The sequence below is a fragment of the Antechinus flavipes genome, chromosome X (assembly GCF_016432865.1).
Source record: "Antechinus flavipes isolate AdamAnt ecotype Samford, QLD, Australia chromosome X, AdamAnt_v2, whole genome shotgun sequence".
NCBI classification, from domain to species: Eukaryota; Metazoa; Chordata; class Mammalia; order Dasyuromorphia; family Dasyuridae; genus Antechinus; species Antechinus flavipes.
This window is the reverse complement of record NC_067404.1, coordinates 74,729,005-75,017,362: the sequence shown is the minus strand read 5'-3', so window position 1 is coordinate 75,017,362 and position 288,358 is coordinate 74,729,005. Positions and strand designations below refer to the sequence as shown.

At 46.8% G+C, this 288,358-nt stretch overlaps 2 protein-coding genes across 7 annotated transcripts; one reads left to right on the top strand and one right to left on the bottom strand.

The window, feature by feature from the left end:
- The first annotated feature begins 54,788 nt into the window (after positions 1–54,788).
- On the top strand, positions 54,789–175,105 carry PCDH19 (protocadherin 19). 6 transcript variants are annotated; one of them, XM_051968148.1, is made up of 7 exons: positions 54,789–55,986; positions 56,282–58,798; positions 61,401–61,538; positions 62,106–62,433; positions 126,878–126,936; positions 135,122–135,294; positions 169,812–175,105. In XM_051968148.1, exons 2-7 carry the CDS (start codon positions 56,658–56,660, stop codon positions 170,399–170,401), a joined length of 3,429 nt encoding a protein of 1,142 aa, XP_051824108.1. In that variant the 5' UTR covers positions 54,789–55,986; positions 56,282–56,657; the 3' UTR covers positions 170,402–175,105. The 6 variants fall into 6 exon arrangements, with proteins under 6 accessions (XP_051824108.1, XP_051824109.1, XP_051824106.1 ...); XM_051968149.1 differs by having other exon boundaries at positions 61,398–61,538; positions 135,125–135,294; XM_051968146.1 differs by having other exon boundaries at positions 61,398–61,538.
- A 50,428-nt stretch (positions 175,106–225,533) lies between these two features.
- LOC127542817 (chromatin target of PRMT1 protein-like) lies at positions 225,534–226,607 on the bottom strand. The gene is made up of 2 exons (XM_051968646.1): positions 226,498–226,607; positions 225,534–226,405 (listed from the first exon to the last, which is right to left on the bottom strand). Exon 2 carries the CDS (start codon positions 226,379–226,381, stop codon positions 225,569–225,571), a length of 813 nt encoding a protein of 270 aa, XP_051824606.1. The 5' UTR covers positions 226,382–226,405; positions 226,498–226,607; the 3' UTR covers positions 225,534–225,568.
- Between the last annotated feature and the right edge of the window lie 61,751 nt (positions 226,608–288,358).

Below are 288,358 nucleotides of genomic sequence, written 5' to 3'. Positions count from 1 at the left end.
TCCTTTCAAGGATAATATTGCTTTCCCAACAAATATTTTCCTGACTTGAAAAGCCTGCAAGTATGTCCTTAAAGGGCTATTTGGTAAGATCATAAAGCTAATGCATTGTAGCCTGAATGTGCAAAATACTAAAATTGGGTATTATATGTGAATGGACTCAGGGTTGGAACCAGTAATATTTGTTGTTTGCTTTTTTTGAGCTTAAAATGATTATTTTTTTAATTAAAGCTTTTTATTTTCAAAACATATGCATAGATTCAACATTCACCCTTGTAAAAACTTGTGTTCCAGAATTTTTTCTCCCTCCCTTCCCCACCCTTAGACAGCATGCTGCACAAGAAAAATCACATCAAAAAGGAAAAAAAAAAAGAAACAAAACAAAATGAAAGCAAACAACAACAACAAAAGGTGGAAATACTTTGCTATGATCAAGATTCAGTCCCTACAGTCCTCTCTCTGGGCTTTTGCCATCACAAGACCATTAGAACTGGTCTGAATCTCCTCATTGTTGAAGAGAGCCACGTCCATCAGAATTGATTATCGTATAATCTTGTTGCCGTGTACAGTGATCTCCTGGCTCTGCTCATTTCACTCAGCATCAGTTCACGTAAGCCTCTCCAGGCCTTCCTGAAATCGTCCTGTTGGTCATTTCTTACCGAACAATAATATTCCATAACATTCATACACCACAATTTATTCAGCCTTTCTCCAATGGATGGGCAGCCACTCAGTTTCCAGTTCCTTGCCACCACAAAGAGGGCTGCCACAAACATTTTTGCACATACGAGTCTCTTTCCCTTGTTTATGATCTCTTTGGGGTATAAGCCCAATAGAAACTGCATCAAAGGGGATGCAGAGTTTGAGAGCCCTTTAGGCATAGTTCCAAATTGCTCTCCAGAATGTTTAGATCAGTTCACAGTTCCACCAGCAATATCTTCATGCCCCAGAGTTCCCACATCCCCGCCAACATTCGTCATTATCTTTTCCTGTCTGTCGTCTTAGCCAACCTGAGAGGTGTGTAGTGGTACCTTAGTGTCTTAATTTGTATTTCTCCAATCAAGTGGTAAAGCATTTTTTCTTATGACTAGAAATGACTGATTTCATCATCTGAAAATTGTTCCTATCCTTTGACCATTTTTCAATTCTAGAATGGCGTATATTCTTATAAATTTGAGTCCGTTCTCTATATATATGTTAGAAATGAGGCCTTTAAGCAGAACCCTTGGATGTAAAATTTTTTCCCCAGGAACCAGGAATATTTGTGCCTGGACCAAGTTCAACTGGGGGGACGAGGGTCAAAATGGAAGTGGTAATAGTGCAGGGGACAGTATGCTGCAGGTACCATCTGCTAGGAAAGTGCTTGTCTTCCCTGGGGTCTGGATTGGGTCCCTTGGGGGAATGGAAGTAGAAGATGTGCTAATAAATATTTAACAATCAGCTTTCCTTCTTAAAAAAAGTAAGCTCAAGACACTTTTAAGTTTAATTTGCATCACTAACATTTTCTCCATCACTCTTAAGTGAACAAAACAATAAGTCAAGACCTGATTTGCAGCTTTTGCTGATTTCTGGGGTCATTTTGACTCAGGCTGAGCCAGAGCTGACATCAGCACACATTTGTTGCCCAAGGTAATAGAAACCTGGAGGCAATCATTTTGTGCTCTGGGTGGGGTCAGAAGTCAATAGATGATGGTAAGATTTAGGAAATGTTCAGTAGTCTCAGGCCCTCAGGAAGTACGATGCCCCACCTCTCTCAGCACCCTGAGACAAAGCTCTGGTTGCCTCAGGTACTTACTACTGGGTATGTACAGTGCATTTGGGGTGTTCGGGGAGGACTAGGACCTCTGGTGTACTGTGCACAGCATCCAAATCCCAGCAAACCATTTCAGCATACAGGCTAAGCCAGGGAACATAAGCAATAGGCCTCAAACCCCTGTGTGAGTTGGGGAGAATGTCATTCTCAAACTCATGAAGACTTTCCCTACCCGATCGAGTGGATGAGAAAATTTATTCCAACGACCATGAAGGTGGCCGATCATGGAGGACTTAACGTCTGGTTAGACGTCATAGATGCCAAGGCGCCCACTGCACCCTGGGCCATCTCCAGTCATCCTGACTTTTGTCCTGCCACTGGATCCTACTGCCTCAGGAAAAGTGAGGCTCATGATTTTGGGTAAATTCCCAATTCCCGTGAAAGTCAAGACATAACCCCGTGACATCAGTGGTCCTCTTTGAAAATGAAGGGCGAACAATAATAACTATGGATGTCCCACAAAAATGATCCACCTTAAAGGTTGTTCAATCCAGGAATCCTGCGGTATTAATGAAAACGAGGCTTTTCTTCCATATAATTCCAATTCCTTTACAGTGATTGGCCCGGGGAGAGAGAGTGAACTGGGAACAGAATCATAACCCTTGAGCTCCAAGGGACAAGTAAATCTCCATTAATTGCACCCTAACCAGGCAGAATTCATAGTTAATCAGAAGTGTCTCTGTAGCTGGCTCTTAGGAGAAAAGAGCAAATGAGAAAAAAACACTTTGATATCAGTGATTTACTTTCCTAAAATAGAGGTCATGGCTTGGCATTGTTAAAATTTCAGGAAAGATATTGAGGGACCAAGGAAAGATGCAGGCTTTCATGAGAACGTGCTTAGTAGCCATTTCCTGAGCCAGAAAAAGGACTCGTTTTGCATTTATTTTTTAAAAGTTGTATTTATACCTATTGGTTTTTATGCTTACTCCTCCCTCCAAAAAAACCCCAAACTTCCCTTGTAATGAGGAAAAACAGCTGAGCACAAATAACTTCTACAGCTGCCTTTTCTGGTGGTCTGCGCAACATTCTGCACCCATAGTCCCCACCTCTCTGCTAAGAAGACTGTTTCTTATCTGTCCTTTGGACTCACGCAACGTAGATTTTCAGCACTGAAGGGTGGAACAGAAAGTTTTTCCTGCTTAATCCTTAGCTAATGGAAGGAACGGACTGGAATCCATGCCCTGAAAGTTCTGGTTAATCTGTTTTGTGGCAATAGAAAGTCATTGGGTTAAATGTAGTTGGGAAGAATTGACTGGGGTTCAGAAAGGCCTTCTGTTATTCAGAGAATTTTTTTGTCCAATTGGCATTTGACTTGGGGTGTCTTTTGGGAGAACTTGTGTCCCCCGACATTTTATAGGCATTTCCAGGCTGCCGTCAATCTCATTTCTTCTCGAGCGGTGAGTGGGAATTGTGTTTGAGACGCTTTGACAGTCTCCTTTGAAAACGCATCCCTTGGGGAAGGGGTGCTCCCTCACTCTCCATTTACTCCTTAGCAAAGATTTTGTAAATGGACACGTAAGGGCACGGTGAAGAGGGTTTTTCAGGGGGCAAGAGAGATACCTGGATTTTGGTCACTGTTTAGCCCAGGCCTCTCCTGGGCTTAATGCCACTCAAAATCAGTGTCTGTGCAACCTTTGGCTTTCCTTTTATAGGCTTCCAACTTAAAAGCAATGGAGGCTTAGAGTGAGTCAGCTCTCAACAACTATGACAGTCCTTCTCAATTTTTCCTTCCCAATATGGGGAATCAAGATCTGAGCACTGCATTCAATTCTGCGCTATATATTGAGAAAGACATGATAAGGAAATTTCCTGCTTTTGAGGGGCTGGCACTTGGAAGACAGAGGAGATATGTTTTGCTTGGCCCCAAATGACAGAGTCTAGTAGCCATGACATAAGTAACAGAGGGGGAAATTTAGGCTTTCTGTCAGAAAAAACCAATGAGAGGTCCAAATGTGGAATGGGATGTCTTAGGAGGTAGTGAGCTCCCCTTAGCCAGAGTGTTCAAGGTGGAACTGGATGATTGCTCATCTGGGATGTTGTTTGGGGGTGGGGAGGCGAAGAGTCAGATGGCCTCTCTGGATCCTTTTAAATCTGAAATTCTTTTTTGTACAAATATGACAGTAGACTAAAGCCGCCAGGAACTCTGTCTCCATTGCTCTTGGTCCAATGACATGGAAAATCCAGCAGTGTGGGAATAATAATAATTTCTATAATGCTCTAAGGTTTACAGACCACTTTACAATTTAAATCTCATTTGCTCCTCACAACTCTAGGAGGTGGGTGCTATATTATCCCCATTTTTACAGCTGAGGAAATTGTGATAGGGCAAGTGACTTGTCCAGGTCTGAAGGTAGTGAGTGTGAGGCTGGATTTGACCCCAACTCTCCTCCGGGTTCCTCATTTATGAAGCTTGATGAGCTAGAATTTCAGTTCTAATTCTACACTTGTCAGTTCCCCAGGTAGATGCATATGTAGTTGAGGAAGCCGGGGCGCTCTAGGATCGCTGTCTTTGTATTTATGCTGCACACACTTGGTGTCTCTTCCATTTGAACGGAGAACAGGGATTGTTTCATCTTTGTCTTTGGCACGCTGAGATTTTGGGAAGGGGAAAAGGGGGCCTATGTTTTCCCTAGCCCGCCATTAAAAAATAGCAAATGCCTTAAAAGAAAATCAGCAAACAAGGGGAGCTCTGAAACCTCCAAATCAATCTCTGTGCCCTCAGATTGGCAGATCGGGACCGTTGACATCAGGATGATTTATTATAACTCCGAGTCCATACGCTACATTGGGGCATTTCAACTCGATGCCTTCACAATGAGAGGAGGCGGGGCAAGGAGACAGGGGATGGACAGGCAGAAACAGACCAATCACAGATGAACCAAAGTGTGTGCCCGCCGTGCGGCCTGGCCCGACATTAGTGTTTGTCTCGGACAATTTATCAGGGAGGGAGAGAAGGGAGTGTGTTGCCGTGTCGGGAAGCCGGTGCAACGAGATCACTAGATTTGGAAGAGGGGGCATTTGGGTTTGAATCCCAACTTTGTGTTTTGGGTGACCTTGGGTACAGTGCCCCCGAAGACCAGTGGGCCTCAGTTTGCTTCTCTGTAAAATGAGGGAGATTAGACTAGGCAACCTCCAAGATGTGTCCAGCTGCTGAGCTCGGGACTGAGCCCAGCGGGGAGAGAGGGGAAGTGTTTGAAGAGATGAGACTTGGAGAGTTCAGAGAAATGTGATCTCAGGCCCACGACTTCTGTCTCCACTTACGGCTGCCGAGAAGGATTTTCAGGAAATCGACTTGGAGTCTGGAAAGCCCATTTGGTAACTGGGCTCCTACTGAAGTGGGGAGGATTACAGCATCAACAGCATCATCCCCTTTCTAAAATGGGAATGTCCATTTGTCCCCGGGCTCCGGTGAAGGGCCCTAGCAGCTTCGGGCTGAATGGGGTCTTCAGGGCAAGAGCTGGACTTTGGAGAAGGGCAAGGTGGGGATGCTTTCCCCGGGTCACTGACCAAAAGCTCGCCTGAAAAGTCTCTCACTGAAGGCGATGTTTGCATGTATTTGAATGAAGTATGGGCTGTTCCCATAAGGCAAATAAGCAAACAGGATACATTTCCACGCTCATCAAAGCAGGACTACTGGTAGAGAGGAAATTGTCTATCCAAATGAAGCTGGAGGGCCCGATCTGATTTCCTCATTCTAAGGACCATGTGACTGGAGCACATATAAAGAACATGCACAGCTGTGGCAATTAATGTTTTGAGAAGCTGGAGCTTGAAACTAAGGGCCTGCCTGACTCCCCAAGAATGATACCGTAGGGGATGATGGGTGAACGGAAGCTTCCCATCTCTGTAGGTAGGAAAGTGACAGGCTCCAACTATCCTGATGACTCCAGACTTTATACAGACTTCATCTTTTCTTATCTGGATACATATTGCTTAACCTCCCTGGAGGCAGGGGTTATTCTGTTTCTGTTTTGCTCTCTCCAACACCCAGAATAGCTAGTGGCATGTAGTACACCCAAAACAAATTTATGTTACATTAGAATGAAATAAATTACTCCCTGCCCCACCCCTCCAAAGGAGAAAATCACAAAGAGGCAGTGTGGTCCAGTAGCTAAAATCTTGGCTTTGGTAGCAAATCCGATGTGTTCACATTTCAGCTCTGCAACTTAATGTTAACTATGTGACCTTGGACAAGTCAACCTCTCTGTACCTCACTTTCCTAATTTGGTCCCTTCTACTTATAAGGATTAGGAAAATCAAATAACTGGTTTTTGGGGGATCGAATCCAAGAATTAGGACGTAAGCTCATCTTCTGTCGGCTCACCATAAACGCTTTAAAGACAACTTCAGTACTATACAGGACAATAGGGAAATGGAGATCGTACTCTATGCCGAGTCTTTACATAGTTTGAAAATTTTCCAAACTATACAGCTTGGAAATAAGGATTATTTGATATGGCAACATCTATTGAAGACTCTTCCCAATTTTCATGAATCCATGATATGTCTGCGTCATTCTGTTTGGTCCATTTCCGATACAGTTATGTGTCAGGTTCTCAGATATTTTGATGTCTTTTTAGAGTACTGGGATTGACCGTGTGCTATTTAATGAAAGGTAGTGGGTTTCGGATGTATAATTCTAATCATCAAGTCACTCGGGGTCTCAGTAGATATTTGCTAAATTTTTGGTAGTCTGCAGTGACACGTTGCATAGATTTCTATAATTTTTTTTTTAAACCGGCATTAATCGCTAAATCTGGACTTCTTAAAGATGAACTATGATTTATTGTGGCCGTGCTGTGTTCTTGAATTGCCAACATAAATGTTTCCATTTCTATGAAAAAATCACAAATCAGTCATTTGCCTGATATTTTTTGGTCAGCATGTTGTTGATTGAATCCATGTGGCTGTTCCCATCTTGTGTCCTAGCTGTTTCATAGGCTCCCTCTGGAGGTAAAACAACTTTAATTACATTTCACCAATCCACCAGTACAGGTCTGTCGTCAATCTTCATCATTACTTGGTGAAACGGTGTCTACTCGTTCCCTAAGTAATTCTGTCTTAACTGGTTTGTCAAGAACTTGGAGAACAACTATCAATCTACTTTCTACTGTGTGATTAGAAAGAGTTAATATTTTGTAACTGCCTTAGGGTGATGGACTGTGTATTTCATTAATATTGTATGGATTTTTGTCAATATTCTTTCCTAATAAGGTAATAGGCCATCTTATAATTCTAAGAGTATATTAAGCCTGGTGTTGCATAGGTGTTAATTGATTTCAACATGCTCTTCTCTTTGAGATTTAATTTCAGCATGCCAGTGGCTCTTTTATAGTCTTTGTCCTTGATTGCTTTATGCTCGTAAGTTTGACTTTCATCCATTGATTCAATTTGACCTTCTGATCCATGCTCCAAGTCTGCACTCTCTTGTTTTCTCGGTGTATATTAGTAATTTTGTGTTTTTCAAGCCTTGGTGTCATGGTGACATCACTGGGAAAAGATTCCGTGAGAAGGATAAGCTATTTAATGTGTACATGTTTGGGAGGACATTTAACTTGATGCCCCCCATGTACACCGAGTTACCGGGGAGATGTTTTAGTGTGACTTCTTTTTTAAGCAGCTACTATACTCGGGTGAGCTATTAATAAGGGTAAGGCTAGATGGAACAATGGAACCCTTCAAGTGGGTCCCTGCAAGATGTCACATTTTAGATCACCTGTTTATCGTATTAGTGGTGTGTCTTAAATAACAGCTCTAGCTTTTTCTGTGGGTCTGTTTGACAGATTGATGATATGTGAATAAATCATGAGTGTGGAACTGAGTCAAAGGCTTTGTGATTATAAAGACAGGATAGGGTTGGTTACAGTAATTTGGGATAGCTTGTTTGCTAATTACCAAATCAATAATAAATTACTCTTTATATCTATGGATCTTTTGGCACACACCCTTTTACTATCTCATGCAAACTCTGTGTGTGTGTGTGTGTGTGTGTGTGTGTGTGTGTGGTTATAGATTTCTTCAGTGATACAGTCTGTGAGTGCATAAAGAGATACAAGAGATACGATCTGTAAAGTGGGTAAAAATTGACCTATATTTTGGGGGGGGGAGGTCACTGGTATTCTCATCTTTTGGTAATGATAGGTGTGCAATGGCCTATGTTAGGGAAGGAGCAATCGGACTCTGACGGGAAGTTAGGAAAGTTCTTTTTGAGTAATTCTTGTACTTTGGGGAAGCACATCACCTAATAATGATGGCTCTTACCCAGCCTTGCCACTTTCCGATGGTTTCACAGAGAAACTGGGCTTTCAGTCACCTCTTTTGCCATAACTAACAGTTCTCTTGTTGATCAGATTGTTGGCTCCCAAGCTTTCTGTTTCTCCTTTGATACAACTTTATGGATGTTGGACTTTTCATCACCACCCAGAGGAGCGCCAGTCTTCTACATCCTCCTTCTTTGTAGCTTCTCTCACCTTTGATTTCTTTCTTTCTCAAGAGTCTGGATTTCAGTTTTTGATGGATGTTAAACTGTTGATTTGGTTCCTTACGCCATGTTGAACCCTTGTATCACCTTAACCTTCTGGCTTTTGCTTTCAATGGACAATTAAAGGGATCTGGCATTTCCAATATGGTTTTCTCCTCTAGATTCCATTCCACATGTTAATTTTTATTGACTTTAATTTAGTAATATGACATTGAAGGTTTCTACTGTGATGGAATCTTCCAGTGACTTTGCATAGATCTTCAACATCTCTCATGAGTTATTTCTGCCATAATGACCATTGACTTCTGTCTTTAGCAGGTGTTCTTTGATGCACTTTGGTTCCTCCTGAGGTTCTTACCAGGGCAATGGTTGCCATTGCCGTTGATTGCCGGTCCTAAAGTGTTTACATTTTCTGCCAAATATTGTGAGAGAAAGAGTTATTCATGACAGTTATATCAAATGGTGATTTTTTTTTGAGGGGGATCACTGGCATAGTTGATCTACTAGTTGTAAATCCTTCAAATTCATGGCTTTTCAAAATGATAGTCATACCCATTTCCTTTTCAAAATCATTTTGAGACATTGGTATTGTTATTTATTATAAGTATTATCATCTTCTCATCTTTTATTTTGTTATTATTTTTAGACTTTTTTTATTCTCAAATAACCAACATCAAATGAAATGACCATTTCCATATACACAGTAGAACAGAGAAAGAAGAATGTACATAAAATGGTGCATAGCTGTTATGTATGGTTTGTTTGTCTTCTAAAATATATAATAAATTCAGCACACAACTTTCAATGCTATCTGGCTTGTCTATAAATCTTTCTGGATCTCTTTTTGTTTTCTTCTGTGCATTTTAAAAAAGCCTCAGTGACCCTGTTTTCTTTCTTTTTTTTTAGGGAGCAGCTATCCCATCCCTTCCAGGGGTCCTCAAACTACCGCCGCAGGCCAGATGTGGCAACTGAGGACGATTATCCCCCTCACCCAGGGCTGTGAAGTTTCTTTATTTAAAGGCCCACAAAACAAAGTTTTTGTTTTGACTATAGTCCGGCCCTCCAACAGTCTGAGGGACAGTGAACTGGCCCCCTAGTTAAAAAGTTTGAGGACCCCTGCCTTAACCCATCCTTTCCCATCCCATCCTCCCCCAACTCTGAAAAACCAAAAAGAAAAACAAAACTTTAGCAAAAAGGTATATTCAACCAAAACAAATGCCTAATTTGGCCAAATCTGGAAATTTAAGTCATTCTCTGCCTTGAATAAATCTCTTGTCTGTCAGAAGATTCAGCATTGGTTCTCTGGAATCTTGGTCAGTTATTTCCTTGTTTAAAATTCTTAAGACTTTGAAGAGTGTTTGTATTTATAATGTTGTTATTATAAACATTGTTTTCTGGGTTCTTCTCATTCACTCTGTGTAAGTTCAGGTAAGTCTTCTGGTTTTTCTGAAACCATCCTTTTTGTCATTTATTAAAGCTCCATCACATTCATAAATTATCATTTGCTCAATCATTCCCCAGGTGATGGATACCCCTCTTCCTTGCTTCCTTCCTTCCTTGCTTCCTTGCTTCCTTCTTTGCTTCCTTCCTTCCTTCTTTCCTTCCTTCCTTTCTTTCCTATCTATCTATCTATCTATCTATCTAGAGCCTTTTCTTCTTTCTTTGGTCTCTGGAGAATAGGGTTGGTCGTGGGATAGTTGAGCCAAAGTGTATGCACAATTTAATGATGTTTGGGGCATAGTTCCCAATTGTTTTCTGGAATAGCTAGATCAATTGATAACTCTGCCAACAGTGCATTAATGGGCCCGTTTTTCCACAGGGAAACAATTGTGTCCAACATCTGTCATTTTCTTTTTTTTGGCCATCATTGTCAATGTGATAGATATAAGGTGGAACCTCCAAATTGCTTCAGCTTGGATTTCTTCCAATTTGAGTGATCATTTTTCTCCATATGGTTGTTGATAACTTGGATTTCTTCCTTTTGAGTTTGTCTATTTGTGTCTTTTGATCATTTATCCCTTAGGAAATAGCAGTCACTCATATATATATAAATTGGTTCTTTCTTCATCTTGGGTATAGGAACTTTATCAAAGAAATTTGCTGCAAAGATCCCTCCCCGCCCAGTTAATGATTTCCATTCTAATTTTAACTGCATTGGTTTAGCTTGGGCAAAAGTTTTTTTAATTTTGTGCAATCAAAATTATCTGTCTTATCTTTTATGATCCCTTGTTTGATCATGAACTCTTTCCTTTTCTATAGTTGCAAAAAGCATTTTCTTTCTTCCTTCTCAGATTTTTTTTTTGATGTTATGTTTTATGCCTAAATTGTGTTCCCATTAGGCGCTTATCTTACTATATGGTGGTGGGAGATGCTGGTGTACGCCTGATTTCTGCCTGACTGCCTTTCTGTTTTCTCAGCAGTTTTCACTGATGAATGATTCTTTGCCCTCATAGCTTGAGGCCTTTGGGTTTATCTTTGCCTATTATTACCAACAGTAGTATGGGAATAAGCATGGAAGCGTGGTCAGCATAATACAGACTAATTTTGGGTCTGTGATCTCCTAGGACCTCAGTTTTCTCATCTGAAAAATGAATGGGTTGGGGGCAGCTAGGTGCCACAGCAGATTGAGCACCAGCTCTGAAGTCAGGAGGACCTGAGTTCAAATCTAGTCTCAGACACTTAACACTTCCTAGCTGTGTGACCCTGGGCAAGTCACTTAATTCCAATTGCTTCAAAAAAAAAAAAAAGAATGGGTTGGACTAGATGACCTTTGTGGCCTTTTTCAGCTCTAGGCCTGTGATCTTATGATCCTGTCACAGAAAAGTTGTAGGCACTACTAGGATCTGTGTAGAAAAGAGGGTTGGGAAGCTTTTAAAGGAGTTTAGAGGCAACAGAAAACTGGGCCTTGGAGAAGTGAGGGGTTGAGAAAAAAGGTGCTTTGTGGCAAGCAGCCACAAAAAGGTCCACGGGGTATGAGAAATACAGGGGCCCATAGACCAGTCACCTTTCCCACCATGGAGCCAGGTCGGGGAAAAGAGGAGACCCTCTGTATTTTACGGAGAAGTAAAAGAGTGGGGATGGGAAGGCGGGCCAGGCAGCCTGCCGGCCTGCCTGTCTGCCTCATCATTGGGGTTGAAATAGAGACATCTGAAATTTTCCACTGGAAAAACTTGGCAGGATCAGATAGACCCTCACGGGATGGGCAGGAATATCAATTTAACTCTTCTTGGCCCACATAGTGCAAGGGTGTGGTACGTCTGGAAGGCCTTGAGGCCCCAGGAAAGAAGCATGACCATGAGCACTTTCTTTCCTGTGTGGGAGGTGGGGTGGGGGGAGGTGGAGTGGAATACTCCTGGGTCAAGCGGACCAGACAAATGGGGCCCTGCAGCCACAGCGGAGCCTTTCCTAAGGTCTGCTCTTCACCTTTACTCAATAATGACTTTACCTTGCTTTGTGTTTTCTAGTCGAGTTCCTTTTTTTTTTTTTTTTTTTAATCTCCAGTTAACAAACGGCTTTGCCAAGCAATCAGTTTTTATTGGTCTCTGCCTGGGAATTTTTTGTCCAGTTGGATTTTTTTTTTTTTTACAAGAAGGACAGTTGTTGGCAAAAGTTTAACGTAGGTCATGGCCAACGGTTTACCAGATATAACGGCTCAGGGCTGAGTATGGCGAGGAATGGCTGACTGCGATTTTCCAGAGAAGAGTCTTGGCCTAGTGGACAGAGAGCTAGATTGGGAGTCTGGAAGACCTCCGAATTGGGCACATGTCATGTCAATTCACTGCTAATTATGGATTTTTTTTTAAAGGAGCAAAGAGATCATAAGATCCTAGATCTAGATCTAGGGACCTCAGAGGTTATCCCACTCCAACTTCCTCATTTTAGAGATCAGACAGAACAGTTAAGTGACTTGTCCGAAGTCACACTGCCAGTAAGAAGCAGATATGAGATTTGAATACCAGACTTCCGATTCCATATCCAACGCTTTTTCTACCACGCCATGCTGCCTTAAATACTTTCTGTCTGTTGTACCCTTGGCCAGTGATTTTGGCTGGCTGAGGCTCAGTCTTCTCGTCTGTAAAAGGGAGGCTGATGCATATAAACCACTTTGCCAATATGAATGCCCATTCTTTCAGTCTAGGGCCATTAGACAGCCCTACACTAAGGGAAACAGAAACCGGTCTGGGCCCTGAAGCCGTAGGACTCAGTCTTCGTCTTAGCCTGGACCCCTGAGCTTCCAGATTAGAAGGATGAGTGTAATAAACCTTTGGGCCCGAGAGCAGGAAATCTCTTGCAGCTATGATTGTGGCGCCACCTTCCAGATGTTCCCTCACCCACAGACACCGGTTTTAAATCCCTTTCTGCATCACACATCAGGGAGTATTCAGGGGAGTGGCACATGACTTCTCTCGGATCTTTTTCTGAAGTCACATCTTGAAAGCAGGAAGGAGAGCTGCTGGAGGAGGGACCAGGGCCCTGAAAGGGAGGCTGGAGCACCGAGGCCCAATTCCCTTGGCTTCATAGTTTTCCGAAGCACCTGCCCTTCCATGGTCTCCTTCACACAATCTGATGTCCTTTCAAACTGGCCCGTTTTGTTCATCGGCAATCTTGGCTTTTCATGTCCTACCCCCATGCCTTTGCACAGGCTGTTGTGGGTTCCTGTTGTCCACTCCCTTCTCATCTCCTGCGGCTTAGAATCCCCAGCTTCCTTTGAGGCTCATCTGGGTGAAAGTCTCTCTTCTTGACTGATCCCTCACCAAGTTGTTAGTTGTTGTTACTTTCTCCTTCTTCTTATCTTCTATATTTATTTCTCTGTGTTAGTGTTGATGCGCTAGAATGCAAGCTTCTGGAGCCCCTGTGGAGTTTTCCCTTTTGCCTTTGGCTCCCTAGCTCCTATGGAGAGCCTGGGATGTAGTATCTCTTAGTGCTTATTGGATCAAAAGGCCCGTCCTGCAGAAGTGGTGGTGCTGAGAATGAGAAGGTCTTTCTATAAAGGTGGCAAGGTTCCTTTCAGACCTCTGGTGATCGCCTCCTTCCCTTGGGGGCTACCTTTGCTCTCGACACATAGGAGGTAGAGTTTGGGGAAGAAGGGGAGCGGTCCCGGGAATGGTGCCGGCCATCAGTGGCCTTCCCAAGTGGCGCACATGTGGCCCAGTGACCTGTCTGACCGAGCACTCGGGCATTATTTCTGGAGGTCTGGGAATGGCAAAGAAGTGCCTATCTAGAGAAAACTGTCTTTAGCACACCTTGAGACAGTGTTTGGGCTACAAACATACTTTCTAATTAAGCAGACCTCTCTGTGTTTCCTATTATGGGCAAATAAAAACACAACCTGCCGATCCAGCAAATGGCCGTGTCCAAGATCCATTTGTGCACTGGCTCTCCCGGGGCTCGGTCCATCTGTGCTCCTTCGTGGCCTTGGCGAGGAGCTTCGCCGCAGCCCGGGGTGAGGGCTTCCCTCTGCGGCCCTTCGGCCGGCCCCTCTGAGCGGGAGGCCCGCGGACGTGGGGCTGCTGAAGTTTCTCTTGATTTCCTGAGCTAGCCATCCTCATTAGCTTTCCAGCCAGATCTGTAGCAATTGGCAGTTTGTTCCATTTTCATTTGAGGCCCAGCAAGGCAAGGCAGAGGAAGGAGCAGATGGCTAGTCGCAGAGTTCAGATTGGTGTGGGGGACTTGGGGAGGGGCGTGCTTGTGCGTGTCCAGCTTTTGACAGCTCGGGGAGTGTGTCTGGGCACGGGAACATATGCTGAAATGGAGGCTGGTGGGAGATCTGGACACCGCGTCCCTCCCAGTCTCTGGCTGGGGCTGCCGCTCTGGGAGCTGGGGGGGGAGGCCGGGGAAGGCAGGAGGAAGGAGAGGGCCAGAGCCTTCCCGCCAACTCCCTGAGGGCCTCGACATCTCCTGCGTCAGCTCTTCTAGGAACGTGCTCCACAAGCCTCCCAGCCTTGGGTCCAAGGGCAGCAGCAATGTGGAAAACAGCTGGAGGCCAGTGGTCAGTGGAATTGTAGGAGGAGGGCGCCCTCCAGCGGCCAGCACTGCTGCTGCCACCAGGACCTGTGCCAAGCTGGTTTTTAATTGGGGTGAATAATTGGTTGGAAAGTGAGCTGCAGACAAAACATGTGTAGCCGATAGCCTGGGGGGAGCTGCTCCCCAGAGTGTTCTGAGCATCTGAGAGTCAGACAGCTCCCATCAGTCTAATAGGCAGTTGGAAGTTGTCACATGTGAAAATGAGGCACAGTGTGGCAGTGGCAAAGGCCTGCAGCTGAGCGGCCCGAGCTCCAGCTTCTTATCCCCACTCCTCCTCCACAGGTGTTGCATTTCTCTGTGCCTCAGTTTCCTTGCGGCTCCTCAGATAGCATCTAGTCTAATTTGTTCCTGAACCAGAATCCCCTTACGCTAAGTAGCCATGTAGCCTCTGCTATGCTGACGGGGAATCCGCTTCCTCCAAGGGCAGGCTCTTGCTCTTCGGCATAGCTCCAGTGGGTTAGGGAGCTCCCGGCTTTGCTCTCTGGGGACCAGGGAGAAGCTAAGCTCTTTCCATCCCTTCTGTGCCACAGATTCTTCAGAGGGTCATGTGATCTGAAGCTATCGAGAACCTTAGAGGGCTTCTAGTCCAGTCAAAGATGAGGAAACTGAGGCACAGAGAGGGGAGATGCCATGCGTAAGCTCCCACAGGTAGTGTCAGAGACATGGTTTGAACCCAGGTCCTCTGACTCCTAAGATGGTGTTTTCCCCACTTACAACATGCTGCCTCCGGAGAGGATTGTTGTGAGGATCAAACAAAGTAGTTTTGAAACATTATAAGGGCCAGATGCATAATAATAGGCATCTGTCGCACTTTTTTTCCTTTTTTATTATTAATAGCGTTTTCTTTTTTCCAAATACGTGCAAAGACAGTTTTCAGCGTTCAACTCTGCAAACCCTTGTGCTCCAAATTTTTCTCCCTCGCTCTCTTCCTTCCCCTAGACAGCAAATAATCTGATAGCGGTTAGACATGTGCAATTCTTCGAAACGTAATTCTACATTTGTCATCCTGCTCAAAAAAAATTAGATCAAAAGAGGAAAAAACCACAAGAAAGGGAAAAAAAAAACAAGCAAGAAAACAACAACAACAACAACAAGAAAGGTGAAAATACCATGTTGTGATCCACCTGCGGTTCCCACAGCCCCTCTCTGGGTACAGACGGCTCTCTCCATCACAAGACCATTGAAACTTGCCTTCGTTGAAGAGAGCCACGTCCATTAGAATTTATCGTCATATAATCTTGTTGCCGTGTACAACTGTGGTCTCCTGGTTCTATTCACTTCATTCAGCGCCCCAGTTCCTGTAAGTCTCTCCAGGCCTCTCTGTATTCATCCTGCTGGTCATTTCTTACGGAACAATAATATTCCACAACATTCATATCCCGTCATTTATTCAGCCATTCCCTAACTGATGGGCATCCACTCACTTTCCAGTTTTTTGGCCACTACAAAAAGGGCTGTTTATGTAGCACTTTCATGTTTGTAAAGCGCTTTACTTACATGATCTCATTTGATCCAGTGTGGCAGATAATATTATTAATCCCCATTTAACAGTTGAGGAAATTGAGGCAAATGGAGATTAAGTGCCTTGCCCAGAGTCGGGCTGCTAGAAGTGTCTGAGGCTTGATTAGAACTCAGGTCTCCCTGACTCTAGGTCCCCAAATGCATGAGAGGCAGTGATGTTTAATAAATCAGTAAAAATAGCCAGATCCTGATTGTGAGGGAATTTAAATAGCTAACAGGGGCAATAGGGAGCCACTGGAGCTTTTTGAGCAGGGCGGGGGTGACCTGTGTTTTAGGAATACCAATTCAGCAGCTCTGCACGGGAAATCCTAGAGAGAGAGAGACTGAGGCAGAAAGAGCAGTTGGGAGGCTGTTGTTGTACTCTGGGGGAGAAGTAGAGAGAAGGAAGGGGATGGATGCAGGAGAGGTTGTGAAGGTCAAATTATAGGATTCGTCAACTGATTAGGTGGGGTGAGAAAGAGTAAGGAGTTGACTCCAAGTGTCCAAGCCTGGATTTGTCCCTCTCCGTCTTTATGTTTGGTCCCCTTTCCATTGGCCTTTCTTGCTTCCAGGATTCCTTCTCATGCAGCTTTGGAAAGGGTCTCCTGATTCCCAGGGATGGCTTCCCCACCTTCTCCATTTTCAGCAGGGACAACTAAAAAGGAAATATGCCTGGAGTCCCAGCTGAAGTCACCACCTTGAGGAAAACTACATCCCTGGCAGAACCAAAGCAGGCTGGGACTGGTGTGGCTTTTTTTCTATTTCTGGTGCCTGATGTGCACGAGCGATGAATAAATGTTTGCTGATCGAATGATCGATCACTTCAGAGTTTCCAGTCGATCATAACAAACCCATCTTTGGTTGATGGAGTTAAAAAACAAAAAAACCCCAAAACTTCCCACAATTGATCTCTTCCAGTTTTCTTTCCAGAAGTGAGACACTGAGGCATCCTCTGCTTTGCACATAGTAAGCATGTGTGGTATCCCATTCTCCCCCCTCCCATCCCCAAGGAGAATGTGAACTCCTTGAGGAGAGGGGCTATTTTTCTTTGTCTTCCCAGTGGCCAACGCAGCGCCTGGTCCGTATGTGGAATTGGAAAAGCCGAGCCGTAGGCCCTCCTCTGACACTCACCGGTTATGTGATCCAGAGCAAGCCTTTTAACATCTCTCAGTCTCAGTTTCCTCATGTGCAAAATATGGGGTTGAACATGATGGCATCTGAAGCCCCTTCCAGCTCTAAATTGAGAGGCTTAATAAGTGTTCGTTGAATTGAGGTGGGCAGGGATTTTTATGGGCTGACCTGGGAAAGCAAGCCCTCACTACCACCTTCAGGTTTGTACTGGGGGGGGGGGCGGGCAGTGAAAACAGGCCCCCGGGTACCCAAGCACCAGCGAGGCCAGGCTTCTCACATGGGTGCTTCCGAGGGAGCAGAGGGTACCAGCGGCAGATTGGCACGGGGACGTACGGCCCAATCTCCGTCATGAGAGTGTCAGGAGAATGGCTGCCTCTTCGGCCTGGTAATTGTTTTCCTTTATTAACTTTTTAGTGCTCCATTCCCCCTCCCTGTAATTAGACCTGATGATTAGCCTCTGTGGAGTTTGTTCGTTAAGTACTAGGGAGTGTGCAAATGGCAGGGAGTAGGCAGCAGTCTGGAAGTACTTTGCAGCTGCTCTCTGCAGAGAGGGAGGGCCAGAGCTGGCACCGGCGGGTCGTTAGAGAGCTGCTGATTTAAAGCGGGCATTAGGTGCCCAGAAAGATTTGGGAGAAAAAGGTGCTTATAGGGTCCATTAATGAATCCGGAGGGGAGACTGAATTATTTCTCTAATAACACGGGCCATTTATTTTTAAGAACATTTGAGGGGCCTTTATATCTTCTAGTTACTAAGTGCAGTTTGTGGTTGAAAGAAAGGGGAAAGGGGCTTATTTCTGGCTCTCTCCCTCCCTCCCCCACCCCTTCTGGTTCTCCGAGAACTTTGCCTCGATAAAGATGCCAGCCTCGAGTTCCCAGCCATTTCACGGGGCTGGCCGGCTGACGGTGCCTTACCGCATTCACTCGGAGCCCAAGCCGGAGCCTCTCGGGATCAAGGGAAGCTGCCGGCCCATGTTCTTAAATGCCGGGCCGTGGGCTAGGAGGCCAGGGCACTGGCCCGGGCTGGGTGACCTTAGGCACATCATTTTCCCCATCTAGGAGTGGAGGGGGTGGGAGCTGGGCTGTGTGGTTTCTATTCTTTGGGATTCTCGAAGCTCTCCTAGGCTGGAGGGAGTTACCCGACCCATCTCTTGTGGTGGATTGCTGCCAGGACTGGCCCTTCTTAGACTAGTTTATTTATTTTAAAATTTTATCGATACCCTCCCACTCCTGGTGAGTCTTCCCATGTAACAAAGTGAGAAGACCCGACAAAACAGTGAATACATCGACTGTGACCGACAGTCTGCAGGTTCCGTAGCCGTGCCATCCCCCCCTTCCAAGGGGAGGATGGAGGGGCATTTCCTCGTCGTTCTCCGGGACCGAGATTGGCCTGTGCAGCCCCGGTCTCGATCATACTAATGGGGGGCGAGGCAGAAATCATCGCTGAGGAGTCCGAGGGGATCGATCCTTTCCTACAGAGTCAGAGAGAGGGAGAGAGTTATAGTGAACTATGCCCGATGCTGTGATTCAGTCAGGGGATGGCAGGAGACAGTTCTGTCCACCGAGGCAGGTGCCATTCATCTTATAGACTTAAAAACTGGTCTGAGGCTCAGTGATGTCCCTAAGGCCATCCACAGCAAGTGACTGTCAGAGATGGGACTGGAAATCAGTCAGAAGTAGTGTTTCGTCCACTGAGCCCACCGCCTCTCTCCTTCCCCATCCTGTCGCCCCTCCCGCCATCCCCCCTTTATCTGTTATCTTCCCCCATAAGGACGTAAACACTTTGAGAGCTGGAGCCATCTTGTTTTCTTGCTTTTGCGTCCCCGGCACTTGGCACAGTTCGTCAGCAGGGCTTACTTATGGTTTTCTTTTGCTCTCTTTTTAGTGTTGCGAGCTGCTGAGTTGTTTATGTTATAGTTACGTGGAGGGATAAGATGAGGGGGGCTGGTCCAGTCTCTTCCTCAAGGCTCTCTTATCCCATATGAGTGGCCCAGACTAGAGACCATTGGCCAGTAGTTCAAGCACGTGCAAGGAGGCTTCTGGTTCCTGGGTGGTGGCCCTCCATGGAGGGTATTAGGAGGTTCTGGGAAAGGGAGCTGTTCCCATCCAGGACAAGATCATTCCTCCCAAGGCCTCTTTAACTTCGTATATCTAGAGTTCAGGGTGAACCCCAAGCCAACTCAACAATGGGGTGTCTGGTACCCACTCTGTGGCAAACACTGTGCTAGGGACTGGGGATGGAGATAAATGTAGACCAGTCTCTTGCCCTCAGAAAGCTTGCATTCTCCTCAGGGGAACTCATTATGATCTCTTAGATTTTTTCTATTTTACCCTTTATGTTGAGCACAGAGGGGGCTGCATTTCAGAGCAGTGTTTCAGCTTGTAAGCATGTCTCTGCCCACTCTGGCACCCTGCCGGGGCCTGTCTTTGGGCCCTAGCTGTCCGTAGTGAGGTTTTGATCAGTTCCACTTTTTGAATTCTCTCTCACCCAGGCAATCCACGTCTTGGGGTATGAGAGAGCTCTGCCAGGCTTGCCCGGGGACCCGCTGTGCGAGAGCTGCCAATCTTTGAACGTGGCCGTTGTTGACAGAACTTGACAGAAATCGCAGCTGCCTCTCTTTTTCCGCTATGAAGCTATCGTATCCGAGGGCTTTGCATTATGGGCCGGCCCCCTGTCACGCGGGGGCCTCAGGACAGCTGCCCCTCTTGTCCACTGGAAGCAGCAGGCTCCATTCTCCCGCCAAGAGAGCCAGAAACAAGCCCCATTGATTGTCAGCTCCGTCTGGACGATCCGTATGGGCCGTGCCCCGAGAACGTCGGCCTGAAAGACGCTGGCACTGGGCTACCCTCGTTAGCGCCTTTCACTTGATTTTGCAGATTTGAAGTTTGGACCTTTTATATTCAGTAAATACTCATATACAGAATAACACGGATGAGTTCTTGTTGAGCTTGGGTTAGTAATTTTGAGAGTCCCTTGTCCTCCATGGACAAAGAGGATTCCCCGCTCAGTTCTCTCATCTGTAAGATGAAAGGCTCGTGCTAGATCATCTTCAAGGTCCTATCCAACTAGAAATAAAAAATCCACCTTCACTTCACACCAAATTCAATTCCCTTATATTTAGTTCAACACTTACTGAGCGCTTACTAGACACGTGATACCATGGGAGGTCCTGGAGATACCAAGACACAAATTAAATGGGCCCTACCATTCAGGAACCGACCTCCTGCTGGGGGAACACCATATACCAGATAAATGAATACAAAATCAATTCGAAGTAGCTTGTTGGGGGGAGGAATGGGTAGCGGGGCATGAATGCCCGGGGGAATCAGGAAAGGCCTTTTATAAGGTGTGACAGTTGAGAGGGGCCTAGCAGCTGCCTTTCCTCTCCCATTCCTTCATCTCTTAGCTCTTGTTGAAATGCGGCTCGCCCCAGGACACAGCCTCCCTGGTTACCATTTCCAGAACTAGCTGCGTCTTCTCCCATTCTCCTCAGCTCATCGGTGGAGATGGGAAGGTCGGAATACCATCTGTTCCCCATGGCTACCTCCACGGTCTGCCTCCGTCACTTAGTAATCTCTCTTCCTTTGAGGTTCTTGCATTTTGCCTCTACTGCCCAATTAAAGTCCCAGTGGCTGTTGTTTTTAGCGGCTGTTGTTTTTAGGCCTCAAGGTCACCCCCATTCTTCCTCAATGAGTTTAGTAGCTAATCATAATTTTTTTCTCCTCTCCAACAGTTGCTGTTCTACAAGGCGACTTCAATAAATTCTCCCTCAAACGCTCTAACCACTCAGCTCCTCAGCCTACTCACTTCCCATGAGCTATTCTTTCACCCCATCTCAGCCACACACAAAGATAGTCATACCCTTGCTATCACCCCCAGACGACCCACCTCCACGTCCAAGAATCTTCGGGTCCCCTTCTCTGACCACAATCTATTGGATTTCCTCTTTTTCCTCTGCCTCCCCTTAGTAAACTTTCTTTGTCTATATCATGACCTCTAATCCCTCAGTCCCTCAATTTTCTTCTAGGCCGGAAGTCTCTCCTGCACTCATCACTCTGGTCTCTTCTCCCCATCTTGACTTCAGTTCATCTCTACATTGTCTTCTTGTCTTGAACCTCAACCCCGCCCTCAGTCATTGTACCAGCTGTTCCCGCCGAGCCTCAGCCTTGAATTGCCGCTACCGTTTGCTGCCTCCATTTTTACGCATGCCCTGCCGAAAGAAGGTAGAGAAAATCACACAGCCATTCTGACTGAGCCACTACAAATTGATGTTACGCGATCTCAGCCGGGCCCTCACTGCAGCCAGGCAATCCTACAATACAGCCCCAGTAGCTCATTCTCCCACCTTCTCCAGTGGCTTTTCCAAACCTTCACATCCCTCCTCCCAACTTTCCATTGCTTCCCTTCCTCACACCCCCCTCAGCTGAGATCTTGTCTTATATTTTTAAAAAAATAGAGGCCCTTCCTAATGAGCTCCCTCTCGTCCCCTCTTTCTCATCCGCCATCGCTCAATTGCCTTCTGCTCCCCTTTCCTCCTTCACCCGTGTCTCCCATGAAGATGCGGCCTTGCTCTTACAAAGGCTAACCTCTCTACCTGCTCAAGTGCTCCCATTCCATTTGGAGTCTTCCAGAAGATTATCCCATGAGCCATTCCCACTCTGTTACATATTTCCTACCTTTCTTTCCCTACTGGCTGCTGTCCACAAACATGCCCACATCTCCCCCAACCTGAAGAAAATTCGAACTCGCTCCTTTCATCTGCTAATTATCTTCCCTTGCCTTTTCTGCCTTTTGTGTTCAAACTCCTTGAAAAGACCATCTGCAATAAGTACCTCTTTTTCTCCTCTCACTGTCTTCTTAATTCCTTAGAATCCCGCTTCTGACTTTACCATTCCATGGAAACTATCATCTCCAAACTTAGCAGCCATCTCTTAGTTGCTCAAGCAGATAGCCTTTCTCACTCCTCATTCTCCTCTGACTTCTCTGTAATCCTTGACAATGCTGATCAGCCCTCTTCTTGACATTCACCTCTCTCTAGATTCTCGGGACACAAATCTCTCTTGGTTCCCCCCCTACCGATCAGGCCCCTCTTTTCTTAGCCTCCTTTGTTGGGTCCTCCTCCAGATCATGCCCACTAACCATAGATGACACCCAGTACTCTTGTTTTGGGCTTTCCCCTTCCTTCCCTTCCCCTCCCCTCCCTTGTCCTTTCCCCTCCTTTATTCTTCTCTCCTCTTTTTTTCTTCTCTCTTTATTCCATTTCATTTCATAATCTCATTGGTTCCCATGGATATAATGACCGTCTCTAGGCCAGTGATTCTTTCCCTGCTGGCAGTCTACCTATCGGCATGATTGCATCCCGGTTCTCTGCTGACCTCTAGTCTCAGAGACTTCCCTGGCTATCTTCAAGTCCCATCTAAAACTTCATCTTTTATGGGAAGCCTTTCTCAATATCTCTTAATTCCAATATCTTCTCTCTTTTAATTATTTCCTATTTATCAGGCACATAGCCTGTTTGTAAATGTTTGTTTAGGGGCAAGTAGGTGACGCGGTGGACAGAGTGACAGTTCTGGAGTCAGGAAGACTCATCTTCATGAGTTCAGATCTCACCTTAGATACTTACTGTGCGATGCTGGTCAAATCACTTAACCTGTTTGCCTCTGTTTCCTCCAGTATCTTTGCCAAGAAAACCCCCAATGAGGGAGGCCGTGAAGAGTCAGATCAAACAAAAACAACATATTTTTTTTTTTGGCTTGTTGTGTCCCAATTCTTCCCCATTGGTTTGAGAGCTCCTTGAGGGCCGGCTTTGCCTTTTTGTCTAAGCAGTGCTTAGCACAGTGCCTGACCCATGGTAGGCTCTTAAATGTTTATTGACTGACTGAAAAAGAGAAAAGGGTTTCAAGAGATAAGGGTGAGGAGGGAAGTGATCCTGGCCTACGGAAGAACATATGCAAAGGCATGGAGATGGGAAATGGAATTTCATACAGAGGAGAGAGCAAATTGGTCAGATGTGGATGAAACATAACAGAGAGTCGGTCATGTGTAACCAATCTGGGAACATGTGTTTGAGCCAAACTGTGAAGGGATTTAAATGCCAAATCCTAGAGACAATGAGAAGCTATTGGAGTTGATGAGTATGGGGAGAGGGAGTGGTTACATGGCTGGAACTGGACTGTAGGAAAATAGCATTGCTGTTTCTGCAGATGGATAGGCAGGGGAGAAACTGGAGTCAGGGAGAGCAATCAGGGGGCTCGTGTGACAATCAGGCTGGCATTAAGGGAAAAAACATAGGAACAAGTCAAGAAAATCAGGAAAAGAACGAGCAACTGACTTGAAATGGAGAACCAAAAACTTAAGGAACAACATAATTCCTTGAAAACTAGAATTGGGGAAGTATGCCCAAAGGACTATCAAACTGTGCATACCCTTTGATCCAGCAGTGTCTCTCCTGGACCTGTATTCCAAAGACATCATAAAAATGGAAAAAGGACTCACATGTACAAAAATGTTTGTGGCAGCCCTTTTGGTAGTGGCAAAAAACTGGAAACTGAGTGGCTACCCATCAGTTGGAGAATGGTTGAATACCTTATGGCATATGAATGTGATTGCATACTATTGTTCTACGAGAAACAATCAGCAGGATGATTTCAGAGAGGCCTGGAGAGACTTATAAGAACTGATGCTGAGGGAAGTGAGCAGAACCAGGAGATCATTGTACCTGGCAACAAGATTATGTGATAATAAACTCTGATGGACGTGGCTCTTTCCAATAGTGAGGTGATTCAGGCCAATTCCAATAGATTTGTGATGGACAGAGCCATCTGTACCAAGAGAGAGGACTGTGGGGACTGAGTGTGAATCACAACATAGTATTTTCACCTTTTTATTGTTGTTTGCTTGCTTTTTGTTTTCTTTTTCATTTTTTTCCTTTCTGATCTGATTTTTCTTGAACAGTGTGATAATTGTGGAAATGTGTATAGAAGAATTGCACATGTTGAATATATATTGGATGACTTACCATCAAAAGAGCTATTATTTAAAAAAAAAAGAAAACTAGAATTGGGCAAAGAGTAGCCAATGACATTTTGAGACAAAGAAATAAGAAAAGAAAATCAAAAGAATGAAAAAATAGAAGAGAAACATCTCACCAGGAAAACAACTGATTTGTAGAACATATCAAGGAAAAAATATAAGAAAAGTCAGACTGCCTGAAAATTATGATTAAAAAAAGAATCTTGATACAATAATAGAAGAAATTATCAAGGAAAATTGTCCTGAAGTTCTAGGACAAGAAGGCAAAGTAGAAATAGTAAAAACCTACTCATCATCATCTGAATGAAATCCCAGGAAGAAAACTTACAGGAATATCATAGCCAAGTTTCAAAGCTCTCAGCTTAAGGAGAAAATATTGGAAGCAACAAGAAAAAACAATTTAAATATCAAGAAGCTACAATAAAAATTACACAGAACCTAGCCATTACTACATTGAAGACCTATAGGTCTTGGAATACTATATTTCATAGAGCAAAAATGCTAGGTAACATGCAGCAAAGTTAAATATAATCCTGAATGAAAAAAACTTGAAATTTAATGACCTGAAAGACTTTCGTATTTGTGACAAAAACAGCAGAACTTAAGGGAAATTTTGACATATACTATCCAGGAGAAATATAAACATTAAGAACCAATTATAAAGGACTCAATAAAATCAAATCGTTGCTTCTTATATATGAAAATATTATTAGTTCTTTTATGACTGTCATTTTTTTGGGTAATTTGAAAGAAAGGCTTGGGCTGAGCTGAATTTGATAGGGGTGATTTCAAAACAACTGCAACAACTGTGTAGGGAGAGATAAAAAGGAACAATTATCTCATACAAATGAGGCAAAGAAAAGGAAAAATTAATACAGAAAAAGTTATTAGGGTAATAATGGATAGTGCTGAAACTTTACTTATAGGGAATGAGTTAAAGAGAGAACAATGTGTGTGTGTGTGTGTGTGTGTGTGTGTGTGTGTGTGTGTGTGTGTGTGTAAAAGTCTTCTAAATTCAGAAAGTAATAAAAAGGGAAAGATAGAAAGATTGGTTTGGAGGAGAGAATAAGGGAAGGTTCTTGGAGTGGTGGATAGATTAAAGAATAGGAAGGTAAGGTAGAAAATTGAAGTAAAGTAGAGGAGTGAGGAGGGATAGGAATAGGATGAGAAGGATAATGAGGAAAAGTAAGAAGGACAAAAATAAGCAATAAGTAATTATAGCTTAAAATGTGAATGGGATGAATTTACCTATAAAATGAAAATTGATAACAGATTACAAATTTGAATTCAGCAATATGTTGCTTTCAGGAAATGCTATAAAAATGAGGGATACACATAAACATAAAATAAAGGTTAGGAGTAGAATTTAATATATAAAAAGCAAGGATAGTAATCATGATTTCAGACAAAGTTAAAGTTAAATAGATTTAATTAAAAGAAAAAATAGGGAAACTATACTATGTCAGCCATATTATTCAGTATTGTTTTAGACCATTTCAAATAACTCAGTATAAAATATCTGAGACTATAACTAAAAAACACACAGGAACTACACAAAAATAAATGTAAAACACTTTTTATACAAGTAAAGTTAGATCTAAAATGTTAAGTAACATTTTTATTCATGGATAGATAAAGCCAATATAATAAAAAATGACAATTTTATTTAATATATTTGTGTAATGACATTTCAACTAAGTTACTAAAAATCATCTTACTATGTTAGAAGTTCATTAGAAAAACAAAAGTTCAGGAACTTCAAAGAAACCAGGAAGAAAAAGATGTAAAGAAAATAAATTCAGTGGTATCAGACGTTAAACCATGTTATAAGGTTTAGCATTGTTGAAGTATGAAGTAGATAATTTTTATTATTTTAAATTAAAATTTTCTTTTATAAATAAAACCTATGCAACCGATACTAGAAGGAATGCAAAAAATTGGGGGGGAATTTTTCAAAAACAATTTCACAGACAGAACATACTTGGGTTGGAATATTGCTGTGGTATAGGAAATGATGAGTGTTTAATTTAGAAAAACGTGGAAAGACTTAGATTTATGAAAGAAGATGCTATCTACAGAGAAACAGATGAGAAGTAGAAATAAGCATAGCATAGTCTTATATATGTGTGTGTGTTTGAGTGTACATGTGTGTATATATATATGTATATGTGTATGTATGTAGTATGTGATATATACATCTGTGTATATAGTATGTGAGATATATACATATACAATTAAGTATAATTAAATAGGTGTGTACACACACACACACACACACACACACATATATATATTTCTGCACTTAATTGGAGTCTTCTTAGGGGGAAGGGGAAGGAAAAAATAAAGTAAAAAGTACACAGCAGAGAATAAAAGAAAACCTATAAGGAAGTAAAGAAAAGTTGGACATCTTTGAAAACAATGTATTTATTAGTTTTTATTACATAGGTTTTCTTGAAATGGAAATTCATTGTTTTCTATTGAATACTATCTTCTGTTCTGCTGTGTGTGTGATGATTTTTTTTTCTTTTCTCTTTTTGTGTTTAAGCTTAAAATACATTTACAAACTTAAGAAAATAATTGGGTTGGCAGAGGGTAGGGAGGTGATTTGAATCTAAGGACAAACTAGAGGCCAGAGTGAGTAGACCAGTGAGTCCACTTCATGGAAGAGGCTGCTGCAGCTAAAGAAGAGAGAGAGCTGAGGAGGCCTTGAGACCTTGCCATCAGGCAGATATGTCCCCTCCTGCATTAAGCTTACTCTTTTTGAGTTTAGGCCTTCCTCCATTAATGGAAGAGGCATATTGAACCAAGTTTTCCCTAAAATACATTGGAGGGTGGTGGGGAAAAAGGGTAGCCTTGCAATCAAGGAAGCCTGGCTCTGAAGCTGTCCCTTCCCAGTTGTGTGACTTCCCTTCCTTAGCCTCAGTCTTCTCATCAGTAATAAGGGGCTATTAATCCTCATATTCCCTGCCTCCCCGAGCTGTTGCGAACTGAGTGGTAACCTTTAAAAGCAATGTAGAAATAGAAACTGTTTATATTCTTTCCCCCTTGATGCTCATCATTGAACCAAGCTGTATTGTCTTAATGTTATCAAATCAGATAGTGAATGTAAAAGTGTTACCTTTTTGAGAACCCATTAGCAACAAAACAAAGAACATTAATCGCAATGCTGGCCTGTCCTTAGAGGTGTGACCTAGTACAGTCCTAGCTTTGAAGTTTCCAGACTTCATCTCATGCAGTCCCACGACATCCTTAGAAGGTGAGTGCTATTATTATTATTATAACTTTTTATTGACAGAACCCATGCCTGGGTAATTTTTTACATTATCCCTTGCACTCACTTCTGTTCCGACTTTTCCCCTCCCTCCCTCCCTCCACCCCCTCCCCCAGATGGCAAGCAGTCCTATACACGTTAAATACGTCACAGTATATCCTAGATACAATCTATGTGTGCAGAACCGAACAGTTCTCTTGTTGCACAGGGAGAATTGGATTCAGAAGGTAAAAATAACCCGGGAAGAAAAACCAAAATGCAAACAGTTCACATTCATTTCCCAGTGTTCTTTCTCTGGGTGTAGTGCTTCTGTCCATCCTTGATCAATTGGAACTGAATTAGATCTTCGTTGAGTGCTATTATTATACCCATTTTACAGATCAGGAAATTGAGACCCAAAAAGGGAAGGGACTTTTTAAGGGTCACACAGCCAATAAGTGTCAGAGAAGGGGATTTGAATCCAAATCTTCCTAACCAGATAGTGGACAGAGCATCAGTTTGGAGACTGAGGAGTCCAATTCTGCCATTTAGTGCCTATGGACAAATTCCTCCCTTCTCTGTGCCTCACTTTGTTTTTTAGTTATCGCCAAATTAAAGAGTTGGTCAAAAGGCCTCCAAGGTCTCTTTCAACTCTCAATGTAGGCTCCTGTGATCCACTGTTGCCACAATGAAACAGTTCTATCCATACTATACCACCACCCATCAAGTACTCAGGCCTCAAATCAGCTTTCCAGTGTAGAGATAAGCCTTTGCAAGTGGGTTGTTGTCCCTGTTCCCAGATCCCCCAGAAGCTGACTCGGGTCCCACACAAGATGATTATTTTATTCTGTAGACACTTGAACTTGAGGGCTCCATTCTTGGTGCTGCTTGTATTCCTCTTTACAGTGACTGGGACCTGTGGGGGTCAGGCCTTGCTGGCGGTGTCCGTAGGGGCTTGAGCTCTGGAGCTCCCAGGTCAGTTAGCCCTTTGAAGCCAGTGGCAAATGAGTAGGTCGGACCTCCAGGCAAGATTGAATGGGATCCTCTGGTGGGTGGAAAAAGGCTTTGGGACTTTGAAAAATGAACAGAGCTGTCATCCCCATTCCAAGACCCAGCCCGACATGTTTGTTTCTCTCTGACGGGAGTGACCTCACCCTCTCTATTGAATCTCTTGTTGGTTTGGCCATCAGTGATAATCACAGCTGTTCTTAAGTACATCATTCTACCCGTGTGATCTTAGCCACCGGCCCTTGGGGTCCCGGTCCCTCTGGGGGCCTCAGCTTTCTCTTCTAGAAAGTGAGGAGGTTGGGCTAGATGCCTTCCAAGGTTTGCTCCAGCCCCAAGGCTGGGAGCTTATGATCTCATTCCCAGGCAAACTCCTAGGAAAAAATCATCCACTCTCATCCTCACTTCCTCTTCTCTGCCTCAATTTTTTAAAAAGTTTTTTTTTGTCATGAACTTAACGTCAACAAAAAATACATTATGATATACAGAAGACAAAAAAGAGAAGCATGTCATGAAACTGTCAACTTATGTTGCCTGTGTTTTTTAAAAGATGTATATTAAATATAATATAATATATTATATGTACATGTAAATATAAATATAATACGGGAGTAAAAAATTACTGTTGGAAGCTCCTGTTTTCCTCTGTTTTTGTTTTATTAATTCTTTTTTTCTTTGTTTTTCCTTCTTTCCTTCCTTCCTCCCTCCCTGCCCCTCTCTCTGTGTCTGTCTGTCTGTCTGTCTGTCTCTCTTTCCTCAATCACTTCCAACTAATTCATGAATCTCACTCCCTTCTAATCACCTTGCAGTCTGTATCCCAGGGCCACCAGTTCAGAGAAACTGCTCTCTCTGGGTTTTCTAATGATTCCTTAACTGCTATGTCTGACAACATTTCCTCAATCCTCATCTTTCTTGTACAATTCACTTCTATCCAGGCCTCAGTTTTCCCTTCTCTAAAATGGAGGGACTGGCCTAGATGATCTCTGAGATCCCTTCCAGCCTGACAGAGCCCCCTTGCTTCTGATAAAGGTTGGAGGCAACCCAGTGCAGAAGGAAGAACCTTTGGAGCCAGCAGATCTGGTTTTGATCTTGGTCTTTCCATCTCCTAGCCTCATTTTCCTCACCTGTATAATTAAGGGTGTGGGACTAGCCCTCTTCCATTTCTACAACCCCTGTGGATTGGCGGTGACTGAATATTTTATTTGACTGGTGTCCTCAGTAAAGACAGCTGGCTCATGTTTCAATGAATAAGCTTTTATCCTTCTACTGAAGGAGACGGCATGCTCATCTCCAAACACAAAGGTAATTTAGGGGTAGGGAAGGCACTAGCGATTGAAAAAATTGGGAAGAGTCTCCTGTAGAAGGTGGTACTTGAGCCGAGCTTTAAAGAAATGTGGGTATTCTAAGCATTAGAGATACAGGCATCCTAGCATGGAGAACACCTGGGCAAAGGGATGGAGATGGGAGATGTGGTAGGCCAGACTCTTCAGCTAGCACAGGATATAGGGAAGGTGGCCAAATGAACTCATGACCTAATCCACGGATTCCTTAAATCTGGACTTCTACAAGAACGGTCAACTTCTCTTCAGGAATGCCAGATAGCGGCCTAGTTGGAGACAGACCGTCTTGGCCCTTCAAGGCCCTCCTCATTTAAATGCTCCTTTCCTCCCACATCAGATTCTCTTTAGAACCCCTGAAGACCTGCATCACCCTTGCATCATCCTAGTAACAGGCTTTCTCTGGACTCATCTGACTTTGCTGCTACTTTTTCCAAGGCATTTCCCATTCGTGTTTTTTCATGCTCTGACCCCTTCTTGGAGCTTATCTGGATCTCAGGCTGCACCCCTCAAGTATCTAGTTCCTTCCATTCGATGAAAAACTCCCTGACGATTCAACTAGGTCCTTCATCTTCCTCTGCCCAAAGCCCCTTAGATGGGTTTCTGGTGGCTCCCAGAGGGCCTACCATCGATAACCTGGCATTGATGGCCTGTTGTCAGGGAGAGCGTGAAGGCCTCGACTTGTAACTGTTGCATGTGAAATGATCTTGTGATACAGTTCACCAGTTCTGGAGATGTATTTATCAAGGCTGGCTGTGACTGCATGGACATTCAGGTTGCCGGAAGCCATGGCCACACTCAATCAAGCTGGAAGGGTTACTTCAGATGAGGACACTTGACTTAGAAAGAATGGGGAGAAAGGCACAGTAGCAAAAGTGTCCTGCCTGCTGGGCAGCTTCAAAGGTGCCTTTTCCTGGGTGGCCTCCAGCAAGCAATGACTTTGCCCTTGTTAATCTAGTGGAAGTCGAGTACCTTGGTGAAGGAAATGACTGAGCTTGTAAATAACACTCCTGCCAGGAAGGAAGGAAAGAAGGAAGGAGGGAAGGATAGAAGGGAGGATGGAAGGGAGGGAGGGAGGAAGGAAGGAAGGAAGGAAAGAAGGAAGGAAGGAAGGGAAGGAGGGAGAGAGGAAGTACAGAAAGAAGGAAGGACAGAAGGAAGGAAGGGAGGGAAGGAGAGAGGGAGGAAGGGAAGGAAGGAAGGAAGAAATGAAGGAAGGAAGGAAAGAAAAACAAAGAAAGAAAAAAACAAAGAGGGAGGGAGGGAAGGAAAGAAGGAAGAAAGAAAGACAAAAAAGAAAAAGAGAAAAGAGAAAGAAAGAAAGAGAAAATTACTTTCTCATATTGCAGGCACTGATCTGGGTTTGAAGTGGCTTCTTATTTTAAACATTATGTCATCTTCCAAATTTCATCTCCCTCCCCCATTAGAACATAAGGATGTTTGTTTTTGTTTTTCATATCTCCAGCTCCTGACATACAGTAGGCATTTAATACATGTTTGTTGAATTCAACTGACTCACATTACTCCTATGCTCAGAAACCTTCAGTGGCTTCCTGTTGCTTCCAGAATAGTAATTTTCTCTTTCTTTCTCTTTTCTCTTTTTCTTTTTTGTCTTTTTCTTTCTCTTTTCTTTCTTTTTCTCTTTTTCTTTTTCTTTCTCTCTTTAACCCGGCACTGGAGATTGTCCTACGATCTTCAGCATCGTGCGTTAACCCTATCCCATCCTATTCTGTCCATCTCTTGCTAGAGCTGTCTCCTTTCCATCCTCCACATGCTATTCTCTTGTCTCCCTTTGTGCCTTTGTTCATGGAATTAGCTTTGCTCTCTCTCTCTCCTTTCCTTCTTCTGTAGCTTCCAAAGCTCAGCTCATATGCCACCTTCTCTATGAAATTCTTTTTAAAAGGTGTCATACATGGCACTCTCTGAGATCCCGTGACAGCCTCTTAACTCCTGGTCTCAAACTCCAGTAGAAATGGATCCCTACTGGATGCGTATTGACTTCAAAACCCACAAATTCACATTATCTACAGCTGAATTCTAATGATTTTGTTCAACATTTCCCGATGACATTTGTGTCTGGTCCAAGTTGTCCTCTGGGGATGTCTGCCCCGAGCCACTCATTGGGCACCTAGTCAGATCATGCTTTTAGTCTTTCCTCTAACACTCAAATGGACTTTTGATCTCTTCAGGAAAGGCATCCCCTCCAATCTATCCTGTATGATTCTTGCTCACCCGACATCAATGGGACTCTTGCTGGATTTCTCCTGACCTTTGAGGATGTCCAGAGACTATCTTAAGTCTTGCCATCTCTTTTTTTTGACCAGATGTGTTTTTCCTAATGACATCTTTTACTCCAGAGCTTTCTGGAACTTCCATACATTTTCATGTCACAGCCCACTCACACCAACCTCTTATCTCGCCATTGCCAGCTCAGTGACACTGATTTTTAATTTCTTGGAAATCGGAAGAACATTAGAAGCATCCTGGGATTTAAAAGATGAGTCTTCGTTTCTAGTGGGGAGTTTAGGGTCATTATTTATAAGAGCTTTGTGATTAGGCTCCTCAGGCTCCTCTTCTTTAGTTCTGGGTCCAGTTACTTCTCTATTTTTACCATACAGATCCATGTCTATACACATACACACTCACATAGGTAGTCCATCTAATTTCATAATCTGTACAATAAGCATTCTTATCGACTTGGTGCAGATGGTCAAGTCAAACTCTTCCAGGAGGCTGTGCAATCGATCAAAGGGCTTGATACGAGCAGCAGCGTCTGAAAGATCTCTCTATCTTTAGGGAATCCCTCTTCCACTTGAACTCTGACAGATTTCATGACAGTAATGAATACTTTTGGTGAACATATGTCTTTCTGTTTTATGCTTGTCTTCCCTAATGTTAATGATCAGAGGTCCATCAGAGTGGAGCATGTCTCTTAGATCTTTTAGGAACTTTGAATAAATTGAAAGTATGGAAGGGGCACCTTATTGGAAGAGTCTCTAAGGCCACAGGCTGTTTTTTTATAATCTATAAACAATAAGTATAGTAGGACCTTGTATTCTCTTCAGATTTTAGTCAGTTATGCCATGATAAAGATGTGGTTTCTTATGTATATTTTTTTATGTTTGCTGAGGCAATTGGGGGTAAGTGACTTGCCCAGGGTCACACAGCTAGGAGGTGCTAAGTGTCTGAGGCCAGATCTGAACTCGGGTCCTCCTGACTTCAGGATCGGTGCAATGTGGTTTCTCGTAGAATGGTGCTTGCAAAGCTTGCCTGTGCCCTTCTAAAGCCCTCAATGTGTCTGTGTATAATTTTAGTATTTACTCTGTATAGATTTTGTATTTATTTACCTGTGAACATGGCATTTCGCCCCAGAAGAATATATGCTTGCTGAGGGAGGGGATTGTTTGTTTTTATCTTTGTGTTAGCCTAGTAAAGAATCACATGTGCAATAGGCAATCGATGCTCCTTATGTTTGTCTTTGTATTGCCAGTGTCTAGCATGGTACCTGGCACATTCTCTAGTACTCTAAATGGATTTATGATCTTGTTGACCTGAGCAACCTTTCTAGTGATGGAGATTTCTGCTCATCCTGTGTGACTCTTAGCCATTTGTTTGCCATGAGGATCCCTTACTCTGGACATCTGGAAAACGCCCTTGGGGGTCCCAGGTAACTATCGGCCTCACCACGTGACCGGCCCATCTACTTGTTTCTGTGGGATATTTCTTTGACATGCGGCATCTTTGAAACACTTCTCCTGGGTACTTCCTGGTTTGGAATGTGTTGTAGCCTGTGTGTCTCCTCCGAGAACCTTTCCGCCGCCCTTTGGGAGATCCTCGACATCAGTTCTTTGGAGACTCTAGTGCTCTATGACTTGCAGAAACACAGGAACACTCGGTAGGCATTTACTAAATATTTATTGACTTGAATTATGATTTCTTGTATATTGTTATCTTCTGTTATTTTACATTTTATTGGTGTTCATCTTGTCTCCTCGACTACTTTGTAAGTTTCTGGGGGAAGAGACCACGCTTTGGATTCTTCTTGTAGCCCTAAGTTATAGCCAGGCTAGGACTCTGAATGCAGTAGGCCTTGAACGAATGCGTATCGAATGACCGGATGAATGAATGAATGAACGACTGATTAGCTCCTTCATTGTTCACATTTTCTATGGACTTACGCCTATGTGATTTAGAACTCAGTGATTCCCATGGTTTCAGGTGGAGGAATTGAGGCCCTGAGAGAAGTAACAGGGCAGCTCATGGGGAGAATTTAGAAGTCCTGTTTTCAAATGCTCTTTCCCTGCTTCCAGATCCCACTCCTTCCTTCATTGTCTTTGGATGGCTCACTGCAGTGAATTCTTGGTTTTTTTCCACTCCTCGAGCCAAAGCCTGGCTAAGGAGGCTGGCTCGGGGTGGAGGGGGAGAGGAGGGATGGCATCCCTTGTTGAACTTCATTAAGCCAGTCACTCAGAGAGAATGCACTTGACACTTGAAGCTACTTGATGTCTCACTTTCAAGAGTCTCTTCTGCCCAAGGCAGATAGCAAAGGGGCTGCCAAGCCCTGGCTCTTGCCTCGGTTGCACGGCTTGCCAGAGATCAAGCATGGCGGGGCCACCCGCTCTGGCTCAAGAGCCCTTCCTGGGGGATGGCCCTGAAAGTGAGATATCTGTGGTAGCAGGTGATCTTTTGGCCCCACGCTTTAACCTGCTCAACCACATTAGCTGTGTGGCCTGTGAGCTATAAATGGAATTTGGGTCTCTCCAGCTAAAAATACGCTGTGTGTTGCCTGGAGAAGCATGTGTTCATGGGTCGGCTGTGGATGGGGCCTTTCTGGTTTCAGGATGTTGGACATGATTTGCAGTCAGTTCTGTTGCTCATAATAGGTTTTTATTTCTCACGATTGAATTTCTGTGTTTCCATGGCTGGTATGTGTTTCGGGGACTTTGTGACTTTGTTTTTCACTTTGTAGCTTTTTAATGCAAAGGAAATTTTGGGAGGGGAAATCCCCAAAGACAATGAAATTATTTTCTAAATATGTTTACAATCAAATATATCTTCCGGTAATTTGATTTGTAGGAAATGGCCAAGCTCGGTGTTCTAAACAGAAGCTTTTCAATAATTCATTGTCATCTCATTGATGTGCAAGCCCCTTGGCCAGGCTGGCCAGAATCACTGTACCTCCAGCCTGCTTTATTCCTCCCTCCCCCCACACACACACTTTATGGGACCTCCAGACTTCACTATGCCCTGTTTGGATCAATGGAGGATCATAGAGCTAGAAGTGGGAGGGACTTCGGAGGTTATCTCAGTCAATCTCCTCATTTGACAGTTAAGGAAACTGAGGGCCAGGGGTTTATGAGTAGGGATTTGTAAGTTGCAGAGTTGGGTTTCAAGCCCAAGGTCCGCTGATTCCAAATTCAGCCTTTTTTTCCAGACTCTGGATGGCGGAAGTAGCTTTTTCTTCTCCTAATGTTTTTAGGATATCGATTAGATTTGTGCTGCTTCCATTTAGCCACTTGGGTGCTGTGACAACTTCACCTGGAGACCTTCAGGTAACTAGCACTCACTCTTTCGGGGAGGGCCTGGAGTGAGGGGCTAAGATGTCAGTCTTCTGCTGAATATAGCACCTTTTCTCATTGCCTGTTCTAATCCTTTGATGTCTTTTTCTTCTCTTCTCGCTAAAGCTAACCTTTCTCATACAATATTGAATAATAGTGGTGATGATGGGCATCCTTGTTTCACCCCTGATCTAACTGGGAAGGCTTCTAGCTCTCCCCATTACATAGACTGGTTTCTGATCGATGTTGATAATCATTTTTAAAGTAAAACTCCTTTTATTCCTATGCCCTTTAGTGTTTCCCATAGTAATGGGCCTGTGTTTTGCCAAAAGCTTTTTCTGCATCTATTGAGCTAATCATAGAACTTCTGTCAGTTTCCAAATGTCACCTCTGCAAAGTTTTCCCATCGTGTGGACGCAGGCTGCGCTGTGGGTGTGGATGGGAGAAAGTGGGGAATGTGGAACAACGGGAAGAACACAGAGCTGGCCCCCCGGGAGCCCTTCCTGGGCTCCTCTGACCGAAGGGAGCTGTGTACTCTGTAATCTTGGACGGTCTCTGGTGGTATCAGGCATTTTGAGGCACTCTGAAGTAGTCATGCTCTCTCTGGAGAAATCTTTTCTCTTCAAAGGGTCATAGACATAGAGTTGGAAGGGACCTTAGAAGTGCTTGAGGTTATCCCTCCCCTATTTCAGAGGAGGAAACGCTGAGACCCGGTGACATAAAATGACTCTTTCAAGGTCCCCCGGGTACCTCTCCAATAGCCGAGGCAGTATTAGAACCCGAGGCCTCTGACTCCAGAACAAGAGCTCTTTCTATCATATTTCTACCGCTCTTCCGTGACTGGCGGCCATGGGGAAAACATCGATGTCCAAAACATGGGCTCTGTTTTAGGGAGATCGTGGAATCGTGACAAGTCCTTTGTGCAGTTTTCCGAAGGGCAAGCTTCCCCCTTGCCTCCCTCCTCCTCTTCCCTTCTGGACCCAGCTCACCATCCATTTGGGTTGCTGATCTAGGACAGCCATGCTGACGAGTCAGCTGTAGACTAGATCTGTCCACCTCACAGTAGATTCCCACAGTGTGAAAGCTAGAGGGCATCTGCCGGGCTCCTTTGGATCAGTTTCCTGCTTTGGAAAAGATCAGAAGAAGGCCCTGGGGCTTGGGAACTGCTCCCCTGGAGCCCCAGCCCTCGGGGTAAGAGCAACCAGGGTCCAGCATCTTGAAGATTCAGACGTGAGAGTATAACGTTAGCGGCTGCTCGGGAACTTGGGGAGTGCACTGATCGATCTCCCTTCAGTGACCTCCCCCCCCCCCAGCGTCATTGATTTGGTGTCAGCTCCCTTGTAGGTAGCCGAGTGACAGCCTGAGTGGATGTGATGTTAAATTTCAGCGGCCCCGTTATGTGCTTGCTAATTGTCAGAATCTCTCGATATCTTATGTTCTCTCTGCCAAGGGTCTAGTCAATCCTGTGTTGGAGCCCAGGTTCCTGTTGGGTGAACTGCATTTCTAAGTAAAATGTGTGATGTTTTCCAATGTCTATTTCTCAAAATGAAAAAAAAAAATGTATCCAATGACTCTGGGCCTCCCGCTCCAGTTCTTAAGGCCACCCTAGGCCCCCCAAGAAGGAAAGTCATCCCAAGATCTTGTGGAGGCCTTCCATGGTGTGCTTCGGGTGGGGTGGGGAATGTGTTCCAGACACACTTGAAAATTTAACCTTCCCGACTGACATTATACTTCCATTCCTTTCTTGTCTACACACTCAGCAAACCAATCAACCAAGTCCAGAATTCTAGCCTGCCCATTTCCAAGATGTAAATATTCACACTGAAAATTTAACAGTAGGCTTTCCCAAGCCAGTACGAGCAGGCTGCAGCACAACTTTGATGGGCTTCCTTCTCTTTTCCTTCCCGAAAGGCAGAAAGTCGGGCCCAAAAAAATTGACTCGGGTCCCCAGTTCAATTCAAAAGGCATTTACTGCTCAGCACTGAAGATCCAAACCCCCAACAAAGCACTATCTTCTACGGAGGCTCTTCTTTCCTATTGAGCCTTCTTTCTTCCCAGGGCTCTTTTTTCAAATTTCCCTCCCAGAAACTTCACCCAGGGACTTCTGGGAGTTGTAGTCCACATCCCCCAGATTCGGATCTGTCCCAAAGCCTTATGGGGAAATCCTTTACAGCTCAGTGTTTTGAGCCCTGACAGGGAAAGGAAAATTCCGACTTGGATTTTCACATCTGTGTAATTGAGGGTTTCTGGAGCAAGAACCCGGATATATCCAGGAAAGCATGTCGGTCGTCAGAGACCTTCATTTTCATTATGGAGTATTGCAATGAGATCCCTGATCACCCTGAGAGGTTGTGGGAACTCTCCACTAAAGGACTCAGAAGAGTGGGGGAATGCATCTCTGTAATGGGTCTATCCCTGGGTTGGCTTATTACCTCCTCAGTCAGCCCTTCCCTACCTTTTACCTCCCAATAGAGGACCACAGACTCAAATCCCAGAAAGCCCAGGTTAAGCTCTGCTGGGTGGTAGTGTTAGCTCAGTTGTTCTTACTTCAATGCTGGTCTTAGGGTCCGCCTGGCAGTCCCCAAGCCTTGAATCGTTTAAGAGCAGAAGCTCCAGCTGGGCCTCCACACTGAGGCTTTTCACAGCTGATCTCTGGGAATTGCTCAGCATGTCCTACCTTTGGTTACCACCACCCACAGGATGCCCATTAACAGTTGGCTGCCCACATTTTCTGATGAGGTGAGTCTTTTCTGCAGAGTGAATCTCTGAGCCTTCCGCAGAGAGAGCCCCAGATTCGAGAGATCACTTTCCCCAACTAAGCCCCTAGGTAAACGTCCCCTCCCCTGCTGTTCCAGCCCAGCCCCGGGAGAGCTATAACTAGGAGTGTTTGACCCAATTGTGGGGGAGGTGAGAGTATCCCAGAAAGTAATCCATCTTGGGTGCAGAGAAGTGGGAACCTGTCCTCCACAAAGTCAGGTTTCATTTCCCAATGATCGATCTTCAACTCCAGAGAGGAAGGAGCACAGAAGTGGGGACAGGGTGGCCCTCTAAAGAGAGGTTCCTTATCATCAGGACTGTAATGGTGGTGACTCAGGACCAGGCCAGGGATGGTAGAGGCCAAGTGACGGGCCCGGGGAAGACGTAGGCCCTCTCCGATTATGGTGCTCTGGGACAAAGCCTCAGTTTTCCTGCCCTGGAGCTCTAGATCGTGTTGCTGGTTTAGCATCACTTAAGTCACCTCCCCTTTCCTACCGCAGAAATTGAGTTTGTTTAGGTTAGATCCAGGCCCCAGAGGTTCCAAATTTCCTTTCTAGTGATAATTTAGAAAAAGAGCAATCTGGATAATGGGAGGGGAAAGCATAAGGGTACCCTGAGAAGCACTCCCTTAGCACCTTTCTTTTTCAAGTGGATGGGATCCAAGCCATTATCTGGCTAGTGAGGAGGGGAGACTCTCCTCAGATATTTTTACTTGGCTTTCTCATTTCCATATAGAACAATGTTCCGCGTATTTTGCACGGGGTTATTACAGAGGTGGTAGGTGATTGGGGCCGAGCGAGAGGATAGATTCTCTCAGTCCTATCATGTGGCAGAACAATCCATCATGAAATGCATGGAAGGCCTTAGGGAAACTACTGAAGGATTAGCCCAAAGGAGTATTCCTTGATGTGTTCACTGAGTTACTTTCTTGGCATTTCAGCAGAAGGGAACAAGGTTGCTAATGGGAGGGTTCACCTCCTCCCCATAAGTGCCAGGGAAACATCAATATTAAGAAGTTATGCCGAACCTTCAAGAGAAGGTCTTGCATAGAAAATAATCAGAACAGAGAAGACTTCAGCTTCTTTCAAAGTAGCTTTAGGTGTTCAGTGATGATCTCTGATACCAAATCTTTTCTGCTTCTGTCGGATAGATGCCTTTTGGATAGCAGGGTACACAGGATGTACTGTCCCTTGGCTGAATGGGGGCACAGTCTGTGAGAAAAGGGATAGGAACTGGTGCTGGAGCCATCCCCCAGAGCATGCTTGGACTCCCCAAAACATGCTGGGAACCCCCCCAAAGCATGCTGGGACCCCGGAATTTGGCTGGAAAGTTATCCTTTGGGGCAAGTGTGTAGTTTCCCTAAATGAATCTTTATTCAATTTCAAATCAATTCACCCACCACGTATTAGAGGACGACAAGTAGCATGATCACATGGATCGAGGGGAGGTCTTTGACTATCTGAGTGACCCTGCCCAAGTCACTGAGACTCTTGGTCCCTCGGGCAACTCACGGAGAGTCTAACTTACACACAAAGTGATGTCCAGGAGTGTGGCGGTAAAAGGGTAATAACCAGATTGTTGTTGTTTTAAATTTAATTTACATCATTAACATTTTCTCCATCATTTTCTTGTTTAGAGAATCGACAAAATAATGACTAAAGCCCTGATTTGTACCACTTACCAGTTTCTGAGATGTGAATATGAAAATTTAATCATTGGCTCTCCGGAGCCAGTTTGAGCTGGGACCCTTGCTTCCCTCTTTGGAGTGAGTCTCCATAGTGAGAGTTATATACCGATGCAATTACAGGGCCAGGTGCCCTGGAACATGCTGGAGCTGTTTCTTTTCAAGTGGGGAAACAAAGGCCCCGACAGCTGAAGGGAATTGTCCATGGTGGGTCCTTAGTCCATATTTATTTATTATCACTAGTGACAGAGCTGGGGCTTCTTGTTTTCCTGTGGTTGCAGGTGTTGAGGGGAGGGAGGGAACTTGCTTCTGAGCAGCGCAGAAGGTATCGAGATATTCCTATTTCTCAAGTCTTAATCATTCCTCAAGTCCGGGTCATTGAGATGATTGGAAAAGATCAGAGTATGAAAGCAACGAAAGTGTCCAGACATCCACATTCAGGAGATCCTGGCATGAAATTCCCAGCTAGATGCTTAACGCACTTGGAGGAGGCTCGGTTACCGTGCGGCTGGGCTGGGCTGAGAGGATCCTGGACCGGCGCGCACAAGCCTCATCCTTCCCACGACCACCTCCAGTGTCCTGTCTCTGTAGGGAGACTACTTTTCTGGCTGTTGTTTTTGTGAGAAATTCAAGGAACAGGCTGCTTGAAGAGAGGGAAGCGTATGTATGCTCGTCGGGAGTTGGGCTAAGAAAGGCCTTGCTTCTCGAAGCTTCCTTGATATTTGTGAGGTGGTGATGGAGTGGGGTTAGCGAGTACAACTTCCAAGACTGGCCATAATGAAACTTTAAACAGGCTCCTCATTCTCTTTACTATCCACAGCTATCCATTATGGTTAATAAAACAGTGCATTAGTAACCCAAGTCTGAGTGGTGCTAGGTGATGATTAATTGCGTGGCCTCACGGTGCTCCAACACTTTCTGTTAAGCTCCCGTCTGAGGTCCTGTCGGTGGAGAGAGATTGAGGCCTTCCTAGTTAATTACAAGTAGGCCGGACCGTCGGTAGTAAACCCACAACACTGGATGAGATGTCGAAGGCATCCAAAGACAGGTTAGCAGCTCCATCGTCCTGCTGGCTCCTGCTCATGTGTATCTTCCCAGGGGGCCCATCTGACCTTCCAGGCTCTGGTCTTCCAGGAGCCACCGGTTCCAAGTTTTGATGAACCAAGTCATAGCTCTTTTGGTAGAACTGGTTGCAAGTGTTCGCAGAACAGCTTGATTCAAGTCCTGATCGATGATATTCCTTGTGGCGGGAGCTCCTCAAGTATTAGAAGGCCTGGCACAGATTGAAAGAGATTAGTTTTACTGGTCTTGACACCCCCACCCCCACCCCCCCGGAGACAGAACCAGGGATACTGGGGCAAATTGGGGTTTGGGGATCATGGGGAAAGTTCCCAGACATAAGAGTAGTCTCCAAGTGGAGTGGGCTGTATCTGAAGTTGGTGGGTCCTCCTCTTAGCCCACCCTCCCCACCCTGGGCGTCAGTGTGTCAAGGTTAGGCAACCACTTGTCAGGTACGTGGCAGTGGGCCATTTTTGGATGCAGGGAATAGACCGCCTGGAAGCTGACATGCTTTTCATCCCTAGGATTCTGCGGTTCTGGGATTCTCAAGCAGAACAGTTTGCCGTTTTATCAATGAGCAGGGAGACAGTTACAACTGAACCCCTTTCAAAGGAATCCCTGATCCTCTGAGCCTCAGAGCTGGCCCACACAACCAGCCTAATGCTCGCTCATCTAGAGTAGCTGCGAATGAGCTTTCGTTCGCCTGTTGTAGCCATCAAAGGCAGGTTCTTTGCATCCATGTAGAAAAGTTGAGTTTTTAGCTTTGGCCATCTGGCACCCCTTTGAAACGACATTTCATTTTCATTATGCCAAAGAAAAGCCTCAAGGGTAATTAATCAGAGACTTAGAATGGACTATAACTCCCGTGGGTTGTGACATTGTTGGCAGCGGGGGAGACTCCGAGAGATTTCGGCTTTAAGAGCTCTAGGCCCCTCCAGGATGTCAGTTCTTACTAATCACACTTACCATGGGTGCTCTCCAAGGTTCTGCCTTGGTCTCTCTTCTCTTCTCCCTCAATACTATTTCTCTTGGCAATCAGCTGCCATGCGTTCAACGATCATCTCTACTCAGATGATTCCAAGTCTGGTCCCAGTCCCTCCTCTGAGCTCCGGTTCACATCAGCAATTGCCTGTCAAACATTTGGACTAGGATGTCCCACGATCATCTCGAACTCAAAAAATTGATTCAGAATTCGTTATCTTCCTCCTCCTCCCCCCAAACCCCTCAACAAACCCCACCCTTCTTCTGAACTTTCCATTTTAATCAAGAGTGCCGCCATCTTTCCATTTCCCAGCTTCATCGAGTTATTCTGGGCTGCTCGCTATTCATATTTCTACATCCACATATCTTCCCTACATCCCCCTTTCTCCATTTGTACAGTTATCACTTTGATGAAGACCCTCAGTATCCCTCACTTGGACTACAGCAAAAGCTTGCTGGAGAGATGGTCTGCCTGCCTCCAGTCCATCCTCCATCCAGCAAGGCACGTTCCTAAAGCTCAGGCTCGATCAGGCCTGATCCCCCTCTTCTTCCTCAGTAAAGTCCCAGAGCTCTAAGTTATTCCTAGGACCAAATTTAAGTTTTTCTGTCATTTAAAGATCTTCAGAAGCTGATTCTACCTCCCTTTCCAGATTTATTATATATGAATCCCTTTCACATACTTTCCAAATCCAGCCAAATCTACCCTTTTATTTCTTCTCACACACCACGAATTGAGCCCTCTTCCCTCGCTATCCTTCCTCCTGACCTCTGTTTCTTGGGATCTCTGGATTCCTTCTCTTCTAGTCCCCCTTCTCTTATTGCCTCTATCCCTCAGGATATGCTGCGTGTACATCATGTATGTCCATGTGTGTATTGTATATATCTATGTGTGTGTCATATATCCATGTGTGTATCGTATGTATCTATGTGTGTAGTTTGTTGCCTTCCTGAGAAGGTAAACTTCTTGAGGTCAGGACCCGATTTCCCTTTTGTCTTTGGATCTCCTTTGTCCCCAGCATATCACCTGGCATGTATTTGGTCCCTCAGAAATGCTTGTTGATTAGCTTATTCAAATCTCACCTCTGGAATTTATCAGTGATATGCCCCGGGGCAAGTTATGTTACCTCTCTCAGCCTCAGTCTCTGCATCTGTAAAATGGAAAATAACAGCATCTGTGTCATAGTGTTATTGGGAGAATCATAACTTTAAGGCACTTTTTACCGGGAAGCTCTTATTTAATTAGTATTATTGTTTTTGTTGGTCATCTTGTTGTGGGGGGGTCAGGGACAGGTCAAACTGATTTTATGTCAGGGTTACTCCTCAGACCCTGGAGAGGTCCGGTCATGTCACTGTGAAGCATGAATTGTCGCCACTGCACAGCATTTCCCAGTTGATTGCTCTCTGCCAGAACAGTCGGTGGGTGCCCCACAGCCTGTAGCACTGGTCGGGAAAACTGGGAGTCCCTGAAGAGTTCCTGACTGGCGGACCTTCCGGCCTAGGGCAGCTTCACTTCAGCCGTATTCGGCTCACTCTCTCCTAGGAGGAGCGGATCGCATCGATCTCCACGGCCCAGAGCTGTTTGTGAGCCCTCTGCTGATCTGGATGTGTGACAGCTATTTATTTCTTAGGGAAAGGGGGACTAAATTAGGCATCTTTATTTTATTCTCCTTGGGTAGAAAAATCCAATGCTATATTGGAACAGGTTAATGGTCCACTAAGTAGTATTCAGGGCCCTGAATTATGGAGGAGGAGAGAAATAGCTGTGAATCTCCTAATATGTTCAAGGAGATCTGGGGAATCTTTTCTAATGCTTGGAGGGGAGTTTACGGTGTCTCTAACAGGATATTCTCAAGTGGGGTCAAAGGATCTTCAGTATAGCACACCCTCATTCCTCTTCATTCTTTCTTTGACTTCCCTCCCTCCCTCCCTCTTTTCCTCCCTCTTTCCCTCCCTCCTTTCCTTCCTTCCTTCTTTCCTTCCTTCCTTCCTTCCTTCCTTCCTTCCTTCCTTCCTTCTTTCCTTCCTTCTTTCCTTCCTTACTCCTTCCCTCCTTCCTCCCTTTTTTCTTTTTCTCCCTCCCTCCCTTTTTTCTCCCTCCCTCCCTCCCACCTTTCCTTCCTTCCTTCCTTCCTTCTTTCCTTCCTTCTTTCCTTCCTTCTTCCTTCCTTACTCCTTCCCTCCTTCCCTCCCTTTTTTCTCCCTCCCTCCCTCCCACCTTTCCTTCCTTCCTTCCTTCCTTCTTTCCTTCCTTCCTTCTTTCCCTTCTCCTTTTTCTTCCTTTCCTTTTCACAATATACATATGTGTGTATAAATATCCATCCATCCATCCATCCATACATACATACATACATTATATATATATGTAGGTTTGGGGGAGTGGATCTGGAGAACAGGGTCTGGAACTCGGTTTGCCATATCAATAAATATCTCCTGATCTCTGCAATCAAGCATGCAATTTGATTACCTTGCTAGCATTTGCTTCGATCGCATGACTAACAAAATTATTAATAGCTATAAAATTATTCAGACCCTTCAACTTGCAGCCAGCCTCCTTATCTCAATAGCCTCTCTTAGTCCCAAACCCTGGGTCGATTAAGAAGGAACACGCTGATTGGGATTCTGCCTTGATTTTCCTCTCCTTTCATTATTTCTGGTTCTCCTCTCCCTCCCTTCCCTGCATAGTACCAGAAGGCTCCCGCCACATCCTCCATAGACTGAATAATTTAGATCCAGCCCTTGGTCCCTCAGCCTCAGGCTAAGAGATAGAGTTCTTGTCCTACATCATTTCTTCCTCCATTCTTTTGCCATTGACCCTGGGTGTGTAATGGGAGCCCTAGCTAGAGAGTGATATACCGCACCAAGCTGCTGTGTGAGCCTCGGCAGACGGATGCCCAGAGCACGGCGGCTCTCCGGCCGTCCCGTGCCAGTTGCCCAGATGCCCTCCCGTTTTCCCAGAGCGCCTCACCCCGACTCCTCTTTTCTCGGCCGAGCCTCCGTGGTCCTGCTCCGCTTTCCTGGGCTGCTGGAGCCGGCCATTTCGAAGAAAAGCGGCCGGCGATTGGGGTGGGAGGATGAAAAGGGCTGGGGGCTCCCACGTGACCCCTGCTGGTCCAGCTCAGGTCTGGAGAGCCATTGATTTCCGAAGCTGTCTGTTGGGTTTTGATCGTTTGCCTGGGGCTGCGCTCAAGTCTTTGACGGATGTAATTTTGAGCGATCGGCCTGTCCGTTCTCATCGGTGCAGCCTCCCAGAACCGCTAGCCGGCTCCCCAAATTAAAGTGCACAGTGGCCAGTGGCGGCTCCCTCCCGTTATGCCGCAGCCCAGCGGGGACCACCGTGGGCATCGGCACGGTCCCCACGCCCGGTCGTGCACGTTTCCCCCTCACATGGGTATCTTTTCTACCATCCTGTTGTTACCATCTGGGCTTTTAATTTGATCCCTCCAGGGCCTAGTCTGCCATCCCCAGCAGCGATTGCATGGATACTGATGTCTCTTTTTTCTGTGCTCTTGGCTGGAAGGTATAGCAGCAACCCAGCCACTTCTTGGAAGAAAGCATGCTGGTCCCAGCTGGAGGAAAGAAACACTGATTAACAAGCCCCTAGCCAAGCTTGGCCTGCACCCCGGCTGGGCTCTCCTGGGCCTCAGACCCGAACGCGCTCCCTGGGGTTGGCAAGCTATCATTCCCTTCTCATTCAAATGAGGCACATCCCAGCCCGGCTGCCCAAACGGCTTTTTTGGGAAGCTTCTGTTCTCCTGGCCTCCTTCTGGGAGTTCTTTCAGACCGGCTCTCCCTCACCCCAAGGCTCGTCAACCCGAACAGGTAGCGTGACGTGTGTTGTCAGTGGCTCATGTGACTTGGCTTTGGTACTTATATTGCTCAGCCAGGTGATATCATGGCAGCTGTCAGATGGGCCCCTCTTGGTGGGGACAGCCTGTCTTTCGGTGTCTTCTTAAGCTGACCTTCACAGGTGCTTGAGTTCCCAGGGTCTTGGCAATACGGCTCTGTGGGATGGCCCAGAGATTTTGTGGCGGCCATCCCCGGGATCCGGTTCGGGTTCTCTGCTTGTACGAACCCTGGGAGAAGCCTTGAAGCAACAGGGAGTCTGGGCTTGCCAAGCTTGCAAGAGCTTTCTTTTGGCCAAGTTGCCTGGGGATGTCTTGGCCCACCGGTTCAACTCTAGCGCTGACAGCCCTCGCTTCTGGTGCAGTAGGCTTAGAAGTTTCCCTTTCCTATCATGGCACCCTGGAGTACTGAGTCCGGGCTTTTCCTTGCTTCTACTTACCTCATACCTTCATTGTCAACATCTCATTTCCTCCCCCCCCCCCGTATTTCTGCATATTCTTCATTTCTCAATATTCTATAGATAGGAAACTGAGGCACAAAAAAGTCTGCTCTTTACTAGTTGTTCTGACGTGAATGATTGTTTAGAACTTATTGAATTAGACTTCAGGAAGGCCCAGTAGGTTCCCACAAAGCAATTTCTGCTCCCCCCTTTATTCTCTATTCTTTTCAAGAGCAGGCTATTGCTTCCAACCACGCCTTTATCAACATTGTTAAAATTGTCCTTAGGGCTTTTAATGGCTCCTTCCACCCCCCACCTCCCAATTTCCTTTACATTTTATTTATTTATTTGTTCGTTTACTTATTATTTACTTTATTATACATTAATACTCTTCTTACCCAGTTACCCAGTACTTTGCGGTTCGCCTTAGAGCCTCGAAGACTCATCCACAGCAGGCCACTACTGCTGTGGCCACTGGTCGCGGGCTGTCTCTCTATCTGGTATCATGTGTTATCCCATTCCTGGAAACTTTCACAGCCTGTGCTTGAAGATTGGGAATAATAATCGGAAGAGCTAACACTTACAAAGTGCTTTAAATATTATGGCCCATTGGATCCTCACAACAACCCTCCCAAGTAGTTACCATTATTATCTCCATTTTACAGATGAGGAGACTGAGGCTAAATAAGGTTAAGTGACTTGTCAAGCTTATGAAGACAAATGCTCTTTTCCTTCAAAGAGAGAGAGAGAAACTGGTGACTCTGGGTACAGATTCAGGTGTTTTTTTTTTTTCCTCCTACTTTATTTTTATTTTTTTTCCCAAAATGGCTAATATGGAAATAGGTTTTGCATAATTTTACATATTTAATATTGCTTGCCTTTTCAATGGCTTGGAGAGAGGTTGGAGGGAGGGAGAGGATTTGGAACTTAAGATCTGAAAGTGAATGTTTAAAATTTTAAAACAATCTAAAAAGTGATTTGTCCAGAGGCAGCTAGGTGGCGCAGTGGATAGAGCACCAGCCCTGAAGTCAGGAGGCCCTGAGTTCAAATTTGACCTCAGACACTTAACACTTCCTAGCTGTGTGACCCTCGGCAAGTCACCTAACCCCAATTGCCTCAGCAAAAAATAAAAAATAAGAAAAAGTAACTATAAGGCAGTCATTGAGGGGTAGTCACTTCTGGACATATCCTTCCCTTCCCCCAGCAAATGAAAAAAACCACAGGAGCCCGACACCTCACTTGGGAGATCACCCAGCATTCCATACCTGTAGCGCCCCGCTTCTCTGACGAAAAGAGGGAAGGCGTCCTTAGATCTTTTGTGTTGGAGGTCAAAATTGGACATCGGAATAACTAGGTTCTTGTCATCAGTTATTTACTTATTATTATTTTTTAAATGAAACAAAACAGAACATTGTCATGTGCCCGATAGAATGTCGGGGAAGATTCAGAATACATAACGATAAATTTCCATTTCCAGAAAGCATATGTAATAATAGAAGAAATGATATTCCCGCGTGTCCATCTTTTCTTTGCTTCCTTATGGGCTATTATTTTTATCTCTGCTGCATACTTTTGACTTAATTTTTTTCCCCCTTTCATCCCCTCCATATCCCCCGAGCCAGCTACGGTTAAGCACAGATATATTTATATATACATATATATACATACACACATATAAATATATACATTCACACCCACCCACGGTCCCACCCACATATAGATAAATCTACATCCACTCATACATAGAACTACCTGCATACATACCTATATATACTCAGCCCCAGATATATAAACACACACGCTCGTTTACCCACATGGAAAAAAATGGCATCATTTTTGTGTTCTTTTTTCTTACATTATCGTGTGTGACAATGTCTGGTTTCTTGCTTATTTTATTCTGTATCACTTCATATAGTTCACTGAAGTACAGAGGAGTGCTACTCTGATTTTCACATTACGCTCAAGTGACAGGCCCTGGGTTCAAATTCCCACTCTGTAACTTGCACAAATGCTGGTTCCTTAAACCAGAGCTGTGATGTTATGTGGGTCTCAGTTTCCTCATCTGTAAAATATGACCACTGAGCTCCGTTCCCAGCTGAATCTTTGAGTCCATGTGTTTCTGGTTTCTTCCTCTTCTCCCTCCCTGGGACAGTCAAAGCCATTTATCCGTACCTTTTTTTTGGTTGCTGTTCTTGGGCATCCCTATCTGTACCTACTAATGGGCACAAGTCAGGGATAGGTGAGGCGGTCACATGGGCCCACTGCTCAGTGCCAGCCATGGCCGTACAAAGTTTTCGAATCCTCTGGGCTGGCCTAAGGTCGCCCCTACTCACCATCATTGGTATCTGGATGGAGTCAGGGAAGCATCCAGGATGGCTGAAATCTTACTTTCCAGGACCATGGTAGCTCTGTCTTTTTGGGAGGAGCAGAGAGAAATGAGGGCTCGCTACTGGGCTCCCAGGACTCTGGGGAGGGTGAGCTAGAGAAATAAAAGGTCCAAGAGGAGGTCCGCAGCTCTTCTATCATACTGGATGGCAATTCGACTAAAATGGAGTAAGGCCCGCGACAGCCCTTTCACCCCAACTTCACCGTCACCATATAATTGCATTTAGGCAGCTCGTACCTAGCACATCCGGGCTAACCTGGAGATCTCCTTGACCCCAAAGCCAACCAAGGTCTGAGAGTCTAAGGAAGGAAACGAGGGTTCACACAGAAGCAAAGGCCAAGGAAAATAGGCGATCCCCCTCTCCCTGGATGGCTCCAGACTGTGTTACATTCATTCACCTCTCGCCATCCGCCCCGATGCTGCCCCTCTCCTGGAGACTGCAGACAATACTTTCCTTCCTCCTGTTCCGCTTGGGAGCTAACTGTCCTGGCCCTGAGCTCGACTAGCACATCAGTGCACTCTGTCCTGGCTCTGAGCTCAACTAGCGCATCAGTGCAAACTCAGCTAATAAGATGCTACCTAGTGGGGTCAGGTCATGCTCCAGATCCATCCCCTCGGGACATCTTCAGACTCGCTTTTCCCCATGTATTTGTCCCACCCCAAGCCTACCTTCCACCTTTTGCTCTGGGCAGAGTTATAATAGAGAGTAAGTTCCTTAAGGGACCAGCTCACTTTTGTATTGTATCCTAAGCACCGAGGACAGTGCCTGGAACATAGTAGGTGGTCAATTAACAAATGAGAATTCATTCATTCATTCGGATCTGATTGAATGGCCTTTAATTGAAAAGAAGCTGTGAGCTCCTGGTAATTCTAGAGTGCCCCAGCAGAGGGCAGAATAATCCGAAGTATGGCCTATTTGCATAGTCAAATAAGAAGCCAGGACTGAAGTTCAGCAGTAGCAGATTTTTGTTATTTATCTGTCAGGGTTCTGGTGGAAATAGTAAAGCGAGTTTGAAGCCATATAGAATTGAGTTTTCTTTTATTTGGGGGTGAAGCATTCTGTCTCTCCCTTCCCTCTTCGATCCCAACCCGACTCATTCTTCAGCCCCCAACCCATCCACTCAAGTCCCACCTCCTCCAGTAAGACTGCCCAGAGTCCTCCATTCCAATATGACCTCGCCTCTCCAAATGCCTGTGGTATTAGATCGAGTTCATTGTTTTGCGTCTCCGAAATCTCTTCCCAGCTAGATCGGAAGTACCTGAAGGGCAGGAGCCACAGTTGGCTTTTCGAATGTACCCCCCACACACATTCTCTAGTTATGGTGATGAATAAAAAATAAACCAAATCCCAAAGCTCCCCACCTTTAAGCCAGGTTTCTGTGATTGACTCAATTTTAACACAGCGGGGAAAGGGAAGGGAGCGAGTCTTCCCAGTGACTGGGCTGCTACATACCCCAGTTAGGGCCGCTCCCCAGAGGGACAGAGCTAGAACATGGAGGTTGCTGGCTTTCTGAGATTCTTGATTATGGAGGGTATAAGGAGGAGGGTGAGCATGTGTTTGCCAGGGCTGGACCCCGGCAATAAAAAGGGTCAGTCAGGCACTTAGTCGGCAGTGCCCCCTTGTGGCGATACGTCTGCCCCCAGCCGGTGGGCATCATGTTGAGTCAAACTTAGCTCTGAATGCTTTTGATTTCACAAGGGAAGCTGTGACTGGGGGATGATAAGGTCGCCCTCCAGAAGCTGCTTAGTCTCTCTCACCTTAATTTTCTCTTCGGTAAATGAGGATTAAAAAACTTTCCCTGATATCCAGAAATACTGGGTTCAAGTAAGGATGTGCCTTGAAGAAGAGACAAGGAAATCTTCAGATGCAAAATGGGTCTCCCAGCACCTATAGCACAAAACCCTACATACAGTGGAAGGCCAACCAGTTCTTATTCCCTTGTATCACTGATCCTGGAAAGAAGACAGGACATAGAAAAAAAAAATCTTCAATCGCTTGACCCTTAGTTCATTCATTCATTCATTCATTCGATCACAGATGTTTCTGAAGCAGCTACTGTGTGTCCGGATGGATGGTAGACACCGGGAGGCCCCGGGACTGGCCCCAGGGAGCGCACAGTCTAGTTGGAAATGGGCAAAGATAAGTAGCCTTGATGCAGGCCTTGTAAGGCCTAGCCTGATTGGGTGAAATGCAGTTCAGTAGAGATTTTGTTCAGTCGCCCCTCCGGTGCAGGCGCTGGGCACACAAACACAGACCCGAGGCTCGGTCCTTCGCCCGCCAAGCCCCCGGGTGAGCGGTAGACCTCGTCTCCTTGCCTGACGGGACAGGGCAGGGACGGGATTGGAGTTCGGGTCTCTCCTGGCTTCCCTCCCAGCTGCCCTTTCTGCCCCAAGAACCCTTCTTCTAGCTTAGGCATGTGGGGTATGGGTGAGGCCCCTAAAATGCAGCAAACAGCAACAGGGAAAGCAGAGCCAGGGCGGATGGCCACCCAGGTCAGGGTGAGGCTCCCCGAAAGTGCCCCCGCAGAGTTAGAGCTCCCCATGGCCCACGTGTTCACCTGGCCACCCACCCTCCCTGTGAACAGCCGAGGACCCTGGCCCGGCGCTGGCGCTCAGGGCCACGAAGACCCCTTTTAGCCCTCGGCACAATTTCCGGGGCCCCGCTGCCAGCCCCGAGCTCCGAGCCTCTTCGGGCGTCTTCCCTCCCGGCCTCCAGTGGCCGGGGAGCCCCGCCGGCGGCCGGCGGCCTCCTCGGCCTCTCAGCACTGCCGCTCGTGGACAGTGCCGGCTCCAGGCTCAGGTGGCTCCTGCCGGAGGCCGAAAAGCCCCCAGCGAGAGGAGTACCCAGCGAGGCCGCTAGATGGCCCCCTTGTGATTCGGAAGAAGCAGCCGCTTCTGCGAGACCCAAGCGAGCGGAACCCACGGAGGGGAACGAGGCAACTTTCTTGGGCCGGCGTGCCTTCCACGCCCAGTGCCGGCCTTGGGTCCGAGAAGAAACTCGAAAATAGCGGGAAGGGGCTTTGGGTTACTATGGCAGCGAACGGGCTCGCTCCGGCGGGGGGGGGGGGGGGCAGAAGGGCGAGATCCAGAGTTCCCCGGTGCTGCCGGAAGGACTCGGCAGGGGAGAGGGGCTGGGGGCTGGGGGGAGGGGAGCGCGGTCAGGAAAGCTAAAGGAAATGCCGGAGCCCCCCGCCCGCCCCTCCCCCGCGGCCTTCCCTCTGGGGCCCGGCTTTGCCACGCGGCTGTCCCCGGCGGCGATCGCAGCCTCGGGAAGGGCGCACTGGGCGCCGGCTCTTTCACCCGGCTGCAGGGGCGGGGAGGAAGCCCTCTCCTCCCCCTCTCTCCCCTTCCTTCCCTCCCCCCCTCCCCCCCGTCTTTAAGCGAGCCGAGCCGGCGAGCTCTAGCAGTGACATTGAACTTGACTGGAATTCTCCCCTGATCTAGCTCAGCCGGTGGAATCCGGCCTTTGGGAGAGCTTTCCCGGGGGGCAGGAGGGAGCGGCCTCCTCCTCCTCCTTTCTCCTCCTCCATCTTCCTCCTTCTCCATCCTCCTCCTCTCCCTCCGCCCCCCTCCTCCTCCTCTCCCTCCTTTCTCTCCTCCCCCTCGTCCCCCTCCTCCCTTTCCTTCTTCTCCTCTTCCTCATCCTCCTCCTCTCCCTCCTCCTCCTTCCCTTCTTCTTCCTCCTTTCCTTCCTCCTCCTCCCCCTCCTCCCCTTCCTCTCCCTCCTCCTCCCCCTCCTCCCCTTCCTCTCCTTCCTCCCTTTCCTCCTCCCCCTCCTCCTCTTCCTCTCCTTCCTCCCCTTCCTCCTCCTCCTCCTCCTCCACCTCATCCTCCTCTTCCTCCTCCTTCTCTTCCTCCTCCTTCTCCTCCTCCTCCTCCTCCTCCTCCTCCTCTTCCTCCTCCTCCTCCTCCTCCTCCTCCTCTTCCTCCTCCTCCTCCTCCTCCTCCTCCTCCTCCTCCTCCTCCTCCTCCTCCTCCTCCTCCTCCTTCTCCTCCTCCTCTTCCTTCTCCTCTTCCTCCGGGGGCACTGTTAATCATTTTTTACCTGAGTAATTCTCCCATCGCTTCTTGACCTGGGGGATTGTTAATGGGCAAGCCTCCCATGCAGACTATTTTCTCCAGCTCAATCAAATCCTGGAGGCGCCAGTTTACTTTTATCGATCAGCGGGTTCCTGACAGGCTTTGCCACAAGGAAGCAGCATCATCCTTTTTTTAACTCAAAGGGGAACAGCTCGCCTTAAAGTTTACGGCTAAAAGCCTCCACGCACGGCAGGCAAACATTTTAGCAGCCTGCGACCCCAGCCCCGTTTTAGGGAGACGCCAAACACAGAAATGACAGGTCCGGGGATCGCACCCTTAGACCCCTGGCAAAGGTTCGGGGGGCGGGGGGCGGAGTTGAAATCTCTTTAATTACTGCTTAATGCCCTTTGTTCCTACCCACTCCCAGCAAAGGTAAGTAACTCCGCTCCAGGGTGGGGGGGCTGGGGGGAAGGAAGAGCTCTCCGCTTTGCAGAGCCCGGAATCGCTCCATCCCTTCAGCCCAAGCCCAGCCTCGGCCCTGCTGGTCACCGAGCCGTTCTTCTCCCTCCTCACCCTAGCTTGGTCCCCACCCCTCCCGACCCCCAGTTCAGTGGGTCTCCCCGGACCTCAAACCCCCCGCCCCCGTCGATCCCTGGGCCCTGCCGCTCCCAGGCTTCCTGGGCCACTTCCAGGATGCCGTCAGCCCGAAATCCGCGCCCCTACCCACCCATCCAAAGGGAGAGCTCCCCGCCGGCGCCTTTGCTCGGTGCCTCCTGCGCTAGCTAATTCCTGCCTGGGTTGTGCCCACCAGAGCCCCTCGCTTCTCCTCGAGCCCGCACCCCTCCACGACAGACTCTTCGACGCCGATCGTGTGCTCTGCGGTGGGGGGGGGGAGGGGTCTCCGCCCTGGGGTGAAGAGATTTCCTTAGAAGTAGGCTTCGTTTTTCCTTTTCTGCCCCTCCCCGCCCCACAGTGAGAAGCTGATGAACTAGGGCCACGGACGGGGGTGGGGTGGGGTGGGGGAGAGGGGGCTGCAGAGGGAGGCGGGCTGCTAGGAGATGGCAGGTTTTTAAGAAAACCCTTCATGTGTCCAATTTGCCTTCGGATCGTTCCTTTAAGGGTGAGACTGAGGCTTCTTATGCAGCCGAAGGCTTGGGCTGATTTTTTTACCTGGGCTAATTACGAGTTTGCTCACCTACTAGTCCAAACGTCCCAACCTCCTCCTCGCTCCGGGGGCCGGCGTTGAAGGCTCAGAGCCGAGTCTGGGGAGGGAGAAGAAATCCCCCCTCCCCGGCCCCTCCGGACCCCGCCGATGCGGTTGACCAAACAACTTGCCCCAGTATTTATTTTAATTCCTGCACCTAGTGATCTTAATTAAGATCCCTAAGCAACGTTGAAGAGGTTCCCGCCCCCCCCCCACCAGCTGGGCCGCTGCCACCCTCGTTTATCGGGGCGCATTTCCTGGTGTCATTAGGTCTCCATTCCAGCTCTGTCCTCCCGCGGCGGGCGGGGAGTCGGCCCCTGAGCCTGCTGCCCACATCCAGCAAAGCGGGTCCTCCGTGGCAAGGAGCAGCGGATGGGCGCGGGGCAGAGCAGGGCTCCTTCTGGGGGGGGGGGCGGTGCTGGGTTTCTCTTCCCCGGCTTGGGCTCCATCCACTGGGTTTTGGTTGGAACCTGGCTTATTTATAGGAAGCTCCATTGCAAGGGGATATAGACACCCCCCCCACTCACACATAGACACACATATACACATATGGCAGACCCAAGAGCGCAGCTGCTCCCCCCACATCCCCAGACTGGTATTTTATTAGGCGACGAACAAGTGGGAGAAACGGAGCAAGAAGTGCAGCTTTAGTTACTGGCATCTCCGCATTTGGCCTGGCGGGGGGGGGGGTAATGGGGAGGGGGTCGGAGGGGGGGCAGCAGAACCAAGGTTTCAGGGGATCACAGATTTTCACAGAGAACCCTAGCTCTGCGAAGATCCAAGTAAAAAACAGAAATCTAGAAAAATAAGCCCCCGAGCTAGGCCAATGACCATCTCTCTCTCTCTCTCTCTCTCTCTCTCTCTCTCTCTCTCTCTCTCTCTCTCTCTCTCATCCCCCACCCCGCCGCCGCCGCTGTTTTTTCCCCACTTCAAGTCAAGAGACGAGAGAGCCAGGAAAAGGGAGAGGAAGAGAAAAGGGGAAGAAGAGGAGTCTCAGGAAAACGATGGGAAAAAGACCATTTCCCCCGAATCTTTCCCCAGCCTTGGCCGAGAAAGCGGCGGCGAGCGGTTCATCCAGAGGATGAACTGCGGCGCTCAAACCTAGCCCCTCCCGGCTTGGGTACCACTTCTCTGTGTGTAAGTTTCTCCCGCTTGGCTCCTCCCCCCTCGGCGAGCCGGCCCCGCCCCTCTAGCTAGAAACACGTCCTGCCGTCCGCTGATTGGCTGCAGCCTGGCGTAGCTCCGGCTACAGCAAGCCCTCTCTCCAGATTCCGCGGCCAGTAGTTTGCGGCAACGAGAGGAGGAGCAGCAGCAGAGGAGGAGGAGGAGGCGACGGCGGCGGCGGCAGCAGCAGCAGTAGCAGTGGCGGCGGCGACATCGGCGAGGTGGGAGAACAAGAGGCAGAGACAGAGGCAGAGGCAGAGGCAGAGGCAGAGCGAGGAGAAGCGGCGGCAGGACAGCGGCTTCGCTCAGTGCGCGGCGCTGTCGGGGTGGCCTTTGGGAACGGCCCGCGGACGGTCCTCCGGAGCGGCTCCTGGGAATTCTGGCAGCCGGAGATTTGGGTAAGAACTTCCAAGATCTCTCCGCCGGCTAGCAGCAGCATCTTCGGCTCCCGCACACACACTCGCGCGCGCACGCACACACACAGACACCTAGAGAGAGCGCGGGGAAGGACCAGAGAGAACCGAACGAAAAGACCCCGGGCCTGGAAGTAAACTTTGGCTGCCAGAGCGAGCGAGCGAGCGAGCGAGCCGCTGGAGCCTGGCCGGGGCAGCCGTGCGGAGACCCGGATGCCTGCGAGAGGAGGATGAGCTCTGGGAGATTCGATCTGGCAGCAGCTACTCCGATTTCGCACCCACCCCACCGGAGCCCAAGGTAGAAGGCGAGCCCGTACCTGCGCTAAATCCGCTTGTCGGTGTCAGTCCGTAGCATTGTGACTTCTCCATCCTCTCTCTCCTCTCTCCCTACTCGCCTCGCCCTCCCCCGAGCTAGCCGAAAGAACTGAGACTCTGATTTCCTCCCCCTGGGGCAAATACCCTGGCGATTGGCTCCCAAAACTTGAGGTGGTGGGGGTAGTGCGCTCCGGGGTGCGGCGGTGGTAACTTTGATTTCCCGATCGCGGCCGCCCGCTGCCCTTTGACTCGTTTTTTTGGGGGGAGAGGCGATTCTCTGCAGGAGGCCCTCCGGTCTGTGGAAGCGGCCCGACGGGCGGAGGAAAAAAAAATCCCTCGGCGAGCGAGCGAGCGAGAGCAGCCGCTTCCGCAGCCTCTCCCCTGCCCGCCGGCCTGAGCCCCGCGACCCAGGAGCCGCCGAGAAGCCCCGGCGTCTGCAGGACTTTCCGCCGACCTCAGCCCCAGAAGCGGCTTCCTCCCCTCCCCTCCTGCAGACCTCGAGCCAAATCTGTCATTTTCTCTGTCTCCCAAACAAAAGCAGCCTCCAGACTGACCGAGCCGTCAGGACGCGCTTAAAGTGTGCCCGTTTTCTGCAGTAAGATTTGTGCATTTTTGGGGAGGGGGGGAGATATTTGCGCATGCCAGGTGCAAAGACAGCTAAATCCCCTCTCCGGTGACTGTGTGTGCGCGGGGCTCGGTGTTGGGCTTCTCCCTCGGCTTTTAGCTCCTCGTTTGTTTCGGTAACTTCGGGTTTTTTGGTGTGGTTTTTTTGTTTTTGGTTTTGTTTTGTTTTGTTTTTTTTTGGCCTCGGCTGCTCCTTGGACAGCCGAAGAAAACCCCCGTCCTCCCGCGTGCTTCCGACCTTTCTCCTTTCTCTTCCCATTTTTTAGGGGGGCCAGTTTGCTGCGGATCGCCTCCTAACTTTAAAGGCACCGAAACAGCGGCGGCGGGGAAATCGACTAGCTGGGCAGCCCGGATCGAGGAGAAGAGCTGAGCCAGCGCGCTAGCTCTCTCGCCCTATTTCTGTCTCCTCTCCCTGCCTCTCCCAGCCTCTCCACATCCCAGGCGTTTAGTTCGCCTCCTGATTTTTTTCCCGTCCTGCTCAGCAGGACTCGTCTTTTCTGCTTCTTCTCTCACGCTTCCTCCCTCCCCGCCAAAGCAAAAAGGGAAATACAAAAAAAAAAATCCGGATCCCGATCAACAGGCAGAGCCACCAGTCGACTAGAGGGGAGCCCCCGAAAAGACGAAGTCACGGAGCCTAGAAAAATGGATTCTTTTTTCCCCATGCTCCTCCTCGAGGCTTTGCTGTGGACCCAGGCGGCATCTTTGATTAATTTAAAATACTCAGTAGAGGAGGAGCAGAGAGCGGGGACGGTGATCGCCAATGTGGCTAAAGACGCCCGAGAAGCCGGCTTCCTGCTGGATGCTCGGCAACCCGCCTTCCGGGTGGTCTCCAACTCGGCCCCCCACCTGGTGGACATCAACCCCAACTCCGGGCTGCTGGTCACCAAACAGAAAATCGACCGGGACCTGCTCTGCCACCAGAGCCCCAAGTGCGTGATCTCCCTGGAGGTGATGTCCAGCTCCATGGAGATCTGCGTGGTCAAGGTGGAGATCAAGGACCTGAACGACAACACCCCCAGTTTCCCCAGCTCGCAGATCGACCTGGAGATCTCGGAGACGGCGAGCCCCGGCACGCGCATCCCGCTGGACGGCGCCTACGACCCGGACTCGGGCAGCTTCGGCGTGCAGACCTACGAGATCACGCCCAACGACCTCTTCGGCCTGGAGGTGAAGACGCGCGGCGACGGCTCCCGCTTCGCCGAGCTGGTGGTGGAGAAGAACCTGGACCGCGAGACCCAGGCCCACTACAACTACCGCATCACGGCCCTGGACGGGGGCGACCCGCCGCGCATGGGCACCGTGGGGCTCAGCATCAAGGTGATCGACTCCAACGACAACAACCCGGTGTTCCCGGAGCCGACCTACTCGGTGAGCGTCCCCGAGAACGCGCCCCTCAACACGCCCGTCCTCCACCTCAACGCCTCCGACCCGGACGAGGGCACCAACGGCGAGGTGGTCTACTCCTTCTACGGCTTCGTCAACGAGAAGGCCCGCGGCCTCTTCCAGATCGACCCGCACAGCGGCCTGATCTCGGTGAGCGGCGCCATAGACTACGAGCAGGGCCGCGTGTACGAGCTGGACGTGCAGGCCAAGGACCTGGGCCCCAACTCCATTCCGGCCCACTGCAAGGTCACCGTGACCGTGCTGGACGTCAACGACAACGCGCCCGTCATCAACCTGCTGTCGGTCAACAGCGAGCTGGTGGAGGTGAGCGAGAGCGCCCCGCCGGGATACGTGATCGCGCTGGTGCGGGTGTCCGACCGCGACTCGGGGGTCAACGGTCGGGTGCAGTGCCGCCTCCTGGGCAACGTGCCCTTCCGCCTCCAGGAGTACGAGAGCTTCTCCACCATCCTGGTGGACGGGCGGCTGGACCGCGAGCAGCGGGACCAGTACAACCTGACGATCCAGGCCCGCGACGGGGGCGTGCCCTCCCTGCAGAGCACCAAGTCGTTCACCGTCAAGATCACGGACGAGAACGACAACCACCCCCACTTCTCCAAGGCCTACTACCAGGTCATCGTGCAGGAGAATAACACCCCGGGGGCCTATCTGCTCTCCGTCTCGGCCCGGGACCCGGACCTGGGCCTCAACGGCAGCGTCTCCTACCAGATCGTGCCCTCGCAGGTGCGAGACATGCCCGTCTTCACCTACGTGTCCATCAATCCCAACTCGGGGGACATCTACGCGCTGCGCTCCTTCAACCACGAGCAGACCAAGGCCTTCGAGTTCAAGGTGCTGGCCAAGGACGGGGGCAACCCGTCCCTGCAGAGCAACGCCACGGTCCGGGTCATCGTCCTCGACGTGAACGACAACACCCCGGTCATCACGGCGCCGCCCCTGGTCAACGGCACGGCCGAGGTCTACATCCCCCGGAACGCGGGCGTGGGCTATCTGGTCACCGTGGTCAAGGCCGACGACTACGACGAGGGCGAGAACGGAAGGGTCACCTACGACATGACCGAAGGAGACCGGGGCTTCTTCGTGATCGACCAAGCCAACGGCGAGATCCGCACCACCCGGACCTTCGGGGACGGCTCCAAGACCACCTACGAGCTCATCGTGGTCGCCCACGACCACGGCAAGACGTCCCTCTCGGCGTCCGCCTTGGTCTTGATCTATCTGTCCCCGGCCCTTGACGCCCAGGAGTCCGTGGGCTCGGTCAATCTCTCCCTGATTTTCATCATCGCCCTGGGATCTATCGCCGCCATCCTCTTCGTCACCATGATCTTCGTGGCGGTGAAGTGTAAGAGGGACAACAAGGAGATCAGGACCTACAATTGCAGGTAACGGCCCCCGACCCTTCCCCCCCACCCTTTTGTCGTGGCGGTGTCGCTCACGGTCCCGTTGTCTGTACGTCTCTGTGTTTAGACTAACTACCTTTAAAAAAAATCCACAAAAGCACCGAGTTTACTCAAACACTTGGGGGGTGGGGAGCAGAACAAGGTTTGTCCCAGCCCGAGGGGATCAATTCTCTGGCTCTGACACTTCGCTGTGAGACAGTCGTTTGCTGTTTGCATTCTGTCATAATGATGATAAGCAGAGAAGCAATTATCTTCCTAAAATTTGCACAGCTGTCTCCGCGAAGTTATGGCAGAAAAAAAAAAGCAGAAAGGGAAGGAATAGTTTTCCTTCCCCCCCCCCCAAAAAAAAAGCCCAGAGCCCCAGCAGCCCGCTAACGGGAGACGGAGCCGAGCCTTTGGGCCGGGTCTGCCAGCTGCCCGGTCCCGGTGGAGGGGAAGTGGCCGGGAGGGAGAAGAAACGGGGCTGGGGATTTGAGTTGGAATGGGGGAGGGGAAGGAAGGGGAGAAGGGAAGGAGCGGAGAGCCTGGCGTCTGTGCTCAGCCCAAGCGAAAAGCTGGGGCGGGGGGGGGCAAAGGGAACACTTTTCGCAGTCATCTGGATGCTTCCAAAGATCCGGGTGCTGGGCTGCGGTGTAGACCCGGCACCCAAATGACCGACAACACTCTCCCCTCTGTGGCTAGGTGGTTATCTCTTCTTTCTACCTTGGCGAACCGGTGGGTGGGGGCTCCCCTCCCCTCCGGGGCACACAGGTGGCGCTGGCCAGGTAGGGGCACCCTTAGCTCGGGGCCCCACAGGAGAAAGCTCTTGGACGCTCGCGTCTCCGAGGCTGCTGAGGGGCGTGGACGGGGCGCGGGGGGAGGGGGGGGCTCGAATGCCAACGGCCAGAGGGAAAGGGGCGAAAGGAGAAATCGAGAAAAGCGATCTTTCGGGACCCCCAGATGAATTAAAGGGTGAACCTCAAGCAACTGTTCTGCGGATTCTTCACATCCAGACGCCGTTTATTATTTTTTACAGCACTACCGAATCCAATGGTTCAAAAAGGGGGAAAAAAAAACGGTTTTGGAGTCGGATGTAAACGACTCCCGGGTTCCCGTGCCCCCCTCCCCCTCTTCCCCCGCTGGCTCGGACCCCGCAGGTGTGCGTGTGAGAGAGCGCGCGCTTTGCCACCCAAGCGTTTCTCCCGGCTCTCGGGCTGCCCATCTGTGCTTGACGTAGGCGGCGAGCCACCCGAAGCCGTCCTGGCCCGGGTCCGAGGCGGCGGCGGCGGAGGGGCGGCGGGGCGGCTCGGGTCCGAAAACGCTTGGAGGGCGAGCTGCCCGACTTAGCCCGACGGAGGCGTAGCCCCATGAATATCAATGAGGGCCCATAAAGGAGCAGCTGCGGCACCGCCTCGGAACTGGGGCTAATCCTGTTAGCCGAGAAGTGGCTCGGGCTCCGCCGGCCCCGTGGGCTGGGGAGATCTAGGGACCCGCCCCAGGCCGGGCCTGAGGCGTCCCGGCGGCCGAGGACGGGCTGTCTCCAAAGTGGCCGGTGAGAGCCCCGACGCTGCCCGTCCGGCACAAAGCGAGGCAGCGTCTCGGCCCTTCGCCGGGATGAAAAGGAGCCGGCCGAGCTCCGCGGACAGCCCGGGAGAGAAGCCCCTGGCCGCCCGACGACCGCTCGCGGGCGGAGAGGGTCCTCGCTGTGCCGCCCCGGGCGGACCCTCCCCCTGCAGGCCGGCCCTCCCGGGCTCGAGATGGCCGAGGCTTAGCAAACCGCAATTCGGTGCCGCGCCTGATAAAGAAATAAAGGGCAGCGCCCAGGCTGCCCCTTTGCCAGGCTGCCCAGCCTAGGTGAGCCAAAAAGAAAAAAAAAAAAAGCCACCCGGTGATTCCGGCCGAGGCTGCTGCTCTAGCAGAATCTAGCTGCATTTTTATTTTTTATTTTTGAACAACCGAGATCCCGGGGCGCCCCTCCAGTTCTCCGCTTTTCCCTTCCTCCCCCAGCCTTCAGCCCGTGGCCTCGGTGTGCTCTGGCCGCCTGCCGTGCCGGGCCCCGGGGAGCTCTGAAGAGGATGCCGGGAGCCTCTCGGCTCCAGGTGTGGGCAGTGCCAGGAGGCCCTAGCCTCTCAGCGGCCCTTCTCGCCTCTCCCACTCTCTCAGCAACTTGGGCCCCGGGGGCCGGGCTCTCCTTTTCGGTCGGGCTCGGGGTTCTGCAGGTGTCCTCCGGCAGCGCCCCCCTCTCCCCCCCTCGGGAGCCGTCCCGCAGTGAGCGTTTGGCTTCGCGGAGGCTTCGCGGAGGCGGGCGGTTCGGCCGGGGAGCCGGCCCGCCGCCTCCTTTTTTGCCGGCCCTGCTCTGGTCCCCGGCGTGCAGAGGTCGGAGTCCCGTGCTGTAGAAAGTAATAAAGGGTCTGGAGAATCCGGCCGCGGGCGGCGGCCCGGCGTCCGCCCCGTTGTCCCGTGCTGTGTCTCTGTGTGTCTGGCTCGGTGTGAGGCGAACGCAACCGGCTTGTGTCCTGTCCGTTCGCAGTCCCGCTGTCTGTAGGTCTGGCTCGGTGCGGAGCCTGCCGCTGAATGCACTAACCCTGACATTCTCTTGCAGCAGCTGCCTAGCCATCCCTCGCCTCTTCTGCCATTTCATAAAAAGGCCCAAACGGCAAGTGGAGGGGCTGCGGCTCTGTTTCTCCTGGGAGCAGGGAGGAAGGCACAAAAGCAGGGGAGAAACGGAGCCCGCCGGGACCAGGTACAAAAGGCGCTGCTCCCCGTTCGAGCCACCGCGGGCTGGCAGACGCGGGCGGGGGGAGGGAGCCGGGGGGACGGGACGGGAGCCCGGCGCCCATCGCCGGCCCCGAGGCCACTCCGCACCTGCCGGGGGCAGTGACACGGCCGGAGAAGGGCTAACGCTCGGGGTGGGGGGAGGGAGCGGTCCTAATCGCCGGGTTCTTTTTCCCTTTCCTTCGTCCCCATGTCCGCCCCCCCCCTCCCCACACTCGTAAGTTCTCTCAGGTCCGGTGGCAGCGCCCAGCTTCGGGCGCCCGAGCGTTGTGTCGTAGCTTTCCAGTGGGCTCCCTTTCCCCCCTGCCAAATTATCACTAGCAGATTTCCAACTGGAGGAAGCGGGGCGGCGGGGGGGGAAGGGGGGGCGCTCAATTCGGCCTGCAAACTCTGGGGTCCCCCGTGCCGGAAGCACCAACAGGAGCCAACAGCGTAATGGGGGCCGCAGGACCTTGAGCTGGCGGAGGAGCGGAGCCCCTGGGGGGGCGCGCGGCCGGCGGCCCAGCGAGCTCACCTCCCCTTGTCTGTCCCCCAGGATCGCCGAGTACTCCTACGGGCACCAGAAGAAATCGAGCAAGAAGAAGAAGATCAACAAGAACGACATCCGGCTGGTGCCCCGGGACGTGGAGGAGAACGACAAGATGAACGTGGTCAGCTGCTCCTCCCTGACCTCGTCCCTCAACTACTTCGACTACCACCAGCAGAGCCTGCCGCTGGGCTGCCGCCGCTCCGAGAGCACCTTCCTGAACGTGGAGAGCCAGGCCGGGCGCGGCGCCGGCTCCGGCACCGTCTACCACCACACCTTCGCGGTGCAGAGCGCCCAGCAGCCCGACCTCATCATCAACGGCATGCCCCTGCCCGAGGTGAGTGGGCCCGGGGCCCCTGCGGTTCGAACGTCCCTCCCCCCTCTCCACCAGCCTGGGCCAGTGTTTTAAGGAGGCAGTCGTCTTGGGCCGCAACTGGGATAGGACTTCTCCCAGAGCCCTCTGGGGCATTTGTGCCTCGCCATTGTTTTTCCATTCAAAATGAACCTAATGGGGCAGCTAGACTGTGCCGTAGATGGAGCACCAGTCTTGGAGTCAGGAGGTCCCGAGTTCAAATTTGACCTCAGACACTTAACACTTCCCAGCTGTGTGACCCTGGGCAAGTCACTTAACCCCAATTGCCTCAGCAAAACAAAACAAAACAAACCCATAAACAAAACCACAATAACAAACAACAAAAATTCAAAACAAAACAACAAAAAAATTGAAGAGGCCCGAGCCCCAAGATATTCTGCTTTATTGGCTCCACTTGCTTTAGGGAGAGCCGGCCATTCTAGCAGAGGCTCTGACAGGCTGGTGGAAGAGAATCTGATACTCTGAGGGCTGTGTTCCAGTTTGGCCAAAATTAGCTTTGCCCTATTCCTGCTAACTGGCATCTTCCTTGGAGGGTGGTTCGAGGGAGGGGGGCAGGAAGCCAAATTCCTTTGCCATTTGGTGGTAGCTCTGGTCACAGCTGAGAGAAGAAGAGCTTGAAAAACTGTCATTGACTACGTGGGTTGTTTTTGTTTGTTTGTTTTTTGGGGTTTTTTTATTTTTTTATTTTTTTATTTTTTTGATTAACTGGATCTTGGTGTCTGCCATTACCTTGGCAAGGTGAAATTGTCATTTGCCATGTGGTTTTGGGATTAACTGTGGGTATTAGTTGTGTCTGCCCTTACCTTGGTAAAGAGAAATTGTCATTTGCCTTTTGGTTTTGGGATTAACTGTGGATATGAATTATATGTGTCTGCCCTTACCTTGGTAAAGAGAAATTGTCATTTGCCTTTTGGTTTGGGGACTAACTGTGGATATTAGTTGTGCCTGCCCTTACCTTGGCAAAGAGAAATTATCATTTGCCATGTGGTTTTTGAACTAACCGTGAATATTAGTTATATGTGTCTGCCCTTACCTTGGTAAAGAGAAATTGTCATTTGCCTTTTGGTTTTGGGATTAACTGTGGATATTAGTTATATAAAGAGAAATTGTCATTTGCCTTTTGGTTTTGGGACTAACCGTGGATATTAATTATATGTGTCTGCCCTTACCTTGGTAAAGAGAAATTGTCATTTGCCTATTTTTTTGGGATTAACCATGGATATTTGTTATATGTGCCTGCCCTTACCTTGGCAAAGGGAAATTATCATTTGCCATGTGGTTTTTGACCTAACCGTGGATATTAGTTATATGTGTCTGCCCTTACCTTGGTAAAGGGAAATTGTCATTTGCCTTTTGGTTTTGGGACTAACTGTGGATATTAGTTGTGCCTGCCCTTACCTTGGCAAAGGGAAATTATCATTTGCCATGTGGTTTTTGACCTAACCGTGGATATTAGTTATATGTGTCTGCCCTTACCTTGGTAAAGAGAAATTGTCATTTGCCTTTTGGTTTTGGGATTAACTGTGGATATTAGTTATATAAAGAGAAATTGTCATTTGCCTTTTGTTTTGGGACTAACCGTGGATATTAATTATATGTGTCTGCCCTTACCTTGGTAAAGAGAAATTGTCATTTGCCTATTTTTTTGGGATTAACCATGGATATTTGTTATATGTGCCTGCCCTTACCTTGGCAAAGGGAAATTATCATTTGCCATGTGGTTTTTGACCTAACCGTGGATATTAGTTATATGTGTCTGCCCTTACCTTGGTAAAGGGAAATTGTCATTTGCCTTTTGGTTTTGGGACTAACTGTGGATATTAGTTGTGCCTGCCCTTACCTTGGCAAAGGGAAATTATCATTTGCCATGTGGTTTTTGACCTAACCGTGGATATTAGTTATATGTGTCTGCCCTTACCTTGGTAAAGGGAAATTGTCATTTGCCTTTTGGTTCGGGGATTAACTGTGGATATTAGTTATATAAAGGGAAATTGTCATTTGCCTTTTGGTTTTGGGACTAACCGTGGATATTAATTATATGTGTCTGCCCTTACCTTGGTAAAGAGAAATTGTCATTTGCCTTTTTTTTTTGGGATTAACCATGGATATTTGTTATATGTGCCTGCCCTTACCTTGGCAAAGGGAAATTATCATTTGCCATGTGGTTTTTGACCTAACCGTGGATATTAGTTATATGTGTCTGCCCTTACCTTGGTAAAGAGAAATTGTCATTTGCCTTTTGGTTTTGGGACTAACTGTGGATATTAGTTGTGCCTGCCCTTACCTTGGTAAAGGGAAATTATCATTTGCCATGTGGTTTTTGAACTAACCGTGGATATTAGTTATATGTGTCTGCCCTTACCTTGGTAAAGAGAAATTGTCATTTGCCTTTTGGTTTTGGGATTAACTGTGGATATTAGTTATATAAAGAGAAATTGTCATTTGCCTTTTGGTTTTGGGACTAACCGTGGATATTAATTATATGTGTCTGCCCTTACCTTGGTAAAGAGAAATTGTCATTTACCTTTTGGTTTTGGGACTAACTGTGGCTATTAGTTGTGCCTGCCCTTACCTTGGCAAAGGGAAATTATCATTTGCCTTTTGGTTTTGGGACTAACTGTGGATATTAGTTATATGTGTCTGCCCTTACCTTGGTAAAGGGAAATTGTCATTTGCCTTTTGGTTTTGGGACTAACCGTGGATATTAATTATATGTGTCTGCCCTTACCTTGGTAAAGAGAAATTGTCATTTGCCTATTTTTTTGGGATTAACCATGGATATTTGTTATATGTGCCTGCCCTTACCTTGGCAAAGGGAAATTATCATTTGCCATGTGGTTTTTGACCTAACCGTGGATATTAGTTATATGTGTCTGCCCTTACCTTGGTAAAGGGAAATTGTCATTTGCCTTTTGGTTCGGGGATTAACTGTGGATATTAGTTATATAAAGGGAAATTGTCATTTGCCTTTTGGTTTTGGGACTAACCGTGGATATTAATTATATGTGTCTGCCCTTACCTTGGTAAAGAGAAATTGTCATTTGCCTTTTTTTTTTGGGATTAACCATGGATATTTGTTATATGTGCCTGCCCTTACCTTGGCAAAGGAAATTATCATTTGCCATGTGGTTTTTGACCTAACCGTGGATATTAGTTATATGTGTCTGCCCTTACCTTGGTAAAGAGAAATTGTCATTTGCCTTTTGGTTTTGGGACTAACTGTGGATATTAGTTGTGCCTGCCCTTACCTTGGTAAAGGGAAATTATCATTTGCCATGTGGTTTTTGAACTAACCGTGGATATTAGTTATATGTGTCTGCCCTTACCTTGGTAAAGAGAAATTGTCATTTGCCTTTTGGTTTTGGGATTAACTGTGGATATTAGTTATATAAAGAGAAATTGTCATTTGCCTTTTGGTTTTGGGACTAACCGTGGATATTAATTATATGTGTCTGCCCTTACCTTGGTAAAGAGAAATTGTCATTTACCTTTTGGTTTTGGGACTAACTGTGGCTATTAGTTGTGCCTGCCCTTACCTTGGCAAAGGGAAATTATCATTTGCCTTTTGGTTTTGGGACTAACTGTGGATATTAGTTATATGTGTCTGCCCTTACCTTGGTAAAGGGAAATTGTCATTTGCTTTTGGTTCGGGGATTAACTGTGGATATTAGTTATATAAAGAGAAATTGTCATTTGCCTTTTGGTTTTGGGACTAACTGTGGATATTAGTTATATGTGTCTGCCCTTACCTTGGTAAAGAGAAATTGTCATTTGCCTTTTGGTTTTGGGACTAACTGTGGATATTAGTTGTGCCTGCCCTTACCTTGGTAAAGGGAAATTATCATTTGCCATGTGGTTTTTGAACTAACCGTGGATATTAGTTATATGTGTCTGCCCTTACCTTGGTAAAGAGAAATTGTCATTTGCCTTTTGGTTTTGGGATTAACTGTGGATATTAGTTATATAAAGAGAAATTGTCATTTGCCTTTTGGTTTTGGGACTAACCGTGGATATTAATTATATGTGTCTGCCCTTACCTTGGTAAAGAGAAATTGTCATTTACCTTTTGGTTTTGGGACTAACTGTGGCTATTAGTTGTGCCTGCCCTTACCTTGGCAAAGGGAAATTATCATTTGCCTTTTGGTTTTGGGACTAACTGTGGATATTAGTTATATGTGTCTGCCCTTACCTTGGTAAAGGGAAATTGTCATTTGCCTTTTGGTTTTGGGACTAACCGTGGATATTAATTATATGTGTCTGCCCTTACCTTGGTAAAGAGAAATTGTCATTTGCCTATTTTTTTGGGATTAACCATGGATATTTGTTATATGTGCCTGCCCTTACCTTGGCAAAGGGAAATTATCATTTGCCATGTGGTTTTTGACCTAACCGTGGATATTAGTTATATGTGTCTGCCCTTACCTTGGTAAAGGGAAATTGTCATTTGCCTTTTGGTTTTGGGACTAACTGTGGATATTAGTTGTGCCTGCCCTTACCTTGGCAAAGGAAATTATCATTTGCCATGTGGTTTTTGACCTAACCGTGGATATTAGTTATATGTGTCTGCCCTTACCTTGGTAAAGGGAAATTGTCATTTGCCTTTTGGTTCGGGGATTAACTGTGGATATTAGTTATATAAAGGGAAATTGTCATTTGCCTTTTGGTTTTGGGACTAACCGTGGATATTAATTATATGTGTCTGCCCTTACCTTGGTAAAGAGAAATTGTCATTTGCCTTTTTTTTTTGGGATTAACCATGGATATTTGTTATATGTGCCTGCCCTTACCTTGGCAAAGGGAAATTATCATTTGCCATGTGGTTTTTGACCTAACCGTGGATATTAGTTATATGTGTCTGCCCTTACCTTGGTAAAGAGAAATTGTCATTTGCCTTTTGGTTTTGGGACTAACTGTGGATATTAGTTGTGCCTGCCCTTACCTTGGTAAAGGGAAATTATCATTTGCCATGTGGTTTTTGAACTAACCGTGGATATTAGTTATATGTGTCTGCCCTTACCTTGGTAAAGAGAAATTGTCATTTGCCTTTTGGTTTTGGGATTAACTGTGGATATTAGTTATATAAAGAGAAATTGTCATTTGCCTTTTGGTTTTGGGACTAACCGTGGATATTAATTATATGTGTCTGCCCTTACCTTGGTAAAGAGAAATTGTCATTTACCTTTTGGTTTTGGGACTAACTGTGGCTATTAGTTGTGCCTGCCCTTACCTTGGCAAAGGGAAATTATCATTTGCCTTTTGGTTTTGGGACTAACTGTGGATATTAGTTATATGTGTCTGCCCTTACCTTGGTAAAGGGAAATTGTCATTTGCTTTTGGTTCGGGGATTAACTGTGGATATTAGTTATATAAAGAGAAATTGTCATTTGCCTTTTGGTTTTGGGACTAACTGTGGATATTAGTTATATGTGTCTGCCCTTACCTTGGTAAAGGGAAATTGTCATTTGCCTTTTGGTTTGGGGACTAACTGTGGATATTAGTTGTGCCTGCCCTTACCTTGGCAAAGGGAAATTATCATTTGCCATGTGGTTTTTGAACTAACCGTGGATATTAGTTATATGTGTCTGCCCTTACCTTGGTAAAGAGAAATTGTCATTTGCCTTTTGGTTTTGGGATTAACTGTGGATATTAATTATATGTGTCTGCCCTTACCTTGGTAAAGGGAAATTGTCATTTGCTTTTTGGTTTTGGGACTAACTGTGGATATTAATTATATGTGTCTGCTCTTATCTTGGTAAAGGGAAATTGTCATTTGCCTTTTGGTTTTGGGATTAACCGTGGATATTAATTATATGTGTCTGCCCTTACCTTGGTAAAGGGAAATTGTCATTTGCCGTGTGATTTTTGGACTAACCGTGGATATTAGTTGTGCCTGCCCTTACCTTGGCAAAGAGAAATTATCATTTGCCGTGTGGTTTTGGGATTAACAGTGGATAGCAGCTGTATGTGTCTGCCCTTACTTGAACAATCAAAGATTGCAGATAGTTTTTCAAATGGAAGTGTTTTCTTGAACCACCGGGAAGATGGCTAATGGCTGTTGAAATGCTGGAGGGTAAGGGGTGGAGAAAAGTGTGTGTGTGGGTATCTGCATGGTGGGGGTGGGGGAGAAAGGGAGTGATGCTTATGGTGTTACATATGCTTATGGTGTTACATGTGCTTTTGTGGTGTCACTAGATTGTTGACCAGCTGCCTATCGCAGCTGAAGGGGATTTGGGAGGCGATTTAGTCCAACCCCCTTATCTTAGATTTCCAAAAATGAGACCTGGAGCAGGGATGGGTACTTCCCAAGCGAGGGTTCCACACCGAGGCAGCTGTTGGTAGTAGGGGAGCCAAACCCAAAGTCGTGGCTGGAGCGGGGCCTCCTCTGGCCCGGCTCTCCCCCCTCAATTGCACAGGACAGAGAGAGTGCTAAATGGCTTCCCGGTGAAATGGTTGCCCCGACCCATCCAAAAAACCAAAGATCTCTTGGTCATTCCCGCCTCACTCATCCAACCATTCGTTTGATAAACATTTATTAAGCCCCTACTATGTGCCTAGCCCCAGGCCAGTTGAAAAGGGGGGGGGGGTCGGTTACAAAAGCCAAACCGTGTCTGCCTTCAAGGAGCTCATGTTATACCGTGGGGCCCCACTGTACGAAGCCAAGAAGAAATAACAGCCTTATTTGGAGATGGAAAGAGCATCAGGATTAGGGCTCCTCCATTCAATTCGATTCAGTACAGCTGAAGTAGGGTTGGGCCAGATGGCCTCCGAGGTCCTTTCGGGTTCTGGATTCGGGATCCTATTGCGCCTAGCGCCTTGTTGGGATCTGGCCGGGCAAACACATAGCTCTCTGCCCTCGAGGAGATTACATCCTGGAGTGTGAGCATGCGCGGGAGGGAGGGCACAGAGACATTTCCCAGATAACAAATGACATGGCCGTTTGAATGGAGAAGGGCTAACAAGTGGGAGCTTTCGTTCCAGTTCGGTCAGCTCCGAGGGACATTTGTTAAGCACGTGTTGGGTGCTGGAGGTCAAAAGCCCCAAAGTAAACAATCTCCTCCCTTGAAGGGCTCCCGTTCCCCTTGGTGGGCTCCAGAGGAGACCCGGATAAGGAGAACTAAAATGTACTCACAGTGAAGAGCTCCCCTGCGGGGAGGGGGGGAGAACGTTCACGACTAGACAGCGAATGGTGCTGGTGGCGAGGGGGGAAGGGGCTGTGGGTGCGAGGGGGAGGGGGAAGGGGGGAGGCAGGAGCCAGGCTCCGGGACAAATGGGAACGTTTTGGATGAGCCACCGGTGAAGGATGGCAGAAGTAAATTATTCATTCCCACAAGAAAGCGGAGCGCAGATATAGTCAATTAATCAATCAATATGTATTTATTGAATGCATATTATATGGCCAGTCCTGTGCTAGGCTCTGTATAAATATTAATCAGGCTGGGTTAAGAGTCCAAGAGACCAGGCCCCAGACTACTGGGGAGGGGCCCCTCTGGACACACGGTGCCTCCGAAGTCGGACACATAATGGCTGGCTTCCCGTCAGGGAGGGGCTTCATCTCAGTGGCTTTAGCCTCGGGCCGAGACAGGGCACAGACACCCCTGGGATTCATCTTTCCATGGCCCGCCGGGGAAGAAGGGGCCAAGCATTGGCTCAGCTGAGTCTAGACTCAGTTGTTCTAACTGGGCTCGGGGCACCAGAGAAAGTGGAAGCCGGTGGCCAATAAGGTCATCAGAGCTCGACCGGAAGGCGCCTTGGGCCAATATCCCAGTTAAGGCAAAGAACTGAATTGGGATCATTTCCTCCACTCTTTTCTGCCTTCCCGTGGCCAGGAGCTTGATGCTGCCATTCGTTGCTCAGTAGATCTCTGAGGGCAGGCCGGGACCCAGACGTCCTGTTAGGTAGTCCCCCACAGCGAACACGGTCCCACACTGGGGAAAGCCGAGTGGACTGTGTGCCTTGGGCCCGGTCCTTTCCACTGCATCTGCCACCAAATTCCATATAGGGGAGGGCAGAGGAGAGGAGGAAAGGAGGAGGGGCAGAGATTTCCTTTCCCCCAATCTAGCTAAAGCTTGCTCAAAGAGGGTGGAGCAGCAGAAAGGGAGTGATGGCTAAAGTCCATAGAGCGTCTCTGTCCAGTTCTCTTTGCCAAGGGCCTGAGCACGAGTGCCATGGGAGCCTAGGAAGCCAATTGGCGGGTGCCCAGAGGATGGGGTACCGGTTTGCCTGGGGCATCAGAGGGGAGTCATTTTCCCAGAAGCCTTCCCTGTGGCTCTTTTCAGAGGGCTTTCTTGTCCTGTCCTGTCCGGGACATCACGCGTCCAACCCAGGGATCCTCCACACACTGAGCTAGGCTCGGTGGCTGATGCAGAGTCAGAAACTCAGTTATTGACCTCAGAGCACTTCCAATCTCACAAGGAAGGGAAAGGAAGAAGCTTTTGTTAAATGCCCATTTTATTCTAGGCCCTTGGCAAATAGGACCTCCTTAGATGGAAAATAAGCTCCCTGAGGGCAGGGACTGTTTCACTTTTGTTTTTGAATCCCTAAATCCTTCAAGGTGTCCAACACAGAATAGGAGTCATTTTCCCAGAAGCCTTCCCTGTGGCTCTTTTCAGAGGGCTTTCTTGTCCTGTCCTGTCTGGGACATCACACGTCCAACCCAGGGATCCTCCACACACTGAGCTAGGCTCGGTGGCTGATGCAGAGTCAGAAACTCAATTATTGACCTCAGAGCACTTCCAATCTCACAAGGAAGGGAAAGGAAGAAGCTTTTGTTAAATGCCCATTTTATTCTAGGCCCTTGGCAAATAGGACCTCCTTAGATGGAAAATAAGCTCCCTGAGGGCAGGGACTGTTTCACTTTTTTTTTTTTAAATCCCCAAATCCTTCAAGGTGCCCTACACCAAGTTGGAGTTGGATTGAGTTGAATTAAAGCGAATCCAGTTGGAGAGGCTAGCTAGAGTCCAAAATGGCCGCAATAGAACAAGATGGATTTGGATCCAATGGCAGGTTGTGCGATCCAGCCTCCGAGGGCCCCGGGCCTCCCCCTCCCTCCATCTGCCGTGGCAGTTACAGGCTAGCATATCCAGCCTTTCTGGTTAACTGTCAAGGTTACCCACTTTGATGCTGAATTGGGGAAGCTTCTGCATCAATGCACAAACACAGACAGCCGATGCCAAATGGAGCTGCCCAGAGAGGCGAGAAGTGAAAGGGCCTTTTAAGGCAATTAGGCTGATAAGGGGGTTGTAATAGAGCACCGGGCCCAGAACTGGAACTCAACCCGGGCCGCCCATCTGGACCGGGCCCAGGATGTTGAAGTCCCAGAGCAAACTCAGGGCAACTTCTTCACCCTGGAGCTGGATTTCCTCTTCGGGGAAGTGAAAGGATCGGACCAGGCTCTTAGGAGCTGCTCCAGAAACTTGTTCTTGAAAAGATTGAGATAACTGCATTTGGATGTGGTCAGTTCCTTGATAAACCTATGTATTTTCTTTGTTATTGTGTGCCATCACGGTGGCCGGTATATGATAAGTGCTTAACAGATGCTCTGTTTATCTGTCCATTTTATGCATTTAAAAACATGAACCTGTAAAGGAGTCCGGGATACAAGAGAGAGCGAAAATTCCTGGACCAGATGGTCTGAGGGTCGGGGTTAAGGCCTATCTATGAGGCCACGGTGTGGTTAAAGGCGTTGTGTCATGTGACTGGCTGCATCTCCTTCCAGACTTGCACAGATCCCTTAGATGACAGCATCTTGTGTTCCGGGTGCTGGTGGATGAATAGGGATGGTTGAACTAAAATGGGGGGGGGTGGGGTGGAGATAAGAAGCACTCTGATATAAGCCACCATGGTAAACCTCCATCATTCTCCATTGAGTTCTCCAGAGCGGCCTTGACTCGGGAGGGGCGATGGAGGCAGAGAATCATTTCCCCCCAAAAGATCTAAGGGAACTGGAAAGAATCGGGAGAGCATGACCGACTCATGGAGAAGTCAGAAGCCCCAGAGAGCACAGGCGAAAACAGACTCCTGGGGTGGAGAGGGAAAATAGGCAGTGGCTGACATTCTGAAATTTGAGTTGCTGGTTATAACCAGGGACTTTAGGGTCCTGGTTTTGGATCTGGAAAGGGCCTTGTTATAGGATGTAAGCTCATGGAGGGTAGGAAGCCTTTCAGGCCTGGGCTTCTTCTCTGAAGGGTTTAGTACTGTCCCTGGCACAGGATACGTGCTTAACGAATGTTTGGCGAATTAAATTCCAGGTCCTGTAGCCTAACTTCTTCGTTTTCAGGCCATAGAACTCTTGGTTCTCATCCATTTTCTTGACCATAATATGATAAAAGGATGAGGGAGCACTGAAAAATCAGTGCAGACCCCCTGTGTGAAAAAAAAAAAAGAAAAGAAAAGCCACCGGGCTTTTCTTCAGCATATTCAGGATGTTGAGTTTCCAGAACTGTCCCTTGTCTGCCATTTTAGCCATCCTCTAGCTAGCATTGCTAAAGCTGTTCCCAGCTGGTCTCGGCTTGGAAGACATGTTCCCGAGTAGCCGGCTCCATTATCATCTCCATGCGACTGACACAGGCCCCGGTTAGTTTACATTAGGATTTGCTAATTTATTATTATCATTCCTGATTAGCAATTAGCTGGTTACCTTAGAGATCACTTGGCTCCCTGTGCACCCTCTCCAAAGTTGTGTTCAGCCAGAGTCTTCTTACTAATGATCCTGAGATTTCATCCCCTCTGGGGATTGGAGGCAGGGCTTTTTCCATAGCGAGCTCTCAGCTTTAGGATTCCTTTTTCTAAAGGGGAAAAAGAATCGTGACCATTAACAGTATGCTTATTGTTAGTGATCTTATCAATATCTACCTCTTGGCTGGGCAAGTCACTTAACCTTTCAGTACCGCCCCAGACTCTCCAAGGTTTCCCAGCAGGTCCTGACCTGCTGGAGGAAATTCCTTACTGGGAGTTCCCTAGACTTGTGAAATTGGAGATCTCTTAAACCACCTCCCCCAACACACACACACACACACACACACACACACACACACACACCAAAGAAATTGGCAAGCATGTGTGTTGCCAAAACTAGTACAACACGAATTGCTAAGGTAGCAAGGTGAGGCAGAAAGAACACTGGAGTAAAGCCGGGGTTCATAGCCTTCTGTCACTTATGACCTGTGTGACCCTAAGCGAGTGAAAATGAGGGCGTTGGACCAGATGAGCCCAGGCTTCCTTCCAGCTCGGTGATCCTGGATCCAGGTTTTCCCATTGAGGAGCCACTGTGGATGGCCCAAAGAGCCAGTTCTGGATTCGGGGAGACCTGGATTCAAGTATTACCTCCGTCTTGGCTATGACGCTGGTGAGTCACAGCCACTCAGTGTCCAGGCCCACTCTCTGAAATTCCAAGTTTTGGATGAATGGTTGATTTGTTTCCGTGGAGGGAGTGTCCACACAGGGAATGCTCCACACAGTGAAATCAAAGCTTCAGGCTCCTCCCATTATAGAGCAATTTAGTTAATGTTAATTATTAGGGCTAGGGACTGGGCCAATGATTTCATGCCTCCCGGTGAGGCAATTCCCTCTACCGATCCAGGTTAGCATCTTCTCTTTGTCCTAAAGCACTGGCTCAGTTGGTGGGCCCAAAAGGGGTCCCACAGCCAGCAGGTGTCAGAGATAGGGCTGGAACCCAGGTGTTCTGGGTTAGAAACCGAGTTCTCTCTCTACTCTTTCTTTCTTAATAATGAAGGCAGGGATAGTAACAACAGCCTTTATGCTTCCATGGGCTCTGTGACTCACTATTCTATCTGGCCCTCATAGTCACTGTTACTACCCTTTCCATAGCACTTGGCACAATCCTGGAAGAGGAAGGGGCTACAGGCCCCTGTCTCCATGGTGCAGAAGGACTCCGAGAGATTGCCCACGGACACACTGCTTGTAAACATCGCAAGGAGGATTTGAACTCGGGGCTTCCTGAGCTCAACTCCAACCTCCTCTCATTAGGCCGGGATGTCTCTCGTGGCACAGCAGTGAGGTAGGCAGGGCAAGCACAGATTAGGAAACCGAGGCTCAGGGAGTCGTAAATGGAGAAAGCTGCAATCGCTTAAGTAACAGACCTTCTTGCTTTAGTGAATTCTCTCCCCTTTACCGGTTTTCTGGATGGAGAGCATCTGGGTCTCTTCCTCCCCCCTCTCCCCCCCCCCCCCAAACACCTAGGCTCTGGCTGTGATGCTTTTGTCTGACTGCTGGACTCGTGCCCAGGGGCGGAAGCGCAGGGGCCGCTCGGGGCCAGCTGGATCAAGCCCGAGCGACCGAGAGCGGCGAGCCTGAGGTGGCCGCCGGGGTCATCCGGGCCGACCCCCTCGTGTGCCTTTGCTTCCTGGGCTAAGAGGAGGACAAGTGAGCGGAGGCGTGGGGAAACGAAGCGTTGGAAGGAGAGGGCTGTGTCTGAAAGGGCACCTGGCTTGGCGAGGCAACCATTTTTCCCACTGAGAGGAGGCTGGGTTTCTTTAATGTGAGCCTCATTTACTCCTAACAATTGAGAACCTTGAAGCGCAAGTCCCCGAGGACCAGTTGTTTGGAGAGGGAAAGGCCGTTCACGCTACATTTCCTCCTTGGCTGTTGTCTTGGGTTCCGAGTGGGCTTGGCACGGGCGCATGGGGAGGCTTACCCGAGTTTGAATAGGTGGCCCAGGGCCTCCACCTGCCTCCGATTGTTCCTGCCGGGAGGGGAAGGGACCGCACCCTTTGCACCTGCAATTAGACGATTGTGGACGAGCTCAAAGTGCATTTGTTTCCAGAGTCTTTCTTTCTCCTGGAACTGTTGGTTTTGAGCATTTCGGGCAGGGAGGAGCCGGTGTTCCTTTCCCCACTATAAAGCTTAAGGGATGGAGTCGTACTAAAGGAAATTCGATTCAATTTTTTTTTTTAAGTCTAAGAAACATTTATTAATCACCTACTGAGTGCCAGGTGCAGAGGTTGCAAGGACAAAAAAAGAAGAAAAAGGGGAAAAAAAAAAAAAAAGCAGTTCCTGCCTTCAAGGAGCTTCCATTCCATCGGGGAGTGGGAGAAGACATAGACAAGATCCAAACTAAATCCATGATGATTTGTAGGGAGGGGGAGCGCGCACTAAACAACCGGCCGATCAAGCATGGGCAGGGGAACACCGCTCCTGGAAAGGCACAGGTGGGACATTGAATGTCATTTACAGGGGGCAACAAGTGATTAGCTGGAAAGTAAAGACCTTGAAGGAGAACAGCCAGATTGTGAAGGGCTTTAATTGCCCCCAAAAGGACATTGGATTTGATTGAGAGGAGACTGGATTTGATTGAGAGGCAATAAGGAGCCACTGCAGCTTCTTGGAGCAGGAGTGACTTCCTCAAGTCATAAGGGTAAAACGCAGGTATCCTAAGACATTTTCATATGGGCCGAAGTTGGAATAATAATAAAATGAGGGAGAGGCCTGGGCCTGTGATTTCAAAGGTATAGGGAGTGGCCAAAATGGAAATTCTCTCCACCTGTGCCAGTTGGTTTCTCCTCCAGTTTTACGGGGTTGCCTGAGGCAGTGAGAAGTGAAGTGATTTACCTCTTAGTCACACCACATTTTTACTTCAGAGGCAGCACTGGAACCCAGGCTGCTCTTCCATCCTCTTATGTCATATTGCTTTTCCTAAAAATGATAAAAGCTGAATTGATGAAAGACTCTATATTTGGTGTCTCATTTGAGCTTTATGATAACTGTGAGTCGGGTATCCCAGGCATTATTATCCCCATTTTACAGATGTGTAAATGAGATTCAGAGGTGAAGGAAGTGACTTGTTTAGGGTCACACAGCTATTACATTTTAGAAGTCAGAAGGATTTGGATTTATGTCTTTCCTGACTCCAAATCCAGAAGGATTCACTCACCCCCCCCCCAATGCTAGACAGGGCTAGAATCTCTAGGGGTGTCCCACTTTTTCAAAGGGAATGACTCTTGCTTCCTCCCCCCTATCCCTCCCTACATGTCTCCACCTTACCCGAAGTGATATTGGCAAAAATCTCACCATCAGAGAGATGGGCTTGATTTCTCTTGGCCAAATTTGAACTCCCTCCCGGTACATGTCTGAGTGAGGGGGCTCCCTGTATTTCCGTGCTTATCCATCATGTTGTTAGGAAGAGAGGGCTCTCGGGTTGCTGTCCCGGGTCCTGAAAGCTCCCCAGATGAGTCGCAGTTTCCTCGGGTGATGAAAACCTGAGAATTTCATTTGAAACAATAATGGCTCCTCTGGAACAGTTTTTCTCCTTCGGTTGGGGGCCTGGAGGAAGATTTCTCGTTGATGGTTTTCTACATTTGGGGGTCTAGCTGTGTATGGGGATGTGCTGGGGAAAACATTCTGGATTCACGCAGCCAGAGAACTCAGTGGGGATAAAGCTTGTTTTTCTTTGACCTGTGTGCTCTGGAGTCTCCCCAGAGCTACGTGGCTGGCTCTTTCAGCATCACCTTGATGAGCAGCCTTCTCGCACTCAGTGAGGAAGCCAGTTTCCATTTTCTCCCACGGAGCCTCATCCGGCTGGAGTCCTGTGGAAAGCCGGCCTTCCCCGTCACCCCCAACCCCTCCCCGAGCCTTTCCTCGTCCGTGGCGCTGTTTGTGGCAGCTTCCATTTGAGAGATTCTCCCTCCTTCCCCCCTGCCTGGCACCAAATCTGATTTCTGGAACACGAAGGATAATTCTTTCTATATTGTGTGGTCTGTTCTTCTGGACAAAATGGATTTCTTCTTGAATGTAGAGGGGGGAAATTGTCAAGCCGGGCAGAGTAGGAGAGTGGCAAAGATGGAGATTTAAGTCAGAGGACCAGGGAGCAAATCTTGGTTCTGCTGCCTCATCCCAGTGAGCCTTTTGCTCACTTAATCCCTCTGGGCCTTCATTTCTTTATTTGCAAAACAAAGGGGGCAGATGAGAAAGATGATCTCTAACGTCCTTTCTAGATCTGTGATCCTGTGATCAGCGATCGCCATATCTGACAAAGCATCTTGTGCCTCCGGGCCTCTGATCCATTCTGGCAATATCACATTAGAATGCCCGAAGAAGCCAGTGTGCCAGGGATAGAGGAAGTCACAAAAGGTGAAAGGAACATGTGGGAATGGGGGTCATAGGATTTTAGCACTGGAAGGGATTTTAGAGCCAATTACTCTAACCTCCCACCTTTACAGGTGAAGAATCCGAGGCCTAAAGAGGTTAAGTGAGAGACAGAATGGATTCAGAGAGAATTTCAGTACTTGGATTCATAAGGACCTGAGTTCAAAACCCACCTCAGATGCTAAATTTCTCTGAATCTCAGTTCCCTTATCTGTAAAAAAGATTAGGGTAATAGCTCCAGGAGCATCGCCCTCACTGGGCAGCTGTGAGGCTTAAAAGTGATAATGTATAGGAATGCTACAGAAATGTCAAGTATCATTATTATTATTATTTGGGGGGGGGCTCTTGTTATTATCACTGAAGGTCACACAGAGCCCAGAACCAGAGGAATCTGAATCCAGCTCTAACTGGCTCCCTTCAGTGCACTTGCAGGTGCCCCAGTTAATGGGATGATCCTCTGCATGCCCATAAGCCTCTGGATTTTCTTTTCAATTGTTTGCTGAGTAACAGCTGAGGAAGCAGAAGCGACTTCCTTTCCCCGCTCCTGCCAGGCCGCCTCCCTGAGTCACTGCACCCGAAGGAAGCTTTAATGGAACTCCCTGGGTGGGAGGAAGCCAGGTAGCCGGTGCTCCAAATGCACCGATCAGCTTAATAAAGATCCCTTTATGGGCTTGCAGAGGGATTGCATTTCTGGGGAATTTAAATTGTGAGCCTCGGCCCTTTTCTGATTCTAGCCCATTTCTGGTCCTGTCACTTCTGCTTTTTCTTCCCCCTTGCTCTCCTTTCCTCCCTCCCCAGCGGGCCCCCCCCCCACCAAGTTGAACAAAGATTAGAAAATATTTAATTTAATATTTAATTAAAATTTTTAAAAACAAATGATGGAAAATTCTGTATTTGGTCTCAAACAGTAACAACAACAGCAGCAGCAATAATTATAAGGAACATTTAGATAGCATTTTCAAGTTTGCTATTTATGTGTTCTCTTATTGCCATATGCTCATTAAGCATAAACAGATTACCTTTAAGTACGTTCGGTTTGGCTTATGGCAATCTGAAATCCCATTTAGCTTTTGTTTTGGGGAAAGGTATGGATTTGTGATATCATCTGCATGGGGGACTTCTGGTAAGGAAACTCCCTCCACTATTGCAGATTGGCAACTCTTCAGGGACTTGGAATCCTACTGTTTGGTTACCCGGGGGTTCAGTGAGGTATGATGATTTGCCTAAAACCCCATGGCTAATATATGCCACAGGCTGAATTTGAGTCCAAGTGTTCTGAATTTGAAGAGCAACCCTCTATTTATTGGGTTATGATTTCTGTCAAGGTTTTGTTTTTTTAAATAAATATAAAAAATACAAAGCTAGGCTATGAAATATATGTCCACACGTATACATATATTTAGGACTAGAACTTTAATTCAATGATGTATCCAGCTGCCAATGTGAAAACTCCCACCCCCAATGCAAATCCAACAACTTGTTTACAATTAAAATTCTCTGTGGCAATGAGAAATTAAGGGACTTACTCAGATAGGATGTAAGTCTAGGTCTTTAAAAATAAGTGGCTAATCTGGGGAAGGGCGTGGGGGAAGGAGGGTTTTGCAAGCGCTAATGTTGAAGAATTGTCCATGTGTATGTTTTGAAAAATAAAAAGCTTTAATAATAAAAAAAAAATAGATGGCTAGACCAAGTGCCTTCTCCCCTGCTCTGCCCATTTCCCCCAGAACCTGGCTTTGTGCTACTTGCCTCAGCAGAAATAGCCTTTTGTTCTGACTGTGCATTAAGTACAAGTGAAAAGAACACATGAAATCCAAACTATGGGAGATGGGGGGGGGGGCATTGGCAGATCGGAACCAGGGGGTCAGCTTGTTGGAGAGCTATCTGGGAGGTCCCATGTGGCCAGGACTCAGAGGATCGCCATTGACTCTGAGGTTACTATATAGATTTCTCTCATGAGCACATTTCCATTTTCACCAATAGAGACTTTTGAGCAATGAGGTATATTAATGGTAACTTTTGTTCTTAAGCGCTTAGGGGAAAGAACATGATAGCGTTGTTATGAAATAATGACTTTCCCAAGCAGGTCTGGTTTTTTTTTTTATTACTAAAAAATTTATGGTTATTATGGCCCTTTAGAAGCACATTTCTAGTATGGTATTAGGGGATACCCTGAGTTTTTTAGATGGCTTCAGTGTCCTTTCACTTCTAGGGTACCCTCCCAGTCTGGCCTTCTCAGATATTTCTTTAAAAATGGGGAAATCCAGAAAGAGTTAGACAAAAGAGAATGACTGAAGCTGAAAGCTGAGCATTCCTATGCATACACAGCTGAACCTTTTTTTTTCTTTATTAAAGCTTTTTATTTTTCAAAACATATGCGTGGACAATTCTTCACCATTAGCCCTTGTAAAACCCTGTGTTCCAATTTTCCTTCCTTCCCTCCCCTAGATGGCAAGTAGGCCAATATCTGTTAACTATGGTAGAAATATATGTTCAATCCAATGTGTGCATACAGATTTGTACAATTATCGTACCGCACGAGAAAAATCAAATCAAACTAGAAAAAAAGAGGGAAGCAAAAAAAAAATACAAGCAAATTAAAAACAAAAAGAGTGAGAATGCTATGTTATGGTCCACATTCAGTTTCCATAGGCCTCTCTCTAGTGTAGATGGCTCTCTTCATCACTGAAAAATTGGAACTCATTTGAATCATCTCATTGTTGAAGAGGGCCACAGCCATCAGAATTGATCATCGTATAGGCTTCTTGTCGCCGTTACAATGATCTCCTGGCTCTGCTCACTTCCCTCAGCATCAGTCCCTGTAAGTCTCTCCAGGCCTCTCTGAAATCATCCTGTTGGTCGTTTCTTACAGAACAATAATATTCCATAACGTTCATATACTACAGTTTACCCAGCCATTCTCCAAATGATGAGCATCCACTCCATTTCCAGTTTCTGGCCACTACAAAGAGGGCCGCCACAAACATTTTTGCACATGTGGGTTCCTTTCCCTCCTTTAAGATCTCTTTGGGATATAAGCCCAGTAGTTGGATCAAAGGGGATACACAGTTTGGTAACTTTTTGAGTATAGTTTCAAAGTGCTCTCCAGAATGGCTGGATCTATTCACAATTCCACCAACAATATGTTAGTGTCCCAGTTTTCCCTCATTCCCTCCAACATTCATCATTATCTCTTCCTGTATCCTAGCCAAACTGAGAGGTGTGTAGTGGTACCTCAGAGTTGTCTTAATTTGCATTTCTCTAATCAGTGGTAATTTAGAGCACCTTTTCATATGACTAGAAATAGTTTCAATTTCTTCATCTGAAAATTGTCTTTTCATATCCTTTGACCGTTTATCAACTGAAGAATGGCTTGAATTCTTATAAACTTGAGTCAATTTCTAAAAATCTTTTAGAAATGAGACCTTTATCGGAACTCTTGAATGTAAAATTTTCCCCCAGTTTATTGCTTCCCTTCTTATCTTGTCTGCATTAGTTTTGTTTGTACAAAAACTTTTTAACTTAATAAATCAAAATTATCTATTTTGTGATCAATAATGATCCCTAGTTCTTTGGTCACAAATTCCTTCCTCCTCCACAGATCTGAGAGGGAAACTATCCTATGTTCTTCTGATTTGTTTATAATCTCATTCTTTATGTCTAGATCATGAACCCATTTCAACCTTATCTTGGTATGTGGTGTTACATGTGAGTCAATGCCTAGTTTCTGCCATACTAGTTTCCAATTTTCCCAGCAGTTTTTGGCAGATAGTGAGTTCTTATCCCAAAATTTGGGATCTTTGGGTTTGTCAAACACTAGATTTTGTCCTGTGAACCTAACTTGTTCCACAGATTGACTATTTCTTTGCCAGTACCAAATGATTTTGATGACCACTGCTTTATAATATAGTTTTAGATCTGGTACAATAGCTGAACTTTTTTAAAATTAAATTTTTTCTTTTAAGCTGAATGAGCATTTACTTTCTCTCCCTAACCCCAGCTCTACCCCCAGAAAAAAAGGGAAAAGGAAAAAGAAACCCCTCGTAACCGATCTGAATTGTCAAGCCAAGCAAATCCCACACTAGCCATGTCCAAAAGTGCGTCTCATTCTGTTTATTGACTTTATTCTCTTTATTGTTTATCGAGTCAACCGAGATGCCACTTTTGATGGTGTCAAATAGCTGGAAATTAATTATTCCATTATTAGGGAATGCCTGAAAAAATTATGGTAGATAGATGTAATAGGATCCCATTTTACTTAAGAATTTATTTTATAAGCAATGGTGAAGGGAATGGTTTAAGAGAAACCTGGGAAGACTCACGTGAACTGATTCACAGAAAAGCCAGCCAAAATATAAGTGAACTTCTAATTCACATTTGAATGCTTTCCATTTGATGAGATATTATTAGGAAAGCAACTGGGGACTTGTTTTCTGAATATCTTGCCATTCAGATGCTGTGATGAGGGGGAAGGCAGAGTAGAAGGCATCTAAGTTGAGGGGGGAAAGTAGCAAGAACATGCTATTCTACAGCCATGGGTTTGAGGCAGAATGAGGTAGTGGTTTAAGTGCCAGCCTTGGAGTCAGGAGTACCTGGGTTTAAATCTCATGCTTTATTACTTAGTAGCTTGTCCGAAAGCAAGTCACCTCACCTTGCTGAGCCTCGGTTTCCTCATCTAGAAAAATGGCAACAATAATATTTGGAGTGCCCGTCTCATAGGAGTGTTATTATAAATGAGTTAATGTATGAGAAGTCATTTGCAAACTTCAAAATGCCATGTAAATGTCAGTTATCGATTGAAAAATTAGCCAGCCTTTTAAGGTTTCTACTCTGTGAGAGGCAGCCTGGCACGAGGGATATAGAAGTGGCCTTAGAGGCAGGCAGACCTGAGTGCAGATCCCAATGGTGCCACATACTGACCATGTAACTTTGGGAAAGCTGCTTTCCTTTCAGTACCCCTGGCCACTCTCTTAAGAGTGTAAGTTACACATATGTTCTAACATGTTTAACATATATTGGATTAGCTACCATCTGGGGAGGGGTGGGGGAAGGAGAGGAAAATCAGAAACAAGGCTATATAAAGGTCAGTGCTGAAAAATTATCTGTGCATATGCTTTGAAAATAAAAAGCTTTCTAAAAAAAGAAAATGTAATAAAAAAGAGTGTAAGTTACAGAGCAGTTGTCTGATCTACATTGATATAGGGTATATCCTTACTCGGAGTTCCTTATATCAATGAAATCCCAGATCCTGACCAAAAAAAGCACGCCAAGGACTGTGTCGGATACCAGGGAACCAAAAATAAGAATTAAATGGTCTTCATCGCCAAGTAATATACAGCCTGCGGGGTTGGTGCTTATGATGATGAGGCCACCGTTGTCACTTGAGTCTATTTTTTTCTGCTGCTTTGGAAAGGTTGGGGGGGTGTCCCTATCCCGATATTGAGAGAGGGCCTAAATCGTGAGAGAGGGCATCCCTGATGTCCTGCTGTGCTCACTTCTTGGTCCCAGAAAGTCAGCGCCAATTCCTAAATCTGGTTAGAGTCTGGATGTCCTATGGCACTGACCTTCTGGAGGAAGAGTTGGATGAGATCGACCAATCAAATGGAATGGCCAAAGCCAGGGCAAGTATGGTAGCCCAGAGTTTGTGTGGTTCATGTACTCGCCTTTGTTAGGTGGCAGTGGTGGTCTTGGAGGTGGTGTTCAGTCACTCCAGAGGATGACCCTTAAATCTGAGTTATTTTTTTTTTAGATGGCATCAAATCCATCCGCTTTGAGGTAGAAGTGTCCTTGGTTTTGGTTTTGTTCCAGCCTTGTGATTTCATTGGTGCGGGTAGGGTTCGGCTCCCAGGTTGGAATTCTCACCCCGTAGACCAGCAACTTCCTGGTTATTTAGAGTCTCAGAGAGTTGTAGGAGAGGTGAAGTGACTTGCCTAGAGTTATACAGCTAGTGTGTCAGAAACAGGACTCGAACTTGGTACTGTGCTCTGAGCAGGTAGGCCTTGGGGTGCCTAGAACCGGAGTCGCGTGTATGTTCTGGGCCCTCATGGAACCGTCCTTCGGATGATCCTCTTCGGTCACTGGGAGCACATCCCACTAGGAACGTAAATGAGCTGGCAGCGGTCTCGCTAAGGCCGGCGCCAGCTCCCCGGATAAGCAGGAACTTCATTCCTCTTGGCTGGGAAATGAGACCTTCCTGGAGAACAAAAATTCGCTTTGATATAAATAATGTTGATTATTACTCTACCTGAAATTCCCAGAGCTGGGAGTCACCGAGATCTCCTTCTCGAGTCACATATTTTGGAACCATTTGTGTATATCATGATGCATTATCTAACCTTTCATACTGTTGGAGGCCAACATTATGGAAATCAGTAACTTTTGATTCCAGTCGAAGGTCAGCCTAACGTAATTATGCAACTTTGAATGCAATTGCTTGAAGCTCCCACTTTGAAAGTTTTTCTCATTTTAATACCTCGTAACAGAGAGAAACATTTTCCCTCCCATTTGCGCCTAATGATTTATTTCTCTGATCGTCACTTGCTTTGTGGCGTGGGCCGGCACTCCAGGCTGTTCTGTGTAGCTTTGTTCATTCTGCTGTTTGCTGTAGATTAACAGCAAAGGGCCAAGATTCGATGAAAAAGTGTTTGGGGGGGGATTTCAGGCCACAGAAGGCTGAACGAGCCCTACAGAATCAATATTTATGGGGCATTTGTGGTTTTGCATGGCAGCCAGAAATGAGGTATATTTTCTTTTACAATGGATTCGATTTCAGAATTATGAAAAGCAGGTGTGGGCTGTAGCCTGATGTGTTTAAGTAAGTGACGACGTATTCCCCGCTGAAGGTAAAATCAGCATCTTCCAGTATACCAACTGATTTCCCAGAGAAAGGAGTATGTGCATGTGTACAGGTGCCTGTGCGTGTGGGTGTGTTCATTTTCTGGGACATGGGGCAGATCGAAGACCCCAAAAGCCTCCTTTTGTACAGACTTGCTTGACGAAGCTCCCTTTGTCCCCCATACCATGAGGTGCTTAGAAGAGACTTTTTTAAAATGGTAACGATGAGCTCTACTCTGAGTAGGATGCTCAGCTCATCACAGGCATTCCTCAGTTCATTTTATAACGTGGTACTTGGACCCAAGTTTGGCCACATTTAGCGACTGTATTTACTAAGCTATCAAAAAATATCAAGTACCTCTGTATCACGATGGGTCAGTGGAAGGAAAGTGGCGCTGAGGGTCCAGGAACCATCTTTCTGGAAATCTAAAGGGAAGAGATGGGACTAGATGACCTCTGAGGTCTGGGTCTTCCAGCTTGAAATCTCAGATCCTGGGATCCCGCCCAGGATCCCAGGGACAAAGGTCACTGCTCTCATCAAGCTTCTCATCTCACCGGGGAGCCGTGAGGAAGCAAAGGAAAAGATAAACAATAATAATTCTATTCTGTCGATGTCGCTGCTTCCTACTAGACCTCACCCTCCATGAGGGCAGCACCCATTGGTCTCATCTAACTCTCCCACCTTGCACGGTGCCCCATACATAGTAGGTACTTACTGGTTGACGCCTATTAGACCATTTTTGCCTTCATTTGAATCCAGTGTTTGCTAAGTTCCAAATGAATAATGAGGCAAGGCTGTAAATTACTGAGACTAGAGAGAGGAGAGTTATTTTCTGTGTTATCCATTTTATGAATCAGAGTCATCCAAATGCAGCACTTCACTTTTTTTACCCCAATATGTTTTTAGTGGGGAGTGTCCAGATTTCTGATTTCATTAGCGTAAGGCATTCTCGGTAAATAAAGTCCCTTTGCTGCTGTAAATCGTTTACATCACTGTAATGGAGTTTTATAGAGTTTCCCGGACCACGAGAAGTTAAGTGACTTGGCCAGGTTCACACAGCCTGTATATGTCAGAGGCAGAACTGGAAAGTAGGTTTGCCTGACTCCAAGGCCAGCTTTCTAGTGGTTATGTTCTGCAGCCTCTCTTTTCTCAAATTAGCAGTGACAACATTTCCTTTGGAAGATAACAGGTATGAAGGACTGTATCTTAAAAGAGCCTATTTTTTTCTTGGCAGTTTACTTTTTGAAGTTGTGAAATCATGGTATAAGAAAATTTTTTTCCCTCCTCCCCCAGTTCTCTTGCCCATATGTGTGCTCGAGGTACCCAGAGCATTTCGCACCAATGCTAGACATCTGCTTTACAAATTTATTATGGGCTAGAGGTGCTTAAAAATAGTAACATTTATCTTTTGTTGTAGAGTTGAAGTGAGATCCATGGAACCCAAATATTATAAGGGGATCAGCCTGTCAAGGGGTCTTCTTAGGGACTGGCATCTTCAGGGTAGCAAAGGAAAGGATTAAGACTCTGGGGGTCAATTCTGGGAGAGATTCATTTTTTCTTTCTTTTTTTTTTTAAAGATAAGCCTTTTTATTTTCAAAATATATGCAACATTCACCCTTGCAAAATCTTGTGTTCCAAAGTTTTGCCTTCCCTTCCCCCCACTCTCTCCCCTACACAGCAAGCAATCCATTATATGCCAAACACGTGCAATCCTTCTAAGCATGTTTCCACAATTATCACACTGCACAGGAAAAATCTGATAAAAAGGGGAAAATGAGGGAAAAAAGCAAACAAACAACAACAAAAAGGTGAAAATGCTCTGTTGTGATCCCCACTCAGTTCCCACACGCCTCTCTCTCGGGGCAGATGGCTCTCTCCATCACAAGACCATTGGAACTGGTCTAAATCACTCCATTGTTGGAAAGAGCCACATCCATCAGAATTGATCTTCATATAGTCTTGTTGTTGCCGTGTACAATGATCTCCTGATGCTGATCATTTCGCTCAGCATCAGTTCGTATAAGTCTCTCCAAGCCTCTCTGTATTCATCCTGCTGGTCATTTCTTACAGAGCAATAATATTCCATAACGTTCATATACCACAATTTATTTAGCCATTCTCCAACTGATGGGCAGCCCCTCAATTTCCAGTTTCTGGCCACCACAAAAAGGGCCGCCACAAACATTTTGGCACAGACAGGTCCCTTTTCCAATTTGGGATATAAGCCCAGTAGTAACACTGCTGGGTCAAGGAGTATGCACAGTGTGGTGACCCTTTTGGGCAGAGTTTGGGGGAGATTCTTATAAAGCTTCCCAAACTTTGGCTACCATATTCTTAACTCCTTGCCACCGAGGCATTCCATTAGAAACTGATTTCTGTCTTTTCAGTGGGATTTGATGATTGAAACCATTAAATGTGGCTTTTCACCATGTACATTTTCCCCTCACCAAGATGGAGAACTCAAGTGGTGTGGGGGCTGCCTGCTCACCTTCCCCCAGCCTCGCTTCTGATCTGGCTCTATGCTTGTGGGGTTTTTTCCCTTCAGAAATAGGATCCGAAGGCCCACATCCATCCCAGCAGGGCAGCGTCAGTGTAATTGACAGGCTGAAACACGGGCCTGTCTCCTCAGGATTATGGTTAACTACATGATACCCAGCCCAGTGGCCCCATATCGACAGAGACAAAACGCTTAGATATAGGTAGTGCAAATTCATCTGAAAATCTCTATGCCCTTTTTCTAGAGCTAATAGATGAGGACTCTGCAAAATGTCACCCTGATTGCAGATGAAACCTCAAGCGCTGGTTTGCCACTGGAAAACAAAAATGTTCGTGGCCTAATTCTGGAGCTTCTCCCCTAGGATAAATGGGGGAACTTGGCCTTCAGTGAGACCGTATTTGATCTCAGCAAAAAAGAGCTTGGTGGTCATTTGATTAGATGATTCTAGGCAGTAGTAGGGAATGGAACAAGCATTTATTAAGTGGCTGCCATGGGCCAAGCACTGTGCTAAGCATTTGTATTTGACCCTTACAATCTTGAAAAGTAGATACTATTGATGTCATCATTTTACAGTCGAGGAAGCCGAGGCAGTCAGAGATGACTGTAGGGCTTGCCTGGGGTCACGCAGTTGATATCAGAGACTGGGTTTGAACTTAGGTCTGCCTGATTCAGAGGCAGCTGGATGGTTCAATAGCTAGAATACCAGGACCCGAGTTAGTCAGAAACTTAGTAGTTACGTGGCCCTGGGAAAGTCACCTTACCCCGTTTTTCTCCGTTTCCTCATCTGTAAAATGAACCAGAGAAGGAAATGGCAAACCGTGCCAGTATCTTTGTGAAACAGAACAAAACAAAACAAATCCAAGCCGGGTCGTGAAGAATAGGAACCGACTGAACAACTCAACGACCTGCCGGCACTCTATCCACTGTACCATCTGGCCGCCTGATGCCGACTTTTACATGGCTTTCCCGGTGAGAAATGTGAGAGCCAGTCAGATCAGATACCTTTCGGGTGGATGTGGGGAAATGAGCACTGCAGGACAGCAGCGTGGTGTTAGGGCTACAAGTAGAGGCATCGGTGTGGGGGTAAATGTTTAACGACCAGCTCTCCAAAAGTATGGATGCAGGTCAAACTTTTCCATTTAAACTACATCATTAACACTTTATTGCTTTTTGAAGTCTCAACAATCAACAGAACAACAAATTAAGCCCTGATTGACAATACTTTCCGATTTCTGAGATGTAAATGCCAACAATGAAAATGAGTTCAGTCGCATAGAGCTGGCTGTAACACACTACTTAGAGGCTACCCGGTCTGCCATTCTTGCCTTATAGATGAGGAAACTGAGGCTCAGGGAGGTTGGCGGCCTTGTCTGAGGTCACACAGGTAGGAAGGGCCAGTGGCAGGATTCATACTCAGATCCTGGGCCTCCAGAGACAGTGCTATTTCTTCCCTATTCAGCTGCCTGAGATGAGTGAAAAATCTGGGCCCTTTTCTTTCTAGTCTAGAATGTGAAAACTCTGGTATGTGTGAGTGTGTATGTGTGTGTTTGTGTGTGTGTATGTGTGAGTGTGTATATGAATATGTGTGTGTGTGTGTGTGTGTGTGTTTTTGAGGGGCCATTACCCTGGGTGCACCTGGAGCTCCTGGAGCATTAAGGACTTGGGAGCTCAATCATGATGGAGGTGAGGGAGAGACTTGGATTTTGCTGCTGCCTGGAACTACCACCCTGTTCTTTGTTTGGCTCAAAAAGAAAAGAAAAACCTAAAGAAATTGTGTCGACTCGAAGCCGAATTTACAGGAAATGACACTTTTTAATTGATTTGAAGGCAAGATCCGCGAGAAGTCCGTGCAATGAGGCCGAGTGTCCCTGCTGGACAAGCCACAGAATGTTATCTGCATTCCCATCACCCTCAAATGAATATGAAACTCCGCAATGTGGCACAAACCTATAAAAGGGCAATTTTGTTTATTGAATCCGGCTACTATTTCAGGCTGTCATTCAGTGCTGGCAATTCAACCCTGGCTCTGTGAAAGGCAGGCAGGGCCAGGCGAACACATCCCTCTTTATTGGCCCTGCTCGGGGCCTCCGTTCGGAGCTTGCTCATGCGCCGTGGGCAGGGGTGGGACGCTTGTGAACGGTTTCCAGTGGCCGCTGGGGCACTTTTGGTGTGGGTCCCGTCCCGAGGCGGGACCCAAACACGGGCTAGAGCTGGGGCTGGCCCCAGAAGGTTTCGCTTCAGCTGCTTGGGGGAGAATGAATGGTCATTGCTGGGGCCATGTGATCCCAAGCCCAGGGCGGGGGCAAGGTTCAACAAGGATGATCCCCGGTTGTTGGGGGCTCTCATTCATTTTATGGTCAAAGGAGCAGAGTGAGATACCCTAGGTAGCCCAGGATTCTGAAGAGTGGGCTGCCTAGAGAGTCAGCCTTGAGGTCACGAGACCCGGGTTTAAGTGCTGCCTCTGCCATACGCTAGCCGTGTGATCTTAGGAAAGTCACTTTCTTTGTCTGTGCTGGGCATCCCTCTAAGAATAGACGCGTTGCAGGAGGTACCGAGCTACAGTCGTGAAGGGGATTCCCACAGCACACGGAGTCACCGATCCATCCCTTGGCCCTTTTCCCACCCCAAATCGTAAGAAATCCATGACTCTCTTTGGAAAAGCAGGCGGGCCCCTCCCGGCCGGTGTACCAGCTTAGACCTGGTACAAGCCTGAGTTCCTAATGATGCTCTGTCAGATAACCAGAAGCCCTTAGCTGAGATGGCTGAAGGAATCCACGGGGTCAACGGGGCCCCAGGGAAGTCTTCTTGCACGGCCTTCTGCTGTGATCCCTCCAAAGTTTTAAGAAACAGGGATGCGTCTTGGCGTTTAAAACAACTCGAGAGAGGGTCCGGGTTTCTCTCCAAAATGCACCCCCGGGGACTCACGGACACTGACAGAACATCCCTCCTGATGTCGTGTTTCAACTTCGAACCCAAGAAATTTCAAGTCGCCCTCCCTCCCCTCTCCTCCCCCTTATCCCGGGTGCAAATGGAGATCTGAGCCTGGCTGCTACTTAGCAAAGTGTCCCCGCCTGCGACTGAGCCCTGTCCAGTCTCGTCTCTCTTGGGTTCCTGATAAGTCTTGGCAGTTGTTGGACTATGGCTGGATTCTCAAAGCTAATTAGGATCCGGATCACTTCTAATAATAAGCTTTTGGCCCCCAATTTTGTTCCTTGGTGGCTGGTGTGAAGACACATGGTGTCCTACACCTAAACAGGGCGGGGGGGGGGGAGAGGAGAGAAGGCCTGCTCCTTTCCCCCTCCCCGTGATGTCAGTGCCACTTTATGTTAGGGTAGCTGTGGGGTGTGTGTGCGTGTGTGTGTGTGTGTGTGTGTGTGTCCGTGTGTCCCAGGATGGGCTGGGAGCCAGCCAGCAGAGCTGCCTTTCACCATTCATGCTCCTCGGGAGCTCAACAGAAGAAGAAAGCCACATTCTCTGCTGACAACTTCCTCAGCCTCAGTGGGGTGCTATCCCTTCAGTCAGCTAGACCAGCCTCACTTGGAAGCCCCCGAGTTTCTGGGGGGGACCTGGACCCCTCCCCCCAAACAGTATAGTTGGGCACTAATGGGCCTTGAACTTGAGGACCCAGGTCATCTTTTGTCATTTTGGCCAGACTGTTTTTTTCCCTCACTCTTCCCCCCCAGCCCTCCCGCTCCTTGATCAACTCCAGGAGGGACATTATCTCCTTGTCCCTAGGAATCCCCCGGCCTGCCTTTTCCCTGCTCCTTGTGTCCCTGCCAGAGCAGAGGAGGTGGGTGGCACCCCACATGAGGCCGCCTGGTACGTTGAAGGGAGGGACGCAAGCTCTCTTCAAGTGTCTTCTGTCATCTGGTTTCTAGGATGAGTGGCTAGGCCCGTGGGCTAGAAGCTAGCATTTGTTAAGCCTATCTGTGATGGTGCCTTAGAAGCTCAGGAGCAATTTCATGGGCCGCTGGCCTGGGGTTGTGATCTTACTTTAATAAATGCTGCCCCGATCCTGGTTTCTGATGGGACTTGCTGCTTTTGCAACCCTGGGCTTTATTTCAGGGCCCCTGCTTTTTTCCTTGTCTTCCTCTCGTCCTCCCCACCTTTCTTTTCTCTTGCTCTAACCTTTCCTTTCCCTAATTTCTGATCACCTCACTCCTTCCCCCCCCCCCCACGTCTTCTTTTCCTTGATTCCTCATCCAGTTCAAAAATAATCAGTTGACTTTCGTCTCCCAAGCCCTCGTGCCTAGAACAGTGCCCTGGGGCCCAGTAGCAATTTCCCCCCGCGCTCCTTGATTCTTATCTGTCAAGAAGAGTTGTAAATGGCCACTCCACAGGGGGGACCCATGGGGCTCCCATTCCTGGGACTGACTGTTGTCCGAGGCGAGCCGGGTGGCCGCCTCTGGCTCCCCCTCAAGTTTTGGACGATCTCAGCAGCCGAGAGGGAGATGACGCTCCCTAATTATGCTGTGGCCTCCCACGGGCAAAATAAGGGGGTCGCCAGGGCCCAGCCCTCCTGAGCTTCAGTCCCAGGATTATTGGGAGTCTTCAATGAGATGATGTGCAGTAAAAATGTCAAATAAAATAGTCCCTACCCTCAGAAAGCCTCCATTCTTACCTCCTGAAAGACCCCCTAAAAGCTTCCATCCTCCTGGGAGGAGTTTTTGAATCCTGTGTTTGATTCTCAGGGGGTTGGGGAGGGGAGTGGAAGAAGGAAGGTGTAGCTCGAGACTGAGCAGACTTCCTTTTGAAGTGAAATAGTGAAGCAGAAGACGTTTTGAAAACATCTTTTGGCTCCCTCTCCAAGTTAATCTCGGTCAGCCAGAGACGGGGCGGGTAGCCGGCTGAGGGGGGCCGTCCTGCGGCCGCTCGGCCACGGTCCAGATCCCAGGGAGGGCTCCCTGAACTGTCCTGTGCTCGCTAGCCACATCGGGGCAGGTGGATCTCTTTGGAAAATGGTGTCGAGTTGTATTTCAGGCCCTTGTGGTGAAAATGCTCTCTAAATGTGAGCGTGAGTCGAGAGCAGGCTCTTCTGTGCTCAGAGAAGGTTGTTGCTTCGGTGTAACCGCAAAGCCAGGGTAAACCTCAGCTGGGCTGTAGCTATTTTGGACGCCAGGTTTCTAGCGGCTGACGTGTAATTGCCCAAGTGGCAGATTACATCATCTTCACAGCAGAGAGCCGTGCAAAATACGAGACTCGGCTGATGATTCCGGTGGCGGGCGGACACTTCCTGGAAAAAGTTTAAAGGGGTTTCCCCTGAGCTAGGCGTCCCCTCTGCTGGTTGTGCCTTCCACTTAAGCCCGAAGGAAAACTTAGGGAGGGCTGATGGGACAAAATAATAATAATGGGGATGATGGGAATGCCAACAGAGTGTTCTTCACAGTGTACCTGAGGGGTAGGTCACGACAGTATTATCATCCCCACTTTCAATTGTGGAAATGGAGGTGCACTGAGGGAAAACGACTCGCTCAGGATCAAAGGATCATAGACGTAGACTGGCAGGGGTTTTCTTTGGGGGGGGTGTAGCGTCAAATCCCTCCTTTACAGAAAAGCAAAGTGAGGCTCAGAGAGAAAGGACTTAAGGTCAAGTGTCAGAGCTAGCAGGGTCCTTTTCCATGAGGATCTAGGCTGGTTTTTTCATTTAACAAAGGCAGTAACTGAAACTGAGCTAGGGGAAATGTCCTACCCCAGATCTCAGCGAGGAGGCCTCTGACCGCCACACAGCTCGGGCTCCCTGACGACGAGACCCGTGTCCTTCCCAAGAAATGAAGGCCTGTATCGGGCTCTCTAACTTCTGTTGGTAGTGGTGGAGAATCATAGGATTATAGATTTAGAACTAGAAGGGATCCATCTCTCTTATTTTACAGACACAGAAACTGAGGCCCAGTGGGGGGGAGGTGACTTCTTAAAGGTCACCCAGTGAATGAATGACAGACCCAGATCCTCCAGATCCAACATTCCTTGCACTGTCCCTCCCTCCCATCAAATTCAATAAATCCCCACCGAAAATGGAAATTGGTTTCTTAACCCTTGGGCAAGAATGACAAAACTGCCATGGGCAACGGAGGTCTGGTCTGGACATGAGGTGATCTTCAGCTGTCAGAGTAGGCCATCTTTTGTAGTGCTTGGTGCCCGCCTAGGGCAAATTTTAAAATGAATGTGTTGGTGGTTCCCATCAGCCCATCCTGAGTCAGGCATGGGAAATCCCCTTCTGCCCAGAGCCCCCGGTGCAGTCTTCGCCCACGTGGGCCCCCTGTAGGCTGTGGTAAGCCATCAGGTTAACTCGCCTCTCAGGTGGAAGACGGGCTCGAAAATCATAACGTTTCTCTCTGGCCACACATCGAGCGTGACCCGGCTGCCAGATTGGCAAAAGGCTGAAGAGAGATGATTTTGGGCAAAGCGGGACGACAAGATGGCCACAAGCCTTAAAAACAGCAGCATCTCCCACGGTCCTCAGCTTTTTATTGCCGAATGATGCCTCTTGTAAATACTCTAGATGATCATTACATCAAATGAGAGAGAAATGCCCAGAACTCAATATTAATTGGTTTGCTATCAGCTGCCGGCCTGGTTTCCAGAGCCAGTGAAATGATGTTATCCATATGATTTTTATGGATTTCTTGGTTTGCAAAATTCAGGAAAGGCATGAGCACTGCATTTTAGGAGGGGGTCTGTGTGGGCACATGCTTGAGTTTTGGGAAGAAGACCCTCAAGTGCAGGGATGGGATAGGACTGGGAGCCTCCTTCCAGACCCTGGCTGACTTCCTTTGTGGGAGCCCGCGGATGCGGCCGGGCGTCTGGGAGGTCTTCTTCTTCCAGAACCTGGGTGCCCCTTCTTGTGGTTGAGGCCGGTTACTAGAAAGGTTCCACGTTGCTTTCTGGAAGGTTATCTCCTCTTTAGAACGATTTCAATTTTCGAATTTTTTTGGGGGGGAGGGCAGATTTTGTTGGTTCTGCTTCAGATACAGGAGGGGGGCAGCTTGCTCATACATTCAGGAAAGCAGCTCAAGCCAGAAGGTGACTGGAACCTGGATTTGAACTTGTCATCAAACCACCATTGATTGCAAAAGTGGGATGAAATCACAGAATCCTAGACTTAGCAGCAGGAAGGACCTCAGAACCCATCGAAAGCCAGTCCCTCATGCTACCGAGGAAGAAATTGTCTTCCAGAGAGGAAGAGGTTGGCACAAAGTCACACGGGATGTGGCAGAGCCAAGATCTGAATCCAGGGCTTTGGATTCCATGTGTAGATCGAGCACTGGCCTTGGAGTCAGGGAGCAGGAAATCCTCTTCACAAGTTCAAATCCGGCCTCAGACACAGCGACCGTGTGATCCTGGGCAAGGCTCTTCACCCCGTTTGCCTCAGTTTCCAAAGGAACTGGAGAAGGGAATGGCCAACCACGCCAATAACTCTGGCAAGAACATTCCAAATGGGATCGAGGAGAGACTCAAGTGAACAAGAAGAACCAAAACCACTTTGGATTCCAGATCCAGAGGTCTGTCCACTGTATTGCTCCATCTTCCATGGGTTATTTTTGCCTCTGCTCACAGTTGTGGAAACTGAGACTCAGTGAGGTGACATGACTTGACTGGGGTAAAAGGATCACTTCTAGGAATGAGAAAAGCTATTTTACAGGAGAGCCCCAGTCTAAAGAATTAGAGAGAGGACTGGCATTTCCTCATCTCTTATCGCTTCCCAAAACCTTGGCCCAGCACCCACGGGGGTCTGTAGCCCATGGATCTCACGGAGGGCAGTGAAGCTCTGGAACCCTCGGGAATCTCCCTTCACTTGGTGTCTGGGTGAACCCCATTAGCGCCTCTTTATTCTTGATGCCGGAGAAGTGTTCCTTCTGGATCTGTGTCTTTTAGCGTCTGGGGAAATGAGGCCTCTCGGGCCCATCCCATTGCCCTCTGGATGAGGGAGCTCACCTCGGGGGCTTCCTTCCTTCTGTCCCCCTCTCCAGCAGCCACCAGAGCAAGCCTGTCCATGAAATCCTTTCCCAGTGCCAGCAGATGGTGTACAGAAGCACGTGAGCACCTTCCTCCAGGGCCTCTGCTCCCAGCCTCTGTTTGGCCACTGCACAGCGAGGCGGGACACTGAGCTATTCCCTCCGTTTGAATTTGGTCTTGCCACCGAGGACAGTCCTTTCCTTCTTCTGCCCACCCAGTGCATCTCCCAAGGCTCCTCCTAGAACCTATGTTCTGATGGGAGGAGATAAGCTGGGTGCGGGTGAGAGAGGAGGCCTCCACATGTCATAGGGACCTTGGCCGCCTGGCTGCCGGCCTCCTTTACCCCAGCAGCCCCGTGGGCAGCCTCGCCTCCCTCCTCTTTGGCCTCTCTTGCCAGGATGTTGTCCTGGCAGCAGCCGCCCGACTTCCTGACGTGTCCTAATAACAAGATTGCTGTGGCCAGAAAGAGATTTATCTTCTCCCCCTACAATGTGACTTCCCGGCTCCTTCTCTTTGCTATTGTTCTAGTCCAGAGAGGATTGCCTTGCCTTAAGTGTCCTCCTTGTTCCTTCTGGCCAAGGTCAAGGATTCCAGCTGTGGCCTGTCTGCCTCTGCCGGCCATGGCTCGCAGGACCGGAGAACTGTGCAAATGGAGGTGATGGCTCTGTCGGGAAGGTGCCGAGACCCCGCCCTCCCAAAGACACCTCAGCCTGGCGGGGCTGGCGTAGCCGGGATGGCAGAGAAAATACCCAGGGAGGGGGAAGAAGAAAGAACCACAGGAACTCTTCCAGTCCCGGCCTCCAAGTATAGGGTCCATCTTCTTGGGACCTCCAATGGCCCCCAATGTCCCGACCCAGCTTTTGTGGATACCTAGTCGATGAGAATTGCCCACTGATGGCAGTTAGGTCGGTCAGTGTCTTGGTGTGAGTGTGAGGGGCCGAGAAGTTCCCAGAATGCCGAGTTTGCCCAGGGAGCTGGGCTTGACCCATTCTGCCTGGTGCAAAGCATCTGGCCTGCCTACAGCTGCTCATTCCTAATGGCACCCCCACTCCAAAGCCGGGTTTCACGTCTATCTCTGTGGCCTTCGAAAGCTTCTGCCCAATGGTTTCCAAAGCCCGGCGCCTTCTTTGGGCTGTAGTTTTGGGGGGTGCCCCGTGTGCTCCCGCCTCACTCCTCACTCACCTCCCCACCCCACCCACGCGTGGCATCACTGCTTTGGGCACCAGCACCGAGAAGCAGACTCTTCCCTTCCCTGCCAGGAAAGCACTAAGACACTAAACAAAAAGGACATTTAACACAGTAACTGTTTCTAATGGAATGAGTGGAACTGCCAGCTCCCTCACCCTTGGAAAGCTTCTGTATGCAGCGAGCAGCATCCGGGAGCTTGGCTGGGGCCGAGCCCCAGGGGCCACAGGGTAGAAACGGACGCTGGTTTTGGGGGGAAAGCGTCTGGGTCGCCAGGCCCGTTTCTGCACCTTCTCCTCAATAGCTTCACGAGCCTGCCCGGAATACTTATCTGGCTTGTTTTTGTGTCTTTGGAACAAAGCTAACTTCCACCGGCCAGTCTGCTCAATCGCCGATGCTTATTCGCCCTTCCTAGCCTACCCTTCTCCACCGGGTTTCCTCCGACTCTCGGCCATTAGATTCCCAATCACATCGGACCCCGTCGGGCTGGCTTCCATCTGATTCTCTCACACGTGGTTGTGTACCGCGACTGTCCTCCCCACGACGGAGGGGGTTAGGTTACCGAATAACGGGTTGTTGCTTGTTAAGTTGCATTCACTGCTGAAGAGTATCAAATTCCCTTCCTCTCAGGCGCTACCGAGTTGTTAATTATTCACTCTCGGAAGCTGTTTCTCTTCACATTATCACACTTTTTACATGACTGTGTCCAGCTCGCTACGGGCTTTGAAGCCACCTTCCGTGGCTCCTTTCGACCACATCACATCCCCAAGGTCCGATCAAATGTACTTCGAGAGTCCATTCTCTTGCTCCCCGGCTACCACATTGGGCCGGCTGCATCCCCGGACTTCTTTTGTAAATTGGGTGGTGAGGCGCTGCCCTCACAGCAGACCCGGAAATGTCTGCACTGTTGTCGCTTTTTGCCATGGATGGGAGGAATGGAGGCCCAGAATAGCAAAGATGTTCATTGGGATCGCACCGCAAGTCATCGGCAGGACTGGGATGAGGACCCTTAGATGTGAAGGGCAGAGAGTTAGAGCTGGAAGGGATTTTACAGGTCATTGGATCAAATCCCCTCATTATTTTAGATGAAGAAATGAAAACTGAGAGAACTCAAAGTAACTTACCTGGCTCACACAAATAGTAAGTAACAGAGGCAGGATTTCAACCTCGAACCTTGGATCTCCAAACCGGCATCCTTTCCTACATGTCATGGGCCTTGGCTTTCTAATTTCTCAGTCCTCAGGTGTTTGCTTCAAATGAACCAAGATCTGAAATCACATAATCCAATATTAGGAATGGAACTTTAAGATCCTCCACCTAGGCCGGTACAGAGCACATAGATGAAAGGCTCTCTCTTTCAGAATCAGACAAAAGAACCAGCTAAGAGAAAGAAAGAATCTCCGGTGGCTGTAGTACTTGGTAATCATGAATTGTGTGACCCTAGCCAAGTCACGTAACATAACAGCTCTAGGATCTAAGTCTTCCTAAGGGCTTACTTGATAGTCTGTCATCAGGTTTCCCTTTCTCAATTTTGGGAAGGCAAAGACTTGTTCGTCAGCTAGTACCCGTCCAGTAGGACGTCTCATCTCTGGTGGATCAAAGAATACGGGTCTGGAGTTGGAGGAGGGCCTTATTTGTATGAATGAAGAAATCAGGACCCTGGGGCATTGAAGTGACCTGGCCAGGGTAACACAGCTAGTATCTGAGGTGGGATTTGAACTCAAATCTTCCCATAACTTCTCATAGACCGTGCCTCCACCAGTGTCCCACTGGGGCCACGGTGTCCGTGTTGATATCGAATTTCTAATCATCTAGACTCAATGCATTATTGGTTGTGTCCCTTTCTGGATCTCACTCCCTAGGAAAATAATTGCTTTTCCCATCCTGTACCATAGCAACAATAACAACAAACATTTATTAAGCACCAAATACATGTAGGTAGACCCTGGGGGCACAGAGGCTAAAACAGTCCCTGCCCTCAAGGAGTTTCTCCAGGGGAAAGACAACATGTGCATACACACACACCTCCCCCACGCTCATTTCAGGATCGGGAGAACATTAATGACGGGGAGGTTAAGACAGATCTCACTGTACAAGGTGGTACCTGAGGCGAACCTTGAAGGACATTAAGGATGCTAAGAGGGAGAAGTGAAGAGGAAGAGCGAGCGCCTTCTAGAGCCGGGGACAGCAGAGTTTGGCGGGACTGTGGACTGTTCCTGGGGGGATGTGAAATACAGACACTCCAAAGTAAAGACTGCATTTTAGCCTCTATGCGATAGGGTACCATTGCAACTTCTTAAGCAGGGCGGTAGAATGGCCTCAGACATGGGGACTGAGGGAGGTGGAACAGTCAGATTGTGGTGCTACTGCAGACCTAGGTGATTAAAAGAATGGTGCTACCCTGCAGAAAAATAGGGAAGTTTTGGGGGGGGGGGAAGAAGGAGTTCTGTTTAGGATAGTCTCCATTTGAGAGGCCTAGGAGACATCTAGGTAAAGATGCCGAACAGTCAGTTTGTGATGTGGGATTGGGCCTCAGGGGACAGACTGGGGCTGGATATGGAGATCTGGGAGCCATTGGCATAGAGATGATGATTGAACCCATGGGAGCTGATGAGGTCACAGAGTGAGAGAATGTAGAGAAAAAAGAGAAGACGGCTTAGCACAGAACGTTTGGGGGACATCCCATAGTTAGTGGGTATGACTTGGATGGAGTCCCAGTAAAGGGATCTGAGAAGAACCTGTGAGACAAGTAGGAAAAGAACCAGAGGAGAATGCGTCATAGATGTCAGGGCAAAAAAGAATATCCAGGAGGAAGGAGAAATGTTTGGTGAGCAACATGAGAGACACAAAAAGAGTAGAGAAAAATAATGAGAATTGGCACATACCATACTGGAGTACCTAAGAAAGCGTTTCACATACGTAGGAGTTCTGCGAAAACCTCACAACAATCCAGAGCCCTGCCCGAACCTTTGGTTTTGCCAACTCAACCAGCGGGCTCTGTTGATGTCAAACTCCCGAGTCAATGAGAATGCCACTTATTGTGCATTCAATGACAAAAGATGATTTCAAGAGACAATTTCTTTTTTATGTTAAACATGGTAGAAATATATATTAAATCCAATATACACATACATATTTATACAGTTATCTTGCCGCACAAGAAAACTCCAATCAAACCAGAAAAAAATGTAAGCAAACAACAACAAAAAGAGTGAAAATACTATGTTGTGAAACACACTCAGTCCCCACAGTCCTCTCTCTGGGTGTAGGTGGCTCTCTTTATCGCAAGATCATTGGAACTGGTCTGAATCATCCAAGAGAAAATTTCGAAGGAAATAACATAGTTAATTAGTGCTTCTAAAAATTTTTAAAAAAAAATCACATGTGCCCCCAGAATCTTTGCCCCCCCAATTTTTCTTTGGCCACTAAGTCCAAAATGGGCATTTCCCACTCTTAAGTGACTGAAACCAGGTTAATACCAAGTTGAAAGAATTGATAGAAGCAAAGCTTTTGACTTTTATTCTGGCTGGTCTAAGTGCTCCAATACAGATTGTGTCACAAACCAAAGTAGGATGCTTCAATACCATTGAATCCGACTGCACAGCGGGGGAGAGACGACAGCAATGTGCAGAGCCTGTTCTGAGGCTCTGTGGAAATTCCAAGGGCTCTGATTTGAGGTGCATAAAGTGCTTCTGAGGCACAACTCTATTTCAACCAAAGAATCGCATCTCGGATGGAAATATTCTTGTCCATGGTCATAATTGATAGCCAGAACTGTTTGTCATTTGAGTCTTTTCTCATGTCTCTTGCTATTCTACAAAGCCTGCCTTGCATTCTCTTTTTTATGTGATACTTTTCACTTTTTTCCCCTGCAGCATTATAACTTTCAAAAAGCATCCCCTGAACTCTCCTTTATAATAAAGAGAAACAGTTAAACAAAAGAGACTGACACATCAATCTTGTCAGATGGCATATATAGAATTCTGTCTCTATAGTCCTCCGTGTCTCTATTGAGAGGAGTGAAATAGTTTTCATCGTCAGTTCTCTGGATTCCAGACTAGTCTTAGCATTCATCTGAGTTTGCATGGTGTTTTATTCTACGGTATTTGTCAACATTGTGCTCTCAGTTTTCTTTGTTCTGTGTCAGTTTATACAGATCTTCCTAAGATTTTCTAAATTTTTCACGTCCATTATTTCTTACAGCACAAAAATATCGGGCTAGATCACACTTTGCTCTACCTCCCCTAATAGAGAGACATCTGCTTTGATTCCAGTTTTTTTTCCTACCACAAAAGTGTCACCCTGATTATTTTGGCAGTTGACTATATTTAAATGCCCCGTCTTTGACCTACTTGGACTATATGCCTAGTAGGGTTAACAGCGAGTAAAAGGCCATGAATACTTGAGTCATTTTTTTTAGCGTAGTTCCAAATTGCTTTCTCATTGGTTGGACCAATTCACGTCTCCACGCATGGTATGTTAGTATCTTACTTGGCATCCTCAGAGTACACTTTGACATGAACATTTTCCTGTGTGACTATAAGTACATATATTCATTAATTTAGCAAATGTTTACTGAGCACTATTGTAGCACAAGCTGATGCAACCCACTTCTTAGTGCCAAGATTTCTTTAACTTTCATGACTTCCTCTTTTTGATTTAAAAAAATTTTTTAAATAAATCTTTTTGTTTTTTGTTTTTTTGATATTTTATATCAAATTTATATTTGATTTTTAAAATCAAAAATTTTATATTTTTTATATTCATTTCCCCCCTATCCCTCCACCTCCCAGAGAGCCGCTTTTTATGCCAAAGAATACCACAAAAAGAGGAAGAGGAAAAAAAATCAGTAAACCTAATAGACACACTGAAAAAAATGGTCAGCACCTCTGCACAGGAGTGAAGATGCAGCTTCTTTTGGGGGCTAAGTTTAGTCTTCATAATTTCACAAGATTAGGTCTGACTGGAGTAGCTATTCTTTACATTTTTGCTGTTACTGCCATTGTTTTCTGGTATATCCTTTTCCTGCCTCATCTTACTTCATTCTGCATCAGTTCACAAAAATCCTTTCACGTCTCTCTGTCTTTATTATGTTTGTTGATTCTTACACTACAGTAATATTCTATTAAGTTCAAATACAATTTATTTCGCCGTTCCCCAGTCAATGGGCATCTACTTTGTTTCTGGCTCTTTTCTACCACCCAAAGTGCTTTTCTAAATATTTTAGTGTATATAGAGCCTTTTTTTTTTTTGTCATTGACCTTCTTGGAGTATATACCTCACAGCAGAATTTTAGAGTTAAAAGAAATGGACACATTATTTGCATAATTCTAAATTGTCTTTCAGAATAGTTCTAGTAATTCATTGCTACAACCACAACGCATTAACATGCCTGTCTTTCCACAGTCGCTCCAACATCGACTATTCCTGTCTTTTGTCATTCTTGCCAATTTGTTGCATCTGATGTGAAAAATCAGGGTTGTTTTGATTCATATTTCTCTCATTATTGTGATTTACAACATTCTTTCATGTGGATGTTAATAGTTGGCAGTTATTCTTAGAACAATTTATTCATATCATTTGACCGCTTATGTATCGGTACGTTTCAAATCTTTTTATGATAACTCGCCCTAAAAGCTTTCAGAGAAATGGTCAGTTATACCTTGCCCTCCTTTTCTTTGGTCATGGCTTTATGAATTATTAAGGATGTTTCCCTTTCCGCATTGCCAGTTTTAAGTGTTAAAGATCAGTGACTTACCTTGCCCCTTCCATAGCCAGAGCATCATGGCCCCCATTTTGTATCTTCTCTGTGACTCACATAATCACCATGAAAAATGCATCATTCATAAATTGTTGTGCATGACCTTTCGCACAGTAGCACTAATTATTATTATCACAGAAGCCCAGTAAACTAGACTGGTAATTATCAGGGATTTATTTGAATGGACAGCTAAGCTATTCTTGGCAAGTTGGTGAAAGCTGTTGTCATGACAGCCATATGAATTGGGTTAATTAAGGTAATTAATAACTGTTGTTTGACCCCCTTTCCCAATATAGTATTTAGGTATAAAGAGAGGGAAAGGTAAAGAAAAAAGGAATTCCTTCCTCCCTGCTTACTTTTCCCACTTACTACTGATTTTCCCCTAAAAAATTACTCCCTCATCAATAAAAACCAGCCATGGTTGGGTTTTTTTTTTTTTTGGTTATTCCCATAGGTAAGTTGACATTTTGTGAGTTCTCACCTCTGCTCAGAGTAGGGTGACCAGAGCTTTGTCCCAGGACACTGAAACCTGAGGGGAGTGACAGCACTTGTGTTCCTTCAGAAGCATTGAAAGAATCATTCAAAGTAAGATAGCTGGCTAGGGTTGCTCCTCCCTCATTTCCATCTAACTGGCGGCATCACTTTTTGCCCCTTGGCTTGGACATCTTTTGGGGTACTTGCCTCTGGTGGAAAGACTCCTCATTACCATTCTTCCCATAACTGTTGGAATAGTCTCTCTATTAGCAGACTGAGTAGAAGCCAAAGGTCTATTGCGTTTACTCCCTCTGTCAACTAGCAGCAAAGGAGCTGTCCTTGGGCCTGGAGGATCTTTGTAGGGATTATTCTTTGTGGTGTCCATTCTGGACAGCTAGACTACAATTCGTTGGCTTTTCCATTGTTACCAGTGTTCTGTTCCTTTCTTTTACCTTCAAGTGATTTGGTTTTTCCCTCACAACCAAATTTCTATTCTATTTCTATTTATTATAGAACTACTTTCCTTTTTTACTGTTGGATGCTTTAAAAATGCAACGCCTTGGAGACCCTTGAAAGTGGCCTAGTGTTGTTTTTGTTCTTTTATAAAACAAAGGGAAAAGGGGTAGCTCTGTAGAGTTTCTTCTCTTCCTCTCCAGGGGAGGGGAAAGGAAAGGTTATCCTAAGTGCAAAAAACAAAAACAAAAACAAAAAAACAAATGAGGGAAGAAAAAAGGATATGGCTTTCTTACAGTCAAGGCAGTCCTTCAAGGGAGACCCTACAAGAAAAGTTATCCCAAGTGCAAAAAACAAAACCAAAAATAAACAAAGGAAGAAAAAAGGATATGGCTTTCTTATAATCAAGGCAGTCCTTCAAGGGAGACCCTACAAGATTGTTCTGAATTCTTTTCCACTTCTCTAAAAAGAGAAACTTCCTTATGCTCCCTTCTTTTTCCCCTAAGTTTTTCCAGAAAACTGACAGGACTCCAGTCCCTAGAAAGGCTTTGTTTTTACTTCTGGCCAAAGAGAATTGATCTCTGATTCTTATCTTCCTATTGGGCTGCTGAGCCTATATGCCTTCTAAGCTGACTCTAGTTGTCTAGGGAACTCATTGGATTCCAGTTTTACACCCAGTCTGGGCAGAAGTATCTATGGAAGATGGTTGTGGCCTTTCAAAGACTTGAATGCTCTAGTTATGTCAATTCAGGCTCTTACCTCGAAGCTGATTGGATGAGCCTTCTGAAGGCCATAGGTCGGGAAAAACCCCAACGATTGTCTTCTTTGTCCCCCAGTTTCACTGAGACAAAGAGCTAAGGTGTCTTAGCAGTGTTCGGAAAGGTGTCGAAGCTTGCTTTCGCTCAATATATAAGATCCCAGAACCATTGGTTCAGGGATGTCATTATCTCAGTTGCCCAATGGGAAAACTTGACGGACTGAAGACAAGCTTTTTAGAGATTCTTAAATTTTCAGTGAGTGTTTTTCATGCCTTCCATGAGTCAGATGAGGATTAGAAGACTTATTTGATTCTCTCCTGAGATGTTCTAGCATCATCAGCCCATCACTTCAACAATTGCCCTTCGTAACATTTGCCTAGCTCGACTTGTTTCTTTCCTTTATATGTATGATGTTCTTCTGATTCCTAAGGTCATCATTCATATTTTCTTTCATATAATAATAGAATGTTAACATTAGAAGAGATCTTATAAACCATATAGTCTTGTCATCCCATTTTTGAACTAAGGAAGCTGAAGAGTGAAATTATTTGCCTAAGCTGATACAGCTGGTGAGTGGTAGAGGTGATATTTTTATTTTTAATTTTAAATATAATTTTTCTCATTTACATGTAAATATTCTTACCATTCATTTTTAAAGATTTTGAGTTTTAAATTCTCTCTCTCTTCCCCCCTTCCCTTGAGAAGGTGAGCATTGTGATATAGATTGTACATACAAAGTCATGCAAAACATGTTTCCATATTAGCCATTTTGTAGAAGAAAAGAAAGACCGCAAAACTCCAAATAGACAACAAAAATAAAGTACAAAACAATATGCTTCAATCTGCATCCAGACTTCATCAGTTCTTTCTCTGAGTGCGGATGGAATTTTTCATCAGAAGTCCTTTGGAATTATCTTGGATCATTGTATTGCTGAGAACAGCTGTCATTCACGGTTGAGCATCATACAGTAGCGCTGTTATTGCGTACAGCATCAATTCATGGGAATCTTCCTGAAGACTTCCTGAAGTTTTTCTGAAAGCATCCTGTTTGTCATTTCTTAGAGCACAATAGTATTCCATCACAGTCATATGCTACAACTTGTTCAGCCATTCCCCAATTGTTGGGCATCCCCTCCGTGTCCGATTCTTTGCCACCAGAAAAAGAGCTACTATGATATTTTTGTTCATATAGGTCCTTTTCCTTTTTCTCTGATCTCTTTGGGATATGGATCTAGAAAGGGTATTGCTCTATCAAAGTTTTATAGCCCTTTGGGCACATAGTTCCAAATCGCTCTCCAGAATGGTTAGATCGGTTTGTAACTGCACTAACGGTGTCAGTGTCCCAGTTTTCCTACATTTCCTCCAATATTTGTCATTTTCCTTTTCTACCATATTAACACATCTGATAGGTGTGAGATGGTAGGTAGAGATGATATTTGAATGCGGGTCTCTAGAATCACAGAAAAGTGTTATTCCAAGCACACTCTTCTCTTTTCTCCAGGTCATCCCCTCCTATGACATTGCCAGATTCCAGGTTTTTGGTGATCTCAGTTATGTCTGTATTCTCTCTAACAATATAGCCTAACTAAGAAAGGAACAGTTAATCAAGCTGCTTGGTGATAAATTCTTCAGCCCTGGCGACTCTCCCCTTTATCATGATTTTTAAATGGTCTCTCAGTGACAACTGGTCATGATTGCAGAGCGCTCTTCATCCCCAACCCCCATAGCCTAGATGATAATGGTTACGTAGTTGCTTTCATTGCCGTTCTTCTTCTTCCCCAAAGCCAACCAGGAGCCAGATCTCGGCTTGGGATGCCCATGGCAGCCTTACGCCATCTTGCCCGCAGACCTCCCAAAGGGAACGGGGAGCACTGATAAAGACAATTGCTGGGTTTCCAATGCAAAGGCCTCATCTATATTTTCCTTGTCTTTCATTATACCTCTAGGGCTTCCGATCCTCTTTAAATGAAAGCCGGATGGATAACATAGATCTTTTTATTTTTATACTACAGAGAGCAAAGCATTTTAATGAAGAAATATATTACCCCATTCTCCTACAAACCAAGGACTAATAGTCTGGAACTGGCACTTTGGCTCCTTAAAAAGTCCAACAAGACAAGCCAATTATGAACTCGGAAAGAGTTTTATTTTTAGTTTCCCGTCCTCGCGATTCATCCTCTGCTATGGTACATTAACTGGAGAAACAAGTTGCAGTGAGGGCTGGGGCACCTTTATAATCATCGACCGTGCTTATCACCTGCTTGATGGCACAGGGAATCAGGAGTAGGGGGGGCAGAGGGAAAAATGGGGAGGAGGTGAAGGCTAGGGATTCCTGGGGCGACTAGACTTCCAGAAAGGTAAACCAAGTTGCCATCTGTGGATTACTGTTTCAGTTCTCTGGGATGATTTTTTTTCCCTTCAGTTTATTCTTCGAGTAGACAACAGTTTGGTTGTTTATGCTGCTTTTCTGCTTAGATGTGTGATGTGGTGTTACTTTGGTGAGTGGGAATAATTAGTTGTTTACAAACGGCCCAGCTGTGACACTGAGATATCTGGTAGTCTCCAATTGTCCCTCACACCCGGACACGTTGGTACCGCTGTCAGATCGCCCGTTCTCTTCCTTCCGTGGGGGTCGATTACGCTGTGGTTGGAAAAATCTCTTGTCTTTCCATTGATCGTAGTTGGGGTCTAGAATACCGGGGAGTTCTGTGGCGCCCATAACTGGGCTGTCGGGAGTCCTTGGGAAACGTCAAGGATGCCATATTGGAAATGGGATAAGTGAGCCAACAGGGTGATGTGGCTGCCGCAGAAAGCAAATTCGTGCTCAGGCTGCTGGAATCCAGGAAATGAAGCGACCTACCCTCGTATTGCCATCTGCTCATTCATCCGTTAATTGGTCTCTCATTCTGTGAGCCTTTATGAAATGCCTACTGTGTGCTGGGCACCTTGTTGGCCACTAGGGATCCAGAGATAAAAATGGAATAGTGCCCGCCCTCAAGAGCCTGATGTTTTCTCAGGAGGATCCAGAGAGGCAGCAAAGCATAGTGGATAGGGAACTGGGCTTAGTCTTTAAGCCTTGATTTAAATCAGGCCTCAGATGCTGACTGTAGAACCCTGGGCAAGTCACATTTTTCTCTGTGTGTAACAGTTTCCTCATCTGGAAAATGAAGGGTTTGGCCTTGATCGCCACCCTGGGCCCTTCCGACGCTACATCTGTGAAGCTTTAAATAAATATAGAATACTTACAAAGTAATACAAGGTCATTGCAACAGGGAGGGACTGCTGATGACTGAGAGAGAATGGCAAGGAGAGGAAAGAAGGAAGGAAGGAAGGAAGGAAGGAAGGAAGGAAGGAAGGAAGGAAGAAGGAAGGAAGGAAGGAAGGAAGGAAGGAAGGAAGGAAGGAAGGAAGGAAGGAAGGAAGGAAGGAAGGAAAGAAAGAAAGGCATTGTACATGTGGGGAAGCACTATTGCAAAGGCAAAGAGGTAGGAGATGAAATGATAGAAATGATTGAATGTTGGAATCCGGGGGACTGGGAGTGTTCCAGACTTGGCCCTGGTCTGGCCCCCCTCAAAGCTGTAGGTTAGTTCTGGGGGCCTCATTTAAGAGGGAGATAGTAACGAGTTAGAACATGTCCAAGGCCAGTGGCCCAGATGGAGAGGGATCTGGATGCTCTCGTGTGGGAGTCGAGTCAGTCAGGGTGAATATCATCTCTGCTGCTCTTTTCTATTCATTTCCAAATGTCAGGTATTTCAAACAAACGAACGTGTCTCCATGTCTGGATTATTTGATATTGAGTACAAATGTATTTTTTGCTGTTACAAATACAGTGCAACACGGTTAACAAGTGTTGGATTATTTGGTCTCACGGCAAAATTAAGATCTGAATCCAGAGAGTTTTAGTGGCAGACGGGGGTGAGGGAAAGGGAAGGAGAAAAATTTGGAACACGGGGTTCCAAATTACAAGGACGAATGGTGAAAACTCTCTTTGCGTGTATTTGGAAAATAAAAAGCTAATTAAACAAAATACGGTGGAATATAAGCTATCTGAGGGCAGGGATCATTTTTGGCTCTTCTCTTTGTCTCTCGAGCATCTAGAGACACACAGGAACAGAGGCCTCATTGCTGTAGATAGGGAGCTCTGACTGAGGAAACTCCTTCTCCCAGTGCTGATTGGCACCTTTTCTGTAACCTACAATCTTAGAGTTGCCCAGAGCTCTGAAAGTTGAAAGGATTTGCGCAGGGACCCAGAGGGAGGATGAGTCAGAGGTGGGGCCTGAAGCCAGATTTTCCTGACACCAAAGTCAGCTCTATCCACTACTCTCTGCTGCCTTCATCTGACACAAAGTATTCAAGAAATGCGTGTTGAATGAACTGAAAAATCCAGGGCTGGGCAGGCAGATGCCCAGTGTCACCACTCGTGTTCCAGCGGGCTCGGTCCAGAAGCTAGAATCAAGGGGACCGGGCTAGGGAGCTCCCGTTTCCTCTTGTATGGTGCTGGGGAGCTTTTGGAAACAGCTGGGACGGGCCTCGGTGGAAGGCGGCGTCCTAGAGCGGGCGGGCTGACTGCTCCGGCACAGGGTAGTCTTCCCCCTTGCTTCCCGGCGCCCGTGGCCGGCTGCTGGCCCTGTGTGTTCCCGTATTGGGAGAGAAGGGGGTGGGAAGGAGGGGATTGCCAACTTGCTCTCCTGCATTTAGGGAGATTGTGAGAAGAAATACCTAGGGGATGAGTTTGCATTTTTGTGTATGCGCCAAGAGCTCTTGGGAGGAAAGGCGCTTTCTAAGCAGGCAATAATACAATAAACACTCTTGTGACAGCTGAAATACATACACTTCTGCAGGCAGGGGATTTGTCAAGGCACATCATAATGAAGAGACTGGCTGTACAACACGTGCTTCTTTTCTTTAACTGAGAATACTGGGTGTTGCCTTCCATCCTCATCTCGTTTGAGCATTATAACAATCCCGGGATGTGCTCTTAATCTACCCATTTCACAGAGGAGAAAACTAAGGCTCTGAGAGGTAGTGATTCGTCCATGGTCTCACAGCAAAATCGGGATTTGAACCCAGAGAGTTTTAGTGGCAGAACTGGAACTCAAACCTAGGCCTGCACACTTGATGGGAAAAGATACTTTATTAGACGTAGAATTGAATAAGAGAGCACGCTGCTGAAAATCATGTTTCAGTGGGGAAAAGAGAAAAGAAGGCATTGGGCAGCCCAGCTCCACAGTTGGTGGGGGGAGTTCTATGATCCCCACACTCTGGAAGACATGAAGAAATAACCCTGGAGGTACTGGGAAAGCCAAGGTCTCCATCTCTGGGAGGCTGTGGGTAGGGCACGAGTGGGCTTCACTTCCCAACAGCAGCAGCACAAAGGATGGAAGGGCTGTCAATGTTTGTTCCTTGGAAAAAACATTTACTGGCTCGTGAGAATTCATGGGGGTGTTTCTCCCTCTTTCCTTTTTTCTCCCCTCTCTCCCCCTCTCTCTACTTTCTCTTTTTTCTCTTTATGTCTGTCTCTCTGTCTCTCTGTCTGTCTCTCTTTGTTTCTGTCTGTCTGTCTCTCTCCCTCCCCCCCCCGCCTCTGTCTCTTTCTCTTTCTGCCCCTCTCTCCCTTTTTCTCCCATTTCCATTTCTCCCCCATGTCCATTTCTCTCTCCCTCTCTCCTTTTCTTTTCCCATCTTTCTCCCTCTCTTTTCCTCTCCTCCTTCTCTTCCAGTCTATTTCCTTCTGGACCTTGAACACCTAAAGGCCCTGGGTACTTTTAAATTATTCTGTTTGCCTAAGAGATTGGGGACCCAGGTGGCCATCCTCTTCCCAGGCAGAGCTACTTGGATCCCCTCTCTCCCTGTCCTGTAGCAGGCCAGGCTTCAGGGGGGCGGTGTTTCCAGCTGTGGGCAGGGTTCTGAGCCATATTCTTCAGCTCCATGGGGTTTTTCTCCCGTCCTTCCTTTCATCTCTCTTCCCATGGCACAGCGGGAAGAGTCCAGAGTGTATAGCCCACCCAGGTCCTAGGTTCACGGCGGCACTGGCCCGCCACCTGACTTTGGCTAAACCACCGTGTTTCTCGGCTCTGACCTTAGCTAGGAGCCAGCCTATGTGCCCTCAGAAGTTCCTTCCGGCTCCGAGGCTAGGCTCCTCGGAAGGGCATCAGAGAAGAGAGAGGGAGCTGGGGCCGGGGGTGGCGTGACCTAAATAGGCTATGTAGCACCTTGAGCTGGTGGCCATCAACTCTAGCTTTTATTTTGTCACCTTGATCACCCTTTATGTATATGGCAGTCAAATCTAATTAATTCCACCTAATGGGAAAGGCCAGCCACTATCCAAATTTTCAAGCAGAAATCCATTGTTCTACTTCCCGGGCCACCCATGAGCCTGGCGCAATCCACCAGGATGTTTTGCCAAGTTGAAGACCTTGGGCCTGTCAGAGTGAAGAAATCGGACCGATGTGCAGTTAGTGTATTTGTTGCTTGTAAATTGCCGCTAAAGTGCTTACGCAGTTTGTTCTCTCGAGTAATTTGAACACTTCCCTTACAATTTTGCATATGTCCCGCTTGCCCCTTCCCAAGGGAGCGAGAGAAACTTGAAGCCAGTCTCGGGGTGTGCCTTGTTGCTAAGTCTCAAATGGGGAAGTCTGATCGAAGGAAGTTTCTTAGCGAAAGGGCTGATCTGCTGCTGATGCCGGCGGCGGCCACGAATACAGCGCTCTCAAGATTCGCCAGGAGCCGGGCAGACATTATTGTCTTACAGCAGTCTGCTGAGGTGGCTACTGTAGCTGCTATTATTCCCCATTTTACAGGTGGGGAAAGCCCGCACGTTGAGGCAGAGGATGTGGATAGGGTCTCAATGCCACCTGCGTGGCCAGACCATCCCGTCTGCAGAACTCCCCAAAGTGGCTCAGCCCTGAGGAGCCCGGTGTGTTCCGGGGGCCGCTCCCTCCCACCCCCGTAGTGGCAGTAAAAGTGAGGAAATGTACCTTTGGGATCATTTCCCCAAGAGCAAATGATCCCCAGTGGGCAAAAGTGGTAGAAGAGACTGTATTTTGATTGCGGTTTATCTCTAGCAATTAGAGATGAACAATTTAGACAGCAACAAAACAAGTCATTTGCGCCACCGAGGCGGTGTTTCAGCGGGCTCGCCCATTCGCCGTCCTCTGGAATTCCGGCTTGGATGAAGAGCGTGTCTGATCTTCCAGCGGCCTCACTAAGACCGCTTTCTCCTCTTAATGATGGAATATTGACGAGAGATGATTCGCAAAGCCCGTCTGCGCTGAATTTGACTTTTCCCGTTAGAAAGTTGCCTAAGCAAAATGGCTTTGAGCATCAGAGGGCTTCCCATTCGGAGATCCGGGGAGGGCTTTCTCTGCCTGGCGTCTCTCCAGCCCTCCTCGGCTTGGGTCTCCTTTCAGACAATTCTCTGCCCGTCCTCTCTGTTCTAATCCGACTGGCTTGCTTGCCATTGTTGCCTGCAGATGACAGCCCATCTCCCATCTCCCATCTCCCATCTCTGGGCTTTTGCCCAGGATGCCCTCCATGTGCACTCTCTCCTTCTTGCTCCCTCCTGGGACCCTGCTCTTCCAGCAGAGCACACCCCTGGGGCCGCTTCCCGTGGGCAGCCTTTCCTGGGCCTCTCTGTCCAATTTTGAGCTCCATCTTTGCCCTGAAGTTATTCGGATTACTGTAGAAATGCTTTGTATTTATTTGTCTGTGGACTTGGTGAATCCTTCACTCCTTCCCCCTACTCCCCGGTAGAATGATCTTCCGGGACAGGGACCGTTTTATGTTTCAGGCCAAGGCCCAATGCAGTATTGTAGCACGTAGTGGGTGCTTACTGTTAGCTAGAGGGTCTCCAAGGGCTTTCTGGCTCTGAAATGCTAGGGCCTGGGACCCTGGGAGGCACTCCCAGCCTGCTGTGGATGGCCCAGCATGGCCACGGGCTCCGCTTTCTGCCCAAATCCATTGCCAATAAGCAATGGTCAGCAGTGAAAAAGCAGGTGACAGCCCCGGGGCCGGAAGCAGCCTATCACAGTAGGCCTTTGGCCGAACCAGGTAGAAAGAACCTGGGATTCAGGGACCCTGAGTTCTAGTGATGCTTCTGTTGCCTACTTACAAGAAGGGACTTGGGTCACTTCTTCCTTCACTTCTGTTTTCTCATCTGTCAAAGGGAGAGAGCAGCCCCACCCTCCACCCCCCACCTGCCAAGGGACTCTTGTCAGTGTTCCAAAAAATGATGCTTGGGAATGAATAATGATCATGGAGATGACAATGGTAGCAGACATTTCCGTTGCACTTTATGGACATAATCATCTTGATATTATTAGCCCCATTTTACAGAGGAGGAAACTGAGGCAGATCTAGTAGGCAAATGACTGGTCCCCGATCACTTAGCTGGTTTGTATCAGAGGCTGGCCCACAGGGCTGTGCCATACTAGCTCTTGTGTATGTTTGTGTATCTGCACACATGCGCACACACACACACAGAGTGACAAACAGTAGGACAGAGCTGAGGGTGGAGAGGGAGAGATAGATGGGGCGGGGGTGAGGGGTGGAATATGCAGCAAGTGAGTAGGTACACGTATAGCTTCTGGCCCCCAAATGCTGACCCAGGTCAGCTCTTATTTCCTCCCAGAGAGAGCCCTGGGAAATGGGAAACAATACAATTTCAAGCAAAGCAATTGCTTTTCTTCCAAGCATCTCAGAGGGAGCTGCACTTCCTCCCAAGGAGGCAGACGGGCCCGACTGCCTCACCTCATCCTTCGGGGGAGTATCAGGCATCATTCCGCCCCGTTCGGCTCACGCCCCCAGTCCTCGGGCCTGGCGGGCTTGGCTTCAGAAAGCGGCCTTTGCCTTCCCTTCCCTATCTCCCCATCCCTGGAGCAGGACGAGGAAGGACGGTGCCGGGGAGAGACGGGATGACCCTCCGCTGTGCCGAGGAGCCCCCTCGGAGGTGCTCGGGAGGGGGGAGAGGCCCTGCTCGCTCTTCTGCTCTCCCTTCGCTCATTTCCCTCTGACAGCTCTGAATTATACATGGTAATGAGCTTTACTTAACCCTGGCATGAGGGTATTTAAAGGCAAGAGATGTCTGTGACAGTTCAATCACAACAGAGGAAGGAGACAGGGGGAGGAAAGGTGCTTTGAAAGGCAGTTTGAGGACGCCAGATCCTGCCTTCGGAGGCAGGCCTTTGGGGGCGAGGGTTGGTGGAGGCTTCGGCATGTTGCCCGGCCCGGGTTCCCCGCCCGCCTGGGCTGTCTGGAGCGGGAGCCTGGGCTCCTTTTGGCGCTGGGGATCAGTGATTAGAAAAGTCATGTTCAATTTTTTTCCCTGTCTCCCCCCACCTCATCAGTTATGGTATGACTCCCCACTTCGGTTATTACTACTCCAGATGTGGTGGAAAATGCAATCAGTCCAGTCCGAGCCAGTCTCTACCAAAAAGCATTTGCAAGGTGTTCCAAGTCCTGTGCCGAGCTCTAGGGATGTCGGGATGAAAACAGACTCAGGCCTTGCTCTCAAGGGGTTTCCATTCTATTGGGGAAGTAGCAAGATCTGGGTTCAGTTTCCTGCCTCTGACGCTTCTGTGTGCCTCAAGTTCTGCATCAGGCTGGTACCTCATAGGGATTCAGTGATCGCAGAGACATGACAGTGTTCATTTTCTGCATGTGTGTGAGTGTGTGTGGCAGCCGGTGACCGTATGTGCTGTGTGTTAGGGGGGCCTTTGATTTTGGGAGCAGTTGTGGCTTTTGCCTTGATCCGGGGGACGAAGGGTTCCGGGTGCTCTCATTCGGCATCCCCTGCTGTGCTGGTAGAGGGAGCGTGCTCTAGGTGCATTCCCCACCCCCGAGCCTGTCAAGTTGAGCCATCCAGCCCTAATTGCATCTATGGCACTGCATTTGCAAGAACCCCACATGAGGCGTTGCCCAGTGGTGGGAACCGGGGACCTGGAGGCAGATCCCATGTTGTAGGCGAGGCTCTGAACCTCTCCTGGCCCTCAGGGACCCAGGTTAATCAGACTGAAGTTAGCTGTGCTTTCTGGGGAGGAGGATTAAGTGGGTAATGTTGGTAAAAGTGCTTTGAGGGAAAGGAGTGAGCATTATTAGTGTGGTAATTAGGTTTAGAAATGCAAATCCTCCTTTTAGGGCAAAATTAACAGGAGGTACCTGCTCCCCAGCAGTCCCTCCCCACAGAGCTATAACTGGGGTGGAGCAAGCAGTGCTTTGTCCCAGGGCACTGAAATCGGAAAGCCAAATTTAGAGGGTGCCAACAGGCTTGCCGGGCCCCTAGCAGCATCTAAGCGATGGGGTCCAGCACACGTTTAGTAAGCGTGACGAGTTCAAATTAGAAGCTGGATGGCAGGCTGAGGCAAGCTGTGTTCCGTCTCCAGCCCGGTCCCTGTTTCCCACCTGCCCAAGCATCAGTTCTCATCCAGGAAACCCGGGTCTCCGTCCCCTCCTACCTCAGTTCCCTTTCTTCTTCTGTACATCGGGCCATGTTTCTTTGGTTGAGAGATGACATTTTCCCCCTTTGCATACAGGCCTTGTGAGGGGAGCAGCCGCCCCCACTCCCAGTTCCCAAATCCAACCAGGGTATCTGTTTTCTCCCTAGCTCTACTCAACCCCCACCCCCCACCCTAGCCAGCAGTCATCCATTTGGGCCTCTTGAAGGCTCAGTAACCCTCCTTCCTCTTGAAACCTCTGTTTCCTGTCATCAGGCCCTTTGTACAGGAGCCTATGCAGTGCTCTGGTTTCTTTGGGCAAATGGACAAAGGTGGCCCATCGAGGTCACGTGTCAAACCTGCACAGCTCCTCTGGAAGGGGAGCCCCATACTCTGCCCAGTTCTAGCCGTTGAGCTTCCCAGCCACTTGGAGCTACCGCAGTATGCCAGCCAACACTTTGGGTGAGAAAGAGGCTTTTTAATGTGTTGTCTCCGTTTGAAGATTGGGTCAAATGCCAACTCTCCCAATCCTGCCCCTTCCTGCCTTCTCGCATCCAGTGAGAGAGCTTGAGTTTCTTTGTGATCTCTGCCTATTCTTCACCACAGACAGCATGCATAGCGGATGCTATCCTGGGCCTGGATTCAAATTCTCCCTCTATTACTCACTGCCTGACTTTTCTGTGTCTCAGTTTCCTTCTCTGTGGCCCATAAGGTCCCTTCTGGCTCAAAATCTCGACTCTGATGACTCTGGATAAGTCGCCTGATCTTTTCTGTATTCTCCAAATGGAGGCTGAGTGGTTGCAAATATTGCCGTACTTCCAATGTTATCAGTAGACTTAGCTTCTTGATCCATTACCGGCTGTGTGATGGGCAAGCCATTTCACCCTTTTGGGTCCCGGGTAACTCGATGGCTAGACATGATGAGAAATGGCCCACCTGTTTTGGCAGAGGGACTTTTTGTACCGGGAGTTCCCCACACAGATAAAATCCAGGGCCGTGTCAATTTTGAATCTAAATCTATTGCAATAATGGCGATGAGGGACCTCCCCGTATACCCTCTGACTCTTTCTGTTGTTCCTAAGGTCCTCTCCCCCTCCATGCTCTTTACCTGGATCAGAGATGTGCAGCCAGTTCCCAGGAGGTGGAAGCAGCCAGAGGTTCCCAGGTGCCCGATGCTTTCAGCCGGACCGGCTGCCCTAGCTCTAAGCCAAAGGCTCTCGTCACAATTAGAGGGTTCCCATGTTAAGCAGCCTCGGAGCCTGGGTTTGAGAGGCATTCATCATGCCTCGTTAAATTGGAAATTAGTACTTAAAAGGTCAGAAATAAATATTCTGTTTATGTTCTAGTGACAGCAAATAGAAATGGCCCCACAGGGTGTGCCCGCGTCTCGGGCCGAGCCCGCTGCGGCGGACCGAGACACCGGCTTGGCTCGGTCGGCTGGTTGGCTGACGGGATGGCTCCCCCCTCCCCTGCCCAAAGAACGAGGCAAGGTTTCATCGATCGGGAATAGAGAGATGACTGACGGTATTCTATCTCATTAGGAACCACGGCTAGGAGAAGCAGAGGCGCTTGCTAGTCCCAACGTGATGTATTATTCAGGGTTTGGGTCTTTGTTATTGTTTGCCTGTTTGTTTTCTGCACCGTGTATTACGGGGTTGAGCAACAAGCTGGCACAGGGAAATGCCTTCAGAAGGTGCCATGGGGCTGTTCCGCCTTCACCCTTTTAATAAGCTTGTGGTGGCAACTGGATCTCAAGGGCTGCTTAATACAAATAAGAGAATCGGGGTGGGGATCGGGTTTTGGAAGGGCGGCGTTTTGGACGGCAGGCTCGGGGCCCCCTCCAGCCTCCCGGCAAATATTTTGAAAGTCTTTTCAGCTGACACGCCTCGCTCAATAGAAACCCTGCTCTGCAGGCCGCCCGGGCTCCACAGCTGCCAAGCCGTCGAGAATGGAGGTGTCGGTCAAGTAGGATCCATTGGAACATGGTGGAGGACCTGTGCTCTTGGCTCAGGCCCGGAGGCTCGGCGTGGGGGGAGGCCAACGCTCCGCTTTCTAGCGACTCGTCTGGCCAAGCTCCTCGGGCCGAGGACTCTCAGACGGTTGCCGGGGGTGGGGGTGGGGGGGCGCTTTCTGGCTCAGTTTCCTCCAGCCAGAATCCCATTGAAGCAGACTGACTGAGTCTGATCTTCTGAGGCTAGAACTGTCTCCTAAGAAATCCACCAAAACTCATCTCGGCCTTTATTTGGTACCTGCCATGTTCATGGCCCTGTGTGCACTGCCTTCTGGGAATACGAAGGCAAAACCAAAATTGTTCTTTCCCTTAAGGGGCTTATTTTTTTGGGGGAATAACATGTATCCAGATGAGTTGGTACATACAATATAAATACAAAGCGATAACTGTAGAGATGCGTATAGAAGACTTGCACGTGTGTAACATATATTGGATTACTTGCCGTCTAGGGGAGGGGTAGGGGAAGGGGGTAAAAATTTGGAACATGAACTTTTGCAGGGGCCAGTGTTGAAAAATGATCTATGCATATGTTTTGAAAATTAAAAAACGATCATAAAAAAAAGAAAAAAAGATTGAAAAATCCAAGTTAAATGCAAAGTGATTTCAGGGTGGTAGAACATTCTCACTTAGGGGATCAGGAAGAGTTTCATGTGGGAGGTCATCCAGGGAAGGGAGCCAGGGTTTCCAGGAGGTGTAGGTGAGGATGGAAGGCATCCCGGCGGGCTACAGTCCGTCAGAAGGCACAGAGCCAGGAAACGGTGTGCCAGGCCCAGGGAGCAATAGCTCCGAATCGCTCTTTGAGGATGGATGCCATTTTGTATTTCTTTCTCTCGCTAGGACCAGGCACACAATGGGTATGTAATATATAGTGAATGAAGAGGCTGCCATGTTTCTTCTAAAATCATAGGGTTGGGACTGGAAGGGACTTCAGAGGCCATCAAGTCCAGTCTTCCTCACGTTGCAGATGATGAAACGATGTTGATAGGTTAAGTGACTTGCCCCAGATCTTACTGGTAGTAAGCATCAGAGGTCAGATTTGAATCCGGGTCCTGTGATGACAAGATCTACTGCTCTTTCCACAATGCCCCGCTATCTCCCTTTTTGTATTGGCCTTCTCAAATGGTCACCGTTGCTCTCGAAAGGCCATGCAAATGGTCACCAAACTCAAAAAGAAGAGAATATATGGACTGAAAGTAAACTAGGCTCACTCTGTGGGATATGTGACCATAGGGAACCTCCACTCCGAGAGCTAGGTGGAGGACATCGTCTCCAGAGACTGGCCACTAGTTGTGGTCTTCCCTTAGGCCCGTCTTTACTCATCCGTGTTCTGTGATGAGCCAAGAAATCACCAGAGAAGAGCATTGCCGTCCCTCTTCCTAGGTGGCCCTCCCTGTCCCATCTAGGCTTTCCATCCCCTCTGAGGAAGGACGGTGTGGGACGCCGAGAGCGGCACTCCATCTCCTCTTCTCGGCTTTGGGTTTTTATTGCTGCCGTTCTCTCTGAGTCACTGTTTTTCACTCGGGCTACAGCACTTAACTGTCGGTTTTCCCGACTGTCCCGTGGGCACAATCATTATTACTCCCTCGTAAAGAGCTTTGATATTTGGGGATGAAAGGCACCATGTGACTGCAAAGTGGTCTGAACATGTCGCCCATTTCAAATCTGGGGATGGCGGTTCAGCCCTGGGAGGACGGTGCATCCTGGGAGAGCGGGCCGAGTTTGCCTGGGATTGTATTGGACCTCGCAGGCTGTCTCCTGCCAATCTCTCTGACTTTCTGGTCATCCCTCAGAATGGGCCCTGCTAGGCTGCTGAGGTCTTTGGAGCCCAACAACTTATGCTCTTCGTCCCCTCGCACAAATTGTGCCGGGGCCGCTTTTGGAAGCGGAGGCCCTGGGGTCAGTTCCCAGCTCTGTCACTCACTGGCTGTGGGGTTTTGGGCAGCGAATTCCCCTCTCTGAGCCCGAGCTCCGTTCTTTAGCGGAGGAGTTTGGCCTTGGCCCCACCAGAGCTCTGACAGTTGACATGGCCTCCAACAGCCAGGACTTTCCTTCCTACCTTGATGAGACATGGGGAGGAAGGCCTTCTCTCCCTGACTCAAGTAATGCTTTGAGCTTGGAGAGGGGCCAAGCACCTCACTGGCACGCCAGGGAGCTTCTGTTAAAATGGCCCAGTGGCTGGTCACTGAGCCAGGACTCGGGGGCCTCCAGGTGGTATCCATTCTTCCCAGTGGGCTTTGCAAGCCTTTGGCCATGTGGGGCTCCTTCAGAAACGCTTTTTGTAGCAACCTGGGCTGATACAGAGCTTCCCTTTAAAGCCAAATTGGCTAAACCCGAGATGAGTTCAGAGAAAGACACTGTCCTCAGGCCAGATTACCTCACTCCTGGGTGGTCTGAGCAGCTAAATGGCCTCAGAGGGATTCCCCGGGGACAATGAAAGGCTGCCTTTAGTCTGGCCTGCCCGGGTATTCGCCACGTGGCCCTTCCCGGCCTTGAAAAGCTGCTGCACTTGAATCCTGTACAACACTTAGCAGAGCGGCACCCCCTCCTCCCATCCTGCCACAGTGCCAGCCGCTGACTGAAGGGCTTCTGACCACTACAGACTAGGAGAGCTGAAAGGAGCCTCAGTGGCCATCTGACAACACGGAGCCCAGATGCGGGCCCCTGTCACATACCTGGCAAGTGACCATCTAGTCTCTACCTTAACACCCCCCCCCAAAAAAAAAAAAAAAAAAAAAGGAAAGCCTGCATCTCTCGAGGCAGTCCACATCATCTGGGGAGAGCTTTTATTATCAGGAAGTCTTTCCTGATGGCTAGCCTAAATTTTCCTGCTTGCCACTTTCCCTGATTCATTTTTCCTGGGTTGTTTGTCCTCTGGGGTCAAACAGAACCGGTCTAATTTTTCTTCTATTGGATCGCCCTGAAAATTCATGAACTAGCACCCCACCACCACCTTCACTTCCCTTCTCCGGGCTAAACCTCCTCACTTCCTTTTTCTGATTCTTGAGGGCATAGCCTCAAGGCCCTTGCTCTCATCTGGAATTCTCTCCAACTTTTTGGTGTCACTCCAGTTGTCATGTGATCAGGCCAGAGTATAGTGGGGTTCTCGCCTCCCTGTTCTGGGAAGCTTGCCTTCTTTCATGCAGCCCAAGATCACGTTCAGTTTTGGGGGGGTTTTTGCTGCCACGTCTCACTGCTGACTTGGATCAAATTTGCTGCCCACCCAGACCCTGAGATCCTTTTCAGAAGAAATCCTGTGTAGGCATATCTCCCCTATCTTGTATTTGGGATGCTGATTTGGGGGAGCTTTCTAATCCCGTTTGTTAAGCTCCCAGGGAACTAACAGGATTGGTGAAATGAAATAGGCCAAGAACATTCATCCAGTGGGCCTAAAGGCATTGGCTTCCTATTTTCCTTGGGAGGTGGGAGAGAGGATAAGGCCTGAAGGGATGGAGAAGAGATGTGGGACCATTCTTTTCAGAAGGGTGCCCACCTCCCTTTTTTGAGGATGGTAAATTCTTGTCTGCCTCGGCCCTCTTGGAAGCTGAGTGTGTGTGTGTGTGTGGGGGGGTGTCTCCACATGGGTTCTGGAGAGATAGACTTGCTAAGAAGCAGGCGCCTCCCCCACCTCAGTGATCGGGCTGCTGGCCTGGGAAAGCATTCATTCCCTGGTCTGGCCAAACAAAGTGCAGCCTGACTGGATCTGGGGGAATCTTCAACTTTGGGCAAAATCTGATAAGAAGAAAATAATGAAATCGAATGTTGTTGGAGTTTTTGAAACATCCGAACCTGCGACTTACATCTGTCATGGGAAATTCCCCCAATTACCCCCAATGAGGATGGCTACGTTGGGTGTAATTGAGGGCTGCCGCGTGAAATCTAATGGGGAAAAATGGCCAGTCTTCTGGCAGCCAGAGAGTACCTTTCCAAGTCCCAACTAATGGTTAGCCGGCAGCTCATCTGAAAGGGATCTGGGTCTTTGGTGGACTGGGAAACCGAGTCAGCGGTGTGATCTCCCCGCCAACAAAGGCCTGAGCTGTACGAAGCTGCTCATGAATAAGGGATTTGCTTCCAGAAGCGACTCGTTTGTGAGCTGACATGCTGGCTAACAGCCACATGGGATTCCCCTTCTCAGCTTGGAAAGGCGCTCCCTTAGAAGCCTCTAGAAGCCTTGGAGAAAAGCAGCCGGCACTGTGGGAGTCGGTGATTCGGGCCTTCTCTCTGATGTTGGAAACCTCTAATCCCTCCCCTCATTAGGAAAGGTACATGGTTGGGCATGTCCATGGCCCATCCCGGAGATGGGGCGGGGTTCTTGGGTTTAGTTGAGCAGGGAGCTCTCCTGAGAACCAGGAGGAGCTCGACAGAAAGGCTATCTTCCACACAGCTTTCCTGGGTTCATTTTTACATATGCTGGGACAGGGCAGGAAAGCATCAGGTTGTGAGACATTTTAGTTGTCTGGGCATCTTGAAACTGCTCCCGGCTGGGTAGGTCCCTAGATGATGTTTAATAGGCTCAATTAAAAATCACCGGATATAGTGATTTAAAAAAAATATTTTGCAAGAGCCAGCTTTGCAGAAGCAGGGCTATATAGATTATCTGGAGCCCTCTCTAGCAAGCTATAGAGTATGGGGAAAGTGGGTGCCTTTGTGCTGCGTCCAGCCAGTTGCTCCTGTGCTTGAACTGGCAAGGGGGTTTAAGGCAAGGGAGAGGGCTGAAGGACAAGAAAGATGGAGGAGGCACTCCCCGTCTCTTCCCAACCATTCACAGCAGCTTGGGCTACAGGTTGAGTAGAAGAGCTTTTCTTATGCTGTCTCTTCCCTTGGAGCTCAAAATGGCGGGCCAGGTGGCAGGATGAGACTCCTGAACCCCTCGGAACCAAGAAGTGGTGAACCTTAAGGGGGCAAAGCTGTTAGGACAGAGGAAACCATACAAGACTAACAAGAGACTCCACATACCAGAGGCCAGGTGGGATCTCTTCAGGATCACAAAGTTCAGGCCATCTTGGTCCTTTGGGTAGGAGACACGGGTGCGGGTTGGTCACTGCCTGGAGCACAAAGTCCCTCTTTTGCCACTTGCCCTTAAGGATGCCCGTGAGCATCCTTGTCCTTTCCAAAAAGGCTGGCTTTCGTGGTCTACTATATTAGAACACCAACCAGATCCTGTGGGTTCTTTATCTGAAAAATATCTCCACTTGTTATTTCATAGGAGAGGGGTGGGAGTCCCAGTGTGGAAACTCATTTCAGCAATACAGATCACTCGCTAGTCTCTAACTCAAGATGTTACAGAATGGTCTGCTGTAGCTTAACAGGTATACATGTAAAGCTTTTCTGGGGATGGGGAGAAGAGGCAAACCCATGCTATCTTTGGTATAGGGAGCCGCTGAAGAGATACTTGCCTGTGCTGCAACTTAGAGCCCTAGAGGATTGTCCACAAAGTCATCTGCATTTGCAAAAGCAACTTCTTAGAAAGGAGATGGGGGACAGTCTGAAAAAAAGGCACCGTGAGGGCCTGGTGTGATGTTGTATCCCGAAAAGCTGCTGAAATCTTAGGTTGCTTTAAAAGATTCATCCCAAGCTCCCACCTTTCCACATAATCCTTAACATATCCGCCAAATCATTCTCTCCAGAGCACAGACCTGACCACGTCCCTCTTTACAAGAATCTTCATTGGCTCCCTATTGCCTCTGAGATAAAGTCGAAATTTCTTTATCTTGACATTTCAAGCCTTTCATGATATGGTTCTAGTTAATCTTAGAATCTCTAGTTTCATTTTTTTCTTCCCAAAAAAGAGAGATGTAACTGAAAATGAAAGAGAAGGGGGTAGTAATGAACTAGGTAATCTTCAAAGGGTCACTGAATTTGATATCAGATGAACTGATTGTGCTTCTGCCACTTCCCATCCATCTGATTTTCCTTTCCTTGGGCCTTCTACTGCCTTCCCAAGTCACCGGGGTTTAACTAGAGCAAGGAGCTTGGGCCAGCCAGCTGACCAATAAGAAAATGACACTTCTTTACCTCGTGGAGGACGGCACTAGCCACATTTTCAGATCAGCCTCCCAAGTCACGCTTGTCTCTATTGTGTTCTTGTGTTAACCTGGCCATCTCATTAGAGATGGGCACAGTTGCTATTGAAATTAATGTGACATTTAGAGAAAATTTCCTTTCTCAAATGTTTCATGCTATTTGCCATTTAGAGTACTTAGTGAGGGGATTGAGGTAATGTCAAGTAAATTTTGATTAAATCAGCTAAACCGGGAGACTATACTTTTATGCAAAAACAGAAGAAAAAAAGTCCTTCATTTGTCTTACCTTTTCCCTTTGATTCATTAGCCCTGGGGAGCACGGCAGAGCCCGCCTGTCTTAGAGCTGGAAGGGACCACAGAGAGCACCTGGTTTAACCCACATCTGGGCAGGAACCCCCCTGTATAACCTCCAGCCTTTGTTTGGAGACTTCCAGTGACCAGGAAGCCACTTCCTCCTCCAGCAGCCCACTCGATTCTCATTGTTTCCAAGCTTTCCTGCTTTGGGGTTTGGGGTGCTTTGGTTTTTTCCTGATATTAAGTCTAAGTCAGCCTTTCTGCAGCCATCTCTACTCATTTGGCGCTCTGGGCCAAACCAAACAACGAATCCATCTTTCCTGTGTCAGTTCTTCAGATACTTGACAACAGCTATTTCCCCTTCTCTGGGCTAAATGGCCTTAGTTTTTCGACCAAGTCTCAAGGAGCAGGATATCTAGACCTTTTCTCATCCTGGTTGCCTTGCTCTAAATGAGGGTTATTAGCCGGGAATCGATGAACTTGGATTCAAAAAGACTTGGATAACTTGAATTGAATCTAATTTGGTTTCTTTTGTAATCCTGTGAATTACTTTGTTATGCATTTAAAACCGTGATTCTGACTAAGCAGTCCATGGGCTTCATCAGAATGTGGTCCAAGGGTTTGATGGTCTAAATTAAGTAAAGAAGCCCTGGGTGAGAGCTTTTCCAGCTCGTAACTGCCCTTTGTGAACTGCAGTCTCGGGAACCGACCGGGTGTTCTGAGTCAGAATTCATCGGGACTGTTATTCCTCTCGCCAGGGCAAGTCCCTGGATCTGGTCAACTTTTGAAGGCTGTGCGCACCTGACACGTGCTCGATGCCTCCCGACTGGTGCTTCAGAGAAGGGAGGGTTCAGCAGGCTCTATTCTCAGGGCAGGTCCGGTTCATGGACGCCCCCCTTAGGGAAAGTCTCATTTGAGGGTGACCTGTGTCTTCTAGAGCAGAGGTGGGGAACATATGGCCTACAGGCCTCATATGGCTCCCGATAATCTGGAGTGTGGCCTGAATCAGATTAAAAATGTCACTGGGAACTGTTTTACAAAGCAAATCAGAATATAATCAAACTTTTTAAAACCAGCTCAATATGTGGCCCGTGGGGATCCTTCTGTGCCCATTAGTGGCCCCTGTTTCTATTTGAAATTGACATCACTGATGTAGACCATGAACTATGACCGGGAAATAAGGGATATTGGCTCGTTTTCCTCATGTGTTGCTACAAGTCTTGTTGGTGATAAGCCTGGAGAGAAGCCTCCTCCTTTCTCTCCCCTCACCCCCATCTCCAAGATCTCTAGGTTTTTTGCAAAGTGGGCACAGGCCAGAGGTCTTCACGTAGAAAGATATACACATGATCGCTGGGTATTGGGCTGTCACATAGAAAAGGGATTTGCTTTGTTGAATGCGTCTCTAGACTAGAGAGTCAGAATAGGAACCATGGGTAGAAGCTACCGATGTTAGGAAAGACTTGGAGGTACTCCAGAATGGTGGCCTTTAGAGGCAGTGGGTCTCCTTTTACTGAAGGTCTTCAAGCAAAGCTTCCAGGCCCAACTGTTGGGTAAAACGTAGAGTGGGATTCTGGGTCAGATATGGGTTGGACTGGGTGGTTTCCAAGGTCCCTTCCGATTCCGAGATTCTGTGTAATTCTGCCGTTTCTCCAGCGTCAGTTCTCTGGGTCTCAGTTTCCTTATATGAGATGAGGGATTTGGATGAGAAGATCTCTGAAGGTTCTTCTAGCCCTATCTAGATACATGACCTAATGACTGAGGTAAGGGAGGGAAATGAAATCATTTCTGTGGTACAGTTCCATCTCTCTGTGTTTGTCCCAGCTTTCTTCCTGTTTGGAAGGGTGGTCGAACAGTCTAGCTAAAAGGGTCCCAAATGGACCAGGCGCTATTGGCCAGATGAGGTAGATCGCATCCAAGTGCTTTGGTGTTCCCCGAGGCTGAGTCCGGACCTTCGGGTCTGAGAGTTCTTGCTCGATCCTTGGCAAATGAGGCTGCTGCACGGAACCTAGTAAATGTGCTTGAAGTCTGCCCCTGTGATATCAATGCAGAATTCAGGTGTAGCTTTTCCCCTCGCCAAGCCCTTTCACAATCAGTGCCATAAGGAAGAAGCGAGGATGCCCCCAAAAATGCGGGGACCAGGTGCTTTCAAAATGCATCTCCGTAGCATTGGTCACTGTGGGTAAAGATGAGCTGACCTGTGCTGAGTGCGAGATAGGTTCCTCCAGCTCGAACAGGAGAGATGAACTGCTCATTGGGAGGCTCCAGATGCATTTGAGTAAAGGTCCTGTTCACCCAGCTGAGACAGAACCATCCTAGCCAGCACAGTGGTCACACAGTAGGGGCCCAGGACAAACTCACTGAGTGACCCCTGCTAGATCCTCCCAGACTGCCCTCTTCTCAGCTGGTCTTTGACAGCTGTGGCGGTGGACATGGCAGCAGGCTGGCGCTCATGATTTCCGAGCCAGTCTCAGAGGTCTTAACTCTTCTAGTTTTTTGGTCAATTTTTCTTGCCCTGGTGGCATCAATGAAAGCATGATTTCATCGTAGAGTAATTCACATGGAAGGGCCGTGGGAGTAGATGTGTTTGTTGAGAGGGGGATGAGCTCCATCTTTCCTTGGCTGACCCAGGAAAAGATTTTCCAATAGGCTGACCTATTCAGAACAGGGACCATACACTTGTTTTCTCACCCGCTGGTGGAGGGAGGATAATGTTTGGGTCCACCCTACAGCTAAAACATACTTCAGAATTCCCTACTCCCATTGACCCCAAGACTCATTTAGCATTTCCCGGGGCCTCTAGTTTGGGTGTCCCTTAGGGTCAGTTCTACATTAGAGTATGTGTATTTGATGTAGGGTGGAGAGTGGGAAGAGGAGTGGGGATGGTGGAAAATGTCACTTGGAATTGGAGCCTGGGGCCCGGGTGCAATTATTGGCCTGGATCCCACCCCTTGTTAAGGGTGGCTTTTCAGAATTGTGACCAGTAATTCTTCTGCCTGGGATGGTTGCCATCAAATACACAGCGGGTCCCACATCTTGGGACATGAAATCTGTTGGTCGGAGATGGAGATTTGTCCCTAGTGCCAGTGGCCACAGATGCCAAGACACCGTGAGATTGCCGCTAGGGAAGGAGAGAGAGCGGGGCCGAGCGGGGGAAGATCACATGGGCTGCATCTACTGGGGGGAGGAAGTGCCTGCTGTCTGGTAGCATCTCATTTTCATTATTTTTGCTAACTGCATTCTAGATCTAAGTAGATGCTAGACTTTAGATTCCTTTTGAGGACCTGCTAAAGGAGCTTTTGGGTACCCTAAGGACAGTGGCCTATTGTGAATAGCTCTGATGTTCTGATGGTCTTTCCACTCTCTCTCTACACACACACACACACACACACACACACACACACACACACACACCCCTCTATGGACACATACCTCTTTTATCTCCCAGGCATTCTGCGGTAGCTTTGGTGAAAACTTGCTTAGGAAATCTCTGAATTGCATTAGAAGGTGGTATTTTAATGATAGGCCCCAAGACAGGCTTGGCTTGTTGATTTCCTGTTTCACAGGAAAGACTCCAGAACCTCCTGGGGATGGCTCTCCACCCATTACTCCCCGCCTTGTTTTAGGCATGATACCTGTTTGCTTTTTTATTTGTGATAAAATGAAGTTCTTGCTGCATGTGTATGGGTACGAGTGCCATGCAAGATGGTGAAACCAGGGGCCACAGCAAGGGATTACCTTCTCCACATTTCCGGATCTTTGGAGTAAATATTTTAACACGTTAATTATCTGCTAATGATGAAAAAGTACCTTTGAACTTCTAGTCGAGCGCCATGCAGAACTGGGCCTCTGGGGAACAGGAAGGACTTCGTTTTAGTAAAGGCAGTGGGTCATGTTGCTTCTTCTTCAGAAAGTGGTTTGTGTGATCCCCGGATGCATCTGTGGGTCAGCTCTGTCAGACTCTCGGGGTGCAGTGGTGGTAGTTGGAGTTGCGGGCCTATTCGGTATCTCACAGAGGCCCTTTGGCTCTGAGCATTTGGGAGCAGTTCTCAGGCACTGATGGCAAAGCTTAGTCTCAGAGGAATCAGAACAGTTGTTTTATTGTGGGTACCACTGATTAGGTGAGTGTAACCTGGAGTGGGTACAGAGAAGGGTAGTCAAGATGGGGAAGGGTCTATGGTCCATGCCGTGGGAGGAATGGCTGAAGTGTAGCTTGGTGGGGAAGGGGAAGGGGAAGAGCAGATGAGGGAGCTGTCATGTGCAAGAGGGAAGACTTGTTCTTTTGGTCCTAGATCACAGAGCTTGGAACAATGAGAGGAAACTGTAGCCGTCAATGTAGGCTAGGGTGTTAGGAAAACAGCAATATCAACAATGACCCAACCACCTTCTTAGCACTTAGAGCTATCTCTGTGGGGAACAGGCTGTCTGAACAGGTGGGGGTTCTCCTCACAAGAGATCTTCAAGCCAGTACTGGTTGAGGGAATGCCTTTTGAAGTTACAGGTCGGATTCAGTGACCACAGAGTACATTCCACTTTGGAAATCCTCTGCTTTGGGACTCGCCGTGGTATAGGTTTAATTCGTGGCAGGAAAATAGAACTCTTCTCCATGTAATGGTCTTTGTTCTTTTTTCTTCTCTTTTTCAGACCGAGAACTACTCCTTCGACGCCAACTATGTGAACAACCGGGCTCACATAATTAAGAGGTATGTCTGAGCACCCATTTGCTTGCCTCCTCCACCTGCCTGACCTTGACCTCCTTCAGCTAAATCCACATCCCCCTGTCTCCCCTCCCTTTTTTGGCCTGTGCCAGTCAATTTTCTGTAAAAATGCAAACGATCATTTTGAAGTAAGATTTCCATCCTCGAGCGTCTCACTGCCCTGGTTTTAAGGAATGAGAAACCTCCTTTGGTGATGTTAGGGTCCCATGTGGAAACTGCCACCAAGGTTCAAGAGATCATTGTTAATGACTCTGGGATTTATTTTCTTTTGAACCAACTCTTTCCATGACAAAATCAAAATGGAAATAAACCAGTATCTACCTGGGCAGTTCAGGAAAGGAAAGGAAACCACCTTACACAGTTCCATACGGTCGCAGTGAAATGCCCTGGGTTAGAATCTGCACTCACTGCTGGCACCAGAATGTAAACAGTAGGCCTTTGGGTTCCTTATCCGTTAAGTTCTTGTACTTCTTCCTTCTATGGGTAATTATATGGATAAAAGTAATTGCTGTGGAAACCTTAAACTAAGACCCCAATGTGTGCTCCTGGGACGCCTATAATAGTTACTGGTTGGGAGGCTGAGCCATTGGAATCATTACAGCAATACTTCTATAGCACAAAGTATTCCAACATTTATTTAAAAATTATACTAAAAGTGGATAAAATCTGCCAATTTCTTTATGGTTTGACTTTCACACTAGCCCATAAAACAGATACTACAAGGATGAAATCTCTTTGGGGTGGATCTGTGAGGTCATTGGTGTGGAAATAATTTCCAGTGTGGATATATATATGAATGACTTGAGTCTTCTTCACTCTAAGGTGAGCCTTCCAACCTTTATATCATGTTGTAGCTCCCTAGAGATGATATGATCCACATTTGGTAGACCAGGTTCAGAGAAGGGGAATAATTTGCCCCTCCTCACACCACTGGTAATTGTGTGAAGCAGAATTTAAACTCAGGGCCTGAGACCAGCTATCTCCCCTCTAGTCCAAACTGTCCCGGTGGTACACCGGGTTCTCCATATGAGAAACCCAGGGCCAAGAGCGCTTGATGAGGGCATTGGACTGTCATGGCCACTGTAGGTACAACCCTCCGGAGGCAGCACTGGGAATTCATGCTGGTGATCTGCAGCTTCATGTCACCAATCTATGACTTGGCGTTGAATTCTACACAAGTGCACATGTTTTTGAGTGTGTGTGTGTGTGTGTGTGTGTGTGTACATTCATTTATGATTTGAGAATCCGATTTCAGCTGCAGTTGTGAGGGACTCGGAAGTCTATTCTTTTATTCGTAGCAATCCCATAAATTTATGTTTCCCAAAGAATGGGACTTGAGGGAGCTTCTGGCTTGTTGTGTAAGCTGCTTTAATTCACATTTAATTTAATTCACAACACTGAGCTATCCAGTGAAAAGAGTGTGGGTTTATCTGTGTTAGAAGGGGATTGCTCACCCAAAGAGGGCCAGTCACCCGATTGCTTAAGGAAATCTCTTAGCCTGGAATCCCTCATTTCTTTCTTTCATACGAGTTTTTGAAACACCTGCCACGTGTCAGGTGTTGGGGTTACAGAGACGAAAGAAAACGGTCTCTTCTCCCGAGGAGCTTCTGTTCTCCTATACGTTGCTAATTAAAGACGGGCGCCTATATTCTGCAGGAAATACATGGTAGTATAAGGGAGAGGAGAGAACAATGGCAGTGGCAGCACAAAATGGGGTTTTCTCGGGCTCCAGGATCCAACCCCAAAGACGTGATGTCTACGATTTCCTAGTTCTTTGACTTAGGGGAAAAAACCATCATCCACGATGATGAGCTGATCTACATTTGCCGATTCCAAAGCTAGGCCAATGTTGATCTGAAGCTCCCCCCACCCCGACTCCACCCTCGGGCCTTGATGTGGCCCATTCTTCAATACGTGCCTCTTCCCAGGAAAGCTGCCATGATGGGGAATTGGGTTTGTAGCCTGTCTCCCCGTGGGGCAAACGTGGGCTCGTCACAGATGCCATTTCCACTAGCTGCCGGGAAGGAGGATGGCCATTCGATGGTGGTGGCGGTTGCTTGGGATGATCTTTTTGGAGAGCTGCCTCTTCTCTGCCAAGAACACTTACTAGCCTTGTCCTCAGCCTTCCCAGAGGGTCGGGTCCCAGGATCTTGAAGACAAGGTTTGATGACAGACTTCTGAAAAACACTGCCTTGTTTTGCTCAGCCGGCAGGAGTCCTAGACCCCGATTTACTTATTCCTCGCGAGTCTCTTCATCCCAGCTTTCCCCCCATCCCGAACATCCCATTCTGTGCTTCCTAATATTATTCATAATGACAAGCGGCAGTTCAAAATCTGTCTAGTCCTTCCACACCTGAGCGTGTTTGTACCCCACGACGCTCCCATGAGGTCATTGCTGAGGAAATATCATCGTCATTGTTGCTGCCATTATTATCTCCAATGTGAAGTTCAGAGTGGCGAGAAATTTGTCCAGCTAGGTTCCACCTACTGCAGCCCCCAATGTATTTTTGAGAGAGGAAATAGCACAGCACCCCACCACTTGGATCGGAAGTTCCACCAGGGCTCCAGATCCACTAGCAACATCCCATTAGCTTTGTTCCTGGGTCATAGGCTCATTGGGTGAACGGGCAGGGACCGGGAATCCAGAGCCTTCATTTTTGAGATGAGGAAGCTAAGGCTCAGAGTGGTTAAGGAACTGGCCCAAGCGCACACAGGAAGAAGTGACTGAGCTGCCAGCGGAAGCCCACTCCCCAATTCCCGCCCTGGTGCTCATTTCCTGTGTTTGCTTGGCCTGTCTCGTTCTGGTTTGTTTTTTACTCCAAATGGGACCGGGATGTGACAGTTCTGCCAGTGGATAATCGCTCCTGATCCTGCCTGAAATCAAAATTAGAGGCGTTTTCCTAGTGGCCCCCTTAATTGAAAAGGAAACATTTGAAAGATTGGGGAAGCATGTGTTTTTTTAGCTTCCCATTTGTGGGACAGCAAAGCTGAAAATGGTAGGCGGTCCACTTGGTTTCTGTGGAGATACCAGAGGGCTTTGTAACATAATGAATCTGGTTCACATCCTTCTTTGGAGCTTTGAAGCCCTGGGTCTTCTGGAGACTGAATGATTGGGGACAAAGCGTTTTGGCAGCAAAGTTTCAGGGAAACCTGTCTGTGATGGCTCGCAGGGGCCTTAGCGTTGACTTTCAAACATGAAATGGCTGGAAGATGTAGGAGAGTAGGGCCTAGCACAGAATAAAAAAACAAAGCTAAGCATGATCAAACAATGCTTTGGCGGGATTCAAAAGCAACCGTCCTGCGTGTGGCTTCCTACAGACCCATTTCCACACACCGGAAATGATCCCTTCCTAGGCAGGCCCGAACCCCATCATTGGATCTTCAGCTAAACGTTTCAATCTCCATGTATTTTGCATTAAAATGAAAATCTGACCAACTTGGAGGATGGATCTCCCTGCCCTTCTCCCTTCCCACTCCTGTGGGTCTGAGTCCTGGCCACCACTTCCTGAGCCACCAGCAGTGGGTCATTTTCTTAGTCAATGACCTTAATCCCATGACCTATGGTAGCGGTCTTTCTGGAAAAAAAAAAAAACTGGACCTTCCTCGGGGAACCAGCCAGGACTTGAGAGTAGGAGCTGTTCATCTGAGGTCTGAGCCCAGCATGGTGGAGTGCCCCATCTTGGGCACTGGAACTAATCACTTAACTTTGCTGAGCCTCAGTTCCTCCATTTGGAACACGGAGCTCCTAATGCTGTCACTGCCTGCCTCCAAAGGCTGTGCCAGGTACCAAATGAAATAATGGCAGCGTAACCTTATTAAAGCTCCACGTGATATCCCCAGGGCCACCGAGAGCCCTCCAGGAAAAGCCACTCGGAGGGTCCACGTGTGAGATTGATTTCCTTCCTGCTCCTCTGAGTGATTAAGCCCATTAACAGCACTTTATACCTGTTGTGAAAGTCCTCCATTCTCTCCTGCCGTGCCCTGATTGGGGAGGGGTAAGCAGGCAGGGCATGGAGCTGCAGCTGCAAGAAAATTAACCAGGTGGAAATGAACAAGGCAGTGAATTAGGGGGGCAGGAAAATGGGGACAGTGGCCTCCTGAGCCTGGAACTGGGGGCTCGTGCCCCAAGCCTCTTCCATCCCTCTGAAGCTTTCGGATTCCCAAGCACCTTCTGCCCACAGATTTCAGTTGAGCCCCACGATATTTCCCTTTCCAGGTAGGAAATGACAGTTGATACCATGGTTTCCAGATGACAAAACTAAAGCTTGGCAAGATGAAATGCTCTGTCTAAGATCCACTGATTAGCGAGCATTCCGATTCCAAGGACATCACCCTTAACCCAAGACCCAGACCTCTCGTATTTGGCACATTTTTTGAATGAGTGAACCAGAAGCTGAAGGAAACTCTCAGAGATCTTTTATTCAGGTTTCCCGCTCAGTTATAGAGACTCTAGAATGTTAACATTTGAAGAGAATTTAGAAATCATAAGGATCTCTCTAGAGAGTGAGTCACCAGCCCTACAGCCTCTCTGCCCCATCTCGCAGGGCTGAGACACAGCCCCTCAGAAGCCTCCCCATGGGACCAGCCCACGGCCCGGGACTTCCCTTTGGGTCTTCAGGTATTGCCTAGATAACAGTGGAGCACCCAGGTTGGCCACCATCAAGACACCTGTGCGTCTTGATCTCACATCTCCCTTCAATTCTCATTTTTTTGCTGCAACATGTTCATATCAACCATTCCATTCTCCTCTTCACTGATCTTGAGCTAATCTTCAACTTGTATTCTTCATTAGAGACTGTGGGATTCTACGACTCGCTGCTGAGGAGAATATTGCCAAAGGGACGGGTTTGGGAAAAGCTTGGGTGTCCCTTAAAGTGCTGCCCAATTTTCTAAAAACCATCTAGCCTGCTCTCTTTCTCCTGTTCAGACTTTGGCCCAACTCAGTGTTCATTTGCAGTTCTGCCCAAGATCTATGTACCAGTGGATCTGCCCTACATATGACCTGTCCCTCCAAATACATATCATGATGTGGACGATAGGCGCTCTTCATCCATTTGGATTCTCTTGTACAGATGGTTAGACTAAACTTTTTAGAGTGGTCGTTGGTTTCATTGAAGAAACTGTCATGGTCCACTGGGGCTTGATGCAATCAGGTGTTTGTAACCTACAAAGAACATCTAGAACATCTCATTGTCATTTCTGAGAAATATTCATTAAGCCTTCTTGAGTGTATGTGTATACACATACACACACACACACACACACACACATATATAAAGAGAGAGAGAGACTTGATCACTTAAAAAGACTTGGCCACTTCCCTTTGGGACCCTTATATGTCGGACAGGATTCCCTCTAGCTTAAGGCTGAATCAGTGCTAACATCTGACTAATGGGTTTTCAAGGCTTTCTTCCCCCAGGAGACATACAGGCAATAAAGAAAATGAAATCAGCAATTTTTATGCTGGACATAAATTGTTATTTGCTCAGGGTATTTGCCAGGCTGCTCTATAATTTGCAGCATCTTTCCTTCTAGGTCTTAAAAAACCTTGCACAGCTCCATTCATTAAGCCCCAACGATCCTCACAAGATGAGGGCAAACGGCTCTTATTTTGGCAGATTGGCGAGCGGAACTCTCAGCATGCTAACTGCCGCGAGCTGAACTGGGTGTCATCGCCATTCCCCGTTTTTTTCAGAGGAGAACACCCACAGACATCCATCTCATGGACTCCTAGGCCTGAATTTCCTCCCTTCACTTAATCAGTTTCTCCTTGTAATTCTGGAATCCCTGGCTAGCACCCCTCTAGTAAGAGACAGTGTAGTACAGTAGTAGAGAGATTGCTGAGTTCCAACTTACACTCTGTGAGAAAAGACACTCTCCTTCTCTGGGTCTCAGTTTCCTCGGCTCTCAAATGAGGAGGTTAGACTAGATGGCCTCTGAGGTCCCTTTTAGCTCCTCTCCAGATCATATGTGATGTGTCCATGCTAATGTTTGCGCATCCATCTTAACGTTTTTATTGCTCTATTTTGTTGCAACAGAGATCCCTCCCTATTCTCCTACCTTGCGAGGTGGCCTTTGAGCCCAAGAATTGTTAAAGTTGAGGGAGAAAGAGCAGTTCAGTAAAACGAATGAATGTCTTGATATGGACTCCTTGAGTTCGGGAACAGTTTCTTTTCTGTTTTAGCATCCCCAGCACCTGTAGCATATAGTAGGTGCTTCTGGTTGTTGTCAGTCACGTCCGATGCTTTGTAACCCCCGGACTACGACACATCAATATTATCCATGGGGTTTTCTCGGCAAAGATACTGATGTAGTATTTCCTTCTCTATCTCATTTTTGCAGATGAGGAAACTGAGGTAGAGGGAGTGAAGTGACTTGCCTTGGGTCATATAGCCAGTAAATAGGTTTCAGATGAAACCCGATTTGAATTCAGGGCTTCCTGACTCCGGGTCCAACTTTCCAACCACTGAGCCCCCAGATGGCACTTATTAAATGCTTCTTGACTGACATGTTACATAAAATACTCCACTAGATCAGGAAAGAACCTCTACAAAGAAGGGGGAGAGTTGTGTTTTCTCTTCTCTTCTCTGGGGCCCACCTTGGTCGTCCCGATTAGCCAACTTTCCATTTCCTCTTGTCCTTTCCATTTCCAGCACTGTAGTCCCTGGGCATATGGTGTTCCTAGTTCCACTTCCTTCATTCTGTATCTCGTTATGCAAGTCTCCGAGTGCTTCTCTGCTTTCTCCAAGCTCACTGTTTCTTGTGACATGGCAATTGCGACTTTCATGTTCCGCAACCTGTAGAGCCATTCTTCGCTCCATAAGCATCCATTTTATTTCCAGTTCCATGTCCCATTGCACCATTCTGAAATTGAATGGGTCTCCTTTTGATCTTGGCTAGAGGGTCAGTGTTGCTCCATTGTGTCGATAGTAACATTTTTTACCCTCAACTGAATGTCACCACCCTGAGCCTCTTAAGAGCCGGCCATTTGGGGTTCGGGAATGAGAAGATCAAGTGGAATTACAATATCCTGTCTTTAGGGGGTCCCTTTTCCCTGGTCTCAGGAAGCTCACTGGAATTCTTCCATGTGCCTCGAGTACATGGGGTTTGTGTTGTTCTCAAGTGGGCCTTTGCTTTTTCCAGACTAACTGGAAAGGGATTCCGCTCCCCACTAGGTTCTTCAGATGCATAATTGATGGTCTATGGTAAAGCACAGCTAGCTGGCAGTATAGTGGAGGAGGGTTGCTCTTTGGCTGTAGCTTATGTTTTCTCTAAGGCACCGCAGCAGCAGTGCTGGTGGCAAGGGCTACTTCTTGGCTTTGGTGCCTTTTCTGTCTGACTGGCTTCACTCAAGCTAAGAGATGTTTACTTCAGATTCTCTTGAACTGAAAGTTGGTTCAATTCAACAAGCAGCCATTATGCAGCGTGGAGGGTTATTATAGTCTGGAAGCCCTGGGTCCAAATCCCACCTCAGATGCATGCTGGCCATAGAACCCTGTGCAGGTCACCTCCCCTTATGGGCTCCCGAGCCACCGTCTAAGCTTAACGGTTACAGAAATGTCGCTCCCCTGCTTCAGTGGACCGAACGTCTGTGCGGGGGAGTTCCCCATTGCAATGAAGTCCCGGGTCTTGACCCAAATGAATGTGGCAGGCATGATGGGAAGTCCTGGCGCTCCAGACAGAGTTCTGTTGGGGCACTGTCTGTCTCTGGCATCTCCCCTACCTTTCTCTCTCCTTTTCTCCTTTGCTTTTTTCCTTTCAATGCGCTGCTCAGTTCAAAAGCTGACCCCAAGTCACTATGCCTCCTTTCCCTTGGTTTCCCATTTCTCTCCCCTTTCCTTTTTTTTCTGGAAGACCAGCAGCAATCCTTTGTTTGTGTGAGAATGAAACAAATCCCGCTGTAATTCTTTCTCTTTGTGGTGATTGTTTCAAATTCGTAGGGAATTCTGGTTGCCTATAGGAGTGCGTTTGAAGATGAATGAATGAAAGGGCTGTGGTGGGGGTAGCCCAAGCAGTTCAGAGTTGGAGCTATTAAAGAGATTCCCCAGCACACATCCAGGCCATCCAAGGGCCGGCCCGGCTTCTGGGCTGCGACATCATCCCCAGCTAAGGGGGACCCACCTGGTCGGCCCCGTCATGAGAGTAAATTACTGTTCTCTGTCCAACCCAGCAGCTCCACCTTCAAGGACTTGGAGGGGAACAGCCTGAAGGACAGCGGGCACGAGGAGAGCGACCAGACGGACAGCGAGCATGACATCCAGCGGGGCCTGTACTGCGACACGGCCGTCAATGATGTCCTGCACTCCAGCGTCGCCTCCATGGGCGCTCAACTGCCTGACCACGGTAAGTGCTCTCTGTGTCTGTGCTCTGTTGGGTGGCCTGGCCAGTGTGGGGCTGAAGGAGTTGGGACGGGGATCAGCAAAGCTCCCCGGGAGTCACGGCCCAGCATTAAAAAGCTTTGTGGGGCCCTAGTGAGGACCCAGAATCCTTATATGATAGGCACGAGGAAAGCAGCTGGTTGTACTCTTTAAAAAGCTGGGTGCATCCACCGCATGCCTCCCATTTTCTAACCACACAAGGCGCCACGCGGCGACCAGAGCACCTCTTGCCACAAAATGAAGGATCTTTGCCTTTGGATTCTGGGGGATTAATTGAGCTGAGTAGAGTATGGAGCCAATAAACCTGAAGATTGGGCCTCTCTCCCTATATACAGAGCTAATGAGGTTTCACATGGGGAGAAATGTGAGTTCAAGCTTCTCACAAATGTAGATAGGGGATTGGGGAGGATGGGGGATAGACACAGAATGAAAGTGGGAATGGTCTCGTGAAAACTGTTCCCCCTCATTGTCCCCCCCGCCTCACCCACAGGGAAAAGCCCTTCAAGCCCTTGTCCACGTGGAGGACAATAGAAGACTATAATATTAATACAGGAAGGGTTCCATTTTTAGAGACTGGGCCACAATCCTTCAGCGAGGATTGTTCATCAAGTCTATGGGGCAGAAATCGAGGGAGGCAAGTCAGGCCACACCTCTGAGCTCAGATGAACTTGTGCAAATGTCACTTTTCAAATATCTTACTGATGCAAATATACTCGGAAAATCGCCTTTCCTTCTTGATTTGGAGGTTGGGCTTCAGCAGAGCCTCAGGAAGCCTGGAGATCTCTTGAGATAAGCCAGGCTGCTGAAGGACTGCAATGGGACAGAATGTGGTTATTGTGGGCTGGGCTTCAGCCCTTTTTGTTTCCCTACAAATGTCGTTTAAAGCTTTTGTTGTGATTTTGTAAATGAATGCAAAAGGAGAAAATAAAGGATGTTCATCTCTATAGCAAAGGTTTTCCTTTTAAAGCGGGGTGGGCTGGGGTGAATTAGTTATCATAGCTTTTCTTATATGAACTTTTAACAACCTTCCTCAAACAGAAATTTTTAAAAAGAGCTTCTCACCCCTTTTGGGAAAGAAATATGGAAGTTGATACCATAGAGATGGCACCTTCCCATTGGGTTCTGCCATCTTTCCTGATTGGTGGGTCAATCAAATTGACGTGAAAAGGTACTTTCCATTGATCCTGACTATGGCTAAAGAGGGGGAAAATGCAAAGTTTCTATAACTAGAACTGGAGCAGGGCCAATTTCATTGTCAGATGATGCATTTCTATCATTTCCTAGTTGTGTGTCTTTGAAAATGATTTTCAAAAAGGGTTTGTTTTTGCTGGTAAAATGGGTTGCGCAGTGGCACGAGACCAGGAATGGACCCGTTCTTTATTGGTGCCTACTTATTGCCACTGGGACAACAGAACTGTTACTAGGGTGGGGTGATCAGGCTTTTCACTGGGGTACTGACATTCAGAAAACATTTGTGCTTACAAGAATAACTACTTAAACTAGGAAACAGTCTTCTCCATTCCCCCCTTCCCCCCAACCCCTTCTTGGGCTCTCTCAGTCACCTTCTGCAGGAAACTCTCTGTGGGCATATGTTTAATGCCTTCGAATCATGATTTCCAATGTGATTCTGAACTCGTCCCTCAGACTCCCTTGCCCACTCACTACAAATGAGGCAATTAAAAAGTGTCCCCCCCACCCCACCCCCGAGCATCGGCACCAAATCTCAGGGCACAGTACTGCCCTGGCCTGTTGCCATCTCACGCAACCCAGGGTCACCCCAAGATTCTACGTTGGGAGACATAGACATATATATATATATATGTACACACACCAAAGCACCCTGTAGAGTGCTTATCTTGTCAATGGGAGCCATCAGAAGGTCTGATTCACTTACATTTAAGAAATAAAATAGAAGTGCTTACTATATTCAAAGTCCTGTATTAGGTGCCGGAGATACCGAGACAGAAAAGAAATAGTCCCTGCCTTTATGGCACTTACCAGAATTCCCACATCCAGAGTCCACAACGAGTACGCAAGCTAAAGAGATAGAGTGCCCAAACCCAGCCCCTTGGACCCCCCGAAAGAGCCTACAGCTGTTTGGTGCGTCGGGGGTAAGGGTGGAGACAGGAAACCTTGGACTGATGATGGGCTTTCCAGGCTTACCATATTCCCCCCCCCTCCACAATTGCCAGCAGCCCCTCTGGAGCTTCTCCTGGCCCAGGTTTGGCCACAAGGGCACACCTCCATGGGGAGACAGATGGAATGGGTCAGTCTCGGCCCTTACTTCTTTCATCGAAGGTCAATCTCTGAGCTCTGCACATACTTGGATAGTGAATTGAGGAGGCATCCCTGGGGAGTGGTCATTTTGCACATCCCCTTATTTTTTCCTTGAGCAGGAATGAGATGTGAAAATGATCCAGAATTCAGAAAAACTGAGCCCCCGTGCTGGAGGCCAGTGTGTGTGACTTTGTTCCTACCTTCCTAGGAAGCCCCCTGCATTCTGTGCTTCCGTCAGGACAAAGGCTTCCTCAGGCTTGCTCTTTTTGATTTCACATCCTCGGGTTGTATACGATCCCCCGGGACTAACGGTTGACAGATTCCGTCCACGTGCAGGGCCAAAGCACTTTAGGTTGCAGATACCGTGGGAAGAAATCCCATCCCAGCTTCTCATTTGCAGCCAGCTCTCTGAAAAATCTGGTGATTGGAAAGCACTTTGTGAAAGTTCAGAGTAAGTGGGTGCCCAGAATTGATCAGTTCAGCCCCAGAAGAAAGAAATCAGTTATGAGCCAAAGTTGGCCTTCCAAGGGCAGATGGCACCGAGGCGTCACGGAGCCACTCTGTCTCCCTGTTGGTAAATCAACAAAACATCTTGATGGGCTTAGCCTCGGTGACCAGGAGGGAGAAGCTCGGAAGTGAGCAACTTCCTGGCTTGCTAATAATAATCTTGGCCTGGCTCCCAGAAGGCTTCAGGACAGGCCTCTGGGTCAATGAACTGGCTGAGTCCAGTTCCACTTGTTCACAGATAAAGGGATCCCAATTGCTGTTGTTGGTGCAGTGAAGAACGGGTCTCTGTGTCCAGCATTGTGACCACTTAGTGAGCTCTTTATGTCACAGCTAACTGGAAAAGGTGACAGATCATACTTTGTCCCGTTTCCACCGCTAGAATATTGTCTTTTGAGGATGTCTTTTCCTTAAGACCCTTAGAGTCTCTTGTGAACAATTCAGTGATCCTCTGTGAGCTTACCCCTTTGCCCCAAAGGAACTGAATTCTGGCCTTGGGGACAGTCCCCGGTTCGGCCCCAGTTTGAGTGCCCTCTGAATATCACCCCTTTCTGGAAAGGCGTGGGCGGAGAGCCTTCTTGACAAAGAGAGGTCCCAGTGAAGAAGATTTGTTCCTTTCTTGACCATCTCCCCGTGCCTCAATCTGCTCGGGCCGAGTTTATCCCCTTGACTGAGTTTGGCTGGAATCAGTGGACAGCAGGGCATCTATCTGGGATCAGCTAAAAGATTCTGGGATGTCTAGTCTGGAGAAGAGAAGACTTAGAGACTTTTAGACTTAGGATTTGAAGATGTGTCGCCTGAAAGAGTTCTGCTTGTGCTTGGCCCCAAAGGCCAGAAATCAGAAACAGGACTCGGCAGAAGTCAGGAGAGGCCGGGTTAGGCTACGGATTGAAAAATCCTTTTTAGCAGTGAGTTTTGGTCACAAGTGGCCCGGCCCTCCTGGGGTCACAGTGTTGTCCCCTCTCTGGAGGTCAAGTAGAGGCTGACCTACCACTTGGCAGAGAAGTTGGAGTTCTGGGGTTGACCTCAATGACCGCTGATATCTCTTCTTGCTGAGATTCTGTGACGGTGACCTGTCTGTTTGACGTGACTTGGGATTTCCCATTGGCTTATTTAAACGTAGTCTCTGCTACCACACAGGGAACGTGGGCCAGGTTTGCAATTTCCCGTCTCGTGCCCGGTGATTTTGTCTGTTTTAAAATGGGAATCCCACCCAGTCTCTCTTACCCTATGATCTTAATTATTGATTATAAATTCATCAACTGAAAAGAGGATTTTAATTGCTCTAATATGGAGTTCATTACAACCCTGGATTATTTTCCCTCCCCTGTTAATTGACACCAAATGGATGACACAGACAGATATGCCCAGGAACGATTATCTACCGTTACCAAGCAGACCTACCTAGAGTGCTCAAGTGCCACCGTGGGCCGTAGCCCGGAGCGGTGTTCTCTGGGCCTTTTTAGGTACCTCCTTTATTTACTGGTTTTATCAGCCAGACTTGATTCAGCAGATATGTTTTTTGGGTTAAACCTGGGGGCTCGGAATCAGATCTTCACCGACCGCAGCTGTTGGGACAAGCAATCTTGCAGTAGGCAGCTTGCTGCCATATCCCAGGCTCCCCTGCGTATGTCTGCATTAAGACATTTATATTTGACATTCGCCTTCCCTCCAACTTGCCCCCTCCCCCACGTTTGCAATTGCCTTTCCTCCCACCTTTTAACAAAACACTGAACAGTGCCTGAATACTCCTCCTGAATACGCTAGCTCTCTTATCTCCCTGTGCCCCAACTCCTTTCAATTAGTCTCTTGGTGAAACGGGGGACTGCTTCACCTAGACCATGTTCCCACCCCGTCAAATGGGCATGGGGGCCACAGGTACTGAAGCACCGACGCCCAGCCAGATGTTAGGCCCAGTGATTGAAAATTCCACTTTATCAGATGAGCATTTGCTGTCAAAAAGTTTTATCTTGACTTCCACAATGAGGTTGATTAGGTCCCCTAGGACCTGAATTAGCATCTTTGTGGCTGTATGTACTCTTTTGCAATTCACGAAGTTATTCCCTCCCACCCCCAGTTCTGCTTCTACAGAATGCTGGGGGGGGGGTAGCACCTTAATTCCCTGACAAACATAGCAGCTGACAAAGTTTAATTATTTTACCATAGGAATGGATGTATCCAATGGCCATACAACCATAGAAATGATTTTCTCGCCTCCACTTGGGCATCCTTTCACTTCGCCTCAGGCATACGGCACTCATTATCCAAGGCCCACTAATCTATGACTCCATAGACCCCAAATGATGCAGACAATTATTATCTATAAGCCACCGGGTCACTGAATGTGCTAGATGTTGCCATTATTAGTCCTGAAAGGGAAATTGTTTTCCCCATTGTTCTTAGCTTGGTTTGAATCTCAATTCCAAGGTTCACTGGCTTTCTGGGCCTGAACAAGCTGTGTAATGTCTCTGGGTCTCAGTTTCCTCCTTTGTAGAATCAAGGCACTCAATTAGCTGACATCGAAAGGTCCTTTCAACTCTAAATCTGGGGTCCTATTGAGCTATGAATTGCTTTTTTTTTATGGATTGCTTTTTAAAAAATACACAAAAACAATTCACACTAAGAGTAGAGTTGGAGGTTGTTTTAAAAAAAAAAAAACCTAACGATTCTGTGTTCAAACCCCGATGAGAATTCCAGCAGGAGGGTCTTTCTCTATCAGGCCACCTATCGGGTATTCTGGTCGGAGTCACAATGCCAGGGACTCAAATCCTACTTCTGAAATTTCCTCATTGTGTGAACTAGACAAGTCACTTTCCTTTTCTCAGCCTCGGTCTCCTCATGTGTAAAAGGCGGACAATACTATCTCTGGTCCCGATCTCACTAGGTTGACATGACCTAGATAGTATGGACCGGTTTGCTTGGGCTCAATGAGGAGACTAAGATTGTTAGAGTGGGAAAGCAAAATGCATTTAAAGGGACGCTTGGATGTGATGGAAGCCCTTTGGGGAGGGATAGATGGTGGCAGCCAGGTTCCCACATGGCACACTGAAATAAGAGTTCTGTCCTTGTTAACCCACGAGGCCCCTTGGTAAACGGGGGAAGCCAGCAGGGGCACAGGAAATGAAGGGTGCTTCTTTTGGCCGGCAACCATTACTCTGGGACTAGTTATCTTTCTACTCACCCAGAAATCCATAGAAAGATGATATTCTTCTCCTCCTTGGTTCTCTCTCACCCATTGTAGCGAATATACTTTACTCCTAGGCAATGGGTGTGTCTTGGAGCCATGTTTAGCATCTTTGCTATGAGGGCAAAGAACAGGATGTGACCAAGAATTAAGAACCAGGAGCAATTCCATTTTGTTTTAGTCACGCTGTAGCTGTGCCATTGTCATTCAGAATGCCATCTGGGGCCGTTGTGCTTGGCAGAGGCCTGCGCCGAGACAGTGGGTTCCATCCCTACTCGTCATCTCACTCTAGATTTCTCGTTCCCTCAAAGTCTCTGTCCTGGACCCCAGAAAGAGGGGCTTGGATTTCCCCGTCTCTCCTCTCCAAACTTTCTGCCTCTGTTTGTGCCCTTTCTGACTCACCCGTGAGGCTGCCTGCTTCTTCTGGGAACTTGGCTTCAGGTACCACCGAGGGTATAGGATCCCAGTTCCTGACTTGGAAGGAGTCTCGGAGCCCAACAGAGCCCAACTCCCTGATAGATGAGGAAACTGAGTCCCACAGAAGGGAAGTGCTGTCTTTCTTCCCAGATGCAGCCCTTTTGCCTCTGCCCTTCATGCAGCCTGTCCTCTCTAGGAAGGCACGTGTCTTTTCATTTCTTTCTGGCTGTCATCGGCTACCAACCAGGTTGGCGAGAGCCTCGAACCACCAGACTGAGGGGGCATATTTTTAGTCACTTAGCGGCCCTAGTTTAGCCTCTTCCTCTTGGTTCTCTTTAAGAGTGGAACCTTCAAATTCCCCAGGTAACCTGGGAATAATTGACCCCTCTGCAATCAACCAGACATCTGAATTCATCCCCGTTGAAGTTCAAGTTAGACTCAATGACCTTTGGGGTCCCTTCTAGGGGACCCAAGTTTTCTCTGAAAGCTAATCCTTGTTGGTGCTCTGGAACTAAGAGGTTGGTCCACTATGGATCACACCACTTTCCCAGATTCCCTTGTGGGTGGATGTTCCCCTTGTATACACATTTTGCCTCAGCCCTCATGGGAAGGGGCTTCAGGTTTCCCAGGAAACATCTGGCTTCCTTCTAGCAGAACAGGTCAGAGGGCTGGACACAGTGGGTGGGCCCAAGTGTGGCTTCTGTCTGTGACAGAGGTGATCGTCCAGGTGATGAGGGCCTTGGGCGTTGACAGAACTTGCCCCCCTCCCCCATTCATTCCGAGTTTTGGCTTGCCGAGGTGGCCCCCTGAGAGGCGTCTATTTTGCGCGGGGTCCCTGGGAGACAGAAGCAGTGTTTCTACTCCATTACCCTTCACTACAGTTTAGACAATAAACACGCAAGCTGTTAGATTGCACACAATCCATGCTGCCGATTCGTTTGGAGTACAAGCCTTTGTACTTGCCCGGCATCCTGCCCGCCACCACCCCAAGTAGGAATGGGGCTCTTTCTGGGTGCTTGGCTCTCAGTGTGCTGGTTGAAGTTATAACCCTAAAAATGGGGTCACCTCACCCACACAGAGCCAGTTTAGCTCTAGGCACTTCCTAGTTAATAGCCTGGGTCCTGCCAAGCACATTTATAATCTGCTTCGGTTCAAAGGGTGCCCAAATATTCTGGGGCTGCTCACTTTAGAGAGATCAGGAAATAGGGGCTGCTAGCTTCCCTTGGAGCCACTTGGCTTCCTGAGATAGTTGATTGCTGGCATAATAACTCATAACCGTAGGGTTCCGGGCAAGGGTTCAAAGAGATCCGTGGCGTTTCTCCCCCGGCCCAGCCAGCCATCCCATCTGTCCCCCTTCTCTCTGCCCATGTATCCCCTGCGAAAATTCGGGTCTCATCGCTTCTAACCTGGTCCGTTGCCACTGTTTCCTGCTCTCAGTCTCTCCCCAACCCGATCATCCTTCCCACAGCTGCCAAAAAGAATTTTTCCAAAGTGCACATCTGGCTGAGGTACTCCCCTGGTCAAGAAACTTTCACAGCTCCCCATTGCCTCCAGGATAAAAGACAAACTCCACGGCTCACCCCTTAATGCTATTCACAGTCTGGCTCTAGCTTTTCTGGCTTACTACACGTTACTCCCCATCCTGTGAGTTACTCTCGCCGAACTGGTTTCCTTACTCTTCTCTGACCTTAGCACTCTGTTTCCTGCCTTTGCACAGGCTGTCCTGCATGCCTGGAACCCTCTCCCTTCTTATATCCTAGCTTTTTCAAAGGCTTGGCTTGGGTGCCCTTTCCCTTTTCTCCTCTCCTCAGTCGGCAGTGCCATCTCCCTCCTCGAACAATCACGTCTCTACTTTTCTGTGGCCACATTGTCTTCTTCCAGGAGGTGGAAAGGCCCATCGAGGTCCATCGCTCGGTTGCCTGAGCATTGGTGGTCACTAAGGGTTGGCGGATCGATGGAATCCGCCACCCTTGGGGAACCCGTCCCCCCTCCTCGGGGATCCCGCCTCGGCCGGGGAGGAATGGATCCTCCCCCATCCTCTCCTCTGCCCCGCCGCCAGCCTGGGCGAACAGCAGCCTCCCCTCTTCTCTTTCACAAGTGGCGAAGAGGGAAACGAGGGCCGAGGCTGTCTCCATGCTCTTTAGGCTGGTCAACCTGTTCCAGAACCTCCCCACCTGCTGTTTTTAATCATTAATGAGGTTGTCAGTTGCTCGAATCTGAGAGGTGAGCCAAAAGAATGGTTTGGATTTTAATTTAATTTAAAAACCAGCTTCTTGGAAAAGGCCCATGCCTCCAGCTTGTGAAAAGGGTGGCTTGCGGCTGTTTAGTTTATCAAACTAAATCGAGGGAGATCCAGAAGCCGCCCCAGCACTGAGGTGCAGAGAGGAAGGTGTATTTTGGAACCGTGGGAGCTCTCGGTATTACAGACGGGAGAGCCAACGGTATTTTTACTCTAGGATCCAGAAGCCAAGGTGGTGGTGGGGGGTCACAGTTTAGTACAGCAGCCACATACCCCACCTTTGTGATCTTGGGCAAACTGCCTCTCGAGGATTAGGGTTTGTCTATGCTTCCATAAATGTCATCTCCATTTTCTAGTAGGATAACTGCTACCCACAGGGCCAAGGGGAGGCTAACAATAATAATTCTGTGAGATAGGGGCTATTATGATTTCCATTGACTAAATGGGGAAACTGAGGCACTCAGAAGGAGCCCTAGACCTGGAGTTAGGAGTCCCAAGTTCAAATCCTGCTTCCTGCCGAGCAGTTGGGTAGCATAACTGGCCAGGCTGGCGTCTCCTAGCTGGCATGGGCGGAGGGTGAGAGGGAGCCCTCCTCTGGTTGGGCCCTGGGTAGGGGCAAGAATCAAAGTGGCCTTGCATCTCCTTGGCAGCCAGGTCCTTCCCGATTTGAGATGGTGCTGAGTCTCAGTGGCTGAGGCCCGCACCAGCTAGCCCCATTCCCAACTAAGCAGCTCTTATTAACCTTGTGGTGTTGCCTTTGTGATGCTAATTAGAGACCCATAAAGCCCTGGGCTCCGGCTCTTGGGTTTAAAATACAATTTTCAAAGAAACACCATCCACTTAGAGGGTTCCCTTTGCCCAGCTCTCCCCCCTTCTGATAGCAGATGACTGGCTTGCTGTTTAAGCAGACTCGGGCTGATTAATGTGTAGCGTTCCTGGTCATTAAAACCTCAGCGATGGGCACTAGTGCCAGGTCGGGACCCGGAGAAGTCTTTCCAGGGCCCCGTCGTACCACAGTGCTGGCAAACGGCCCCACAAGTTGCCTTCCATGCAATTGGACGGCCATTTTGGGGTGCCTGCTCTGTGCTAGACACAGGGCTTACAGAGACATCCTGGAAGTAGGCCTTCAAGGAGCTTCTGTTCTGCTAGGGAGGTGGGCAATAAAGGAAAAAGAAATAGAGCGATTCAAAATGTTGCTCGCTGGGTGCCAGCACAACAGCTGGCACACCAGAAGAGCGGTCAGGCAAAGCAGAGTTCGGGTCCCATCTCAGACACCTGCCAGGGGTGTGACCCCGGTAACAATCTCTGTGGGCCTGGGTTGGTTTTTGTTTATCTGCAAGATGGGGCTAACCACAGGGTCTTTTTCACAGGACTGTTGAAAGGAGTAGATGAGACAATGAACATAAGGCGCTTTGTAAACTAGCCCTCCTTAGTCTTCATTTCAGGGAGTCAGGGAATCAGGAGTGGCCTCCCGGAGGAGGTGCCATTTGAGCCTCAAAACTTTAAGAGGCTGAGTGGAGGAGGGGGAGCGTTTCGAGCAAGGGGTGGCTATGTCTGTACAAAGTCCCGTTGGTGGGAGATAACATGTCACACACAGGGAAGGCTGCTGGATAATGAAAACGTTCCATATGAAATGAGACAAAGATGTTGTAGGCCAGAATATTTGTGAGCAGCCTCTCTAGAAAGATAGGGCTTAGAAAGCCAACCAGAGTAGTTTAGGATCTCGGATTTGGAGGTCACTTAATCCACCCCTGTATCCTACAGATGAGGAAACTGAGGCTTGGAGGAGTTAAGCCCCTAGCTCACATCTCATCAAGGGAATACACTGCAAATGCAAAGTTATTTTGAGAGGGGGATCATGGGAATCATAGTGGGGGTTGGGGAGGCAGGAAAGGCTTTGTGTGTAGGAGGGAGCAGCTGAGCTGCTTTAGAGGAAGCCTGGGATTTGCTGAGGCAGAGACTTGATGGCCAAAGGAGCCCGTTTCCCCTGGCTGCGGGCCTTGTGCCAGCACCAAGATGGCCTGAGCTGGCACCTGCCCCTCTTCTGCAGTGTGGTGAGCTAAGAAGTGGGGGATGTCCCCTCGGGTCCGAGAGCTGTTGGCCTAGAGGGAACAGTCAGTGAGGTTGGCTTTCCCACGGCGCCCACCTGCCTCAGACTGGGAGGCAGGAGCTGGGGCAGCGGGCCCACCCTTGCGGCAGGACGGTGGGGCTGGCAGGGCAGGTTTGACGAGCCTCGGCCCCCGTGGCCTTTGCCCGTGCAGCCACTCAGCCACTCCATCCGGCCATGCTACTTCCCTCAGCTTCCCCCACCTGCTGCCTCTCTCCACGTTATGCAAAATCAAATCTTCAAACTTTCTGGAAAAGGAGCATGACCCACATGGCCCCCGAATGATAGTTCTGCTGGCTCCAGCCAGGGGCGCGGCTCCCAGCACCGAGGGCTCCTTTGGAGATGAGGGAGGCCGATACCAAGAACCGGGCCTCAGAGGCCTCCCTGGGGCCCCAGCCTGAGCCTCCGCCCTCCCCTGCTGGCTCTGGTGTGGAATGTCTCACTCGCACTCCCAGAAGGAGACAGACATTCTCTGCAAAGCTGATGTGGGTGAGGCTGCTCTGGAAAGGCCGCAGGAAGGCGGATTCCTGTCTGCCTGGGGAAGCTGGAGCAGCGCGGGGGTGGACAGGAAGCAGGCCGGCCCCTGCGCCCCAAAGCGGGCAGGCCTTCCTGGGGCGTGCGTGGCCCCAGAAAAGGGAACCCGTCTCAGTGACCCGGAAAATTAGGCCCCAAGCCTCCTCTGACTCCCCTGGCCTCCTTTGATATAACCGGCCTCCTAATCACAACTGTGGAGGTGCAAAGATTCCAGCTGGAAGGCTTCCAAACAGATGTGCTCCTATCTCATGGCCTTCCTGGTTCTCTTGTGGGGGCCTTAATCCCGCTTTGCTCCCCACACTGGAGCCGGCCCATAGTTCTCTGCAGGCCCAGAGTCTTCTCCCATTCATCTTGTTTCAGCTCTTCAGCCTCAAAGCCCTCGGTGGATCAGAAGTGGTGGAAAGCAGGCTAGTTCCTTAGGGCCTTCCATGCCCAAGAGGGTTCTTGTCAACTCCAAATCCCAAAGGTTCGAGGAAATGAATTCCCCCTCCCATATTCTCAGACAACCCCTCGCGTCCAGCCCCTTCCTCAAGTCCCTTCACAAAGTCCTTTCTCTCCCAGTGGCCTACAGAATGCCTGGCTCCCAGTTGAGAGGGTGAAGCTTTTTGGCTTGTGAATGAGCTCGCGGCAGGTCCAAGGGAACAACGTCATCTAAGTCCTGCTGTGGTCAGGTGAATCTTGGGAATTAGGCACCCTTTTGCCATAGGATAAAAATGATGCCATTGGATGGGAAAATACAATCCTGATAAAAGCCCCTTGGAAAATCTTCTCTGTCCAAAGGCCAACCAAAAGCCACTTAGGTAGCTGGTTGGTAAATGACAATTCCTTTGTCCCTGCTTGGCTTGGAACCGTTTGTCTCACCTTAGGCTGATGTGGGCGTATCCACTCATGATTTGCCAGTGGGTACGTGGTTTGTGCATCCTTGAGCAGGAAAGGGAGCATTTGGAGAAAGGTGAAGACCTAGGTAGAGAGTAGCTCTGCATAAATGTGGCCTCAGGTCCCGGAAAGAGGCTCAATGTTTCCTCTGTCCAGGGAACCAGGTGACAGGGAATCATGGCGAGAAGTCACATGTATTGAGGAGACAAGAATGTCCTAAGCTCCAGCAAAATTGTACCGGGGAGGAGGACTGAGCAGAGGAAGCTCGGCTAGACAGACTTGGGAGGGCAGGAGTGTCTCCTGATGGAGATGCAGAAAGAGGCAGCACTGGCCCAAGAAGGTGGAGGAGTGGCACAAAGCGGAGTGACAAAAACTCATCCTTTCACTGGTTCTGTGAATCATGGGGACAGGGAACATCCCAAAGGCAGGGTGGACCCTCCATAGGAGACGCCCACTGGATTCCCTAGCAACCTTTTTTGCAAGGAGTCCCTGGTATTATTGGAACTGTAGGCGAATATGGGGATGGAGGAGTCCACCAGGGAGGACTCCCTGGTGACACTGAGTTCCTTCCCCTTGTGGGGGAGGCTTGCTTAACTCTCTAGCAAGCTTGAATTCTTCCCTTCTGTGGTGGGACTCAGCCCCTGGCATTCCTCTGCATCTGAGCGACTGGCTGGAGAGGGGACACGCCCGGGGCGGGGGGAGCGACATGGCTTGACTCCCCGGGTGGAAGGTCTTTACGTTTTCTGTTGGATGACATAAAATATGGCCTGTATCCCGAGCACTTGTATGGGAGCCAAGAGCTTTTTTAGACGTGAATCAGATTTTAATGCTCCCGGGGCAGTGGGACACAGATGGACCAAGTATTTCTGTTAGCAGGGGAGACCATGGGTGGGCCCCAAATAAGCCAAGGAGATTATAGAAAAAAGCCCCTCAGAGAGGACTCAATCCTCCAGGGGCCAGAGCTGTGTGATGGGCCACAGTTTGTCCACCATGTGCAGCTGCATTTAGCATGTGCAGCAATATATTAATAAAATCATCATACCATTCAAAAGAACATCATTCCCCGTGGTTGAATGGGCTGAGCACTTGGCTAGGAACCACAGATTTCACTCTTCCTTACTCATAGCTCTCAGTCACTAAGTTCTCTCAATGAGCCCATCTGTTGTAGAAGGAGGTGCTCACCCAAAATGCACCAGAGAGGTGAAAGACGAGTGTACAGCTTGAAGGGACCTTCATCATGGTCATTGAATTACAGAGGAAGAAACTGAGGTTCAGAGAAGGAAATCACTTTCCCTAAGAGATCTAAGTAGTGAGTGGGAGAGCCAGGATTGGAACTTACTCCCCGTGACTGCAGATCCAGAGCTTTTTCCACCACACTGCTTTGGCATCATGTGATGCAATTTTTTCTTTCTTTTTTTGTTTTTTTTGTTCCTTCATTGTTGGCTTCTAAGCTCCTGGAGACCTTTCCCCATCAATGTGGCATGAAGACCAGTACTCCAGATTGGGAAACCTCTTTTTTACATGGCCTTGGGTTGGTCCTCGCCCTCTCTGGCTTCCACTTTCGCCCTCTGTAGATGAAGGCTCGGGCTAGCTGGCTTCAGGGAGGCCCAAGTGCAAATTCTTGGCGTATCTGCTCACATCCAGGCCACTTTTAGGTATCAAGGATTCCAGATTCCTGGGGATTTCTTCTCTTGCCAGTGGGACTGAGGAACAGATGGTTTCTGGAGAGAAGAAGAAGGTTCTCTATTGGTGAGGGTGGAGGGCGGGTTGGCTCTTGCAAGTGAATCTCTTCCCTTTGGCATCCCTTTCTTGGAAACTGCTCAAGGATCACACTGTGGAAAGACATGGGGGTGGGAATCAAACTGGAGAAGCAGGTGTCTCATCGAGTCAAGAGAAACACAGAGTAACTAAAACTTGATGCTGGAACCTGCCAAGAGAGAAGACCTCGATAGCCTTAGAATCTTAGAATCCGTGGGCTTGAAAGGGCCCCAAAAGGTCACTTGGGCCAGCCAGCGCCTCAGTCAGAGTGGCAGCCAAACTGTTCCCTGGTGATCGCTCTCCCATCACCACACCCGGGGAAGGAGTCATCCCGCTCCCTAAGGAGATCGTAAACTACCTGGGAACATACAGGCTGGGACTAAGTTTGGACCCTTACTCTTGAGCTGACAATTGTCAGCACTCAATCCCCCTTTTGGATACCTTGGCAGCCTCGCCTCTTCCTAGAGGCCTTCCCTGACTACCTGCCCTCTCCTACTTGAACACAGTAAGCATTCAATCAGGTCTAGTAGAATGGCAGCTCCTGGACAGTAAGGATTTTTTCTGCTCCATTTTTGTCCCTCGTGCCTGGTGGGCACTGCCAAACATTTGTTGGACTGACGTGAACTGAAGGAGGCCCTGCTGTCTCCCTCACTGGGATCCCCCATTGCCAGTGCCACTCTCAGCCAAGTAGTTGTTCCCGAGGTCAGACCTGGCTTGTTCTATCCGTGGCCTTTCTTCAGTGCAGCCAGAATACAGTTGGTCATGTAACTTACACTTGATCCCTTTCTATATCTCAAAGATCTTGACTTAATATCCCTTCCATTTAGCTTCTCTTGGTTTGAGCTCAATAAGCGCCCTTTCCGGGAGCTTGCTTTCTGGGGGAGGAAGGGAAGGAGCTTCCATTTTCTTTGTAGTTTTTACATAGGAGAGAGAGGCTTTCCGGGGTGGGCACCCTTTTGATGATGCAACTTCTCTTGGAGCAGTTTGGATTGATTCTAGACATGGCAGCTAATGACCGGCCTAGCTAAGGCCATGAAGGCTCAACATTGGTTTGGCCGGGGGCGATGACTTTTGTAAGTTTTAGAGTTACAGTTACAGTGGGCATGCAGGGAAGAAGGGCTCAGAGTCACTAGCAGTTAAATTGTTTGCACAACCAATGCCCCTCACTGATGCTGCCTCTTCTTCCTTCCTCCTTTTCCTCTTCCTCCTGCCTGCTCCTTCCTCTGTCCTCCATTCTCCCTCCTCCTTCTTTCTCTTCCCTTCTCTCTTCTCTCACTTCCTCCTTCCTCCTCCTTCCTCCCTTCTTCCTTTTCCATCTTCCCTCTTCCTTCCCATTCCACCTCCTCCCTCCCTCCCTCCTTCCTTCTCCATTTTCCCTCCTCCCTCCTCCTTCTCCCCCCTCCTCCATAACTGGGTGTAAAGAAAGTAACACTTTTCTAAGTAATGAATCCATCTCAGCTTGGCATCACGGCTGCTTCAGGGATAGGTCAAAGGGACCCTTTTCATAGAAAACATTGAATTGGAAATTTCCAGTTGGGCCAAGAATCAGCTTCTCTAGTTGGGGAAAAGTGAGTTCTCTGCCAAGGTGCCCTGCACTAGGTTCAGAAAGGACAGAGAGCCTGAGATTCTCTAGTCAGGATGGGGGTGAATTGTTGGAGCAATTCCCAATTGCTCCCAATTAGCCCAAGGGAACTAAGTGATGGTACCCAGGTGCGCCTCCAGCTCAAGAGGCCTGATATCGGGGCCTTGTATTGGCTTCCACTTGGCACTCTCAGTGCTCGTCTGCAGTGCGCTCCGTGTCACTCACAATTCTGTTGACCAGGGTACTTCAGTTGAATCACAACTCGACTCTTCTTGAGCTTCCTCCTTTCTAACCTTGCTTGCTTAAACATGTTTCCTCTCACAAGTGGCCTGGAGAGAATTCAGGTCTTCAGTGGGAAAAACAGTAGACTTAGAGTGCTGGCCACCCTCCTTTACCCTCATCCCCATAAGGCGACTTGAGTGACCCAACGGACAGAGCTTTGGATTTACATTTGTAGGCCCTCCATTTGAATCCCACTTACTACCTGTGTAACCTGTGCAGATCACTCGTGTCTCTCAGCTGGGGCTCCTTGTCTATAAATTGAGGTGGTGAGATGACTTCTAGGGTCTTTAAGCTCTCAGTCTCTTGCTGATCTGGCCCCATATAGCTTATTAAATCAAGGTCTCTTTGCTTTTGTCTGATTAGCTCCCTTTGATCTTCCAATTTGTGTCTTGCTTTGGCCCACTCATCCCTTTGTCCTTCCTTCATTTTTGGAGGGGCCGTGATGAGGACCTCTGCCCCAAATGAGGACCAGAGTGTCCCTTGCAGCCTCTCTGTTTGGGATGCTGTCTTTGTTCTCCCTCACAGCTCTCCCACCCCTTTCTCAGCCAGCCTCCAGCTCAGACCTGATGGGTCTCCTTGGCCTTTGGAAGTCAAATTTACCCAAAGCGGGTACCCAAAACTGGATCAGTTTTGAAGAGTTCTTATTGTTGTGTTATCTCTAGTGTTCCTATTGAAAAACCTTGTTTAAAAAAATAACCCAAACCAAACACAAGCCATGTGTCCTTCTCTGAGACCAGGCCAACTCAGCCTTAGTGATGGAGGCCGGATAGGAACCAGGAGGATAAGAGGAGTTGGGATTTTAGGCCCTTGGCAATATTCACCTTATTTGTCACGGCTTCTCCCTCCAATCTCTCAGAAGCCATATCACCCTTGTAACTCTCTTCCTTTTGTATACCTCACTTTAAAGACTCGCCCGGTTTCCTTCTCGTGTGCCCTGCTGCCCTTCGTGATTATCATCCCACCCCACCCTCCAGTGTTACTCGTCGATTATTTCCTCAGTGTCCCTCGCCCATAAATTCTAGCGATCCGGGCAGCTTTTGTCTTCGGCTCTATCGCTCTGGCTCCCGGCCCGTGAGCCGAAGGGATGTCCGAGGACGGGTTCCTTCCGAAATTCGGTGGGCTTGGCATAGGAGGTGGCTGGTTGGTGGGAGGCTCATTATCATCCTTTTGGCTTCCTCTGCCCCCAGAGCCTCATTCAGTTTCATTAATCATACTTAAACATAATATACGTTTTGTCAAGTTTTCTTTGTTAAGGCCCGATTTTTAAAAAAATCTAATGATTTCTGCATCTTCATCCCAAAGTGAGCACAAAGCTAGAAGCAGGCTCGTGGAGGGGAAGGGCCTTTCTCACACCCAGGAAAACTTGGGGAAACTTCAGGTAGCTCAGCCCTAGGGGCGATAAGGAAGGTGGCTTGCAGCGGCCCCTCTTGATCCCTCTGGCTGAGTGTTCTCTGCCCTCCTGGACCCCTCACCACTCAAATCTCAAGAGCCAGAGAACCCTCCTCTGTGCTGACCACTGGGTCCCACATTGAAAATTGGAAGGGAAGCCTTTGAGATTGCCCAAGGCAAACTCCTCACTTGACAGAAGAGCCTGGGATCATAGCCTGTGAGTGGTAGATGCCGGTGGAGCCTAGTTCTTCCTCTCTTCAGTCCAGGCCTCTTTTCTGCTCTCAGCAGTCCTCAGTTTATAATTTCTGAGCCTCCAGAAATGGCCCGGTTGGTATCCAGGAGAGATTAGCCAGGGTATGGGGCCTGGGGCCCATTGAGTAGCCAGACTGGAAACCCTGGGTGAAGAAGGAAGGGAGGGAAGAAGAAGGCCTACTATGGCAATCAGCGAGGTGGGTGTTTGAGGTAGCTGGGAGGACCAGTTCTGGTCTGGTCCTCTCCGGGATGCTAAAAATCAGATTCGAGATTTAGAACTGGTCAAGACCTTTGAGGTCACGGAATTCAATCTCTACATTTTGCAAAAGTGGAACATGAGACCGAGAGAGGGGCGATGAGCCGGCTGGCATCACCCAGGTATTCCAGGCCAAAGCCCCACGTCCCCGAACTCTGTCTCCCCCCTTTCCTGGCTCTGGAGTCTCCCCAGCCCCTTTCAGCCAGAACAGCTGAGCTCACTGTTTCATCTATCCTTGCCTCCGGTTGCTAAGGCACTGAACTAATTCATGCAGAGATGTTAATGGCCGATAATGACTTAACCCCTCTTCCTCAGAGATCCTTTGTATTTGAATGGGGGTCCCTGGCTTACATGTTCTAACCCAAAGGAGCCTCTGACAGTGGATATTATGACAAGCCTTTAGGGGGAGGCGGGCATCTGCCTACTGTGCCCATGGCTACCGCCAGCCCCGACTCTCTCCCAAGGAGTGATGGCTGGTGCCTTTGTGCGGCCCCTCTTCGGTCCGGAGTAGCAAGGCCCCCTTTGGCAAGGATCGAATTAAGTCTTGAGTTGCTCCACTAGATCTGAGTTGCTTTCTCCCAGTCGTAAAGCTTGCCTCCGGACATGATGCTGCGCCAAAGAGACCGTCGCTTTGCCTTTTCTTGCCCAAGTGATCGGCAAGGGTTCAGACATCCCTGGCCGGGCTCTCCGACCGGAGGGGCTCGGCAGGGCTGGGTGCCAAGTGCCAGGAGCTGGCCCTCGGCCTTTGTTCTCTCTCTGCATTTGAGAAGCCTGAGAGGCCTAGGGAGCCCCCTGGAAGCGCTGGTGGACAGAGGAAAAATCAACAGCCATATGCAGAGCGTGAGGGAGGGAGAGAGGGTGGGCGAAGCCGGTCCACCTTCTGACTGCGGATCCCGGCATTTCCCAGAGGCCAAGACCTATCGGTGGAGGCAAAGGGAACGGCCACGTTGTGCGACAAAACAAAGTGCCTTTGAAAGTTAATGGTGCGATGACAAATTGTTGGGGTGGGGCTGGTGCTGTCTTTTGGGGTTTTCCAATCGTGTTTCCGGGATCTCTCTGCCAAGTTCTGTGAAGACAGCCTTGGCATTCTGTGCTGGATGGGGAGCTTACTTCCTCTCCTGCCCAGTAGGATTTACTCAGCCCCTAGTCATGGGCAATGGGAGACTTGGGAGCCCAGCATAAAGCAAGGGGGGGGGGTATTCCTACCCTGGATTGGACAGTCTTCAAGGTCAGGACTGCTCTTGCTGTGTGAGCGTGATGGAAAAGCTCTGCTGTCTAACGGAAGAGGGCTGGGATCTGGGAGGGGCAGATTATATCTGCTCTGGAGCCAGATGTTCCCTCTGAGCCACACCCTGCAGGGTCAGCTTGGAAAGTCAAGAGCGAGGATGGACCAGATGGTCTCAGTTATCGGGTTCCTCTTAGCAGGAGATGGGAACCACTGCAGAAAGCAGGACGTTTGGGGACAGGATCATCAGATCTGCCATATTGGAAGGGTTAGAGACAGGAGGAACCAGAATCCTTGGCATTCTTCAAGGTTCCCCTAAGCTGCCATCACTTATGGGTATCTTCTCCTCATCCTCCCGCTCACTGGTGCTCTCCCCTTCCCCTCAGATTCTCCTGTCTGTGCTTAGCTGTTTACCTGGTACCTCACCCAGCAGAATATTAGTGCCTTAGGATAGGGGCTCTGTGATCCTGACACCTGTAAAAGCGGAGCAGGTGCTTAATAAATGGTTGTTGGATTGGAGTCCATTAGATGTTACTCTCCTGCTCAATAAGCTTTAGTGACTCCCTATTGCCTCACAAATCAAATACAACCAACACCTAGGCTGGCTCCAGTTGTCACTCATGTTCCATCCGAGCCAGCCTACTTGCCGTGCTCTTATGTGCCATGGCCTGGATCACAGTCCCTCCTTCTCTTGGCTTCTTGGTATTCCTGATGCCCTTTGTGACTTAGCTCAGATGTCGCCTCCCATATGAGGCCCTCAGCCCGAGGCATTAGTGCTAGCCCGAATTCTTGTACATATGGCATATACATATATATATGTACCTCTAGGTATGGTTGTACATATGTGTATGTATATTTATTTGTAGTTACTTAGTAGGGAATATATATTTCTGGACCTCAGCAGGATGTCAGCCCTGGTGTCTTTGTATTCCCAGCAGTTAATAGTACGGTGCTTGAAATATTTTAGTTGTTTAAGAAACGCTTGTCAAATTGAGTTGCATTGGAAACGAAGGAGGCAAAAAGCAGTAGGCCTCCGAAGTCAAAAAAAATAAAAAAAGAAGAAAAGAGGGAAGGCATTGAAGATGGGAACCGTGGTAGCTGGGCCCTAGGGCAGCAGCAGGTTTCATTGTTCAGATCTGAAAATGATGAATGTGGCTAAAACAGATAGCAGGGCTCCACTTTGCTCCTGACAAACCTGCCTTTTGAAAGGATGCATCTCTTTGGAAGGTTGCACTCTGGGAATCCAAGCTCTTTACCCCCTCTTGCTGCCCTGTGGAAGGCAGTGTAGTGCAATGGCTTAAGATCTGCTCTCAAGTGGAGACAGGAAGGTCTGCCATTTTCAAGCTCAGTCTGATTCAGGGTGCCCATGTGGCCCAGAGCACATCCCTCCTGACTCTCAGGCTGTCTAGAAATAAGATGGCTCCAATTTTCCCCTTGGATTACAAATGTGGGTTGCTAAATTCACATCTGGATCTTCTCTACTCAGTAGCTTCTTGGACCTGGTAACCCTATTGGCCATCTCCAGAGCCCATGTCCACCATCGATGAAATCTGCATTGAGTAAACGTGTCCTATTATGCTAGTGTCAATCACGGGAAGTTTGGTGGAGAGGCAGTCAAAGACTTCAAAATAGTCATCTCTGGACGAGAGAACATACTCGAGCCTTTTTGTTTTTGTTTTGTTTTAGGGGAGGAGGGTGGGAATTTTACCATTGATTTTAGGAATTAATGAGTCCAAGTAAGTGAGACTTTAAGGTAGTGGGAAAAAAGCGTATCCCTAAGCACGTTCATTGTAATGTGACATGGTATCACTGAGGCGCAGCCCATTTTGTAGTCAGGGAGAGCTCTGCTGGCCTGAGAGGAGAAGCTAGACCTTTGGTCAAGCATTCTGTTGGAAGGCATTTACAAAAGGGGTTTTCTGAGAAGAATGGCGAAGAAAAACTAGCAGAAGCAGAAATAGTCCGGCTCCTTGCCCTGCCCACTCCCAACCCCCCTTCCATGGACCTCTAGCTTTACCTCTCACAACCTTGCCCACCTGAAGCACGTGGGAGGGGTGCCCCTTTCCACTCTACAAAATGGCTTCATCGTCAACAGAACGGGGAACATCCCAATACTGCTTGTTTCACTTCTCTGACTCACTGGGCCCGAATGCTATTCCATGATACTTCTGGAGGGTCTCTTGGCTCTTCCGCTGAAGGTGATGGTTGATTGGGAGCTGGGCTCAGGTGTATTTTCTGGGTGGCCCAGCCATGGAGGCTGTAGAAATTGGCAGGCCCAGGGCAGGCTGACTGTATCTGGCGCCGGAGGTTCCCCATCACCGAGATGAGCCTGCCTTCCTCAGGCTTTGGCTGGCCGCCCGATGATATTTTTGTGAAGGATGAGGGAGGGCCAGTGTTCATAAGATGAAGTTGGCGGCTTCCAATCAGCTTCAGTCTCCGCCCAGTTGGGCCTTTCCTCCTGTGTTAGTAATCAAGCCAATACCCCATAGCCTTTGGGAATGGATCAGAAGGAACAGTAGGCTTTTTATACAAGATTTGCAGCATTACTTCCCCAAAGTAGGAATGGGGTGGAGTCTGTGGAATGCCTATAGATATGCAGTGGTACTTCTCCTTGTCCTCGAGCCTTCCCTAATGAGTGTAGAGCATTCTGGGAAGCAAAGGAACTGTTTCTAAGGACCAGAAGGAGGCCCCAGAAATGGGAAGCTCCCGAGAGAGGCTCCCAAGATGGGAGAGGGCAAGAACACTTCAAGACCCTTCCAGTGTCTGGGTAGCCAAGTCCCAGGCAATGTGTGTGGTCCTACTGTTCAGGGAGCTCCATCAGTGACACTGATTTCTGGGATGGCACACACATGCCAGAAGGGCCCTTCATTTAAGTCAGTCATATACGTCTTCCCCGGATGCATGCGTAACAACTGGAGGTTTTGTGGACCGAATCCTAATTTAAATGCGAAGGAATTAATTGTGCCTTTAGCCTTTTGTAAAAGGGATCCTGCCTCCACCCCTGTTGGTGCTATAGGGCTCATGATAGGGACTCAGCCTGTGATTTCAGCCATCCCAGGGGACTCCCAAGGGAGGAAATGTCCTCTACCAGTACAAGTTGGCAGGCTTAGACTTGGCTGGACCACTCGTGTCTGACTCACATGGAAAGGGGGGCTACCGAACTATAGGAAAAGATTAATGTGGGCCACAGTGGACTTCGTTTGAAAGTGTTATGTGATCTGGATTTTATTGTCTTTTGGTTTTGTTAAATATTTGCCAATTACATCCGAAGCTGGTTTGGGGTGCCACGTGTTGGATACCTAGGGCCCAGGGTCAGCTGTATAGGTCAGAGGCAGACCAATACACTCGGGGCTTCTTGGCTCTGGGGCTGGTGTTGGAGGCGTGGACTTCAGCCCAACTGCTTTTCCTAGGCTCTGTTGGGCTCCTTCCTGAAGTGAGGAGCTGAAACGGGCTTCTCCAAGGCAAGTCCGGTAGCATTGAAGGTCTATTGGGTCTCACGGGGTCAGGAGGGCTCTGAGGACAGGCCCAGTGCCAGTGCAGGCCTTCTGTCCACAACTCAGCCTAGTTAAGGTCAGAGAGGGCCTAGGAGCAGCTGGTCTGCATGGAATTCAATCTTCAGCCAGGGTTGCTCTCTAAGCCCTCCTACTGAAACACAAAGGGGCAGCAATCTGTCTTAATGAAGGGAATGCCTATGCTGACAAAATCAGAGATCCTGAAAACATTTCTGGCCTTTGTTTCCCGGACAGTGATGCCCACCTGGAAGGTAATAGGGCAGGAGAAGGAAAAAGGCTCATGTGATAGTTAGGAATAGAAAACATACGGATGTTTATTGAACTGTTGTAAAGATCTATTCGGTGCCTGGCACTATGTGGGACATGATAGATTCTTCAGATCCTCACTAGGCACTTGTCATGTGTATGACCCAATGAATAGGGGGCCATCTTTAGGATCAGGAAGACCGATTTCCCGTCTCTTAGGCAGGTCTCCAAGTCACTTCTCAGATGGCCCCAAACATCTCTCTAAGACTTGAAGTTACAGGCTGACACTTAATTTGTATCAGTGGAGGGAGTTCCTAGACCTGGGAGTACCCTGCATGGGTAAAATATGACATAAAAACTCAAACCCCCAAGCCTCCCCCCCCCAAAAAAAAAAGTTAGATAAAACAAAATTCCCCGACTGTGTTGAGCCGTTAGCCATTGGCTGTGGAATTAGCCCGATTCCACCCAGTTCCTCATCAACTCAGCATAATCATCTCTCTCCGGCAGTTCCTTTGTTGAAATATTGCTGACCTCCCATATCGAAATGGACAACATCGAGTTAAAAATGTAAATTGTTCATTTTGCATAAACTCCGAGAGAGACTCCCCATGGGAACGGAAGCATTTGTCAATGTCCTTGTTGGTTAGTTTCCTCTAAGCATCGTCCGCGGGAAAGATGTCAGCCTGGAAGTTCCATGTAGATGTGTGTGTACGAGTGTGGCTAATGTGTGCGTCTGTGTGATTAATAACATTGGAGAACGCTTCAAAAGCCAGGAGATTTGAAAAGAGATGACTGCGTCTCTCCCTCTTCTCCACACCCTTTCCGTACATCCCCGGATCCAGTGCCGGCGACAGAGATCAGGGGGTGATACCTCGTCTTCATTGATGAGCAAATGGGGTTCCTTTCAGAGCTGTTTGCGTTTGGCCAAAGCTGATTCTTTTATCGAGGGTTTTAATAATGAGCTGGATTATTTACTGCTCTGTGACTGATAGAAGCAAATAAAATACAAAACAGATTGCAAAGGGAATTAAGAGGATATGAAACCTCTGGGGCCAGAGGGCATTAATTTTTTAAAAATTAATAATTGGAGAATTACTCTACATAGCCCATTTTGAGAGTGCAATGCCAATATGCTATATTTAGAGACGCTTGCATCCTTTTCACCGTTTGGAGCTGGCAAACCCAAGGTTCAGAGATCGTGAGCCATACATATCCAATCTAGAGTGAAACTTGTCCATTCACCTTACTTGGCATTAACTCCAGTCAGGGAATGATGTTAGGCCCTGTAAGAGCAGATCTCCACACCTAGCCATAATCTAGTGGTGAGGGAGGGGTGTTTTGATGCATGTGGAGCAAGTACAATAAAGCTGGAAACCAGGAGGATGGAGTATTTTTGATGGGTACATTATTGCAAGGGGAGATGCTGCAATATGGTTTTCAGGGAGAAATACAAGGCAGTTCAAAATAAAATCCCCGTGAAGAGCACCGCTCTGAGTTTGGGTGGTAGTTGGAAGACTAAGAGTGATTTCGACTGGTTTCTCCGTGGCAAGTGGAGGTTCCTGGAGGCTAGAGAGCTGTCGTTGCTGCAAAATAGAGGCTCCTTAAAGGCAGGGACCATTCGCCATTTTGTCCTTGTATCTAGAGTACTTGGTACAGGTCTGAGCATGTAGGAGGTGCTTCATAAATGTTTCATGAATTAAATGGGATTCTGCTAGAAACTGGAAACCGGGAAGCTTGCCGCCCCTACTCCATGATGTCAACCCTAGGCTACTGCGCCTTTACCAGACCTTGTTTGACCTGTTGTTTTGTTTGTCTCTGTCGGGAGGGAGAGATGGTCAGGGCAGTGGGAGGGGCCTGGGCAGGATTTGTCCAGGGCGGTAAGCATGACCCTATCCTTGTCCAGGGAAGGGCCTGACCCTAAGAAATCCCTTTCTCAGTAGAGCTCCTTGTTCTCCATTCTCACAAAGGACCTTAACATCAGAAGAGTGATGTGGTACTCAGCTCAGGGTCTGGGACCAGAGGATCAGCATCTGAATTCTGGTTCTGTCACCGGTCACATGACCTTGAACAAGAGCCTTTCCTTCCATGGGCCTGATTTTTCAAAACCCAAACCCTACAAAGTCCAGCTCCAAATCTCAATTCTAGAATCTAGAATCTAGAATCTAGAGCTGTTCCTGCCTTTCTCCCAAATTTGGCCAGGGGCTACAGAAGCCTTGTCCCAAAGCCCTCCCCTAGGTTTTGTCCCAGCCTGAGAGCTGTTAACTCTCGGTCATTCTCAAGGAAAGAGTAAGATTTGTCAACTGAGTGTTGTCCATGGAAGATGGAAAATGAATAGCCATATAAGGGAGTGTTTGATCCTTTCCAGTTTCCCATTCATTATTCATATTTATTATTCATCAATTCCAGCACAAACGTTAGGCTTGCACCCCAGTGACATATCTGCATTTTAGTTTAAGTCGATTTCTAGCTGATTTTGCAAACAAGGGCCAAAGGGGTGGGGGGCCGCCTCTCTTGCTCCCTTGTCTCTCTCGCCACCGTCTTCCTATTCACACCCAGTCTCTCTCTTTCGCACCGTTATCATCCCTTATATCTTTCTCTCCCCCCATCTCTCTCCCTCTCTCTTTTTCTTAATGTTTCAGGAAAAAGATTTCTAACGTGGAAAAGTGATATTTGAATAGATTCCCTCAAGGCAATCAATTTACTTTTAATTTGTCTGGAACTAAGCTTTTCTTTGTTGCGAGGGGGAAAGATGGAAACCGCTGTAAAATTTATTAGCTTCCAGGAAGATATTTGAAATGACTTTTTTTTAATGATCATGCTGTTCGCTGTACCCAGAAGCCGGGTCGGCGTGGCGATGACAGTATTCCAGATGTCTGTCGAAGAGACCCTGAAACTCCAGGGTATTGCTACACTTCCGAGGGAGGATGCTCAACGGGGATGGAAAATACAAGCCAGGAAGCTACAAGAGACTGGCTCCCGAGAGCTTGGCGCCCCTACTCCCAATATTTGTCTCTCCCCCACCTTCAGTGGTCCCGACCCAATCAATGATGTGCAGACCTTCACTGTCCTACCTTCCTTGTTGGGGATCGATATATAAAGATGCTGCGTTGTCCTGGGGTTCGAGAAGTGCCTGGAGTCTTGAGAATGCTGTTGCTTTTGAGCTCCTCATCCATCCTTCTTCCCCATTCCCAGCCAGGCGCACAGTCATCTTGGCAGTCTTCAGCCAGAGAATGGAGGCTCTCCAGTTCTCTTCGCCGAGTTGTTGTCGGCTGCAGCCTCTTCTGTTTCAGACTGCAAGATCCCAAGGACTTAAAGAACACGCAGGAATTCGTAATGAGTGGAGCATGAACCACTAGGGCTTTTGATTTTCTCAAGCCTTTCATTGAACAATATCCCTAAGATTTCCGCCCGGCTGTTTGTTGTGCCCCGTTGTTTCCTCCATCTTACTCTTTGTGCCTGCTTCATTCTTGTCCCCCATAGCTTTGGAGTCAGTGGTGTGAGTCAAGAGTCCAAGTGCCGGCACTTCCGTTTTCTGTGTGACCTTGGGCCTCAGTCTCCTCATCTGCAAAGTGAGAATGTTGAATCTGGTGGCTCTTCCACTCTAGACTTATGCTCCCTTAAGTCTCATCAAAGTTCTCAGTTGAAGAAGTAGAGTTCTGTCCAGCCAGTACTCTTGTCTGATCAGTTCTTTTGTGCTACTGTCTTCACCTTTTAGCGTCACACAGACCCGACCGAAGCGACTGAGTCCAGCGAGGGCCGTAAAGAGAATTATAACAGCGATCAAGCTTCTCCCTCACTCTGCTCAGCTCGGCAGGGTCCTTAGGCCGGGTCTCCTCGGGCGGTATTCATTGGGCTTGCCGAAGGGCTTTCCATTTCCCTCGTAGGGTTTTCTCAAATGGGTTCTGAGCATCAAAATGAAGTCGAGCAATTTGTCAGCTTATTTTTCTCTGCCTTTGGAGCCCGATTGATGAAAGGCTGGAGGCCAGTCAATCTCCCTTTATCTCTGTCACTGTCAGCACCCTTTCTTTCCCAGTCTCAATTTTCACAGCAGTGCTCAGCTTCATTTCCCTGCTCCCCTTGCAACAGCACCAATGGCTCCTACTAGGAAACATCTCCAAATCTGTTCTTTTCTGAATTGTATTAAATCGAGCCCTATCCCCGCCCCCCCAACGCAGAAATGGAAATTCCCGACACTCTTATGATTGCCTAAATTGCAGCCAGAATTGTTAAGCTGCACGGGCCGTGCCGTCACCTAGCACAAATATGAAATCGGGAAGCCCTTCCGCCTTCCCGGGCTTGAACTCGCTCACTTTGCCCAGCTCAGCACTAAAGAGTCCACTGAAGAGAATTCAATTGCTTTGGATTCTGAAAGAACCATCCTTTTCATCTATTTTCAAGTTATACTAGAGGAAATGGATTTTGGTTCACAGCCTGTGAATGACAGGGATGGTTGGAGAAGGGAGGGGATGCAGCTCCTCATTTCCCCCCCAGGGTCCAGCCAATCATCAGGCCTCCATGGGATGTGGCAAGGCTGGCATCCGGGAACCTCTCTTTCATCTCCCGGCTACCGAACTCGGCCATAGCAAAGCCGAAAGCGGTCCACTATTGTGAAGGGCTTGCCTGATCCCAGAGAAGTCCCAGAATCCCAGGCTCTTCCTTCTAGGCTGGAAATATTGAATCCCTGATCCACAGACCAAAACTGAACTTTCTTGCGGCCCATTCTTTGGAGTTTTGCCAGATGACTGAAGGAAATTCAGTGGGCTAATTTAGATTCATTTTGATGATAGCTCCCCGAGCTCTTCCCTGCAGATCAGATTTTTATAGAATGCGGGTCTTCGTTGAGTTAACCCAAATTAGTGAGCGTCCAGTTGCGTTTCTCGGTTTTGTGTCTTGACAAGAAGGCCTTTCTTTTCCCATCAGACTCGGCCCCATGGATGGTCCGCTACTGAACTTTACTGTTCATTTAGCCAGCTCAGGCCCCAGTCTTAACTGTGCCACTTGAAGGAGCCGGGTGTCATGAAGGGCCTTTGATACATAGCAGATCGGAGAAGGGGAGAAGAAAGGACAAAAAACCGGAGGGTAAAGGAAACGGGGGAAGGGAGAGAAGGATGCAAGTGTGTCGCCTACACGGGACTTCTTCCTGTGTGGAGCTTCATGCACACTCCAGATGCTACTTCCCATGATGCACTACAAATGCTCGACTTGGTACCACCAAGTTCCTAAGTCTCCCAAAGCACCCGAGCAAGAGGATTTTACTAGGATTTTACCTCCAGCACTGGACAGATGGACTGGGCCTTTTCTTGGCACAAATTCTTGTCCTTTCCAAAGGAAGTGAGACCCTCTTCCAACTTCAGAGAGGGCCCAAGCTATCAGTGACTCCTCCTCCTGACTCCATAGTGCACTGGAGTGCTCAGGGCAGTCACAGGAGCATAGCCTCTCAGACTGGGAAAGGACTTCAGAAAGCAACTCCGTGGCCCTCCACTTCAGTCCGTGCTTCCCTCCTTTCCCTCCAGAGTTCCCTCTACAAGCCCCCAAGAGGTGGTCCAGGCTCTCTCAGCTCAAAGACCTCTAGGGAGGAGAAGCCCATTACCTCCCAAGGCCACCCAGCTCTTGTGGTTAGGAAGTTTGCCCTGACTTCTGGCCTCTATTTCCTTCTTTGTCCTTTGCCACCCCCTCCCACCTCCAGGAGTCCCACTTCAATCCCCGGGGTCGGTCAGAACCAGGCTGATCCTCTTGAAGGCAATATTGTGGCAAGAGACAAAATGTGGAGGGCACAGTCCCAGCGGTGTAGCCGGTTGCTTGCTGCTCTCTGCACTCTGTCTTTGCCAACAAGCGTGCCATGGCTTCGCTTCCTTGCCCGGGCTCCTTTCCTTCTCAAGAGCTATTTTGAGCCCTTAAATGTGCTCCCTGGTTAATCAGAGAGTTGTTCATTTGCTTGGCATTCCACATTTGAGTGGGGAAAGAGTTCTACTCTGTGTATCCACAGGTCCTTGCACTAAGGCTAGACACACCAGCTTGGTACTAATGGGGTCCCAGTGATTGGAAGGAGAATTGGATGAGAATTTAAAGGAGCTATTATTGCTAACGAGGCAATAAGAAGCCCGATTGTTGCAGGGCTACAAGCTTTGTCCAGGCCCTCTACAGTTCATCACTCTGGGACAAAGCCCTGATTGATGTACCCTAGTTATATCCCTGCCTGAGGTCACATAGCCAACTAGTAGAACCTGGACCTAGAATTCAGAAGTCTTAACCTCCTAAAGAGAACAGTGCCCTTTCCTCACCGTCTGCTCTTAAGAGATCGTTCCAGAGCATGTGCTAGATTGAGGAGCATTGGAAATGTGTTTTTCAAAAATCATTCAAATCCATAGTATCTGGAACTAGTTCCTTTTGGCATGGATCCCCTTCCTGATGGTTAGGCAATGTGGTTTAGGGGTGGCTATGAGATTCAGAAGAGCCAAGTTCAAGTCCAGCCTTTGATTTAAACTACTTGGGTGCCTATGGAGAAAACTCTTAACCTCAGTGCCCCAGGCAACTCCCTGAGACTAGGTTATAGATGACTGGCCAACCAGCAGCAGTAAAAAAGGGTTTCCATACTGGGAGTTCACTGTGGAGATGAAAACACAGGTCCAAGCAGAATGACAATAATCACAGCAGCAAAAACCATTCCCGATGGTCTGTGAGGACCGGCAACATTTGCTCGTGGCCTCTGGACTGTTGGCCAAGATTTGATCTGTCTAGCCTATCTTTTGGGTATTTTTGGTGGTAGTTCCAGGGACATTGTTAATACTGCGGGATAGTCAATTGATTAACATACGTCAGCATGGTACAATAGAAGGGGGTCCTGGAGGAGAAACCAGAAGACCCCACAGCTGCCATTTCGCTTCCATTTTGGCCAAGGCTTAGCTGGAGAGGATGAAGCTAAATCTGTGAGATGGCTGTGGCTGTGGACCAGGATGCTCTTTCCATATATGTGTGTTCACTCTTTTTCAAGGGACCGTCCCCTCGATTGGAAATGCATTCGAGTGGATTGGTCTGAGTTGAGTTGGATTAGACATTAACCGTTCTTTTCTGATGAGCTGATTTCTACTGAAGCAGTCACTGTTACTTTGACTGTTTTTGCATAGAGGAGCGTCTCTGAGCTCTGTGATCTTAATAGGCTGAGACTTTGTTTTAAGGTAAAGACCCCCTAGATTATCGAACATACCCATCGTGGCTGGACGGTGATATGGAACTGACAAACTGGCTCGGCTCTGAGAAGCTTGCGTAAAACCTGGGGGGGGGGGGAGTTCCCAGTGTTGCTCTCTGCCCGGTTCCAGCGCGGGGCGAGGCTGCCCGAAGTGTGCTGTACAGTCGGCTTGTCCATCTTGCTAGGAGACAGGCAGCCTCCAACCCTAAGGAGGAAAGGAATTACTGTACAAAGGTTGGCCATTATCGGCATAGAACAACACTCCCGGTGCCTTTTGCCTTGAATTGCTTCCTGATCTATTAGGTCTCAGCCACTACCGATTCTTTCGCCTTCTCAGTCCCTCCAAAGACCGATAACTTTATTTAAGACTTCTAAATGGTTTGCTGGAAGGTCCGTGCTATCTCCTCTGCCAACAAGTTGCCACTGACTTCTTCTTAGTGGCTGGGTGATGCACATTGCAGCTCTTTGTAAGAATATTCAGATCCGCTCTTTGGCTTCAAGGTTTGGGGTCAGCCCCCCTGCCCCATCATGCACGTGCTATGTTTAATGATGAACAACCAAGAGTAATGAAAGATTCTGTGGTGCCTCCCTGTTGCCCCAAGATCAAATATACATTCACCAAGCTTGGCATTTAGTGCCATTTATAATCTGGCCCTGACTCCTCTCTCTAGCTTTACTTTCCATTAGTCTATCTACACCTCCCCCACCCCCACTTCCTATTTTCTATTTGGTTCAGCATCTCAGCAGGAGACACGGAATCTCGGCTTAGCTGCCCCTTAATAGCCATGGCCTTGGGCCCTCTCCGGGTCGCATTTTGCTCTAGTGATTAATGAGGAAGTCGGACTAGATGGTCTCAGTGGTGGTCTCTGTTTTTTCCCATGCTGCCACTGGCCACATCTTCAAATAGCCCCTGAAGCTGGTCAGAAGTAAGGGGACAGACAGGAGGACGTGTGGATGGGTCACCGGCAATGGCTTTCTATGAGGGCAGTCGATTAAGTGAAATGTATGGGAAGCATTCCGCAAACCCCGTAGGGTCAGATAAACATCCCCTGTTATTATCGGTTCTTGTTTCAGTGTCGCCGACTTGCTAGCAGGTGAGCTATGGCTAGTAGAGTAGGCCCAAGAAGCATGGTTTTTTTGGGGGGGTGGGTGCACCAGTTGTCTCCGCTATCCAATTTGTAAGAAAAAGATGATGACTGATGAATTCTGGTCAGTTCAGCTGGCCCACGAGGACCTATCTGTGTGTTTGGGCCCGATTCCAAGTGCTCTCACCTTGTTGCCCTCATGAATGGGGGGAGGGAGGAGAAAGCTAGGAGTGATGCGGGCTAAGGTCTAGAGCCTTTCCTTGAAGGAGAGTCTCAATGTGAGTAGCAATTACTTCCTACCAAGACAAGTGAAGTAAAAAAAAAAAAAGTGTCGTTAAAGTTGAGCTCATGGGGCCCATCTGGAAACAGTTGTTGAGGGATCGGGTGCTGGCTTTAGAAGGAGGAAGACCTGGAATCAAATAGCACCTCTGATGCTAGTTGGGAAGCCATGGGCTGCCTGCTCTCTTTTAGTAGCCTCGTCTCCTCGCCTTTAGAATGCTCATAATGGGCTCATGGACTCATTTTAAGGCTCCTGGAACATGCTGTCTAGGATACACTGCAAACTTGACATTGCCATAGAAATGTCGGTTGTCTTTCTTCACTCCCCTTTGGGTTGGAACCGCCACATGGCCTGAGTAGGTCTGAAGCAAATTAAGTTTACATGGCACATGGACAGAGTGAGAGGCTCTCTCTCAGACCAGGTGGGCAAGCATATGGTCCCTTCCATCCCCAGGGCCTAGATCAGATCAAAGCAGACTAGATTGGGCCACTGCTCCTTTCTAGACTCTCCACTCTAGCCTTGTTGCTCAAAAGAGAACTCTTTCCCCTTCCACCCCTAACAGCAGCATCTCTTCCCTTCCTCCTTCACCCCTTCTACCTCTGATCTCCAACTCTCCTTACCTGAGCGGGAGCCGCCAGGGGTCTTAGCAAGCCGCTGATTTTCCAGATGAGGCCCCGCAGGTAACAACCAGAATGCCTGTTTCTAGAAGTCTTTCAAGTGGATCCCCCAGACATCATAAGGCTCCTTTGATCTTTGCCCCAAGCCTGGGGGCCAGCTGCTCTTCCCTGCATTTTATAGAGGAGGAGGCTGAGACTCATGCTAGTGGAGGGACTTGCCCAAGCCTACCCTATGGGGTTACAGAAGGACACCTGGGAGAGACCTTCCGTTCAATTTGGAAACCATTATTTAGCACCTGCTGCAGGTAATTTATATCTAGCAGAGGATGTGAAGACAAAAAAAAAAGCCAACTGAGTCCTGCCTTTGAGAAATTTATTGAAATCACCTCATGTAAGACCCTTATTTCACAGATGAGGAAACTGAGGCTCAGAAAGGTTATGCTCAATGTCATGCTGGCTGCAGTGGCAGGGCTGCCATTTGAACCCAAATCCTAGGATCCTAGATTTTGAGTTAGAAGGGACTTTGCCTATGTGGTGTGTGGTGCAGTGTCGGGCACTGGGGAGGCAGACAAATGCAACAGCCCTTGCCTGAGCTTTGGGAGCTTCTGTCCTCCTGGCAGTCTCCAGGATGGGAAGCTGGAGTCCAGAGTCTCAGAGGCCTTTATTCTGGGGCAGTGGGCCCAAGAGATGTGCGGGCTGAGGATCGGCTGTCAATTTGCCACTTGCCAATTTGAGGCAGCAAGAGGGCCCTGGAAGCAGCGTGGCGTTTTCCACCCAGGTGCATCATCAGTGCTAATTTTGCTGTCACCGGTACGTCTATCCTCCTGATCCCATAGGGATTTGTTTCCCAGCTGGCTGGGGTTTAGGAGGCACTCGGGTGGGAGATGTCATTGCCTTTTTCTCCAGGCGGCAGAAAGAGGCTTCTCCCCATAATGGGGCTGCCAAGAAGCCCGATGAGGACAAATAAACCCCCTCGGCCCCCGAGAGCCAACTTACCTGGCCCCGTTCAGCCTGGCTGAGCTTACTTAGGTTTCAGCCGGTATTGCTCTGTGGGCCGTGCTGCAAATGGGCATCTTCTTCCTGGGATAGAGTGAGCCCTAAGGCCTTTCCTCCTAATGGCTGAACTCAGCCAGAGCTTCTGGAGGTCCATGGTCCTCACCCCCAATCATCTGGACCCACAGTCTCCCATCTCAAACAAGGCAGGGTCAAAAAAAAATGTCCAGGGCAATTTCCTGCTTTGCTTATGCATTGAACTTCCTTGCAAAAGAAACGAGACGAGGGGGATTGCCACCTAGAAGACATGACTTCTGGGGAGCTCATTCATAGGGTTGGCTGTTGTGCATGGGAGCTCCCGGCCATGGTTAGCCAAGTTCCCAGAAATCTTGCCCGTTTCCCCGGTTGCTTTTCCCAGAGAGGGCAATGGGGTCGGGGACCCAGGAAGCATCGTTTGGGGCCCAGTTTGTGGGTGATTTTGGTTCGAGTAAGTCTCGTGTGCACGTGTGTGCATGTGTATATGTGCATCTATTTTACCTTTCTACCCCTGTCCCCCATACAAGATTTTCTATAAATGTTAAGCTGCTCATATTTTTGGTGCATTGTGGGATGTGATGAGAATTTTTATTAGCTGAGCCTCATGCTAGAATGTGGTAGAAATACAAACGTAGCCAGAAAGCCGAGGTGCTAAACACCCTGTGGAAAATGAATTGGAATGTGGGTGAGCGGAAGGGAGCCCTGAAGCTGGGCTCTGCTTAGGTCCAGCCTTCTGAGGGCCCCCAAGCAGCTTTAGCCCTCGATGACCTTGCTCTGGAAAGGCCTTCCTGACTAACAAAGGCTGAGTCTCGGGCAACAACCCCTTTCTGCCAGAGATTCCAAGTACTCTATGTTCTGCTGCTGCTTGTGAGAAACAGCTTGAGTCAAACCACGCCGAGGAATAGGGGGAAGGACGTGAAGTCTGATTTAAAGGGTAAAGGGCAAAGGGCAAAGGGCAAACCTCAGCCCTGTGAAGTCGATATTGGGGAGAGGGAGAGAAGGGACGGGGAGCTGCTTTCATGGGCCAGCTCAGAGTCGGGGAAGCTAAGGTCAAGCTGAGCAGAAGGCAGAGATCCGTCCTTCTGCCCTCAGCCGGGGAGAGTCACCTTTGGAAATAGCCTGCTGCTACTGGGGACCCTCAAATAGAATGTCGGGGGTGGGGATGGCTCAGAGTGGGAAAAGAGGAGTGAAGAGGGCTTGAAAAACCCATCATACAGAAAACCTGGTTGGACATGTCCTGCCTAGATTGGTGGGGATTTCCCCCCCGCCTCTGTTGACGAAGTTTTCAATATGCTGCCTTTGAGCAGGCTGCTTGATAACAAAAATGCTGACTTGCAGCACTGCGGCACTCGGACAAAGCTTTATTTTTTTTTCATATATTTCTCATCATAACTTGTTTCCCTCTAGGTTTTGGTTCTGTCAGCAGTGGGAACGGTGGCACAAATAAAAAGGTTGGGGCGGGAGGACTCGCGTATGACCTGTTGGCAATCCCTTGCCTACCACTGGGCCCAAACTCAATGGCAGCCCGACAGATAGTTTGGGATTGGCTCTGAATGTGGGGCCTGTGAAACTGGACTGTGGGCCGTCACGGGTGGCTGCTGAGAAAGATGGATATAGAACTGACCTTTTCCTTTTTGTGTTTAAACAGATCAAAACGAAGGCTTTCATTGCAGGGAAGAATGCCGCATCCTCGGTCACTCTGACAGGTGCTGGATGCCTCGGAACCCCCTTCCCACTCGGGCCAAGTCCCCGGATCGCGGAAGAAACATCATCACCCTGTCAATCGAAGCCACCGCTGCCGATGTCGAGGTCTACGAAGACTGCACGACCAAGAGGACTTTCGCGACCTTTGGCAAGGATGGGGGCGACCACGCCGAGGAGCGTTCGGCCCAGAAAGGCAAGAGGGCGGCGGACCTGGCCATCTGCAGCCCCAAGGTCACCAGCGCCATCCGTGAGGCGGGCAATGGTTGCGAAGCCATCAGCCCAGTCACTTCGCCTCTCCATCTGAAGAGTTCTCTGCCCGCCAAGCCGACGATGGTCACCTACAGCGCCATCATACACTGCCCGGCTACCCACACCGTGGAGCCGTTCCCCAACAACGGGCCTTCTCGTCCCACCGAAGCGGAGCCACGTGGAGCCGACAGCGAGAAAGTGGTGCGTGAGGTCAACCCTCTACTGCAGGAGAGTCCGGAGAAAGAGTCTCCAGGAGCGAAGAGGCTGAAGGATATCGTGCTGTAGGCTGGGCACGTGCGGAGGAGGAGCGACCGTGGCGGCGGATACGCAGAACAACCACGGTCACGTATGTGCAGATCAACCAGCTCGACAGCTTTTTTGTGGCTCACCAATGCCTGTATTTCAAAGCTTTCCCTAAGTGTATTGTTTGTTTGTGAATGGTACTGTCATAATGTGACAATCCCTCTTGTTTCAACGGGAGACGGAGGTGTTCATTTGGAGCAAATTAACTTTGGGTTCGGGGGGCCTTGGGGTGGGACAAAAGAAAGAAATTGAGTTGTAAGAAGTATTATGTCTTAAGTATTTTGAATTTCTATATTTTTATATAGTAAAGTTATAATGTAAATGATTATTGTCCGTGGAGCCGAAACCAGCCCAAACTGCACCTGGGCCACCTGGGCCAAATCTGATTCGGGGGAGGGAAAGATACAGAGCACAATCTGAAGGTGGAAGGAAGGCGTCTCGGAAGAGGGCCGCCACAGCGATGGATTGGGGGCAGCTGCCATCCCTGTCTCTTGAAAACTGTGGCGGAGAGGAAAAGGGGACATGAGGAGGAAGCACACCCTCATGTGAGTAGCGGGGACCGAAGGCTCATGCGCTCTCTTCTGGTTATGGCTCAGATTATTTGTAAAGATTAAAAAATGAAAACAAAAACTAAAAACAACAAAAAAAATCATAAAAACAACAAAAAAACCAACAAAAAACAAACACTGCTATCTGGACACTTAATCAACACATCAATGTCTCGTTTGGCAGACAGCGACTGGCTGTTTCCTAGGCACTGTACTACCAGGAATTCAACACCTTCAAGTTGAATCCCTACAAAGACTCTTGGAAAACTCACGCACCTGCCGATGTTGCTAGTTTCCCATGGACACCTGCCCACAAAGAAGACTCCGTTTGTCGTCACTTGACTACTACTGTCCTCTGATTCAGTATTTCTGATTATTCCATCGGTGGTGATGGCGACGGGCTTTCAAAGTTGTGTCTCACAAACGAGACACAGCTCCCTGAACTGGCAGCCACACCGCTAGTTACCGCACCCAGAGATGGAAAACTTGGGGGAAACGGCACATTGCTGAGCCCACGTGACGAATGATGGCTCATCATTCGCAAAGTCTTTTTCGTAGAGCGATGATAGCTCCTTGGAGAGAAGCCTTTTCAGATAGTCGGCTGCCTAATTTGTGGGTGTCAGAAATACTCCGCTGAAAGTTTGATGAGATCCGTTTTTTCTAATTCTCAGGCACTGAGCAGGAAAAGTTGTTCCCTGAACTCCTTGGTTCCCCACTTTCACTATTCCCTGTCTCCAATCATCTAAAACGCAAAATGATTGAATCTATTTAGAGAGAGAAATTAGCATGTCTTCAGACCTACACTTCCTGATTCAGTGTTCCCCAATCATGATTGGAATTAGTTTGCATAGCTCATCACGGGGCCTGAAATTTCAAATCTTATTTCTCTGTACCCTGGGCTTCCAAATAGGGATAGAGTAAGTAATAAGAAAGCATAACATTTAGGCTAACCTGGGGAAAACATAGCAACATCACTAATCAAATTTATGTGCCTTCCATATGGAGAAAATTGAAAGGTAGTCTTTTTGGAATGAGCACATTTCGGGGTGATTAAAGATTTGAATGAACACACTAAAATGAAAACCCATTAAATTGATTTAGCTTAAAAAAACAAGCATAGGCTAGATTTTATAACCTAAGACTTTCTTTCCTTTCTTTTTTTCCCCCCTTTTAACCAAACTGACCGTTAGTTCCTATTTTCTAAAATTGCTTCCTCCATTTTTTCTATTAATTTGCTTAATTCTCAGCTCATTCATCGTGTTTCCTAGCCAAAGGAGCATGTGTGTGTGTATGCGTGTGTGAGCGTGTGTGTGTTTAACCCAAGTGTTCATTATTTAAAACACAACAAAAGAAACCAGATCTCATCTTCTCTCTGCCTTGAACTTCTAAGGATAAGACTTATTTCTCCACACCCAAGTGTTTGGATTCCGCTTCTCATTAGTGTCAATGACCAAAATTCCCAAGAAGTGCCCGCTAAGAAGGTTCGCGGGGTCAGGGCACGAGCATTCAAATGAGATGGTTCTTTTTCCTTTTTGAGGTTAAGGTAGATCAGTCAACTGGATTCCGCCATTTCCATGGGGTTTTTCATCCAAGTTTCTGCCTTTGTTCATCACTAAGAATGTTTTCTCTATCTGGTAGTGGTAGGGGGATAGGGGGGTGGAGGGAGGGGAGGGATAAAGAGTTTCCGGAAGGAATCTCTAGTGAAACTGCTGAATACTACTACCTCATGCAAATTATTAGCATCGCCTCAAATTTTCCTCTGAAACTGACACAATTTGAGATCAATTACCATGTCATCTCCATGTTTCTGTTCTCACTGGATTTCATTCTCTGCTGATCCCATGTTCTTTTCCTTTAGGTTTTTCCCCCCCACTGGCAGTGCACTGCCATTGAAATCCTGGATAGTTTATTTTCTTTAGCAATTGACCATTCTGTTAGAGTAATAGAAGAAAGAGACCTCCCCCTCCCCTCCCCCTTTTCAGTCACTAGTGCTGCCTGTAAAATGTAGATTGTGTTCCACCATCTATTCTGATATTAGGTTGTTAGCTACCACCAGAGGGTCTCTTTGAAGTCAGATCTGACAGTCTTTACACAGCTGTAGCTCCCACCATGCTCAGTGGGCACCAGGGAGGTGCAGAGGTTACAGAAAAAGGGAACGCTAAATGTGACTTTCTGTGGTTGCTAAGCCATAGAGACCGCTGGCTGCCATGTCTCTTACCAGCAGAGTTGAAAATGGTCGGAGCAGCCATGACAGGATTTTTCCCCCTTTTTCTTCTCCCCTCCCCCTCTGGCTCCCTTTTTGTGTCTTAGAAATCCAGTTTCGCTTTAGAGGCCCGGCCTCTCTCCTTACCTAGATGCCTTTGTTTCTATTCAATCATATGGATCTCTCGGTGGACAATCAGAGAAGTTGTGGCTTCAGAGCCCTCAACTGAGCATACGCACGGCATAAAAATAGCCTTTTTCTCAACTGCCCCCTCCCCCGTGACCCCTCCTAGGACACCTCGACTATCTAGGAAGGCTTTGGGAATCAGGTAAAGCCAGGCTGTGATAGCTAACCAGGCGTGTGTAAGGAATCCCCATTTCGCTGAGCGGTGGGGTGACTGTCATGTTTTTTCGTCCTCGCTCCTTCACATGCCCGATGAGAGGATACGAAGATCAGAGGGCCAAATATCCCCAAACCTCCCTTCCCTTTTACCCACGACACACCCTCATCCCTGAACCACGCCACATACCTTAACTCGAGGGAAGGCTTTTAGCTCCCAAAGCACCAGGAGCCCCTGTTCCATTTCATCCGATGGCCCACTGGGAGAGGTGTGGGAGCTCAAGAGCTGTGCCGCTCCCTTACCAACAGCCTTGGGTATCTCCCTCGGCTGGAAGCTCCTCCGTGCGATACGGAGGGGTTTAGTTTTAGTTTAGTTGATTGATGTTTTTTTTTCCCGGCTCTGGGAAGATAATATACGGGGACTAAGGAGTAGAAAACCATGCAACATGGATTTGCTTACTTTCTTTCCCCTATAATGAGTAAGGTCTGAACCTGGTCAGATGACGCTTCCCTCATCCCTGCCACCCCGCCAAAAGACAATGGGTGGCATGACCGCCAACCTTCTTGCTGTCTAGATGATGGGCACAAGGAACCCATAGTTCATCTTGAAGGAACAAACCTACTGACTAGAGCTATCGACAAGAGAGGTGTCGATTCATGAATTCCATAGGCGACAACACACTGGCTTCCGGTCAAAATAATGCTTGAGGAAACATAGCGTGAGACGTAACAATGGGGCCACCCAGCAGTGTTTCCCCTTGAGACATCGCCAAGGGTATCTCTCAATAGCCTTCTTTCAGCATGGGATCTCGAGGAGTTCCGTTTCTTTTTTTTCCCCATTTAGCTCTATGATCATTCAGAAGCTAAATTAAGGTAGTCTTGAGCGGAAATCCGGAAAAAAAACAAACACAAGGCGATTTGGGGCAAGGCTCAGAGACATGGGATAGCTGGGCCTTTGGGGATCTTGAAAGATTTAATGTATATTATAGCTCTAATTGTAAGTGTAATTTCAATTTAGCTTTATGAGATTCATTTTGGTGGTGACTTTTTTCCCAAAGCATTTCTTTCTGGCAAATCTGGTCCACTCCGCTATTTATCCAGGGCAGCAAGGCCCTCACTCTGCATAGCTAGCTTTGAAAACTGGCATAAACAAGCTTCAGAAGTCCATTGTATACAATCCTAGTGTTTGCCTACTTGGTGAAGTTCCATTTAGGAAGTCATTTCATGAGTCAAATTGTATTCTTACACGGAAGTCTACTGCAACACTGTTTTGGGGGGTTTTTCTTCTCAAGTATATACAAGATGATATACAAAGGGGGGATGTGTGGGTGGGGCTGGGACTGGGTGGCTTTATATTCATTATTAAATCCATGAGAACATAACGCATTGTCCTAATGGAGTCATTGCAGTGAATCCCTGTTTATTGTGAGACTGGAGATGACCCGTGGGTCACTTGTTGTACAACTGTCGATTACTTTTTAAAGTCGAAAACAAGTTGCTTTCGTGAAGAACATGTTGTCTGATCAATGTTGGAAAAAAAAAATTTAAAAAGCTCTTGTTAAAAAAATTAAATAAAAAAAAATCACATGCAAAATATCTGCTCGGAGTGAAAATGTGTTGTCTGTCACGGGGAAAGCGTCACCGATTCGACACGTTGATTCAAAAACAACAGTCCCCAGAATGATCCTTCGACTAACCTGACGGTTGCCGCCACCCTTGGTCACAAATCAGCAACGATGACAAATCCCTACTGCCCTCGAGGCCCTGGCTACATGGATCTTTCCACTGACATCAGCTAGCGTCCGGCTGAGATATGGTGGCATAGTCTAGAACGAACCAGAGTAGGGCTAGCCTAAGCTCAATGGTTAGGTTCCAACAACCAATAACCCCTCGTTCCATTTGGTTTTCCATTGAGCCTCCTTTAGTGAAAGGAATGAGCCCAGAAAAGCGATTACCATCAAACCAGGGTGGAATTGTGAGATGGGGGGAGGGCACATCTCCTCATCTAACAGCCTCTCTGGGGGATTATCTGAAGACTAAATCATGCCGTGCACTGACCTGGGTGTCGTGTACATTTTCTTCATGATTGAGGCCTTGTAAATGAAAATGAATTCTGTTTTATGACAATGATAAAAAAAGCAGCTTTATGAAATGATTACAGTTATAGTGTTACTTGTGACATTGTCCCTTTTTATCAGACAGTTTTCCTCTTAAATGTGATTTTCTTAAGTCCGAGCACTTGGTGCACCTTAGTATCAAGACGATTATTGGGAAGAAGTCATCGTTTGCTAAAATGAAACTTGAATGTGAGATTTGGGGGGAGGTGTTGATTGGGAAAGGCTCTGGCTGGAGTTTGGGCTGGGAGCTGGCTTCCAGGAAGAGGGTCAGAATTGGGGGCAGGGGGTGAGCAGAGCTTTGTTCCAGGATACTGACAGTCCTTTCCTTTCAGAGGGAATAGCTGGTACAACTAAGCAAGAATAATTTAAGACAGGAAGCCACAGTTCCCCTTCTTCACCGCTACACTGCTTCCTGCTATCTTCTCCACGAGTTCTCCGCCTCCCCACTCACAAGGCGGTGTCATCAGGTCCTTACCAGATATCCTACCTGAAATGTCCCAGGTACCCAAACTGCTCATTATGGCCCTGCTGCGAGTTTTTCTTCTCGAAGTGTAGCAAGCACCAAAAGCTAAGTCGGTCATACATCTCCTACCCACAATTTCTTTTCTTGCCACGCTTTTTTTTACATCATAGTCATTTGCAGATGACTCTCTCTCAATACACGGTGAGCAAAATACAACCCCTCCCCACTCCTACATCACCATGCTCCCAACACCACCAAGGGGTGAGGTACATTTCAAAAGGGATGTGACCTGAAGCTGGTACAGGATTCACCTCATTAGCTCCCTGTCCGGTGCAGAGGCCCAAAAAGTTTCCAAAAGACTTCCCTCTTCCCCTTTCCCTCCTTCACGGTCTGCAGCTCAGGAAGGGGAGAATACAGCTCGCCTTCCTTTGGCAGGCTGGGGGCTCGTTGGAAGGAAAGGGCTTTTTCAGATAGCCACCCATCTCTCCTGGGCCTATAACTGTTTCCTTAGAAGGAGGCCTATTTAAGTCCAGTTTGGACGCCTTTGGACCGGAAAGTAACGGTATAGGAGAGGCTCTGGCTCTGTACGCAAGGTTGCCACTGCCACCAGAGCCGTAGAGGCCTTTTCCCAGGCATCATTTCCTCGGGGTCTGAGGAAACTGAAGACCAATGGGAAGTGTGTCTCCTAGGGCCTTCCTCCGGCCTGCAGCCAAATGGGTCTCCTTGGAACCTGGGCTCCCACCACTGACAAACATCAGCACTTAGGGAAAAGCTTTATATTCCCCAGTTTAGTTCTGATTCTGGATAATGTTACCTGACAGTGAGAAGCACAGAGACTCCTGGTCTCACTTTAAAACAGCTGTGGTTTCTTAGGAGAAAAATAGGGAGAAAAGCAGAGCCCAAGAAAAAGTGAAGCCGCATCTCTAATTCAAGGAAGATGATGTTCTTATCTATTTCTTCTTGCACCTCACTTAACTTCTCCTCTAGGGATCTGGATACTCTATCACTTAGTGTATATATGCTTACTACTGAGACTTACTGCTTCTGGATCATCCGGGAACAAAGGAATGAATCAAATCATGTTTTTACCTCAAAACTTGGAGATCCGGACAGATTCAGAGACAGACAGAGAACATCTATGTCTATCTGTATACACGCACACATAGAGAACCACCCTCTCAATGCACTCAGTGAGCCCGCTGGGAGATTTCAAATTCTGGAAGCCATTGCGCTCCCCTCCTTCCTCACACGCCCTACCAGCTCAAGGCATCCAATTGGAAAATGTGGTTTTCACCCAAATTCAGGGTTTTAAGTGTCTCCCAGACGCCACATGCTGGGAATACAAGGACGCATGACAGTCCCGGTGCACCCAGAACTTCCATTCCACTTTGGTCTTGGGACAGTGTGTATGCAGACAAGCAGAATTTTTTAATATACTAATTATTGGTATCTCACCTCTGTCTCATCTTGCTGTGTGACCCTAGGTAAGTCATTTAACTCCTGAATCCTTGAGGCAACTAAGACTATTAGTCACAGAGAAGGCACCAACCTGTATAGGTAGAGGGAATTTCTTACTGTGGGAGTTCCCTATGACAAAGACAGTTCATGTCCAGTGCCCATCCTTATATGATGTAAAGACAGTCCCTGTGGTGGCCGGGGGGTGGGAAAGGCATCGTGTTGGAGGCGCTGCTTGACAGGGGCTAGGGATTCTAAGAGGTAAGGGTGAGGAGGGAGCATACTGTAGACATGGGGGGTCCAGGGCAGAGAGTGGGGAATAAATGTCCCGTCCTCCTCAGCCTCCTTCAGCTAAGTGTGGCCGTCCCAGAAGGCTCTGTCCTGAGCCCTCTTCACTTCTCTTTATGTCCTCTCCCTTGGTGATTTCATCAGCTCCCATGGGTTTAATTATCATCTCTATGCAGATGACTCTCGAGTTTCTATATAGAACCCTAATCTCTCCCTTGAGAGACACAGTGAGGCTGTAGTGGAGAGAGGGCCAGCTTTGGAGTCAGCACGATGAGCGTTGGAGGCCGGCTCCTGACACGTTCTTGCCACGGTTCCGAGGCAAATGACTTCTCCCAGCCCTCCAAGCGACTCTCTGAGACCTGCCGATCTCCAGGACTAGGGAGATTTCTAATGCCAGGGGCTCCGGACGTGAGGGAAATCTCAGCTCCACACTCCCTCAAACCCTTTCCCCTGACCTCCCGAGTCTTCCAGCACCCACTGCCTGTGGACCTCCCCAGTCAGGTGCCTCGTTGGCATCTGGGACACGGAACACGGGTTTCCCACCATCTCGTCCGTCCTACAGGCTTCTCTATTCCTGTTGATGGCCTCAGCCGGTTCCTACGCTCGGACTCCCTCATTCCCCAGGGCCAACCGGTTGTTCAACCCGACTGATTTTACTGCCCAGAATCTCATTTATTCACCCCATTCTTTCTACACAACATGCCCCAACCGTAGTCCAGGCCCCCATCACCATTTGCCAGAATAGCCTTCTGATTTGTCCCCCTCCTTCTAATCCAGCCTTTCCACAGCTGCAGCTAAAAGAGATCTGACTGCATCATTCCCCTCCCCCAGATATCTCCCCTGGCTCCCCATCTTTGCAGCCTGACATTGAAAGTCCTCCATAATGGCTCTCTTTGCAGCTTTATTTCAATGACTCCTCTTTAGGTATAGCAGAGGCAGCGGAGTGTAGGAGGCCGAAGACTGCCCCGCTACCTTAAATCCTTTCATTGTGACCACGTGTTCCTGAGCAAGTTATTTTACCTCTCAACCCTTGGGGCAACTCACTAAGCTTGGGTTGCAGAGAAGGTGCCAGTGTGGATTGGTAGAGGGCGTTCCCTCACCTGGGAGTTTCCAAAAATACCAGGGGAACCACAAGACCGGCCCCGATCCCGATCCCGTGTCTGAATTCTGTCTTCCAGTCCGACTGGTCCCCTTGTGGGCCCTTCGCTGGCCTCCCGAGTCTGGAATGTGCTGCCTCCCACACAAAGCCTCTCCCCACCCCCAGCAGTTCTCACGCCCTCCATTTGGAAAGGATTTCAGATATATCCGTAGCAATATTGATATCAATATCTATTTCTATTTCTATCCATATAGATATCTTTCTATCTCTAATTCCCCCCATATCTATGTACTCAAACCCCCTAGGAGAACAAAAGCTCCCTGAGGGACTCCACGATAGCCATCACCAGTGGCAGGAATCTTTGAGAGCGCGCTATGTCTGAAGGCACTGGCGTGGCTGCCCTCCCTGTGAAGCTAGAAAGGGGATTAAGCCCCCACTCCTTCCCTCTAGAGAGCAAGAAAATAGCCAAACCCATCAGTGGGAGGGATGGGACAGAATGCAGATCTGCAGAGCAATATACATCCAGTAATAATGATAATAACAATAACAAGTTAACGTTTACACACCATTTTGCGTTTTGTCTTGTTTGATGATCACTACAACCCTGGGAGCTAGGAAGGTAGAGACTATTATCATCCCCATTTTACAGGTAAGGAAAGCGGAGTCCAATGAGATGACTTGATTTGCCCAGGACCGCAATTAGTAAGCCTCTAAGGCTGGATCCAAATCTAGATTTTTCTGATTCCAAGTCTTAACACCTCATCGGTGTGGGTGCTGCTGTCTCTCCAGCACAATATTGCGGTGTTAGCATGAGACATCACGTGGAAGGGAAGTTCCGAGTATCGGGGGCTTCAGAGGAGGAAGAGCTCACTCCCCTTGGAGTCTGGAGGCTGCAGACAAGGGTGGGGGACAAGAGAAGCAGCACAGAGACGAGGAGGTGATTGAGGTGTGGAGAGGACAATTGCCAGATGGAATTGGGGACAGCAGTTGGATGAGACCAATCTGGTTGAACAGGAGAAGGGGCCAGAAGGTGGGAGAGATGAGAGCCCAGTGAGTCTGGCCACGGGATTAAAATTCATTGGCCGTAGAAGCCATGGAGAGCTACGGAAGCTGGAAACGTCACGATCAACGGGGTGACTTTTGGGAAGATGGATCTGACCGTGTTGCCCGGACCAGGTTGGAGGAGAAAAAGTTGAGACGGGGGGCCTGCCGGATGGAGGTGATGAGGGTCTGAGCAACAGGAAGGCAAGGGACGAGGCCCCGTGTGAATGTGTGAGGTCAGAAATCAAGTCCTGAAGAGAACGCTGGGCTCCCCTGGACAACCAGAGACCCAGTTTTAAAGTATTCCTCCTGTGTTACCCTTGCTATCGATCTCTTGACTCTGTCTCAGTTTTCTCATCTGTAAAGTGGGGATAATAACAGCTGAAAGAACAATCCCTTGCTCAGAGGGAATCATTTATATACCAATACTTTGTCAACTTTGAAGCAGCCTGAGTGGAAAGCCCTAGCTAGAGTCAAAAGGGCACTTGGAATAACGCACCAGCCCACAATTCTCTGGACGGGCCACCGCCACCACCTGTCAGTCAAAAGGAAAGAGATCTGTGTCAATGGTGATCCACAAAAGTCTGACTCGGTCGCTGAGTCGATTGTGATTGGCTGTCATTCATTCAGATTTTCCTTTCTGTTATTATGATCACCATGTCAGTGGAGGTTCCGGTTCTGGTTACTTCCCTTGACAGTGGCATAGACACTCCTTCCCATGATCCCTGGCACAAATATTCCACTGCGTTCACTCGCCACAGATTACTGCATCATTCCCCTGATTGATGGGCACCCGCTTGGCTTTTAGTGCCTTGTTATCACACACTGTTTTAGACATCCTGGTCCGTGTGCCTTTCTCTTAGTCTCTGGCCTTATACAATGAGGCCAAAAAAGCCCTGAGTGCCAAGGAAGGAAGTCTGTGGCTGTCCAGGCTGATGAGGCTTGGTGCCCGGGAAGGGTTGGGGTAGGAGTGTATTTCATATTTTCCAATGACGGATCAGATTGCCCTGTGCCAGTCCCCCTTAAAAGCTCCAAAGTCGACGAAAGATGTTTTAACTCTTGCCCGACACTTTGTGGGGAGCCCGGGTCAGACTTTGATAAGCTGAGGAGTAAGATGATCAAAACATCAGCCTCAGTGGGGAGGCACTGAGTCAGAGAAGGCCTTCCTCCCGGGGCCAGCCTGAGAAAGAGAGATCTGATTGTAGGGGAAAAAACCAGCCCACGTCCCTGGGATTTCCAACTTCTAGAACAGAGAGGGACAATATGGTAGACCTGATTTAAAATATATGAACATGAACATATGTGTACACACATACATACATACACTGTGTATATACACATGTATATATACCTATAGGCATATGTGTATGGGTGTGGGGTGATTGTGTGTGATGGACCCTTAAAAATATTATAGTCACTCCACTGATTTCCTCCCTCTATATAATCCCCTAGGACCCTCTCTTTTGACAGGGAGATCAAGTTAAATGAAATAAACCCACACCAGCCAGGCCTAAGAGCGTATGCCTTTTTCCACATTTATTCATCCACCGGTTGGCCTTTCAGAACCATTTTTGACAACTCCGGCAAATAGAATGAACCTACTTCCCGGAAATCTCAGTCACCTCTGCCCCTCCCCTCTCCCCGGCAGGAGTCCTGTTTGAACATCCATTCCCGGAAGTCCCCCTAAGTCACTACGGCAATCAGCCTTTGGGTGTCTTTCAGTATTGCTTCCCTTTGCATTATTGCAATTATAACAAATGTTTTTTAGACTCCACTTACTTTGCTCTGTATCCGTTTTATACAAATTCTCCCAAGTTTCTCTGATTTTTTTTTTCACATTGCTTTTTTACACAACAATATTAGTCGCATACACTTCCTTCACCCACCTCCCAGACACTGAACATCTTGGTTCCTTTTTCACGGCTGACATCCTGTACCCAATTAAAGAGATGACACGCTGAAGAGTGTTTTCCGGCAAGTTCTCTAGTAACCCCACTGTACTGAGAGCTGGTCTTGCCATGAGGAGCCGGATGGTGTGATCTGAGGACTCCCCCTGACACAAAATACTGCTCCCAGCAGCCTTTCCCAGTGACTGGGATTGTCTGGAGATGATTTGCTAGGACACGGGTGACAGGAGGGAGGTGAAACCAGGGGCCCGGAAAAACTGGAGACCAGAGATGGGCCCCTGCCTGTTTGCTATGTGGTTACCCATGCTCTGCTTGTCTCCCCCACCTAGTTTTCTGCCTCCGGGTCTGGCCCACACAAACATTACCTGGCTGAGCGCTTTGGAGGCAGGGGAGGTGGGCGGCCAGGGTTTGGCTCCCCCCGGGGCTCTGGGTTGCATAAGACTAATGAGGAAGCTGGCTTATTAAAGAAGGACTGAAGAGCTGCATGGTGATATCACCTTGCCTTTAATTCTCCCTGGCCAGCAAGAGGCATCTCAATCTGCAAGGATTGAGGGAGGGGCCAGGAGTCCTGGGGCATTGAGGCAGGGCAGATTTTCTCTCTCTCTCTGTCTCTCTCTCACTCTCTTTCTCTCTGTCTCTCTGTCTCTCTCTCTCTCTCTCTCTCTCTCACATACACACACACACATATACACACACATGCCCCTCCCGCCCCCATCGCCTCCACACCCACTGATGTCAGTGGCGTGCCCTGGGCTGTGATTTAAGCTGACCTCACTCCCCAGGAGGCCCAGGCTGAGGCGAGAAGCTTGGCAGAGATGAGTAGAGTGCTCCCCTCTCCTGGTGCCCCAGGCTTCCTGGCCAGAGTCATGATGAAGGCTGAGCATATGGGCCTTCACCCCAGGCCATACTGGCTGTACTTTCCCACCTCCACCCTCACCTCCTCAACAGCAGCTAGTTCTTAGTACAGACACTCCATGTAGTCTGTGGGACACTTCCTTCCTTCCCCAGGTGAGGCTTCCAGTCTGTCCAAGGCACCAAACTACCAGGTCTGTCTGAACTTTGCGAGCTTTCACCTTTCAAGCCCCCCAGAGGCCCTACAGTCCATTCAGCTCTCTGGATACCTCGGACAGCTCCTGACAAACTTGTTTAAGATAGCTACTATCCAGACCCAGCTCCCTTAGGATGAGCTCGGAGCTCCTGAAATTGGGGACATGGATGGACTTCGGTGGCCATCTAGTCCAACTCATACCTAAACAAGAATCCCCTATGTGATATACCTGGTTCGTGGTCATCGGGTCCTGCTTTAATGAGGGGATACCCACTCTAGAGACAACCCGGTCTACTTCTGCCCTTTGGGACCAAGCAGAATAATCATAGCCCTTCAAAGTAGCTCTCATTCTTTCCTGCTGAGTAGTCTCTTCTCTAGACATCATCCCCAGTGCCTTCCTTTGAACCTCCTATGGCATTCATTCAAGGCTCTTTCTGGTCCAGCTTGTCCTCCTGTGGGGACTCTCTGGCTTGGCAATGTTTTCTGTATAGATGGGCAGAAACTAGAAATCCTATTTGCCTTTTCGCTGAGAAAACTCCACCCCACTCTTAAATAAAGAGGTCCTTTCTCCACTTAGTGACATAGAAGAGACATTACTGACCTTGCAGCTTTGGGCAATCTCACAGACATTTTTAATTCTAGCAGCTCCAGTGAGCCTCGAAGGTGCCTGACTAGTCAAGACCCTTTAAGAGACCCTTACGTGAGCACCAAGGGAAAAGGTTGGAGTGGTGGGGATGGGGGGTCGCTACAAGGGGCAGAGTTAGTCCTGAATGGACTTTGTTTTGGGAGTGACTGGTCTTCTCCCTTTCCATCAGTGAACCAAGAAAATGTCCTTATATGCCCAATTCCTCATTCACCTTTACACTCTCTCCCATTAGGATATCCCTCCAAATCCTAACTCCTTTCGATAGGTCTAATTTCTCAAATAGAGAGAGAACTAAATCGAATTTGTCAAAATACAAATCATTGCCCAACTGATAAAAGGCCAAAGGCTATTCTCAGAAAAAGAAATCAAAACTCTATAGTCATATGAAAAAAAATTCAAAATCACTATTGATTAGCGAAATGCAAGTTAAAACAGCTCTGAGCTATTTATTACCTCACAGCTGTCTGATTGACAGAACAGGAAAATGATGAATGGTGAAAGGGATGTGGAAAAATTTGGACACTAATGCATGGTTGGTGGTGTTGTGAACTGATCCGACCGTTCTGGAGAGCAAATTGGAACTATGTTCAGGGGGCTATAAACCCGTGTTTTATACCCTTTGACCCAGCAATATCACAAAGTGATCAAAGGAAAAGGAAAATGGCTTATATGTACAAAAATATTTAGAGCAGTGCTTTTTGTGGTGTTGAAGAACTGAGGGGATTTCTGTCAATTGGGGAATGGCTGAGCAAGTAGTGGTATATGGTGGCGATGGAATACTATTGTGCTATCAGAAATGATGAGCTGGATGGTTTCAGAATAACCTGAGGAAACTCACAGGAACCGAAGCAAAGTAAAGTGAACAGAACACCGTCCCAGCAATATCGTATGATGATGAACTGTGAATGAGCTGGCTCTTCTAAAGAATACAATGATCCAGGTTCAATCTGCAGGATTTATGAAAAATGCTATCCTCCTTCAGAGAAAGAACTGATGAAATCTGAATGCATATTGAAGCATACTTTTTTTTTCCCTTGGTTGTTTTTTTTTGGGGGGGGGTGTTTGTGTTTTCTTTTGCCACATGGCTAATGTGGAAATGTGTTTTACACTAGTATACATGTATAATTTATATCAAATTGCCTTTTCAAGGAGGAGGGAGGTAAGGAGGGAGAGAGAATTCAGAGCTCAAAAAAAGAATGTTAAAATATCTTACGTGTAATTGGGAATTTTTTTTTTTAATTGAAGCAAAGGAGCAAGAAAAGGCGATAATAGCTTTGTAGAATCTTTTTAGAACTGGAAAGCACTTTAGAGGCATTCATTCATTCATTCAACAAGCATTTCTTTTTTACCTGCTCTGTGTCATGAATTGTGCTAGGCAATGAGAACCTCCCAGAAGAGCCCCCAGACTCAAGGAACTTCCGCTCTCCTGGGTAGATAAGATATAAACACAGACAGGTCATTACAAAATGTATACAAAGATGGAGGCAAGATGAGCGTGAACAAGTAAGGAGGGACAATTGAATTCCTTTTTTCATCTCGCCATTTTACAGAAGACACTGAAACCCAGAGAGAGGGAATGGGTTTGCCCAAGCACTGTTCTTGGAAGAGAAGGCAGGCCGGTGACTGAAGTTAGGTGTGCTGTCGCAGTTAGGGAAGAGACTGTGAGTTTAGTCCTCCAACCAGTCCAGGACAGACACCTCCCAAGAAGTTTTAGAAGGCCTTTTATAGGGTCTGGTCTTTGCGCCTGCCCTTCTTCATGCTACAAAACAGGACCCTAGCTTTCTCTGCCTTACAAATCCTTACAAAGATCTTCCTAAGAGGGGAGAGTGAGCTGCTTGACTGTGAGTCTGCAAGATGAAAAGAGTGTACATCTCCCAGACACAGCCAGGTGTGTCCATTTTGGGGGGTCCAAGGGAAAGTTATCGGGAAGGCGTGCTGAAAGAAAGGCTGTTGTTTGCTCCTTGCCTTTTTCAGTGAAGACGTAACCAAGAGAGGACCAACAGTTCAGTGATCCAGTGCTGCACTGGACCTCCAGTTTGGCAGATTAGAATACTTCCCATACTTCCTAGCTGTGTGACCTTGGGCGACGCTCTTCACTCTGCTTGCCTCCGTTTTCTTAGAGCTTGTTGAGAGGATCATATGAGATAATGTTTCTAAGGCATTTTGAAATGTGTGCTATTTTAACCGTGAGGATGAGGGCAAACCTAGGTCATCCCACAGTTCTGTCTAAAAACGGCCAAATGTTTTGCCTCCTGTTCCCGTCAATGGTCTCTTTCCTCCCCACATGAAAATCCCACTTGGACGTGCATCCTCAAGGTATTGGACGCTAACACAATGCTGATGGATCCGCCAGCCTCTTTAAATGCTTTGGGGGAAGCTTGATTTCCAATCACCCCACCCCACTTCCCACCTTAAGCATCAAGTACTGCCTGCAGCACCTTAACTGTTTATTTCATCAAAAGGCTCTAAACATATCTTATATTTATTGCATCTTTGGGAGTAATAATTTTCTTCCCAGCTTTCAAATTATTACATATTTGTTACCATGCCACCGAGAGAGGAGATCATTTGTTATTAGTTGCTTGTCGGACGGGAAACATTTAATTCAAGCTGAAACCACCGCGAGAGAAAATAAATAGCGCAATGCATACGCCAAGTGTCTGCTGGCATGGCCGCATGGGGAGGGGGAGAGTCATTTGGACCATATGGTGGGTGTTTGTCTTGGGAGATTGCATTCCTGTATTCTTCCTGACCGGGGCTGTCTTTAGAAGCTTGAGAGGTGTCTGCAGGGAAAGGGAAAGAAGAGAAATCAAGTCAAGTCAGAGAATCCATCGGGGCTGTCCCACTAAGATGGGGGTTTTTTGGGAGTAACACCATCTGCATTGCAGAGATGACCAAAATAGACCTCATCACTGAAGAGCAGTTCAGTCAATCAGCTGGATGATTGCTGACAGCAGAAGAACTCCCTTCTGATCTCTCGGGCCCAGCTCAGATGCCTCTTCCAGAAGAGATGTCTGCGCTCCTGACCTCTTCTCTCCCTCCGTCCTCTGGGACAAGTCACATCGATGTGAACCACAGCCCTGAAGATGTGCCTTTTGGGTTCCACAAATTTCCTGAGTATCCAGAGGCTCTTTAAAGTCATATCCAGAGAACGGCTTCCTTAGTTATGGCCACGAGCTTTCTGCTGATAACTTTTCAAAGGAAAATGCATTTAGCCCCCTGCTTTCTCAGGTGGAACCAGAAAAATGGTCCATATATAATAGGCACTTGTCAAAGACTTGTCAATTAGCTGATGACAGGGTAAAAGCCCTAAGAACTTCTGGCAGAGGTCACTGCCATTTATGATATAATGTTGCTTTGGGAAAAAATGTTGCTTTTTAGTTCAAGCCTATGATTTTACTGGGGGTGGGAGGTCGACAGAGGAGGGTCACTCCAGGTGTAAAAATCCCCTCTACTAATGCAGTGAGCGACAATGGAAACAGCTAGATCTGGAGACCTGCTTTGGATCCTCCCTCTTCCACTTACAGTGTGACTTCACCTCTTGGGGCCTCAGTTTCAGCATTTGTAAAAAGAGAGGGTTGGGTTAGGTGATCCCTAAGGACCTTTCTAGCTCTCATTCTCTCGTCCTATGGTTGGATTTTTCTGTTGCCAAGGATTGTCCATCCGGGTGACTACCATGTTACAATACTGAATGCGATATTACTATAACATTCGCTTTCCAGTTTATGTGACCAGGGAGGTGATGGACAGTCACTCTTTCACTCTAACTCTCAAACTCCCTAATTATATGCTAGAATGTAGAACTTCACAGCTGAATCCACAGGACAAAGGAGAGAGAACCCCAATCCTGCTGTCCTGCCTCCAGTGTAAAATTATCGCCAACACCCGAGAATTCAAGGGCTCACTCAAACACCCATTCCTTCCCAGGGACACACACGGGAGATGATTTGCAGGTTTGTATCTGGGGTCCATCAAGGTACATCTCTTACTATAGAGACACTGCCAGCCTAGCTAGTCCCGTTCATTGCTCCACCACCCTAAAACTAGCATTCATTGACCCAGCCAGGTGAGTAGGAAGGTGGGTGGTGAAGATAGGCTGTAGGTTTGGCCCTGTACTACTGAGGCCACAAGACTCTGGTCAGATCTGTCCCCTTAGAGGGCACTAAGGGCAAGGCTATAGGCCAGTGAACTGATGTCTCAACATGTGAAGGATAAAGAAGCTTTGTAATCCAGCCTTGGGGTATATCAACTAACAAAGGAAGAAGAGTGAGAAAGAGATATATCAGGGAAAATAAAAAGCTGAAAAACCAAAGGTTTTAAAGATAGAAAACCCTCAACAAAAGCCTCAGAGTCCAAGAAGATAAATCAACAGAGAAGAGCCTAAAAATAGAAGGCAATGTGAACACTAAATCCTCAAAGAGATTATGAAGCTCTCTTATCAAACATTACTAGACATAGGGAAAAGAACTAAGGTGTGATGAAACACAGAATCCTGTGGAGTCCCAAAAGAGCACGGAACAACATGAAGGCACTCCATGATGGTTAAACAGAAAAATGAAGTCCGTAAAAAAAATTAGGAATGACTCCATCTCAGAAATTAGAGCTCTCAATGCAGAATGTGAAGTCCTTATTAAGAACCGAAAGATAAATAGATTCAGAAAACAGAAATACGAGAAAGAAAAGTTCGCAGACTAGAAGCAACAGACGATGGTAAAAGAATGCACAAGTTCTATACAGACCAAAGTGAATGAGCTTGAAGACAACAAAGCTGAGCCGAAGAGCTGAGATAACTTGGGGATTCTTAGTCTGCTGGAAGAAGATGATAAAGAAACCTGACCACCACAATACAGGAGATAATGCAATAAAAGTACCTCCATCTTATGAATATATAAAGTACGAATTGATAGAATCTATAAATCACCAGCAGAAAGACAAACAACCCCCCCCCCATTTGTCCTTCAATCTCTAGGACATAGTGTTAGATTGAACAATTTCAGTGGCAAAAATCATATTTTACAATAAGACCTTCAATTATAAAGGAAAAAAAATTATATAACACAAGAAATTACAGGAGAGAATGGAATAATATATTCTGAAAAGCAGAGAAACTCAAGCTGTAACCCCAAATGATTTACCCTCCAAACACAAGTCTAATAATCAATGAAAAAAGACAGACATTCAGCAAGGGAGGAACCTTTGAGAAAAAAAAAAGATCAGATGGGAGAGGAATATGGGACTAGAAAACATCCCATGCAATAGAACTATAAGAAAGGTAAATCAGTACACTTACCAACTAATTGCCCCATGTTGAGAATTAGAGAGAGAGAAGGAGACAGACAGAGACAGAGAAACTGACAGGGCAAAAAGAGATGATTAAGTAATTTTAAAGACACGAGAATAAAGCTATAGACCGAGCTTAAAGAAAAGAAGTGAAGGCAAAGGAAAACTAAAGTAAGGTGGACTAAAGATCATGACTTCCTTCCCACCCCTTATATATTCAGCAATCTATATTTTAGAAGGAGATTACAGAGTGGGAGAATGCTTAAACGGGGAGGTGAGGGACCAAGGAGCAGTGTTGTGCTGGTAAATGTTTTATGAGTAGTTCTCTGAGAGACATGTATGTTTGACATACACGTTTAATCTGCATTATTAACATTTTCCATTGTTTCCTTAAGTCCAGACAATGGACAAAACAAGAAATCAAGCCCCAATTTGTATCATTTGTCCATTTTCAAGATGCAAATGTTCACACTGACAATTTAACAATCAGCTTTCAACAAGCCAGTTTGAGTTAGCTCCTTAACCTCTGGGAATGAATGATGTACTTCCCATCAACTCCATGATTGAACAGGAAAGGGTAGATGATTCCCATAGCCTCTCAGCAAGAAGCAAGGCTACCACAGCAAAAGAATGGGAGAGGAAGCAGAGGGAAGGAATTGAGGCTGGAAGACTGAAAAGCTCGGGGAGGGATCTCAACCCAATAAGTGTGAGCCAGTCTCATTGAAGAGTGCTCCTTTAAGGGAAGACATATATTCCTGCAATAGGAAATAAAGACCCCAGGATGGGTTTAATCTGGGACGACTCGTTGAATGAAAGTATTGTTCTTTCAGGGATGGCATCCTGACTTAAATGAGGGCTATATGAGCAACAAAACCCCAAACTAGGAAAAGGCAGGAGAATGGGAGAGCCAGTTAATGTAGAGTGATAGGTAGAGAAGAGAGCCTTTGGGAACAGAGTTGCATTAGAGTCATTTAAGTAAAACTAATTTCATGGATGCCCATCAATTGGAGAATGGCTGAGTAAATTGTGGTATATGAATGTTATGGAATATTATTGTTCTATAAGAAATGACCAGCAGGATGAATAGAGAGAGGCCTGGAGAGACTTACAGGAACTGATGCTAAGTGAAATGAGCAGAACCAGGAGATCATTATACACTTCGACAACGATATTGTATGAGGATGTATTCTGATGGAAGTGGATTTCTTTGACAAAGAGACCTAACTCAGTTTCAATTGATCAATGATGGACAGAAGCAGCTATATCCAAAGAAAGAACACTGGGAAATGAATGTGAACTATCTACATTTTTGTTTTTCTTCCCGGGTTATTTTTACCTTCTGAATCCAATTCTCCCTGTGCAACAAGAGAACTGTTTGGTTCTGCACACATATATTGTATCTAGGATATACTGCAACATATCTAACATATATAGGACTGCTTGCCATCTCGGGGAGGGGGTGGAGGGAGGGAGGGGAAAAATCAGAACAGAAGCGAGTGCAAGGGATAATGTTGTAAAAAAAAATTACCCTGGCATGGGTTCTGTCAATATAAAGTTATTATAAAATAAAATAAAATATATATTAAAAAAAACTAATTTCAGGGGAAAGGCAGTGACTTGGAGGAAGGGGATTTAAAAAATCTTTTAAAATATCAAAGTGATCAATGGAAGAAAAGACAGGCCTAACTCTTATAATTTTAAATGAATGAACTAAACAATCCAGCGAAGTGAGAAAGTGACAGAGTAGATAAGAAAAGAACCATATATTTCATTGTTTACCCCCCCCCCCAAAAAAAATCTGAAAAGCAAAGTCAAAATGAGTGGGTGGAATGCAATTTATTGGGTTTCAGGTGAATCCTAAAAATAAGGAGTTGTAATCATGCTTTCAGACAAAGCAAAGATAAAAATTCACAGTATCAATAGATTTATAGCAGGATATGATACCTAGCTTAAAGGAACCATAGATAATGAAACAAAATAACATAAACACACATGTAGCAAATAGCATGGCATCATAAAGGAAAAGTTATCTGAATGGTACAAAGATAATAGCATAATAATAGTAAGGAAATTTGATATTACTCTTCCCCAGCTGGACAAATCTAACAAAGGTAAATGAAAGACAAAATCATGGATCAAACTACAGGAGAATTTGGAGTTAAAAATGTGTAGCATTTGCTGATTGGAAGCATCAAAAAATACTGCTAGCATTTATATAGCCTTTTAAGGTTTGCAAAGTATTTGCTATATGTTATCTCATTTGTTTCTCACAACTCTGTAAAGTATTATTATGATTATCATTAAGATAAGGATGAGGAAACTGAGAGTCAGAGAAATTAAGTGAATATTATATGAACATGATGAATATAGAAAAGTATGGGAAGACATGAATTGATAACAAAGTTTGGCAAGCAGAATGAGGGAAACAATACAACAGTGTGAATGGAAAGAATAACAACAAAACGATTGAAATTCAAATTTTCAAAATTATAATCGCCAATTTTGACACTAAACAAGAGATTTTTTTCCCACTTTTTAAAAGCTTTTTATTTTCAAAACATATGGATAATTTTCAACATTAACCCTTGCAAAACCTAGTGTTCCAATTTCCCCCTTTCCCCCCACCCTCTCCTCTAGATGGCAAGTAGTTCAATATATGTTAAACATGGTAAAAATATATGCTTAATCCAATATAGGCATACATATTTATACAAATATCATGCTGCACAAGAAAAATCAAATCAAAAAGGAAAAAATGAGAAAGAAAACAAAATGCAAGTGAACAACTTGCTATGCCGTGATCCACACTCAGTTCCCACAGTCCTCTCTCTGGGTATAGGTGGCTCTCTTCATCTCACAATCATTGGAACTGGATCACCTCATTGCTGGAAAGAGCCACGTCCATCAGGACTGATCATTGTATAGTATTGTTGTTACCGTGTACAGTGATCTCCTGGTTTTACTCACTTCACTCAGCATCAGTTCATGATAGTCTCTCTAGGCTTCTCTGAAATCATCCTGCTGATCTAAAGAAGAGATTTTTAAAAGGCATCCCTCCTTGGCTTTTTTTTCCTGAGAGAAAGGGAACTCTGAATGTGAAACGGTGCATATGTCAGCCTCTTTTGATAGTTTTGCTGAGCTGGATTTTTTCTCTCTTTTTATTTTATTTTATCTTATTTTTGTTATATGGCTCTCTGGGAAGTGGAGAGGGAGAGGAGCGACATATTGGAAAATAGAGATTATGTAAAAACAAAATATATCAACAAAATGTTTGTTTTACAATATACAGGGAGAGGTGCAGCCAAGATGGTGGAGTAAAGGCAGGGACTCACCTGAGATCTCTCCCAAATCCCTCCAAATATCTTTAAATAGTGACTGAACAAATTTGAGAGCAACAACCCACGAAAAGATGGGGTGAAACAATTTCCCAGCCCAAGACAGTTTAGAAGGTTGGCAGGAAAGATCTTTCTCACCCGGGTGAGCCTGGAACACAGTCCAGCACAAGGTGCGCCAGCACAGATTGGGCCCCCACAGACCAGGAACAGGCCTTAGGAGCCGCCAAATCAGCAGTGACAGTGGCTGCTTCAGGAGCTTTCGGGTCACAACACTAAGGGAGCCAAACAACTGGTCAGAAAGCAATCACAGGGTTTTTTTTTTCCAGCATTGAGGCAGGATTCTGTTCTGCCATACTTGGATCTGGATCACAGTCTGAACTTATGGCTGGCTGCAATGAACCCTCGCCCCAATTCAGGGCAGAAAAGAGTGCGTATGCTCACTCAAAGACCAGAGCACAGGCCAGGACAGTAGTCAACACTTCTCCTTGGATCATATCACCTTGGAAAAACTGGAGGCTTCCAGGTCCCTAGAAGTAGCTCTGAAAACAGTTGCACAAAAACCCCTGAGGCTTGGGACAGTGCACTCTCCAGCCCGGAAACAGCAATATTGTGATGATCAGCTGCGAATTCGTAGCAATTCAATGATCCAAGATAACTCTGAAGGACTTAGGATGACAAATGCTATCCATCCCCAGACAAAGAAGTGATGGTGTCTGGATACAGATTGAAATGGACTTTTTTATGTTCTTTTTTTTCTTGAGGCTTTTTCTTGGTCTGTGTTTTCTTTTACAACATGACTATTAAAGCAATGTTTTGTATGACTATATAATCTATATTGAATTGTTTGCCCGCTCGATGGGGGTGGGGGGAGGAAGGGAGGAAGGGAGAGACTTTAGAACTCAAAGTTTTAAAAAACAAGTATTCGAAATTGCTTTTACATGTTAACTGGGGAGAACACAATACTAAATAAATAAAATGTACAATATTAACAAACAGCATTCTGCCTCTAAACCATGGGACGCCATGGACACAGTGTTCAGAGAACTGAGGTTGAGGCTCACCCGTGGGCCAGTGGAGAAAATATCACAGTGAGGTGTGTGCAGATCACAATGCAGCACAAATGAGGAATTATGGAAGAGAAGCTGCAAAAAGGTTCATCGAAGAATGAACAAAGAGTAAAGATGGGCTTAGGACCCGGTGGGAGCATGGGAGCACGGGAGCACATGGAGAACACAGAAGAGAGTTGCCCAGGAGGTGTGGACATGGAAGTTATGATCTACATGGTTGGAAAGATTATCCAGAGATTTCCACTGAAGCACTGGTATAATAGAAGGCTAATTTAAATTTTTTCCCTAAAAAGTTATTCGCGGAGAAGCAAAAAAAAATAGTAATTTTATCGACAACAACATTTGAGCTCTATGTTGCCATTGCTCATTTTTTAATCATTGTTCCTTTTTTTTTTTTAATTGAAAACCAACTGTAAAGTCTGACTCTCTGCTTATTGTTACGAGCATATTCCTTGAATGTGAAAGTGTTGCATGAGCAGATCTGAGTCATTCACCTGTCTTATCTCCCTCCACCCCTCTTCAGATTTCTAGTGTCTGTGAGCCTACCACCTGTAGGTACTAACTGAAGATATTAAGTGTCTCATCTTTTTCTGTTACTGACAGGAGCAACACTTAAGTGCTCTGCTGAAGGAGCAGCTCTGGTCACTCTGGATTTCCAACAAAGAATAGATTATATTGAATTTAACCCTTTGTAATCTAACTTGAAATAAAGCCGGACACAACAGTTCAAATGCAATTGGACATCAGCTCACGTTACTTTGACCGTAAAAAAAATTGTTTGCCCAGTTGGAGGTGCACTAGGAAGATGATATTATAGGAAGCACTTTCATGTCCTACCTAATATAATAAAGTTTGACTTTTGTTCTTTGAGCAATTTAACACAGTATGGATTTCATTATCCTAGGAGAACTATTGACCAAAAAAAAAATAATAAAAGCTCATATTGCAAACAGAAGTCTAATGACCTTGTATGAAAAGGAACTTTGTAAATCCTCTCCACTTAAAACAAAATTGGACAGGGACTTGCCTTATTGTCAGAGGAACAAGGGTGTGATGGTTAAGAGCGAGTGAGTGAGTTGACCTTAGGGGGTCTTTCCATATGCCACATCTACAACTCTGTGGTTCAGCTCTTACTGTTTCCATAGTGAAATGAACTAGACACATTGAAGTGAGTAGCAATATTTTCTCATTGGTCTGTTTTGAACCGGCAAGGTTAATGTTGAGATCGACATGGAGAACGTTCTCCTTTCAGAACGAAATGTGAACATACTCAGCGTTTGCAGGTTCAAGATTGATTGATGAGGGGAATAACCAGGAAGCAAGCTGGTGAGGTGATGAACTTGAACTTGTATCTCTATCAGCACGAGCCAGCTTCCAGGCCCCACCAGTTCCAACTGCTGAAAGCATCGTGAGCCTGGGTGATGGCCCTGCACTCCTCATCTAGAGCAGATGTTTGCTCTGGAAATAGGCTTCCCTCTTCAACATGAGCCGTCAGCTGCCATTAGAATCTGCTAGCTTGTCATTTGCTTGGTTACACGTTCATTGTGGACAGATTGGGAGGCCCCGGATGTTTTGGAATGAAACCGGAGAAAATGGCGGCCATCACCTCACAATACACGTTCCCCCTCTGCTGGGTCATGGGACCATGAACAGAGAGAAAGTTTGGTAGCATTTACCAGGAAATGCCGAGTCCCTAATCCACACTCATCTTAACAAAATGTGGCCCAGAATGAACCTTTCTGTTACTAATAGGGTGAGAAAATGCAATTCTACTTCTGACTTCCTCACAGAGTCCAAGGCCATAGCATCAGAGGTTTAGCCTGAAAGGAATCTGAAAAACCATCTACTTGAGGACTTGGTAATATGATATTTTTGGTGTTACGGGCCACTTTTGAAATCCGGTCAACTTTGTGGATCCTTTTTTAGGATCACGTTTTTAAATGTATAGAATATAATATATGATGTCACATAGGAAATCCATTATATTGACATACAGTCATCAAAATATTTTCAAGTACAAGTTCATAGGCCTCAGGTTAAGAATCCTGGATGTAGTCTGACCTGATCATTTTACAGAAGGGGAAAATGAGACCTAAGGAAGTTGTACGTAGCCAAGCTGGGCTTGGATACTGAGTCCACTTTTTTCCATCACAGATGCTTCAAAGGGAGTAAAACAACACTGAATGGGGAAGGAGCGATCAATGAGTCTGGGGCTCCTGTCCCTCTGTCCCAAGAAAGGGAACTCTTCATACTTGTTTTTTTCTTCTGACTTTTCTACCCCTCCCTCTTGGCTTCTCCTCCTCTTGGGCCTTCCCTCCTGTGCTCTCCCTGCTTCTTGCCTTCTCCCGGCCCCAAGAGAAGCCAACTGTCAGAACAAACAAACCTCCTAGTCAAAGACAGGACTTCTCTTAAGGCCCGGTTTTGACAGTGCCCCCTTCCTCCTCTCCCCTCCTTTCTCATCCCTCGCCTCCCTTCTCCCCTTCTCTCCTTCTCCCCTCCTCTTTCCTCTTCTCTCCTTCTCTTCCTCCCCGCTTTCCTCCTTCTTTCCCCTTCCTTCCCTCCCTCCCCTCTTTCCCCCTTCTTCCCCTTCCCCTCTCCTCCATTAGTGATTTCACTGCCTATATGAGAGCACTCATGGGATCACTTGATTCCCTCTGCTGGACTGAGAGGAGCCCAAGTGTGGTTAAGTCTCTAAAATAATCTTGTTTTAAGTTTGTCCCCTTTTATCTGTAATTCCACAGCCATTTCCCACCACCCCCTAAGTCCTGTTTCCGTGAGGCTTCTCTTGTCCCTGATAGAAGAGCGCAATATACCCTTTCCCACTCTGCTAGATTTGCAGGTTACAAGGGGCAGGTGCCAGGGTCCTGTGCTGTAAGGGGGCATTGTGCTGCAGTTATATTTCTTTAGTACTTTGCAGAGGGAAAGCGCCTTCCGGACTTGAGTGGATCGCTGGACCTAAACTCCCAGCCTTTCCAGGAGGTATTTCTCTCTCCCCTCATTCAAAAGTCCAACATTTGTGGACTGGCTGCCAGTGCAAAAAAAGAAACACAGGTGAGGAGAGGGAATGCTTGGCAAAGGTCCAGAGGTGGGAGATGAAAAGTAGTGAACAGGAACAGCAGGGAGACCAGCTGGGCTGGAAGGTTGAGAGCCAGGTGGACAGGGCCCAATGCCAAATAAGGATGGAAAGGTAGATAGACCGGATGCATGTTGGGAAGGGATCTAAATGATGAACAAAGGCCTTTGTACTTCATCTGAGAGGCAATCGGGAGCCACTGAGGTTTCCAGACCCAGGAAATATAGTAGTCAGAGCTCCCTGAGCACTTTCGGAAGATGATTTTGATCTCTGTGGGAAACAAAATTACCGTTAGTAAGGAACATCTAATAATGAAAATTGGTACAGTTAAAATTCATCTTTTTACACATTGAATACACCATCTGTAACCGTAATCCTTTCTGTGGGATCATGACCAGGGAACGAGGTTATGGTCAGGTCCCTGCGGATTTCAACATTTGAAGAATAGCGACGAAGTTCCTATTTCCGGTGAAATTCTCCATATTCTGTTCCATCTCAGGATTCCCCGTGAAAGTTGGTGAGAAGGCTCCCCCCCTCCCCAGTCAAGACAGGATAACGCAACACAAGCTTTGGTTTCCATCTGTTCTGTGTGGGCCAGATTCTCTAGCCCTTTCTCTCTCTCCTGCTCCACTGGGAACGGGTCTACATCCTCCAGAAAGGGGATGGGAAGAGGCCACCAGATGAATGGATTCCCTGAGTTCCTTGGAGAGTTTAGTCAAGGAGTCTTTGTCAGACAATTTGTCATCAATCCAGTGTCATCAGGGACTAATTAGTATGTGATTAACTCCAGGACTAAAAAAAGTTCACTCTCAGAAAGAACAATTGCAGGGGTAGAGATGGCCTGGCTAATGAGGGGGACCAACACGCAGGCCAAGGAAGTTTGTTGTTACATAGGATGGAGAGGCCTGGCCTCCACCTCAGAGCACGCATCGGTGCCCTTTCTGGAGAATGGTTCCAGAGGGTCCCTGCGGTTGTTGGCTGGCCAGCCCAAACCCATTCCTCCAGCTCTGGGCCTAGTTACACCAAGGAACAAGTGACCCACAGGGTTTGAGGAGGTCCGGCCCAAACCACTCAAAGGAAGTCGGAAAGTGAGGATTTCAACAGCGACCATACCCATGTCTCCCATGAGGCAGCAGTTGCACCATTAACCATCTGTGTGACCTTGGGTATGTTATTTTTGTTCTCCAGGCAGGCCCCTTGGTAAGAGTGACCTAGATGGCTTCTGAGGTCCCTTCAGAGTGCTAGCTCTCTGACCACCTTCTGCTGTCCCTTCTCTGGGACTTAAACAGGGATGGGGATGCGCTTTGAGAGGGGTTCACCAGTGGGTTGACTGGCCAAGCACAAAGCAGACAAGGATCCTGATCATTCTGTTTCCTGCTCGGGTCGTAGGTAATGATAACATCTTCCATCTGTATTCCTCAGCAAAGGCCTGAAAGTTAGGAGGCAATTACCACGAATGCCTCAGAACATGAAAACTGTCAAAGAAGCCGCCGAAGTTCAGTGGTGGAGGCAGGCCGGATGGTCAAGCATAGAAATAAGCTTGGGGATCGTCATCCCCTCTTCCCCACTTCAGGGGAATTGGCAGCACCTCGGTGGGAGGCCTGGAGCTTGCCCGGCTTCCTGCTCCCCCTCCATTTTGATTGACAAGCCGGCCATCAATACAGTCTGACAACTCTTCCTTCCGCCCCAGTAGCTGCTGGACAAGCCCAGCTCACCTCTGGTTCTGGAGTGGCCTGCTCAGGATGGCAGGAGACTGGTAGTCCCCATAGGCCATTCCTCCTAAAGAGGAAGGGAAGCTCTCCAATGACCTCAGTGGATCCAGGTTAGACATCAGCAAGGACCAAAGGCTGGGATTGTTCCCTACCTTCGGTGGCCCCTGGGATTGCTGGGTAGGGCATTCTGAAGAGCTAGGAAAAAGAGAGAAAGCATACTTGGGCAATTCACTGAGAGTGGGGACTGGCACTGGCCAGATCCCTGCCAGATGGGCCTCCTGGGAGCCAGTGGCCAGAAGACTTCAAGCCCTTTCAGGCTGTTAACTTCTGGATCAGGGACTGACTGGGATTTCGGGTATAAGGAGTTGATTGGCTAAAAGCATGGGCCAGTGGGCAGAGGGGCAGGGCCAGAGAGAGGTATGCTTCACTGGTCACCAAAGTCTCCTTAAGGCTAGTCTACAAGCCCAGGCTTTGGGGGGTGGGGGTGGTAATTGTTGGCCAGTTCTCTTGTCACGTGGCCTAAGATCTTGGGGGAAGGAACACCCATACCAGTGAAGGCCCTGGGACTCTATTTCCATGGGCCTTCTTCTTTACAGAATCCCAGGACAGAGAGGGGCCTCAGAGGCCATTTCAGTGTCAAAGGACTTCCATCTCCAGGTTCCTCAAGAAGTGATCATTCCACTTCCAGTGAAGGGGAGCCCTCCATTTCCAAGAGAGCCCATCGTCACCATTGCCCAGGTAGCCGTGGGTCAGGAACATGACTCATTCATGGGACAGCTATTTGTTGAGTCCCTCCTAGGTGCCAGACCCTGGGCTTCAGAGCCAGAGAGGTCTTCAAGAACGGGCATTTGGCAGAAGATGGAAGGGAGGCTCATAGACAGCAAAGATCTCACCAGGATTACTTGCCTAGTTAGTGACTAAAGTCAGACTCCGACCCGGTTTGTCTGAGACCCAGACCATGGCCTTTTCCCCCCTCAGGTATCTTCTCTGGGTACTTCAGCCCAGTGGAATCTTTAGTGAGCATTAAAGTCTACATATTGTAAGGGACTTCCAAGGTACACCTGAGCTAATTCCGGCTTCCTCCCATCTAGTCCCATGTTCTTTCCCAAAAGCCACAGCACCCCCAATAGTTCTTAGCCTAAGGCATTGTCCGGTGGGTTAGAAAGAACTGGGAACAAAATGGAAGGCGCTCAGGGATCTCGTGAGCCCTCCAAAGTCAGGCTGGTACCAGATGGGCTAGGAAGAGAGGATGGATTTGGGGCAGGTTCTCAGGGTAGGCAGGCAAGGCAGGGAGAGGCAGAGGGCCACAAGATGAACAGGCCACGAGATAGCCACCTGTTTTCCTGCCAGGATCAAAGAGGCCAGCTGGGCTGCTGAGAAAAGCAGAATAAATCCCCTGGCTACGTTAGGCCTGAGCTGGCAGGCTGCTAAAAGCCCATGAAAAATTGCTGGGGGCCCTTCCCCACGGATTTTCGGGAGTGTGGATGGACGCCTGAGAGGAGGTTTCTGAGGTGATGTCTTGGAAATCTGTTCCCTGCTGGCAAAAGGCCTTGACATTAAGGCCTGCCTGCTGCCCTCTTTGAAAATGCAGAAGGTACAAGGAGGGGTAACCAATTAATTCATTGTGAGCTCTTAGAATGATCAAAAAAGGAGATGAGCTGGACAGGTGGCAGAACAGGGGGTATCCCAGGAGGGGCAGCCTGTGGATGCTGCTGCTATCCTTGCCACGCTAGAGAAGGTGTGAACCCATTGTTGCGAACTCACGGGCAGACACAGACTGAGATGGTGTGATCCGGAATACAGCCAGAAATCCACAGGGCTCAGAAAAAATTTAGAGCTAATTAATTAGGGGAAATCAGGGCAGTCGGGTGGTGCAGTGGATAGACTGTCAGGTGTGGAATCAGGAAGGTTCATCTTCTTGAGTTCAAATGTGGCCTCAGACATTTCTTAGCTGGGCGACCCTGGGAAAGCCACTTTACTCTGCTTGCCTCAGTTTCCCCATCTGTAAAATGAGCAGGAGAAGGAGATGGCAAATCACTCTAGCACCTTCATCAAGAAAATCCCAGACACAGATGAAGTGACCGAATGAATAACCATAGAGGGGACTAACCTATATTCTTCCTGAAAAATGGCCCCAGATGTTAGGTATTTTTGATACCCAATCTCACGGTTAGCATTCAGAAGGGAAAACAGAGCCTTCACTTGTGATTTTTATGGCCGGGGCAAATAGTCCAAAACACACCCGGGATGACCTTAACGAAAATGCCCTTAGTTCAATTGTTGCCAGGGCCAGGAGGCCAGCTCAGTCCCTCAAATGGGATCTGGATGGCGACCGTGGTACTCAGAACCTGCTTATTTTAACAACTTCTAGTTAACCAGATGTTGATTTCAGTTGCTTCTGTATTGCTCAAATACTAAATTTTAGTGCCTTAGCGAAGCTCTGATCACCCTGCCTTGGTTACAGCCATGAGGATGAATTCTTTTTAGCTTTGAAATCGGCTCACAGAGCCCCCATTTTCATCCCGCGGGCCCCAAGATTATGTGCGATCCAGCTTAGGACACTGGCTTAGACCCTGAACAGAGGTACGCTCACGTGGGTCCTGCCAAGGCATTTTCTGCCAACCAACTTTCTCTAGTTCTGGACACAGCATAGAACTGAGGCTGCTCTGGGTCCTGAGTGCCTCCGTGGCAGCCCTGGGCTTTCCCTTGGGTGGCGCTGGCTTTCGGTGACGTGGCACATCGAAGGCTCCTAGCACGAGTGGGCTCGTCTTCCCTTAGGGGGTTGTGTAAGGATATTCCATTTCACCGACACTCCTTAAGATGCCTCGATCTCGGAGCTTCCTTTGATCTACCATATTGCTACTTTTATGCCCTGGTACAGGATCGGCTAGGTGGCCAAGCCGCTGCCAATGGCTGAGAGTTTGTTAGGAGGGGAGCCTCTAATTTTGGCATACTGATTCGCTCGTCTCGGCTCTGATGCTGCTGCAGAGGCCACGGAGCAAGTTTAGGTGCGGGGCCCACATGTGCCCGTCCCCTCCATGTGCCACGATTCAGGGCTAACGTCCAGTGGCTCTGCTCTGGCCTGGGTCGGTGCTGTTCCCCATGGCCTGGTGGAAACCGAAGGTACGTATGGCAAGCCCCCTGACTTAATTCACACCTTCTCAAAGAACACTATATTTGGAATCCGACGGCTCTTTGTTTCCTCTGAGCATCATCATTTTATTCCAATAAAGTACAACATTAGCAGTAATTATTATAAGCTATAAATTGTTCTTTAAGATCAGTGTTAGAAATGGGAGACAGAAGCAAAGTTAGAGTAGGTTTGGCACTGGTTTTTTATTTTTATTTTTTTCTAAAGCTTTTTATTTTCAAAACATATGCCTGGATAATTTGCCAACACTGACCCCTGAATATTTGCATTTCAGATTTTCCCAGCCTTCCCCCACCCCTCCCCTAGTCTGTTGGCTCTTGCTGGTACTTTTCCAACCTTGGCGGAGACCCCGACTGTTTACCCCAACATGAACTGGATCCTTCTAGGACCCCAAAAGATAGAGGTGTCCCCTCAACACAAAGATTAAAAATGTAGGAGAAGGGGTGCAAGTCAGATTTCCCATCTGTGCTTCAGGATGGAGTCTGGGACGGCTCTGGACTCGCAGTTAGGAAAACCTGGGTCCGAATCCCACCTTGGATATTCATTGGATGATCCTGGGCAGGTCACTGAACCTGCCTCCCTCATTTTTCTCATATAGAAAATGGGGGCGATAATTGTCTCTATCCACATCGCAGGATTATTGTTGAGGGAGCAAATAAGGGAAAGGAGGATTTCAAAGCACTTTGCCGACCTTGAAGCCATCAAAGTGGCGACTCTGATTACGATCGCCAAATGCCACTGACGAAAAGGCCCATGGATGACGGCCGTCAGCGATCTGCTGTGTGTGAAGGCCTGTACTTTCGCAAAGACCTTGCTAGCTTCCTTTTCACAGGGTATTGTCACCAGTGACTCATCTCAAGGTCTGGGCCCCCCAGATTGGGAAGGACATTGGAGAAGGTCTAGGGGAGCACTAGGGTGGAGAAGGGGCTCGGGCTCGGGGCAGACTGGGGAGGCATGTTTAAAAAGGAGAAGAAAAGGTTCTAGGGAACATGAGGACTGCCTTCATGTGTTTGAAGGACTGATGTGAGAAGAAGGGATAGGGTTTGGCCCGTGTGGCCCTTGGGACCACAGCAGGGAAATTGCAAAGGGGCAAATGTAGGTTGGATTTTGTGTAACATTTCCTAATAGCAAGACCTAGCCCAAAGTGGATTGAGCTGGCCAGAAGGTAACGGGTCTCCCAAGGAGGCCTTGGAGGCGAGTTCTTGCAGCCACTCGTTGGATAGGTTGTCACCTGGATTCTTATGGGCAGCCGGCTGGCAGTGCAATGTGGGGAGTGCCCAGGCCGGAATCAGGAGGACCCCAGCTCTTCCTAGCTCCGGGATCCTTGGCAAGTCACTTCCAAGCTCCGGGATCCTCAGCAAGTCACTGTGCCCTACTTGCCTCAGTTTCCTTATCTGTAAAATGAACTGGAGAAGGAAATGGCCAACTGTTCCAGTAGCTTTGCCAAGAAAACCTCCAATAGGGTCACCGAGAGTGGGTCAATTCTAACTGAATAACAAGAAACAGCCTGGATTCTTGCTCAATTCCGGGGTGGATCAGATGGCCCCTGAGCTCCATCAGAAGCCAAGACCATTTGGAGATGGTATGTTGTCTATGCCCATCTGGACAACAGGCAAGGACCCAGATCTTGGCTCAGATTCAAAGACTACGGAGGGACCTTGGCAATCACTTACTTCAATCACCTCCTTTTACAGATGGGGAAACTGAGGCCCTCTGAAGGCCTCAACAACAGCAAACAACAACAGCAAAAAGAGTGTAAATGCTATGTTGTGATCCACCCTCAGTTTCTACAGGCCTCTCTCTGGATGTAGCTGACTCTTCATCACTGAACAGTTGGAACTGGTTTGAATCATCTCATTGCTGGAGAAAACCGCAGAGGCAGGATCGGGAGCTAGGTGTCCTACCTCCTTTTCTAGCTTGGGATCGAGCCCAGCATGAGGGGGCATTCTGGGGGCCCGGCCACGAGAGAGCCCCTGCAGTGTTGGGCTTTGTGCCGATTTATCAGCTAGGCTTTTTTCATCTTCAGAAGTTGCTGCCCGGAGCTCAGCCGCCACGCGTTAGTCTGCGGCTGTGCAGGTTTGGGGCTGGTCCGTCTGGGCAGGGAGAAGAATGTGATTTGAGGTCCCCAGCCGGCCACCTTGATTTCATTCATTCCACCGTTATCCAGTTGACTTTACAAGAGTAAGCAGAGGGAGAAGGTAAATTCAAAGAATGATTTCTTGAGTCCAAAGGTGGGGGAAATGTGGCAGACGCATTAGTGTCTAAATCTGAAACCTTGCCAGGGGCGTTCACGCCATCATTCCTGTCTCGGGTGGCTGGAGAGGGCCACCTCACCTCCTCGTGTCGCCTGAAATATTTGTGTGGCGGCTGCTCCTCTCCGCCCCCCCTGGCAGGAAGTGACTGCCCCACTTTGCTCAGGAACTCATAAAGGAGAGAAATGGAAGGGGGTGTGCCCTTGCTTTATTGGCAATATTCACCCCCACAACCCAGAGCTCTCCGGGGCCCCTTTCCTGTAGACTGCTCCATTTTTCTAGCCAGAGGCAGGTGCGGTGAGCAGAGACAGACAGGTACTGAATGATGGTGGGGTCCCTCAAAGTCAGGAGGCTTCCAGCACGTGCTGGAATTCCCCAGGGGATGCGACTGGAGGGGACGCCCATCCCCTGAGACCTCTCCCGTCTCCCTCAAGTTGAAAATCGTCCTGCTGGGGATCCAACCTAACCTGCTAAGAATTCAGTGCAGGGCCTCCTATGTGGCAGAGGCTGGGTTGGAAACATGAAACGAGTCCCTTCTCACCAGGAGTCACGTTCATTCAGAAGCAACAAGCACCCAGACAAATAAGAAAACAGATTCCGAGTGTATACGAAGTGATTTCAGGGAGCATTAATATTGCCAGGAAGGACTTAGGCAGGGGGCGGCACTGGAGCTGAGCTTTAAAGGGAGCTAGTTGGCGGCTGAGTGGAGGAACTGAGGAGGTAGGTTGTTCCAGGTGTGAGGCCCAGCCTGCGCAAAGGCCCCGGGGTAGGAGATGGACTGCCATGTATGGGAAACAGGAAGTGGGTCAGTTTGGCTTAGTATATTAGGGGCTGCATAAGGATAGGTAAAGACATTGTCCTCTGTTAAAATACAAATACTCCTGAGATGGCTAAGATACTGAGCCCCATCAACTCCCAAGAGCACCTAAGCTTATCACAGCCTTTCAAACCCACGGCACCTTGGAAATGACTCTTTACACAAGAAAATTGTCCTCTTCAGGGAAAGAAAGATTGAAGCTGGTTTAGGGCCAACATCTAGGGTGGGGAGGTGGATCAGAAGGATTTGGAAGGGGAATCTTCTGAGAGCACCAAGCAAAAACCAGTGCCCGAGGACGGCCCATCTCTCTTAATTCGCTCTGATTCAATAAAGATTTATTAAACACCTACTCTGTGCCTAGCAGTGTGCTGTGCTAGGAAAAGTGCCCTCTGGGAGCTTACAATCTAATGGGAGAAAACCGCACAAAGGAGCTTAAAACAAAGGGACCCAAATGGAGCTGCCTGGCGCCAGGTGCCATGCTGCGTGGAGCCAAGCATGGCAGGAAGACGCAGTAACCAGGGGAAGTTCTGAATGGCCCCAGCCCTCCCTGAATGAAAGCCTTGGGAGGCCTTAACTGCCCCACCTTTCAGGCCTCCAATCACAGAAGAGAAGCAGCTGAAGGGGAGCAGAGAGGGTGCCGAGCCAATTTACTAGTGATGAGATTTCAGGTGTTTGGCTTCTCCTGGTGAAGGCCGGGGAAGGCCCAATGTCTCCTGGAGGGAAGGAGAGCAGAGCCGTCCATGGAATGAGGAGTAGCCCGGAATGAAACGAAAGCCATGGCATCCTTTTACAAGTGAGTAACCTTTCTTCTACTTTGCTTTTGAACATATGGTCCTTTTTAAAAAAACGGTTTTGTAAATTGGCCACTGGACTCAATCTTGCTAAGTTGCTTGACCCTGAAAAGGAAGCTTATTATTTTTTATTTTTTTGTTAAAGCTTTTTGTTTTTCAAAACATATTCTTGGACAGTTCTCCAACATTAGCCCTTGTGAAACCCTGTGTTCCAATTTCTCCCCCTTCCCCCACACCCTCCCCTAGATGGCAAGTGACCCAAAACATGTTAAACATAGTAAAAATATGTATTAAATCCAATATATGCATATGTATTTATATAATTATCTAGCTGTACAAGAAAATCAAATCAAAAAGGAAAAAATTGAGATAAAATACAATGCGAGCAAACAACAACAGCAAAAAGAGTGGAAATGCTATGTTGTGATCCACCCTCAGTTTCCACAGGCCTCTCTCTGGATGTAGCTGACTCTTCATCACTGAACAGTTGGAACTGGTTTGAATTATCTCATTGCTGGAAAGAGCCACATCTGTCAGACTTGATCATCGTATAGTCTTGTTGCTGTATGCAATGATGTCCTGGTCCTGCTCATTTCACTCAGCATCAGTTCATGTAAGTCTCGCCAGTCCTCTCTGTATTCATCCTGCTGGTCATTCCTTACAGAGCAATAATATTCCATAACATTCATATACCACAATTTACCCAGCCATTCTCCAATTGATGGGCATCCATTCATTTTCCAGTTTCTAGCCACTACAAAGAGGGCTGCCACAAACATTTTGGCACATACAGGTCCCCTTCCCTTCTGTAGTATCTCTTTGGGGTATAAGCCCAATAGAAACACTGCTGGGTCAAAGGGTATGCACAGTTTGATAACTTTTTGGGCATAATTCCAGGTTGCTCTCCAGAATGGTTGGATTCGTTCACAACTCCACCAACAATGCATTAGTGTCCCAGTTTTCCCGCATCCCCTCCAACATTCATCATTATTTTTTCCTATCATCTTAGCCAATCTGACAGGTGTGTAGTGATATCTCAGAGTTGTCTTCATTTGCATTTCTCTGGTCAATAATGATTTGGAACACTCTTTCATGTGAGTGGTAATAGTTTCAATTTCTTCATCTGAAAATTGTCTGTTCATATCCTTTGACCATTTATCAATTGGAGAATGGCTTGATTTCTTATAAATTTGAGTCAGTTCTCTATATATTTTGGAAATGAGGCCTTTAGCAGAACTCTTGAATGTAAAAATGTCTTCCCAGATTATTGGGAAGCTTATTCTTTATCGCTGCTCCCGCTTACCTCATAGGAACCAAGAGGCGGGCAAATTCTATGTGGCAAATAAAAACGACTGCCATTTTAAACAGCGAAACAAGGTGTGACGGCGCACCCTGTGCTCGCACAGAGGACGTGAGCTTGGGTTTTCAGGGAGATGGAGACAGGAGTCCAGAAAGGGTGGAGCTCACCTTAAGGAGGTGGGAGGGGAACCACCAGTACAGGACAGGTACTGTGGGATGATGAGAACAAAAACAACACCTACCAGTAGTAGCCATACAGAGGCGCCATACAGTAGTGGGCAGAGAGCTGCCCTCTGAGAAGCCCCCCTCTGATGGGTACCAGCTGGGTGACCCTGAACAAGCACTTCCACCTCCCTGTGCTTCAGGAAATTCTGTAAGACGCTAAATTGCAACATAGTGCTTCAGTGGAGGGAGTTTCTTTACAGGGAGTGCCATAACTTTATGAAATCACAATCGGTCCAGGCCAATAATAATAACAGGCAGCATTTCTAGAACAACATTAAGGGTTGCCACGCCTTTTACATAGAGCATCTCATCGTATCCTCACAGCAGCTTTGACAAGTCACTGACTTATACACCATGCTTCAGGGGCACTGTGCCCAGCTTCCTGGGTAACGACTTCTGGGGGAGCCCCCGGGTGGCAAGCGTGCCCGAATGGCAATGAGGCAGCAGAGTAACCACCAAGTCCCACGTCATTCCCATCAACGGGGTCATCCTCGCCATCATCGTCATCACTCATGGATGGTCACCGCCGGAAGGTCTATGGCATTCTTTGCCCATGGACACTGACCCTAACCCTAAACTGTGCCAGCACCCTGGGAGATGGCTGCTATTTCCATCCCCAATTTGCAAACGAAGTGAGTCCTGTCGAACTTAAATGACTTGTCCAAAGTCACACGGGTGATAAGTGTCTTGGATGGGAATCAGAGCCAGGTTTTGGGGAACCACTGAGCCCTGTGAAAATCAGTTGGACTGCTGGGCAGCCCAAGGTAGGGGAGAGGAGAACTCGATTTCCTGTGTGTTCTCTGGCTGCACTGGGATGATATGCATTTCTATTTGCTGTATATAAAATAGTGTTATCCCCGCCTGTATTTTATCACTTTCGAAAATATCATGTTCCATCCTTTGTTGAATTTATCAACATTGCCCTGTGCTGTCAGGGTACATTTTCCCATTTCCAGAGTTCACTACGGATTTTACAGCCAATTATGGATTCAAGCTCTGGCAGGATCGAGTTTTTTCAGGACAATAGTGCCCTGGACAGTTAAGAGAAAGCGGGCTGGGCAGTGGTGCCAATGAGTTTGTGGGCACAGCGGGCCCGGAACACATCGTGTCCTCCGTGGGCCTTGGCTCCCCAATGGGGGATGGGCAGAGACTTCGAGCTTTTCCTCTGCCCCTGATCATACCCCTCACCTGCCGCCCCTTCCCATCCCAGGTTTCTCGCTCTTTCAGACCAGGGCAGTCTGTGCTCTAGAAGTCAGCTGGCTTTGGCTTCTCCACTTAGACTTACAAAGGCCTCTGAAGTAGCTGTGGCTACCTGTGGAGGGGCGAATATCACTCAATATTGCAGGAAGGGGCAAAGAGGAAGACTGTGATGGCCTCTGGAGGACACACGTGGCCCTGACAACCATCAGTCACTCGTGTAGTGCTCGTGGATTTGCTCCTCCCAGCACAGTTTCTCATTTGGATCTCCCACTGAGCAAGGCATCTGTAATCTGGTCTTCCAGCGCAGGGGACGAGGGCTCCCGATTCAGTGCCTCAGCTGAGATCACACAGCCGGTAAGTATCAAGGGCAGAATTTGAACTCATGTCATCGTGCCAGGACTCTCCCCTCCCTTCCCCTCCATCTGAGCAGGCCCTAGAGTAGCCCCGCTTGGCTCCGGGAACCTCTGTAGGCCACATCTCGGGCGCCGGGACCTTGGCGTGCATGGCGCTCGTCTCCTGGCACAGAGCCTTTGCCCGGTGTTTGTTGGATTGGACTGGGGGATGTGGGACTTGGGAGAGAGGGAACGCGGAAGGAATCGGTCCAAGTCTGGCGATGGGTAACTTCTCACCGTGGCCTTTGGCGCCGCCTCCCACTCCCTCAAAAGAGTCATTCTATTTGTCTTTCCTGCAGCCAGCCAGAGCTCCCTCGGGTTCCCTCTGAGGGGCCCACCTCTGCGTGAGTCAGGGAATTCTCAGCTGAGACACTGGAGGGGGGGGGAGAACTGGGAGACAGGGGCCTCTTCACACCTCTCGGAGCTTCACACTTACTTGGATGCTTCCTTGCACACCCCCGGCCCATCTGTTCTTCCAGAGGCCCCTCCGCTTCAGACAGACTCCTTATTAATAGCATTTCGCCTTGCATCTCGGCTATGGTAGGACGGCTTTAAAAGTCCAACTCCCCCCAGCCTGCCCCATCCCCTGGGAGTTCACGGCGAACCAGAAGAATGCATTTTGCCTAGTTAGCTGCCTCTCTGTAGTTTGGCAGCCAAGCTATCCCGGGGTCCTGTAAGGAACTCTCTGGGATTCAGGCCCTGGGAGAAAGCAACGGTGCACCTGCTGGGGCCTGCCAGAGGAGCATTTTCCACCATTTGGACTCATGGGGTTTGGGCCTTTTCTGTAAAATGAGGCAGCCCAGCCGGATGGCCCCAGACTTCCTTCTTGAGCTCAGTCTACGAAACTCAGTGTTCAACATCGGGAAAGCAACGGATTCCATTCATCGTGTGTGTCTCATGGCCACTCGGTGTGTTTGTCGGCTTGTTCTACTGGACCAGATCATCTCACCTTGGTGCTTCCTGGCTCCGGGCTCTCCCATGACGGCGTCTGGCTTTGGGCCTTACACATCCCAGGTCTTTTCCTACGATGACCTTCTATTGGACCATTCCAACCAAGATGGCATTCACCCGAAGTTCATAGCTTCAAGGAGTGATCCTTGAAGAGCCATTCTCGCACTGGCGCACCTTGGGTCCCTTTCCTATCATCAGGGCAAAATGCTTCACGTTCCATGACTAGGCCAAAAAGGGCCTCGTGTTAATCGTGGACATGTTTTGCTCAGATCCAACTGCCGCCCTTGTTGGACAGCTTCAGTGAAAGTTGCAAAATTCAATGATGTCTCTTCCTCCCTCGTCCCTCCTTCTCTCTCTCCTCCCCTATCCCTCTTTCTCTCTCCTCTCTTTCTCTCTCTTTTTGTCCCTCCTTCTCTCTCACCTCTCTTTCCCCCTCACTCTGTCCCTCCTTCTTTCTCTCTCCTCCTTCCTTTCCCTCCCTCTGTCTCTCTCTCTTTCCCTTTCTCCTTCCTCTCTCTCCTTCCTTTCTCCCTCCTTTTCTCCCTCTTCTCCCTCCTTTCTTTCCCCCTTCCCTCTCTCTTTCCCCTCCCCTGTCCCTCCTCTCTCTCCTTCCTCCTCTATGTCTCTTTCTTCCTCCTCCTCTTTCCCTTTTGCCCTCTCTCCCCCCTCACACAGCTTCCCTCCCTTTCCTTTTTGCTTTTCTCCCCTCACTAACGACTGCAACTGGCTCCTGGCCATTAAAAGAACCGATTCTCTCCACGGTTGCCAAAAAGCTTAAACTTGTTTGACCAGGTTCTGAGTCAGCAAAGTAGCTGAGGGAAAGATAAACGCACGCCCTTAAGCCCCAATTCGGCAGGGAATGCTCCTCCAGCTGGAAGACTTGTCACACTTTCTACAATGACCTTTGTCCCTTGGAGGGCATACCCAGAGTAAACTCCTATTTGGAAGCCTACCGCGGAAGCCAGGGTAGCAGTGCCATAGTGCGTGGAAGCAGGAAGGCTCGAGTTCAAGTTCTTCCTCTGACACAGTGGCCATAGGACCGTGGGCAAGCCAGTAAACAGCTCAGCATCTTGTGGGTCTCTGTGTTTCAGAGGAGGTGCTGCTGTGTACCAGTAGAGGGAATTTCCATACCAGGAGCTTCATAGAATAATGAAACCACAGGTCTAGACTGCAACCAAGAACCACCAAAAACAAAGGCTAGACCTTGCCTTACCCTGCCGTTCCTTCGATCTGAACTTTTCCACTGCATTTCTGGATTTCGTATTCATCTAATTACAGAGCTGGACAGGACATTTCATCCCCAAAGGTAGCCAAGTTTCTGTTCCCTTTGTCTCCTAGACTCTCCCTTCAGCTGGCCGTGGATCCACCCCCTCAGTTCACTTCTGGTTGGATTTAGAACGGCTTTACCTTGTCACACTACCCGCTCGGTCTCCCCAAATGGTTTTTAAAAGTTGGTTTCCAGAAATGGGGATGGACTGAACAGAAATGGTCAGTACTTTCAGAATGGCCGAAAGCCACAGGAGAGAGCGGGCCCAGTGTTGCTGTGGTGAGGGAGTGTCCAGAAACTTGAAATTTGCCTTCTGCTCCCTATGAGTTGGCCTTCCCCGCCGTGGCCGACTGACCCTCTCCTGGGGAACCTTGCATGAAAATATGCTAGGAAAGAATATGCTTTTCTTCCAGGAAACAGGAGAAGGCTACGCTAAGGCAGCCATACTCTCTGTACAGGTCTTCTTTTTGACCAAAGAATGGCAATGGATTTAGAGCCAGAGGACCCAAGTTCAAACCACAGTTTTGCCATTAACTAACTGTCTGCCCTAAGATGCTACTTCCCTTCTGTAGGGTCTGAAATGAGACTGTTGGGTCAGACCTTTGAGATCTTTTGCAGCTCTCAATCTTTCGTTCCACGTCTAGCTTTGGGAAACAACTCAGCTGAACCCACGTGGGCTCTCGTGCGTGCTTCTCCCTCCCCATCTTGTAGCAGCATTGTCAGTTATATATTGAGCTTGGTGCTAAAGACAAGGAGATCTCTTTCTTCCATTCTCACTGGCTCATTAACAACCTTCTACCCAAGAGTCCTCGGAGTGATACTAATTCTAGTAAAAGACAAGGCTTGAAAGGCTAGGATTTCTCCCCAAAGGGGAAAGTAACAAAAGGTACTCAGTGTATAAACATGAATCTAGTTGGCGTGGGTAGGTTGTTTATACACAGAACTGCTAAATAAGCCTGAATGCGAATCGAAGCACGGGATTTTCTCCTTATTTTTTGTTTGGTTTTTTTCTCTCTCGTGGTTTTCTCCCTTTTGGTCTGATGTTTCTTGCACATGACAAATATGGAAATCTGTTTAAAAAGATTGTACAAATTTAACCTATATCAGATTGCTTGCTGTCTTGGGGAAGAGGGAGAGAAAGGAAGGATGGAGAAGAGTTTGGAACACAAATGCTGAAAACGATATATTTGGAAAAATAAAATACCATTCAGAAAAAACGACCTGCTAAACATAGAAGAATCACAGCATACATTAGCAGGCTTCAGGAATTTAACTTATAAATCAGATTACAACAGGCTGATAGGCTAATATTTAAGTATCATCAGGACATAAAGCAGTTTTGTTACTGCTAATCAGAAGTGCTACATTTCACCTTGGCGCTGTACCGTCCGACCATTCCCAGCATTTGTCTGCCGGTACCAGTGGTCAGATTAGAGCCAAGTCTCTTGGTGTCCATCCTCTCGTTTGATGATAATTATAATAGCTAGCATCTATATAGATCTTTAAAGTTTACAAAACACTTTCTATATAATATCTCACTTGGGTTTCACCAAAACTCCTGAGATGGGTGCTGTTTGTAGCCTATTTTATAGATTAGAAAAGTGAGACCAAGAGATTAAGCGATTTGCCCAGGATTGTGCAGCTAGTATCTGAGACAGAATTTGAACCTCACATCGTCTTCACTTGGAGCAACGACAAGCCTTTCTTAAGTGCTTTCTCTTCGCCAAACACTGTGCCAGGTGCTGACGATCCAAAGTCCTAAGTGGGTCCCTTGCCTTTGAATGGGTCTATCCTCAGGATGGCCTACTGAGCTAAGTCTATTACTTTGTATCTCAGGTTTTGAGGAAAATATACTCGACGTGTTCCTGACTTGGGCCTTTTTCTGTTCAAAGATGATGATGGTCAGGACTCAATGGCTTGTGTGAACTCGGACTGGGAGCCTTAAACAACTCAGATGTGTAGTTCCTCTCTCTCTGTCCTTCTCTTTGTCATCTGCTTTGCCAATCGTGTTCCTGACTACTTACCAGAGGTGGGGTGCTCAGGGGGGTTCTGGAAGCGAATCACAGGTGACTCCTGTCCTCACAGAGGCCTTGGGATGGGGGCGGGGAGAGATAAAGATGCTGATAATACCTCTGCCTCTGGCTGTTTTTAGAGCTTTCACAAGGTTTCAGAACAGTGAATGGCAGGGAGTGAAAGTGTCTTTGAGCATCTCAAAGCTGACTTGGCAGGAGCTGCTGCCTATGGTTGGGATAGTTTGGGGTGGGGCATGCCCAATGTCCGTACCCTGACTGTGGATGAGAGTGAGAATTCATTTATCTTCACTGGGATAAGGAGGAGGCCCGGGGACTTATCTGTTGATGTGGGGAGTCACTGGGTCCTCGGAGAGCCACCCGGGAGTGTCTCTTTTGGAGCCTGTATAAGTAAAGAGCTAATTATTCTTCAAGGAGCCTAAATCGGTTTCTTTGGCCCAAACACACTGGGGCAAAGAAGAAGACATCAAAGTTCTCTTTCCCATGAGGGTCTTTCAAATAGCTGAAGATAGCTATCAGACTTTTCCTACCTCTTTAACATAGCCTAAGCACCTGGAATACTGGGGCGCCCCATGGGGGGACCAAGAAACCCCAAACCCCAAGCACAGAATTGGCCGGGCCAAGGCTTGTGTAAGGTAATTTGCAGATAGCATCTCATTAGACTCCATCTCCTGGTGAGGTAAGCGCAGGAGAAGGGTTAACACCTTGAGTTTTTTCAGATGAGAAAACGAACGTCCCACAGAGGGGTTAATTGGCTGGCTTATTATATCTCCTTGGTGAAAAGTCTGAGAATAGGGCCCAGATTCTGACTTTCAGCCTTCTTATCATCCCGGACTTGCCTAAGTTTTTGAGGATGGGAGAGGATGGTCTTGAAGGAGCTATGATTCTGGTGGTATGAGGACTCCTAGTGTGGAAACTCCCTCCACCAGTGCTGATCATCACCACTTTTTGACTTAGTAGGTAAATCCTAGGGAGTTGCCCGAGACTCTGGGAGGCCAAGTGATTTCTGGACTCATGCAGCTGCTGGCAGAACTTGGGGTGTGACCTTAGATTCTCCCAACCCCAAGAGTAGCCTGCCTTCTGAGTTGCCGAAAGCATACCTAAGAGAGAAAAAAAAATCTATGGATTCCCTTCAGATCGAGTGACCAGACGACGGGGCTATCTTGTGCACCTACTGCGTTCCAAGCTAGACACTGGGGAATCCAAAGTCCAGAGAGAGGTTCCTTGCTGTTGCGTGGGATTGCTTGGGGGTCTGGGGACTTACTCTGACCTGACTTAGCTGTGTTCTAAGCCAGGTTTTCATCGGGATACATTTTCTGATTTCCTTTAAGAGGAAATGAGATCCAATCGGAAGGGAAGCCAGCATTGCTATGGTAACGGGAGGCTACCAGAGGCGGCTATTCTGCTATTTTTGCCCGGCGTTCTGCATGGCGATTCTTAAGGTGTTAAAGGAATTCTGGGCAGCCACCTGGGAGAGGTCCCGGGCTCTGGTGGGAATGGGATCTGTACCAGCCTTTTCCTCTAGTCCTCTGGGGCATGGATGGGCGGAGAGAGCTACTTCCTGGCACCTCCATTGTGATTGCCTTTGTGGCTTTCTGGGCAACTGACTGATTTGATTTCATTGAACAAGCACAGGGGACAAAAATGAAACTCTTGCTGCCCTCAGGAGGCCTACAGTCTACTGATTTTGCTGGCAGAACACAGCTAGGCCACAGATAAAATGCACAACAGATTCAGAGTAATTTGGGGAGAGGGTGACTCATAGTTTGGGGTACCCCAGGACAGAAGATACCATGTTAACTAAGCCCTGAAGCGAGAGGCTCCAAGAGGTGGAGGTTAGCAAAAAGAACTTTCCTGGTACCTGGAACAGCCTGTGCAAATACATAATTAGGAATTGGCAGTTGAGTTAGATGAGCAGTTAGGCTGAATGGGAACTTTCAGGGGCAGCTAGGTGGCGCTGTGGTGGAGAGTACAGGGCCTGCAACCAGGAAGACTTCAGTTCTAATCCAGCCTCAGATACTGCCTAGGTATGTGACCCTGGGCAAGTCACTTCACCTCTCTCCCTCAGTTTCCTCACCTATAAAATGGGGGGGGGGTGTTAATAATATCATCCCTGGGACAGCTAGTGAATAGAGCACCAGCCTTGGAGTCAAGAGGACCTGAGTTCAAATACAGCCTCAGACATTTAACACTTCTTAGGTGTGTGACCCTGGGCAAGTCACTTAACCCCAATTGTCTCAGAAAGAAAAACGAATAACCTTTCCCCTGCTTGCTATGCAAGTTAAATAAGATAATATTTATAAAGCACCTAACACATTTAGGGTTAGGATTAGAATTACTATAAATGCTAATAGTAGTAGTGATAGTAATAGGGAATGAGCTTTAAATCTAAGCTCTATCACTTAATACCTATGTGATATCAGGAAAGAGGCTCAATAAGGGCCTCAGTTCCCTCATTTTAAAATCACGGAGTTGCTCTAGATGGCTTTGGAAATTACTTCTATCTTTGACTCCATGATCTTGCCATCCTTACGGAGCTGTCAAATTGATATTCCTAAAATGTAGATCTGACTACACCACTCCCCTACTTAAAAAAATATTTAGTGGCTCCCTATTACCCCATCAATTTTAAGAAAATTGTGATTCCTCATCGTGGCATTCGAAGCCCTTTATTCGGCTTCCACCGCCCTTTCCCAGGCTTATGGCATTATTACTTCCCTTCACATTCTCTGTGGAACAGTTAAAGGAGCCTATGTACTATTGAAAAGATTGTGAAATGTCAGTGAGGACCTTTAGGAACCGAGTGTATTACATCAACCAAATTACAGAAATCCTGTGTTTTCCCAGGGAGCCTTTGGCTAGATGGACCACCATTCATATAAACAGCTTTTCTATTATGAACCCCTCTTGAGCCTAACTTCTGGTGAATAAAACCCTAGCCTTACTTGCTCCATCCAACAGATGACGGTGTAAGAACGTGGGGGGAGCCCTTTGGACGTGGCCAGAGGAGACGCGAGAGCAACCGAGAATTGTTTTAATGCCGCCTTCTTTTGGTGGAGCACTTAGAAGTTTTCAGAGTGCCTCTGAGGATGCCGTCTCCTTTAAAACACGGACCAATTAAATATAGAATAGGACCCCTCGATAATGGGAGCAGTCTTCAAGGCCTGCAAGATCACCAGTCTCCCTTGGGGCTTTGCTCTGGCCGCTCCCCACCCCCACCGCGGTAAAGTGGTATCCGCGTCTACACAGCAGTGCCCCATTTGTGGGCACTGAGCAACCGATGATTCTGTAAACGAAGGCTCTTGAGGATCTGAGGTCTTGGGCTTTCTGGACCCTTGTTCATCCGTGTCCCTCGTCTCCACCTCTCGGAATCCCAGCTCCTGCCACCTCCCACCAGGCCATTAAACCATCCGCTAAACCACATTGGCTTTCCAGGAGCATTTTCCAAACGCTGGGCTCTTGCCCCATCTAGGCCCCGCCCGGGAGCCCTTGGGGGAATCCCCTTGCCCCTAGAATAGAACACCAATTTCTCAGCCTGAGGATTTTACAAACCACACGGGTTTTGTGTGGATATTTCCCAAATCGATTGTGGTCCATCTGCTTGTGTCAGAAGCATACATCACCAACAGTATTATTGCATATGTTAATTGCTTTATTAGTATTATCTCCTCCGAGCCTCAGAACGGTCCTCAGAGGTAAGCACTACCGGCATTAATATCTCCAGTTTGCTAATGAGAAAAGTGAGACTCCCAGAGTCACCGGTGTCGGAAACAGGCCCGCTACCTCAGAAAGTTGGTTATTGCAAGATTAGAGCAAAGGTTTTTTGCCTCGTGTTTCACTGAAATAATTGAAGCCATTGGCCAAAAATTCCCTCTTCTTCCCTCTTTCTTCAACATGTCACATCCCCTAGACAGTCTGTCACTGTATCATCCTTCACTCCATTGCAGATGAAGAGGTGGCCCTTCAGTTCGCCAAGGTAAACCCCTCTCTATCTTATCTCTGCCTGATGTTAGCAGCAAATTCTTCCCACTTTCATTTCACCTTGCTCTCTTATACTGTCTCCTGTCTCCTTTCCTGTTGCTTAAAATGTGCCTGTTTTCCTCTATCCTTAAGCAAGCTTCTCACTTGACCCTAGCATCCCTGTCAGATAAAATCCTGTCTCTCTCTCTCTCCCTCCTTACCTTCCCCCCCCTCTCTCTAGTGAAATTCCTTCAGAAAGCCATCCTCTTCCTTTCGCATCATGTTCTTCTAACCAGGGGTCCTCAGACTATGGCCCACAGGCCAGATGTGGCAGCTGAGAACGTTGATCCCCCTCACCCAGGGCTATGAAGTTTCTTTATTTAAAGGCCCACAAAACAAAGTTTTTGTTTTGACTATAGTCCTGCCCTCCAACAGTCTGAGGGACAGTGAACTGGCCCCTATTTAAACAGTTTGAGGAACCCTATATTCTAAACTCTCTAGCCTCTGGCTTCCATCTCTCTCTCTCTCATTTCTCTCAAACTGTGCTCCCCAAAGCCGCCAGATCTCCTAAATGCCAAATCCAATGGCCTTCTCTTTATCCTCCTATTCCTTTGTCCCTTTGTGGGCTGATACCCTTGATCACCCCTTTTCTTCTCTAAGTTTCAGTGACACTGTTCTTGAGATCCCATTGGTTCTCCCTACCTCCGTGACTGCTCTCTCTTCATCTCCTCCTTCACTGTCATTCCCTCTAACCATGGGTGTCCTTGAAAGATTTGTCATGGTCCACCTTCGCTTTTCACTCTATAAGATTTTGCTTCACAGTCTTGTGTGCTCCCGAGGCTTCAATTACCTTCAGTATGAAGATGATTCCCAGCTTTATCCGTCCAGCTCTCATCTCTCCATTGAGCTTCCATCACAGATCTTCATCTGACTCTTGGATGTCCTTAGAAGGCATCTGCTCAGTATAGAATAAATCTTTCTTGTCCTTCCCCCAGCCTAATTTCCCCCTATTCTGAATTTCTCTATCCCTGTCAAGTGCACCACGATCCCCTTTAGTCGCCTAAGTTTCTGACTCACGGAGCATCTTAATCTTCTCGCACTCCCCCTACGTATCAGATCCATTGCCAAAACTTGTTTTTCTTTGCTTTCACAACATCTCTGTCCCCTCGTCTCTGCTCAGAGAGACTGAGAAAAGGATGTGGGGCGGGACTGGAACTTTTCTGACTTCACAGATTTAATGCTATGCCATTTAATTGCCCTTAGAAATGGAAAATAGCTGGAAAATACAATGTTCAGGTACCCAGTATCGGTTGATAAAGGAGAGGAGGGAGAGGATGCCAGTTTGACTTCATTCTCCCTTCTTCTTTTAACCTTACTAAGGGGAAGAACATTGCCCAGGGTCTCACACAGCTAGCGTCCGTGGAAGAGTTTGAAAGCTGGTCTTCCCGATAGCAGATGGGCCCTCTCAACATGTTCAGAACATTCACCCCATCCCCTGAGAGGATCAGAGGAATTCCCTTTCTTGGCATCTGGCCTTGGCTCTGTGACCTTAGCCTAGTCCCTTGACTTAGCTGACCCTTGTTTTCATCTAAACAATGGGGAGACGTGATGACAAAATATTTCTCTTGCCTACCTCTTGGGACTGAGAGATCAAATGATGTGATATTTATAAAGGGTTTTGCCTATTTTAAGGCACTCTGCAAGTGTAGTTGCTATTTTTTCTTTTCAATTTCTGGGTCCTGTGATGCACTTATTCTATATCAGGCACTGGAGATGCAAGCCTAAGGCCCAATGTCCCTACCCTTGGGGAGCTTACCTTCCTGGAGCTTTTGATCTTCATACAAGCCCTGTGGCTTGGACTCTTGGCAAGTTGTTAGCAGATGGTAACGATACACTTTGACATTCCTTTCTCATCCCTTCTGATCCTCCTACCCCATATATCCCAAAAGCCCCGGGGAGCAGTCAGCACCCCCCGCAGAGTCCTTACCATCTCCACAAGAGCATCTCGGAATTAAGAAAGCCCAGGAGGAAGCTGTGATCACATCTTGTCACTTGCCTCTTGGGGTCAGGACTATGACTTGTAGGTCTTATTTAAACCAGAAAACCCAACAGTTCCAGTCTTGCTGTGGAAATGTATATTATGCCTTTAAAAAAAATTATAGGAAAGAAAAAACAAAGCGAGTCATCGACATGGTTCCTTTCCTTTGGCCGAAATTCCACTGGTGTCCCTAGGCCCAGGTTCATCAGAAGGGTAATGGGAGAAAGATTTTTTTGGTTGTTCTTTGAATTCCAGTGATTAAACAGCCTTCTCAATTGTGTGTTTCGGAGTCTCAGCAAACAGTAGGGGCTGGCTCTGTGATTACTCTGTGTCTTCTTCTGATCCGGCCGAGCCATCTTTGTATCAAAACCTGCCAGGTGCGGACGAAATCACCCACTGTCGTTGAATTCAAATAAAATAACAGCATGGTTCAGGAGGCAATTGAAAAATTAAAGTCAGATGAAAAGCTGGCATTTGCCCCCCCGCACCCCAGCCTGGTGTGTCTCGTGAGCCACCGCTGCTTTCTTCCCTCGGAACGCCAGGCTTGGAATTGGTTCCCACGTGGTGCTGTGATTTGGGTGTGATTGTCCCGGGAAATCCCTTAATGATCTCCCGCTTAGCTGTTTCACGATAAGGAAAATCAACAGCATTTTGCCGGGTATGCTTTCTTGGGTTCCCTTCCTGTGGTTGCCACTGCTGCTAATGGCAGAGCAAATGAGACTGTAGTTGCGAAGCACTCGGTGAACCTTGGCGTCCCATACTATTAGTTACATGAGGAATTGCGACTGCTTCCTCGAGGGCCTGAAAAGTCTAACCGAGAGCTTGGCGTCTTTGATGTCACCTGACTTGGGCGAGTGGAAAGGGCAGTGAACTTAGAGCCTAAAGGCCTGGATTCAAATTCTGGATTCAAAATCACGCAACCTGGAAGGGCCTATTGCAGATGGCAGAGACTAGAGCTCGGAGGCCAGGTAGGGAAGAGTTGATCCGAATCCGAAGTAAGTCAGTGATATGATGTGGGGAGAAGGGGACATAATAATGATGATGGTGATGATGATGATGATAAAGATAGAGATAGGGATAGGGACTGGACCTGCGGTTTTGGTAGTAGAAGGGATTCCTGAGAAGGAAACTTCTTTCCCAGCACCAGCTAGAACTTGTCCTGTAATTTAGGGTCTTAGAGAGCTGCTCCCAAAAACCAGAGGTTAAGGAATTTACCCAGGATCACACAGCCAGGATGTATCATAGATGAAAAGGGTGCTGGATTGGGAAGTCAGAAGACCTGGCTTTGAATCCTGAATGCTACTTGACCACAGGGAAGCTGTGTCACATCTCTGGGCCTCAGTTTTGCTATTTGTAAGAGACTTAGCTTGATGATGCTAAGGTCCATTTCTTAGCGGGATTCTCTGATTCGGCGATAATGAGTGGGAGGATGAACATCCAGTAAAAGAGACGAGGGCAAATGGTTGAAGAGAGAGAGAAGCGGGAGAGAAATCATGGAGGACAGCGTACCTCCGATGGGACAATAATCAAGAAAAGCAGGTGAGGGAACAATAGAAAAGACATCCATAAGACCAAGTTCAGAGGTAGTTCTCTTGTATCCAAACCCATTCACGGTATAGCCGTAAGAGCCATGAAGAAAAGAAAGGAGGAACAGGAGGGCTCAGAGATGGAGGGTCAGATTGTAGGATGTCTGACTCTTTTAGCCCCGGGATGCTGGGAGCCATTGGCAGGAGGAGGAGAGGAGAAAGAAGAAGGCAGGAAAAGGAAACAATGATCTTGGGGAGAGTTGCCACCTATCATTCTGGAGTTCTCACTCTAGTAACTCCTGATTGGGCAGAGTCCCCGCTGGGCCCTCTGTGCCCGAGATCTCATCGCCTTGGCAGGCTCCCAGGGTGGGTTCCTAGAGAGCTCCTGTCCAAGTTTCTTGGTCAACTGGCCTTTGTGCTCATATAGCTACTCTTGTGTTTTCGGGCATTGTGGTATTGGGAAAGAACATTGAACTCTGAAGCAGGAAAACATTAGAGAGATGTCACCGTCATCGTTACGGAGATTATCGCTTATCTAAGAAGACGCTTCTTTCAAAAATCATTCCCCATCCCCAGCCTTACCCTGACCCGTCCTGGGGGTAATGTTTATCAACATTCAGAAGAAAATCAAAATCTAACTTGCCACTAGAAGTGGCAGAGATTATTTACTTGAATTTTACAAATGAGGAAACTGAGGCCAAGAGAAATTAAATGATTTGCTCAGGATCACATAGCTCTAAGTGATAGTTAGGATTTGAACTCACATCCTGCAAGTATAAACACAGCCACCTGGTCCACCACAAATAACTGCCAGCACTCAGTGGCTGTGGCTTTTCCCGCAAGCTTGGCAGGGATCCGGGAGGCTCTGTCCCACCCCCATCTTATGGAGGCCTTGCTGGCGTTCCCTCTAGCCCACTCCCACGCCAGGGCTTGGCCACTGTCACGGTCCAGATACATCCTCCCTCTCATTTTCTGCCTTGGGGCCACTTATTCCATTTCATAGATGGGACAGTTGAGGTCCTAAACCCGACAAATGGACATGGCTTGGCTTATAGCTGGAGCTTATTTTGGGCGGAGACTTTCACCTTAGGTCTCTTGGGAGAAGGGAATCCAAGGGGCTGAACTCTGTGGTCCCTTTTGCTTCTCCAGGCCTTATATCACTCAAGTTCTCATCCCTCAAATGTTCCCCCCCACACAGTCGGCTCCCCTGAATTCTTAGACTTTTTCATAAAATCTCCATTCCTTAAAAATGGATGGAGAGGGCCAGCTAGGTGGCGCAGTGGATAGAGCACCAGCCCTGAAGTCAGGAGGACCTGAGTTCAAATGTGGCCTCAGACACTTAACACTTCCTGGCTGTGTGACCCTGGGTAAGTCACTTACCCCCAATTGTCTCAGAAAAAGAAAAAAAAATGGATGGAGACTTGAGACACGTCCAACGAAACTTTTATTTTTTCCAGCTGGATTCTTATTCTGTACCCAGGAATGTGGTTTGGGCAAGTTCAGTCCTGGGGGAAGCCTTCCTCTAATTAAGGATTTTAGGCTCTTTTTCTCACTTTTCCAGGACTCGGGCCTGTCACCCTACTCTTTTCTAACCACTGTAGAATCCACTAGGATTCTGTTTAAATTCATCAGAACACTTAAAGGTTGCGCTATTGGGTTCAATAGTTTGCCATTTCCGCTCTCCTGGGCACCATCCTTCTAATTCTACTGATAAAATGGCCACTTGTTGGCGACTGTCCTTCCTAAGAGTGCCAGAGTCTCTGGGGCCTCCTGTCTGGCCTCCGGTTCTGATCACCCGTCAATGGCACCTTTGGCCCATCTGAACCGGTAAGATGGCAAAAAGGAGAGAAGGCAAGGCAGCCAGGAGCCCCCATTTGGGCTGGAGTTGGCTGCTGCATAGATGTGGTGTTCTCATCAAGGCAGAAGAGATTTGTCCACACTTTGCTGGAACCATCCCATACCATTGGGGATTATGGGGCCACAGATAAAACAGCAGGGACCCAGAACCCTCTCCTTTCGGCAGCTGCTCCTTGGCCACGCCGCTGGCGAAGGTTCAGGAGAGGATTGAGGAACCGCTGTTGTTGTCCGGCCGATGCGTCATTGTTTCAGGAATGGGTTCGCCATGCGGCCGGAAGCTAGTGTGAAGTTGTCACCTCCAATGAGATAAATGCTAGTGAGGTCCCCCATCCTGTGAGCGCCCATGGCCAGCAGTCGCCCTGCCCCGGTGCTTCTGCACTCCCCCGGTGCTGGTTCCTGCTCCAGCCAGTCCCAAGTGGCAGTTCCCTCAGCCGGTCCGGCCTCAAACCCTAACTTGACAAACAGGCTGGGAGGTCAAAGTTATGGTTCTTGCAGAGGCTCCCATTCCTCCCAGCTAGCCCCAGGGGTCCCCACCTGAAGTTGGGGGGGCTAGCCCGGAGGGGTCTGCACTTCGAATAGGTTAATCCCCAGCTCTGGGTCTTTATTCAGGTGTCTGAGTGTATCGGGAGGGCCCCTGTTCTGCCCCAAGTCTTGATTTTTCACCGGTTTACATTGGACCCAAGGAGTATAGTTGTTCTGTTTGTGGGGGAAATCGGGAGAGCTTGCGATTTACTAATTCACTTGGCTAGCTTCCTAGAATGCTCCCCAGGATTATACATCTGTCCCTGTATTCAGCAAACATACATTAAGTGTTTCCGGTGTGGAGAACCCATTTGTCCCTGCATTGAGCAGACGTACATTAAGTACTTACTGTAGGGATCATACATTTGTCCCTGCATTCAGTAAAAAGACTAATTAAGTGCTTCCTGTGTGGAGTGTACATTTGTCCCTGTATTCAGCAAACATAAATTATGTGCTTACTTTGTGGAGAGTATATTTGTCACTGCATTCAGCAAACACACATTAAGTACTTACTGTGCACAGAGTACATTTGCCCCTGCATTCAGCAAACATACATTAAGTGTTTCCTGGGTACAAAGTACATTTGTCCCTGCATTCAACAAACATACATTAAGTGCTTCCCATGTGGAGTGTACATTTGTCCCTGCATTCAGCCAGCATGCATTAACGACTTACTGTGTGCGGAGTGCACTGTATTTGCCACTCCACTTGGCACATATCCACTTATTGCCTGTATTGTCGCTAGAGCCTGAGTTCTGGTTCTCTGGAGAAGAAACGTCTGGAAAAAGAGCATGGTGTCACAGTAGCGCAGAATTTAAGGCTTGTAAATACCTCAGAAACCCTCCAGTTCGATTCTTTTTCATGTTTATTCCTGAGGAAAATGGCTGGGAAGGTTGTGGCTTGGCTCAGCCCCCTCTCCCCCCACCCCAGCAGTTAGTGAGAGCAGTACCCAGAAGCTATCAGAGTACATGCGCTTTCCAAGGGAGAGAGGAAGTGGAACAGAAGGGCTGGGGAATTAACCCTGGAAAATCGCCATGGCTCTTGGGGGTTGAGGGCAGAAAAGGCCCAAGGAGAAGAGTCAGGGCAGCTTAGGAGTCCCAGACATTGAGAAAGGAGAGAACGTCCCAATGGGCGTAAGGGGAAGGAGGCTGGAGACAAAGCCCCAGAATTTGAGAATGAAGAAGTCACTTGACCTTCCAGAGAGTGCTAAGGTCAAGAAGGAAGCTTGGATGGGTCCGGCTAAGAGCCTGGGGGTGGGGGGGTAGAAGGGGGGCAGGGGAGGCTAGATCCTATGTACAACATGTCATCCCCAACCTCCAGTCTGCCAATTGCTGTGAGTGTGACCTCGAGCAAATCCCTTCATGTCTCAACTGCCTCATGGGTAAAATGAGAGAGTTCAACTAGTCTGTCTCCTCTCTAGAAAGTCCTTTCTAGCTGATCTTCTATAGGGAGAAAAGAAGCGGGGCATGAGGGACCAGCAAGGGGAGAAATGGGCTTCATTTCTATCAAGTACATACTGTACATGAGATTTTAGCTTCTTAACTAATTAAGACAACACATAAAATGGATTCTTAAATTTTAACCTTTTAATTAATTAAAACAACACACCAAGTACATACCATGAGAGTTTAGCTTTCCAAGTAATTAATACAATCTACCGAGTACATACTGTGAGATTTTAGCTTTCCAAGTAATTAATACAATCTACCGAGTACATAGGATGAGATTTTAACATTTTAATTAATTAAAACAACACACCAGCTACATAGTATGGGCTTTTAGCTTTCCAAGAGATTAAGACAACATACCATGTACATAGTATGAGATTTCAGCATTCTAATTGATTAAAAACACACCAATTATACAGTATGGGCTTTAACTTTCCGAGCAATTAAAACAACACACCAAGTACATAGTATGAGATTTTAACATTCTAATTAATTAAAACAACACACCAAGGACATAGTATGGGCTTTTAGCTTTCCAAGCAATTAAGACAACATACCAAGTACATAGTGTGAGATTTTAACATTCTAATTAATTAAAACAAGAAAGTCTATGTTATACATGCAATTTTATCTTTCAATTGGTGAAAAAAAGATAACCTTTTAAAAAAGTTTCGAGACTAAAAAACACAATTGTGTTCATTCTTTTCAAACTCTACCGGCTGAGAAGAGTCTAGTTGTACCTTCTGACTTATTAGGAAAGAAGTAAGCAGAAATGAATAGAATCAACACAAATGTGGAGAAGGCACAACATAATTAAGCTAACCTTAAATGGTTTTGTTTAGATTAGAGAAAAACCGAATGCCTGGTAGAACACCGTGCCCCGATTTTCCTGCTGTTCTTCCTAAAGACTTTCCCAAAGTTGGGGCCTGGGCCTTTTGCTTGTAAGTACCCAGCCTGCTGTTCCAACCTTCATGGTTTATAAGTGTCACAGAGATGTAAGGAAAGATTACACAATCCAAAGTGAAGTTAGCCTCCCACCACAGGCTGTACTTTAACCTGTGAGAGGTGGCAACTCCTGTGGTGCATACTTGGATGTTACCTTTAAACTGGTAGTTATGTGCACACTTGAGCAAATTAACCTTTTAAATCCTCCTCCCCCTCACCCCCCACGCACCCACTTAAAAGTGATAAATTAGGATGGCCCGATGGGCCACTCCGTGGAGGATTCGCCACAGTACTTTCACAAAGCTGTCGATTAAAGATGACAAATATGTAACGGTTCTATTGGAGTTCTTGGCGAGGGAGAAGAGCCTCCACGTGATGTTCTCGGAGTCCTCCCTGGAACAATCCAATGGTGCTTACAAGATTGTGCCAATAAATAGCAGGACTGGTGTGCCCAGGGTGGGTAAGGAGAAAGATGTGGGGAGAATTAGATACACGAGGAAGAAAGAAATCAAACGTAGATGTTTAAGCACATGTGTATACATACAGGAAGAGAAAAGTTGAGGAAATAAAAATAAACCCAAGGGGAAATACTAGATTCATATAACATAAAGTCTGAAAGTGAAAATAATACAGTGAATAGGATGAAATTATACAGACAGAAAGAAAGAAAAATTGAAGAAGTAAAAATAAACCCAAGGGAAAAAACAAGATTTCATACAACACAATGTATAAAAGTCAAAATAACCTAATAAATACACAGAAATCAATTTGTCATCAAATCAATTAATGAAAGTTTAATATGTTAAAGATGCTGGGGTTTTTGACAAATGAAGGGAACCCCATATGGTGGTTAAGACTTAACGGCGAGAAAATGGATGTGGATGGGCCATGTACGCATCCAATTCGGCATCCAGCTGCTCACGGCTTTTGGCCATGTAGTCATCTAGTTGGTTATCCAGCTGCTCTTTGGTCGGCAGATGCTTGGAAGAAGAATACTTGCGGCGGCGGCGACGCCCACCACGCACCGAGTAGCTACCACAACCCCTGTTGCCTCCATAGCTGGTGGATCCTTCCCACCCACCGCCTCTACGGAAATCTCTTCTCACACTAATCTGGGGAGATGAGGACCGCTTTCCTTGGAGCTCTTCACTTTGGTTTCTGAGCATCGGGGGTCTGGAGTCCCCTCTTACCCGTTTTTGCTCTCGGGCCTCACAGGATGAGCCTTCCCACCCCCCGATTGCTCTTTTGGCCAGCGAGCCAATGGGCCAACCCAACCGTGCATGAATGTTGCTCTTACCCAGTCGTTGCTTCACGGTGTTGGCCTTAAGAGTCAAGGTGTCGGCTTTGAGAGTCAAGGAGTCTACCTTGAGAGTCAAGGCTTCCTGGACGGAGGGCCTGTTCTCCATCAGTTGGGCCAGTTTTCGATTCCTTGTGACCGGGGCCAGGAAGGACTGGGAAGTGGATCCGGCATTCTGCGGCACTTGGTCCCGCTGCTCCTGCTCCTGCCCAACCTCGGGGTCGTGCTCCTGCTCCCGCTGCGATTCCGCGGTTGTCTGGACCGTCACCAGCACAGGTTGCTTAGTGGTCAGCATCTCCGTGAAGCGCTCATTCAGAGACATCTTAGTGGTGCTCTTCAGTATGGCCTTGGGAAAAATAACTGAAGAGGTCATCTCCGCTCCAGGATTAAACGAGATCTGAGGAGACCAGTGACCAAGAAACAACAGAATCATCAAGATTGGCGATCAACCAACAAGGGGATCGGCAAGATCTGTGGAGGTCGGCTTACCTACAGAGGAACGGCCTTCTACGATTGGTGGTCTATCAGAGACTGGAGGCTAGGGTTCCAAGAGTCTGTGAAAGTCTGTCCAGATTGGTCAGGAGCTCAGGGTACCCGGATCAAAGGGTATTCTGAAGGCAGAGGAATAGAAAAACGGCCAATCACAGGAGAGGTTTTTCTAGACCTCCAAGGAGACGTCAATCTCAGTGTTCTGTGAGCGAACAAGCCTGCCTTTATTGAGACACATGAGGTCACGAGCCACTTCACGGGTCATTTGTGGGCGGGGCTACCGGATAAAGTGTCTTTTGGGTCCTAGAGTCCGCCACAGGCTGTCCAGCTGCTTACACCCTGACCCCTACCTCATGGACACTTCCATTTGATTTTTGTTGGGGGGGGGGGGAATTCAACTTGGTTTTCATAGAATTGTACTCCATAGTTACCCTCCTAATTCACTGAATAGAAGGGGCAACAAGGTCAATGGGGCCAAAATTGAGTCTTTGGCTAATTGCCAATCGCGTCTTTTCGGAGACTGTAATGTTTTATGACTCCTAGCATACAGCGGGCTCGCGCATGTGCACTTACTTGTGAGCGCGCTGCACATACACAGAGACAGAGAGAGACAGACCCCACTAAACACTTGTCAAAGAATTGAAATAAATCGGGCACTAATCTTTAAAGGACATTTCTTCCCTAATCCCACCTTACTCCCGAGATGGGCGATATAGGATTTTATGGACAAATGATTACTAGTCGCCTGGCCACAAATGACCATTTTTAGCAGTTAGTGCTCAGCCCCAGGGATAATGTTTCAGAACATCAAACCAATAACCTAGAAATCGTATTCAGGTTATTGGTCGCCATATAGGTGTGCATAGATACACACATCCACCATATATATATGTATGTATACATATTTGGATACATATATACATGGTATACTTATCTTTAGATCTATAGAGCGATAGATATACGCTCTTTTTCTCTCTCTGTCTTGCCTCTGGAACCCAACAGATAGCTAGATAAACATACAAATTGCTACACCCTGTGTTTACATGTGTGTGTGTTTGTGTGTATACATATGTATCACTTTTAGAAAAGGTCACATTTCTATTGTCTTAGATGCTATTACATTTAAACTCATCATTTCTATAAGACGGCCTGATGGTGTATAAAGCATAATCTCCATTCAGATAGTTCCTAGCTGTGTGATCCTGAGTAATTCACTGCACTGTGGGAGGCCCTTTGAGCCTCAGTTTCTTTATCTATAAAATGGAGAAAACGATAGCTTCCCCCATTTTGCATTTAAGTTTAAAATTGAATAAATCAAAAGGAAGAAAATAGAATAGCACTCATCTTAGGAGGTCAGTGTCTGGCACATAGTAGGCGCTTAATAAATATTGAATGACTGGCTATCGTAAAGACCTAATTTATGCAGCACTTTACAAATCTTAAAGCTCTATCCAAATGTCACCTATTATTATTACCTCATATCTTGGTTTGTATCTTACATGGGAATTATATGCAGCTGTAATTTTTTTTTTTTTACAAAATGAATTTTAATCAAAATGACCCAAACTTTGATTTAAAAAAAAAAACCTTGTCTTGTGTGTGTGTGTGTCTCTCTCTCTCTCTCTCTATATATATATACGATACCGAACAGCTATGTGCCCATTGCATCCACAGCCGAGAGAATATAGCAAACAAAAGCTTTAAGTCACCAAGTTTCATTTTTATTCTATACCTCAAAAATCCTTAGACAAGGAAGCCATTTACTATCTTTGTGCTCCAATTACTTTCTTTGAGAAAGGGACAATGAGTCTCCATTTAAGGAACTATTTGAAAAGTAATCGGGGGTAGCTGAGAACTTGGAGATCTACAGAGAAAATGTCAAAAATTGGGCGACCTTTCCCAGAAGGCCGAAAGGCACTTGCGGTGTGCCATTCCACTCCGGAGAATGCCAGGACATGGCAACCGGGACTTCTCACAAACCATCCTTCTCAAGCATCTCTATGGAGACTAGGAAACCCAATTTATATTAATATATTTTAAAATGAAATATGATAGAAGATGGGGAAACAGGTGCAGTGTTTAGGATTTGGAAATCCTCAGAAAGTGATCTGTTGCCTGACATTCAGGCTAAAACAAAATAAAATACTGGCAGCCGCTATATCTTCTGAATATTTGATATGTTTCAAAATTTAGCCTATTTATATATAATTTCCGGGTACAGAGCACAGCTCTAACCTGAAGCAGTATTATAGGTGGAAGAAATAGGCCAGAGGAGAAGCGAATCCGTATTGATCAGGAGCAAGGATTTGCAAACACTCCCAATGAAGCTAGCTGCCTTAAGTGGCCACCACTAGTTAAGATTAGCGGTAGAGGCGGGATTCAAATGCGGCACCCCTGATGCCAAAACCAAAGGCTTACCCCCGCACCCTGCTGCTTCACCCAAAACACTTTCAGAGCTTTCAAAAGAGATGTGAGAAGTCTCCCTTTTGCTCTCAAGAAATCTGCCTGGCTATGGAAGGAGTACGGGAATGCTAGCTGACACAATTCTGGTAGAATGAGCTATCTCAAGGAAGAGACCCATTCCTCTCCCCCCTGCCATTTCCACAGGATGAAGTGGCCCCTTTTGCCCCCTGGTTCAAGGCCCACCTCAGATATGGCCTCTTTTATGAACCAGTACTGATGCTCCCAATACTCCTGTGAGGTAGCTACTATTAGGCCCATTTTGCAGGTGAAGAAACCAAAATTCAAAGACAAATGACTTTGCCAGGCTCACACAGGCTGCAAGTATCGGAGATAATATCTGAAGCCTGATCTCTGGGTCCCAAATCCTTACTCTCCACATTCCATAGTGCTCTTATGGAACACTTGTGAAAAATGGCCATTTCGACCAGACCTTAAAAACGTGTCGTTTAAGAAATGACTGAAGGAATCGGGGATGTGTGACCCGGAGAAGAAAATACTGAGAGCCACATTGAAAACGAGCTTTTAACGCCATCCTTGCCCCTTATTACCTTTGTGATTTTGGGCACACCTCCACACAGACCAAGAGGGTCTGACTTCTCTCCTTTGAAAAATAGCATTTTTTCAAAGAACTTTAACGTTTACAAAATACATAAATTATCTTCTTTGATCCACACAACAGTCTTGTGAGGTCGGTGTTATTGTTATTCCCTATTTTACAAATGAGGAAACCGACGCTGACGGAACTGGTGACTTACCCAAGATGATGCAGCTAGTGAGTATCTGAGGATGGGTGTGAACCCAGAGACTTCTGATTCCAAGTCCAGCTTGCTTTGTCACAGGAGCCGGAGTTTTTACAATCAATGATATTGTGACATAATTACTGTTTTCAAATATTTCCAGAATTCATATGATGTTTGGGGGTGGGGTACAGTAGTCAGGCCTGTTTTGTTTGACTCCAGAGGTCAGAGAAGAGGCCGATGGGCATTAATTAGAGAGGCCGTTTGAACTCTTATAAGAAATGATTTCGGTTTCTCAAAAATGTAATGTGTTGCCTGGTGAAGATAGTGAGCTTCCCATTCCTGCAAGTAGTCCTGCAGATACTAGATTTTGATCACCTGGGGGGATATTATTGTGAATTTGCTGATCTCTAAAATCTTTTACACCTCTGAGATTTCGGAAGTCTGTCTGTGATTCTGAGATCTATTGCAGGGATAAATGGGAGCCGATTGTTTCCCCCGACCCCTCTCCCAGCAGTGCAGTGGGGGTCAGTGCTTAGAGTACTGCAGCAGTCACAGAGGACCAAGGCTGGATTTCCAGTTCTGCTGCCTGATCACAGTCTGTTGTGATTTCTCCTTTCTCAACCTCATATCCCATAACCCCATTTTTCACCCTTGCTGTGATGTCCAAACCTTCACACCCGTTTTTTACAAGCCATCTCAAGCCTTATACTGACTACGCTCTCCTCCTTGCCCATCTTGAGCCTTCAGTGAAATAGCTCACCGCTACATTGTCTTCTTCTTTCTTGAAATTCTGCACCCCCTTATCATATCACTGATTGTGCCCAGCCAAGCCTCAGCCTTAGGTCACTCCTGACTCTAAACTCTTGTATCTGTCTATCTGTCTATCTATCTGTCTGTCTATCCATCTATTAATCTATCTATCTGCCTATCTGTCTATCTGTTTACCCGTCTATCTATCTGTCTGTCTGTCTGTCTGTCTATCTGTCTGTGTATGCATCTATCAATCAATCTATCTATTTGCCTATCTGTCTGTCTATCTATCTATCTATCTATCTGTCAATCTCTCTATATGTTACTGAACAGAGATGCGGAGGTGTTCTGACTGGGTCCACAACAAATTTGTGTTTAAATATACATAACATACATAAACAGAACATAAGAGTTCTTAAAATCTTCCCAAGATTTTTTTGCCCGAGAAATATCTGACGTGATTCCAGGTATAGAGGCATATAAAACAAGTACACAAACCAAACATTTGCTGATAATAAATCACAATTTCACGGCTCCTATACTTACAAGACCCCATATGGGGTCACAAACCAGTTTAAGAAGCCGAGCTCTGCACAACAGAGAACAAAAGAACAATTTACAAGGAAGTAAAGAAGAGAGGGACAATGAGGAATATAATTTCTTCTACATATATAAATGTAATATTCTTATTATATATCATTATTAGATATATTATAATAAATAATAAAATATAATATGTATCTATTTTTTTGAAGTGGTAATTTGTTGTAATATATTTTGAATCCTCCCTGATGTTCTGCTGCTCACCCAAGTGTTCTCTTCTGTTTCATTTTGTTTTGTTATTCCTTTTCTGTTTCTCTTTTTTCTTATTCTGTTTTTGTAAATAAAATGAATAATTTTTTAAAAAGAAGCTGGGCTCTATACTATGTCACTTGGTGATCTCATCCACTGCCACGAATTCAATGATCATCCTTGTGATGCTGACTCTTGAACCAGTTTTTCAGCCCTAACTTCTCTACTGATCGCAATTCAAGTCCCCCTTGGATATCTCAAACTAGAAGTAACCTTTACACTGTGATCCAATGATCTTGGCCTCTTGGCCGTTCCCTTAAAACACTCCATCTCTGCTCTCACTGTGCGTTCTCCACAGTAGGGGTGCTCTCCAAGCTTCCACCTCCTGACTCTCCTGGCTTCCTTTGGGCCCCAGCTAAAATCCTTTCTTTTAGGAGAAGCCCTTTCTGATCCCCCTTAAATCTAGCGCCTTCCTTCTCTAAGTCATCACCCAATTTATCCTGTACGTAGCATTTGTACATAATTCTTGACATGAACTTTTTGAGAACAGGGACTGTTTGTTTTTTTGTGGTCTCCCCAGTGGTTAGCACAGTGCCTAAAACATAATAGGAGTTTGATCAATGCTTATCGACCGACTCTTTGGGCCTTGGTTTCTTTAGCTGTGAGATGAGGAGATAGGCCCGGATGGCCTCCATCTTATGTGATGCAAGCATAAACAATGAGACTTTGCAAAATGAACTGTGAGGAGACAGCTCAGCTCAAGCTTCAAGAGCGGCACTGCCTTTAAGATATAGAGCCCATGATTAAAAATAACCCCAGCTCAGAGCAGGAAAGTGACCTGTGCAAAAGCAGTAATGGGATATTTTAGTTCTTTCCGTCAGGGCCAGAATGGATCTATTTAATCCTGCAAATGGATTAGAGGAAGAACTACAGGGGGTAATTAAGAGCACCTCAATGTAGTCTAGATATTGTTGGGAGCAGAGGCATGATGGGGCTTCAAAATGTAAGGACGGCAAGTCCGTCCTCCAGCCAGAAAAAGCGTGCAGAAATCGAAAATATGCCTGTAACTCTGTGTTCTTGGGCTGACGGCGGTACTCTGCCTCGCCTCCCTCCACTGGCAGAGATTACTTAGTGTTTGCTTCGCATGTGCCGTGCCCCCCGTGGGGCCGCTTTCCCAACCCTCGCTTGGGGTGGGAGGCCTGGTCTCCAGAGGGTAGCTGACTACTCCATCAGAATCCTAAGGGTTATACTGTGAGGATGGGCTTTTCAGTACTGTTGTTCCGGATCTCCACTGATGCACTCCCCACTGATTATCAGTCAGTAAATTAGCTTTGAAGAAAGGTATTTACTAGGCAGTTGTTCCAGAAGCCTTCCCCTAAAGTAGAGTGTATTCTCCCCTTGCACATACGGGGTCACTAGGTAGAGTGGGCTGTAACTTAAAGAGCACGTGTGGCTACATAGTAAGCTCAGAGCTCCTGGTTACTGAACATCCTCTCCCCCTACTTCACAGAGTTCTCATGAAGCGGCCCTTAGAGGTAGCCCTCTGCCCATCTAGAGGAATCATTGCCTTCAAAGAGCTGTCAAACTGACTGTTCTCGGTTTGTCTTTGTTTGACCTTTCAACTCCTGTAAATTGTTCCAGAGACATTATTAGAGCTCCCCAGTCTTCAGTGGGACAACTGATGGCTCTTCCAAATGCTCTCCCCAAGTCGTGGAGGAGCAGGGGAGGAGAGAGAAAGCCTTTTGCCTCCCAAGGGATTCCCTTCTCATGGGTTTTGTTCTTCCACCACTAGAATGGCCTATCCACAGACCCAAAGGTGCATGTGAGCCTCGTGGGCACAAGATGGTTTTTATGTGACACCATCTTGTCTTTATTCAGTGGCCAAAGCACAGTACTCCTCTCGACTTGGTTAACTGACACTTTTGATTGATTCAATTCAACTGTCTGAGTCTCCTGGGACTCTAGCAGTTGATTAATTGCCGTGGGGGTGGAAATCCCTCCAAACACAGCAACGCACACTTACGCAGACGCAATTGTCTGTGTATGTAGTGTCCTCTCAAGCCTACCGCCTGCCCAGTCAACTCCCCAGTAGAATGTGATTTCATTTAAAGGCATAGGCTCTTTTTTTTCTTTTTGGCTTTGTGTGTCTAGTATCTTGTACAACCTCCTCCATGTTGGAGGTACTTTGTAAACATTGGTCATGCTTTCAGAATTTTCATAATGATAAGAAGAAAGGTCTTTCATTTGTTTTGAGCCTTTCTGACTGAACACTGGCTTGAGGATATTTATTTAACTCCCCAGATGCCCCAGGTCCCAGAGAGAGGATGGATAACTTGGCTGCTCAGAGACCTTGGGCCTCCATCATCTCTCAGCCAGCTTCTCCTAGTTCTTATGCTTTTTGTGGCAGCAACTGGAAAGCACCATAACTCCTTCAGTACCCTAGGGCACCATTGAGCTCAGCATCTTGCTGGGTGGCCTGGGCAGTAATGTTAACTAAATGGTACCCTGGTAACCTGAAAGCATAAATGAGGCTCCCAAAGTGCTAACTTATTGGATCTTGCTCTCTCTCTCTCTCTCTCTCTCTCTCTCTCTCTCTCTCTCTCTCCTCTTCTCTCTCTCTCTCCTCTTCTCTCTCCCCATCTTTGTCTCTGTCCCTCTCCCTGTTCCTCTCTCCCTCCTTCCTCCTCAATCCTTCCCTCTCCCTTTCCCTTCCTCCTCCTCCTCCTCCTTCTTTTTCACCTCCTCCTTCTCTTCTTCTTCCTCTTTCTGTCTCTCTCTATCTCTTTCTCCCTCCCCCCTCCCTCTCCTGTCTATTTTAGCAATACAGGAAACTGACTTACTGGCTTGGGGAGAGAGGGAAGATGATAAAGGATAGATGACTAGCCTTGGAGTTGGGATAATTCAGCTATCAATCCTGACTCGACTTGATACTGGTTTGGGACCCGTCATCTCTTAACCTCCCCGTGTCCCAAGCTACTCTCTAAGATCGAAACTTCCAGAGATGTTGCCAGTTGACAGCAATGGAGGAAGTTTCCACACAGGGAGTAATTCACAGGAATGAAATCAGAGTCCTGACTGCGGTCCCTTGCCCCTCCAAAATATCTGAGGAACTTCCCTTCCTCCCCTGTAACTGATGATTTGAAAGGATTATGGGAGCAACCTTTTATGCAGTATTTATTATTATTTTTTCTCAACCCGCTCAGCTCTTCACACATGCAGTTCCCTAGGTGGAGTAAAGTGTTTTGATGTAGGGTTGGCTGAGGTGAAGCAATAGCTCTCATCAGCTGCTTGTCATAAATTATGTCTCTCCAACTATTTCAAAAGAGGGGGGAAAGTCGAGAAGGCTTTGCTCAGCCCCGGGGGCAGCTAAGTGTGCTTGAGCCATATTGTTGGAGAGTCTCACCCCCAGCCTTGTGACAGACTTCCCAGGCCCAGTGAGGCGAGGATGTCCGAGCTTGACTCTCCCTTTGGCCGGAGGGGTGTGACGGGACACCCTGGCCGGGGATGCTGGGCACGGAGCGGTTCAAGCTGGGATGGGAGGGGGTCACACCTCTGTTGGTTAGCGGGGCTCCCAGACTCTTTATCAAGTTCAACATTTAGAGCTGAATGGGAACTTGGAAGTCACCTATTCCTTATTTAAAGAAGAAGAAACTGAGGCCCAGGAAAGTGAAATGACTTCTTGCCCAAAGGCAGCTAGGTGGCACAATGGCTAGGGCACTGGTCCTGGAGTCAGGAGGACCTGAGTTCAAATCTGACCTCAGATACTTGACCCTTACTAGCTGTGTGACCCCGAGCAAGTCATTAAATCCCAAATGCCTGTGCAAAAAAAAAAAAAAAGTCCCATTTGGACTTAGAGCTACGGTTTGTATACCAAATAGTATTTCTAACGCCTGGGATATGACCTACGATCCAACAATGTTGTCCCGTTCCCGGGGGCAGAGCGTGTGTGTACATGTGTGCAGACGCATGTATATATGTGTGCTAGCATGAAAATTCTGCTGATGCCAGAAAGGGGAAGAGAAGAAGCGCTTAAAGGGCACCTACTGTGTGCAGAGTAGTGAGCTGAGCACTTTACCAATATGATCTCGGTGGACGTGAGAACAATGATCACAGCCCCAGAGCCCCTGAAATGGGATTCCCCCTTTTACAGAGTTATTTTATCGTCCCCCCTCGGGATGGGCGAAGACGTTTCCGTCCATCTCATCAGCCCCATGCTGAAAATTTCCTTCAGGTTACAGTGGGCATGCGTGGGAGCCTGCAGCCTCACAGCATTTCACCTAATTATCTGACCACATGATAGAATTTTTTTTCTTCTTCTTTAAAGCACGTCCATCTTCAAAGATGACATGTTGGTTTTAAAATCATGAGCCCTGGCAAAGGCAGCATTTGGATCGCACCGGGGCCTTCTTGCCGGTTTACAAAGGGGCTGGGGCCTGGCCTGCTGAGCTGGCTTCCCTACGGGGAAGGGCTTTAGAGTGACAGCCAGTAATTTAGCCATTAAGGCTAATATTCATCTTCTCTCTGTTGAAACTTCCAGGGCTGGCCGTGCAAACAGCTTATCAGGTAGTTTTAAAGGTCATGTGCGAAGGGAAAAAATCCTCTAGCTCTGCTAGCCGTGCCTTTACAATCCCATGGTCATCTCTTTTCCTCTGAGGCTTTTGTCAGGGCTCCAGTTGGTTGCCAGCGGGCCTGCTTGAAAGGCAGCTCGCTCTTTGTGTTGCTGTCTGGCCTTGCTTAAAGTCGCACAAGTGGTAGCTACTGGGAGCCCGATTGGAACTCGGGACCATGGCGGTGCTGTCTCTGCTGCTGGGCTTGAGGCTCCTGACTCTATGGGCCTTTCCTTTCTCTGCCCATCTTTTTCCTTACTCTGCCCATTGCGGACCCCTAGGGTGATTAGGGCAGAGGCAGAAGCAGAGAAAGCAGCAATTGCTGCATTGAGCTGACAATAGAGATTAACCACCCCCCTCCCAAATAAAATGAAAAGAACTAAAAAAAAAGCTATTAACTAACAAGCTACTTTTCTGACGTTGAGAAAATACCCTGCTATATCAACCAAACCTCCTGAGGCCCAACCGGCTCATGCAGTTCCAGGGTTCCAGTGAAAAGATCCCTGGCTCTCTAGAGTCAAAGGATCTGGACTCAAATGCTGTCTTTGACCCTTCCTTACTACCTCTCTGAGCTATGAAAATTATTTCAAATCCCTGGGTCTCAGTTTGCTTATCTGGAAAATGGGACAATTGGACTAGAGGGGCTCCAAGTGCTTTCTAGCTCTAGATCCAGGATGCTCTGCCCCTTACTAGATGTGTGACCTTCACTAGGTCACCTTTCTTTTTCTGACCCTCGGTTTTCTCTTGTGTAGAATTAAGGGACTGAATGAGACGACTGTGGTCCTTCCCAATCTTCCCCCCAACACCTGCAGGGAAATGAAGACTGCTTTTGTCAAGGACTCCTCAGTCTAGCTCCCTTCATTAGCTCCCCTTGGTGTGACTTTCCTGAATCATTCCTGCCTTTCTTTTCCTTTTTTCCCTCTGGCATTCCAGAAGATGGAAGCTTTACTTGAAGGCTTTTCTGGGAGCTCCAAAGGCTTGGGGGCCTTTTTGCAGGAACCCTCAACAAAGGGACATTTATAGTTCTTTGGGTAGCAGGTCAATTTCTCTTTTCCTCGATTAGGGGGTGGGACTTAGGTAGGTTAGCAGCACTTAGAGGGTCAGTCATTAATCTAATGTAACAAGCATTTTCAAGGACCTATCATGTACGAGGTACCCAGGATGCAATGACAATAAGGTCCATAACTCTAGATCTGTGATAGGGATGGGGGACAGGGCCATGGCTCCCATTGTACTGGAAAGATATTGCCCCAGCATAGGACTTACTAACACTGGGGAATCACCGGCACATCACTGAACCTCTTTAGGCCTCAGTTTGTTCATCTGTAAAATTAGGGAGTTGCATGAGATCACCTCTCTGGTCCCCTTCCATCTCTGGATCAAGAATCCTTTTCTGAGTATATGCTTGAATGTTGAATTTAGGTCATAGAAAATGGACTGGGTTTGCCCGCAAGCTAAGCTGTTTATAGGAGTGTGAGATAGAAGTCTGGAAAAGTGGGCCACAATCCTCTATTAAAAGACTTTACATGTTAAGCTGAGATGTTTAGGTTTGATCCTAGAGGCTGCAGGAACTCTCCAAAAGTGGGTCCTTGAGAAAAGGGAAAAATGGGCCAATGTTTGTGCTTTAGGAACATGATTGGAACAGCTGGGTGGAAAATGGCTCGGAAAGGGAAGAATTTGGAAGCCAGAAATACAATGAGAAGACTGCTGCCGTGGTCTACTTGAGTTGTATGAGCCTTAATAATGATGATGATGATGATGACAATAGCATTTATATAATGTTTTAAGGTTTGCAAATGACTTTAACTACGTTAAGTCATTTGATCTTCCAAACAATCATTTGTTGAGGGAGATGTTATTTTCCCCATTTTACAGAAGATGAAACTGAGGCAGAGTCACCAAGCTAATAAGTACCTGGCATAGGATTTGAACTCACATCTTTCTGGCTCCAAATTCCACACCGTATTGACTCTGCCCCCAAGCTACCTGTACTTTTACAATGATTCGTTCTTTTTTCTACATGAATCCAAGGCTGTAGATTCAACCTTATGGATGTGCTTCTTTCTTTGAATTCAACAACATCCATTGGAGCAAAGAACCGGAAACAAGGAAATCATCTGGGGAACAACTAAACCTGTTTTGATTCATGAATGGAATGGAATCTCACTGTGCTGTCAGAAACAGTAACTATGAAAGATCCAAGGAAATAAGAGAAGACGGATATGAATAGATACAAACTGAAGTAAGGAAAGTCAGGGAAACAATATATCCGATTATTATAACAATGTAAAAGGAAATAAAGTTAAATGAAAGGACACTCCCAAACCATCTAATGAAAAGAAAGAAGACTGGCCGCAAAGATGTAATGGGAAAAATAAGCCTTTTCCCACTCACCGAGGGGCGGGGGGCGCAATTATGGATACAGAATCTTGTGTAAGTACTGTCAGATTCAGTTGGTACGTGGGTTAAGTTTTGAAAAATTACTTTTTAAAAAAATCTGGGAGGCGGCTCTCTGGGTTGGGGAACCGGGAAGGATCTGCTTGGAGGTGAAGGAGATTTAAAAGCCGAAGACTGCAATAAAAAATGTAAAATCACAAACAATGCTCATGAAGTTAAATAATAGACTGATCAATACCGTATTGATTTATTATGTTTCTAATTCTGGAAGGCAGAGGAATTAAGAGAGTCATACTGTCTCCCTTGAATTTGTTTTTCTTTTTCAAACTGAAGAATAATGTAGCCTAAGGCCATCCTGTTTGGGACCGCCATTGCCTTGGGTGCCCCCGGAGGAATCTGAGAGGCACCAAGAAAATGGGGAACCAGACGCGCCCCATGCCCCGGGACACAAGCTGAAGTAAGTAGAAGGTCTGAGAAGGGGACGTTGAGAAATTTGGAAGAAGGTCAGAGATTGAATTTTGAGAGAAGACACTTGTGAGGCTTCAGAGAGAAGTCAAAGGAGATGGAGAAGGACTTGAACCAAAAGAGATGGAAGAAAAGCAGAAAGAAGAAGGAACAGCAGAAATCAAGTTTTGCACCTAAGATGTTGCCCTTTATTGCTTAGGTGATCTCGGGCTAGTCATTTTCCCCTTTCAGGCACATTTTAGCCAGTTTACTGAAGCGTTCCTGGAGATAGTGGATATATTGGAACCTGAAACTGGTGGAGGAAAATTGCATAATCCAACCTGATACCCCAAAGCCCTGGCATGAAGCTGAAGGAGGAGAAATTGACAGTTTTTATTCAGCTCTCCTTTTACTTAGGTACATTCTGAAAATTTCATGACTTTCCAAAAGGCAGTAGTACTCTTTGTGTGTCCAGAATACATAAGGAATGAGTTTAAGTGAATAGCATCAATCTTGAATTAATGTTCCAGCAGTTTTCACAGTCACGGATGCCCCCCTCGTGCATGTGTATTTTCCCTCGTTAGCTGCTCTTTCAAAATGATTTCTCTGTGCGTGGTGGTATCTTTAGAAGAAGGAGAACTACCTGGTGGAAAGAGGCCCAAGCTAGGAATCGATGCTGTGGTTGTAATTTCCACCATCAAGTCTCGCCATGAAACCTAGAGAAAGGATACCGGGGCCTTCTGTTTTTAGGGAGACCCCATTTCAGGAGGGATGGGAGGCTCTCGGGGTTGAAATGTGGAGGATATAAGCAGAAACCATTCCGGTGAGCAGGAAAAGGAGAAGCTGTTGAAGGAGATAGAATTGGCCCTGGAGTAAACTCACTGTCAAAATCATAATTTATATAAACATAAATAGAAGATGGAAGTATCTGATGTGAGTATAAAAGAATAGCAGAATGCTTTCGATAAAAATATCAAAGCACAGAATGAGCTAAAGCCTATGAGTCACGAGTCTCCCATTTCCTAGCTGTGGGACCATGAGCTAGTTATTTAATCTCTCTGGACCTTAGTTGCCTCATCTGTAAAATGAGAGGGCCCAACTAGATGATTTTCTAAGGTCCTTTCCACCTTTGAATTTATGATTCCCCCGATCTTACATGTATATGATCAGAGGTACCTTCCCATAAGTGTTAAGGATGACAGAGGAGGTAGCTTCCATCCATTCATCCTTTAAAAAAAAACAATTTGGGGAGCAAGAGTGTACATGGGAAGATGATGGTCATGGACAAAACTGAGAATTCTCAGTTTGCTTCAAGGAGAGTAGAAAAATGCTTAGCAGGGAATGGCAACCCAAGACAAGAGAGGGGGATGTCAGGTAATATTCGATTGCCCTCAGAGTCATCAGATATCTCTGAGAAAGTCCAGACTAGGTTAATGGAAGAAGTGGCTCAGGTGAATGCTGACCCGCTGTTCGGGATCTTTTAAGGACTACAGAGAACAGGGGAGAAATGTTGTTGAATAAGGAAAGGGCAAATATTGTTTCAACATCGAAGAAAGGAATGAATTTAATGTCTGCAAAATCCCGAAACTAAATAATGGAATTAATAAATAAATCCTACAGCATACCATTAAGGAAATGGGTATGAGCACTGTGAAAATTTCTAAGCCTTGACAATCAGCTTGAGTAAGCAGGCAACTGGGATGGTGAGAGACTTGTACAATGTTCCCTGTGGAGTCCCCTTGAAAGATGTGGGTATGGTTAGCCTGGAGAAAAGAGACCAGGAGAGTTTCTTTGAATACTTGAAGGACTGCCATGTGGAAGGAAGATCCTATCTAGCTTTCTTGGCCCCAAAGAGCAATGGATGAATGATGCAGGGAGACCAAATTTGGCCTGATGTCTCGTCAATGGGAGCAATCTAAAAGTGGAATGGGCCACCTGGAGAAACGAATGGGTTCCTCTTCATCAGAGGTACCATGCAGGCTACCGAGGTGGCTCTTGGACTAAATGGCCTCTGAAGTCTATGCCAATTCTGACAGTCTACGATTCCTTACCTTTCCTGGTAGTATCATGGAGTAGTATGTTCCCTCATCCGTGGGATGCTGAAATGTTGTCAAAGATGATTCTTCCTCTCCCAAATGGCTATTCTTTTGTTTCCACTTGGCACCTCCCCAACACCCCTACTGCTTGACACCTCATCGACAGCATAACTATAGTATGCTATATGAAGGTCTTCTCTTTTTTCCAGTGTGAAAAAAAAAACAAATACTCCTAGACACTAGTCACCATGAAAGTCCCCTAAAACTTGGGAAGGGAGGCCACTACACCCACCTCCGTGAAGCCCTAGCCATGGTCACTCATGGCAGAAGGAATATGTGGGCTCCTCTCAGACTTCCTATTCTTCTGGCCCAGTTATACCTTTTCACATTTATGATTGGCTACTTTCTTTACTTCTATCAGTAGAAAGCCTCAGGAGTCAGGGATCATTACTCTTCTGCAATAACAAGGTGGACTTTGTCTACCTCAGGGCAAGAGAGCTTTGTTTCACTAGAATTTTGGGGCCAGGGTCTGAAATTGTAGTAATCCTTTATGCGGTTGTAGTGTCTGGTCTAGGGGAAGTCATTCGGTCTTGTTGCTCTTAGGTTGCAGGTCTGTCATGTCACTTTAGGCTTTCTGGGGATCGAGGCCTTTGATGGCGCTGTCACAAAGCTCACCTGATCTGGGAAAGAAGGTCCATAACCAGGTGCAAATGGAAAAGGGATCAACTGTCAAAACACAAGGCAAGGAAGTAAAAACCATCATTGGGAAAAAAATCACGCTACCTGCCATGACAAAGCCATGAACTATATGAACACAATGACAAAACACTTTTCATACAAATAAAGTACATCTGAACAAGAGGAAGAATATCAAGTGCTCATGGGTAGGCTGAGCTAATGTAATAAAAATGACAATTCCTCTATTTATTCAGTGCCATACCACTCAAATGCCAAGAAATTATTTCATAGAACTAGGAAAAAATAAGAACAAAGTTCATCTGGAAGAAGAAAAGATCAAGAATTTCAAGGGAAGTAATGGAAAAATGCCAATGAAGGTGGCCTGGCTGTGCCAGACCCAAATCTATATCATAAAGCAGTGGTCATCAAAATCATTTGGTACTGGCTAAGGAATAGATAATAGAATAGTGGATCAGCAGAATAGGTTCTGTTCGTATTAATCTAGTATTTGCTGAATCCAAAGACGCCAGCTTCTGGGGGAAGAACTCACTATCTGACAGAAATTGCTGGGAAAATTAGAAAACAGTTTGGCAGAAACAAGACACTGACCAACACCTAATACCCTATACCAAGATAAGATCTGAATGGTTCATGATTTAGACATAGAGGGTAGCACTATAAGCAAACTGGGAGAACAAGGGATACTTTCTGTGGAGAAAGGAGGAATTTATGGCCAAAGAAGAGCTAGAGAACATCATGAAATGCAAAATGGATAATTTTGATAACATTAAATTGAATATTTTTGCATAAACAAGACCAATGCAGTTTATATCCCAAAGAGATCATAAAGGAGGGAAAAGGACCCACATGGAGAAAATGTTTGTGGCAACCCTTTTTGTAGTTCTTGTAGTGGCAAGAAACTGGAAGTTGAGTGGCTGAGTTGGGGAATGGTTGAAGAAATTATGGTATATTTATGTAATGGAACATTATTGTTCTATAAGAAATGCTGAACAGGCTGATTTCAGAAAAGCCTGGAAAGACTTACATGAATTGATGCTGAATAAAGTGTTCAGAACCAAGAAAACATGGTACACAGTAACAACAAGATTAGTGATAATCACCTTTTCAACGATGTGATTCAAGACAATTCTAATAGACTTAGGATGGAAAATGCCATTTGCATCCAGAGGGAGAGCTACGGAGACTGAATGTGGATCAAAGCATAGTCTTTTACCTTTTCGTTGTAGTTGTAGTTATTTGTTCGTTTGTTCATTTTTTCCTTTTGATTTGATTTTTTTTTTGCACAGCATGACAAATATGTAAACATGTTTAGAGGAATTGTATATGTTTAACCGCTATCAGATTGTTTGCTGTCTTGAGGAGACAGGAGAAGAGGGAGAAAATTTTGAAGCGCAAGGTTTTGCAAAGGCGAATGTTGAAAACTATCTTTGCACGTATTTGGAAAAAGAAAATACTATTTTAAAAAAGCATCCTGAGCTATGAGGGACAGATGCTGCTGAGGGTGGCTTTTCAGCTACCTCACGAGGCCTTTGGCCGGTTTGCTGACCGGGGCCTGGGCCCCTTGGGCCAACGAGAGACTGTAGTGCTGGACAGGAAGAGTTTTGAACTTCTCTCTTTCTACTCTTAGACTAGAGAGGGGAAACATGGAATGGTGCATTGAGATAGAAGCCTTGCAAAGCACCCTGGGTCTGTTTTGTTGTATTTCTCCAAAGCTCTTGCTATAGCTCGCTTGGTTCCTTGGACCTAAACCCTCAAAGCAGCAGGCTGGTGGACTTCAGGGGCTGGCACAGGGCAGTGTTCAAAGCACCTTGGGGAAAATGGGAGCAGCCCAGCAGAAACATGTCAAAAGGCCGCTGGAAAAGTTTGGGCAAAGTTCATTCTCTTTTTTGGTGCTTTTTTCCCTCTCCCCACCTCAAAAATGTATAAATAATATAAGTTGGAACCCAACCCCGCGTAACATTGATTCTCTCCTTCCTAGCTTGGCTCCTCTGAAGGCAGTCTCACATTTATATGAACACGTACCTCTCTACTCTTTTACCTTCCAGATCAATGGCCTGTGCTCCTGTTTTTAAGCTGGCCTGGCCTTTCCCCTCCTTCTCTCCTTGATCCCTTGCAGTTTAGTTTCTGCTTTTTCCTCTACATGAAATTTCTTTGCCAAGCTACAAAACCACACACACAAAGAAAAAATACACACACACACACACACACACACACACACACGCACATGCACATGTATATGCACACCTCCCATCCACATGCATGTGCGCACTCATCCAACATAAAAACACATCCACATAAATATACATACACACCTGTACATATATACGCAGGTACCTATACATACACATATATACAATACACACAACACCCACACATATGTACATATATACACATAGACACAAAACAAGACACATACAGACATCTGTATATGTACATGTATATACAATACACACATCCATTCCTACATGCACTCACCAGTATATATATATATATATATATATATATATATGTACACAACACACAGGCACATATATATACATCCATGCATATACACACAACACAGAGGTACACACATTTATGGAGCTGTACACACACACGTGCACGATGCAAGGCACGTGCACATATGTGCACAATACATGCACATGTGCTCACTGTACGGTACACATATACATACAACATATGGGTGTTTACACACACATGTATAACCCATATGCTCATATATGCAATGCACTCACCCATACATATATACATACACATAATACATAACACATACATACATACATACACACGCACACAGAACATCCATGCACACATGGGCACACACACCTCCTTTTGTCCATGTCAAGGTAGCACATTTGATTCCATTTGATAGCTCGCACTCCCAGACCATCCATTGTTCTTCCTTGCATTTCTACAGGTTCTTAACCTCCCACTTTTCTCAGGGGAATTTCTCCTCAACCTCTGGCACATGAGTCCTTCTGAGAACTTTCTGCTTTCTTGGCTTTCCATGCCATGGCACCATCCTGGTCCTTCACCTGTTTTCTCCTGCAGTCCAGACCAACATCTACAGCTGCTCCATTTCTATTGCCTATGACCACCTGAGACTCACACAGACCTCCAGCTGCCATCCAGTACAACCCCATCTGACTAAGAATCCCCTCGATCAGGCCCTCACCAAGTTGTCATCCAGCCTGCACTTGAAGACTCTCAGCAAGGAGAAACCCATTACTTTTCCAGCAAGGCTGTTCCTTTTTGTCCCAATTCTGTCCCTTCCACCCATTGCTCTTAGTGTACTCTCTTTTCAAAGCCTATCAAAAGCTTAATTTCTCCTTGATAGCAGTCCTTTGAGTATTCAAAGATAGGTTTTGTGTCCTTCCTGGATCTTCTCTTCTCCAAGGCAAACATCCCCAGTTCTTTTCACCAAACCGTTCTATCTTTCCAAAAATCACCTCTTGTTTCAGAGGCTCTCTCGCCAACGTGGTTCCATCCCTCGACAAGACACAACCATTCAAGTCATCTTGAGCACCTCCAAGCTCTGCCCCCTACATTCAACCAGGTTCTGCACCCTAACAGGTCTGTCCCATATGTTTCCTGGATCTGGCATGACCTCACCTCCTGTATCTGAGTCCTACCCGTTCTTCAAAAACAGCTTACAGGCTGCCTTCTTTTATCCAGAGATATATATCTTCTGCTTTGACAGTAGCACTGGAGCCAGGCCCATCCTTCTACTTTTGAGTTCCATGTCTGTCTGTGAACACAGATCCCCACAGAAACCCTTTTCCTCTTCTACCTAGCATATACAGAAAGCTGCTCGGGTGACATTTGGGCTCTGTGTGCATCTCTGTCAGTACGTTGCTGCCCTTGGCCCTCCTACATGACGGAGAGCCTTCTCCCTTGTCCGCTGAGATCAGAGCTGCCTGAGTATTGCTTTAGTTCTGGACGAATGCTCTCTTTTGGCCATCTGTTAGAGCTGGCCCCCTGTAGTCACAGACTTGACAGAGGAAAAATGGGTAGAAAGATGGTGGCAGATTGTTGGCTGCTCTTTAAATTTCCAGGGTGGTCATCAAAGTGGTTCCTAAATATTCTAAATGATGCCAGAGAGATCATTAAGAAAAAAATTAAAAATAACCAATAGGACAGAATTTCATTTTTTAAAAATCTATTCCTGTGATTACATTAATGTAGGCCCTCCGGGTGTGGAAATCCTCTCCACTAATGCAGATCAACAAATTTTCCATAAAGTATAGTCTTATATAATCGGCTAGGGGCACAGAGGTTCAGCAACTTCTGCATGATTATTCAGCTAGAGTTATCACAGAGTAGATCAAAGAGTTAGATTTGAACATAGGTCTCCTTGACTCCAAAACTTACACTCTATCCACTTTGTCCATGATGCCTGTCATAGACGTTCACGGTGAGAAGAAAAAATAAAACCTATCAGCACAGATAGTAGACAGGATGGGCCATCATGGAAAAAGCCCTGAGAGTCCTAGGTGAGCGCAAGTTGAATATGCATTACCAACGCCATATTGAAAGGAAATTCAGTATGATGCTGAAATGCTCTCAAAGGAAACAATACCAGAACTATACAAGTGGGTCTCTTTTTAAGATATATACAAATATCCAGACTTATGTAACAGAGAATTAGAGAATTCACCACTGAATTAGAACTAGTGACTAATTAGTCACATTAAAAAAGAATAGGAAAAGCCCTTTACTTCATTGACTGCAAAGTAATGCATTATGGGCTTTTCCTTGTATTTTTTTTTCCACTTCAGGAGCCACCAAGGAGGTATAGGTTGCAAGTCTGCTTTAGGGGAGGAAGGAGTCTGACAAATCACAGAGACACATTAAGATATTTGAGGCGTACAAACAGAAAAGGGTCTTGCCATCAGTTTTGCTTAGTGGACTCCCCAAATGCATTTAAGATAGAATTTGGTTTACAGGCATTTGAGTCATACACAAATTTTCAGGGGTCTTTAGTGTATGTTGAGTACTAAGGAAAACCTGGGTTAAAATCTTGCCTTTGAGATTTACTAGCTGTGTGACCCTGGACACTTAGCCTTTCTCCACCTCAGTTTTCTCATATGTAAAATGGGGATAGTGATGATATTTGCCTCCCAAAGTTGCTGTGAGGCTCCAATGAGTAATGTCTTTCAGGTGTTTTGCAAACTTTTAGATCATAGGAATGTGGTCTATTATTGTCTAAAGCAAAGCCTGCTTGTTATTGGCTATCAGTTTCCAGTGCATTGTATGTGGTAGTCTCCCATCTTCAAAATGGTTCTAGAAAAAGAGTGGGGAAGTTACTCCCCCAAAATAATGAGAGATTCTAGAATGGAAAGGGCAAGACACTGGCCTTGCTCAGGCTGGATAAGGAAAAGGGTCTGGAAGATCTACAGCTGTACTTTTATGTGTAGGACAACTCTCTACAAATGCAGGTTAGCACTTTTCCAGACAAGTCTTAGAGTTGCTTGGGGACACTGAGAGAAGTGCCTTGTCCTGGATCACCCAGGCAATCGGTCAGCCAATAAACTTTTATCAATCCCCTACTATGTGGCAGGAACTGTGTTAAGGAACACTCGAACCCAGGGCTTTGGGGCTCTCACTATCTGCTCTTCCGTGCTCTGTGGCTATGTGGAGAAGACAAAAGGACAATGTAGCACATTTTTAGGACCAACTGGTTTCCAGGTAAACAGTGGAATGAGCACAAACGATTGAGGGGAGGGAGCTTTGGGAAAGTTGGGCTTAAGAAGTCCTAGCTTTTGTGGCAACCAAAAGCAAGAGATTCATGGGGAAGGCTTTAAGTGTTTTCACTGTAAGCAGTGTCCTCAAATCAATAGCACCAACTGAGTCTTTTCTCTCTTTTTTTATAGGACTCTGTGACTGAGGGGAGTAACTGGAGGTATACCTGTGCCAGCGAGCCCTTAGCCTGGTGAGGATGGGCGGGATGGGAGAAGAGACAGATGCTGTGGAAGAAATGGCATCAGCTAGATCAAGGGTAGATGGCCAACCTGTAGAGCATGGAATTGAAGAAACTTGGGCTAGAGGGGCCACTTAAAGGGGCAGGGCCTCTGTCCCTTGGTCATCCTACCCTAGTGAGCATCTGGGGGCTTCCAGGGACTCCATGGAGGGGAGCATATTCCCTCCTTTTCACCATTTCAATCATTTCAACAGCTCCTCTGATTTCATGGGTCTCAGACCACCCTGCCTGATGTGCTTTTTAAATTTTTCATTTGAAAAGATTTGGATTTGTATTAATATCTTTTATTTTCACATTGCCTCGATTTCTCTCTATATTCGCTATAGTCCCCCAAGTCACCGTCCCTTGCAATAAAGAATTTAAAAAAAAATAGAAAACAAATCAGCAAAACTGTCACGATGTGGAAGAAATCTGTCATTAGATACAGCGTTCTGGGGCCACCCTTCCCCACACTTCCAGGGCTGTGTTTGAAGCACTGCCTTCAAGTGAATGTTAAAAAGGGGTGACTCCTTCATCCCACTTCCAGTCACTTTACATTTACTCCATATAAACTTCGTCTTTTTGTATCTATAAATATATTTCCTGGCCAAAGTAGAACTGGAAGCTCTTTGAGGGCAGGACACGGTTTGCGTCTATCTTTGCCTGCTCAGCATCCGGGAACAGGGCTGGCACATGCTGCCATCTAAAAGTTGCTTCTTAAGTTGAATTGAAGGGAGGTGGGGAGGTGGGACTGAGACCGCAGGTGCAGAACATCTAGGACGTGCAGACAGTTTGACTGGAATATGAATGTGGGACGGGAATGGAAGTGGACCATGAAAAAAGGCTGGACTGATCTGTCTGCCCGTCAAGGATGAGAGGCCGAGATAGGAACAAGATGGGGAGAAGGTGCGTTCACTGGTAGATCTGTAGATGGTGTCTTGTGCGTCCCCCTCCCCGTGTCTGCTGCTCCTGGCTGAGGGCCTGGAACTGGGAGTGGCGGCTCTCCTGACCCGGACCTGGCACGTCTTCCAAAGCTCCCCCTCCGAGCAGCCACGGAGCTGCCTCTCTCTTACTTGCTGTCTCATGTTTGTGTCATCTTCCTGTGTTTTGCTTTTGTTTGAAAGCTCCCTAATGTGTTTGTCAAGTGAACACATATGTTGATTGATAAATAATAAATCAGGAGCATTTGGTGTAGATAGTATTCCAGTCTTGCAGAAGTGGCAAGAGCTACCAGGACAGGCTATTGGGGAGCTTCCCTTTGCTCCCCCTTGCTTAGCCACCATTTTCTTGGCCTACATTGTCAAAGCCTTTACTGTGCCAGAGAGCCAGCCATACCATGGCAACCAAAAGAACTCAAGGAAAAATTGCCAACTCCTCACTCTGGCATCTCAGGCCTTCATATACAATTTCCACCCATTCCCCCTGCAGTTGCTACCTGCGTGTGGCACCTGGTTTCACTTTCCTGCGCCGTCAGGAATGCCCTCGCTCCTCGTCTCCAACATGCAACCTTGCCAGCTTCCTCCAAAGCACAGTTCAGATAGCCCCTCTCCCAGGAGGCATTTCCCGATGCCTCTATATACACTTGCCAGTTACTTCTCTGTGGACGTGTGGTAGCCCCCAGGGGAATGCAAGCTCCTCAAAGGCTGGGCAATGTTCATGATTATCTTTGTCTTCTCCATGCCTCAAATAGGACCTAGTGTGTGTGGATAGATAGAGGGAAAGAGAGATAGATAGACAGAGACAGAAAGAGAGAGGAAGGGAGTGAGAGAGAGAGAGAGAGAGAGAGAGAGAGAGAGAGAGAGAGAGAAAGATTCAAAGTTTCAAATTCAGGCTACAAGGAGCAAGTTCAAGTCTTGCTCCCTGTGAGATCTTGGACAGATCACTTCTCCTAACCTCATTTCCTCCTCTTAAGAGAAGGATGTCCTCTAAGATCCTCCCAGATCTAAGCAGACGATTTTAAGGAGCTCACAATCTAGTAGGAAATAGGAGGCAAGAGGAGGGAGAAAAATCAGTGAAGATCCTTTGGAGGAGAGAACATTTGAGCTAGGCCCGAATGGCTGAGTAGGAACCAACCTAGTGGATTGGCAGCGTGTCCCTGAAACACAGAGCCCAGTCTCTAGAAAGGGCTCTAGATCTGGACAAGAGGATGGAGGTTCAAATCCTGGTTTGGGGCCTCCATTTCCTAATCTGTCAAGTGTGAGTATGTATTAGCTGGCTTCTAAGGCCTCTTCCAAATGAGATAATATTTATAAAATGTTTAGTACACATAGTAGGTCCAACTCCAAATCTACCAAAATAATTGATTTGTTATGTTTGGCTCTGACTTGGGGTGTCTGTTCTCTTCCCAATTTCTTTTTTCTCTCTGAGACAGTTGGGGTTAAGTGACTTGCCCAGGCTCACCCAGCTAATAAGTGTCAGGTGCCTGAGGTTGGATTTGAAATTAGGTCCTCCTGACTCCAGGACTGGTGCTCTAACCACTGCTACATCTAACTGTATTGCTTTTCTTAACCTAGGGGAAAGATCCTGAAATGTTACTTTCTTTCACTAGCTTACTAGCTCACGGGAGCCACAATCTCAGATGGAATAATCTGATGTACCAGGATGACGTGGCGGCTCCTAAATGTGGCCCCCAGATAGCAGCAAACTCCTCTTGTGATCAGATGAAGTGCTTTTCTGTTCGGCGGTTTTAGACTGTTCGTTCAACAAAGGACCAGCCACTTTCTCCATAATATTCTTCCCACTATCCTCTTAGAGTTTGAATTAGATTTGTGAAAGGTGAAGATCTGTTGTATTTAAATAGACATGGAGCAATTTAGGCCCTAAATGGACCACTTAAAAGGCCTTCGGTCCAGACAGAAAACACCTGGCCATGCTGAGAATCCAGATGGGGAAGTCACAATCTTGCCACTGAGCTGCTCGTGCCCCACAATAAGGATAAAGAAGCCCAATTATCTTAGAAGCCAAAGCTTTGGGAATAAATCGTCTGAGGAATCGACCTTTTGAAAGGATCCAAGTCAGTGTGGATTGCTTAAAGACGTTCTATCCTGGATGCTGCAGCCACTCATTTCCATTTTTTTCCCTTTTCTAGACCTGCCTAAAGGGGACATCCTTAACATGTAAAGCATGTTCCACATTCTGACAAGTGAATTTCTTTTGACTCAGATCCCCAAAGTCACCTCAACTTTTCAAAAAGCAAACCAAAGGGAGACTGAGGAGTGTAGAGAGAAAGCAGGAGTTGTTGAGGGGCCCAAGCAGGCCTTCTGCCTCAGAAGTCAACCTGTAGATCCCTGGGAATCCAGGCAGGGGTCTAGGGCTACTGACAGTGGGGTGCCTTATAGGGACTTAGGGTGGGAAGGATGAAGTATGAAAACTGGTGGCCATGTATCCAAGCATCAGAAATCCAAGCTCATAACTGAGCACAGCTTGCTGAGAAAATCAGGGATTCGTCTTTTGAAAGGAGGTTTTTCTTTCTTTCTTGAATGAGGTTAGATATAAAGCCTGGGGGGGGGGGGATGAGGAGGGAGTCAGGTCGATGGCTGGTGAACCTGGATATTGGGCACACTGTCATTAATAACATCCTCCTGAGCATGGAAAAGCTGGCCTTCCCTGGCAGCCAGCCTTTTTCTCCTGAAGTCTGTGCCTCTGTTCTGCTCCCCTGGAATGAGGCGGCATGCTCACCCCAGACTCCAACTTCCATCTTCTGTCTGGAAAACCCAGATGGGGTAGGATTTTCACCGTCTCTGTCATTTTCCAATCTCTTTAGGTCAGCTGCCACCTCTAGCATGAGACATTTCCTGACCTTCCTTAACACTTCTTCCCTTTTGAAATGACTATTTACTTCAATCCCCAATGTACCCCCTCTGTGCTGGGTGAATGTCAATTTCCTGAAGACAAGTCCGTTTTATCGTTGTCTATCTCTGTTGTTTGTCCATCGGTCTTGAGGAGGACCGTGTCTGGCACCTAGTAGGCCTTTCAGAAAGATTTCATTTTGATTGAATTGTGTCAGAGTGGGGCTATTTAAAAATAAATGAAATACCCCACCTAGAATGTGCCAGGTTGGGGATGGGGGGGGGGGGCGCGAGGTGGTGGTGGTGCCGAACCAGTGACCTTGTTGGAGCACATTGGAACTTCTATTTTGAAGGGAATCCTGTCTGGGCCAAGTCCCGTGTTAACTAGTTGAGCTGTGCTCCAGTCACTTGGCCTTATCTTTGGCTTTTAGAGTAGAAAGGAAGTAAATTGGGGCAGATAAAATCAGATAGATGGGGAAGCTAAATGTTTCTGGAGAAAAAGATTGGTATATTTAAGAACTGCTCCCAGGAAAGGCTTTATTACCTTTCGTTTGGAAGGTATTTAGCTTTTCAAAGCACTTTCATATCTATTATCTCATTTTATTCTCATGAGGTTTTATTTATCATAAAAAGGTATTTACATATTTACAATTCTTTCCCCACTCCCAAAGCAACAGCATTTCTATGAATATTATGATATCAATTTCCTAGAAACTCAAGACTTGTTTTTTCTTTTACTCATTTCTTCTGTCTGTTTTACCTGTTCTCCTTTTTCTTCCTGTCAGGTCGCTAATGTCTGAGGGTGTGCTTCCCAGAGAGACCAGGCATATCACTGATGCTCTTGTTTCCCCTTACAGAGAAAGACCAGCTAGGTAACCGACCCGATGGGGTTGATTGGCTGACAGCTCTTGGCAAATGTTCAAACATTGGAAAATGATGAGGATCTGGGGGCTTTTTTGGTTTGGTTTGGTTTTTAGCTAGGCAAACAGCTAGTGAGTGTTACGTGTCTGAGGTCGAATTTGAATTCGGGTTCTCCAGATCTAGGGCTGGCGCCCTACCCACCGTGTCAGCTAGCTGCCCCCGTAAAATTATTCTGAACATTGTTCTATGGCCCCCTGAGGCCCTTGGCTTTGAGACCTGGTTCTGCTGCTTATTACTTGTGTGATTTGCAGAAAGTCAGCTCCCCTCCTTGAGTCTTAGTTTCCACCTCTATAAAATTAAGAGGTCGGGTGTTAGGAGAATGTAAGGAGAACTGCATCCTAACTGCCGTGAAATTATGGGAAATTGTAGCCCTTTGTATCTGGGTGTTATTTCATTCTTTCCTGTTTATTATATTGGTTCACATACTAACTAGTTTTTGCTGTCGGATCAATACGTGTCTTATATGGCTAGTAAGAAAGGGAAAGTTTGTGTTGGATGGAGATGGGCTGTGGGCTGAATTACTGATGACTAATGAACCCCAGGGTATTGAGAGATGCTCCAGAAAGAAATTATCATCCTCTCTCTCCAGCCCCTAACTCCCCTATATGTGATCTTTTATTTTCTACAAGGACACATATGTAAACTGAGTCCCAGGAACAGACCTGAGTGACCTGTATTTCCCTAAGGTAGAAATGCAAACAAGATTCAAGCAATACCTAAGGTAAGGTATAAATGGATTCACTCCAGTAGAGAAAAGGAGTCAGGTCTGGAGTCATACACTTGGGAGCCCAGATCTTCTCTTTTTACTAAGTAAGCATGTCCCAACTCACATCTCTCTGGGCCTCAGTTTCTCCCTCTGTAAAATGAGAGTAATGGACTGTTCGACCTCCAAGTTCCCTTCCAACTCTCACACTTTGGTCCCAGAATTAGATATTCTCCAAGGCTCTCTATAGCTTGAAAGCTTGTGAACTCAAAGTCTGGAATAACTGGTTACACAAGTCTTTGGCTAGAGCATAGGTAGTGTCCAGATGTTGTTACAGCTCTTGCTCCCTGCCCTTTTCCTGTGTGGGTGTTCTCTCTCCTGGCCCAGATCTCTATGTTGACTTTACCCAGTAATTTATCTTGTAAAATATTCCACCGGTCACCTCTGGTTGTCCTACTTGTATTTCCTGCAGCTTCTTAAAGATATTTTTAATGTATCCATCCTACAAATCCCTCGGTTTCTCTTTTCTAACTACATCGTCCCCGGTGATATTCCTTTGCTCAGTGCTCCCTTGGTGTATCATTGTAGGCCCTTAAGCTTCTGTCTGACTCTTTATCCTTTTCCTAATTTGGTCCTTTCTGTTGGTTTCCCTGGCCCACCTCCTTCCCTCCAAGCTGTTAACATAGACAGGTGGCACTTGAAGCCTGCACCCTAATTATTATCATCTTGCTTTCTTAATGTTGAAGCAGAGAAGCATCCAACTGTGAACTGATGCAGAACTGGTCAAGCCCAAGTCTCCTTCCTCAGCTGGCGGATGGCTATATGAACTCCTGCTTGACTGAGTCTGCCTTATTGTTCCACAGGCTGTAAGAGAGGCCCCCATCGGTAGGTCCCCATTTCCCACTGGTCTGATCAAGTCATAGCTAATAAGAAAGAAAATTGGCTCCAGAAAGGACTCACCATCTTTTCTAATCACGACTTCTACCCCCCTATAACCCCACATCCCCTTCTCTTCTGGCTTCCTTTGGTTTTATTTTCTACTTTCCTTATAGCTTCTCTCTCCACAATGCATTCCATGAAACTCTCTGACCCAATCTCCTCCTTTACATATTTAATTCTTGTTTCCCCCTTTATGGTTTTGTACATTGATGCACATTGTTTCTTGGACTAAATAATCTGCTTGAAGCACACACACACACACACACACACACACACACACACACACACACACACACTCTACACAGAGGTTTCATGGTCACGGAAAAGAATTATTCATTGATTATCAAAGGCATTCCCCCGGTTTTCCAAATGTGTTCCAGTTTCTTCTGCTCCTCCCATTCAAGTTTAGACTCAGTTCATTTTACAGTTTAAAGGTCTTCCAAGAGAGCCACTTGCATCCAGAAAGAGAGCTGTGGGGATTGAATGTGGATCGAAACATAGTATTTTTCACCTTTTTGTTGGTGTTTTATTTGCTTTTGTTTTCTTTCTAATCTTTTTCCCTTTTTGATCTGATTTTTCTTGTATAGTGTGATGAATATGGAAACATGGATAGAACAGTTGCACATGTTTAACCTATATTGGATGCCTTGCTGTCTAGGAGAAGGGAGGGAGAAAACATTTGGAACGTAAGGTTTTGTGAGGGTGAATGTTGAAAATGATCAGCGTGTAGATTTTGAAAATAAAAAGGTATTATTAAAGAAAAAACAAAGTTCTTCCAAAATAGGCAGATCTGCTATGACTGACACATACGTGTGAAGTGGCCCAATGAGAATTTCATAGATTGTTTTCCTTCTCTCTGTTTTTTTCAGCCTGAGTGTTTACATTGATCTCTTATATAGTTTGAACTTAGGCTATTATGCAGGCCTACGTTCTAGGTCTCAGTACACCTGGGGCCATGTGATCTGGCATTTGGGGCTTTTAGGGAACTTCGCCATTGATGAAATGATGTCATGAATGTAGCTATGTCCTTCACTGTGGCAGAACGCACCCCAGATTAGTGCAAGCACTTATTAAGCATCTACTGTTTGTCAGATACTATGCCGCCTTCTGGTGATACAAAGCAAACCAAACAGAGCAGTCCCTGTACTCCAAGAACTTACATTCTACTCTTATAGGCCATGTGGTGTAAGGAAAAGAGTCCTGGAATCAATAATCTCTAAGATCTTTTCTAGCTCTCAATTCCTGATCCCCTCCCAGCTCCACACCCCAAGACTCTTTTATTGATTATTGAATGCAAACCTTTTATCATTTTACAAAAGAGGAAACTGAGGCCAAAGAAGTTAAGTGACTCAAGGCTCCACAGGCAGTAAAGAATGAACTTTGTACTCAGGTCATCCAGTTCTCCATTCATTGTCCTGTCCAGTGCATCCTCCCCAGGTCCTTATGCCAAGGCAAGGCATCGAGTCTCTCTGAAAGATCTGGCCAAGAATGTACCACAAAGTTTCTGTCAGGAGCCAGGAGAGTGTAAGCTCCTTGAGGCCAGGGCATTTCAGAAATACTTAATAAATTGGGTCAAGGAAGGGGGGAAAGGAGGGAGGAGGAAGGGAGAGGGAGAGGGAGAGAGAGAGAAAGAGAGAGAAAGAGACAGAGAAAGACAGAGACAGAGATAGAGAGGGAGAGACACAGAGAGAGAGACAGAGAGACAGAGATAGAGACAGAGAGAAGAGGGAGGGAGGAAAGAGAGAGACAAAGATGGAGAGAAAGAGTGAGAGAGAAAGGGGGGGAGGAGAGGGAAAAGAACACTTGTGTTCAAAGTGTTTTGCAAATTATAAAGCACTTTAGAAAGATGAATTATGGCTATTGTTGGTGCTCGTGGGCAGCTTGGCGTCTCTCTTGAGTGTGGGATCAAATTGGCTCGTCACATCCTCATCCTTCTGAGGCTTAGCTGGCACTCCATCCCCTTGCGTGGTTTTGAAGAGAAAACCATAGTTTTTGAAGTCCAAAGCTTTGGCTTGAGCCAAACATAAGAAATGGCTGGGAGGCCTCCCTCCTCTGGCACGTTCTGCAAGTCCTCTGCAGTTCCCCGGTTGGCTTTTCCTTGACCCCCTTTCCAACCTACTGCTGAACCTTCTGCCTCCTGCCCTGTGCCATTCTGGCCAACTTTGTAGCAGGATTCCTGAAAAGATCCTGGAGTCAGTGCTTAGTAATGTCAGCGGCCTCTGGTTTCTAATAACCTCCTCCTCTTATAAAAATCTGCTTGGGAATAACTTTGTCTCATTGTGCTGAGCTTTCAGCCCACGTGCTCCTGGAAGGCTGGGTGAGGCCGTCCTTGAATCCTGGAAATCTCAAGAATAAGGGAGGTCAGCAGACCCAAGTACGCATTCCCTCTTTGGCAGATTGATCTTGTGGCTGGGTGTCTGCTTGGAGATCACTTGGGTCTTGTTTTTTGGATGGGTCCCCCCGCCAAAGCCCTTCTCCATCCCAGGCCCGCCAGGCCCTGTCTTGGTCTTGAAACAGTTCTGTCAACCTCATTGGTCGGCATCAGCTTCTCTCGGTCCTCTCTTGAAAAATCTCCTTTTATAGACCCAACTGCTGCACATTGTCTTCTCTCTTGCCAGTGTCTTTATTCCCACTTGACCTTCTCCTTTTTTCCTCATGACCCTGACTGTGTCTCATTATATAGATTTCTCTCATTTGCTTTATGAGTTTAGCTATTTTGTTATTTGCTATTGCCACATTTTAGACACCAGCTGGTTTGGTTTTTTCCTACCTATTGTCTCCATTAATTGCTTTGGCAGATGAGAATAATCCTTTCTGCCTTCGGCTTTACTTCTTCCCTGGATGACCGCCTTAAACACGGCTCACTCCGCCCCAGCATCTTCCAGATAGGTCTCCTCTGTCAGCCATCTTAGAGTTGCCATTTCTTTTTGTCTAAAGAAGTGGACGTCTGTTCTCCCGACGCCTCGGCCGTCTTATTTCATTTTCTCTTTTGGCTTTTGAGACTTTCATTTCATCGATTACTTTTGCGGTTGTCACCTAGCCGACTCCTGTTTATGTCCTCTTGTGAATCCAATACTAGAGACTCCGGCCAGCATGTGGAAGGGCACAGCCCTTCCCGGAGACCACGGGATCATCCACAGTCCATCTTACGACCGCTGGTCTTTTTTACACAGAGATCCTATCAAATGAATTGGCCTGCCTTCCCACCCCTTTTGAAGCTTTCTTTAATCTGACAGCAGGAATCCAAATAAGGCTCCTTAAATCTTTGTGTTCCCAGATTAATTCTAAAGACCTTTGTCCTTTATTTTGAATCCCCACCCAACCCCAGCAAGAAAGAGGCTCTATCTTATGATTTTTTGGAGATGGGGACTTTACCACCTGCAAAGCCCTTCCCATATGTGGGGGCTCCCTCTGCTGATGCAGATAGCAGCCTATCCAGAGGCTCCCTTCCTGTGCCACTTTTGCCCATAGCCTCTCATCAGGGGCTCCACCCAGCAAGCTGGGGCCTCCCGTTTCTGTGACATTTCCCTGTTACCACTGGAGTCTGCAGGCTGGCCATTAGTTAGCCCTTGCTCTCGCCGCATGATTATCCCATCTTTCTTTCTTGTCACACGGTTCCTCTGATGATATCCCTTGTGCCACTGCCTCTGTACAGTTTCTCATTTGTAACGTCCTGCAGCCTGTCTGGGCCCAACATGTGCCCTTCCATTGCCCTCTGAGCAATCCTCAACACCAACTCTTTTGAGAACCATGCTGTTCCATGACTCGGAGCGCACAATAAATCAAGAATAATGTTAAAAAGATGGGCCTTCATTTTGGGGAGAAGCTTAGGGTCATTAGAAGAACTATACAATTTCCCCAAGGCCTGACCTCCTCCTCCTCCTTTCCCTCCTCCTCCTCCTCCTCCTCCCCCTCCTCTTCCTCCTCCTCCTCCTCTTTCTCCTCCTCCTCTTCCTCCTCTTCTTGCTCTTGTTCAGTGCTGGGCCCAGCTCACTGCCTCTTTGCTTGCAGAGGCAGACAGACTCACAAATCTGATTTTTTGCTCTCCTCCATTCACAACTGCCAACATATATCTTCCAATACAGAGGTCAGATCAAGGTCATAAACTCCTGAATTATGTGCTGGAAACAAAAAGGCCGCTCTCTGTGCTTCTTTTATCTAAAGACCCAGCAGGAAGAAGCGTGCATTGAACTGCTTAGAAAGCAATTGGTTTCCCTCTCTAGCCTTTCCTGGTTTTTGGAATTCTCTTCTCCAAGCCCTATAGGGAGCATCTCAGGCATGGCTTATTTCTCCTTGAAATTCTGCCTTCCCCCTATCCGGGTGACTTGGGACCTCTCCCATTTGCCTTTACCCCTTGGCTCCTTCTTGGGGCCCTTCTCTGGGATGTTCTTAGAGAGTTCCCTCTAAAAGAACGGGACTAGATGGCCTGGGTACGCTCCATGATCTTCTCTTCCCCACCCCACCCACAATTTCTCCTGCAATGTAGTTCACCCATAGGATTGTCCCATTCTCCTTCTCCAGGTCTTTCCTGGCACTTCTTTTCTCCAAACTCTCTCCCTTCTTTCCCTTCCCTCCCATGTGGACCTCAGAGAACGCCATTTCCTCTGAAACAATCATACCCTGGCTCCTTTTCTTGAAAAGATGGCTGTTTTCAGCCGAACCCTGATCTCTGTTTTCTTGCTAGACTTTGTGTTTATTCCTTATTATTTTAATTTGTTTTTTCGTCTTTCCTCTGACCTCTTCCCAAATCATAATCCTAAAGTAGGGACCTTCTCTCTCTCTCCCACCTCCTCCCTGTTTGTCTGATTCTCTGTCTCTCTCCCTCGGGTGTGTGTGTGTGTGTGTGTGTGTGTGTGTGTGTGTGTGTGTGTCTTTCTCTCTGTGTCTGTGTCTTTCTCTCTGTCTCTCTGTTTTGCTCATTCTGTTTTTCTCTCTATCTCTCTCTCCCTTTCTCTGTCTCTCTCACATTCTCTCTCTCTATCTCTTTCATTCTCTGTCTGTCTCTCTCCACCTCTGTCTCATTCTCTTTTCCTTTCTTTCATTCTCTCTTTTGCTCTGTGTCTCTTTCTCATTCTCTCTCTCTCTCTCTCACATTCTGTCTCTCTCCCTCCCCCCCTCTCATTCTCTCTCTTTCTCTCTCATTCTCCCTCTCATCTGTCTCTCTCATTCTCTCTGGTGTTCCCTCTGTCTCTTTCACATTCTCTGTGTTTCTCTATCTCTGGCTCTCTCTCATTCTGTCTCTTTCATTCTCTCTCTTTCTGTATCTTTGTCTCTCTCATTCTCTGTTTTTCTCTGCCTCTGTCTCTCTCCCTCTCTTACATTCCCTGTCTCTCTGTCTCTGTCTCTCTCTCATTCTCCTTCTCTCTGTGTCTCTGTCTCTCCCTCTCTATGTCTCTTTTATTCTCTCTCTTCCTCTCATTCTTTCTTCCTCTGTATATCTCTGTCCCTCTTACCTTCTTTCTGAATCTCTTTCTCATTCTTTCTCTCTCTCATTCTCTCTGTGTCTTTCTCTCATTCTCACTGGGTCTCTATCTCTCTCCCTCTCTGTGTCTCTCTCATTCTCTCTCTTCCTCTCATTCTTTCTTTCTCTGTGTCTCTGTGCATCTCTCTCACATTCTCTCTGTCTCTCACATATTCTCTGTTTCTCTTTTCATCCCTTCTTCCCATTGTCCCTTTCCCTCACCATCCCCTCCTCTTCATCCCAGCCTCTGTCTTTCCTTTGCCTTCTCTCTTGCTTTAGGCAGTTCATAAACATTATCTCCCCATTTTTTTTGGGGGGGGAATCTATGTTCCAGTGGCAGAGCTAACTAAGCACCAGAGAACCTGAGAGAAGGAAAACCTGTCCTCAAGGAGTTTACACACTAACCCACAGGTAAACCAAAAACACAGGAATAAACGAGAACACAGCAGTCCCCAAGTTGGCACGGGAAAATGAGTGGCAGGCAGTAGCGAGCGCCAGTAAGTTCCACTGCCACAGAAGCCGCCATCTTCTCTCATTTATTTTTCCCAGCTTTCTTTGCTGCCTCGTTCCTCTCCCCTTCCCCGCGTCTCCAGATTTTTTCCTATTTTCTGCCTCTGCTTCCCTGGCTAATCTCCTTAAGGCCTGTGCCCACATTATGCTCTCCTCCATGTCTCTCTCTTGGGTTTCCTACTCCAAATACCCCATTGTCTCCTACTGCCATGCAGTCTTCTCCTGCCTCTTAATAACTGCATTATTTCCCATCTCACTGATACTGGTATGGCATATGTGATCCTTTCAACAATCTTCAGAGGTGAGAGAGGCAAAGGTCATCATCCTTATTTAACATGAGAAAACTGAGGCCCTAAAAAGTTAAATCATTGCCCTGCAAAGCTTTCATGAGAACCTTTACTCTTAATCACGTGTTCTTTCGACCACATCATGAGAACTTCATCTAGATTCTCTTACTAATCACTAGGTTGTTGCTACTCGTTCCAGTCATGTCTGATTTTTGGGTGATCCCATTTGAGGTTTTCTTGGCAGAAGTACTGGAGCGGTTGGCCATTTCCTTCTCCGGCTCATTTACAGATGAGGAAACTGAGGCAAACATAGTAAAGTGACTTGTCTAGGGTCACAAAGCTAGGGAGTGTCTGAGGCCAGATCTGAATTTGGGAAGTGGGATCTTCCTTACTCCAGGCCTGGCCCCGTGTTCATTACACTGCCACGTGTAGCTGCCCTTTATCCCAATCACCCCATATTTTATACCTATCCTGTGATGCTCAAGAGCAACTGAACATTTGATTAGCATCTTCCCTACTCCTTTCTCTAAGTAGCAAATGAAAATATTGAATTGTATTGAACTCAGAATGGATCCCTGAGGGGCCTGCTCGACACCTCCACCCAATCTCCTATTGAACCATTAGTAAACAACTCTTTGTGATCAATTTATTTTAACTGGTTGTATATCTAAACGATCTTACGACAGTTCTAGCTAATCCATGATCATCTCTTCTACTAGCTAATATTCTTTTCTATTAAAAAAAATGTCCAACAAGGAATGAAATATGGTTTTGCATCATTCCTTTCTGACAGAGCCAAGTTACCTCTTGCCCTTCACTTGATTCTGGGGAGGTCTAAACATCGCCACTAATAGCTCTGCACATTTGCCCACATCTTCCTAGCATCGAGCTAGTAAACCAGGGAAACTTGCCTATTGGTCATTCTCTAGTGTCATGTGGTCTTCTCCACTGGTGTTCCACCCTTTTTTGTATCAGGTACCCACCATAAACTGCTGTTGCCTCTTCCCCAGGAGCACATAGAAATAGAATGCCATTGCTGAGATAGTCCCACGTGACGTGACCTTGGAACTCCTATCACTTAGCTGTCTCAAGAACGCCAATCCCTTGTTACCAACTGCTTGCTGGAAATCTCTTCCTTCACAATCTGTTCCATCGGCATCTCAAACCCAGTATGTCTGGAAGAGAATTCATTCTCTTTCCTCCTAAGTCCATCCCTTTGCCTCATTAGCCTGCTTCTGGCCAGGACGTGACCATTCTACTAAGCATCCTTGATTCTTTTCTCTCCCACAGCCCCAGATCCTTTCATTGTCAAGTATTAGATATTTTTCTCTTCTTACATCCATTCCATTATCTGCTCACAGCTTCAACCCAAATTGAGGTCCTTCCCCCCTTGCACTTGGACCCCCAAATGGTCTTCCTGCTTCCAGTGTCTCCTATATCCAATCCATCCTCTACCTGGCTGCCAAATTGATAGTCCCAAAGCATATGTCACTCCTCTGCTCAAAAACCTTCACTAACTCATATGGGTTATCATCTACACATTTCTAAAAAAAAATCTATTCTTCTTAGGGAAGGTCCGGCCCTGAACTCCTTTTGCCACTGAATCAGATTGCACTGTCAGCCAAATGTATTATTGCAGCCACATTTGTAATCACTTGTAACAAAGTCACATAACCATGAGCACTGTGAAGCTTGGTGTGTGATAGTTCTCCAGCTCATACTGACATTTCATAGGCTCTGGTAGCTCAGGGCTGTATGTGACAAAGCCACAGAGGGCTGGAGGACAGAATGATGTAGTGGGAGGAAGGCACCTAGTCAGGATTTGAATCTGGGTTCTGCTATTTTTTAACTGTATAAATCGGGCAAGTCATATCTGTGGGCCTCACCTCTAACAAAGGACATTCTTGGATTCATTGCCCTCTACCTTCCCTTTGAGATCTAAATCTCTGCAACATGACTTCTGTTTTCTCTCATTTAAAGTTCTTAGAGTAGTCCCAAGATGCCCTTCCTACTCAAAAGCTTCTCATTGTAGAATGTTAAGACCGGGAAAGGACTTGGAGGGGTCTGATCCAACCCTCTCATTTTTACAGAGGAGGAACGTGAGTCTCAGAGAAGGAAATTGCCTTGACTGATGTCACAAAACTGGCTTGTGAGCCCAGGTCTCCTGACTGCCAGTCTAATATACTTTGCCAAACTTTGATTCAAATCCGAGCTGAAATGAAGGCTTCAGCAAAGTCAAGAAAGTACTTGTGCGTCTTTGGTTCAGATTTAAATAGAAAATCTCAAATCTGGGGTTGGGTTAATTTTCTTTTAGAAACAATAAGACTTTTTGATTCAAAGGCCCGAGTCAAAACCTTTAAAACATTGTTAAGCAATACAGAAGAATCAGGTACACGTGAGTGAGAATAAATTAATATACTTCTTAGCCCAGGGTAATGAGGAGAACAATTGACAATGGGTCAAGAGTGCTGCCGGTTCCCTGCTCTGTTAGCACTGCCACTGTCATCTTGCAACACCTCAATGATCATCAATTTGCTCATCTGTAAAAAGGGATTAACACTTACCAGATAAAACAACATGACCAAGATAGCACGGAGACATGAGTACTTATTGAATTTATAGCCAATTCATGATTTTGGAATGAATGCAAATTCTAGAAATATTCAACTTTACGGAGATGGAAGAATTAAGTTTTCTGTTAAATAAAATAAATAGAGAAAACCATTTTAAGGATATGTCATAGTTTTTACTTTTACAGAAGTATTTAGAACATTCCACCAACTGGAACCGTCATAAGATTTTACCAGACCAAGCTCAAACCGTTGCCCAAACCACACTTCTCACTTCCAAAATGCAATTCTGCTCTGTGCTTGATTCTTGTCTGGCAGATACCAGCAGTCATACGGCAAGGCTCTGGCTTCTCCACATATGCCTCTTATCTTTTTTGTTGCTTTGCTTTTAATACATCAAATCAGCCAAAAATATATTTGTCTCCAATTCAATTAATTACAGTAGAATTAATTCTTAATATGAACTACTTAACTTCTCTGGATTCTATTTCCCTCAAGCAAGAACACTCAATGGTTTCTTTTTAGTTACTGGTTGTCCAAAGTCCACATCAGCAACTCGTCACCCTTACCATCCCCCCCACTCCATTAATTATAATTAATTTCCATTTTAAACCTTTTATTGTAGAACCGATAAGAGTTGCAATGAACACTGGATCCCTCTGTGCTTGTCTCATCCTGAGTTGTAACTAGAGCAGGGTGACTGGCATTCATTTTTTTCCTCATCCAGAGTTGTAACTGGAGTAGAGGAAATGGAACCCCTTCTCTAGGACACTGATGATGTTTGTATTCCTTTTATAAACTGAAACCATAGAGCTTAGAACCTAATGAGCAACTGTAGCTAAATTACCTATCATACTTAAGAGGTTCTTTTTCCCCCACTCGTAATCTCCTTCCAGCCCGCTCCTTACCTGCTCCTTTCATTGGTAACGTCCTTCCCACCAGAAGACTTGGAGTGTCCTGAAGTCTCTGTTGTCCTCCCACACTCTGGTGTTCCTGAGTCTCTCTGCGGCTCAGGGCCTCTTGTGATATTTCTAAGGTTTCCCCCACCCACCTCTCATTAGTCTCAACAATATCTCGAGGGCATCTCTTGTGTTGTCTGCTCCAGACAGCAGAATTGTTAAAGCCAGAACGAAGTGTACTTTGAAGGCAAGGGCAACAATGCCTTTTGTGAAGAACAAGAAGTTGACAAAAAGATACAAGATGATTTGAGCTCTTCAAGTGAAACATTTGTTGTGAAATGTTTGCCAGGTACACTTAGGCACTGTTGGTAGAGCTGCGAAATGGTCCAAATGTTCTTGAATTTGAAGTTATCTTAGAAAATTCACTCAAATGAATATACCCTTTGATTCAACTGTTGTTGTTGGCATAGAGGTCAACATGCTGTTGGCATAGAGGTCATACACAGAGAGACGCTTTACAGACACAGCAGTTATTTATAATGGCATTTTTTGTAGCAGGAGTTGCATGCCCGACTTGTGGCGCATGAACATAATAAAATGTTACCTCGATGAAGGGATGGCAAATATGAGCAATTCAGAGAAATTTAGGAAGTCGCACGTGAACCGATATGTCCCGAAACAAGGAGAACCATGAAGAACGTTTGATTTGGGGATCAGATAATGTAAAGGGAAAAAAATATTGAAGGAAATTAGAATTCAATCAATACAGAGATCTGGCAGGAATTTAGTCATACTTGATTGTGAGGAAATTGAAAATGAGAAGGGTTAAGTGACTTGCCCCCTCTCACGGGACTAATAAGTGACCGAGGCAGGATTTGAACTCGGGTTTTCCGTGTCTATAAGGCCAATGGTCTATGTGCTACACCAGCTAGAATGGAAGCTCCTGGAGGGTTATTTCATTTTTAATCTTTGTGGCCCAGTCCCTAGTGTAAATGTTAGTCACATAGTAGACATTTAATAGATCCTCGTTGTATTGAATTGATCAACCATGCTAATAGAAATAGACCCATAGGCTGCAAATTTCAGGTCAGAGACTCGAATGGACACCAACTCAACAATCGGAGCTAAAGTTTCCCCTCGCTTAATAGCCACAGCCGATACGACATCAGGAACGGGACTTGGGAACTCTGTCCCATCATTCCGTTAGGGGGGCGATCTGTGACATTGGAAGGGGACGGCGATAGAAAAGAGCAAAATCAATGGAAACGTGTTTTGTTCTGTGTTGCTTTTTAAGGAAAGAAATGATTGCAAGATGGATGGAAGAGTTGGTGCGGTTGGACGCTTTTGTTCAGGGAAGAGACATGGTGTTCTGGTGACTTGAGGTAGAAAGCAACAGCCGGCTTTTTTCCCTGGCATGAGAACCGAACGCTTTTCCTTCTCCAAGGAAAGAGAAAAAACATTGGGATTGAAAGGCTCCCTCGAAGGACCCATGTGTGTTTCCCAGCTGATGTGTCCATCAAGCAAGCCTGTTGTTTCCGGAAGGTATATGCCAGTGACATTGATTATATTACCAGATTATCCGATGATTAAGGCCATTAACAATCCACTCTTGAGTAGTCAACATAACAATGTTTAGTTGCCTTGCAGTAACAATTAGGAACTGCAGCAATTTACGGTAATTGGGTACTAGCTGAAAAAAGAGTCCTCTGCATGAAGGGAACTTTAAAAGCCTTCTTTCTGATGGTTAGGGACGACTGTTAACGGAGTTATTTTTCCCCGAATTACAAAGAAAATTATTGCACTTTTAATTTGCTCATTATTGCCAACATAGAAACAACAAATGGACCTTGTTTCCGGTTTGCCCCTGCAGCTTTAGACACATTTCTTAACCCCTGTGGTCTTGTCTCAGCCTATGGAAAGCAGGTGATGGTGGGGAATCATTCAAGCTCTCAGAGTGCTTTGGGATCTTGGGAGAAAAGGGGAAGTAGAAAAGATTGTGTGTGTGTGTGTGTGTGTGTGTGTGTGTGTGTGTGTGTGTTGGTGACCAGATCTATGTTTTCATCAATATAGAGAAGCCCTAGTTTACCAGTTCAAACTGTAGCCAAAAGCTGTGTTAGAAAGCTGCCTGTAGCCTTTACAGGGGAAGTGACCTGCCCAGGGTCATATGGCTAGTGCAAGTGTTGGGGCAGGGCTTAATCCCCAGGTTTCCTCAATAGGAGGCTGGCTCTTTAATCACAATATGATGATGCTTCTTAGGAATGCAGATAGACAATGTATAGAAGGCTTTGGAAATATAGAACAATAGGCATATTTCGACCTTAGACTGTATCATATGACTGTACATAATCACTCAATTTTTACAATGCTTTCAACTTTCCAAAGCACCTTACATGCATTATCTTATCTAAGTTGCATCATTCTCTGGGGACAGAGCTGTAACTAGGGTGGAGTGATAAGGACTTTGTCCCAGAGCCAGGACATTTTAAAGCTAAGGAAAGGACTTATTTTCTTCACAGATAGAAACAACTGAGCTTAGCTTAGTTCACAAGAATGCTTTAGTGAAAATGGGAAGCACCTTCTAGTGCTGGTTCTGCCCTGTCGGTGGTCTCCCCAGTGCTGGTGGCTCTAGGAGTCTTAGCATCCTCACCATAGTAAGCGTTCTGGAGTCTCTCTTCCGAAAGGCCTCCTGTTGCTCTCCACCTTGAGTGAAACTGTCCTAAAACATCCATTGGAAGCTACCTTTCTGGCCGGATGTCTCAGGAGTGTTTTGTGACGCTTGCCTCGCATGCTAGTGTTATCTGGATTCTGCCTCTGAAGTTGGTATCGCCCCACTATGCAGAGAGGGGAACCGAAGCTCAAGAAAGTCACATGGATTGCTCTCAATCACCCAGCTCTTCAATAACACAGGTCAGATTTGAATCCAAAGCTTCCCTGACAGAGTTTAGCGCTCAACCCGTCAGGCTACACTGCATCAAATAGAAAGCCGTGCTCTTCTGGGTGCCTTCTGTACTGATTCCTGGAAGGAAAAGCATGTTGCAATAGAAAAGATTGCTCAATTTTCTCCTAGGACTCAAAAACCACTCTCTGTCTCTGTCCAGGCTTTGTCTGGGGGCAGAAGAGCTTCCCACTATATGATGGCCACTTTTCAGCAGCAACATCTGCTGAGGGAGAATTGGATTTGCAGTGGAAACCCAATGCTGTCCCACTCACTCCCCCAGACAATAACAATCGCACATAGCAGCCTCGACTCTTGCAAAGACTTTCTTTGACTTAGCATCAGGCCCAACTTAGTCTTGGACCATAAAAGACGGGGCTCTTGGCTCTCGGCCTGGTGGACAAATTCTCCGCTCTGAAAGTTAGTGTCCTTATCTTCCAGCACTATGGAGAATGGGTAGCATGTTCTCAGCAAGATACACATGCTGAATGCTCTCCAGCAGTGTTTACACTCCTACCAAGTGGTTCTTATTGTTGTCATTTGCTCATATGTCCTCCTCAAAAGTCTTCCCTTCTTCCATGAAAATGCTCGTTGCTCTCTTTGAGGCGCTAAAATCTGGGTTCCAGTTAAAAGAGGCCTTTATTGTAAATGGGAAGGCCCTTCCTATGCTCCAGAGTGGACAATGACTATTATGTCCCTCCCTCCCCACACAGTCCTGGTTTTTTTCAGACTAAACCTTCCCAGTTCCTTCAACCAACTGTTACTTGGTATGATCTCAAGGCTTAGAAATCAAATATGGATGAGCCTTTCAGTTCAATCAGTATCTGAAAACCTGGATTCTCACAGAAGATCAATTAGTGGGCAATTCTGGGTATTACAAAAGGAGACACAACGGAACTTTGGGAAATAACCAATTTTCCCAATGCCTGTGTCTGGAACATAAAGGACACTTACTTAATAAGTCTGTTAACTCGAACTGAAATGACCGGAAACTCAGCGTTGAGTATCTTCAAGGGATGGTTTCTGTGGGTAAAGTCCAGCCAGGAACCGGCATCCACTCTCATAAAGTGGTTATGTGGTGGAGTGGGTAGGGGGGGTCTGAAGCGGCCCTTTAAACAGCCGGAATACCAAGGTACAGCCAGACGAAGCTGGGTTACACGGGGGACCGAGAGTTTGGGAGGAAGGCCCTCACGAATGTTGGGCAAATTAAAAGTGCAATAATTTTCTTTGTAATTTGGGGGAAAATAACTCTGTTAACAGTCGTCCCCAATCATCAGAAAGAAGGCTTTTAAAGTTCCCTTCATGCAGAGGACTCTTTTTTCAGCTAGTACCCAATGTAGACCTGATACCAATGACTCTGATTCCAAGCAAAGGGTTGGGAAAATGTCTTCATTCTTTTTGGGTCAATGTGGAGGACATGAAAGGTCGGGGAAGACCGCAACAGCTCTTTGCAGCATCATAGAGTCAGTTGAAACCATCCATTGATCATTCTGTTAGCGACTAGAGGGGTGATGACCCTCCTTTGTTCCCTTGATTTCCAACTCAGAATATACATGGAAACAAATGGGAGGAATGATATTTTCTTTTTTTGCAGAGAAGTTGAACTTTCTGATTAGTGTAGCATCCCAAACTTGGGAAGTCAAAGTTCTGTCTGCACCGAGACTCCAAAAGTGTGTTCTTTTTTTTCACCTTAGTTCTCATGGTCCTCCCAGATAGCCTCTCTCTTTGGACAGTTGGTTTTTTTCTGTTGCTGGGCCAGGCTCTCAGTAAAACACAATAGTCACAGGGTCATAGGTTAAGAGCTGAAGGAAGTGTTAGGGGTCATAGATACTTGAGAGGAAAGAGGCCCAGTGAGAGAGGAAAACTTGTCCAAGATCAAGCAAATAGTAAGAGAGCCAAAGTTCCAAGCCAGGTCCCTAACTCACAGCTGAGATGAGCGGTTTTGGTGCTGGAGGCAAATACCAGGGAATCCCTCCTCAGATGCCTCTGGGGGGCTGAGGAGAGGCTCCTTCCAAGGAGACTGCTCAATATGTGGTGGTGGATGGGGCCAGGCCAGGGATCACTTGACCCCCAAGTAAGATTATAGTAAGGTGGTAGTAGGTTATCTGGAACCTTTCTATTTTAACTGATTATTTCTAGTAATTAGATATATGGATTAGCTTAGGTCAATGGAGAGCTAGAACATTTCTGGTATTTACTATGTTCCAGGCACTGAGCTAAGCAAGCTCAAGAGTTGCTTCTCCCTTTGAAAGGAGTGCAGGTGTTGTCGCTGAGCCTTAACCAGAGCTTCAGTCATCCCACCCAAGGGAGGGAGCTGCCCTGGGCCAGACCCTCTGCTCTGTGCCCTCCTCCTAGCTGGCCCTTTGCCTCTAGCAGGTGCTAAGTGACTACTTTTCTGTTGGTTGACTGTGCTCAGAATGGAAGCTAGTCACAATCGGGGTGGGTGGCTGTGCTTGGGAGGTGGGTGGGAGTCTGCCTATTTTCTAGATCTCAGTTAGATAAGCTAATAAAGTGGAAAAATTAATAAGGGGCTCCGAAGGAGCATGAAAGAGTAGAAAGAGGAACCTGCCACAAGTTGATTAAATTACCAAGGGAAAAGGAAAAGGCCCTCATTAAAAGCCCCAAAGGCTTCTTGCTGTTTCACATAAATGAAGGCAAAAGGTTGGCCTTTCATGTTCTAATTCACCTGGTTCTCTTTAAAGCAGGCACACCCAAAGCACCCCTCTCTGAAGGTAGGAAGCCGCCAAGTGGGGGCCTTTGGCCTCCCACTTGGGGTTGGAAGGGGGGGGGTGAGTCAATCCGATCTTGTTAGAGGGAATACTAAGCACCAACTCTTAATTTGCAGAGGAGGAAATGAGGAAATGAATTCGAAAGCATCCTCGGCATGCGGAAAGCTAGAGGCGAAGAGCTGAAGCTCTCGTGGCTCTCGGAGGCTTTTTGAGACTGAGCCGAGGCTAGTTAATAAGTTCCCAAGAAGAGCATAATTGGAGCTGTCTTTGCTGTTGCTTGTGGTGGGAATTTCCCGTTCAAAGAACCCGGCCCATGAAAGACATCTGAGACTTTTGAGGTTGCAGGCAGCCTTAACAAAACAAGCTCTGAGTAAATGGTGCCCAAATTGGGCCCGGCCTGACTGTCTGCAAGCTCTTCCAGATGGGCGACAGTTTAAAAAAAGAAGACGGAGTCCAAATTGCGATACCCGCCTTGTCTTGGGCACTTCCAAACAGTCGGCCATCAGTTTGGCGGACGCCAAGCCCGGTAGCGGCACCGTACCCACGGCGGGTCAGCCTCCATGGTTTGTCTCTTGAATGGTACCACCTTTCTATGGGACCCCAGTTTTCCAGATAATCTCTCATGTCCCTTTTAGCGCTCCACCTGTGATCTGGACTAGTGTCCAGCTAGAGGCTGTGGCTTTTGCCATTATTCCGGCTATTTGTTCTCCACCAAGATGGCGATGTGTCTCAATCCCTGTGCCAGCCACTGGGGCTTTCCTCTGCAGTTCTTCCAGCCCCCCACACTTCCCCTTGTGATCCTTCCTTTCCCCTGAGGGAGTCCTTTGACTTCAAACCCAAGAGATCTTTCTGTGCCTTACCAATCTTTATGTCTTCCACAAAACCTGGTAGAAATCCCCTTCCCAAGTGGATCCTCTATAAATATTTGCTGAATAATGAACAGACTAGGTGGCACCTTTCTGTCCTGATGATGTTCATCTAGGCTTTTTACTTGGTTTTTTTGTGCTTAGCTTAAACACCATTTGTTTACTTGGCTTCCACTTTTGCCCAGGGCCCGGTATCTTCTCCCTTCGATGATCCTTCCATTTAGATGGCACATGTTGCACATACATAGATGTTTGCAGGTGATCTCCCTCATTTAGCTGTTAGCTTCCTGAAATCAGGAATGACGTCTTTTGCCAAGGTACAGTATCCCAGTGCCTGGCACTTAATAAATGTTTGTTGACTGACCAACTGAAATCTGGCTCCCTTCCCTGGTTCACCTTCTCCGAACCTCCCAATGTCACCTAGGCACAGCTTTACCACTTGTACTCTGGCCTTCATTTCAGACTCTGGAGGGTGCTGCCCCAGGCTCTAGCTTGCATGACTTCTATACTCCATTAACCTGAGTCCTCTGGCCCCTGCTGATCCGTCCTGGCCCCCTGCTGCCCCCGGCCCAGTGCTAACAATGTAGGAACTTCAGGTACCTGGTGAAAGCCAATGAGGAGACGCTGCGCTAGGCTCAGGGGAGAGGAAGACAAAGGTGAAACGGTTCTTGTCCCTGAGGAGCTTACATTCTGCTAGGCAGAAGCAACAGGGATGCAGATGAGGGAGATTTTTGGAAACTGGGAGAGGGGGGCTCAGAGCGCCTGAAATCATTCTATGTTCTCCTAGTGTAGAGACCTGCAGAGGAAGTACCCTATACTGGGAGTATAGAACATGTAGCTACCTTTGAGGGGAGATGGGAAGGTAGGGCACAGAGAGGGGGTAAAGAGAGAGAAAGAGAGAGACAGAGAGAGAGAGAGAGACAGGTGAGAGAGAGAGAGAGAGACAGAGAGACAGAGAGAGACAGACAGAGACAGAGACAGAGAGAGAGACAGAGAAAGACAGAGAGAGAGACACACATATAGAGACAGAGAGAGAGACAGAGAGACAGAGACAGAGACAGAAAGAGAGATAGAGACAGAGAGACAGAGAGAGGCAGAGACAGAAAGACAAAGGTGAAGAAGGAGGAAGAAGAGGAGGAAGAAAAGAGAAGAAAGGAGGAGAATGAAAGAGAGAAGGCAAAAGAAAAGAGAATAAGAGAGAAAGAATGAGATCTGTTGGATTAGTTTTGTGAATCCCATTCTTAGTAGTTGCTGGAAAGAGTCCTTCTTTCCTCCTTTTGCCCAGGAATGTTTCTGCTTGAAGGGCTCTTAAATGACTTAAATGATTTAACTGCTAGGTTCGTGGATTCTCTCTGGAATGGCAACCAGCTAAGCTGAAGGTCAGCCCATATTTTCCTTCCTCGTTTTCCCACACGGTGGGCTTCCACATGGTGTCCACGCAGGCTGACTTGGACTGCCCTGTCGTGTTCACAGTAATCCCTGCTTCTCTGAAGCTCGAAGGACAGGCAGTACCAGAGACACAAGATCCTCCGGCCTTACCCCAAAATGCATCTTTGTCTTTCGGTCTCTTCCCGAGGATTTAAGAAACCGAGTACACGATGAGCCTGATGGGACATCAAGGTTGCAAAATGTGCACTGACAATTACATGAAATGCAAAAGACCTCATCTTTCTTGTTTTAACTCAGCCAGGTTGTACAAAAGGATGATTGCAGTCTTGGTTAAACACAGAGGTAGCAGATGGCTCCTTTATAAACTCATTTGGAGAAACAAGCGAAGCTTGTTGCACACGGGACACAGCTTGGCTTTGGGGACGTGTTTTCTTCGTGGGGTTCAGAAAGCTACATGCTTAGGGATCTATGCAAATCATTGGATTGAATAAGACCTTCCAAGAGGTCTGGGAAGAATCGGGCTTGGTGAGGAAGCAGTGTCTTACACAGGCTCAGAGAAGTGAAGGGTGGCCAGGGATCTCAGAGGTGGCCAAGTCTCAGCTCTCTGAGAAAGGAATCCCCATAACACATAGCATACCCCGGTGGCCATCTGGCCTCTGCTGGAGGGCTTCTGAAGGGAAGCACCCATCCATCGTCCAGGGGTCCCATTCCACAGAGAAGTGGCCTTGGTTTTTAGGAAAGATTTCTTGGCATCAAGTCTGAATTGTCCTGTTTTACACTTCCACCCGTGTTTCCTGATTCTGCCCTCTGAGGTCAAGCAGAATGTGATCGTATTTTAAATACCGGAAGACAGGAGTCACTTTTATTCCCCAGCCTAAATGTTCTCAGTTCATTCAACTGATGCTCATATGACCTAGACTCTAGGCCCTTCCCTTCCCCATCTTGGCCGCTCACTCCTGGGCGTTTTGCAACTTATCGTTGTCCTTACATCATAGCGTCCAGACTAGAACACAGTCCTCCAGAGGATGTCTGAGTGGGGCCGAGGACAGTGACACTCACTCCTGGAGCCCTGGAGATCCTGCCCCTCTCAAAGCAGTCCCCCATTTTCTTGCTGCCACACTCGTAGCATTCAGATAGTTAAATGACAACAGGGAAATCCCAGTCAGGCATTTACCCTTCTGCGCATTCCCCCCACCGCCCGCTCCAGCAACACACATTCTTAATTGGCCAAAGTTTCCCGCTGGGAGTTTAGTCCACTGACCAATTAGGATATTTGACAGGGAAGACGCAGGTTAAACAGTGTCATGCAAAAAGCAAATGGCGAGGTTTGAAAGGGCCGATGGGATGTCGCCGCAGCCTCCAGAAAAACCATGACAGCTCAGCCTCCGTGACATTTAGGTGAAAACATTCAGTCAGTAATCACAAGCCTAGAGGTCAGCTGGCCCTGGAGCTCAGCTACAAAGTGGCTGACCATCTCCAGAGACAAAAGATCTCCAGTCTAGATTCCTTTAGCTCAGCAAAGTTCAAGCGAGACCTTTGCCCCGAACAAGGAGAGCAGCCACCAGACGATGCTACATGAGGAGCATCCTTCCAGGGCCGTACCGGCAGTACCATCCTTGCTTTACTAAGAGGCCATTTTTACCCATTTCTTTTTGGCTTCTGAGATTTACAACTATCTCCTACTGCTTTTGACCTCAGAAACCTTAATAAGAGGCCAGACATCCGGATATCTCACTGCTAGAGGTTAAGGTCAGCAAAAAGAGATCTCTACTGAGCCACATTATTTGAGATATCACAAGATATCTTGGAGTTTACAGGCTAGATCTCTTTCTTATGGACCATACCTTCAACCCAAATCACTCTGGCTCTCATTGATTGGACAATACTAGGTCCCAGGCCAAGCCCCAATTCGTCATTGTTTGGGCCCCCCTTTGACCTGGAGTGAATGTAAATAACAATGGTTTTATATTTTGACCAGAAACACTCAGGATCTTGTCCTCTCAGAATGATTGTTTTTGACTATTGGCCATTCTCTGCCTCCTCTCTTACCCAGCCTTAATCATTGAATGCCTCAGTCAAATTGAGACAGGGTAAAGACCTCAGCTTCAAAAGGCACAGGTCTCCCACTGCATCCAGGGCCATCTCCGGTTGTCCTGATCTCTATCTGCCAGCTGGACCCAGGTGGCTCTGGAGGAGAAAGTGAGGCAGGGAACTTCACACAGTTCTCCCACACTTAAATCCAATTCCCTCACACGTCCCACCATATCTCCCTGATATCACGGGCCTCTTCAAGAACGAAGGACAACAACAAAGTTGGCATATGTGGATCTTTCCCAACAGTTTACTCAACTGTTTTAAGGGAATTTTGTATTCCCCTTGGGAGAGGAGAATGTTTCAGTAATTCTAGGGAAGTGTTGGTTATGTTAAAGCAAAACATATCAATTTATCACAAACAAAACAAAATAGCCATAAGCTCATTAGTGATGGGATCTAAGCTGGCACTCCTTATCTATATTTGATTTCTCTGTTTTTTGTTTTTTTGTTTTTTTGGGGGGGAGGTTTGGTTTGGTTTTTTCTACAAAGGACCTTAATGAGGTTGTTTGATGGTGTGGTGGCAGTCCACATAATTGTCTTCCTCTACCTCAGAACTGGAGGTTCCAGGAGTTGTCTAAGTGAACATGGAATGGATTCACTGAAACATGTAGGAAATCTCCCAGCATGCTCTGCCTTCTCTGCTCTTCTATGCCGATTTATGTTGGAAATGTCTATTAGTGAGCCCACAACTCTGGAGTCCCCTTATTTTCTAGCTGCTGGGTGGAGGCAGTGCAAAGCAAAGAAAGGAATATCGGATTTCAGGTCTGAGGAACTGGGTTTGATTGCTAGCTTTGCCACTTGTATGATGTGGGGAAATCTTGTGACCTCAAAGACCACTCTATAAAAGGAGAGACTTGGACTGGATGGTCTCTGAGGTCTCTTCCAACTCTAACACTCTGACCCTGGGAAAAAAAAAAAAGATTTTTAAGTGGTAAGGGGAATTTCCCTTACCTACACCCCAAGTCATGGCACTCTGAGGTTACTGGCTAACATCAGCCACTTACCTGTCCCTTTTACTTTTCTTTTCATCTGAGCCCTTGCATTTACTCCCTCTAACAGACCTCCATGCCAGGGATCCTCAAGTTCCAAAATCAAGTCTATATGGGCCCTCCATGTCTGAAGCTGCTCTTGCCACCAGCTATGTAGGCCTTTCCCTGCTACTTGTGCTTCAGTCTCCCTTTTGTTTCCTTCAGTTCTTCCAGATATCTTGGTCCCTGTTGGGCCAGACTTCGAGCTTCCTGCCAGGCTCTGTTCTCAGGTTGCATCTTCCCAATTTGCAAAGAGTGAGGAGCAGGACAGCTCAATCTCTCTACCTGGCTGCCCTGCCCCTCACTCTTCGCATGTCTGCCCACCCGGTTTCTTTGTGTGCCCTTACTCTGCCACCTCTCTGGCACATTAGGCAGGTGCCTAGTGTCTCAAGACTTGTTCCAGCTCCTTGTTAAGGAGACACAATTTGCCGCGCCCTGAGCCCTGGCATAGTGAGTGGAATGATAGATGTGTGGACGGACTCAAACCTGCAGCTTAGACGTCTCACTGCAAGCTGGGAAATAGTTAGCTGTCTTCCACTTCCCAGGTTTAGCCTGTTTTCAAAATATTAACTTATTCACTGATCTCTTCAACTGTCTTTTGGCTGGAGTGATCTTCCCGGCCATATGAAATTGTTACTGATTGCACTCTACTGGAATCATGGCCTCAGGAAGGCACAGTAACTTGAAAGGTTTCTATCATAATCACTCAGTGCAGTTTTATTTGAAACTAGGAGAGGGCTGTCAAGTATTTCCATTCCAACTCACCTTTGTTGCTCCTTGTAGGAGCTTATATAACCTTGAATACTCCCTATGAGCCCCCATCAGTACTGTTTCATCTTTTTCTCCCCCCTCTCCTCCTGCCTTTTGGGATCCTTGGTTTCTTTCACAACACTAGGGCTTTCCTCACAAAAGTACTCTTTACTGATTTTCTCTAGAATATGTCTAGACCTTGTATGCTCCTGTTGGTGCCTGTATTCAAATGTGAGCCCTGTGAGCTTGTTTCACTTCTGCCTTCGTATTCTCAGGGCTTCGCCCAGTATCTTGCTCGTGATGACTGCTTAAGAGATGTTTGTTGATTGATCAGTTAGGGTTACCTGTAAACTACAGTTCGACATTTCCTCTTGCGTTCCAGTTTTGTCTAATGAATTGTCTAATGAATAACCATTAGAATGTACTCTCCTTGAGGGTAGAGACTTTCTTTTTTTTGAACTTTGCATCCAAGTTCTACTGTTGTATCTGGCACATCAAAAGTGCTCATTAATGGATAGAGAATGCATTCAATTCAATCAAATTCAGCACACACTTAAAAACAACCTACTAATTCAACAAGCATTTATAATCACCTGTAACATGTAAGGTACTGAACTAGGCCTAGGAACAAGGGATAGGAACTAGACCTATGATTTCTTTATTGAATGGAACTCCCAGGGAGGAAATTCCTTCCACCAATGCAAGACAATACCTTCTCTGCAATGTACAGTCTGGGGCACTGAGAGGCTGTCACTTGCCCAAGGTCACATAGCCAGGATGGGCCAAAGGCATGTTTGAACAGGAAAAATCTATGTAGGAGGTGAGCCTTGAATTGAACCTGGAGAGGAGCCTGGGATTCTATTAGATAGAGATGAGAGGGGACCACATGTACAAGAGGCACGGTGTGGAGAGAGAAATTATCATTTATGGGGAACAGCAAGTAGATGAGTTGAGTTGGAACAGAGAGAATAGGAATTCAGTCTGGAAAGATAAATTGGAGCCAGTCAGTCAAGGGCTTTACAAGCCAACCTGAGGAGTTTATATTTAAATCCTATAATAAGAAAACTCCTAAAGTGGGTGAGTGATGTGGTCAGACCTGTGCTTTAGGAAGAGTAAGTTAGCATTGGATTGGTAGTGAGGATGGGTCAGAGATGGGAGAAATTGGAGATGTAGAAGTCAATGAAGTGAGCCCTCGCCAACAGGAAGAAAAGAATGTGCAGGTGTGCATTATTCACTGGAGTCTAGCCAAAAATTGGTCTCCACCCTGAGTTTCCAGTATGTAAGAAAGGAGGGAATGGCTTTTGAGTTTTGGCAATTACAGCTCTGAAGTGAAGCTCTGGAAGATACATCTTCAGTAGCTCCAGACCCTATTGAGGAGGCTACTGATGAGGAGGAGGATCTCTGGGTGTGGTTGAAAAGAGAAGCAGAGAGCTGAATAGTTTCTTCATACTGAGCAGGTAAAATGCTCTGCTTTGATTTGTGGCCACAGCTGCTATTTTTGGACTTGGCCTCCTCGGCAACTCTGCCTCTTATATTCCTAGTCACTGAAAACCTTGCTCAGAAACCCTCCCACTCTGGTGCAGTGACTTCAAATCTATGTAGCCTACTACCTTTAACAAATGTTTTATGGAGGCATTGTATTTGGATACAGAGGCAGTAAGGGTTCTTCATTTTTTTGTGTATCATGGACCTGTTGGGCAGTCTGGTAAAGCTCTTCTTAGAATGCTTTTAAATGTGAAAAGTAAAATTCAAAGGATTACAAATCAATATGAATACAGTTATCAGTTTTTTTCAAATCATACTTACAAACCCCAGGTTAAGAATCTCAGAGCCAGTAGACAGAGTTTGGGGTTGAAACTTAACTTGTATATCCATGGGCAAGTCATTTAACCTCAATGTGCCTCATGTAACTCCTTAGAATTTATCTACTAAATCAGAGAGGGTTCTAGAAGCACTTCCTCAGGATAATGAAATCACAGATCCTTTGCATATTTAAGTATTCTTTTGTTCAATCATTCACTACTCTATGAGCACGAAGTTTATTTTCAGTTTTTTACTATTATAAATAATACTATTATAAGTATTTTTGCACATATAAGAACTCTGTCATTGACCTCTTTGAGGAATGGAGCTAGTATTTGGATCTCTAGATTAAAGGAATTCCAGTTTAGTAACTTTTTTGCAGCGTAATACCAAGTCGTTTTCTAGAAAGCTATGATTAAATCCTTGCTTCATCAACAACATGTTATGGTGCCTTTCTTCCTACAATCTCTCTGTCATTGGTTATATATATATCTTTTATTATCTTTGCTAATTTGATGTATATGAGGTAAAATCTTATAGTCATTTTAATTTAGCATTGTAGAACATTTTTCTTTGTGACTATTGACAGTTTGCATTTCTACTTTGAAAAACAACTTCCATAACTGAGTGGATGCCCATCAATTGGAGAATGGCTGAATAAATTGTGGTATATGAATATTATGGAATATTATTGTTCTGTAAGAAATGACCAGCAGGATGATTTCAGAAAGGCCTGGAGAGACTTGCATGAACTGATGCTGAGTGAAATAAGCAGGACCAGGAGATCATCATATACTTCAACAATACTATATGATGATCAATCCTGATGGACGTGGCCCTCTTCAACAATGAGATGAACCAAATCAGTTCCAATGGAGCAGTAATGAACTGAACCAGCTACACCCAGGGAAAGGACTCTGGGAGATGACTATGAACCACTACATAGAATTTCCAATCCCTCTATTTTTGTCCGCCTACATTTTTGATTTCTTTCACAGGTTAATTGTATGCTATTTCAAAGTCCGATTCTTTTTGTACAGCAAAATAACTGTATGGACATGTTTACATGTATGTATTTAACTTATACTTTAACATATTTAACATGTATTGGTCAACTGCCATCTGGGGGAGGGGGTGAGGGGAAGGAGGGGAAAAGTTGGAACAAAAGGTTTTGCAATTGTCAATGCTGAAAAATTACCCACGCATAGATCTTGTAAATAAAAAGCTATAATAAAAAAAAGAAAAACGACTTCCAAGTTAGATGCATTGATTTTGTTTGTGCAAAAGGTTTTAAATTTTAAATACACAAAATGATCTCTCTTGCATGATCTCTTTTATCATTTGTTTGGTTATTAATTCTCCCCAGTATCATAGATTTAAAGGTACTTCTACTCTGCTCTAATTTTTTTTTAAATAATGTGAGCTTTTCTGTTTGTGTTGCCTAACTATTTGGGGATTATCTTGATATGTGGTATTAAATGCTAGTCTGTTTTTTGTTAAACTGCTTTCCTGTTTCCCTTCCCTTAGTAGTTTGTTTTTGAGTGTTTCTATTTTCTTCTTGATAGCTTTTAACTAATATTATACATATATTAGTGTTACAAAAAGGACGATTTGCTATATGGATGAATTCTTTAATTGAATAGTACACAAAAGGGAGTTGAGAATAATATTACAATTACTCAGGGGTTTACCTCTTCCTTGTCCCTCAATGTTTACACATCTAGAATAAGCTGTGATGATCCAGAGGATACTCTAGTCTACATCTGAGGGAGCTAGCCTTGAGCTTCTACACAGAAATAAACCATGCAGTCTGTGGAGACTGATTTAGGAGGAAGAGCACTAGCAACCAAATCACAAACTCCATCTCTTCAGTATGATTTAGAAGTTTCCCAGTCAGATAAAAACTAGGTGGATACTGTTCAGCTTGAAGGCTCTGAAGAGAACATAACTGTAGGTGGGAAAGCTGGTCACTTCAATTGTTGACTCAAGCATGGCATTGATATGTTGGTCAAGTAGACTGCAGGATTGAAACTGATCAAAACAAAACAAGAAGATGCCAGAGGACAGCAGTAAAGATTATAATGAATTAATGGCACGTAAGAAATCTATGAAAAGACAAACTTACCAAAAAAGAAAAGAGGAAAAGCTTTAATATCATAACTCACTCCTCCCTTTCCTGAATTCTCATTAATATCTGACTTTGACTCGGGGCTTCTTATCTGTTTAATTTAAAACCAGTGAACACTATGGTCTAATCCATAGCTCGTTAAATGTACTCGATGTTTTCAGCACAAAATGCTGTTGTCTTGGAAATATCCCAAACTACCTCAAATTGAAATATTTTATGACTCCCCGTTTATTGGCTGATTGTAACTCTATGTGAGACTGCTCACCACTTGATCAGGGTGCCTTCTGTTTTCTACCTTTATTTAATATAGCCAGGGAGCCTAGCAGAGGGACATTCCTTTCCTCTCTTCTCTTTTGGGGACACCATTTCCTATTGCAGCTTCTAGTCCCTGCTTGTAAAGACATGCATGTCTCCTCTGTTGCCCTCCCTCCTCTTCCCCCCAACGTGAAGAACATGACTAATGACTTAGTATGTCTGGAAAAGACATGGAGATATTTAATGTTTTGCCTCCTGTTCCACCTTAAACTTTCCACAGAGCATTGTTTTATGCAACACCATCCATCATAACTAGAGATGTGCTCAGTTCAGTAACTCACCAATCATTCAAGTCCTGGTAAACCTGTAATCTTTGCAATTTGTGACAATTGCGCATATTTATCTATTTACTTCACTTTCATCATGGGGAGGAAAACAACTATATTTGCCTCAGTCACATCATTAGAAAGAAAAGGTAGGTAGTGGATTTCTCTTGTTTGTATCTCTTTATCTGATTTACAGTGAAATCTGATTATTTGATTTAGGAAGCACTGATGCCAGATGAGGGATCAAAAGAGTGGGAAAGAAAATATTTTTTAACGGAGTGCCTTCCATTGTCTTGCCGGTTGGAAAGGTACAGCATACAGCAGGGAAGACAGCCTCACCATAAGATATGGGTTAGATAAAAGGTCCTAAAGCTTAACAGCTCGCCCTAACCTCCTGGATGAAATTTGCAAAAATCTTTGTGAACCAATTATACCAAGTTGTATATCATCTGCCTGAATAGGCATTCGCTCTGGTCACTTTGTGTATCACCACAAATGGGAAACATATTGCTTAGCACAGCTGAAAGTTTACAGTAAGTTTTCTCTACTTCAAGTACATCTGATGGTTCGTATCGGCTCAGTGGCTAGAGCTGGATTCCGGAAGTCTGGAGTTCCAATCTGGCCTCAGACACTTACTAGCTGTGTAATTCTAGGTGAGTCACTCACCTGCTATTTGCCCTAGTTTCCTCAACTGTAAAATGGCTAATAATAACAACTGCCTCCCAGGATTGTTATAAAGCTCTAAAGTAAATGCACTTAGCACAATACCTAGAACACAGTAGGTGTGATATAAATGTTCCTTCCCTTCCCTTCAGGATGTTAGACATCGTTCATGCAAAGAATGAATGCAAAGGTGAGAATATCAGATGCCAGGCACAATCGGCAAGTCGGTCTGACTAGAATCTGTAGCGTGTTCAAGGTAGCAATATGAAACGAGCAAGACTGGGAAGGTAGATGGAAACCATGTCATGAAAGGCTTTAAAAGTCATGTTAGAAAGTTTCCATTTTATCCTGAAGGCAATAAAGAGCCATATATTTATTAGGCTGTTGCTTGTAATCAAACATCAGTGAGCATAGAGCATATTTTAAACCATGAATAAAAGGGTCATCATAGCAATACAACTACTAGGTCTGTATTCTCAAGAGAGCATAAAAAGAGGAAAGAATCCACATGTACAAAAATATTTATAACAGCTCTTTTTGATGTGGCAAAGAACTAGAAACTGAGTGCATGCCCATCGCTTAGGGAATGGCTAAATAAGTTATGGTATATGCATGTAATGGGATACTATTGTTCTAGAAGAAATGAAGAGCAGGTGGATTTCAGAAAAACCCGCACTGATGCAAGGTGAAGGAAAACATTGTATACAGTAACAGCAACATTGTGTAACGATCAAATATGATAGACCTAGCGCTTCTCGGCAATGCAATGCAATAATCCAAGGGACTCGTGATGGAAAAATGCTGACCACATCCAGAGAAACAACTATGAAATCTGAATGCAGATCAAAGCCCCCTATTTTCATTTGCTGTTTGCTTTTTTCTTTCTTGTTGATTTCCCCTTTTGTTCTAATTCTTCTTTCACAATAACCTATAGCAGATTGTTTATTGTCTCAGGGAAAGAGGAGGGAAGGGAGGGAAGGAGAACAATTTGGAGCTCAAAAATCTTCCAAAGATGAATGTTGAAAACTATCTTTACATGTAATTAGGAAAAAATAATCTGCTATTTAGGAAAAAAGAGTGATAAGCAGCTCTCCTTACTGGAAGCATCCAACAGAGGCCTCCTGCTGAGGCAGGGAGGTTCATTCTATCTGCCTCTTTAATTCCGAGAGCCAAGCTATCTGGCCAGAGGTCATCTCTAAATGGATTACCATGTATGAGTAGCCCACAGAGAAGGAAGGCATCTGTAAATAAGGTATTGTGGGCCAAGCAACACAAAATCACTGCTTTTTCAGGTTAGTTTCTCAGCAAACAATGGAGCTGTTTTCCTCAGCATTTTCTGAGAAAGGGATGCTAAATTGTGGAAACTCAGTACATTAAGCTACATGGGAAACTTAATGGGTCTTGGGGAAAAAGATATGGACTGTGAGATAATAAATATTGTGCTTATGGGTTTCACAACATACTGATTCTCTGCCTCTTGTCCCAACATAGCCACCTTCGTAGCTCAAGAGATCATGCCCTGATCCTCTGCTCCCAATAAGCCCATCAGGGAGATCAGATCATATGGGTCCGATGGATCAATTTCCTGGTTTTTTCTGCCTTCTCCCCACACAGTACAAGTTGCAATAAGCTCTTTGCTTGGCCCTCACCACTCCTCTGACCTGCCTTATTCCTACTTTCTCTGACTTCCACTTTGGTCTTGGACGCTGAGTCTTGCTCTAACCTTTTAGGCCCAACGTACCTTGCCTTGATTCATTAAATCACATAAATGACTCCATTGTCTCTGGTCCACTTTCAATTTCTTTGCTCCCCTTCCAAGCAAGCACCTAACCTAACCTGGGGGAGCTATACCCCAAGACCACTCCAGCCAGTACACTGGAGAACTCTTGATTTCCCTACAAAGGGAGCAGATTAGACAAATCTTTTTTCCTTCCACTTGCTCATTCTAAAATTTTCCCAAGGGAAAAAATAGAATCACGTGAAGGTTCAGGGTAGCCATTCAATAAATATTTCATAGAATCATAAATGACCTTCGAGGTCATTTAAGCTAAATTCTCCATTTTACAGATGGAGGCCTTTTCCTGGTTGCCACTTTCCCTACCCCTTATTGCTAGTGCCTTCCCTCTTTCAATGATCTCCGGTTTATCCCGGCTATATCTTGTCTGTACACTTTTGCATGTTGGCTCTTTCATTGGATTGAGCTCCTTGAAACTGGGGACTGTATTTTTTAACCTTTCTTTGTATCTCTAGTACAGTACCTGGCCTACAGTAGGCACTTAATACATGCTTCTGATCAGTCAGTCAGCTAAATGAGAAAACTGAGAGCAAAGAAGAGTGACTTGTTAAGGTCACAAGGTGGTGGGGAGAATAGTAATTATTTGAAACTAGCTACCCTAATGGCAAATCCAGCATCTGTTGGACTGTGGAATGATCTCAGGGGACTTCAGTTCTCATTCTAAAGAGCCAAAGTCGTTTTGTGGTCTAGGATAAAAATGGGAGATGGCAGCAGGGACCAGCGGAAGGATGTGAGTGAGCTTGGGTTCCATTGCCAGTTCTGCCACTCACTATCTAATTGACCTTAAGCAAGTCTCCCACTCTGAGCCTAACGCGAAGGGGTTGGATTTGGTGACCTCCAAGATCCCTCTGAGCTCTTCAGCTGCAATCTTCTGATCTGAAGCGAAGTGGAGGGTCAGAATTTAATAGGCAAGAAGATCCACCATATAACTTTTACTAGCTGATGTTCACATTTGTAGCCTCCAGATGATTCAGTCAGCCATGGAGGCAAAACATTTCTCAAAGAAAACAGGCTATTCGTTCTCCAGCAAGGTGGAGATGAAACTCCTCTGAGCCAAGGTTCAATCTGCCGCAGAAGTCTAGTCATGGACTTTGCATTTGATTAAAAACATCCGTGCCCTCTGTTTTACTGCCTGAGGTTTACATCATGCGTCATTGAGTCATAGGATGGGAAACATCTGTTTGAATTCGTAAGAAAGTAGCAAATGGAGACTTCTTAACACGGCTCATCAGAAACCCGGCAAAGACATAACAGCCATTGGGTCAAAGGGGTGACATTACTATCTCTTGATTCAGGAAGTGGCTAAAATGCCTCGTAACCACTCTCTTTGCCAAGCTGCTAATTATTCCAGGTCAGACATTTGCCATGGAGGTGGTGAACTCAAGCGTATGTGGAAAGATCAACTCCAGCCTAGTGGTAAGGTAAGGGATCGCACCTCTGCCATAAGTGGGACAGGGCTCAAGCATATGTGGAAAGATCAGACTTCAGCAATAAGTGGGGCAGGAGGCAGGGGATGGGTTAAAGATACTTAGGAAGATCTTGCTGATATACTAGTCCTCCAGTCTAGAAATGAATGAGTACGGAGCTTTCTGTTGCTGAATGACAAACAGGTTACAAAAATGAATCGATCAGACTGCAATGCCTGTACGAAAAGTATGGGACTCTGTGGGGCAATCCAGTGATGTTATTCCCTTTGAGTTCCTTGGGATTTTTTATGTTTTATGTTTATTTTTTGGTAAAGAATAGAAAATGGCCTCCACCCTGGAACCCGAGTAACCTTATGCAACCATGGGGCATATCAAAACCTTTAAGAGATGGCAATCACCTGCTTACTGGAAATCTTACATAAAGAGACTTGGCTTCTCCCTGAAAACAAATAAGTAATGGGTCAGAGACATGTGCTGGGGGACCCTATTTATGGCAAGAGCAGATCCCAGTGATAGAAAGGAAAAGAGCCCTGGATTTGGAGTCAAATGCACTGGGTTTTAAGCCTGCCTCTGCTAATACTTCCTTTGTGACTCTGGCAAGTTCCTTTTCTGGATTTTAGCTTCGTTATCCATAAAGTTGGTGAGTTGGTTGAGATGGCCAATGAGGTAATTTTCAATTTGAAATCTGTGCTTCGTTAATCACTTGATCCCCCCCACCAGCCCTGTTTCACACAGAAGTGAGATCCTTGAATTAATGGGATCTTTAGAAGCCTACTTTGCCAGTATCATTAGTTGATGGGCAGAAATTTCAGGTTCACAAAGAAAATGGCAATCTGCCCCATCTACCTCAATTCCACCGTTTGGAAAACTTCTGTTCTTCATAACTCAAAGGGTAGGGCTGATGTGAGCATTCGCACCTCAGAAATCAACACTACAAAACAGGACTTGATTGCTTGTTTGGTGCATTTTCCAGACTTAAAAAGATATACATAATGCAGGTGAAACTTAAAAGTGCAGCCCTGATATGTGTGTGTTATGTATGTATGTTTTTTTTTTCCAGGAGAAGAGTCTGTTAAGCATTGCCCAGCAGCCCCTCATAGTCACTATTCTGCGAGATCTGCACATGATATCGGACAGCCCAAGCCTGTGTAACTTTGGCTACGGAGAGTTAGAGCACCTATCTTCAGCTTATAGATGCAGAGTGCAGATTCTGTAAGGGGGAGGGAGCCACTGGGAGAGAGTGTGTGTCCTTCAGAATCTAACAGGATATGGCCTGGGAGCTGTCATATGGGTTTGGGCCTCCTAGAATCAGGTGATTTTGATTAGTCTACTGACTTGTAGAACCCCGCCCCCCACTCCTTCAAACTTGACCTCAGACACCCCCTTCTACATGGGACCTCTCCTCTGATGTCTCAGCCCCAGCTGCTAATAGTTTCCCAAGCAAATTATCTCCTATCTCCATGCAGGTGCTTGCTTGCCTTTTTTACATAGACTGATGGACGGTAAATTGCAAGCTTGCCAATATCCAGAGAGTGAAGGGCAATCTTTCTCCTTTGTTCTGCTTGTAATGGTGCTTATAAAGGACTGTGGGTGTAGGACACGAGTGGATTTCACTTGTGGCGTCAGTGGTCAGTCATGAGATCATCTGAAATCACTTCTTCCCATACTGAAGTTGAGGCGATCTTCTGTACCTGATGGTTTAATTCAATTCAGTACCTATTATATGGTTGGCACTAGGGGAGAGATATAATGTTGTACACAAATAAATATGATATAAAATGATTTGAGGAGAGAAATAGAATTCATAACTGAAGCTAAGGAAAGAGGGCAGAGGGTCTCAGGAAGAAACCATGGGGAATAAATCTACACTATGAGGATGGGAGATGGAAGATGATTGATTCAATTAAGACGACTGAGAAATAGGTGGACAGGAGGGTCCCAAAAGAAGCAGTGGCATGGATGCCGAGAAAGGAGGACTGTATCCAAGAGTGATCAAAAGCTACCAATAGCTTCAATCAATCAATAAGCATTTATTGAGTACCTGTTTTATACCAATCACTGTGCAAAGTACTGGGAATAGAAAGAAAGGCAAAGCCAGTCTCTACTCTCAGGGAGCTCCATATGCATACAGCTGTATACATAAAAGATACATACAGAATAGAGGGCACTAGCAGCTGGGGACACTGAGAAAGTTCTCTTCCAAAGATGGCCAAGAGAACGCTGGGGACTAGGGAGGACTTGAGTTCAATCCAACCTCACACATTGACACCTATTAGCTATGTGATGTTTACCTCCGCCTCTCACTGCCTCATCAATCCCACAAAGACCTAAGAACAACCAAAACCCCCAAACAAAACAAAAAGCCAGAACATCAAAACTATTGAGTCTATTTTTCTACTAGGACTATTTTTCCATTTATCTGAGAATATGTACATGTATTCAGGGTGTCCTTGATGAGGCTATTGTATTAAAAGGCAACAAGCAAGTTTGCACAAGCAATATTCAACAAAGAAGGTCTGCATCTTTACCATCACACAGATGACTGAAATGTGAGCCAGTGGTGGCACATTCGAAGCAAGGCATCTCTGCTCCTTCTAAATCCTTCCTTGCTTCGAATATGCTGATGACATCAGAGAAATGCATCAGCCAAAAGGGGAAAAAGGCTAGTCATGCAGTGAGAGCCAGGGTTAGCCAATGGATCCCCCCACCCCCACCCCATGTATCCTTGAAATATTAATAGGATGGAGAGGAAAGAATCTACCATGTTGGATGGACCCCTGCGGCAGACTTATGGGAAGGCAAGGAGGAAGGTCGGTCGGGGTGGCTGGGCTGATAGGCTCGAGGATCCATTGGAGCATTTGATGAGGAGGTAATTCCCAAAGCTGGTCTATGTCCTATTAATTATTCTGCTTTCATTTTTCCTTTAGACCACCCAAAGAAACCCCACACTGATGTTTGGAATGTAGAATCTCTGTTGAAATAAAATCTGCTTTAAACAAATGTGACAAAATGAGAATGTGTGGGTGAGATAGCGGGGGTCCTTTCCTTTGTTGGAGGTTGGGACATATTGCTTTATGTGGTTGTTTTTGTGCTGATTGAGAGCTCCTTTTTTTATTGCCTTCATGTGAGAGTTAGTGAGGAAAGAAGAGCTTGTTTGGGATCTGTGAGAGTTTTAAATGTTCTTTTCTCAGATCTTTAAAAAGATGCCTTTAAGAACATCTACCCAGTAACAACAAGATTATGTGATGATCAACTGTGATGGACCTGGTTCTTCTTCTTCTTCTTCTTTTTTTTTTAATAACTTTTTATTGATAGAACCCATGCCAGGGTAATTTTTTACAACATTATCCCTTGCACTCACTTCTGTTCTGATTTTTCCTCTCCCTCCCTCCACCCCCTCCCCCAGATGGCAAGCAGTCCTTTACATGTTGAATAGTTACAGTATATTCTGGATACAATATATGTGTGCAGAACCAAACAGTTTTCTTGTTGCACAGGGAGAATTGGATTCAGAAGGTAGAAATAATCCGGGAAGAAAAACAAAAATGCAAACAGTTTATATTCATCTCCCAGTGTTCTTTCTTTGGGTGTAGCTGCTTCTGTCCATCCTTGATCAGTTGAAACTGAATTAGCTCTCTTTATCGAAGAGATCCACTTCCATCAGAATAAGTCCTCAAACAGTATCATTGTTGAGGTATATAATGATCTCCTGGTTCTGCTCATTTTACTCAGCATCAGTTCATGTAAGTCTCGCCAGTCCTCTCTGTATTCATCCTGCTGGTCATTCCTTACAGAACAATAATATTCCATAACATTCATATACCACAATTTACTTAACCATTCTCCAATTGATGGGCATCCATTCATTTTCCAGCTTCTAGCCACTACAAACAGGGCCGCCACAAACATTTTGGCACATACAGGTCCCTTTCCCTTCTTTAGTATCTCTTTGGGGTATAAGCCCAGTGGACCTGGTTCTTCTCAACAATATAATGATTCAAGGCAATTCCAGTAGAATTGGGATGCAAAGTGCATCCAGAAAGGGTTATATATAACTATCTATCTATCTATCTATATACTCTCTATATAACTATATATATATAACTATATATATATACTCTCTATATAACTATATATATATATATATACTCTCTATATAACTATATATATATATATACTCTCTATATAACTATATATAACTATATATATATATATATATATATACTCTATAACTGCATGCAGAGAGAGAACTATAGAGACTCAATGTGGAACAAGCATAGCGTTTTTACCTTTTTTGTGTTTGTTTATTTCTCATGGTTTTTTTTTCGCTTTTGGTCTGATTTTTCTTGTACAACATGACAAACATGGAAATATGTTTAAAAGAATTGCACATATTTAGCCTATATCAGATTGCTAGCTGTCTTGGAGAGAGGGAAGGGAAGGAAGAAATCTGAAACAAAATCTTACAAAAATGAACGTTGAAAACTATCTATTTGTATTTGGAAAAGTCAAATGCTACTGAGAAAAAAGATGTCTTGATATTAAATGACTGCCAAAAAAAAAATAAAATGGTCACCTTCTTAACCAGGTCCATTCGCCTCTTTTATGTGTGGGGATAGGATTCAAGAAGAGAGATCTTCATTTTCCTGTGCTTGTTGTGCTCATGGGATGTACAGATGCCTGCCTTTGGCATTGAAAGTCTTTCCCA

What these genes read in the sequence shown, in the direction of transcription:
- PCDH19 (XM_051968146.1), top strand. Translation starts at nt 56,658, where the DNA reads ATGGATTCTTTTTTCCCCATGCTCCTCCTCGAGGCTTTGCTGTGGACC. An exon ending in ACGGAGCCCGCCGGGACCAG is followed by an intron (nt 61,539 to 62,105) that starts GTACAAAAGGCG and finishes TCTGTCCCCCAG; the next exon opens with GATCGCCGAGTACTCCTACG. An exon ending in CGCTCAACTGCCTGACCACG is followed by an intron (nt 135,295 to 169,811) that starts GTAAGTGCTCTC and finishes GTGTTTAAACAG; the next exon opens with ATCAAAACGAAGGCTTTCAT.
- LOC127542817 (XM_051968646.1), bottom strand. Translation starts at nt 226,381, where the DNA reads ATGACCTCTTCAGTTATTTTTCCCAAGGCCATACTGAAGAGCACCACT.